The 288,358-nt window shown below is 33.3% G+C and overlaps 1 pseudogene; it reads right to left on the reverse strand.

The window, feature by feature from the left end:
* Positions 1-596: 596 nt before the first annotated feature.
* On the reverse strand, positions 597-182,778 carry LOC124095148 (la-related protein 4B-like; annotated as a pseudogene).
* Between the last annotated feature and the right edge of the window lie 105,580 nt (positions 182,779-288,358).

Below are 288,358 nucleotides of genomic sequence, written 5' to 3' on the forward strand. Positions count from 1 at the left end.
AACACAGAGCACAAATCACAAACTCAATCACAGTATTTGAAAATAAAAGTAAAATAAAACATGAAAACATCATGTATGTGTGTTTATATATATGCATATACTTATCAAATAAATTAGGCCTACAGGCATGATTTAATTCTGTTTCACAATTAGTGATCATTTCAGAAAGAAAACAAAGAAATATCTTGTTCTTTCTAAATATCTTGTTCTTCCTTTGTCACCTCTTCTGACAGAGGATCAACAGCCACAGTACATAAAGAACTCAAAAAACAAAGAAACAAAAAGCCCAATGAATCAATGGGCAAGGGCATTAAACAGACACTTCTCAAAATAAGTACAGAGGCTGAGTAATATTCTATCTCAGCATCTGTATTTCTTTTGAGAAGTGCTAAATGAAGTAAGCCAATCCCAAAAAAACAAATAATGCCGCAGTCTGGCTGGGCACAATTCAGGAGCCATTTGTCAAAAGAAAGGAACTTTATTTTCAGAACACACACACCAAACCACACAGCTCCTTAGGAAAAGCCTTCAGAGCCCAACTGCCACCACCGGCTTCCCACAAGCCTCTCAGACACTGCAAGCTCCTAACCAGCGACTCATTCTTGTACTGAGTGGGAAGAGTTTTGTTTGTGGTTAATACAGCTCTTTGCGACCCCTCCCAGGCATACAGTTTTCACTAAGGGAATGTTCTGTTCTCTGTTGAGACACTTCCCAACAGCTGGGGGTGAGGGTCTGCGCCCCGGCTGCCTCCTCTGGTCTTTGGGGGCTCCAGGAGTGGACTTGGGGGCAGAAGGCTCCCTGTATCTCTCCATGGGCTCAGTGAGCTTCTTTTTCTCCTTCCCACAACCAACAGTGTTTGGCTTTTGTTCTTTTGGGGGTTGCAACGGGGAGGAAGGAGGCTCTTTACTCCTTTTCTGACAAATCTCTGCATAACTGGGTTTTCGCAATTCAGTGGCAGCTCCCTTCACTTGCACTGGTTTACATGCTGTTGTAGTAAGGGTAGAAGAGAGTCTGTCCACGCTGTGGGTTTCTCTCTGCTTTTCTACCACCTTGGGATCCTCGGGTAAATGGGCTGGGGAAGGGGTTCGTTCATATGTTGCTAATACAGCACAGGAAGCCGGCACTGAGGGCTCTCTAGGGACCACTGCAGGTATAGTGTTTGTACTTGCATCTGCATTGAGGCTTCTTTCTTTTGATGGTCCTATGATCAAGCTAGATAGCCTGTTTTCAAACAAGTCCTCTGTCTTCAAACTGCCAGCAGCTCCAGGTAATGGAGGAAAGTTGGACAGTCCCAGTTCAAAGCTTGGTGATGGAGGCTTTGGTGGTGTTGGAGACTGAGTCTGGCTGCTTGTAAACTTCTCCTCTCTTTTCTTCCAATAGCGGAAGGAATTTTTCCTTCCTCTCCCTAAACCAGGAGAGGATTCAAGACTACTTGGCTCCACACGCCCAGTTCCAATCTCTCTCTTGGGATAAGCTGAAGGATTTTGTATTTGCGTTCTAGTTTGCCCTGTTTGCCTTTTCTGTGGGCTCCGAACACCATTAATTAACCGATCTGCGGTGAAGTTAAATATTGATGGACTTTCCAGTAGTCCAGGTCCTCTCTCTGCACTAGGAATTGCATGGCGCAGATGAGATTTACTAGGATTCCTGCTTCTAGGAGGGTACTGTCTAAGTGAAGTCAGAGGAGATTCTGCAGGTTTGAAGGTTGGAGACGTAAACCCATTTATAAATCCAGTATTTGGAAATGGATTTACCTTAACTGGCTTTCCTTGAAAAGTTTTTACTTCTTCTCACAGGTATTTGTAAGCCTGCTATGCATCAGCTTCTGTTTCAAATGTAATAAACCAATTATTATTATAGGCAAATTCACAGTTTATAAATTTCAGTAAGTTATCTCCTTTAAATAGTGCTTCTACTTCTTCCACAGGGGTAGATTCAGAGATTTCATGCAGGATTACTATGCAACGATTTTGATTTGGCCTTACTTTTTATCCCTTCTCATCCACTTGAACTAAAGGTAAAGATCTTAGCACTTCAACAATTAAATCCACATCAGTACTGAGTTTTTTGATATGGTCAAGGTTAGCTACCGTTGTAATTGGCATATATTGATCACTATCCATCTGCGATATGAGATACATGTCACTAGCAAGATTCTCCCTAGATAAGCAGAATTCCAATTTTTTTTTAATACTTCCCGGGGGTCTTCCTGGCTTTCTGGTTGAGACTCATTTCCTCCTGTTTTGCTATTTTCAGGCAGAGATTCATATTCTGAGTGATCCAGAGCCAAAGTGTTCATGTCTGTCTGGTCTGAATCCTGTAAGTCCAGTAATGCTGCATTCTCTTGACTTTTGTCACCAAAATGGGGGATGGGGGATATGGGAGGAATAGACAAACTTTAGATAGGGCAAAGGGGAGGGAGGAAAAGGGAGGGGGCATGGGGGTAAGAAAGACAGTGGAATAAGATGGACATCATTACCTAAGTACACGTAAGAAGAGACAAATGGTGTGACTCTACATTGTGAACAAGCAGAGACATGAAAAATTGTGCTCTATATGTGTATTATGAATTGATTCACATTCTGTTTTCATATATAACAAATTAGAATAAATTTTTAAAAATCTAGGAATAGACCTAAGCAAGGAGGTAAAAGATCTCTACAGGGAAAATTACAGAGATGCTGAAAAATGAAATAGAAGAATACACTAGAAGATGGAAAGGTATTCCATGTTCATAAATAGCAGAATTAGTATTGTTAAAATGGTCATATTAAAAAATAAACAGTCTATAGATTCTATGTAGTCCCTATCACAATGCCCAATGACATTTTTTGCAAAATTAGATAAACCAATCCTAACATTTATATAGAAGAACAAAAAAAAAAAAAAACAGAATAGCCAAAGCAATCCTGAACAAATTAAGAAACACTGGAGGCATCATAATACCTAACTTCAAATTATACTATAGAGCCATAGTAAGATAATCATCAGGGTAATGCGTAAAAACAGTCACACAGGCCAATGGAATAGAAGACAGGCTACAAGCAGTTGATTCTTGAGAAGGGCATCAAAAAAAAAAGCACTGGAGAAAAGACAGTCTCTTTAACAAATGGTGCTGAGAAAACTGGATATTCACGTGGAGAAGAATGAAACCGAATCCCTATCTCTCACTCTGTTGGCCAAAGTCAACTAAAAATGTGCCAATGACCTAGATATAAGACCAGAAATTTAGCAAACAGAAGAAAGCAAACTTCAAGAAAACTGAGAGGAAACACTGCAACAATACAGGCACAGGCAGTGACTTCCCAAATAGGACTTATATAACTCAGGAAATAACAGCAGTAATCAGTAAATGGGATGGCATCAAATTAAAATGCTTTCACAAAACAATGGAAACTACAACAGCATGAAGAGATAGTCTACACAAAAAGGACAGGGGGTTAATATCTGGAATATATGTAGAACTCAATACTCAATATCAAAAAAAACAAATACCCATTCGATATATGAGCAGGTGAACTGAAGAGACGATTCTCGAAGTATTGATGGCCAACAGTTATTTTTTAAAAATCTTCAACTTCTTTACCCATCAGAAAATTAAAATCAAAACTACAATGAAATTCAATCTCATCCCAGTTAGAAAGACAACCATCAAGAATACAAATAAAAATAAGTGCTGGTGACAATGTGGGGAAAAGAAGAACTGTTATATGCCATTGGCGGAAATGTAAATTGGTACGCTCCCTACAGAAATCAGAATGAAGTTTCTTCAGAAAACTAAAAATGGAACTATCATCTGATCCAGCTATACCGGTCCTCAGAATTTATCTGAAAGATTTAAAGTTGCATAATGTGTGTGTGCATATATATATCTCCATCCATCCACGTTTATAGCATGATTCACAATACCCAAGTTAGGTAATCATCCTAGGTGTCCATCAACAAATGAATAAATAAAGAAAATGTTGAATACACAATGTAGTATAACTCATTCTTTTTTTTTTAGAGAGAGACAGTGAGAGACACAGAGAGAGAGAGTGTAAAGAGAGAATTTTTTTTTAATATTTATTTATTTATTTATTTATTTTTTGTTATCGGCGGGCACAACATCTTTGTTTGTATGTGGTTCTGAGGATCGAACCTGGGCCGCACGCATGCCAGGCGAGCGCGCTACTGCTTGAGCCACATCCCCAGCCCCAGTATAACTCATTCTTAAAGAACAAAATTACATCATTTGCAGGGAATTAGAGAGCATTGTGTTAAGCAAAATAAATCTGACTTGGAAGGACAAAAAAAATTACAGATGACTAAATATAATATAAAAAAAATGTTCAACATCTTTAACCATCATGAAAATACAAATCAAAACTACATTGAGATTACATCTCATTTTAGTTAAACTGAAAATCATTAAGATTACAAATAGTGATAAATACTGGCAAGGATTCAAGGGAAAAGGGAATGCTCATACACTGTTGGTGGGAATGTAAATTAGTACAGCCACTCTGAGGAAATCAGTATGCAGTTGCCTCAAAAAATAAAAGTTGAACTACCATATGATTTAGCTATACATCTCCACAGTATTTATTCAAAAGAATTAAAGACAACATTTGTAGAGATACATGCATTCTGATGTTTATAACAGCACAATTCACAATAACTAAGATGTAGAATCATCTTAGGTATCTGTCAACAGATGAATGGATAAAAGACAATGAAAAAAAAATATATATATATATATAAAATAGAGCTGTATTCAGTCATACAGGAATAAAATTGTGTCATTTCAGGAAAATGCATAGAACTGGAGAACATCATTTTGAGATTTTGAGAGGACTAAGCAAGACTCAGAAAGATAAAAGTCATAGGTTTTCTCATATGTATGAAAAGGGGGAATAAAAAAGAAAAAGAGATCTCATGAAAGAAGAAAGGAAACTCTTAGGTACAGGAGGAGGAAAGGATAAAAGGGAGATATTAGGGAATGAAGTTGATCAAAATATGTTATATGCATATACAAATATCCCAAAATGAAATAAATTATACCATATAATTAATGTGTACCAAAAAAAAAATAAAATTGTGTTCTTGATGTTTTGCATTTTTTGATGTGTGACTATTGCTTAGGATACACTTAATTAAGGTACTTTATTTATAATTTTAATATTTCAAATATTAGGTTTCTCATTCAATTTTTGTAATCAATTATAGATATGTACATAAATAGAAATGAATAAGGAATTTTATCTGTATATATATATATATATATATATATATATATATATATATATTGATATAACTTTCAAAAACAAAGTACCATTTTAAAAGTAGTTGTCTTAGTATTATACTAAGTTTGGGAGCAATTTTGAATAGTTTTCATATCGCAAGAAAGAAATAGAGGTGCACATATTCTGCTTTTATCCAATCTAAAAACAAGTTATTTAAATGAACAACTTTAATTCAAAGTGTACAAAGAAACATAACTTTAAATTGTTTGCACTGAAGTAGAAAAGAATGAGGCTTAACAAAGCTAATATTACAAGTTACATAGAAAGTTAAAATTTTTAAATTTTTACAATCTTTATAAAGATTGTAAAGTGATTATGTCCAAAACCTACTTGCTCATTCACCTCAAAATGTTTTTTCACCATCTACAATATCGCAAGTACAGTGCTTACCCTCTGAATTAAAAAGCAGTGGAAACAAACATGGATGCCATTTTGGGGGGAAACCAATAATAAATAGTACATTGTTGTATTCATTGTAGAGCTCTCTTGAAAATATAAATGTATGACTATGCATGGAAATCTTCAGTCAAGATTATGAGTAAACTAAATTATGGTGTGTTTGAAGAAGACACATAAGCCTCCAGACTAACTTTTTTTTTTTTTTGTAATAAAACCTTTTTGGGAGTATAAACAAACAGGTACAGGAGCTTTTAGATATGCTAGTGGACTCATATATTAGGTGCCTGTAATTCCAGCTACTCTGGAGGCTTAAGCATGAGGAAAGCAAGTTCAAGGCAAGCTTAGGAAGACCTTCAGCAATTTAGCAAAACCTTATCTCAAATAAAATATTTAAATAAAGAAAAAAAAAGAGAAAGAAAAAGAAAAAAGGTTGGGGATATAGCTCAGTGGGATCACTGGGTAAAATCCATCCCTTCCCAACCCCCCCACCCCCCAAAAATGACACTTATTTTCTTTGTATTTCAACATAGCAACATAGCACAACCTTGATTATTTCATTTTTAGTTATCTATAGGGATAAAAATCTGCTTGCTTATTTTTATATCTCATATATGAATTTGAAAATTACCAAGAGATTCTCTGGTTCCTTTTTAAATATCTGACTAGCTCAATCCAGACCCAGGGAGCTGGGTGGACTGTTGGAATACACCACAGAGCTTCCACTGGGCGCCCTACCCTCCTTCCCCGTTCTTTAGCTGTGTTAGCTGGAGGTTGCAACAGGGCGAGAAAGGGAAATGAATTATGGAGAAGCACAATAGGGATTCATTCCTCATCTTAATTCCCTTTCTGTCAGCCCTGCCTTTGCTGATTTAAAAGGAGACTTGGGGCTAGAGCAAAGGTGAGAAATTCAGTCACAACTAAATTAAAAATTAAATTAAAAAATCTGGCCCAAACCATAATATGTAACTGTATAAGAACCCTAGAATCAAGGAGTAATGCATGCCTCACTGATTAATAATGAGAGGTTGTTAAAACAATAAAAGAATATAAGGAACAGGTGAGGGGTTATATGTCCTGATTATTTGCTTCATAAAGTAAGAGGAAAACTGAAAGGAACTAGGAAAACTAAGCTGTAGAATTGTTTCCCCAAAGCTTCTGAATTTTAATGTCTTTCACTAACATTCCCAGACTCCTTGGAAATCCCTCCCACCCTAATGGAGGAAAAGAACACTATGTACTTCGTAATATTCCTCTTTGTAAATGTGCATTCATGTTACTAATATAACTTGGGATAAAACTTGAACCTGGCTTGCTAAAAATAAAGTTCTATCTCCTCCTCCTCTTTCTATTACCCTTATTAGTATCATTGCCTTTCTTCTTATTACTATTTGATCATTCTGCTCAACTTTAAGGTAATTGTGGAGCACTTTAAAAATCAGTCTTTACTGGTAATAAGCTGTGACAAGGTGTATTGAGTCACTCCTCTTATAAAACTAATTTGTACATATTAGCTATATTAAAGAAGCACCTTTTCTTTTTTTAGCAATGGTAAAAGTGATTTGCTTCCCTCATGAGACCTAATGCAACCTTTTCTCTTTCTCTTGTTGGAAATTTCTAATGCCTAGGAATATAAAGCTTCCTGGCTTTAATGGTGTTTGTATGTTTTAGTATACATGTATTTTTATCTTGATATATATGTCTTTGATACATTTTTACAGACAAATAAATTAGCTATGCAGGTATTAATTCATCATTTCATTCAGAGTCATTTTTGTTAAGTACTTAACGAAGAAGAGTGCCTCCATACTTCCAAAATATAAAAAAGAAAATACATAAAAAATTCACTGTGGTTTTATATTATATTCAGAGTTTTACCTTCAATTCATGATAAACAAAGTGATCATGAAACAAGAGAAAAAATGTTTTTGGCACACACAAAAACAACCTAACCTTGATCAGAACACTGGTTGTTTTTCACCTGTTATTGAGAAGAATTTATTTATGAATGCCACAATCACATTGTGTTTTAATAAAAACTTAGTCTACATATCATTGTCTTACACTAGCTCCTTCACCACATTAAATCTTTTTTTCAAATGTCTAAATATTTGTCCAAGCCATGAGCATAGTTGTATCTGTTTTCCATTTTCACATACATTTAATCCTTATAGGATTTTACCACCAAACCTTTTTCTTCCGCCATCTTCATTCTGCAGTGCATTAAAGACCTTTATTTTTTACCCCTAATTTACTATAGACTCTTTGAATTGATCTCTACAATTCATGGGACCCTCCAAACAATTCTATTCAATTACTCATAATGATGGTTTAAATATACAAATTAGATAATGCACATTGTTCTGCTTAAAATTTCTTCATGGGTTCCACAGCTTTCCCAAAGGTATTTAGAAACTGCTTAATATGTCACAATAGGGCTTGTGATTCTGCCCCTGTTCCCCTTGAGTCTCACATCTGATCATTGACCTTTTCTCTCAACAGTCTCTCTGTTCTGCCCTCTCTGTTCAGCAATGCTTTCTCCTACTTTATCACATATATCATATATTTATCACATATATCTCTTCCTTTATCTCATACATCAGGTTAGATATTATCTCCTCCAAAGATCCTCCCCTAAATTATAATGGCATTAAGTGTTTCTCCTATATATTATCAAGGTAAATAGATGTAGTGAAATCATAGAGAATGAAACTCTGTATAACTAAGTTTCTCCTACCTAAATAGTAGATGTCTGTGAGTAAGCAATATGTATTTTGTCTATATGTCCTAGGAAGTTAGAGTAGTGTGTGTACTGAAAGTATAACCAGGATTTTGAGTTGATAGAATTTGAAACTGAATTAGAAATTATGATGAATTGTTTTATGCGAAAATATCTAATGTATGACCAAAAATATATGGATTTTGAAGAGAGGTGATAGAAGAAATTATTCCAAAAAGAGAAACAATGTAACAACTGTTATGAACAAATTCTTAGTATATCTAATTATCTGAAATTAGAATATCTGGAATAGAGAAGAGAACAAATGGTACAGATTGTTGAAAATATTTTTGAATATCAAAACATAAGATATAAAAGATGGATTGAAGAAAAGTTGCATTTGAATAGGTAAAAAGAATTCTGATGACAAATTGGCACTATTCATTTTGTGCTTATGTAAGAATTTTGCCTTTTATTTTGAAACAAATAAGAAGGAATTTAAAGATATCCATAGGTGAAATGACTATTTCCTTAGCAGGCTTGTAGAACACCTGAAGAAATTTAAGAATGATGAAAGACTAGTTGGAACTTCTATGCCATTTATAAATGACTTCTGTACTGAATGACAGAAGTCATATCTGGTAATGCTTTCACAGGGGAGTTTAACTGCATTCTTTTAAGAAGTCTAGAACTGACTCTTGGCTCAATTATTCTTTTTACTGAGTTAACAATGAAATCATTCTTTTGTTCCAAGGAAGCTTATGAGCTAAAGTGAGAGAAGTATTATTAGTTAACCATGAAAGTCTTCAAGCCTTATTTTTCCTACTAGTAAGCATTTCCTAATAACACAAGGTGAACGAGACATGGATGTATTGGGTATTTTTTTCCTTACACTCTCAAAGTGATTTTGATATAATCACATTTGCATTTTGGTAAGGCATTTATGTTTTTTTTTAACTATTCACCAGTGATTTTAGATTGCTTCCCATTCAATGCAAGAGATATAGTTACATGCATCAATTTTCTATAATAAATTTTCTGATGCTGTCTCCTTTGCCCATATGTCCAAAGGTAGTAATTGTATTTTTCTTGTATTTCATATGTGGTCACCTCCATTTTCCTCATGTCATTTTTCAGGTGTCAGACTTCACTTTTTCCTGTTCATTCAGTTTAATTAACTGAATCTCATTTTGACCTATTTTCCATGTAAAATTTCTGAGTTGCTCTTATCCTTACACTTTCATATCAGAGATCTTGTATCAGAGAGTTGAAAGCAAACCAATTACATTCTAAGACTGTTCTTCATGTTCCTCAGGTTATGAAAATTTTGTTAAAATTCTAGTAAATGGACAGTAGGAAAAATTTTCATCACAAAGAAAAAATGGAAAAGAACATGTAAGCTTATACTTTTTATTTAGAGAAGACAGTGTGGTGTATCAAAGTGTATGTATCATGACTTTGGGTTATCTTGTGTTGAGATAGTTTTTCTTAAAATTGTCAACTGAGTGAGTTTAATACCTAATGGTTATAAAAGTAATGTTTTATTGGTAAAATTATACTTAATAGTGGTAAGTATCAGATTTGGTAATATATATCTGAATTTAGCATATACTAACAGCCAGTGAATTTCCTTCTGTCTCTCTCTCTCTCTCCTTCATTAAACTCTTCACACCCATCTGTATGTCCCAACAGCTTTCTCTTTTTCTTTTGGTGGTGCTGGGGATTTATCAATGCCCATAATGTTGTACACCAGGCAAGTGTTGTACCACTGAGCACACCCTGAGCGCATGACAGCACTCTTTTTTCCCTCTTTTTAAATTGGTTCTTTTTAATTATACATGACAATAAGATTCATTTTGACATAATTATAAAAGAATAGAATATAAGTTAGAACAATAATTTAGTTCTCAATATTTTCCCTTTCCCACCTGTATTAGTCAGGGTTCTCTAGAGAAACAGAATCAACAGGAATTATAATTATAAAAAAAAGGGATTAATTAAGTTGGCTCATGCTACCAGAATCTGGATAGTCCACAATGGCCATCTACAGGCTGGAGGGCTTCAAGAACCAGAAGCTGCATAGTCCAAGAGGCTGAAGCCTCAGAACAAGAGGGATCAATGGTTTTACCCTAGTCCAAGACTGAAGGCTTCTGGAAACTCTCTGTAGAATCATTGGCAGAGTCCAATTTGGAAGAGTGAAGAAGTGAGAGTCTGATATCCTCAGAGGATATCTTGATTGCAGTAGCAATTAAGAACCCAATCAAAAAGAATGGAGCTTTCATCTGCTGCTGCTTCCCTGTTCTTCCAACTTTTATTGCATCCAAGCCATCATCCTTTTGGACAGGACTACCCATGCTTAGGGAGGGTCTCTATTTCAGTTGGCTATCCCACATGCCAATTATTCCTAGACACACTATCACTGACAAGACAAACCCAAAAGGCTCTTAATCATTGGCATCTCTTAATACAATCAAGTTGACAATTCAAATTAACCATTTAACCATTACACCTCTCTTCTTCTTTCCTGTTCCCTTCCCTTGACTCTACTGATTTTTTTGCTATTTATTTACAGTTTTTTTTTTTTAGTTTTTTGTGGATGTACAAGAGTGAATCTCATGAAAGCATTCATGAAGAAGAAATTTGTTTCTTTAAAACGTTTTTAATAAGTAACATAAATAAACAAATATGGCTGGAAGAACAATCCATATCTCAATAATAACTGTCACGACCCCTCACTGGCAAGGGAAAACACGACACAGGATTCTTCTTTCAGCAGTTTATTCAGGCCTTGTTTCATGTATCATCTTCTAGTGACCCCCCGCCGAGCGCCCAAGCATAGCCTAATAAAGCTTACTCAAGTCCAATCCAAAGCTGCCACGCGGGGTTTTCTCATAGGGTATTGAGGGACAGCACGCCAACTCTCCCAAATAAGGAGTTGTTTACCAAGATCCACAACGGAGACCGGCGCCATCTTCTAATGGCGGCAACCGTCTACAAACACGGCTCACCACAAATAACCCTAAATGTTAATGGCTTAAACTCACCAATTAAGAGACACAGGCTAGTAGAATGGATCAAAAAAAAAAGATCCAACAATATGCTGCCTACAGGAGACGCATTTGATAGGAAAAGTCATACATAGACTGAAGGTGAAAGGTTGGGAAAAATCATATCACTCATATGGACTTCGGAAACAAGCAGGAGTGTCCATACTCATATCAAATAAAATAGATTTCAAGCCAAACTTAATCAAAAGGGATAAAGAGGGACACTACATACTGCTCAAGGGAAACATACACCAACAAGACATAACAATCATAAATATATATGCTCCAAACAATGGTGCAGCTATGTTCATCAAACAAACTCTTCTCAACTTCAAGAGTCTAATAGACCACCATACAATAATTATGAGAGACTTTAACACACCTCTCTCACCACTGGACAGATCTTCCAAACAAAAGTTGAATAAAGAAACTATAGAACTCAATAATACAATTAATAACCTAGACTTAATTGACATATATAGAATATACCACCCAACATCAAGCAGTTACACTTTTTTCTCAGCAGCACATGGATCCTTCTCAAAAATAGATCATATATTATGTCACAGGGAAACTCTTAGACATTATAAAGGAGTAGAGATAATACCATGTATCTTATCTGATCATAATGGAATGAAACTGGAAATCAACGATAAAAGAAGGAAGGAAAAATCATGCATCAATTGGAGAATGAACAATAGGTTACTGAATGATCAATGGGTTATAGAAGACATCAAGGAGGAAATTAAAAAATTCTTAAAGATAAATGAAAACACAGACACAACATATCGGAATCTATGGGACACAATGAAAACAGTTCTAAGAGGAAAATTCATTGCCTGGAGTTCATTTCTTAAAAAAAGAAAAAACCAACAAATAAATGATTTCATACTTCATCTCAAAATCCTAGAAAAAGAAGAGCAAATCAACAGCAAAAGAAGTAGAAGGCAAGAAATAATTAAAATCAGAGCTGAAATTAATGAATGGATACAAAAGAAACAATTGAAAAAATTGACAAAACTAAAAGTTGGTTCTTTGAAAAAATAAATAAGATCAACAGACCCTTAGCCATGCTAATGAAGAGAAGAAGAGAGAGAACTCAAATTACTAGCATACGGGATGAAAAAGGCAATATCACAACAGACACTTCAGAAATACAGAAGATAATTAGAAATTATTTTGAATCCTTATACTCCAATAAAATAGAATATAGTGAAGGCATCGATAAATTTCTTAAGTCATATGACCTACCCAGATTGAGTCAGGAGAATACAGAAAACCTAAACAGACCAATATCAATAAAGGAAATAGAAGAAGCCATCTTTACCAACTAAGAAAAGCCCAGGACCAGATGGGTATACAGCAGAGTTTTACAAAACCTTTAAAGAAGAACTAATACCAATACTTTTCAAGCTATTCCAGGAAATAGAGAAAGAGGGAGAACTTCCAAATTCATTCTACGAGGCCAACATCACCCTGATTCCTAAACCAAACAAAGACACTTCAAAGAAAGAACACTACAGACCAATATCTCTAATGAACCTAGATGCAAAAATCCTCAATAAAATTCTGGCGAATCGGATACAAAACCATATCAAAAAAATTGTGCACCATGACCAAGTAGGATTCATCCCTGGGATGCAAGGCTGGTTCAATATACAGAAATCAATAAATGTTATTCACCACATCAATAGACTTAAGAATAAGAACCATATGATCATATCGATAGATGCGGAAAAAGCATTCGACAAAGAACAGCATCCCTTCATGTTCAAAACTCTAGAAAAACTAGGGATAACAGGAACATACCTCAATATTTTAAAAGCTATCTATGCTAAGCCTCAGGCTAGCATCATTCTGAATGGAGAAAAATTGAAGGCAATCCCTCTAAAATCTGGAACAAGACAGGGATGCCCTCTCTCACCACTTCTGTTCAACATAGTTCTCGAAACACTGGCCAGAGCAATTAGGCAGACGAAAGAAATTAAAGGCATCAAAATAGGAAAAGAAGAACTTAAATTATCACTATTTGCAGTTGACATGATTCTATACCTAGCAGACCCAAAAGGGTCTACAAAGAAACTATTATGGCTAATAAATGAATTCAGCAAAGTGGCAGGATATAAAATCAACACGCATAAATCAAAGGCATTCCTGTATATCAGCGACAAATCCTCTGAAATGGAAATGAGGACAACCACTCCATTCACAATATTCACAGGGAAAAAAAAAATACTTGGGAATCAACCTAACAAAAAAGGTGAAAGACTTATACAATGAAAACTACAGAACCCTAAAGAGAGAAGTAGAAGAAGATCTTAGAAGATGGAAAAATATACCCTGTTCATGGATAGGCAGAACCAACATCATCAAAATGGAGATATTACCAAAAGTTCTCTATAGGTTTAATGCAATGCCAATCAAAATCCCAATGGCATTTCTTGTAGAAATAGAGAAAGCAATCATGAAATTCATATGGAAAAATAAAAGACCCAGAATAGCAAAAACAACTCTAAGCAGGAAGTGTGAATCAGGCGGTATAGCGATACCAGACTTCAAACTATACTACAGAGCAATAGTAACAAAAACAGCATGGTACTGGTACCAAAACAGGCGGGTGGACCAATGGTACAGAATAGAGGACACAGAAACCAATCCACAAAATTACAACTATCTTATATTTGATAAAGGGGCTAAAAGCATGCAATGGAGGAAGGATAGCAATTCAACAAATGGTGCTGGGAAAACTGGAAATCCATATGCAACAAAATGAAACTGAATCCCTTTCTCTTGCCATGCACCAAAGTTAACTCAAAATGGATCAAGGAGCTTGATATCAAATCAGAGACACGGCGTCTGATAGAAGAAAAAGTTGGCTACGATCTACATACTGTGGGGTTGGGCTCCAAATTCCTCAATAGGACACCCATAGCACAAGAGTTAATAACTAGAATCAACAAATGGGACTTACTCAAACTAAAAAGTTTTTTCTCAGCAAAAGAAACAATAAGAGAGGTAAACAGGGAGCCTACATCCTGGGAACAAATCTTTACTCCTCACACTTCAGATAGAGCCCTAATATCCAGAGTATACAAAGAACTCAAAAAATTAAACAATAAGAAAACGAATAACCCAATCAACAAATGGGCCAAGGACCTGAACAGACACTTCTCAGAGGAGGACATAAAATCAGTCAACAAGTACATGAAAAATGCTCACCATCTCTAGCAGTCAGAGAAATGCAAATCAAAACCACCCTAATATACCATCTTACTCCAGTAAGATTGGCAGCCATTATGAAGTCAAACAAAAACAAGTGCTGGCAAGCATGTGGGGAAAAGGATACACTTGTACATTGCTGGTGGGAATGCAAATTGATGCGGCCAATTTGGAAAGCAGTATGGAGATTTCTTGGAAAGCTGGGAATGGAACCACCATTTGACCCAGCTATTCCCCTTCTCGGTCTATTCCCTAAAGACCTAAAAAGAGCATACTACAGGGACACTGCTACATCGATGTTCATAGCAGCACAATTCACAATAGCAAGACTGTGGAACCAAACTAGATGCCCTTCAATAGACGAATGGATAAAAAAAAATGTGGCATTTATACACAATGGAGTATTACTCTGCATTAAAAAATGACAAAATCATAGAATTTGCAGGGAAATGGATGGCATTAGAGCAGATTATGCTAAGTGAAGCTAGCCAATCCCTAAAAAACAAATGCCAAATGTCTTCTTTGATATAATGAGAGTAACTAAGAACAGAGCAGGGAGGAAGAGCATGAGAAGAAGATTAACATTAAACAGGGATGAGAGGTGGGAGGGAAAGGGAGAGAGAAGGGAAATTGCATGGAAATGGAAGGAGACCCTCAGGGTTACAAGAGGAAGTGAGGGGAAAGGAAAAAAAGGGGGAGAAATGAATTACAGTAGATGGGGTAGAGAGAGAAGAGGGGAGGGGAGGGGAGGGAAGGGGGGATAATAGAGGATAGGAAAGGCAGCAGAATACAACAGACACTAGTATGGCAATATGTAAATCAGTGGATGTGTAACCGATGTGATTCTGCAATCTGTACATGGGGTAAAAATGGGAGTTCATAACCCACTTGAATCAAAGTGTGAAATATGATATGCCAAGAACTATGTAATGTTTTCAACAACCAACAATAAAAAAATAGTTTTTAAATTTTTATCCAGGTGATCAGAGAAGACACAAACTAAATGGTATCATCATTGTATTTATTTCATATAAATGTTTTAATAAATGTTTATATATTTGTTTTAACTCACTGTAATACTAAATAATTTTGAAAATTATAGTAATTTTCTTCAGAATAAAAAAGTATGCTTCCTCCCCCAAACTAACAGAGAGCATTATAATTGTTGGGCAATCAATATTTGTTGAGTTGTTGATTATGTTTGTTAAATTTCACAATTTTATGAGGTTTGATGTGATTTCTAATGATTTTTATTTAATAATTCTCATTTTTGCTACATAAGGAAGAACCAAAGGAAATTTTCCAAATGAAGTTCTCTAAAACATCAACTTTGGCAGTGTTTTACAATCATGCTTTAAGATCACAGTGATCATTTTATATTGCTATAGGTATGAATCAGTAATCTCAAGGTTAAATTGTATTATTTAATGCTTTACAAAAAATTATAATTATTAATTTTGAATTTCTGTGGGTCTATAGATTTTTATGTTGTCATTTCTTGAATAAATAACCCAGAGCTTCTTTTCATGACCTTCCAAAGGCCATATATAAATCAATAGAATGGAACCAAAAAGGAATGTTAGACAGTTTTGAAGTCAAATCACGATGCACAGGGCAATATCTCCTAACTCAATCCATCAGAAGCATTGCTTCAAATGGAAAATGAAGTAAATCTCATTTTTAATGTGAACCATTTAAAGCCTTTCTTCTGTATTTCCTTGCAGTAAGTGTGCTGACTTTCCATTTTAAAGTCCACTGTCTATAAGACAAATTGACCTTAATGGGAGCATCCTGCATATTGTGACCAACATAGAGGTCAAAAATAACATAAAAGAAGAAAATAGCACCCTGATAATAGCTGATAGCTCAGTGGACTCTGTGCTCAGCACTTCATCCACAGAGTAGGAAGGGGGAGGAGATGTGTGTTCAATTGACCATCTATTTTATGAAGGAATAAATAATGCATTCAGGGTTATTTGAAGGGCAGTGAAGAATTGTTATTTTCCTGCTGAGGTGGCTAATTATTCTTTGGATTTGTACACAAATAAAAAGAGGGCCTTCTATCTTTTGCAGTTGTAGGAACAAATGCTGAATGTTAATGTGTCCTTTCTACATATTTGCTGAGTAAATGAATGGAAAAATAAAAGTATAAATTAATTTTTGAAAATCAGTATAGTAGGAAAACATTATTTATTCTCTGCCCATTCTTGTAGACCTCAAACACAAAATAAACAAGGAACAAAGTTTTTAGTCAACCTATCTTGACTATTACAACATTCTTTAACATTCACATATATACAAACATTGTAAAATAAACTTCATAGTGAGATCAAACTAATTTGATAAAGTAATATCTTTGCTTTGAAAATGTTTTTATCAATATAAACCTTCAGTTTTATGAAACCAAAATATGGAGGTAGGAAAAATCTGGGGAAAAAGGATAATAAATAAAAAATAAAATAAAATTTTTTACCTGTTCAGCTGTTCCATTTCAATTATTTCATTTAGGTTCTCTACAATATTAGAATATGGGTATAACTACCCAGTTTTGCAAAGGGGGAAACTGCTACTCTTCAAGATATGGAAAAGAGTCTACCAGTAACACATAGTTTCCTGTTTCATAATCTACAATCCAAACCTAACAAATACATTTTGGTCTCTCAAAAATTTTATAGCCACTTTTGTTGTGGATTCTAAATGATTGATCCCTCATTGTAAAGCAAATCACTTCCTGTGTCCTTACCTGATTTTCTTGACTGTGTAGTCTTTTAATTTAATATCATTAAATTACAGTTAATTTGTTGCCATTCTGTGTTAGAAACTACAATTTTCTCGTAACCTCCAAGTCTTAGTTTAGTATTGCTTAAATTGGAAAGCCTTTCTTGATTCTCTAAATATAAGTTTGGAGCCTGTCTACAACAAGAATTGGCAAACTATGGCCTCCACTGTTGCCAAATCCTGCCTGCTGCCTGCTTTTGTACATCCCCTGATCTAAGAATATTTTTTACAATTTTAAATGGTTGAAAAACATCAAAAGATGAATCATACTTTTTTCAAAGTAAAAGTTATACATTAAATTCAAATTGGAGGATCCAAAGTATTTGCCAGAACACAGCCACACCTAATGTCTACTCAAACATTAGAATCTTCATAGATACTCATATCTAGTTATCAAGGGCACACCTGGTTCCTACCACCTGTATCAGATCCATCATCATGAAGCAATGAAGTGGAGTCTGGGAAATGTTAGGGACTTGAAAAATTTGAATCAATAAAGTCAGACGTAAATAAAAAAGAATGATTCTGCAATGAAAAAAGTCAGAAAATGATTGGAGAGGTCTGTAAAAACCAACCAAGATGAAAATATGTAAACCCTTAGATGATAAAAGAGGCATTGAGGAGAAGGAAAAGGTGTGTGTGTGTGTGTGTGTGTGTGTGTGTTCATTGTTGTATAGACATCATTTTTTTTTTTTGTCTAGAAACCTTGTCATCATTCTTCTGTACACATTTGTATAGATTTCTTACGTTACCCTTTTAGATTAGTATTTCTTTTAAATATAATCACTAATTTTAATTACTGTCTATTCTAAAGTATATAAGGAAAATACATAATTTTAAAAAGCTTAGTAATTCTTTTAGATTAATTTCAGAGTAATAGACTTATGACAATTTAATGATGGTGAATATTAAATTCAAATTTTAGTGTGTGGCTAGCAGTTGAATGATAACTACTTAAATTTCCAATATCCAGTAGCTTATGTTCAATCCCTAGTTATATCACCAGTTTTTTTATATTTCTTACTCCCAAAGACCTTGATCATAGTAATTGCTAAGTTCTGCTTAAAGGGTTGGATTTCTCATTTTCATGTAATGCTTCAGAACTCATTATAATTCAGAATAATACACTACTGATTAAGTAAATAAACCCAAATAACATTGTCATATTGAACATTATCATATTGTAAAGAAAGGCAGAAATCAAAATATATTCCACTGGTACAATTATGCTGTTAAGTCTGGCAGTCTATTGTCATATCTAAATCCATGAAACTGAACTTTTTCAAGGCTTTACTGGGACTTAATAGCATACATTTTTGAACAATTTTTAACTTAAGAATTTTGATTGAGAGTTTTTGAAACAGAGAAAAATAATTGTGCCCTCAGTTAAAGTACATTCCATGGGATGCTATTCACATTTTTACTATTTGTTGTAGAAAAAGTATAATCTATTGAACTGAACAGAAGATTATTTATGTGCCAAGAAAAATAAGAAAATGGGTTTTCTTCTTGCTAAACCCTAAGGGAAGAAACTGAGTCTATTGAAATTGCTCTCTTAGTATTAGGCCATTTTCTTATCTTAGGACAGGCCTCTTACTATGAAAACAGAATTTTTGGAGAAACAACTGAAATCCTGAAATCCTGTGTTTTCATTTGGAGTGGACAGAACTTCACTATATCCAAGGAGCAAAACCACTGGTGTCTCCCTTTTACTTTCAGCTCCACGATGGTTGCACTCTTCAGGGACTTAAACTTCTCCTTCGTTGACCAGACCAAGTCTTGGTCAAAGATGAAGAAATCCTGGTAAAAATTTCAGGGGCCAAACTTGAAACAGCTTAATACTTTCAGCCTAGAATGACTATTTCTCTTTCTGACTCACATTTTTAGGCCACAGTCTTAAAAGTACTTTAATGTTGACACCCCTGCCCCATTCTATAAATCAAACCCATACTTTATTATCTACCACTGAACTACACCCCCAGCCCTTCCATTAATGTTGTTAGGCACATTGAAGGTTGGGCTCACCTGCTTTGTATTTTTTTTAAATCAAATCTCAGTTTTCTATTACCTGCTTTCCTAGACCTAAAGAGATTTGCTCACATGTTTTGTCCAGTTTTATAGTTGTTTATCATGTTAGAATAAGTCAAGAACAACAACAACAACAACAAACTCCAAAATGAATGGAAGCAAAACTATTGTTAACCAAAATGTATCTTCCTTTTTTTTTTAATATAACAATCTTAAAACTAACAGTTCCATTATGTGTTCTGCATTTTAGTGATAGCAAAGAAGTCTTGATTTCATCTTACCTTAAAGTGATAAAGAAATATAACTACTTTTAATTCCCCAATGGTAGGAACTATTTTATTTAAATTTTTATTTTACAATCACTTTTTAGTGCCTTCTTTTCTGAAAACATGGCACTAAATAATTGGATTTTAAACCTTGTAAGTACTCCATAATATTAATGTTTAAGAATTTTTGAACATTTCTTCCTGACTGCTTCTAAAGAATTATTTTAGATATCAAAATTTACATATACTTCTGGCACTAGTGTGCACACCTGTAATCCCAGTGGCTCTGGAGGCTGAGGCAGGAGGATTACGAGTTCAAAGCCAGGCTCAGCAAAAGTGAAGTGGTAAACAACTCAGTGAGACTCTGTCTCTAAATAAAATACAAAATAAAGCTGGAGATGTGGCTCAGTGTTTGAGTGCTCCTGAGTTCAATCCTTGAGAACCCCTCCTCCCAACAAATATTACATATACTATTAACTCTTTTGAGGAAATTATATTTCATATCTAATTCATCATTCAAATTTGAAAATAATTGTTCTAGAGTTCTACAGTTTATTTTATGCTTCCATAAATTTTTTGTATATCTTTGGTTTATGCCTTTTAATTCAGTTTTCCTTTAATTCTTTTATTTTCTATTGTTAATTTAATAAATTATATTCTTTATGACAAATCAATAGCCAAAAGAAACACTATTCAGTGTTACCATTGCATTTGCTTGTTTGGGTGAGGTTTATTCATAATGATATGAAATGGGGAATACCCTATTTACAAGCACCCATTCATTCTCCCTAATGCTATTTTCTGTGAATATTTGAAACAGATTATTTCATGAAAATCAATAATATCTAATTGCACTATTTTCAGAATTGTTCTTGTTCCTGGAACTACAAATAATGACCTTACTTCTCAGGAGCATATCCCCAAACTTGCATTCCCCCACTCGCCATCCCATAGCAACTTTTTTCATGGATTCCTTATCATCATTCAAATAAAAAAATATGGCATAGTTAGAATTCCTTTGATTTCCTAATTTGAATAGTTTCTTGTCAGTTTATAAAAATCATCTTAAATTTCAAAACCCCAACTCTCATAAATTCATGTGGCTTTCCAGTATTTAGAATAAAATAAGAACATTCAGTGTAATATCCAATAGTAATAAAAATCTTATTCTCTCATCTTCTGTCCTCCTCCCTTTCCCTTTTAAGTATATACACATATAATTTAAGTATTAATAAAGTATTATACTTAGCTGGAAAATTGAGATATGATTGCAATCATTACTTAACCAGTTAACATTAATATGTCAAATAAAACATGTCAATTACATAGCATAAAAATAGTATCTTGGGCTGGGCATGTGCCTCAAGCGGTAGTGGCGCTTGCCTGGCATGTGTGGGGCACTGGGTTCGATCCTCAACACCACATAATAATAAAAATGAAGATATTGTGTCCACTTAAAACTAAAAAATAAATATTTAAAAAATAGTATCCTGTATGTCTTATATTATATTGGATTTTTCTTTGTAAATACATTAGTTATATATGCATCCAGGTTTTCCTAATGACAATATCAATGTTCGAATTATACAATGTCTTACATGGGATCCTTTGTTTTCCCCAGTAATACATTTGTTAACAAGTAATTAAAATGATTTACATGCAATGTGCTGATAAGCAGTGACTTCAGGATTCTTGACTCATTTCAAAGATGAAAAATGTGCATCACGTTGATAGGATAAAACAAAATAATTAAGGCTAAAATGAATCATGTCAAACGTCAACCTCATATTAACATGTTTTATTGATTCACTAACTTAATCACATGACTATTGTAAAACAGTGTAGTAATTTAATAGCTTATAAATCTTTTAAAAAAACATGACATTTAAGTCTTTTGTGTATCTGCAAAACAAATTGTTAGATGATTAAAAATCTAAAAGGCAACACATAATTGTGCATTCCAATCACAACACAGATTTTTTTATATAGTTTTGTAAATAAACTTGAGATAGAATTGAATAAAACATCATACTCTTTATCAAACTGGAAGATCCCATAAATAAAATTATTCAAATATAGATCCATGGTTTGTTGACCACTTTTTCATGGCACAGGAAAAATGAAAATAAATTCATTTCATTGCATAATGTGGCCAATGGAAATACATATCTACAACATTGTAGGAATGGCTTTCTTTTTTGAAAGACTAGAATTCCCTTGATTTCCTAAGAGAAAAAAGTAAATATTACTATTTGTATTTTTATTATGTTTTGCACTTAAAAATAAATTTCTCCTATGTTTGTTTATTTCCTTTAGTGGAACTTGTTTATAATATATCTGTTTTTGAATTGTATGTTAATTAGTAGAGAAGCTAAATTTTGACAACTAAAGGCTGTAAAAAGCATTAATGCACTAAATATAAGATTAAGAACAAAAGTTATAAAAGTGTTTATTTTTAATAGCATAAAAAATGCTGGCTTTGAAACCAAAACATATGCTGACAGAATAGGATTTTTCAGGTACATTTATTTGGCAGAGTGATGCCATATAAAGCCAAGGGTAAGGAAAAATCATTTAATGAAGAGCTTTTAAAATATTCAATACACTTAATAAAAGATGACATTTCTCTAATTGGCTGTCCTCAACTGAAAAAAATATAGAAGATAGTTTTATAATGGTGATATGTATTAAAGAAAAATAACAAAAGAAGAAAGAGGTGGAGGAGGAAAACAAGAAAATACACAAGTGGGTAATACTCTGATCATGTTCTGGTACATTCAGCTAATAGAAGTCTAAGTAGATTCTGATTAGTTTCTTGCAGGAGTTCCCAGAACAGACAGTATTTAACATGTTTTGGAATACAAAAATAAGATGAAATATAAAACTAATTTTTGATAACAATTTCTTTTTCCTGAAGCTTACTACTATTCTGAAGAAGTGTTCCTTTAAACACAACTGTAAAAGAGATATTTCACTCTACATTCAGTCACACCAAATAAATTGTAATAATAAAAATTTAAAAAAATAGTTAAAGAAATAAAGAACCAGGCATTAATCAGAGGTGTTGTTCAAAACTCATCATAGAAATATTATTAATAGATAGTCTGAGACAAATTTTATTCCTATAAATATTAAATACATGCTATAAATTGATGTTAGACTATATCAAATTGGTAAAAGATTTGACCTTAAAAATAATTTCAAGGAATATTTTTCACTAACACAATGTTGTAAAACCATGTAAAAAACAGAATTCATTAATTGAAAATAAGACAATAAATTGAAATACTCTTCTTATCATTAATAGTCAAAAGACTGTCAAAATAATGGTGACTACATAGGTAAACTGAGGACATAATTGCTAGTGTATTGTTCTTTCAATTTCTTAAAACAGCTATATGAATAAGGCAATAGGTTTAAATTTGGGTGTGTCTAAAAGCCCTTGTTTCTCCATCATTAAAATACATGTACACATGCAAATACAGTATGTCTCAAACAATATGATGCTGCTGCTTATGACTGATTAAATCCAACAGTAATATAAATATCCATAATCCTCATGGCTTCAAGCTACTGAGCTAATGCAATGTTTTGTAGTTCCATTGAAGGTCAGCTCTATTTGATGTGTTCAAATTTCTTGAAATTTCCTTATCTTTACACTATACTCCTCTTGGCTTTACATGAGTTGAAAGTAATAGTCCCTCCTTCTTCCCAATAGCTGAATAATTCACAGAGACACAATTCAGAATAAAAAAAAAATTGCAATTATGAAAAAAATAGTGCTAGCTAATTTCTGGTTAAATGTTTCGGAGTGGCCCTATTCATCTGGAAACAAAAGCTAATTGAATTTTTAAAAATTAAAGTGAAATAAAACTTTTTTAAATTTTCAAGATGAAATGGATAAAAAGTCTGTTAATATTTTCCCACACCATGTAATACATTTTTGAAGATGAATATAGAGATGGAGGGGAAACAACTAGTTTAGCAGAAATCAACTGCAAATTAAGTGTTCCATTGAAAAATAGTGATGAGAAAAAAATGACCTCTCCTTTGAACTTCTTAAAAGATCAAGAGTTGGAATCACCAAGCACCATGGAAAAGGGCAATTGTGTAAAAGATGAAAATTGGGAACACTGATTGAATGTATATGAAAGATTTTTATCCCCAGATTCCCTTCTTCTAGCCTGAAAGTTCAGGTAACCACTGTCCTTGGAGATTAGTTTATTCTCAGAAGAAATTTACCTGACACATTTCAGATTTGGGTATAATAGATACAGAGGTTCTCACACTTGAGGCAGCATGAACTAGAGAGGGAAGTTGTGTGACTTTCTAAACAGTGGGTTTTCTTTTCCCTCCTGACAGAACTTAGACAAGAGCATCTTTAGTGGCTGGGACTGTAGCTCATGAGTAGAGCTCCCACCTACCATGTTTGACTATTAACCCACTCTGGGTTAGATGAAAATCTTAGAATAATAAAAGATGAAGTGGGAAAGCTATCAACATGAGAAGCATTTGACTCTGGATTGAAGAAATTATTCCATTTCCTATGTTAAGAAGAAATGCATCATTATTTTGTAATAGTATGCATTACTATTTCAAAAGCATGAAACCAAAGTGTATATATATTAAAAATGTGACTATTGCCATTTGAAAATAACACTTTTGCTTTTACACACTCACAAAGAATTGTGCAATTAAGATTAAGCCAAGTCATTTCACTCAATGACAGTGAAGATTATAGAGAGAATAGGCTTCCGATAAAGACTTTTTTTTAGATATTTGTCTAATCAGAATGAAAAATTCCATGTACTAGGCTATCTCTAGGTCTTAATAAATCTCATTCACTTATAATTCTTTAAAAGTAGTCTAACACATCTACCATTTCACAGGGTACCAAAGAAATCTCTTTTTTCATATTGATTAAGAATGGAGAAATTCATTAACTGCTATTTAGCATTGTGGAAGGTAGAATAATGACACTTCCTCCCAAAGAGAGTCATTTCCTGATCCTTGGAATAAGCAAATGTTATCTCATATGATATATTTTTTTTTTAAATTGAGTTTTCATATTTTAATTACATTAAGAATCTTGAGATAGGAAGATTATCCTGGATTATTGTCTTGATGAACTCTAAATGCAATCACAACACCCAGTGAGCTGCAGCAATTTGTTACAAAAACCATAGGAAATGAATATAAGTAAGTTATTGGAAAAATTGTATTATTTTAACTGTACTAATTTTTTTATTGTCTAAAACACTTCTCAAAAATTTCTGAATAGAAAACTGTACATATCTGAACACCATGAGTGATGTTTGCCATGTACTTAAAATGTCAGGGAATAATGAAATATATAAACTTAGTGTGACTTGCTTGAGGTAGTCAGTTTATAAAATTGAAAAGTTATTTTCAATTTTGAGCTCAATGTTGAATACATTTTATTTCAAACCAAGTCTTCTGTAATGTAATGGGAGTTCACTGCAGAATCTCACTCATCAATAAAGTGTTCACTTACTTCTTACCTTTTCAAAAAAATTTTTTTCTGTTTCACTTTGAAGTTTAGTTATTGTTTCAATTTCAGAAAAATTCATATTATTTAATACTTACATGTGTATTTTTGTCATAAATTACTCTATAAAAGAAAAAAAAAACTTTGAATAAATTTCTAGAAAACGATATTTTGTAAGAAAGAGGTGATTTTTGCATGTGTAAAACATTTTCAGATATCTGGATAAATTTGACTTATATGCCACAGGATATCCAACATGCTATGTGAATAATATGAAGCAAAATGATTTCATAAGTCATACATAGGTATGAAATTACTAATTCACTAATGTTTTAATCACCTTTTTCACTGCTGTGACTAAAAGACCCAACCAGAACAACTGTAGAGGAGGAAAAGTTTACTTAAGGGCTTCAAGTACCATAGGTCTCAGTCCATATACAGGGAGCTCCATCATAGCAGAAGAACATGGCAAAGGGAATAAGATCATGGTGATCAGAAAGGAAACAGAACAACTCCACTGCCCAGATACAAATATATACTCCAAAGCCAGACCCCCAATGCCTTACCTCTTCCAGTCCCACCCCTCCCGCCTCCAGCTAACATCCAGTTAATCCCATCAAGGATTAATTTGCTGATTAGTTTAAGGCTCTCACAACCTAATCCTTTCCTTTCTGAACCCTCTGGCATTGTCTCACACATGAGCTTTTGGAGAATATCTCACATACAGTCCTTAACAAATAATTTGCATATATATCCATTAAATTAGTCAATAGTTTCTAATCTAATATTCCTGGATTTTTCCCAGAAAGCATAGATGCATATGTAAGCCACTCCTGTTTCTATTACTCACAACATTAGATAAAGAATTACTAAAAGTAGCAGCAAAAAAAAGTTGCATTTCAATAAACATTTGACTCAGCCATACTCTGTGTACAAAGTATGATGTAAATTTTTCTGTAAAATGTAAAAATATCCCAAAGTATGTTTTAATTAAAAAGAAGAATTATTATCAGAAAATATTCCTTACTATGCTCTGTACCAGGGAATCAGATGAATGAGAGGAACAGGACCTTAAGAAACTCAGAATATACTTAGTATATGACTTACTCTTGTAGAACATGCTACAATAGAAATCGAAATTCATGTTATGGGTGTGGAACTGTGTAGGAAACTATTGAATTAGGAGGGATTCTAGTGTAGAAAACTCAGAAAGTGTTATTTTTGTCTACTCCTCTCTGTTTCTCCCTCTCTCTCTCTTTTTCTCTCTCATAAAAAAGCAAGTTACATAAGGGAGGAAAATATTTATAAACCATGTATCTGAAAAAAAGAAATGTATCTACCTATATCTAATATCTCTATATCTATCAGCATATATACTGACATGTGCACACACACACACACACATACACACACATACACAGAGCAAGGGAGAGAAGAGAATATCCTATTTGATAATTTGATATATTATAAATAAAAGTGAGAAGAAGTGGGGTCTGTCCGTCTAAAGGATAAAAAGAGAAGCAATTTTATTACATATTGCAAAAATTGTGGACACTATAATAAAAAATAGCATATAGAAATGAAATACTGTCTTTTATATTTTTGCTGTGTTATCACATTTCTGAAATATTTCATTGAAATAAATAGATGAGCAGCATTTGAAATGCTGGCAAAGTCATATTCTTTTGTAAGAAGAACTGAAGTTGTAGATTGAGCATTACTTGCCTTCTCTTTTGATAACTTATGATATAGAACAAGGGTCTTTCTATGCCTCGTGAATTGGCTTTCTTCTTTCTAAGTTTGGGTCAGTTTTCAGCATTTATCATTTGTTCTTCCAAAATTGCAGAACACCTCCTGGAGTTCCTCTAATGTGACATTTATTTTCAAGTATCACTTCATCTGGAATAGTCCATCAAAACCTATTTCTTCATTTATGTTGGTAAACTTGCCTACACTGAATTTCTCTGGCTGCTACTCCAGAGGCTCTCTGATGAGGGCAGCATCGACATTTCCATGGTCAGTGAAAGGAAATCAAAGAACTGGGGAGACAGGCGAGCAAGAAATGAAAGACAGAGACCAGGCAGAAATAGACAGGAGACTTTATTTGCCAGAGCTGACCAAATAAAGGCATCTCTCCATTGACAAGAAAGAGGCGTTAAGAGTGGGGGTGGTATGAGGGAGTGGTGAGCCTTTCTCAGAAAGGCCTTTGAGTGGGAAAGCGAAACTTTTTCTTCAGATGGCAGCTGTCACTTAAGATAGCTGTCCAGTCTAGAATTCATCTATTTCTCTGATGCTCTTCCTCCCTATGTCACTATGAATCAGCCTCCTTATTTCAGAGAAAATGGGGTGGGAAGGGAAGAGAAGGGGCATGGCATTAGAAATGATGGTGGAATGTGATGGACATTCTTACCCAAAGTACATATATGAAGACACAAATTGGTGTGAATATACTTTTATACAACCAGAGATATGAAAAATTGTGCTCTATATGTGCAATAAGAATTGTAATACATTCTGCTGTCATATATAAATAAAAAATTGATTACAAAAAAAAAAAGAAAAGCAAGCTAGGAAATTAAAAAAAAAAAAAAAAGATGGCTGTCCATATGCTAAGCAAGGACCTTACAGTCAGGCATCTTTTACCCATTCCCAATTTCATTTCCATTGTCATCACTTTTTGTTCCTTTTCTGCATCTTCATCTTCACTAGCTATTCTCTCTTTCTGTTATTAATTGTTGCTGGTGAAATTTCACTTGGGCTTTTCTTTGGGAAACAATGTAACAGCACTGTTTTTTAATTTTTGCTTTGTTATCACATTTCTGAAATATTTCATTAAAATAATATTTCTTTCAATTATGTGTAACAGCACAATTTAAGATTTTTCTGTTTGCATGTGAACTGAATAAGAAATGCATGTGACCTATATGGCAGACTTTAAAAGAAGTGATGTGATTGGTCACTGATCCTATGTTATTTTTGTACTGATGTGTGGGCTGAAGAGGTAGCAGCAAACTTTATACAATTGCTCACAGTTGATATATGCAGGTCACTATCATTTGAAACTTGTTATTAAAAAAATGGTGTGTTTCACTAAATTCAGGTGACTGAAATTGAAAAACCAGCCTCTACCTCAGAGCAAAGCCTGTCCAAGGAAGGGACATGGCCTTTGTCCTTAGAAAGACCCACAGAGCACTCCTAGGCACATTCCCACCCTTCTAAGTTGTTTATCTACAAATAACAGGCAAGATCTGCTGCGCCAGGTGTCCCTGACTCAGTCAGGCTAGGTGGGGATCCATAGTAACCCCCTAGCAGCCACCAATCAGCATGAGACAGGGAAATACCTGGGATACCAGATGACCCTCCCAGTAGTTTATGGTGGTTGATAACATGTTGTGAAACCATGTAGTTCAGCACAGTACACCCCTCGTGGCCTAAACCAATCAGTTCAAATGAATGTCCTTTTGGACTGACCAATCACCCTTACCCAACTTGTTCCCACCAGTGAATGTTCTAATCATGTTTTAGAGTTGTTATTTGATTTTCCCGTGGTGTGTGATGATTTGCTAAGAGATGCTATGATGTAAGTGAGGTCCCTGCCTTCTCCAAAGAATGTATAAAACTGCTGCAAACCCTGGGCTCAGGGCCTCTCAGCGTCACCAGTTGCTGTGTGTGGAAGACTGAGCTAGCTCGCAATAAACACCTCTTTGCTGTTTACATCTATCTTGGTCTCTGGTGGTCTTTTGGGGATCCCGAATTCGAGCATAACAAAATTCATGTATGTCAGGGCCCTACAAAATGAAGAGGACCTATTTTACAAAATAGCAAAAAGATTGTAGGAATAACATCATATATATATATATATATATATATATATATATATATATATATATATATGATGGAAGGTTCTTGAAATATCAATACCAAATCATATGTTAAAAATATGTCTTCAATATAACATTTTGTGAAGTATTCAATACAACATTTTGTGAAGTATTCAATACAAAAGTCAATTGCTATGAAACAAACTAATGGAAACATGAAAATACTTATTTTGATGTGGACCTAATAGAATGGTAAGTTTGAAATCTTTAGTCTGAGTCCTGGAGGTTCTCTGTACCCTACCTCTTCATGGATGGGGACTGGTTGGTTCTGTAGTAACCCCAGCACCTCTATTTTCATTTTTCCCAGAGCACCTGAGGACTGAAGAGACAAACCACATCTTTTGTTAGCTAATCATCTACCTGCTTTCTGGTCTCTTTCCTCCATCTGAATTCACTAGGCATCTACAAACACATTTCAAAATCCTAGTCTAACCTGTCTAGTACTCTTTAGTTCACAATTAATCCATGGTGTCTAGTCAACAGAAATCCTAAAAGACAAAACTCTAGGTTCCTCCCAAAGCTGAACAAAACTCTAGCCCTATCCCATGCTGGCCCTCCTGCCTCCCTTGGCATTATCTCCTTTTGCTGTTTGTTTCTCACGCCTGGAATCTACAATTCATTTCCTGGATCTTTTCACCTCCATGCTTAGTTCCCACTGAGAAACATTCTTTTGTGCTTCCTCCCCCAACAGCATTGCAAAGTAGGAGTCAGGCTCCCTCATCCCAACTACTGAGGGCATCACCAACCTTGAGGAGATATTAAGTTCATCATTCAAAAAATAACTATGTCTCAGATATAAATTTTCAAAAATCCAAAGTTAAAGGCGATATGTGTCTTTTATGAACTTTTGTGGTTAAATTTATGAATTGGTAAGATGTTAAACAAGATAGTAACATAAGGAAATTCAAGCTTGGATTGGCCCATTTTCTCTACTGAAATCTGTTAAAAGTAGTCAAGTGAAAACAAAAATGGGGAGAGATTATAGTGTGAAAACAAGAGGACCAAAATAAAGCAAATCTTTTAAAATTTAAATGATTTGTCTAGATATATTACAAGTGATTGCTAATTGAAGGAAATCATTAGGTATTAATTTCCACCTACAGATGACAAGAACACAATGAAATATTATAAGAATTAAAAGGAGATTGTGACAAACTTTGTAGAATCAAATATACCATAGACAAAATGGGTGGGCATAGGACATGGACATTTCTAGTTTTAATAAGAACTTTTGAACTCAATAGCTGTAGCCATAGGGCCAGTGATCAATGTATTATGACATATGTACTCCACATGAATTATCTGAGGAGGTACATGTTTACATTCACATGTGGGGAAGATATTATGTAATAAGAAGAAATGCCTCTTTTTTGGAAAAAACATGATCAGACAAAAAAAGAATGTCTGCTAAGAGAAAAGTGAAAATTGCTTTAGAAAAGCCAACTTTGTTCAAACAATCTGACTTAAGTGAAATTCCAAAATCTTGAAAGCACACAAGAAAAAGTTTTAAGCAGCGGAATTCAAGCTTCTTCAAATTTGATTATGAAAATGATAATAAATCACTGTTTCGCAGCAGAACTGGAGGAAAATCAAACAGTATTTTTTTTTTCAGTGTTCAAAAGCCATGCACCATTTCCTTGCAAGATACTATGGCCATGGCATTTTGCAGTTGAGCACTAACAATTTAAAGTACTGATTATGTTCCCTCTCAAGCTTCAGGGTCAGTAGGTGAGCTACTTCTGAAGTTCAATGGTACAGAGGGCATGGTGGGGGTAAGACTGCTTTGTGTCACAGTTTCCAGCAAGAACCACATGTTTGAAAATAATTTGCTGCACAATATTACACAAAAACCTAGGAGAAATTGCTATAATTCTGTTTGCTCAACACTGGGAATAGTTTCTTTATAAAGACATCCAATTTCTTCTGTTAGGATGAAAGACTGAGTATTTAAGGTAAATGGCATGAAGGATAGCAAAGCATGGAAATTACAACTAGTCATGATTAAATTTTGCAGATAGAATCATGTTTTGGTCTTTTGGCTATTTATAAAGTTTTATAAAAGCATGAATTTTCTTACTGTGTAAATATATGTAAACTTTTTTTCTCCCTACAAAATAGCTCATTCTGCTTTTTCAAAATTATGTCATATTTACTAATTCTTGCCATTTCTGTTTTAGAGGCTATTCTCAGAAAATCCCTGTCTGAGCACTTCATCACACATGCAAACCAGCAAAGATAATTTTGAAATAGTTTTGAAACAAATAATTTTGAAACTATTTAAGCAAAGGTTTCAGCTATTGCCCCAAAATAATGTTTGGAGTTTGATTATAGTCCTGTTGATCCCTGGCTTAATAATAAAATAAATAATTTTTCAGAGGAAATAGTGTTAAGATCCAAAAATTACAAAATATCACAATAAAATGGAAATATTATAAATCATTTTAAGAAATAAACCTAGATGGTCTTCTTTTAAAATTAAGTAAGAATTTTAAGATAAGCATCATTAGTGTGTCTAGTAACAAAACACTAATGGTTGAAAGTTAGAAAAGATCTGTAGATAAAGAGAAACTATACAAAATGAAAATATCTAAGATTAAAATAAAACATATGGAATTAAAACATTCACTAAATAGTTTTATTTGAAATGGCCATAACAGAATAAGGCCAGAAAACTTGAAAATGAAAGAACTAAAATGATATAATTTGAAGAAGAAAGGGAGAGAGAGAAAAAAAATTAATGAAAATAAGAAGAACCTCAGGGATCTTTGGACAACACAAACAGACCTGTCATAATTGTAATTGAAATCCCAGACAAGAGGAGAGAAGTAATGAGACAGGAGAAATATTTGAGTGGTCAAAATCTTCCTAGAACTTGGGACAGAATACAAATGTTCAGAATCAAGGCTATCAGCAAACCCAAATCAGTATGAGTGAAAATAAATTGTACCCAGTATAAAATTATAATAATTTTAACTGAAAACAAAAATGAAAAGAAAATGTCAAAATTAGAGAAACAAAAATACCATAATCTATATAGGGAACAAAAACTTAAGCAACCATGGAGACAATACACAGTGGACATCTGTCTTCAAAATACTGAGAGAAAACACTTGATATCTAAGTGTTAGTCAGGGTTGGGGTTTGTTGTTTTGTTTTTTTGTGTTTGTGTGTGTGTGTGTGTGTGTGTGTGTGTGTGTTATTGAGACCAAAATGCCAAACAAGAATAACTTTGAAGAAGTTGACTCACAGTTTCAAATGTGGAGTTCACAGTCAGCTTACTCCATTGTTCTGGAAACAAGGTAAAGCAGATCATTATTGAAAAAGGCATGATGGACACTGCTCCTCATGGTTGTCAGAAAGCAGAGAGAGAGAAAGAGAGAGAGGGAGAGAGAAAGAGGAACTTGCCACAGTTAAGATGAACTCTTCTAGAATATAACCCCAGTAACCCACTGTTGAGGGCCACAGACAAGTCAAGATGGCGCCTGGCACTTTGCCAGGAGGAGTGGTTTGAGGCCATCAAGCCATTAAGATTATGGAGATTCCTTAATGACTGACTGCTGTGTCTAGATTATGTCAATTAAGTTAAGCTGTGTATAATTATTAAGATGATGAGGATTCCTTATTGGTTGACTGCTGTATCTAGTTTATGTGAATTAAATTAAGCTGTGTGTAATTAGTTAAGTATATATACCTCTGCTGTCCTGCAATAAACCGGCTCCTGCTGTTTCAACCTTCACAAGTTGCTTGTCACCCCCTGGTTATTTTGCCCAGCCAGACTGCGGCAACACACTTCTTCCAGGCATGGCCCCTACTTACAGTTATTACCCAGTTGGTCCATATCAAATAAGATGGACTTACTAAGTGAAACCTCAAAATCCAATTATTTCACCTCTGAATATTCCTGAATTATCACAGGAGCTGTGGGGAGAACCTCATGTTCAAACCATAATAGTCCAAGAAACTATCTCCTGAAAAATATTTTTCAAACATTAGGTGAAATAAATGTATTTTGAAATAAAAAGCAACTTGAGAAATATATTAACAAGTTTTTACTCAATGATATACTAATGGACATTTTACATTGAAAAAAATATATTATATATATTATATATATATAATATATATATATTACATATATAATTATATATATATTATATATATTTATTATATTATATATATTTATATATAAATATATATAATATATTAAATATATATATTATATATATATATATATATTTATATATATTATATATATATATTATATTTTTTTTTTCAGGAATACCTCAGACCTGTAGAAAGTAATAAAGACGATCAGATGTGGGAAAGATCTGGATAAATATTGAAGATGAAATAAACAAAAACTTTCTCTTTATTTATTTGAAATTAAAAGAATTATGATAGGCCCTGGCCCAGGACTGCCTCTAGTAACCTGCACTGGAGCCCAGGCCCAGGGTAGGCTCATATCCACCTCCCCCTCCCCCCACTCAGGAGCCCAGGCCTAACCCACCTCCATCTAGGGACACTGCACCTATCACCATATCCCTCCTCAAGCAGTAACCTCCACCTTGTGACAACAGACAGGGCTTAGAAGCAGGTGCATGTCCAAAAAGGTATCCTGAAGCCAGTGTAAGTACCATTCATTAAGCCCCATTTCTGAAAGAGGTTGCATTCATCTTGGAACACCCCACTGCTTTCTAACATTACCTCTGCTATTGCCACCACCACATATACTTGTAGTAGCATCCATTTCAAGACACCAGCAGGGTCTGGAAGGCCAACACCAGGGTGAGGTACAGAAAGTCTGCACAGTCACTACAAGATTATAGGGTAGAAATTGTAATACCTCAGATCTGCACTATAAGAAAGGAAGACCATAGAAAGCATGAAAAGACAAGGGAAAAAGTGCCTCAAACAAACAAGGACATTTAATTACAGAAGCCATGGACAGCACAGTTGATGAAATGTCAGAAAAGGAGTTCAGGATGTACATAATTAAAATGATATGTGAATTAAAGAATGACCTAAAAATGAGCAAAAACAGACAAAAAAAAATGAAGATAACAGAAAGCCTACATTTGGGGAGAAAATAACCCAATCAATATATGGGCTAAGGAGCTGAACAGAGACTTCTCAGAAGTTATACATTTGATTAACAAATGTATGAAAAAATGTTCAACATCTCTGGTAATTAGAGTAATGCAAATCAAAACTAAGATGTCATCTCACATCAGTCAGAATGGCAGCTATCAAGAGTACAGACAACAATAAATGTTGGTGGGGATGTGGGGGTAAAGGTACACTCATACTTTGCTGGTGGCACTGCAGATTGGTGCAATCAATCTGGAAAGCAATATGGAGATTCTTCAGAAAACTTGGAATGAAACCACCATTTGACCCAGCTATCCCACTCCTTGGTCTAAACCCAAAGGATTTAAAATCAGCATACTTTAGTAATGCAGCCACATCAATATTTATAGCAGCACAATTCACAATAGCTAAACTCTGGAATCAACCTAGAGTCCTTCAATAGATGAATGGATAAAGAAACTGTGATACATGTACACAATGGAATATTATGCAGTATCAAGAGAATAAAATTAAGGTATTTGCAGGTAAATGGATAGAGCTGGAGAATATCATGCTAAGTGCAGTAATCCAATCCCCACAAAACAAAGGCTGAATGTTCTCTCTGATGAGTGTATGCTGAACCATGGGGGGGGGGGGTATGGGAAAAATGGAGGAACTGTAATTGGGCATGGGGAGGGAGGGTGCCGAGGGTTCATGGGTGCAAAAAAGATGGTGGAATAAGATAGATATCATTAGCCTAGGTAGATGTATAGCTGCACATCCACGTTGACACTACATCTTGCAAAACCAGGGAAATTAAAATTATCCTAAGTTGTGTACAATGAATCAAAATACATTCTGCTGTCATATATACCTATTTAAAATGAATAAATTAATTAAAAAAATGAATTATGGCCCCAGCAGCCAGGGCCAATGGAACATATCTGTAATGACATTGGCCTGGTAGCCTGAGATAGGAAGATCTCAAGTTCAAGTCCAGCCTCAGCAACTTAATGAGGCCCTGAGCAACTTATTAAGACTCTGCCTCTTAATTAACTATGAAAAAGGCCTGGAGATATAGTTCAGAACTTAAGTGCCCCTATGTTCAATTCCTGCTACCCCCCAAAAAAGTTGAAATTAAAATTTTTATTGTTTTTTGTTGATTCATTGTAGTTATTCATGACAGTGAAATCCATTTTGTTATAATTATACAAGCATGGAATATATCTTATTCTAATTAACACCCCATTCTTATGTATATACAAGGATGGTGGGATTCACTGTGGTATATTCTATATGTACATAGAAAAATTATGTCGGATTCATTCCTCTGTCTTTCCTTTTCATATTTTCCCTTCCCTTCATTCCCCATTGTCTAATCTACTGAATTTCTATCTGCCCCCCACCTTTATTGTGTGTTAGGTTTCATATGTCAGTGAAAACTTTTGACCCTTGCCTTTTTGGGACTGGCTTAATTCTCTTAGCCTGATAGTCTCCAGATATATCCATTTAGGGGAAAATGTCATAAAGTCATTCTTAATGGTTGAGTAATATTCCATTGTGTATATATACAAGGTCTTCTTTATCCATTCATCTGTTGAAGGGCACCTATATTGGTTCCATAGCTTGACTGCTGAGCTGCTATAAATATTTATGTTGTTGTCTCGCTATAGTATGTTCATTTTTATTCCTTTGGATAGAAACTGAGGAATGGGATAACTGTGTCAAATCATGGTTACATTCCAAGTTTTCTGAGGAATACCCATACTGCTTTTTCATAGTAGTTGCAGGAATTTTCAGTCCCATCCGCATGGGACTGAGTGTATCTTTTCCACCACAACCTTGCCAAAATTTGTTACTTCTACTCTTTTTTTAAACATTGTTTTATTTTATTTTATTTTTTACTTGTTTAATTAGTTATACATGATATCAGAATGCATTTTGATTCATTGTACACAAATCGAGCACAACTTACCATTTCTCTGGTTGTACAACATTTAGACTTGTACCACATGTACAGTCATACATGTACCTAGGGTAATGGTATTCATTCCACCATTGTTCCTGCTCTTATACCTCCTCCCCTTTCTTCCTTCCCCTTTGCCCAATCAGAGTTCTTCCATTCTCTCCTCTCATTATAGATCAGCATCCATTTATCAGAGAGAACAATTGCCCTTTGTTTTGGGGGGATTGGCTAACTTCGCTTAGCATATTATTCTCCAACTCCATCCATTTTCCTGCAAATGGCATCATTTTATTTCTTTTAATGCTGAGTAATATTCCATTGTGTATATATACCACAGTTTCTTTATCCGTTCATCCTTTGAAGCACATCGAGGTTAATTCCACAGTTTAGCTATTGTGAATTGAGCTTCTATGAACATTGATGTGGTTGCAATACTATATGCTGATTTTAAGTCCTTTGGGTTATAGACCAAGGAGTGGGATAACTGTATCAAGTGGTGGTTCCATTCCAAGTTTTCTAAGGAATCTCCATACTACTTTCCAGATTGGTTGCACAAATTCGCAGTGCCACCAGCAACGTATGAGTGTACCTTTTTATTCACATCCTTGTCAACACTGATTATTGCTTATATTCTTGATAACTGCCATTCTGACCTGCATGAGATGAAATCTCAGTGTAGTTATAATTCTCATTTCTTAGTGTGATTTTACTTTGCTAGAGGTGTTTAACCTTTTTTCATATATTTGTTGACCATTCATGTATTTCCTTTTGAGAAATATCTATTCAGTTTCATTGTCAATTTATTGATTGGGTTATTTGGTTTTTGGGTGTTATCTATCCTGAAAATTAATGTCCTATCTGCAGTGGTGGTCACAAAGATTTTCTCCCATAAGATAAACAGCATGAACTTAGGGTGGGGGTTAGTTAAGAGACCCATAGAGTACAAAGTCTTCATATTTTAGTGATATAGTACTATGTTAACTCTAAACAGATTGTTAAAAGCTAAGGATGATTATTGTAATTCCCATTTCACTTATAAATGCAAAAAACCCCAAATTGCACCCATAAAAATAAATAGAAGAAAATGGAATTTTAACCTTATATAGGTCCTTTGTAAAACAATATAACACATTTTTAATCTTTTTTAGAATTATTATTTATGGACCATCTAATGATTAGCACCTAAATATAATACTTATATGTCAAAACTGTTTTCACAGAAAACCTTGGATCAAAATACTGATAATTATAAAATATATCATTCCACATTTACTCAGTTTTGAATATATTCTATTATATATGTGTATATTTTATTGTGGAGATTATTGTTACTTCATTTTTAGAACTATCTTTTTGACTGTAAAGAACTGTCTTTCTATTATTGTTTTCCTCTCATAAAAATATCCACATATATAAAGTTCAGGCTCCAGTTTTTCTGATTTTTCTTTGCAATATCATTACTGCGTTTCTCTCTCAAATAGCATTTACTATTACTACATGTTTTTCTCAAGAGATTTGTTAGGAAAACAGATTATAGAAACTTTAAAGTACTGCAAGGTTAAGTTATCTGTCCTGGGTCACAGAAAAGGTGAATGCCCATACTAAAAGCAAGCATATTGCATAAAAAGCCTGTTTGAAATTTCTCTGATGTACACACACTTTTGCTTCAAAAGATGAGGGATAATATACAAATAAAAGAGTAATGAATCAATTGTGTTACCTCCTGTATTTCAGGTTTCCAAAATAATTTTATCCTTTACATTACTGAAATAAGATTAATTCTAAACAGTGCTATTCAATAAGCATTTATTCATGTAGATGATTAAGAAACAAAAATTGAGAACCACAGTAAGCTAAGCCTTTCAGATGAAAGAAAGTGTAACCTTTGAAAATTTGGTCAAAAAATAATACTCAACATTTTCCAGCTCTAAAGAGACAATTAAGACAGCTTACATAGCAATCCTGAGTTAGTCAGCTATGTATTTATATATTTATTATTCCATCATAATACACCATAAATAAGAAATCAAATTTCTGGAAATGAGTTGAAATGAATGAAGTGTTCAAATCACAAAGAAGTCATCTTTACTTACTTGCAAGCCTAGAAATGAAATCAAAGTGAGGATAGATCATGTAGTCACTATTGTAAATGTTAACCCCATGTTATTTTTATGAGGTGACTTAACTAATGGCCTAAGCATCTTTATCTGATATTCACTTCCATGGTCAGCCCCAACCTATTGATAAAGAGAAATTAAAGTCTAAAGAATTTTCAAAATCTTTATTTGTATGTCAACATACTATAATATAATTATCACTATGGAAATAATTTCTGGACATTCTCATTTTTCTGTAGTATGCCATCTTCAATCTTTGCTGTCTCATATATATGTTCACCCTTTCCTACACAGAGGCCAAAAAGCTGTACCAAATTTTGGTGCTTATTTTATCCAGAGGATAAAAATGTGATGTACATAGGGCCAGGAAATGATCTTCCAGAGTAAGTGATGTGAATGAAAAGGATGTCCAGGTTTTAATTTTGCAATTAGCATTACTTATAACCTGAGGTTAGTGTGGTATTGGGTTGGCCAGATTGTTTCTGCTTCCTATTTCTTTTTTCTACCTCTTTTTCATGGTTTGTGCTAATTTCATAAACTTGTTTTCTAACTTTATTTATGTTTACAATAACCTAGTGACAATAACCTAGTGAACCTTTTTTTTTTTTTTTTTTTGGTCTGGACCACTGAGCCACATCCCCAGCCCTATTTTGTATTTTATTTAGAGATAGGGTCTCACTGAGTTGCTTGGTGCCTCGCTTTTGCTGAGGCTGGCTTTAAACTCGGGATCCTCCAGCCTCAAGCTCTGGAGCTGCTGGGATTACAGGCCAGCAACACCATGCCCAGCCTAATAAACTTTTAATTCTTGCAAAAATGAAGTTTGATGCAAAATGAAATCTTTATTGTATAAGCATCATCTTTATAGACTTTTCTGTAATATTTTTGGATTTTAAAATGGTATAGTCAGTATTTTTTTTTCAAAAACATCTTACTATCTGAGTTATCTGAATTAAACTTTCTCCATTCAATTTCTCAACTAATACCATACCAATTAAAGGTGACTTTACTTGGTATTTCTTCATCTATGTTTGTATTAGGGAATGTACTGGAAGTCTAGGCAAATATGTTCATAATAATGATGAAAGTATTTTTCATGATAAAATGATTGCTAAACAAAACATAATAGGTTACTATTTACCCACCAATTTAAATTATGCAAAATTTACTTTTAAGAGGAATATAGCAATCAATTTTCATTTTCTAGCCCCAATTTCATTAGGAATTTGCAAATAAGTAAATAAATAAACACACACACACACACACACACACACACATATATATATAGTAAATTTTTTATGTTTTATTTTTATTTGTTATTTATAGTTATATATGACATTAGAATCTATTTTGACATATTTGTACCAACATGGATATATCTTACTATAATTAGGGTCTCAGTCTTGTTGATATACACAATTTGAGATTCACTGTGCTCTATTTATATATGTACATTAGAAAGTCATTCCAGGTTGCCGCAGTCTGGCTGGGCAAAATAACCGGGGGTGACAAGCAACTTGTGAAGATTGAAAACAGTGGGAGCCGCTTCTCTGCAGGACAGCAGAGGTATATATACTTAACTAATTACACACAGCTTAACTTAATTAACATCATCTAGATACAGCAGTCAACCAATAAGGAATCTTCATCATCTTAATGGCTCACTGGCATTGCTTCACAAACCACTCCTTCTGGCAAGGTGCCAGGCGCCATCTTGACTTATTTTCAGCCCTCAACACCAGGTTAATTACACATCTTTCTTATTCCTATCTCCCTCCCTTCCCTTTGTTCCCCTTTGTCCAATCCAATGAATTTCTATTTTTCCCTCACCACTCTCCCGTTGCATGTTAGCATCCACATATCAGAGAGAACATTCCACATTTGTTTTGTGATTATATTATTTCATTTTCCATGAGAGTCATGAGATTGAAGCCAGATTTAAAGATAGGTAGTCAGTGTAGTTAGGTAAATCGGTTCTAATATCTAGTAAGATCCAAAATGGAGGCCATGTTAAGAATGAATTCCGGGAAAAGCAGAATAACTCTTGGAATGTTAATGAAATCCGGGAAAAGCAGGACAACTCAGGTTAATGTCCCCATGGCCCAGAGCCCATCCCAAAGAAGTGTTAATGAAACAGCTCCCAGCAAACTTGGAGATGCTAACCCAAAAGTCCTTCCTGCCCAGATTACTCCTTTGGCCCACCTATGCCCCACCCTTGACAGAACAAAAGACAGGAATGTGACAGGAATGTGGGAGAAGACCTTAGCTCTAAAAATGGGAGACAACCAAGCTTCCATGGATTTCACCTCTTGGGTCCCCTTCTTCCTCTGGGAGAAGTCTTTTCTGCTGTCCTTTAATAAAACTTCTACTTTCCACTCTGACTTTGCCTCAGCGTGCTTCTCTGGTGTTTTACTTCAACATTGGGGAAGCAAGGACTTATCAATTCTGTGTCATTCTTTACGGCTAAGTAATCTTCCATTGTGCATATATACAAGATTTTCTTTGTCCATTCATCTGTGAAGGGCACCTAGTTTGGTTCCATACCTTAACTATTGTGAATTATACTGCTATAAAAATGGCCACATCACAGGTTATATAAGCACAAAATCCAATGCTTCATGTAATTTATATTATATTTGATAATAAATTTATGTGATTCTCCTTTTTGTCATTAGAAAGTGTAACAGTAATAACAATAATAAATTATTTTGAGGATTAAAAAAATTGGCCACATCACTGTATCATGCTGCTTTTAAAACTTTTGGTTATATGCTGAGGAGTGGTATAACTGGGTCAATAGTGGTTACATTCCAAGTTTTTAGAAGAATCTCCATACTGCTTTCCAGAGTGGACGAACCAATTTGCAGTTTCACCAGTAATGGATGAGTGTACCCTTTTCCTCACGTCCTCATCAACATTTATTGTTACTTATATTCTTGATAATTGCCATTTGCCTAGAGTGAGATGAAATCTCTGTGTTGTTTTAATTTGCATTTTTCTAATTGTCATAGATGTTTAAAATTTTTTAATATATTTTTTGACCATTTTTATTTCTTTTAAGAAGTATCTGTTCAGTATTTTTTCCCCATTTTTGATTGTTTTGTCTGTTTGTTTTTTCTTCTTTGTTTTGTTTTGTTTTTGACATTAAGCTTTTTGAGTTCTTTGTATATCCTGGAAATTAACACTTTACCTGAGCTTCAGGTGGCAAAGATTTTCTCCCATTTTGTAGGCTTTCTCTTCGCCATCTTGACTGTTTTCTTTGCTATAAAGTTTAATGGCATTTCATTTATTGATTTTTATTTTATTTCTTCTGCTTTATGAGTCTTATTGAGAAAGTCAGTTCCTAAAGGAATGAAGCCAGAATTAGACAGGCAGTCAGTGTAGATAGGTAAATCGAGTCAGGCCAGGTCTAGGAGGCCAAGTTTGAGTGAGTCTGGGAAGTTGGAGACTGTCCCCTGAGTGATCTTATCAAGAACCTCTCCCCCCCCAACCTGTTGCCAAGGTAACCAGTCCCAGGAATTTCCCCTCCCTACAGGGAGCTATAAGGTTGTTAACATGTCCTTGGCTACTCCATCCTGTCCTTCCCCATTCAGCCCACCTGTTTCCCACCTTTTGGCTCTCCCACTGAGCATAGCAGGAAGGGGAAAGATAAGGGGAAAGGCAGGAGAACAAAGGAAATCTAGGACTTATAAAAAGGGCAGAACACCTCCTTTCTTGGGATACCATGATACAAGCTATGGCCCCTTCCTCCCTCTTGGGAGAAGTCTATGTTACCCTTTAGCTCTGTTGTATAATTTAAGGTCAGGTATTGTGATCCCTCTTACTTCACTTTTCTCACTAAGGATTATTTTGGCTATTCTGGACCTCTTATTCCACCAAATTAATTTCATGACTGCTTTTTATATTTCTATGAAGAACATCATTGGAATTTTAATAGAATTGCATTAAATCTGTGTAGTGCTTTTCATAGGTATGGCCATTTTGACAATGTTAATTCTGCCTATCCAAGAACATGAGATGTTTTTATCTTCTAAGATCTTCAATTTCTTTCTTTAGTGTTCTGTTGTTTTTAATATCAAGATCTTTTGCCTCTTTTTATAGATTGACTCTTAAGTATTTTATTTTTGATGAGGTGAATGGAATAGATTTCCTAATTTCCCTTTCAGCTGATTCATCCTTGGTGTAAAGGAACATGTTTGATTTATGGGTGTTGATTTTATATCCTGTTACTTTGTTCAAATCATGTTGAGTCCTAGAAATTTTCTGATGGAGTTTTTTGGGTCTTCCAAATATAGGAGCATGTCATCAGCAAACAGAGTTTGAGCTCTTGAATTTCTATTCATATATCTAAAAGACTTTTAAAATAGCCATTATCATTTGGATCTGCAGTGTGCCCCATAATCTCATGTGCTTAGGAGTGAGACTTTTGGAATATGAAGAAATCATGAAGGCTCTGATGTCATAAGTTAATTAATTCATTGTTGGTTGCACGGACTATTGAGAGGTACACCTTGTTGGAGGAAGTTTTTCTCTAGAGACATGCTCAAAGAGTTGATCTTTTCTCTTCCCTTTCCCCCATGTCTCTCTCTCTCTCTCTCTCTCTCTCTCTCTCTCTCTCTCTCTCTCTCTCTCTCTCTCTTTGTCTGTCTCTCTCTCTCTCTGTTTCCTGGCTGCCATAATCTGAGTGGCTTTCCTCCACCACTATATTCTTCCTCAACTAGGGCCAGCAATGTAGCCAGTTGGCCAGAAACCTCTGAAACTGTGAATCAAAAACAAAACAAAACAAAAAAAGAAGAGGATGACAACAACAACAACAACAAAACCCCAAACAAACAAACGTAGTTTTCCTCCTTTAAATTTTTTATGTTATGCATTTTGGTAAAAGTGATGGAAAGTTAAATAACACAGGCCCTTTTCATAGAGACTAGTCCAGCTCACAAAAAGTGAAAACAACACACTCAAAGATAGCCTGAGTATAAAAGTAAAAATTAAAAAAAATTAAGAAAAAATATATAAATGTGATATGTATGTATGTTTGTGTGTGTATGTGTGTGTGTATGTGTGTGTGTAGTAGATCATTTGTGAAGATGCTCTCTAAAGATGGCATGCCATCTTTAAAATTGCAAATTGCCAGCTTGCATTTTTTTTTCTTTCACTTTTTGGCCATACTGTGATTTGAACCCAGTACCTTGCATCTGCTAGGCAAATACTTTATCATTGAACAACATCCACAGACCATTTTATTTTGTATTTTGAGAAAGGGTCTCATTAATTCACCCAGGCTGGCCTCAAACCTGTGATGCTTTTCTTAGCCTCCCAAGTGGCTGGTATTTCAGGCATGTGCACCGAATCCAGTGCAAATTCATACTTTTGATACAAATTGCTTAAGGATGTGAACTTTACTCATATCACATGTAGTACCACAGTTAATCATATGTTGAAAGATTTACTTTGAATTATGGAGTTCATTTTTGGTCTCTGGATATCACATGACCAGGCATTGGGAGAAAATTTAAAAGTAGAGATTTTTTTTTTCTTTTCCTCTCTTTCATTTCACTTTCTAAAATCAACATTACTTTTCCTATGATGTTTGTCTCATTAGAACAAAGTCTATCTAGATTACATATTCATACAAATATATGTCTATTAACTACTGATGATTTTTACTATTTATGTCAATGTGATTTCTAGAAATATATCCATCATCCCACGGTTGTTTCATATTTTACATTTTTGAGCTTTTAACTAAACTTAGGAAGAATGGGTCATTTGAAAATGAAATAAGGTATTTATCACAGTGGTAGACACATACACAGAAAATGGCTCAAGATGAGACAGCTAACAGGGAACACCTATATGCTCACCCAACATTAATTCTCTTGCTTAAAATAAGGATAATGAGGGAATTGAGCATTTATGTATATTTTAACAGAATTTAGAATTACAATTTTCTTGTGGGAAGAAAGGGAGGACAGATAAATAGCCCTAGAATTCTATACACTTTCTCAGTTAAAACTATGAGGTACATTGTAATAGACATACAGTAATTTTTAAAGGCATTGACAAACATGGATTTGTTCTTTTTCAGTTATGACTGAAGTAAAGCTCATTTTACAAACACGGTAAGTAAGGGTGATTGCACTCAGTGGGGATGAGGCAGAGAGGAATGATCCGTACATATTGGAAATTAGTGTGACTCTAGGTTAGGTGTGATTGACTATCTCATTTTGATCCGTTTGAGAAGCTCTCTGGGGCCACTTCTGAGAAGGAGAAAGTGCCCATCTCAATCCTGGGGGAGTAATATTTTAAACAATTAAGGAACAGAATTTTTAAAGAAAATGGAAAACATTTCAGTAACTTTGATAAGTCTAGAGAAATAGAGAACTTAATGCCACCTTGAAAACAGCTTAGATCTCCACAGAAGGAAGATTAGTTAACCTAGTTAACCAAAGCCTCCACAGCTCATCGTGGTCTCCTATGCATGGATGATAAATGGATGATAAACAGTACAAATTAGTCTTAGGCTCGGGTCCTGGAGGCACTTCTATTTCTATGCATGAAGTTTCCAAGAACTAACTAACTAACTCTCTCACTCTCTCTTTCTCTCTCTCTCTCTCTCTCTCACACACACACACACACACACACACACACTGCACATATTCTCTCTCTCACTCCCACTTGCACAGTGGTTTATACATTAGATCAGGTCTCACAATTCTACAGTCAAAAATTTCTTAGGATGACATTGTGAACAGTTAAAAACAACAACAATCACAAACCAACAAAAATAATAGCTTTACTCAGAGTTTTATTAGAACTTTTTTTCTTTTGAATCTATATAAATTTTTGAGACTGGTATTAGAATTTTAAGTGTTTATTGGTTTAAGAAAAACATTAAAATAATGCTTTTACTTAATTATCTCTATAATTGAAAATATATGTACTATTTAAACTAAATGAGGTAATATAGAGAGGTTTAGAAATCATCCCAAGCACTGCCATCATTTGTATCCTTACAACCATTTTCCAGAATCCAGCTCAGTAGGTAGATGAGATCTCAGTAGCTCAGACTGAAAATAAGACTGAGGAATTTTAAACAATTAAGGAAGAGAATTTAGTAGATAAGTGCTTGACTATTACATGTGAGGTCCTAGGGTGGGTCAAAAAAACTTTTGTGTTGCTGTAATTTCTTAATTTCTACATATTTGTAAGAAAGACAAACCAAAGCCAAAAACTGTTTAATTTTGTTTTTTGAAATACATTAAATATATATACACAATTATATATATATTTATTTATAATTTTATGTATTTTATATATATATATATATATATATATATATATATATATATGACTAATATATTAGTCTTTGATGACTAGGAAGAGTTAACAAGCATAATTTTAAATGAGGATTTCTTTGTTTATATTCATAGACCTTCAAATATTGATTTGATGTTTACTCATCATGGGAGGCAATAGAGAGGCATAAAAGAGTAATTGAGGAATTCAATTTCTTCTTCACTTCTAATTTCCCTTCTTTGAGGTTTGTGCCTGACCTTTATGACTGTCTAGATAAAGCTTTCATGATTTAATCATAAATAATTTGACAATTCAAAGACAATTACATCACATACAATATATTTTTCCTAAGCAATAAAATACATTCAAAGACACCAAGGCTGAACAAAATCTCATAAGGGACTGGGGCTTCATTATTTTCTGGTGACAGCCTGGTAAATGAAGTCTGTGCCTGCTGAGATGCCCCCCTAGGTGCAGACAGATGAAGGCGACCTGGATTCTTTCCAATGTTTTGTATTAGGTTCCTGGTGATCACCCTTTATGGTCTTTGAAATTGTTTTATTAGTTGTGTCAATGTGATATCCTCTCTCTGTAGGTAGATAGGTAGAGAGATAATAGGTAGATAGGTAGGTAGATTGAGACAGAGATACAGATCTTTCTATCTTGACAAAATGTATGTGTTGTCAATGGAGAGCAAATTTTAAAAAGCCATACCCTATAAAAGGAGAAATCCTCTAACAATTTTAAAATAAATGCAACCTAGTAAGTTATAGTACCACAATCAATATTGGAACATTTATCAGCCCCCAAACATACTCCTCTTCCCTTAGCTTTCAGTCTTTCCAATATTGCCTAAGCTATCACTAATCCACTTTATGCCTAAGTGTTCTTCTGTGATTGCCTTCTTTCATGTACTGTAATATTTTCATAATTAATTCATATTGCATTAAATATCAGTACTTCATTCCTTTTTATGTCCAAATAATATTCTATTATATCAATGTAAGGCATTGTGTAGTTTATATTTGTCATTTGCTATACATTTGATTTTTTTCCAACCACTTGGCTCTTTGAATAATGCTGCTATAAATATTTTATACAACATATTTTAGGGAAATATGTTTTCATTTTCCTAGGGAATATGTCTTAGGAGTGCAATTACTTGGACATAAGATAACTCTAAGGTTAATTAATTGGGAATTACTAGACTGTTTTACAAAACTGTTGTAACATTTTACATTTTCACCAGTCATATATGAGGGTTGTAACATGATACTTCTCTAAAAGTAATTATTATGTGAATCTTTTACTCTATCTACCCCAGTGGATACTTTGTAGTATCTCAATGTGAATTCAATTTATATTCCCTTGGTGACTATTAATGTCATACATCTTTATATATACTTATATAGCCCTCTGTACATCTTCTGGAGAGAAATTTCTATTCAGAACTTTTGCCTATAGAGGGCATTATGCTTGAGAAAGAAGCCACACAGAGACCAATGTTATATTATCTCACTAATATGTGGAATCCAAATAAAATTCAAGCTGCAAAGCAGAAAGCAGGATGGCAGCTTTCATGGGTTTGTCGTGAAGAAAATGGGAAAAAGTTGGTCAAATGGAACAAATTTCAGTTATAAGATAAACAAGTTCTAGGGATCTAATGTACAGCATGAGTGATAAAGAATGCATTAATATGATCATGGTAATCATTACACAATGTATGCTTACATCTGAGTATATTGTAAACCTTAAATACATTCTCCTTTCTAGTCAATTAAATATTTAGAAATAAATAAATACAAAAAAAGAAGTTTCACCCATTTGAAAAAAAAATGAACTATTTTTATTGCAGTTTTAGGTTTACACATTGAGCAGTAGCTCCAAAGTTCACATATATCTGTTCTCATCCTATTACATAGTTTATCTTATCAAGCTCTGGAATTAATGAACATTTCTTACAGTTGGGGAACTGATATTCATGAATTATTGGCAAATAAAATCTACAGTTTATATTTGGGTTCCCTTCTTATATTTTACAGTTTTATGTGTTTTCAAGAGATGTGGTGCCTACCTGTAATCCCAGCAGCACAGGAGGGTGAGGGAAGAGGATCACAATTTCAAAGCTAGCCTCAGCAACTTAGTCAGACCCTGTCTCAAAATAAGAAATATAAAGAAGGGTTGGGGTGGTGGCTCAGTGATTGAGTGCCTTGGGTTAAACCACCAGTAAAAAACAAATACATAATTTCATATATCCAGCATTTCATTATCATACAGAATAGTTTCACTGTATGAAACTATTTTGCCATGCTCCAGCTTTTCATCTGACACTTCTTCTCCCTTAACCCCTGGTAACCACTATCTGTGTTGTTTTGTCCTTTCCTGACCTTAGTATATCCTGAGTCCATAAGTATTTAGCCTTTTGAGAATTGTTCCTTTCACTTAACAATGTATTTAAGGTTCCTCCATGCTTTTTATGGATTAATAAGTAATTCCATTTCCATTCATGTATTAACACTGTTTGTGTGACATTCACCTAATGAAGGACATCTCATTCCAACTTTAGGTAATTATGAATAAAGATACTATAATTTTGTGCATTTTTCTTGTGCAGATAAATTTTCAATTATTGGGTAAAAATATAGGAGTTCAATTGCTGGATTATGTTTGGCTTTTAAGAAACTGACAAACTATCTTCTACAGTGGCTCAATAGTTTTTATTTGTTCCAATGAATAAAGCCATGAATAAGATTTATTTTAGTCCACATCCTTCACAGAATTTAGAGTTGAAAATGTTATGAATTTTGGCCATTCTTGCTCATCCTTGAGTGTTATCTTTTTATTGTTCCATGTAATCATTCTTTAGATACTCTTGCTGCATCCCACCATATGTACCATTTGCAAACATATTCTCCTATTTTCTGTTCAATTTCCTCATGAGATCCCTTGATTCACAGATGTTTTATTTTGGATGAAGTCCAATTAATTTAATTTTCAACTTAAAACTTGTTTTTGGTTTCATATTTAAGAAAATATCCCCAAGTAGAAAGTCACATATATTTGTGCTTATGTTTTCTTTTTTTTTTTTTAATTTTTTATTGTTGGCTGTTCAAAACATTACATAGTTCTTGATATATCATATTTCACAATTTGATTCAAGTGGGTTATGAGCTCCCATTTTTACCCCATATACAGATTGCAGAATCACATCAGTTACACATCCATTGATTTACATATTGCCATACTAGTGTCTGTTGTGCTCCGCTGCCTTTCCCATCCTCCACGATCCCCCCTCCCCACCTCTCCCCTCCCCTCCCCTCCTCTCTCTTTACCCCCTCCACTGTATAACCCTGAGGGTCTCCTTCCATTTCCATGCACTTTCCCTTCTCTCTCCCTTTCCCTCCCACCTCTCATCCCTGTTTAATGTTAATCTTCTTCTCATGCTCTTCCACCTTACTCTGTTCTTAGTTACTCTCCTTATATCAAAGAAGACATTTGGCATTTGTTTTTTAGGGATTGGCTAGCTTCACTTAGCATAATCTGCTCTAATGCCATCCATTTCCCTGTAAATTCTATGATTTTGTCATTTTTTAATGCAGAATAATACTCCATTGTGTATAAATGCCACATTGTTTTTATCCATTCATCCATTGAAGGGCATCTAGGTTGGTTCCACAGTCTAGCTATTGTGAATTGTGCTGCTATGAACATCGATGTAGCGGTGTCCCTGTAGCATGCTCTTTTTAGGTCTTTAGGGAATAGACCGAGAAGGGGAATAGCTGGGTCAAATGGTGGCTCCATTCCCAGCTTTCCAAGAAATCTCCATACTGCTTTCCAAATTGGCTGCACCAATTTGCAGTCCCACCAGCAATGTACAAGTGTACCCTTTTCCCCACATCCTCACCAGCACTTGTTGTTGTTTGACTTCATAATGGCTGCCAATCTAACTGGAGTGAGATGGTATCTTAGGGTGGTTTTGATTTGCACTTCTCTGACTGCTAGAGATGGTGAGCATTTTTTCATGTACTTGTTGATTGATTTTATGTCCTCCTCTGAGAAGTGTCTTTTCAGGTCCTTGGCCCATTTGTTGATTGGGTTGTTTGTTCTCTTATTGTCTAATTTTTTGAGTTCTTTGTATACTCTGGATATTAGGGCTTTATCTGAAGTGTGAGGAGTAAAGATTTGTTCCCAGGATGTAGGCTCTCTATTTACCTCTCTTATTGTATCTTTTGCTGAGAAAAAACTTTTTAGTTTGAGTAAGTCCCATTTGTTGATTCTAGTTATTAACTTTTGTGCTATGGGTGTCCTATTGAGGAATTTGGAGCCCGACCCCACAGTATGTAGATCGTAGCCAACTTTTTCTTCTATCAGACGCCGTGTCTCTGATTTGATATCAAGCTCCTTGATCCATTTTGAATTAACTTTTGTGCATGGTGAGAGAAAGGGATTCAGTTTCATTTTGTTGCATATGGATTTCCAGTTTTCCCAGCACCATTTGTTGAAGATGCTATCCTTCCTCCATTGCATGCTTTTAGCCCCTTTGTCAAATATAAGGTAGTTGTAGTTTTGTGGATTGGTTTCTGTGTCCTCTATTCTGTACCATTGGTCCACCCGCCTGTTTTGATACCAGTACCATGCTGTTTTTGTTACTATTGCTCTGTAGTATAGTTTGAAGTCTGGTATCGCTATACCGCCCGATTCACACTTCCTGCTTAGCATTGTTTTTGCTATTCTGGGTCTTTTATTTTTCCATTTGAATTTCATGATTGCTTTCTCTCTTTCTACAAGAAATGCCCTTGGGATTTTGATTGGCATTGCATTAAACCTATAGAGAACTTTTGGTAATATCGCCATTTTGATGATGTTAGTTCTGCCTATCCATGAACAGGGTATATTTTTCCATCTTCTAAGATCTTCTTCTATTTCTCTCTTTATGGTTCTGTAGTTTTCATTGTATAAGTCTTTCACCTCTTTTGTTAGGTTGATTCCCAGTATTTTATTTTTTTTGAAGATATTGTGAATGGAGTGGTTGTCCTCATTTCCATTTCAGAGGATTTGTCGCATTCTACGAGGCCAACATCACCCTGATACCTAAACCAGACAAAGACACTTCAAAGAAAGAAAACTACAGACCAATATCTCTAATGAACCTAGATGCAAAAATCCTCAATAAAATTCTGGCCACTCGGATACAAAAACATATCAAAAAAATTGTGCACCATGATCAAGTACGATTCATCCCTGGGATGCAAGGCTGGTTCAATATACGGAAATCAATAAATGTTATTCACCACATCAATAGACTTAAAAATAAGAACCATATGATCATCTCGATAGATGCAGAAAAAGCATTCGACAAAGTACAGCATCCCTTTATGTTCAAAACTCTAGAAAAACTAGGGATAACAGGAACATACCTCAATATTGTAAAAGCAATCTATGATAAGCCTCAGGCTAGCATCATTCTGAATGGAGAAAAATTGAAGGCATTCCCTCTAAAATCTGGAACAAGACAGGGATGCCCTCTCTCACCACTTCTGTTCAACATAGTTCTCGAAACACTGGCCAGAGCAATTAGACAGACGAAAGAAATTAAAGGCATCAAAATAGGAAAAGAAGAACTTAAATTATCACTATTTTCAGAAGACATGATTCTATACCTAGCAGACCCAAAAGGGTCTACAAAGAAACTATTAGAGCTAATAAATGAATTCAGCAAAGTGGCAGGATATAAAATCAACAAGCATAAATCAAAGGCATTCCTGTATATCAGCGACAAATCCTTATGTTTTCTTTTTAAGAATTTTGTAGTTTTCCTTCTTATGTTTATGCTTTTGATCTGCTTTGAGTTATTTTTTCCTATATTATACAAGGTAGGAGTCCAGCTTCACTTTTTCACATAGGGACACCCAATAGTTTCATCTCCCTATGTAGATTAGATTTTTCTTTCCCCACTGAATATCTTGGCACTCTTTTCATAATCAGTTGACTATAAACACTTCTTTCTCATGACCTTTCAATTTTACTCCATTGATTTTGATGTGGCTCCTATGCTACTTGCTGCTCTGTCTTGTTTATTGTTATTGTGTTATAAGTTTGAAAGCAGGAAGTGCAAGTCCTCTAACTTTGTTCTATTTCAGACTCCAGTAATTTTGAGTCCCTTGAGTTCTGTGTTGACATTAGGATTGCCTGTCTCTAGGAAGAAGCCAGCTGGGATTTAGAATCTAGGGATTGCATTGCATCTACAGATTAATTTGCAGAGTATTGTTAGGCTATTAAATCTTCAGATAAATATCAGGGATGTCTTTTCATTTACTTGTATCTTTAAGTTCTTTCAATCACGTTTTGTAGGTTTTAGAGGATAGAGTTTTTGTTTGATTTGTTAAATTTATTCCTAGTTTTTAAAATATATTACAATGAACTAGTTTTCTTCATTTCATTTTCAGCTTGTTCTAGGCTATCTTGCATATGTTTCACTTTTATATTGCATTTTGATAAGCAATAAAGTGGTATATCTGAAGCTGATGAACAAATATTCTGAGTCAGATGTAATTTTATAGTTTCTCACTTTTCTATAGATTTATTGTAAAAGTAATAAAAATATAAAAGGTGAAAAAAGTCATAAATTGAATAATATATAAATTAAATAAAAGAGCAAAGCATTTGAGCGGAAACAAAACTCAGCCCTATAAAAAACTTCAGATAAACATATATTAAGAATTTTGCAAAGAGCAAAATAATTTTATTCTACTTTGGATAAGGAAATAAATGTACTATCAAAACTGATTTTAGAGAACTAATAAATGGATGTATTATTTTCAGCTCCCAAGAATTATGAGTTGTACTATTTTCAATTTAACCACTTACCGATGTTTTCAAGAAAATATTTTGCCTGAAATGTTGAGATTGAAATAATAATTATCCAATATATTTCTGTTCACTGTGTAAGAGTAATTTCCAGAAATCAGTAGGTAACAAATTGCTGAATGTCCCCACAGTCATATGCCTGGAAGCCATTGCATTGAACAAATTAGAGCAGGTATTTGTTGACATGGAAATATATCCAAGATTGTTAAGTGAAAATGAGGTCTGATTCATTGAGTATATATAAATATGGGTCTTTGTTTATGCACATTTGGTTATTTAGCAACAAATTTTTTATAATCTTACAAACGGGATTTTTTTCATATGTTCGTCTCTTCTCACATATTAATAAATTATATTAAGTAAAATAATTTAATGGGAAAGTCAGACTCTACTTTGTAAAATATTATTATGTGTACATGCAGAATTTCATACAGATAGAGGGTGAATTTCTGAGATAGAATTTGTTGTAAGATCTCATAATTACTGCTTTCCTGTGCTACTTTTCTGGGAGAAAGAAAACCTTGTAACAAAGTTCAAAAGCTAAACTAAAAAAAATACTATGTGCAAGGGAATTGATTTTGCCCTTTCTAAATGCCAAAATCCAAATCTGTCACAATTTTATGGATGCTGGGAGAAGATACCATTTTCCTGGATCAGAAACAAAGTAATTGTATCACCATACTTGTTCTGTTTTTCTAAACTCTGAATTCCACAGGGCAATGCCTAAGGCTAACTGATGCTGGCTTGTGCAGTGGGTAGCTCTATGAAAGGAGAACTCTGAGCATAAGAAACCCATTCATATCATCACAAGCAGTTAACAAGCCCACTGTTTGTGCTAGAGAGGTATTACTTTCTCTTTGAAAATCTTGAGCTGCATACTCAATTCAGAAAAACAGCCCAGGTGAAAGACGACTCCAGGGCCTTACAATCTCAACATACATAGTGAGACCTGTATGAGCACAGTAAGTTTATGGAGTACTTCTTCATAACAATTCCTCCTGGGTCATATGCTTTCTTGACCTCTAGAATATCTATATATTATTATGCTACTATGTCAATCACTCTGATTAATTTGACCTACAGTGGCTGGAACTGAATTCATTCAACTTGCCTCATATAAAATTTAACTAGGACAATCCAAGTTTTACAGGATTTATTATTGATTGCACTAACTTTGCCTAGGTCTGCAAGGGGATATTGAGGGCAATTCTGTTTTTATAATCACTCTGGCCAGTGAGTAGAATCTGAACTGAATGTTTTCAAAAGCAAAGATGGTATCATTGGTAATTTAAAAAAAATGAGAAAAAAGTATACTAAATTTTTAAATCACATTACTCTTCATCATAACAATAAACTCCCAGAACCTGTGTGTACATATATAGTAAGTGAATTCTCACTCCAGTAGAGTCTAATAACAAATGTCACCTCCCCTTGGAGAGATCTGCTATTGTCTGAGGGATTCTGGTTGATTCCTTAAAAAGGTGAAGTTTGCCTATGACCACAATAGAATGCAATTTTCTCTGATTTTGGAAGCATACAGGGTAGAATCAGGTTTGTGCACAAAAAGTACTGTCTTGGTGGTGCACGAGGTGCCCTCAGGATAAAAATATCATTTATGGTCCACACTGTTTTTGGAGCTTTCCAAATAATATTTCCTTCAGTCAAAGGGAGGGTGACTTCATTTTCATTTAGTCCCATCAGATAATAGCTCCTTACTCAGAGCATCCACATTAGCAAGCACAACATTCTGACTGGCAGCAGAAATTTTTTTCCCTTTAGATTTCATAATTCATAGGGCAAGTGTCTTTAATCTGCCAGTCTGTAAGCACCCAAGTGACAGGAAAGAGGGAGTATAGGTAATATTCCAACACATAAATAAAACCATCCCAAAGTTCTTGGAGGGTGTTCTGGGTGTTGGCACTTTTTTGAGTTTGACAGCTAGGCAAAGAGACCACCATGGCTTTTTGTTATGCATACATAAGTGAGCAATCAGTGACCCAGGCTCAGGCATTTAGGACAACCTCTGTGAACGGAAATCCTCACTGAGTTAGCAGTTTTGCTTAAGACACGGGAATGAGAGTTAAATCTTCCCCCCATAGGGGAAGATTTCACTTTCATATAAAAATCTGAGATGCTGCCAAGGCTATGTCAGCTGCATTCTTTAAAACACACACACACACACACACACACACACACTTTCTTTTTCCTGACAAGCAAGGCTTATAGGGCCCTTCCCACCTTGTTATTCGTTACATCTAAGGTAATACACTCTAAAATATGAAAATCAGGCTGGAGACATTGTTATTAAGTCTGCATGTGACATGAATTCAGCTAGTTTAAAAGATGTATACTTGATGGTTAGATCAGACAAGTGACACTTGTGTTCTGGGAACTGACTTCTCTAAGTGGTATGCAGTGAGATCTCTAAGTATTTTCCTCTTCCTCCTGTGATCATATATCATCCTAATAAGCTACTTGAAAGAGGACAGGAAATCAGGTTGTGGAGTCATACACTTTGTCGCTGTCTCTCTATGTGCATCCTTTCTTGAATGGAAGAATCCTCTCAGATGTATATGGGCTAATAATGCACAAGTGCATAGCCCATCATCTTCAATTGCCAGTGGACCTGATGCTGTCCTTCCTTCTTCACGAGTCATGTGTCTCATACCTGAGCATCCACTGTGAGCTAGCTGTTGTTCTAAAGATGAATGTTCTAAAGTAGTGATGAATTTCTCTCACTTCCTGCTCACTCTGAGTATAGATTTCTGTAAACATTTTCTTAAGTTGGTGGAGCCTTCCTTTTATTTGGAGATTGCTGGTTGTTTACAATGAGAATAAAATCCAGTTAGTGAGAGGATTCACATGCCTGTAGGAAAGCTGTTTTTTTAGCCCACAATCTGGTATTTGTCTCCCTTACTAAAATGCAAGAAACTCGAAAACTATTTCTTTATTAAATGACCAGATAGTTTGTTTAATTTTTCTACGATGGAAGCCTAAGAATTTTTCTTTTGTTTAATTCACTGACTCTATTCCAGAAGGCTATGTATAGCATCCTACACTTCAAAAGTGGGAGGGCATTAACTTTTACCCTATTTAGAAGGTAGTAAGATAGGCTACTTCAGTATACTGGGACAAATTATTCTCATGTATTCTCAGTTGTACGTGACTTCTTCTGCTGGAAATTATGTCAATGATATTGATTCATATTACTATATGTGGTTGTATATTATATATAATCATTGCTAAATACTATTAAATTTGGGGAGCATAAAACACATAACTCATCCATTTAACCACTGGTGTACATTTAGGTAGTTTGCAGTTTGAAGTTATTATGGCTCAGTCCTCTATTACTACTTTTTGCATGTTTTTTCCCCTGATGGATATAGATTTATTGGGTGGTAGTTCTTTTCTTTTCTTTCTTTTTTTTTATTAGCTACACATGACATTGCAATGATCTTGGCACTTCATACATTTGAATCAATTGGGGTATAATTTCTCATTTTTCTGATTGTACAAATTGCAGACTCACATTGGTCATAGAGTCACCTATATACATACAGCAATCATAATGTCTATTCTATTCTGCTGCCCTTCCTATCCCCCCTTCCCCTCCCCTCCCCTCCCATCACTACTCTCTATCCAATCTAATGTGACACACATTTTTTTTTTCTCCTCACAACATCATACATGTATTTTGTATAACGATCAGGGTCTCCTTCCATCTTCCGTGCAACTCCCCTACTCCCTCTTTTTCCCTCCCACCTCTCTTCCCTATTTAGTGGTAGTCTTCTTCTCATGCTCTTCCTCCCTATCCCATTTTGAGACACCCCCCTTATATCAGAGAAGACATTCAGCATTTGTTTTTTAGGGATTGGCTAACTTCACTTAGCATAATCTGCTCTAATGCCATCCATTCCCCTGCAAATGCCATGATCTTGTTATTTTTTAGTGCTGAGTAATGTTCCATTGTGTATAAATGCCACATTTTTTTAATCCATTCATCTATTGAAGGGCATCTAGGTTGGTTCCACAGTCTAGCTATTGTGAATTGTGCTGCTATAAACATTGATGTGGCTGTGTCCCTGTAGTATGCTCTTTTTAGGTCTTTTGGGTATAGTCCGAGAAGGGCAATAGCTGGGTCAAATGGTGGTTCCATTCCCAGCTTTCCAAGGAATCTCCATATTGCTTTCCAAATTGGCTGCACCAAATTGCAATCCCACTGGCAATGTATGAGTGTACCTCCCCCCCCCCCATCCTTGCCAGCACTTATTGTTGTTTGTCTTCATAATGGCTGCCATTCTTACTGGAGTGAGATGGTATCTTAGGGTGGTTTTAATTTGCATTTCTCTGATTGCTAGAGATGGTGAGCATTTTTTCATGTATTTGTTGATTGATTGTATATCCTCTTCTGAGAAGTGTCTCTTCAGGTCCTTGGCCCATTTATTGATTGGGTTATTTGTTTTTGTTGTTTAACTTTTTGAGTTCTTTGTATACTCTAGAGATTAGAGCTCTATCTGATGTGTGAGGAGTAAAAATTTGTTCCCAGGATATAGGCTCCCTATTCACATCACATATTATTTCTCTTGCTGAGAAAAAACTTTTTAGTTTGAATTCGTCCCATTTGTTGATTCTTGGTTTTAACTCTTATACTATAGGTGTCTTATTAAGGAATTTGGGGCCTGCCCCCACATGATGAAGATTAGGGCCAACTTTATCTTCTATTAGACACAGAGTATCTGGTTTGATTCCTAACTCCTTGATCCATTTTGAGTTGACTTTTGTGCATAGTGAGAGAAAGGGATTCAATTTCATTTTGTTGCTTATGGATTTCCAGTTCTCCCAGCACCATTTGTTGAAGATGCTATCCTTTCTCCATTGCATGTTTTTAGCACCTTTGTCTAATATAAGGTAGTTGTAATTTTGTGGATTTGTCTCTGTGTCCTCTATTCTGTACCATTGGTCTACCAGCCTGTTTTGGTGCTATTGCATGTTTTTTGATGACAATATTTACATATTTAAATTGAGAATATACCTGAGAGTAGCATCATTGCCTCACAGGATATACACTTCTGCCTAACAAAATTCTAAAATTATGGTACTAATTTATGCTTCCTACAAAAGTCAGAGTATGAGAAAAACTTGTTCAACATACTACCCAATACTTGGTATCTTCAATTTTTTTTTATTCTGCTAAGTGTGTAATGTTATAATGTCATTTTAATTTGTGTCTCCTGATGATTAATGGTGTGAAATATTTTTTTCTAGTTTTATTGGAAATTTAGTTATCCTCTAGTATAATGTAATTATTCAAAAATTGTTCAAGTTATATATATTCCTACTGATTTTTATAAGAATTTTGTAAAATTATAAAGTTCTTTGTTAAAAATGAATGCATTTTACATAGTTTATGCAGTTTGGGGGTAGCCTATTTATTCTCTTATGATCAGAAGTTCATAGTTTTATTATAGTCTAATGCAAAATTGTTATGATGTTCCCTGTATTTTTCAAAAGCTTTTTTTGTCTTCTTTAAATAATAAAGTGAACCATCCATCTCGATTGACTTTTGTAGATACTATTGGCAGTCCTCATAAAAATTTGTTCCATCATCTTCTCCCCACAGCTTGCATTGTTCACTTTGTCATGGAGCAAGTAATCCTTCCTGTGCAAGTCTACTACTTGTCTCTCTATTCTGTTCCCTGACTAGTTTTCCTATTCCTTCATCATTGCCTTTCTGTTTTAATTAATGTAACTGAAAATAGGTCTTAATATCTTTGGTATTGCTCCTTTAGCTATGATATTTTTTTTCCTCAAGATTAACTTGTCTGTTTTCAGCCCGGAATAAATTATTTTGAATCTACAAATTGATTTTAGAATGAGCATACACACAGACCTGAAACTGGAGGGGCTATATATTGGGATTTATTTGTGCACAACTGGTAATTGTTGAATACTGAGCTTTCTAATTCACAATACTATAATATTGCTTCATTTATTTAAGTCTAATTTTATTTCTCTCAATAATGTTTTGTAATTTTCAGTGATGAGGACTTTCATCCTTTAAAATTATATTTAGTGTAATAAATCTGATGTTTTTCCTGCCAGTATGATTATTAATTTTAATTTAATTTTCTTTTGTCTTGGCTTAGTATAAAACATAATTAATTTTGTATACTAATTTCTTATGGAGTAACTTTTCTATATACATTTATTAATTTAGATTACTTTATATAAATGTTCTGTCAGATTTTATGGGTACACAATAATATCCTTGGAAAACAAGGGAGTTTTTATCTTTCGTTCCAACTCTGATTCTTTATATGTATTTGTATATAATACATTACAGTGACGAGAATCTATAGCACAATGCCAAACAGGGATGCCCATATTTTCTATATTCTAATTATTATTTATTTACTTTTTTGATACTGAGAATTTATTTATTTTATTGGTTCTTTTTTAAATTTTTATTGTAGGTTGTTCAAAACATTACATAGTTCTTGATATATCATATTTCACACTTTGATTCAAGCGGGTTATGAACTCCCATTTTTACCCCATATACAGATTGCAGAATCACATCAGTTACACATCCATTGATTTACATATTGCCATACTAGTGTCTGTTGTATACTGCTGCCTTTCCTATCCTCTACTATCCCCCCTCTCCTCCCCTCCCCTCCCCTCTTCTATCTCTACCCCCTCTACTGTAATTCATTTCTCCCCCTTGTATTATTTTTCCCTTTCCCTTCACTTCCTCTTGTATGTAATTTTGTATAACCCTGAGGGTATCCTTCCATTTCCATGCAATTTCCCTTCTCTCTCCCTTTCCCTCCCACCTGTTTAATACTAATCTTCTCATGCTCTTCGTCCATGCTCTGTTCTTAGTTGCCCTCCTTATATCAAACAAGACATTTGGAATTTGTTTTTTAGGGATTGGCTAGCTTCATTTAGCATAATCTGCTCTAATGCCATCCATTTCCCTGCAAATTCTATGATTTTGTCATTTTTTAATGCAGAGTAATACTCCATTGTGTATAAATGCCACATTGTTTTTATCCATTCTTCTACTGAAGGGCATCTAGTTTGGTTCCACAGTCTTGCTATTGTGAATTGTGCTGCTATGAACATCGATGTAGCAGTGTCCCTGTAGCATGCTCTTTTTAGGTCTTTAGGGAATAGACCGAGAAGGGGAATAGCTGGGTCGAATGGTGGTTCCATTCCCAGCTTTCCAAGAAATCTCCATACTGCTTTCCAAATTGGCCACACCAATTTGCAGTCCCACCAGCAATGTACAAGTGTACCCTTTTCCCCACATCCTCGCTAGACTTGTTGTTGTTTGACTTCATAATGGCTGCCAATCTTACTGGAGTGAGGTGGTATCTTAGGGTGGTTTTGATTTGCATTTCTCTGACTGCTAGAGATGGTGAGCATTTTTTCATGTACTTGTTGATTGATTGTATGTCCTCCTCTGAGAAGTGTCAGTTCAGGTCCTTGGCCCATTTGTTGATTGGGTTATTTGTTATCTTATTGTCTAATTTTTTGAGTTCTTTGTATACTCTGGATATTAGGGCTCTATCTGAAGTGTGAGGAGTAAATATTTGTTCCCAGGATGTAGGCTCCCTATTTACCTCTCTTATTGTCTCTTTTGTTGAGAAAAAACTTTTTAGTTTGAGTAAGTCCCATTTGTTGATTCTAGTTATTAACTCTAGTGCTATGGGTGTCCTATTGAGGAATTTGGAACCCGACCCCACAGTATGTAGATCGTAGAAAACTTTTTCTTCTATCAGACAGCGTGTCTCTGATTTGATATCAAGCTCCTTGATCCATTTTGAGTTAACTTTTGTGCATGGTGAGAGAAAGGGATTCAGTTTCATTTTGTTGCATATGGATTTCCAGTTTTCCCAGCACCATTTGTTGAAGATGCTATCCTTCCTCCATTGCATGCTTTTAGCCCCTTTAGCAAATATAAGATAGTTATAGTTTTGTGGATTGGTTTCTGTGTCCTCTATTCTGTACCATTGTCCACCCATCTGTTTTGGTACCAGTACCATGCTGTTTTTGTTACTATTGCTCTGTAGTATAGTTTGAAGTCTGGTATCATTATACCGCCTGATTCACACTTCCTGCTTAGCATTGTTTTTGCTATTCTGGGTCTTTTATTTTTCCATATGAATTTCATGATTGCTTTCTCTCTTTCTACAAGAAATGCCATTGGGATTTTGATTGGCATTGCATTAAACCTATAGAGAACTTTTGGTAATATCTCCATTTTGATGATGTTGGTTCTGCCTATCCATGAACAGGGTATCTTTTTCCATCTTCTAAGATCTTCTTCTATTTCTCTCTTTATGGTTCTGTAGTTTTCATTGTATAAGTCTTTCACCTCTTTTGTTAGGTTGATTCCCAAGTATTTTATTTTTTTTTTTCCTGTGGATATTGTGAATGGAGTGGTTGTCCTCATTTCCATTTCAGAGGATTTGTCGCTGATATACAGGAATGCCTTTGATTTATGCGTGTTGATTTTATATCCTGCCACTTTGCTGAATTCATTTATTACCTCTAATAGTTTCTTTGTAGACCCTTTTGGGTCTGCTAGGTATAGAATCATGTCTTCTGAAAATAGTGATAATTTAAGTTCTTCTTTTCCTATTTTGATGCCTTTAATTTCTTTCGTCTGTCTAATTGCTCTGGCCAGTGTTTCGAGAACTATGTTGAACAGAAGTGGTGAGAGAGGGCTTCCCTGTCTTGTTCCAGATTTTAGAGGGAATGCCTTCAATTTTTCTCCATTCAGAATAATGCTAGCCTGAGGCTTATCATAGATTGCTTTTACAATATTGAGGTATGTTCCTGTTATCCCTAGTTTTTCTAGAGTTTTGAACATAAAGGGATGCTGTACTTTGTTGAATGCTTTTTCTGCATCTATCGAGATGATCATATGGTTCTTATTTTTAAGTCTATTGATGTGGTGAATAACATTTATTGATTTCCATATATTGAACCAGCCTTGCATCCCAGGGGTGAATCCTACTTGATCATGGTGCACAATTTTTTTGATATGTTTTTGTATCCGAGTGGCCAGAATTTTATTGAGGATTTTTGCATCTAGGTTCATTAGAGATATTGGTCTGTAGTTTTCTTTCTTTGAAGTGTCTTTGTCTGGTTTAGGAATCAGGGTGATGTTGGCCTCATAGAATGAATTTGGAAGTTATCCCTCTTTTTCTATTTCCTGAAGTAGCTTGAAAAGTATTGGTATTAGTTCCTCTTTAAAGGTTTTGTAAAACTCTGCTGTATACCCATCCGGTCCTGGGCTTTTCTTATTTGGTAGTTTTGATGGTTTCTTCTATTTCCTCAATTGATATTGGTCTCTTTAGGTTGTCTATATCCTCCTGACTCAATCTAGGCAGATCATATGACTAAGAAATTTATCCATGCCTTCACTATCTTCTGTTTTATTGGAGTATAAGGATTCAAAATAATTTCTGATTATCTTCTGTATTTCTGAAGTGTCTGTTGTGATATTGCCTTTTTCATCCTGTATGCTAGTAATTTGAGTTCTCTCTCTTCTTCTCTTTGTTAGCATGGCTAAGGGTCTGTCGATTTTATTCATTTTTTCAAAGAACCAACTTTTAATTTTGTCAATTTTTTCAATTGTTGCTTTTGTTTCCATTTCATTAATTTCAGCTCTGATTTTAATTATTTCTTGCCTTCTAGTTCTTTTGCTGTTGTTTTGCTCTTCTTTTTCTAGGATTTTGAGATGAAGTATGAAATCATTTATTTGTTGGTTTTTTCTTTTTTTAAGGAATGAACTCCAAGCAATGAATGTTCCTCTTACAACTGCTTTCATTGTGTCCCGTAGATTCTGATATGTTGTGTCTGTGTTTTCACTTATCTCTAAGAATTCTTTAATTTTCTCCTTGATGTCTTCTATAACCTATTGATCATTCAGTAACCTATTGTTCATTCTCCAAGTGATGCATGATTTTTCCTTCCTTCTTTTATCGTTGATTTTTAGTTTCATTCCATTATGATCAGATAAGTTGCATGGTATTATCTCTACTCCTTTATATTGTATAAGTGTTGCCCTGTGACATAATATATGATCTATTTTTGAGAAGGATCCATGTGCTGCTGAGAAAAAAAGTGTAACTGCTTGATGTTGGGTGGTATATTCTATATATGTCAATTAAGTCTAGGTTATTAATTGTGTTATTGTGTTCTATAGTTTCCTTATCCAACTTTTGTTTGGAAGATCTGTCTAGTGGTGAGAGAGGTGTGTTGAAGTCTCCCATGATTATTGTATGGTGGTCTATTAGACTCTTGAACTTGAGAAGAGTTTGTTTGATGAACATAGCTGCACCATTGTTTGGGGCATATATATTTATGATTGTTATGTCTTGTTGGTGTATGGTTCCCTTGAGCAGTATGTAGTGTCCCTCTTTATCCCTTTTGATTAACTTTCGCTTGAAATCTATTTTATTTGATATGAGTATGGACACTCCTGCTTGTTTCCGAAGTCCATATGAGTGATATGATTTTTCCCAACCTTTCACCTTCAGTCTATGTATGTCTTTTCCTATCAAATGCGTCTCCTGTAGGCAGCATATTGTTGGGTCTTGTTTTGTGATCCATTCTACTAGCCTGTATCTCTTAATTGGTGAGTTATTATTGAGATATGGGTTGTTCTTCCAGCCATATTTGTTTATTTATGTCACTAAACATGGTTTGTTTTCCTCTTTGATTATTTTTCCCCCCTTTACTGTCCTACCTCCCACTGTTGGTTTTCATTGTTATTTTCCATTTCCTCTTCCTGTAATGTTTTGCCAAGGATGTTTTGAAGAGATGTTTTTCTAGCTGCAAATTCTTTTAACTTTTGTTATCATGGAAGGTTTTCATTTCCTCTTCCATCCTGAAGCTTAATTTCGCTGGATACACGATTCTTGGTTGGAACCCATTTTCTTTCAGTGTTTGAAATATGTTATTCCAGGATCTTACCCCTAAATGTAATCTGCTTCCTTTCTCTTGTAGCTTTTAAAATTCTCTCCTTATTCTGTATGTTGGGCATCTTCATTATAATGTGTCTACGTGTGGATCTCTTATGATTTTGCACATTCGGCGTCCTGTAGGCTTCTAGGATTTGGGATTCTGTCTCATTCTTCAAGTCTAGGAAGTTTTCTCGTATTATTTCATTGAATAGATTGTTCATTCCTTTGGTTTGGACCTTTATACCTTCCTGTATCCCAATGACTCTTAAGTTTGGTCTGTTTATGTTATCCCATATTTCTTGGATGTTCTGCTCATGGTTTCTTAACAGTCTTGCTGAGCTGTCTATGTTCTTTTGAAGTTGAAATACTTTGTCTTCATTGTCTGATGTTCTATCTTCTAAGTGTTCTACTCTGCTGGTAGTATTCTCAATTGAGTTTTTAAGTTGGTTTATTGCTTCCTGCATTTCTAGGATTTCTGTTTGTTTGTTTTTTTATAACCTCTATCTCCCTGTATAGTTGATCTTTTGATTCTTGGCTTTGTTTATGTAATTCATTGTCGAAATGATTTTTCATTTTCTGATTTTGCTGTCTAATGTCTTCCTTGTGACTCCAGATCATCTGAAGCATGTATATCCTGAATTCTTTATCTGACATTCCATCTTCTGCTGTGGTGAGCCGCTTCTGCCGTTTCTACAGATTATGGTCGCCATTACAAGATGACGCTGGCTCTGCTGTGGTCTGTGACAAACAACTCCTTATCTAGGAAAGTTGGCACATGATTTTTCACCACCCTGTACACCACCCTGTGAGAAAGCTCCACGCGGCAGCTTTGCATTGGGGCTTGGGATGCTTTATTAAGGCTGGGAGGGGCATCTGGGAGAGAGAAGAAGAAATATCAAGGGCCTGAATAAACTGTTGAAAGAAGATTCCCGAGTTGCGTCTTCCTTGCGGGCAAGGGGTCGCGACATTCTGCAGCTATTACCTCTTCTAAAGTTGAGTTGACCTGCATTGCTTGTGGTCCTTTCTTTCCTTGTCTTTTCATACTGCTCGCGTTTCTTTCTGCTTGGTGAAACTGTTGTGTTTTTGAAAATTTCCCCCTATATATTTATATCGCTCTTGTATAGTTGAAAAGTCTCCCTTGCAGGGGCGGGCGGCGGCTGTCTCCTCCTCCAATTGGGTGATCTGTCTACCACGCTGACGGGCCGCTGGGCCTGTTCTGTTGGTCGGTCGCCGGTCTGCCTACCTTGCAGGCGCGGGCGGCGGCTCTGCTCTGCCCTTACTCCAATTGGGGTGACGTGTCTACCACGCCAGCGGGTCGTTGGGCCTGTTCCGGATGCGGGCAGCAACTCTGCTCGGCCCCTACTCCAATTGGGGTAACGTGACTACCACACCGTCGGGTCGCTGGGCCTGTTCTGGCCGCGGGTGGCGGCTCTGCTCTGCCCTTCTGGCTTGATGACAAAGTGAGAGAGACTCAGGTGTTTGTGACTCACTTTCTTTACCAGGAGACCAACTGTTTCTGTTGCCGCTGGTATCGATGAAGTTATCTCCTCCACCACTTTTTGATGACATCAGATCTCTGCCATGTTGGTGTCCCATGCGAATGGCAGCATTTCATTCCCTTTGCTGGGTGACCACAGCAACGGGTGAGTCCTGACCGGCCCTCACAAGCCCTGTCTCAATCCTGTTGCCACTGCCTATGAAGGCTCGGTTGGTATTTACCCCCACAGTATTCAGCAGGACCCGGACCGAGAAGCAGTTTCCGTGGGTTCTTTAGCCCTGGGCCAGAGCAGTTCCGGGAGCCAGAATTCGGCCGCTCCGGGCTCGGTGTATGTTCTGATAGGAGCAGGCTCCAAGAAGCAGTTTCCGCGGGTTCTTTAGCACTGAGCCTGAGAAATTTGTCTGCGAGACGCAGGCGAATGGCACCCTGAAATTACCTGTTCTATAGCTGAATGAGCTGCAATCAGTCGAAAACAGGGATGGTGACGTCAGCTCTCCAAGATGGTGGCCGCTGGCTTCCTCTGTGGTCTGACCGGTGTGGAGAACCGAATTGGACCGCTTCCTTCCCCCGACTCAAACCCAGAATTCAGTACTGAGCACAGTGATTGCGCAGCTGGCAGGAGCCCGCAGAATCTCCAGCGCTGTATCTTTGCGTTGCTATCTCGTCATTTCCCAGTGCGCGCTGCAGACTCTAGCCGCTGGGCGATTTGCTGAATAAGCAGCGTGACCCTCCGTGTGGACAAATCGCTCTCGTTTGAGCCCCCATAGCTGATCATCATGCGATGGAAATCCTTCCTCTAGGTTTTGGAGCACCCCAATTTTGCTGGAAATTCCTAACAAGATAGCTTTTAGCAATTCTAACTCGTCATTCTCCCACACAGTGACGCGGTACATGGGGGTGATGCGCTCCCTTCGCTGCCATCTTCCCAGCCCTTATTGGTTCTTTTTAGTTATACCTGAGAGTAGAGTCCTTTATGATATAATTATCCAAGTATAAAATATATCTTATTTTAATTTAAACCTCAGATTATATATTATTATATCAGATTATATTATTATATCAGATTCATTCTAATGTCTTTCCTTTTCTTATCCCCCCTTCCTTTCCTTCATCCCTCTTTGTCTAATTAACTGAGTTTCTATTCTTCCCCTTTCCCCCTTATTCTTTTTTTAAATATATTTTTAGTTGTAGATGGACACAATATCTTTAAGTATGTATTTATTTTTTATGTTGTGTTGAGGATGGAACCCAATGCCTCACGCATGCGAGACAAGCACTCCACTGACCTACGAACCCAGCCCATCCCCCCCAAGCTTATTCTTGAACTTAGGAGCAGATGTGAATTGAATGATTTGTCATTGAATGTCATACGTTCTAAAGTTTTAATATTGATATTACCTATCTCTTTTAAAAAGTTCACTTTTATTTCTAGTGTACATTTTACAAATTGTAAAAATAAAAATGTTGACTGTTATAGTTTTTCTGTGTCTATCATTTCTATATCCTTATATGCACTTATGTCATCAACCCCTTTTCCCGTTGATCAACTAAATTATCTGCAATCTGTATTTGGGGTAAAATTGGGAGTTCATAACCAACTTGAATCTAATGTATGAAATATGATATGTGAAGAGCTTTATAATGTTTTGAACAACCAATAAAAAAAAAAAAAAAAAATTATGCTAATGAAAAAAAAAAAAAAAAAAAATTATTTTGATTTGAGTAATTTTCAAATGTTATGTATTACTCCCTAGATTTTTTTGGTTATTATACACTATATTCTCTTTAATGACTTCAAAGTATTGCATACAGTAGATGACAGAGTTTTCAATCAATTTTTCTTTCTTATAGTACCCTGTCAATTTTTGTACTTAAATCAAGATATTAAATACAAATTAAGAAATATTTCTTTTATTTCTGCTATTCTGCTATGACACTTGTGCAATTAAAAAATTAATCTGTGTAGTCTTAAATTTTAAGACAATTTCACCAATGTAGACTTCTAGAGGTAGAATGTCTTTAGAAATGGTTTTCAGGAAAGAATTTAATTTTTTTCATTATAAAATTATTCAAAATTGTCATTTTCTTTTTTAGCATGTATAAGTTGTGTATTAGTCAGAACTTCAAATTCATTGATTATATTTTTCCACTTTTTGACTTTTATAGGATACATGGTGATTTTTTACTTTCATTCCTAATACTAATAATTTATTCTACTTCCATGCATTTCTCCCTCTTCTTCATCTACCTTTCTTCCTACTCCTCCTTCTCTTTTTCTTCCTCCCTTACATACACTGTCTCTCTTGTTCAATCATTATTTCCTTTAAGCAAATTGCAATGTATATAGCATTTTTTTTCCTTCTGTTTAGGGATTATACTTTGGTTTTGTTTTGTTTTTTCCCATTATTCCCTAATTTCTACACATATCTTAGTTGTTTCTTTCCTTTTACTTTTCCTAATTTTCCATCCATTTAATATCTTTTTTGATATGGAAATATTATAATACATAGAAATAATTAGAATATAGATAAATAATAAAAAATAATAATAGATAATAATAATGTAGATAAATAATAGCAATCATTATAGTACATAGAAATAAGATATTTCTATTTCTTACTTTTAATATGTCCATTAAAATCTTTAAATTTTCTTTAGACACTGATTGAATTTATGAAACTACTTACTTCTTAAATTTATCTTTAGACACTTGAACTGCAGGCTATCAAACATGACAAGTCATAATTTCACTGCTATTCATTTAAAAATATTTTCTAATTTTGATTTGACTTTTCATTTATGCACATCATTGTTTTGATTACAAGTTATCAAATCTGATGTTTCTTCTTATTTTTCAGAACTTACTATTTGGAAGAGTATGCTATTTGGAAGAGTATGTGAATGACACTTATGCAATTAAATTCTTATGACATGGTACGTTAGGGAAAGTGTAGTTCATGGATGTGTCAAGACAGTGTCTTATAAATAAAATTTTATTTGTTTCTCTCTTTTCCAGACTAAGGGAGCTTATTTATAATAATAAAAAGCTTATAATATCAATAGCTCTAAAGAACAATTTTGGCAAAACTCCAGATTCAAACTTCAAGCTGTTTAATTTTTTCTTCTCCACTATCTGAACATGGGCTAAGCTATCCATGTCAGTAAAAAGAAAGAATGGATTAACTTGGAAACTTTCAGCAGTCTTAAGCAATTTATGATATACCTGTAAGTCATGCTTCAGTGACCAAGACTATTCCTATGAAAAATATAAAGGATCTGAGTAGTAGTTTTATTTTCATTATTTGAAAGAGTTTTTTTCTTTTTTTGTCAATATTCAAACAAAAGAAGAGTCCGATTATCAGTGAACATCAATAATGCCTAGCACATTCGGAAATGATGTTCTATAAAAATTTTAAATTTTGATCTTGGAATTACTTTTGGACTTCAAATTGTGTATCAGAGTTATATTTATTCATACATATAAATAATTTTAAATTAAAATATATGATTAATCATGAATTCCTATATTGATGCTCAAAAGTATTTTGTACTTGATCCCAGTTCAGTCAATAAAACAATTTGCTTTAACCATTTTTTGTCAAAAAATTTGATCCAGCATTTATTAGATAAAAATCTAGACTTTTTGACATCTATTTAAAAGCAAGTAGAGCTGCAATTATCTAAACCTAAGGCACAGGGTCCATTTTTGTTTGTTTTATTTCACTAAATTACCTATCATGATCTATCTTTTTAAAACTTGTTAAATCCTGGAAGCAATTGAACTTACTGTCTTATATTAACTCTTATATATGTTTAAAAATAAATAGCAATCCTGTAACAAGTTGATCTTTTTTTACATTAAAATTATAGTTGATTAGTCCTCAATCTAGTGATAACTTATGAGTATAGGTAAAAAAAAAATGTGTTAAAATTTTCAGACTTGATTATTAGCTTGCCAAATAATGATGGCAACATGATAAAATGCTAAAACCAATATGTATTGAATTTTGCAGAAAATGATTACTGCTTACATTTTGTTTTCAATTTTATGTCAATGTTGAGCCATCATGTAAAAGAGATGGAGTTATTTTTAAATGGAAATTCGATCGATACACTGTATATTTTAAATTGCTTTTGTCATCATATCTTCTTATTTTCAGAACATATTTGGAGAAGATTTTGGCATAAGATCTAAATGCATTTTCTACTTCTTTATCATTTATGTATTTCAACTCTTCAAACACTATGAAGTAAAATACTTGCTTGTATTTGTTTTCTGGTTGTTAGCTCCTTTTTTCCCCCTACATTTCATTTTATTTCTCCATTTATGAGCACACTGATAGGTGCAGATTTTGTTGTTTTTCATATTAGACACCTGATTTTCGACTGATAAAAGCTTGCGTTAGTCCCTATGTGTACTTTGCTTTCATCATTGTCTAGTAGTTATTTCTCTCTGGTTTTCAGAAGATGATTGTAACAATGCAGACAATTTAGATCTAGAAGGGAGACTAATTTGTTTACACACACCTTTATATTACATCACAAAAAAAATAAATACTAATAATTTTTTAAAGAAGGCTAAGGATAAATCCATATATGTGAACTATTATTGAAATCTCAAAATGAAATTAGGAAAGTAACTCTGGGAAACTTATGATTGTCAGCTCTGTTTTGCGAAGAGATTGTAAGTCATCTCTCCTTTCCTTATAACAAGAATAGAGAAAATTAATACACACAACATTAAAAGAGAATAAAGGAAAATATACTTAAAATTTAGGGATTTTATTGATCTATAAAAAGTTGAGGTCACGCAAAAACCATCACCTGAAGAGAGAGAGAGAGAGAGAGAGAGAGAGAGAGAGACTCACACAGAGAATCATAGCCATGACCATTTTACAGGGAGTAGAATCTAATGGATTGGATAAGACACTTGAATGGTTGGTTGCAGTATAGTGTCAGAATGAAAATTTCTTGAGCTATAACCTGTCAAAGCCAACTGTTAGGTTTTATCTCCCAGTACTCTGCAAAGTTTTTATGAGAGAGTGCAAAGGAAAAGTCTTCTATTTCTGCTAATGTGAGAGAAAAAGCAACCATTATGAGAGATTCCTGAGCATTAAACAATAAAGGCCTACTCAGCAAAGAAAGAAAAATGAGCTAAATCCAGTTCCTGCTAGCCCTCTTTTCTCACCTAAGGGAAGGGATACTTCTAGAGTTCCCATCTAAGGAACACAGTAAAACTAAAAGAATTAGGTTTAATAATAAAAATATAGATCATTTTCTACACCTGCATAGGGTGCCAGCACTTCAGCAGGGCTCTTCAGTATGACAGTGAGTCATCTTCAGCAGGGCTCCAGTATGACAGTGACTGGTTGAAAGAGCAGCAGGGCTCACAATACTAAGAGAAAGATTTTAGAGAAATTGAAAAGGACATTGGAAGAAATTAAAACCTCTGACACCTTAAATCAAGACCTATGTTAAAGAGAGCAGAATACTAGCCAGAGGAGCATAAGCCTCACACTACATGCCTGTTGGCTTCATTTCCTGTTACTGCTCTAAATAGTATGTATGCACAACTTTCAACAACAAAAAAAATTGTATGATCTGGTGGAAGTCAGGACAAAACAGTTTGATGAGACAAAGGAAACATCAGAACCGGATTCAGATGTGACAGTGCTTCTGGAATTAAAAAATAAGAAACTTAGAATAACTCTGACTGAAATGGAAAGCCATTATTCTAATGAAAAAAGACAAGTAATGTGTCAGGACATATTGTAAATTAATGGATAGGATCTCCAAGGAAGAATCAACAGGTTGTGTGAAAAAGCCAAAATACTGTCACAGAAATGAAGAGTGCCTTTGAAAGTCTCATCAATAGACAAGACATAGCTACTTGGGAAAAAGAATCTCACTACTGAGCTCTAAAATGTCACCTCCCTACTATGAAGTTCAAAGGGAGAAAGAGAAAATAAAACAGAAATGAATATTTAAGAACCTCGGGGAAATTACAAAGGTGTACAGAGGTGCAACATACACTTTACTGGACTATGAGAAGGAAAATAAAAAAAAAATAATGGGGCAAAGAAATATTTAGATTAAAAAACATAATTTTCCTCAATTAATACCAGATGACAAAGTGTAGATCCAGGAACATTAAGCATGATGATATCAAACTTTCTTTAAATTAAAGTCTATACACTGACATATTCAAACTTGAGAAAAGCAGAGACAAAGAGAAAATGTTGAAAGAAGACAGGAAAGGATAGATCTCAAAACAGAGGGACAAAGATAAGAATGATGTGGGGCTTCTCCACAAAACCACATGTGCAAAAAGAAAACAGATCAAAATATTTAAAATGTTGAAAGAAAAAAACAAGTACCAACTTAGAATTATATTTCCAGTAAAACCATTCTTTAAAGTGAAAGGAAAGTGAAGTACTTCATCAATGGTAGACCTGCCTGGAAAGAACTAAATGATTTACAGGGGAAGGTTGAATGATATTGATAAGAAAGTCATATCTACATATAAAAGGAAGGAAATCAGAGGAAGAATAAATAGTAAAATAAATGGGTAGATAAAATGGGTAAATAAATGGGTAAAATAAAAATATTTTTTTTCTTATTTGTAATTGATTTAATACATAACTATAAAGTAATAATAGTAACAATATATTGTGTACCTATCATATATAGATAAGTGAAATGAATAGCAGCAATATTAAAAGAACTGGGAATGAATCATTACAAAAACTGCTGTAAAAGACACATAGTACTTGTGAAGTATCATAGTAGTCAGATTGGGATTAGGTTAGTGGTAAATTGTATCACAAAATTTAGGACAATCAATAAAACATTGTAGAAAAGAAGTAAAATTGATATTCCATCAATGTGGAGAAAAAACAATCTTATACAATGCTCAATTAAAACCAGAAAAGCCCAGTATAGTGGCCTATACCTGTAATCCCAGCAGCCAGGGAGGCTAAGGTAGGAGGACTGCAACTTCAAAGCCAGCCTCATCTAGTTGTTTGTTTTTGTTTAGAAAAATAAACAAACAAAAAATGGAAAAGGGAGAAAAAGAAGGCAAAAATAAATAAAACAACAACCAGGAAAACAAATAGAAAACTGTTATAAAATGGGAGTTTCAACTAAATTAAAGTTGCAGGTCTAAATAACTTACTTAAAATGAGTAGAGTCAGTAAGAATAAAGACAGAAAGATCTGTACACAGCCTCAGTGACAAATTGTTTCCGATGGGGCTTTGTGAGTGTTAACATACTGTTGTTACATGTACATACTATGATGAAACAGCTAAGTAGATACCAGGCACATGATGAGAACCAGGTTTCTTCTTGTTACATGAGAGTTTACAGATAAGCAAGGGAAAGTAGAAGGATGTGTGATAGATCTACATTAGAGACATGAGTGGGACTTAATTTGTAGTTTAATACAGGTACAGATGGTTATATAAAGTAATACAGATATATGCATACAAGGTAGTATACATAGTTACATTTTTATTCTATCAGCTGAAGAGGCCTAAAGCAAAGGATTGGTCAGTATCAAGAGAACACTTAGATCCTTTTCATGCTTGCTAAAGTTTTCTTGAATGTGACCTTGGTTTTTTGTTTGAGAAATAACAGATCCTAGCACTGGAGCAGGTATTGATATAAAAAAAAAAATAAGCCTGGGATGTCCAATAGTATTAAAAAAAAAAGTAAGTGCTAAAATTAAACATGCATGCACATACATACATTGGTGGGACAATTCAGAGAAGTCAAGGAGCCAACTAAATTCCCAGTTGTCAAAGATGGGACAATTTGAAAAACAAAATGAATATTATAGACTTTAACCCAGAGTATAAAATAAATATCAATGGATCCAAACAGGAACAAATAAATATTTGAGAAAATTAAAAACAAGAGAGAAAAGACCATTCTACCAGACAGAATAATTCCAAGTGATTTATGTAATGCTCTGTCCTCGAAGAGTGGGAGCATCATTCTCCTCTACTTTTAGAGTAGGTCACACTCTAAATAAGTGTACAGCATGGAAATGGAACTAAAGAGTATTTGATAGTAAAGAAACCAGAGAAATGTTAGCTCAGTCTAGTAGCCAAGGTTAACATCAACTCTCAATGATGTTGATAGAAGGCACACTTGATATAATGCAATGGAATGGCACTTTATCTTAAGGTCTTGCCAATAACCTATCATCACAGTATTATCATGAGAAAAACAATAGACACCTCGTAGAGTTCTAAATTCTACAAAATACTTGAGAAGCTCCCGCTTAAAACTGCCAATGATGAAAATATAGGGAAAGATTGTGGAAATCTCACACCTAAAGGGACATGCCAACATAATTTAATATGGTATACTAGATGTGATTCTGGAATAGAAAAGAGCATTAGCTAAAATCAGGAGGAAATCTAAAGAACTATGTATTTTATGTAACAATAATCTATCAGTATTTTTCATCAACTTCTACAAATGTATGATGCTAGTGTAATATGTCAATAATGCGGGAAAACTGGATGTGTGGTACACAAAAACCTTCTGTACTAAATTTTCCTGAAAACATAAAATTTTTATAAGAATATACTCTAGTGAAAATAAATTATATTAACCCCAAACATGGATTTTTCTATTTTGTTGCATATATCTTATAATTTAAAAACTTTTAAAAATTGGTCTGTAGGTACTCATGAAAACTTTCCATATGTGAGAACCCTGGAGAAGGCTGATAACAATGAAAAATTGGAAATCACTCACACAGACATTCGTGCAGAAATATTTGCCTTGTATTGTAAAAACAGTTTCTCAATAAATCAGGAGACTTGGATTTTATATAAACATTACCTGATTTTAACTGGTGTCATTTGATTCATTTTAAAGTGCTACAAATATATCCAGATGCAACTTGACTACATAATAAAAAAAAATCTTTGGTCATTCAACTTTAGTCTATAGGCAAACAATTTCATATTGTTGCCCCCTCCCCAAAAATCTCCTAATTATGTTTAATAATGTTTTATATTATCCTGGAGAGTTTTTCTTATCTGTATTTTTGTTGCTTCAAGAAGAAAATACTTTGATGAATAATATGCCAAGAACAATTTTAAATCAATTTTTCACTTATATTTAGCAATTTCTATGATATCCTAAATTGCACTTATTTTGACAGGGCCATTTAATTAATCTCAGGTGGTTAATTAAGTCCTCATTCATCTTGATATTTCTGATTGGGCTATGTATAACAAAAAGTGTTGTTACTATCTAATATTTACTCCTCTCACCTGAATAAATCTAATAACTATGTGCTATAAAGTATGGGATAAATAAGAAACAATAATTGCTTTGTAAAAATTATTCAATTTTTACATTTTATGCAAGAAATAAAAAGTTACATTGTTTTACTTTATATTTATAATCTTTCAAATGTAAAATATATATGAAACATTTTCAATTTTCAGCAGAAGATTACTGTATATTCTGGGGTAAATAATGGAAAACATTTTTGCTTGTAATTGTACTGACATTACTAATGAGTGGTCTGTTTGTATGGGTCATATTCAGTAAACTTAAAAGAGCTGTGAAAAGTCCATGCATTTTTAAATTATAATTTCTGACTATCTGTTGGGATACATTAATTTTTCTTAAATATCATATAACTAGTTTATCATTGTAGATATGTTTTATTTTATAAAACTTTTGTTGTAATCCTATAAGTGAAATCATTTAACATATTATGTTCACATATCTGCAGCAGAAAGCAAAAATGGAGCATCAATAAAAATCAATGTTCCTTTGATAGAATATTTTCTAAGTAAATGTCCTATAAACAACATCCTCTTGAGTGCAAGATGTATGTGCAGAAATAATTCTTTCAAATTTTAATAGTATAAAAATGTAAAACTTCTATCTTAATATGAAAACAAATGCATTAAATTTCATTGTGATATGGAATGTAATGGAGCACCACAAAAAAAAAAAAAGAAAAGAAAAAGAAAAAGAAAAGAAAAACAAAGAAACACTGTACATATTTGTTATTTGCTCTGACAGGAAAATCATTCAAGGACATACTAACAAATACTCAAAAATAGTCATAGTAAAAATTCTTTAGTGTTATTCAATTAACCATAGTTCTCCTAAAACTAAAGAAAATGAAAAGGATTAGAAAATTAAAAATATATATATACAATATTTAAAAATAATTTGAAACTCTAAATTAAGAATTTAATTAGAATATGTGGCAAAACACCATCAAATTCCCTTTGTTGGGTCATCTTGCTTCTGGTTAGGTAATAGATAGCTGCAAGAGAATATCCCTGTGAACTAACAAAAGATAGGTTCCCCCCACCCCTGGAGACCCTGTTGATTCAATCTGCTCTTAAGGGCTCCTCATGATGGCACAATTTCCTGCTTCCCTGAGTTGTTTTCATATTTGACTCATACACTACTGTCAAACTCATCTGCCTAGTATTGGACGTTTGTATTCAGCCACCTTGTATTACTTGGAAAAGGGGGTCCATCCTTCACATGGTTAATGAGGAGGTGATCAGAACAAGCAGAAAAAGTGAGGGACAGTGGCATTCCAGTTTAAATTCTATTTAGGAAAGGGATATTTTAATAATTTGATTTTCCTTAACTGAACATGTTGGAGAAACTTGACTCTTGTATAAAACCCAGTGTGTTTTGTGGCCTATACTTCAGGTCTGACAAGAGTCAGTTATGATGGCCTTCCCTGGCCTTCATCATGGGGAAAGCTCTCCTTACACCAGCCCTGTCGTACAACAAGTGCATGGAAATGTCTGAAGGGAGCTTCAGTCCTTCTGCCTTCTGAAGCCCTTTGATCTCCTATCCCTGGCAGCTTCATTCCTAGTTCTCCTGATAGAAGACCTTCGGTTAAAATCTACAGACTTTTCTGAAGAAGACTCCTTGACAAGCGGAGGACAGGCAGGACCTTAAAGACTGGTTTCACCATCACTCTGACTCAGTACCCAGTACCTTTCCACTCCTAGTGCTTCCCCTCCTCCCTTCCTCTACACCGCAGTCCATAAAACTGCCAGAGCTATTTTCCAGCCCACCTTCAGTAATGATGTCACCCCATATTTGTGTTGATCTACCTGACCTTACACCTGTGTGTAAACATGGAACATTGAGTCAGACTTTTGTTTCAGTGTATATAATTAAAATCAGGAATAAAAGGCTTAACACTTCTGTTTTTGGTTTGTTGGTTTAATTGACTACTGTGATGGCTCAGTTCTTCCAGCTTAACTGAGCTCCCAAAACTAAAGAAAAAAAAATCATGTAAAGAAATTTAGATAGGAAACCATCTCTTCAAAACATCCTCGCCAAAGCATTACAGGAAGAGGAAATGGAAAATAACAATGAAAACCAACAGTGGGAGGTAGGACAGTAAAGGGGGGGGGGAAATAATCAAAGAGGAAAACAAACAATGTTTAGTAACAGAAATAAACAAATATGGCTGGAAGAACAACCCATATCTCAATAATAACCCTAAATGTTAATGGCTTAAACTCACCAATTAAGAGACACAGGCTAGTAGAATGGATCACAAAACAAGACCCAACAATATGCTGCCTACAGGAGACGCATTTGATAGGAAAAGACATACATAGGCTGAAGGTGAAAGGTTGGGAAAAATCATATCACTCATATGGACTTCGGAAACAAGCAGGCGTGTCCATACTCATATCAAATAAAATAGATTTCAAGCCAAAGTTAATCAAAAGAGATAAAGAGGGACACTACATACTGCTTAAGGGAACCATACACCAACAAGACATAACAATCATAAATATTTATGCCCCAAACAATGGTGCAGCTATGTTCGTCAAACAAACTCTTCTCAAGTTCAAGAGTCTAATAGACCACCACACCATAATCATGGGAGACTTCAACACACCTCTCTCGCCACTGGACAGATCTTCCAAACAAAAGTTGAATAAGGAAACTATAGAACTCAATAACACTATTAATAACCTAGACCTAATTGACATATATAGAGTATACCACCCAACATCAAGCAGTTACACTTTTTTCTCAGCAGCACATGGATCCTTCTCAAAAATAGATCATATATTATGTCACAGGGCAACTCTTAGACAATATAAAGGAGTAGAGATAATACCATGCATCTTATCTGATCATAATGGAATGAAACTGAAAATCAACGATAAAAGAAGGAAGGAAAAAGCATACATCAATTGGAGAATGAACAATAGGTTACTGAATGATCAATGGGTTATAGAAGACATCAAGGAGGAAATTAAAAAATTCTTAGAGATAAATGAAAACACAGACACAACATATCGGAATCTATGGGACACATTGAAAGCAGTTCTAAGAGGAAAATTCATTGCTTGGAGTTCATTCCTTAAAAAAAGAAAAAACCAACAAATAAATGATCTCATACTTCATCTCAAAATCCTTGAAAAAGAAGAGCAAAACAACAGCAAAAGAAGTAGAAGGCAAGAAATAATTAAAATCAGAGCTGAAATTAATGAAATCGAAACAAAAGAAACAATTGAAAAAATTGACAAAACTAAAAGTTGGTTCTTTGAAAAAATAAACAAAATCGACAGACCCTTAGTGATGCTAGCGAAGAGCAGAAGAGAGAGAACTCAAATTACTAGCATACGGGATGAAAAAGGCAATATCACAACAGACACTTCAGAAATACAGAAGATAATCAAAAACTATTTTGAATCCTTATACTCCAATAAATTAGAAGATAGTGAAGGCATAGATAAATTTCTTAAGTCATATGATCTGCCCAGATTGAGTCAGGAGGATATAGAAAACCTAAACAGACCAATATCAGTTGAGGAAATAGAAGAAACCATAAAAACACTACCAACTAAGAAAAGCCCAGGTCCGGATGGGTATACAGCAGAATTTTACAAAACCTTTAAAGAAGAACTAATACCAATACTTTTCAAGCTACTTCAGGAAATAGAAAAGGAGGGAGAACTTCCAAATTCATTCTATGAGGCCAACATCACCCTGATACCTAAACCAGACAAAGACACTTCAAAGAAAGAAAACTACAGACCAATATCTCTAATGAACCTAGATGCAAAAATCCTCAATAAAATTCTGGCAAATCGGATACAAAAACATATCAAAAAAATTGTACACCATGATCAAGTAGGATTCATCCCTGGGATGCAAGGCTGGTTCAATATACGGAAATCAATAAATGTTATTCACCACATCAATAGACTTAAAAATAAGAACCATATGATCATCTCGATAGATGCGGAAAAAGCATTCGACAAAGTACAGCATCCCTTTATGTTCAAAACTCTAGAAAAACTAGGGATAACAGGAACATACCTCAATATTGTAAAAGCAATCTATGCTAAGCCTCAGGCTAGCATCATTCTGAATGGAGAAAAACTGAAGGCATTCCCTCTAAAATCTGGAACAAGACAGGGATGCCCTCTCTCTCCACTTCTCTTCAACATAGTTCTCGAAACACTGGCCAGAGCAATTAGACAGACGAAAGAAATTAAAGGCATCAAAATAGGAAAAGAAGAACTTAAATTATCACTATTTGCAGATGATATGATTCTATACCTAGCAGACCCAAAAGGCTCTACAAAGAAACTATTAGAGCTAATAAATGAATTCAGCAAAGTGGCAGGATTTAAAATCAACATGCATAAATCAAAGGCATTCCTGTATATCAGCGACAAATCCTCTGAAATGGAAATGAGGACAACCACTCCATTCAAAATATCTTCAAAAAAAATAAAATACTTGGGAATCAACCTAACAAAAGAGGTGAAAGACTTATACAATGAAAACTACAGAACCCTAAAGAGAGAAATAGAAGAAGATCTTAGAAGATGGAAAAATATACCCTGTTCATGGATAGGCAGAACTAACATCATCAAAATGGCGATATTACCAAAAGTTCTCTATAGGTTTAATGCAATGCCAATCAAAATCCCAATGGCATTTCTTGTAGAAATAGAGAAAGCAATCATGAAATTCATATGGAAAAATAAAAGACCCAGAATAGCAAAAACAATGCTAAGCAAGAAGTGTGAATCAGGCGGTATAGCGATACCAGACTTCAAACTATACTACAGAGCAATAGTAACAAAAACAGCATGGTACTGGTACCAAAACAGGCGGGTGGACCAATGGTACAGAATAGAGGACACAGAAACCAATCCACAAAACTACAACTATCTTATATTTGATAAACGGGCTAAAAGCATGCAATGGAGGAAGGATAGCATCTTCAACAAATGGTGCTGGGAAAACTGGAAATCCGTATGCAACAAAATGAAACTGAATCCCTTTCTCTCGCCATGCACAAAAGTGAATTCAAAATGGATCAAGGAGCTTGATATCAAATCAGAGACGCGCCGTCTGATAGAAGAAAAAGTTGGCTACGATCTACAGTCGGTGGGGTCGGGCTCCAAATTCCTCAATAGGACACCCATAGCACAAAAGTTAATAACTAGAATCAACAAATGGGACTTACTCAAACTAAAAAGTTTTTTCTCAGCAAAAGAAACAATAAGAGAGGTAAATAGGGAGCCTACACCCTGGGAACAAATTTTTACTCCTCACACTTCAGATAGAGCCCTAATATCCAGAGTATACAAAGAACTCAAAAAATTAGACAATAAGAGAACAAACAACCCAATCAACAAATGGGCCAAGGACCTGAACTGACACTTCTCAGAGGAGGACATACAGTCAATCAACAAGTACATGAAAAAATGCTCAACATCTCTAGCTGTCAGAGAAATGCAAATCAAAACCACCCTAAGATACCATCTCACTCCAGTAAGATTGGTAGCCATTAGGAAGTCAAACAACAACAAGTGCTGGCGAGGATGTGGGGAAAAGGGTACACTTGTACATTGCTGGTGGGACTGCAGATTGGTGCAGCCAATTTGGAAAGCAGTATGGAGATTTCTTGGAAAGCTGGGAATGGAGCCACCATTTGACCCAGCTATTCCCCTTCTTGGTCTATTCCCTAAAGACCTAAAAAGAGCATGCTACAGGGACACTGCTACATCGATGTTCATAGCAGCACAGTTCACAATAGCAAGACTGTGGAACCAACCCAGATGCCCTTCAATAGATGAATGGATTAAAAAAATGTGGCATTTATACACAATGGAGTATTACTCTGCATTAAAAAATGACAAAATCGTAGAATTTACAGGGAAATGGATGGCATTAGAGCAGATTATGCTAAGTGAAGCTAGCCAATCCCTAAAAAACAAATGCCAAATGTCTTCTTTGATATAAGGAAAGTAACTAAGAACAGAGTAGGGACGAAGAGCAGGAGAAGAAGATTAACATTTAACAGGGATGAGAGGTGGGAGGGAAAGGGAGAGAGAATGGAAATTGCACGGTAATGGAAGGAGACCCTCAGGGTTATACAGTGGAGGGGGTAGAGAGAGAGGAGGGGAGGGGAGGGGAGAGGTGGGAAGGGGGGAGGGGGGAGGATGGGAAAGGCAGCGGAGCACAACAGACACTAGTATGGCAATTTGTAAATCAATGGATGTGTAACTGATGTGATTCTGCAATCTGTGTATGGGGTGAAGGTGGGAGTTCATAACCCACTTGAATCAAAGTGTGGAATATGATATGTCAAGAAATTTGTAATGTTTTGAACAACCCACAATAAAAAATTAAAAAAAAAAAAGAAATTTAGATAGGGCTGGGGATGTGGCTGAAGTGGTAGCACTCTCACCTGGCATGCGTGTGGCCCAGGTTCGATCCTCAGCACCACATACAAACAAAGATGTTGTGTCCGTCGAAAACTAAAAAATAAATATTAAAATTTTCTCTCTCTCTCTCTCTCTCTCTCTCTCTCTCTCTCTCTCTCTCTCTCTCTTTAAAAAAGAAAAAAAGAAATTTAGATAGTCTTCTTTCCTAAAATATTCATGATATATAATAGGTATATACATAAATTCTTTAAGCTTTTTTTTTTTGTATGGAGAAGAGATACACAGATATTTTACTATCACTCCTTTGGTGTGTCTTTTGAAAGATGAAAAATAGAAAAAAAATTAAAATGACATTTAATATACTAAAATACTTTTTCTACTTAAAAAATCCACAAATATTCAGAATAGCCGAAAATGTTTGAAAATCATACTTACAGATTTTTAAATTTATGACCAGTTCCATGATAACACCTTTCATATCTTCAATGATGGAAAAATTACATTTATGATTACATACTTACTTCTCTATTACAATTTACATTTAGAATTAGAATAGTTTTATGCATATATTCTATATTATGTCATACATATATACATTCCTTCCATTTGCATTTGTTGTAAATTTGTACACTGATACGATTGTTTACTTAATGATTAAAGAATGGGCAAAATATAGGGACATATGATATGTTTAAATTTAATTTTTGCTTCTTTTTGTGTTACCTTTACAATATACACTACTGTTGTTATTTCTTAATTTTCTTCTCTGTAAAGTTGGAGTAATAATAGTATTTAATTTTTCTTCAGTACTGGGGTTTGAACCTAGCATGTAAGAAGTCCTAGGTGCAATTGCTAATACTGAAGAAAAAAAAATAACAACACCTGGTGCATTGTGGTAGAAATATTAGGTTAAAAAGTTATAAGCATATAAGATTTGTGAGTATTTCTAGCACTCCCTCTCTCCTTGGAAAAATTGAACCTTTTACAAAATAAAATGTAGTGTCAATATTAGAAATATTAATAGATTTTTGTACATAGAAGTATAAAGCAATTTATATTTTTAGTCTCATATAAAATTAAATGAATAGAATTGACATAATGAAAGAATTAAGAACTTATTTTCCAATACTGTATTCCTTTTTAATTCACTTAAACTTTCAAGAAATAGAAATATCACATACTAATCTATAAACAAAATGTCAGATACATGCTTCGAATTAGATAATAAAACAGAAAATAAGATTAGAGAATAATTATCCTAGTATTGTAGGACATGATTTGCATAATAAAAATGTTTAAGAAAACCTGAAATAATGTTAATAGAAAATTATAACAGTAAATAATTTATTGTGCATTAATATAATCTTAATTTTAAATCTGCTTCCTGTTTATAAAAATAGTGTAATCCTTTTAAGATTCAACAGTTTAATTTGCAATCAGCCAAACTCCCCACAAGCCTAGTAATATTTGTTTGAAAAATCCACTTGAAGGCATCAGAGAGCCATGAAATTGGCTTGGATTGGAGGGCCAAACATCTCAGGGAGAGGTAATCCTCACTGTGGTGAAGCTGGCACTTTGCTCTTCTATCAAGACTTTTGTTAATAAACAGCATGGGGAGAAAGACTGAAAATCTGAGCAGAAAACTGAGCAATATCTGGGGCTATCAGAGATTTTAGAGGTTTACAGTGGGGGAGAGAAGAAAATTGGATTTTAGAGCAGCTAAGGCAGCCAAGCTTGAAGGCTGAGTTCCCAGTGAGAAATGAACTTGACATTCTGCAATACTTTTCCTCAATGCATTTTCAGATGCCTCGGCAGCAGAAGTAGAAAGCAGCAGCTGCTAAAGTATCAAATATTTCAATGAAACTTGGAGAAGTTTTGGTTCTGAGGAGATAAAAATTGTAATTGAAAGATTATTGAGAAGGTGGGAAATAGGTCAATATTCCATACTCTCTATTGAATCTTTGAAGGACTAACTCAGAGTTAAAAGCTAATGGGATTAAAACCAATGGCTGAAAAAGTGGCATTTGGATGGATGTACATTGTACCCAATCTTAGGTATCTGTCAGATTGTTTAATAAAACCATTTGAAGAAAGCTAATATTACTCACGGACTCTATCACTTTTCATATGCTATGTCATATATTTACTCAATTAATAGATAGGCTACTAAGATAAAGTTAGAATATTGATAGTTGAAATTAAATTATATCTGTCTATACCCATCATATAGATCCCAAATAGATCAAACATGAATTAGCATTTTAAATAGATTTAAATTTAATAATTTAAAATTCTATTTAAAGTTAATATATTTAAGAAAACAGTAAGATGTGGAAATTCACCATGAAACTAGAAACTATAAAAGAATACCATAAGAATTCAAGTGTTGCAGGGAAATACACATTAACATTAAAATCAAAAGAACAAATGTAACACTAGATTGGGAACAGATGAAAAATATCATTAGCAAATGAAAACATGGGAAGTTCAACCAAATAATGTACACACTCAATAGGAAAAGAAAGAAAGAAAGAAAAAAAAACTACAGGAGGCAGAACTATAGGAAACACAATGATGAAAACAAATAGGATACATTCATAAAATATTTATAGTCCTACTTTAAATGAAACTGGACCTTTAGTAAGGGAACCAAGAGGAAATAAGAAGTCATTTATACAAATGCTATCTGCTTGCCATAGTTTGGTTTGTACTTACTTCTACCATTAGGCTAGGAAGTTCAAGAAGTCTAAGGATTCTGAATCAAAGTCATTGCTATGACTTGTTGCTCTATTTGTAGTCTTCCCTGAAAAAAAAAAAAAGATCATTACCCACATAATTATTTTCTTTTATTTAAAGCATTTACTCCCGTGTGTACTCTGCCTGCTTTGGATAACACTCTAGTGTTTTTGAGTAATTTTATTTGGACAATTAGTAAAAAGTTTAGGTAAGAATTTATATTGTTGTATAAGTCTGTGGTAGAAACTTACATGGACGTACCCAGATTGAAACCAAATCATACAGGAAAGTATTTTATTTACTTTTAATTTATTTTGTTGTTGTTGTTGTTGTTGTGTGAGTGTGTGTATGAGAGATACTATGAACTGAACTACCACTGAGATACATCCCCATACCTTTTAAAATTTTTTTAAATTTTTCTTTGAGAGGATAGTCTTGCTGAATTGCTGAGACTGGCCTCAAACTTGTGATCCTCTTCCCTCAATACCTGAAGTAGCTGGGATGACAGGGGAAAGCCATAATGCCTGACTTCTACTAACAATTTTAAACATATTTCAATTTGTTGACTATTTTTTGAGGATTTTATGTGTTATGTGAGAACTATTGGAGTTAAGAAAAAAATAAAACAAAACTCCAGGCCTTAAAGAAGAGTGGCTTCAAGGATGTCTTCTTACTAACATTTTTTGTGGTACCAGAAAAATTTGTTAATATAGAACTGAGACAAGTAATGCAGAAACCTAAAATAAACTACCATAATGGATGGTAACAGAATGATATTTGCAAAAGGCCATGATATTTACACAATGCAGCTTGGCATTACCAGGCGGAAGCTTATTTCCAAAGTCATTCCTGACAAAGATGAAGTCAGTCTTTGCAGTTCTATACCCTCCTAGGTGGGATGTGCTTCTCTGGTGGGGTATGAAAATCCACATGAAGAATTTAACCAACTAATAGTATCACAGTTGCAACTAAGAGTATCACATTCCGAAATGTGAAAATTAGATAAATTGCAAGGGCTCAAAACTAATCTCAGGGAAAATAATAGGTTATTTCAATAATCTCAGTAATGGATAATGCAGTTTTGATTGGTAAATCAGGGATATTAAGAGTTGGTACAAAAATGAAGAAAAAAGGGTTAAAGTAATACTTAGGACATGAAATGGGAATAAATCAGCTAATTTATGGAGAACATCAGGAGTGGTTGTTAGAGTAAATAGTCATTGAGAAAAGAGGAAAAATGAAGGGTTTTGTTAACATGATGCTGAAGATTTGGCTAATTGGCTAGAGTAAAGCCATGACTATGTATAAGGATTCTATAGGAATATTTGGTTTACATTAATTCAGGTAATTTTGTGGGATCTGATTAGTGAATGTGATGACACAATTTAAAGCACATGACAGTAACTGTGAAGAAATCATGAGCCCAATAGTCATGATAATTATAACAAAGAGCAATAAGCACATCTCAGGGAGGACAGACAGTCCCTGGCTATCACTGGGAAGAAGTGTCAAGGGACGGAAAAAGAGAATTCCTACTCTCTTGGGATGTGTCCTTCAAATATTTGCATAGAACTTTACAGAGACAATATCTTGGTTTAGTGAAAGAGATCTTTTCAATTTATCCCCTTGCATATAGTAAAAATTCATGTAAGTAAAGCACATGCATATTAAAATGAGTAATATAACATGGGTTAATACAGAAGTTTGAACTTTGAAAATTAGAAACATAAAAATGACTTATGCAATACTTGGCTACATTCTAAATTTTGCAGAAAGTCTGAGGGCCAAAAAGGATGTAGAAAATATGCAAGATATGAAAAAAGGGAGAAAAATTAATGATCCATGTCTTGGAAATAAGAGATATGAATAAAGCTTAAAAAATGATAATTAGGTAGCTTGAGAAGACTGCTGGCAGGTGACCTAATAACTTGTATTTTGTATAAAAAGGGTCATTTTATTTAAAAAAAAAATGAATCCTTATTGAAGTGAGAGCCAAAGCAGCTGTATTTAATTAGGGCAAGAGAGATGTGAGTTTCACTGAATGAAATCATTTTAGTATTTGGAATAATTATTGATAAAATGAGTCACTGAAAGTCTTCTTTTTTTCCTTTGAAGATTTAATAAGATTGATTACAGATAGGTGATATCAAAGTCTGCTTTCACAAATAATGTAGAAAGCCAGGGAATATTCAAATTACATAGTTTAAAAGTGGTTGTATGAATGCAGTTTAACACTTAAATTCTCACAGAATTAACTGGTTTGTTTCAAAAAACAAATTTGATCTCCAAATTGTGAAAATAATAATAATGAAATTATTTATAGTAAATAAATAAGAAGTTTATTCATAAATCGAAAATGTATGTATTCCTTGAAATTATAAAATGTAAACTAGTAATATTTTAGGGTAAGCTTAGAGATAACCTTTTAATTTTTATAAATCTTTCCAAGTTTTGCCAGATACAAAATCATAAGACAATAAATTTATGTATATAAGATATTTTGATGTTTGCAAGATGTTTATTATAGGACTAATTATGGTAGCAAAATTTTACCAAAAAAAAGGCTTAATAAAGAATTTTTAAAGATATTTTATTGACCAATCAGTAAACATAATTAAAAGTGATAAATTTGAAATGTATCAAAAGAATTTGCAGAACATTTTGTTGAGTGATAAAACAAATGCAGAAGTTTGCATGTATAGTGATTCCTCTTTAGTACAAATAATACTCTATGAATTCTTATAAACATGTACAAAATATTATGCTTCCAAGTAATTTTATCAAGATTCAGAACATATAGAAGTTTCTACCTATCCACATGAGTTCATGGAATAAATAATGAGAAACAGAGAAAGTGAAAAGCTAGACCTAAAAAACAAAACAAAACAAAAAAGGTAAATTAAAATGAAAATCATAAATTTATTATAATTACAAAAAAACCTAAAAGCAAAAGAAAGAATAATAAGTTAGCAGAAAGTTCCTTACCATGATGCAATATGTAAATTATTCAGATTTATAAACAAAATCTAAAATAATTTAATGATACGTTCACAAAAATATCTTTCTGAAATTATTGTTGGAGGGATAGACCCAGGGAAAGGGGACACTAAGGAAAGGAATAAAAGGGAGAATGTATTATTGCCATTTGTGTATTGGTAGTAGTCTTACTTAATAAACTTAGGTGTGAAAGAAATGTTTCATTTTTTCCTTATTAATTAAATAAACCAATTTATAACTGAAAGTCTTTCTTCTTTTGAGAAATTCAACATTTCAATAGTTTGTGGCCCATTGATTGGGCTTTCCTAATCAGGAGTTAGACATGAATCTAAGAAACTTGAACAATGCCTGTTGTTTTAGTCACCTTTTCTGCCACTGTGATTGAAAGACCTGACAAGAACTCTATAGAAGAGGAAAAGTTTATTTGGATTTCATGATTTCAGAAGTATCAGTTTATAGACAGTGATCTGCATAGCACTGGGTCTAAGGTAAGGCAGAACATCATAATGGAAGGGTTTTGGGGAAGGATCTGGCACTAAGAAGCAGAAAGATTTGGCTCACCAGGGACAAGATATAAACCCTAAAGGTATGCCCCCAGTGACCCCACCTACTGTAGTGACAGCCTACCTGCCTGCAGTTACCACAAAGTTAATCCTTTCAAGGGGGTCACTGCACTGATTTGATTAAGGTCACCTCTGAAATTTATTTTATTGTTTCACACATGAGCTTTTGGGGGACTCCTCAAATCTGTATCATAACACTTGTGTTTTCATCTAGATGTTTTATTGTTTAAACTTTATAATGTCTATGATTCACTTTGAGTTAATTTTGCAAAAGTTGTAGGGCTTTTTCCAGATTCATTTTCTTCCTGACCAATTGTCCTAGAACCCTTTGTTGGAAAGATAGTATACTTTGTAGATTGTTACTTAATCTTGTAGATTTTTCTCAGTGAGATTGTGGAGAATTGAGAGTATACCTTGTTAAATATCTACACATTTCACTAGTGAAAATATGTGAACTGGATGCTTTCATTTTGAAATTAATTGTGGATTGAATTTCTTTAGTTGAGACCTATCTAGATTATCTGTGTGTTATGACTTGAATCTGGAATTTCCCCCCAAAGCAGTTGTGTTGCTGGCTTGGTCCCCATTGTAGCAATGTTCCAAGGTGGGGCTTGGCGGTAGTGATTGGATCATGAGGATGTTAACCTCATCAATGGATTATCCATTTCATGAATTAATAATCTAGTTGGAGGTAGTATTAAGTTTCAGCAGATAAGGAATGGTTGGAAGAAGCAGATCACTGAGAGAATGCCCATGGGTATTACATCTTATCCCTTGTTCCTTTCACTTTCTCTCTCTACTTCTCAGCTACTATGAGTTCAGTACCTTTCTTCTGCCACACCCTTCTGCCATGATGTTTCTGCCTTTGAGCCAAGTGACCATGAGCTTACATCTCTGAAACCATAAGACAAAATAAACCTTACTTCTTTTAATTTATTATTGTCAGTTATTTTTGATTACAGAATTTAAAAAAACTGATTAACACACTGTGTCCTTGTATGAATTTTGAATTTCGTATCTTAGGTTTTCTAAAAACATTTTGGTCCACTTTAATTTTTGTTTTTAAATTTTGCATTATAGATTATTTATATCATTTATGTATTATCCTTTGAATGTTCATGGATTGAGTAGCAGTGATGCTTCATGTTTTTAAATTTTTTATTTGTTTTAGCTAGTTATACATGACACTAGAATGCATTCATGCACTTTGATATATCGTACATAGATGATGCTTCATGTTTATGAAATTGATTTTTTTCTTGATTGCCTGGCTACAGATGTCTTGATTTTATTATTCTTTTCAAAGAACTAACTTTTTTTAAAAAATATTTTAACTGTAGATGGACACAATATTTTATTTATTTATGTGGTGCTGAGAATCGAACCCAGTGCCTCGCATTTGCTAGGCAAGAGCTCTACCACTGAGCCACAACTCCAGCCCTCAAAGTACTAATTTTTAACTTCACTATTTTTTATCATTGTTTTCCCAATTTGGTTTTAATTTTGCCCTACTTTCATTATTCATTTTCTTCTGTTTGCTTTTGGATGAAATACCCATATTTTTTTCTGTGTATGTGGATGATTAATGTACTGGTATTAGAATCTATTTTGTCTTTTCTAATACATGCATTTTAATCCTAAAATTTCCCTTCAAACTCTGTGTTAGCTGCATTCTAAATGCTTTGATAAATTGTACTTTCATTTTCATTTATGTCAATGTACTTTTTAATTTATCATGAGAATTCTTTAATGACTGATATTTTACATAAACATATGTTGCTCAATCTTTGAATATTAAGAATTACTTTTATGTTATTTCTTTGTTAACCTTACTGTGGTTACAGAACACATGGTACTTCCATGGTACTTCTGATTTTTTTTAAAGATTTGTTTATGTATATTTATTTGTCTGATAAAGTTTTGGTGAGATTAAAGAACTCTTCTTAAACTCATCCATTGGATTAACTTTAGCCTTGATTCTGATCATGTTTAAGCATCAAGGATTGTTATTATTATTATTATTATTATTATTATACATTCTTTTTTTCCTCATAAAAATATCTAACAACAATAAACCTCCCTTATATACTAAGAAGTTTTTTTATTCCCTTTTGTATTGGTCTGTTGGTAGTGATAGTATGATATGCACTTATGAATAAATTGCCTGGTTATTTATATCCTTTGTAGATATTAATATTTTTACACATCTCTTGAATAAAATTGTTCACTTAATGATTTTAAAATTATCCAGAAAAGTCCAACTTATGTTGTTCGTCAGATTTCCATCACTGTAACAAATATCTAAGATCATCAGCTTTAAAAAAGGAAAGGTTTATTTTGGCTCATGGTTTCAAATGTTTCAGTTCAGAGTCAGTGGGCCACATTGCCTTTGAGCTTGTGGAAAGTCAACACTTGGTACTGGTAGCACATGGTGGAGAAAGCTATTTGCCTAATGGAGGCCAGAAGCAAAAATAGATGTGAAGGAGGTAGGCTTAAAATAACTCCTTCAAGGAAATTCCTCCCAGTGACTTATCTTCTTTCTGTTAGGTTCAGCATCTGAAAGTTTCCACCACCTCCAAATAGTGCCACCTGAGGACCAAACCTTTAACTCATGGGCCTTTGGAAGAAAGTCCAGATATAAACTATGTCACTAAAGAATGACATTTGTATGTGTTACATCTTATACATGAGATTTATTTATGAGTTTGACATACTTACTTTAACAACAGCTGAGTCTTCCAATTCAATGCAGAATATTTTCCACTTTAAATTTTATTTGTTTTTCCATAGTAGTGTGTCAAAAGTTCATATAAACAATTTACTCAAATATCACCTTTATGATTATTTTTCTTCTCAGAGAATGGCTTAAAATCTTCCACTTTCCAGTTTCAACCTATACTTAGTGTGTTGCATAACTATCACCTGGATTCCATATCTTTAAAGTCAGAGAAATATCACATTCTTTGAGAGTTTAGTCTGTTGATAGCATGTATTACACTTATTGATTTTTATATGATTTGTTATTATGGCCATATTATAACAATCACTACCTGGAAACAAATCTTTTTACAACCCTGTGAGACCTTGGTCTAACTCCCTTAGCCTACCTGCTGTGGCTTCAATCGCTATTTTATATTTTTCATTTACCTTCAAACTACACATCACTAAGCCTTTTCAGTCTAGAGGAACACTCTCAAAATTTGAGTTAACTTGATTTTTTTTCTTGTTAAATTTATTTTAAAAATATAACTTGCTATGGAACGTTTTCCACACTCAATTAATTCTTAACACAAAAAATCTGGCCACAGACAGTGATTATTATTTCTTCAAACATTTGCTACTCTGCAGTACATCTATATTTTCAACTTTTCAGGAACACTTTCTTCTCTTGATTTAGAGATGGCTTTTTTAGATCTTACCTCTATTGCCATGTTTGCTGACAGGCACAGGTGGACTCAATTGATAAAACACACCTAGTTTCAACCTGTTCTCTACTAATACCTGACCTGAACTATGGCAATACTGCTCAGGGTCTGCAAACCAGAAATGTGAGAAGTGTCTCAGATTCCTCCTTTTTCTCACTTTCCTGTAATGCGGGATTGAGTAGAAAATAAAGTTATTTTAAGTTCATTTGGTTCTTTAGCTCCACTGCAACTATGTTAGTTCATGCTCTGACCATTTTTTCAAGACATGTAAAAAATGGCTTTCTTACCTCTTTCCACTTAATATATTCCATCCATTGGCCACAAAGCAGCACTTATAAGTGCCCATACAACTCTTTGTTCTCTAGTTTATTTTTTTCAATGTGTCATCATTTCCTTGGACACAATTTTCAAACTGTTTTTATCCCCCATATTTTTTATGAATTTCTTTTCTAAATCTCCCACATATTAGCTGTGCAATCTTGGACAATTAAGAAATTCACAAATGCTTAGGATTAGCTAGGTGCCCTGACACACACCTATAATCCCAAGGACCTGAAAGGGTGTGGCATGAGGATCATTAGTTCAAAATTACTCTTGGCAGCTTAGCAAGGCCATAAGAAAATTAGCAAACAACTAATACAGTTTTTTTGTTGTTGTTTTTACCTGGGATTGAACTCAGGGGTACTCCACCACTGAGCCATATCCCAAGTCCTATTTTGTATTTTATTTACAGACAGGCTGTCACTGAGTTGCTTAGCACCTTGCTTTTGCTGAGGCTGGCTTTGAACTCTCAATCCTCCTGTCTCAGCCTCCCAACCTTTGGCATTACAGGCGCGCACTACAGGTAATATGGAATCTTTAGATGAGATTTTCTAAACTTTGAGTTCTGTGAAACCTCAAAACAGAAATTAATATGTTCTTAAGTACTGCCATATTTTGAAAGGGAGTTCCCAGACACATAATCTCATCATTAGTTAAAATTGATGTCAAATCTGCGTGTGATCATTACCCATAATCTCTGACCAAATTTAACCTATACACAAAAGATTAGGATTTAAATTAAATTTATGTAAAATTATGTCCCAGATCTAGAAAGCAAGTGCTTTATATTTTTTCTTTGTTTTTCTTATGGTGGACTGGAGAAGAACTGTTCCCTTGATTCTGGTCAAGTATTGTGAAACACTAAGAAAACTGGTTTCGAAAGGGCCATGCTATTTATTGACCTGAAAAATCACTTAGCTTTACCCTTCTGTACTGTGTATAGGTAGAGAATATTTGTTGAGGACCAAAAGTTTAATATAATATGCAAATGAACATAAACAATGGTTAAATCTTGCCTTCTCATGGTAGAAATTCAACTAAAACGCTAGACAGAGTATGATGACCAGAGAATAGCAGGACAAATGTTAATTCTTCTGTCCCTTATAAAACGAGGCAAGGGTGCCTGTACATTCCCTGTCTTCCCGACATCTTAAAGTATATTAAGCTGTGTAAGTGGTTTCTGAGGGCAGGGAAACTTCAGTTTAAGAGACTGTGGATAAATCAGAGGTGGAGAATTTTGCTGGGGCATAGTCATCAGAGGTCCATTGGCTGGAGGATGACCCAATTAAGATGATGTCCAGGGCTGAAGCTTTGAAATGATTATGAAAGAGATTCTACTTGTACCCTGTAAGAAAGCCAGGATTCAGGAGTTGGGACAAAGATGTCACTGACCACTAACCAGACACTATTCATCTTTTCTGTATCTCTTCTACTATTCTCCTCTGTATTGAGTTTCTTGTGAAGGTAACTATTGAGGAAATTGTAAAACCATTTTCTGGTTACTTATTCCACTATGATGGAAATTCTAGGTTCCTAAGGTAGCCTTTGAGTCATAAATCTGGTTTTCAATCTCCAAACTGATTCTTGTCTTTAGTTCGCAATTCTCTTTAGTGCAAAATTGGTATATCATAACATCTAATAAAGTGTGATTAAGTCCACATAATGTTCCACAGAATAAGTTGAGACTTAACCATTCACCTAGCTTCTGTGAGCACAAATTCTCATTTAACAATGATAGTATTATTACTAACAAGAGTATCTATTATTTTTCCTTTTGAGGAGTTGAATAAAATACAAATGAAGGAAAAAATATTTTTAGCCAAAAAGTGCCACATAAACTTTTACATTTTGTTACTTTTGACAGTGGAGACAATGTCTAATTTCTTTACATTGTTGTCTTCTATTTGACTTCTTATTATATTTTGTTTAATATGCTTACAACTTCAGTAATTAATAGGAACATAACCTAAAATAGAGTTTTAAGGGTATAGTTCTAATTTAATTTAATTCAGAAGCTATTTTATTTGTTTCAGCATCAATATCTCTTTAAATCCTTGACATCATGCCTGACATACATCTCTTCATCCTACACTTAAAAATTTTTATATAGTATATGAGATTTTGTTTTTGCAAGGTGAGATTCAAATGATAACAAATGGATAAGTTGAGAAGGAATAAAAATTGCCAGAAAATTGACTGCTTCTAATCTCAGAGTCTCAGGAAACTGAGGCAGAAGGATCATGAGTTCAAAGCCAGCTTCAGCAAAAGCAAGGCACTAAGCAACTCAGTAAGACCCTGTCTCTAAATACAGTACAAAATAGGGCTGGGATGTGGCTCAGTGGTTGAGCGCCCCTGAATTCAATACCCGATTAAAAAAAAAATAAAGATTAACTACTTCTGGGAGAAAACTGATAAACTGATGAAAGTGTTAACTTATACCTCTAAGTAGAAACTCACTTTATCTTGACATTGTAATAAGTATACTTGGTAATTTGTGGTAATTACTAGATTCAATAGAGTACTGTTTCATCTATATTAATATTTGATGAATGGTCATTAATTTTTAAATATATAATTTCACATAATATTAGTTGGTCATTAAAGGAGGACATGCTGATGGAGAAAACACTTCAGGCATTGAAATGTGGAGACTCACCTACCAAAATAATAATGATGAAACTATTTTAGTTATGAAAGTTTAATTTTCTTTAGACTATGTTTAATAAAAATAATGATTTTATAATTTCTCACCTTCCATTTTTATCATAGGCCATTTTATTACACAAAAGAAGGTAAATAACTATAATGAATCCTCAGTATTACCCAATTATAACAATTATGGATAATTTGCCATTTTTCTTTCAGCTATTTTTCTTTAAAGCTTCTTTTCTGAAGTGTTTTACAATGAACATCACAGCAATAATTTCATCATACAAATAATTAAGTAATGGATAAATATTTTTCTTATATGTCAATCTTTTATATTTACATAATAAAAATAACATATGTCTTGTAACAGTAGCAATATATTATCTCATTGTCTTTCATACTAAAAACAACATTATTATATCTAACAAAATTAATGATTAAATCCAACCTCACCTAATTTAGAACTGCATTCAATTTGCCAACACTTTTGAAAAACAAACAAATAAAAACATGAGGTGTAAAATTTTCTTTGAAAGTATGTATTTTACAGGTGAGATGTAGTTCTGTAGTAGAATGCTTGTCTATGATGCATGAGGCCCTGAGATTTGATTCCTAATACTGCAAACTAAAAATTGCAAAAAAAATAAAATATTTTATTAGGTACATAAATATGAAGGTCATACAACAGTTACATAAAAGCTGACATATAATGAAGAGGAATGTACTAATGTGCATAGTAATTAAGACATGTTTGAAAATATGTTTATTTTCAAAATAAATTATGTTCTTGATACTTTTCAAATTGTTTAAAAATAATGCACTATAAAATTTCAGTATGCATTACACTCCAAAATGTCTGATTGCCTACAAATATCAAATATGAACTTTGCATAGCATTTATTACTATTGGTATTGTTGCAGTTTGTATATGAGATCTCTCAAAAGCCCCTGTGTCAATGCAGGAATGCTCAGACAAGAAATGGTTGGATTATAATTGCTCTAATTTAAAATCAGTGGATACATCCATTTGATAAACTAATAATTTGAAAGAACTACTGTACTGGGTGGCAACATCAGGCAAGTGGGGTGTGTCTGGGGTCATGCCCTTGCAAATTTTATCATGTATCCCTCTTCCCTCCTTTTTCTCTGTCTCCTTTCCTCTGCTACACCTTTCCTCTGCCATGCTGTTCTGCATGATCTTAGGCCCAGAGCAATGAAGTTGGCAGACCATGGAATGGGACCCCTGAAACTAGAAGCTAAAATGGATTTCCTCTTCTAAGTTGTTCCTTTCAGGTATTCCATGCACAACAACAAAAACGTGACAACCATAAGTAATATTGATTTTTAACAAAACAAGTAAAATTTACCTTAAATCTCAATGACTCAAAGGGAAAAGATTTAGAGAGGGAAAACTCATTAGAATTTTTATTATTAATTACAGTAGGAAACATCATTTTAATGCTTATGTTCCTGAACAAAAGAAAGCAGTAAAAATAGGTTTTTAAAAATGTACAATTTATGGATTCCTATCTATAAACTCCATGTTTAAATGAGAGAGAAACAAAAATGAGAAGAATAATTGCCAGTGTAAAAACAGATATTATGGGCTTTCTAACACAGGTTTTGTATCTAGTCTTATGACTCTGAATGCTATTTTTTAAAGTCTCTTTCTTCCTTCCTTTTAATTCAAAAGGATAATTCAAAAATTGTGTTAACTTAAGTCATTGAGTTACTAACATTAGTGAACAAAATGTTCAGGAAAGAAAAACGATAGTTTAGGAAGTTGAGTTTAACTCTTTCTAAGGATGTTGTTTTTCTTTAGTACATACAAATATGGTTTTGATATAGAAGGGAAATATGTATCCTCCAGGAGATACATATAGGAATAGGAAATCTTTCCAGTCTAATATATTTCACAGAATTCCTTAAAATTGCCCTTTTAAAACATTTATTATTTCAAAAGGTGTGTAACTTCTTTAACATGTTCACTAACTTTAAGGATTAAACAAATCAGGACATTTTTGTCAATAAATATTGCAAAATCAAATCAGGTCTCTTTTTGTGGTCCTCACTCTATACCCATAGGTACAATAAAAAAAACAAACAAAAGATCAAACAAACCGCAACAAAACAAAATACAAAATACACTTTGGAAAGGAATGACTGAGGAATTTCTCCTCAAAGCTATTTTCTCTAATCTAATAACAACAGCTTTGTTGATACTTTCTGATTTTTCATCAAACCACTCATACCTAGGCATATGTTCACCCTTCTGTTAAAGCCCTTGGAGAGAAACTCACATGATCTAGATTTGGATGAAGGACAGTAACAAATGGGATAAATTGCTCTGGGGGTCAAACTCAGTATTTCTCATTTTTCCTTTACAAAGAGAAAAGATTAATAAAAATGTTTCAACATTTTAAATTGGGAAAGATGAATATTTTAGAGCCTCAAAATACTAAATCGTTTAGTTGATTTATTTGTTTTTGAAGAAGTTCATGTTTTTAGAAATGTATAGGTACAAAACATACTTACACACACACACACACACACACACACACACACACACACACTTGCTCATATACCTGGGGTGACAGCCAAACTTTATACCTCTATATTTATCTACCTCTCTATTATACAAATTATATTTTTGTTAAGACAGGGTCTCCCTAGGTTGCCTACGCTGGCCTCAAGCACAATATTATTTTTCTTCATCCTATATGTAGCTGAGACAAGTGTGTACCACTACCAGAAGTGAAAGTATAATTTCACTTGCCTGGAAAAACAGACAAGAAATGATTTCTCAACTAGGCCTCCCTACTACATGAGAACAGAAAGAACCTGGCATGTTATTGTCCTTTCGGGACTTCTCTTTTTCCTTCACAACATCAGGATAATAGAGTGAGGCCACAGACCTTCCTGGTCCTTCCTTACTCTGGGTATTGTCTGTTAGAGTTGATGCCTGATCCAAATACTAGGAATTCAGGTTGACTGCCTTCTTAACCCTTAAAAATTTAGTTTGGAAATCACCTATTCTGGGTAGCTTTATCTGCTTGCTTCTTAAGGAAATTGTCACACAAAGTTTTCAATAGTCTGTTCTGATCTCATTGAAAAATGTACAGTTCTTTTTTCATGTTCACAATATTCCTCAATATTTTGGTTTGTTTTATTGTTGGTACTGAAGATTGAACCCAAGGATGTTTTTGCCACTGAGCTACATCTTCAGCCCCCCCTTTTTTGGCAGCCAGAAGACAACCCCAAATTTAATACTCAGTATAGTGGTGGCGAGAACTTATAAAACCATCATGAATTTTGCTCCTGGGTTTTAGCAATTATAGTGAAGTTGTTTTTACTACTACCAAATCATAATAGCTTCATCATATATAAAGGGCTTTAAAAATTTTATAATTGAACTAATTTAAACATCCTAATTTTTCATTTTATATATAAAAGTGATCCAGAAGAACTAGTTAAATCCTTATAAATATCACAGAAACCTGAGAAAAATGACCATTTTTCCAGTTCTTGGTCTATTTCCTGTCAGATCATACATGTCTATTACAGAAAAATGCTATGTTTTCTTATTTTAAACAATGCAAATGATGAAATGAAAATAGAATACTATTTATGAATTATTTTCTCCAGATTTTCTATCAATGAAGAAAGTCTCACCCCTTTTCTGAGGCTACTTCTATCTTTGGACACCTTGCTCAAAACTCCATCACTGAATATATCCACATCTTCCCACATTTAACTGGTTGTGAGTTCATAAGGAAAGACACTTTATATTTAACTAATGCATTTAAAATTTCTAGTATAACGTCTACTTAAAGCCAACATTTAATAAATATTGAATTAATGATTGAATGAATGAGAACTTATCTTTTATGATGAATATGTAATGGCAGATAATGCCAAAAATATTTTTTGCTGAACTATATGTATCCCTTCTTCATTAAGTTGTAATATACTAAAACTGTAGTCAGCTTAATATTTCTTAGCACATATGTGATCTCAAAATTGCATAGAGTGAGGATTATTTTAGAAAATAGGTAAGAGATTTGCAAGGAAAAATTAGCTATGACATATTTAGAAATGTCTAAAATGTAGTTTTTGTTCAGTATACCTGTATACATCAATAAGTTTGCAAAATAAATAATTCTTATCCCTTCTTTGTAATGTTAAAATTCACAAAATATACAAATATGTTTGCAAGGTAGTTTGATAATATGAAAATTGAATTAGAAGTCTAGAGGCTTGAGTTTTAACTTCAATCCCAGACAACACTAGTTAAACATGGCATTTTACTTTTATTTTTCTTTAATTAATTAATTCATTTTAATCAGATATATATGACAGCAGAAGGCATTTTGATTCATTGTTCATAATTACAGCACAACTTTTCATTTCTCTGGTGGTACCCGATGTAGTGCCACAACATATATGTACTTGTACATGTACCTAGTTCATAATGTCCATCACATTCTATCATCTTCCCCACCTTATCACCCCCTCTCCTTACCTCCCTCTCCTTTTCTCAATCAAATTTCCTTCACTATTCCCATCCCTCTTCTCACATTATGGATCAGCATCCATTTATCAGAGATAATATTTGGCCTTTGAATTCTGGAATTGACTTACATTGCTTAGTATGATATTCTTAAATTCCACCCATTTATCTGCAAATGCCATAATTGTATTGTCTTTTAATGCTGAGTAATACTCCATTGTGTTTATATACCACAGTTTCTTAATTCATTCATCTATTAAAGGGCATCTAGATTGTTTCCACAGTTTAGCTACTGTAAATTGAGCTACTATAAACATTGATGTGGCTGCATTACTATAGTATGCTGATTTTAAGTTCTTTGGATATAGACACAGGAATGGAATAGCTGGGTCAAATGGTGATTCCATTCTGAGTTTTCTGAGGAAACTCCATACAACTTTCCATAGTGGTTGCACCAATTTGCAGTCCCACCAGCAATGAATGAGTGTGCCTTTTCCCCTCATCGTAGCCAACATTTATTGTTGTCTGTACTCTTGATAAACTGCCATTCTGACTGGCATAAGAGGAAATCTTAGAATAGTTTTGATTTGCTTTTCTCTAATTACCAGAGATGTTGAACATTTTTTCATATATTTGTTGATCAAAAGTATATTTTCTTCTGAGAAGTGTCTATTCAGCTCCTTAGCCCATTTATTGCTTGGGTTGTTTGTTTTTTTGGTGTTAAGTTTTTGGAGTTCTTTATATGTACTGGAGATTAGTGCTCTATCTGATGTGTTTGTGGCAAAACTTTGCTCCCATAATGTAGGCTTTCTATTCACCTCATCGATTGTTTTTTTTTTTTGCTGAGAAGAAGTTTCTTAGTTTGATTCCATCCCATTTATTAATTCTTGATTTTATTTCTTGTGCTTTAGGAATCTTGTTAAGGAAGTTCGGGCCTAATGCGATGTGATGAAGATTTAGGCCTGCTTTTTCCTCTATTACATGCAGGGTCTCTGGTTAATTCCTAGGTCCTTGATGCACTTTGAGTTGAGTTTTGTGCATGGTGAGAGATAAGGGTTTATTTTTATTTTGATGCATATGGAGTTCAAGTTCTCCCAGCATCATTTGTTGAAGAAGCTGTCTTTTCTCCAATGCATGTTGTTGGCACCTTTGTGTAGTTTGAGATCACTGTATTTATGTTGGTTTGTCTCTTTGTCTTCTATTCTGTACCATTGGTCTACATGTCTGTTTTTGTGGCAATACCATGCCATTTTTTGTTAGGATAGTTTTGTAGTATAGTTTAAAGTCTGTATTGTGATCTTGTTCCACTCTTCTTGCTAAGGATTGCTTCAGCTATTCTGAGTCTCATATTTTTCCAAATGAATTTTATGAATTTTATTGTCTTTTAATGCTGAGTAATACTGTTTCTACTTCTATAAGGAATGATGATGGGGTTTTAATTGGAATTGCATTGAGTCTGTAAAGCCCTTTGAATACAATGGCCATTTGTCAACATTGATTTTGCCCATCCAAAAGCATGGGAGATATTTCCATCTTTTCAGGTCATCTTCAATTTCTTTCATAAGTATTCTGTAGATTTTATTGTAGAGGTCATTCACTGCTTTTGTTGATTTCCAAGTATTTTATTTATTTATTTATTTATCTATCTATTTATTTATTTATTTTGAGGCTATTGTGAATGGGGTAGTTTTCCTAATTTCTCTTTCAGAGGATTTATTACTGATGTACAGAAATTAATTTGATTTATGGGTATTGATTTTATATTCTGCTACTTTGATGAATTCATTAATTAATTCTAGAATTTTTCTGGTAGAGTTTTGGGATCCTCTAAGTATAGAATCATGTCATCAGCAAATAATGATAGTTTGAGTTCTTCTTTTCCTATTTGTATCCCTTTAATTTCTTTTGTCTGTCTAATTGCTCTGGCTAGAATTCAAGAACTGTGTTGAATAGAATTGGTGAAAGAGGGCATTCCAGTCTTGTTCCAGTTTTTAGAGGTAATGCTTCCAATTTTTCTCTATTTAGAATGATATTGGTCTTGGGTTTAACATAGATAGCTTTTACAATGTTGAGGTATGTTCCTATAATGCCTAGTTTTTCTATTGTTTTGAACATAAAACAGTGCTGTATTTTGTCAAATGCTTTCTCTACATCACTTGATATAAGCATATGATTCTTATCTTTAAGTCTATTGATGTAATGTAATATATTTATTGATTTACTTTGCATCCCTGGAATGAACCCCACTTGATCATGGTGCACTATTTTTTCAATATGTTTTTTGTATGCATTTTCTGGATTTTTTTTTTTTTTGAGAATTTTTGCATCAATGTTCATCAGGAATATTGGTCTAAATTTTTTTTTCCTTAATATGTGTCTGCCTGGTTGTGGTATCAGGATAATACTTGCTTCATAGAATGAGTTTCAAAGTGTTATTTTCTTTTCTATTTCATGGAATAATTTGAAGAGTATTGGCACTAATTCTTCTTTGCAGCTCTTTCAGAACTCAGCTGAGAATCTGTCTGGTCCTTTCTTGTTTGGTAGGCTTTTGTTGACATTTTCTATTCCCGTGCATGAAATTAATCTGTTTAAATTGTGTGTGTTGTTTTGACTTAGTTAATGTTGGTCATATGTCTCTAGGAACTTGTCAATGTCTTCAAGGTTTTCTCTTATACTGGAGTATAAATTTTCAAAATAGTTTCTAATTGTATTTTGTATTTCAATAGTGTTGGTCATGATATTTCCTTTTCATCATATATTTTAGTAATTTTTCTCTCTCCTTCTTTTCGTTAGATTGGCTAAGATTAGGTCAATTTTATATATTTTTTCAAAGAACCAGCTTTTTGTTTTGTCAATTTTTTGAATTGTTTTCTTAGTTTCAGTTTCATTGATTTCCACCCTGATTTTAATTATTTCCTGTCTTCTACTACTTTTTTTTCTCATTCAATTTTTATTTTCTTGGTATATGACAGATAATTTGATCAATTGTATAAAGGTTGCATACATTGTATAGTCTAATTGTATTAATTATATAATGTGCAGTTAGCTGTGAAGTCCTAGAGCAACTGGACTGGACTGGACTAGCAAATTGTCAAGACTCTCAAATGAGTGTCATTTATAAATGTCAGGGTATTTTTTTAAAAAAGAAGTTATTCTATATTTCCCCCTCTGGTTTGTGACTATTATACCATTTCAAGTGAACTGGTATACATTTTCTTTTTTTTTTGGGGGGGGGGTTAAAATTTTTTTACTTTTTAGAAATTTTTTAAATATTTCACAGTAGATATCTAAAAACTATTTTTTTTTATTTTTTTTATTGGTTGTTCAAAACATTACAAAGCTCATGAAATATCATCTTTCATGCATTTGGTTCAAGTGGGTTATGAACTCCCATTTTTACCCAAAATACAAGTTGCAGAATCATATCGGTTACACATCCACATTTTTACATAATGCCATATTAGTGACTGTTGTATTCTGCTACCTTTCCTATCCCCTACTATCCCCCCTCCCCTTCCCTCTCATCTTCCCTCTCTACCCTATCTGCTGTTATTCAATTCTCTCCTTTTTTTTTTTTCCCCTTCTGATGTTGGTTTGTTCTTCTTTTAGTAGGGCTTTGAGCTGTAATGTCAGGTGGTTCATTTGTTGAGTTTGTCTTCTTTTAATGAATAAACTCCATGCAATGAACTTTTTTCTTAGCAGTGCCTTCATAGTGTCTTAGAAATTTTGGTAAGTCATATCAGGGTTCTCATTTACCTATAAGAATATTTTTAATCTCCTCCCTGATGTCTTCTGTTATCCAGGCATGGTTCAATAACATATTGTTTAGTCCACAGTTGTTGGAGTAGCTTCTGTTTTTAATTTCATCACTGATTTCTAATTTTATTCCCTTATGGTCAGATAAAATGCAGGGTAGTATCTCTATTTCTTTGTGTGTATAGTTTGCTAAGACTTTCTTGTACCATAATATATGTCCTATTTTGGAGAAGAATCCATGTGCTACTGAGAAGAAATTTTATTCACTTCTTGAAAGGTGGAATATTCTATATATGTCTGTTAAGTCCAAATTATTGCTTATATTATTGTGTTCTATAGTTTCTTTGTATAGTTTTTGTTTGGAAGATCTATCTAGTGGTGAGAGAGATGTATTAAAGTCATTCTGTATTGTGTTGTGGCCTATATGGTTCTTATATTTGAGAAGGGTTTGTTTGACATATGTAGATTAATTGCCCCATTGTTTGGAGTGCATATATATATATATATATATATATATATATTTCATACATAAACAAGACATAAATAAGACATAATTATTATATATATATATATATATATATATATATATATAATTATTATATCTTGTTTATGTGTGAATCCCTAGAGCAGTATGAAATGTTCTTCTTTATCCCTTTTCACTAGCTTTGGTTTCAAATCCACTTTATCATATATGAGAATAGAAACCCCTGTTTGTTTCTGTGGTCCATGTGAGTGGTTCATTTTTCCCACCCTTTCACCTTCAGTCTGTGGATGTCTTTTCCTGTGAGATGAGCCTCTTGAGGCCAATATATTGTTTGGTCTTTTCTTTGTGAATCCAATCTGTCAGTTTGTGTCTTTCCATTGAAAAGTTTAGGCCATTCACATTCAGGGTTACTATTGAAATATGATTTATATTCACAGATATTTTGGTTTTTCTTTTTAGTTTTTTTAACTTCTCTTGGTTTCTCTGTTGATTGGCCTTTCCATTAGTGTAGTTCTTCCCTTTGCTGATCTTTTTGTTGTTTTTCATTTCCTCCTCCTGGAATATTTTACTCATAATGCTGTATAGTGCAGGCTTTATTGCTGTAAATTCATTGAACTTTTGTTTATCATGAAAGATTTTTATTTCCTCATCAAATCTGAAGCTTAATTTTGCTGGATGTAAAATTATTGGTTGGTATCCATTTTCTTTCAGAGATTTTTATTTTTGGTCCAGGATCTCCTGGCTTTGAGGTCTTGAATAAAAAATCTCCTGAGAGATTGGTCTTCCCCTATACGAATTGGTCTTCCCCTATATGTGATCTGATTCCTCACTCTTGAGGCCTTTAAGATTCTGTTCTTATTCTGTGTGCTGGACATTTTCATTATAATGTGTCTTGCTGTAAATCTGTTGTAATTTGTACATTTGGGTGTCCCATAAACCTCTTGTATTTGATTTTTCAATTCATTCTTCATGTTTGGGAAATTTTCTCATTACTTCATTGAAGAGATTGTGTATTCCTTTGGTTTAAATCTCTGTGCCTTACTCTATCACAGTAATTCTTAGATTTTGTCTTTGGATGGTATCCCATAATTCTTGGAAGTTCTCTTCATGGCTTCTTACCATCTTCACTGTGTGGTCAATTTTATTTTCAAGATTGTGTATTTTGTCTTCATTATCTGACATTTTGTTTTCCAATGATCCAGTCTGTTGGTGATGCTATTTTATTTTTTAAAAAAATAAATGACAGCAGAATGCATTATAATTCTAATAACACATATACAGCACAATTTTTCTTATCTCTGGTTGTATATTAAGTATGTTGACACCAATTCATGTCTTTGGATAATACCCATACTTTGGATAATACACATACTTAGCATTATCTTCTCCAACTCCACCCATCTACCTGCAAATGCAATGATTTTATTCTCTTTTATTGTTGAGTAAAATTCCATTGTGTATATATGCCACATTTTTTTTAATGCATTCATCCACTGAAGGGCATCTGGGTTGGCTCCACAGTTTAGGTATTGTGAATTGTGCTGTTATAAACATTGATGTGGCTGTGTCTCTGTAGTATGCTGTTTTTAAGTCTTTGCTTTCTATTGAGTTTTTTATTTGGTTTATTGTTTCCTTCATTTCATGGACTTCTTTCTTTTTTTTTTTTTCCAGAATGTCTATCTCTTTCTTAAAGTAATCTTTTGCTACCTGCACTTGCTCCCTTCTGTCTTTGTTGGAGTGATCAATTTTTGCTTATTTGCTCCCTTAGGTCATTCTTTAATTTGTAGGTTATTTTAATTATGTACATTCTGAACTTTTTCTCTGACATTTTATCAACTGTGCTGTCCATGGTTTCTATTATTGTAGTATCTTTGTGTGGATCACTTTCTTCCCTTGTTTATTCATGTTGCTTATGTGTCTTCCTTTTTTGCAGTGTGGATCTGAGGTATTATAGTTTCTATAATCTTGTAATGTCTGTGTAGATTACCTGTACCTCACCTTGGTGTTGGGCTTCTAGTCCCTGGCAGTGTCTCATGATGGATGCTACTGCAATTAAAAGTGGTGGTGATAATAGCATAGGTAACTCAAAATACCAGTAGGGTGTCCCAACATGGACACAACCACTTTCAGAGTTGAGGCTGAAAGATAGGCTGCCTGATCAGAGATGCAGCTGCTTTTAGGCCCTATCTGTTGTCCCAAGGTGAAGGCTAGTGTGTGGGGAAGGCTGTGGCGATGGCTGCAGTGTCCCAAGTTGGAGGTGGGTTAGGCCTGGGCTCCTGGGTGGGTTGGTGGGGTGGTGGTCTGCCTAACCTTTATCTAGGCTCCCACACAGGTCAGTGGGGATGGTCATAGGCCTGGGCCTGGACTCTGGCTCCTACATGAGTCTGCCCTTAGCGGGGAGGTCCTGGACCTATCATTGGCCTAGGCTCCCATGTGAATCCTTCAGCCTTTTTTAATACTATTTTTAATTTTAATTAATTAATTTATTTATTTATGTTTGAGACAATTTCTCGATAAGTTGCTGAGGCTGGCCTTGAACTCACAATCCTTTTACATAAGCCTACCAAGTCACTGAGATTACAGGTCTGTATCACTGTGCCTGGTCTCTTCAAGATTCTTTAATCATAATTCTTATGTTCTTTCTCTCTGTACTCTGTACATAATGATTCAGCCTTAGGAAGGCATTTTGGCTTAATAGCAAACAGCGAATCCAAAGCTGAACTGCCCTGCTCAGCTCAAGTGTTGACTAACTCTGTGACTCCAGGCAAGGTACTTTCCTTCTCTGTTCCTTATTTGTAAAATGTATATAATTTTGGTGGCCTGGATGATGGGCTAGTTGTGTCTGTGTGGGTTCTGTATTCCTGTTTACACTCTCTGATTATTTTTCTTATATCTTCTCATGAGTCTGTAATCTTAGAATCGAGAAAGCTATATTCTGGGGATTTCTAATACCCTAAATCCTAGAAGAAAATCTAAGCACAAGAAAGTTCTTAGTAAAATTCCATGTTACAAAGACTAAAAGTGAGGATTATTGTTTGACAATATCTGTTAGATACTTTTGTATTTCTGTTTTCTTCTAATTTTTGAGTTGTTTCTCATGGTGATGCCTGGCATAGAGTCTATATTCATCTGTATCAATATGTGATTTTTGGAGAGATCACAGAATAATTATTATGCAGGTTCTACATTCTAAAAATGTTGGTAATAACTTTATGCATCCTCACAGAGGTATTTCAGCAGACTATTTTTTCCAAGCCACATACAATGTAGAAAGAAAGTTTACTTGAGAGATATTTTATATAGGGTCAGCTTTTCTGCTGCCAATTCTATTAGAAGATAATAGGATTTTAACACTGTTTGCTCAACACATTACAGAGTCTGACAAAGGGATGCTAATATGTCTCCTCTTACCATCACCTTTGCTTCAGTTTTCTTTGTAGGAGAGTAATCTTAAGTATAGTACATCCTCAGGGGTTATGTTCAAGTTATATTCTAGGGAAATAAAACCAAAACAGAACATTGAAACATTTTTAGAAACATAGCAATATGTATAAGGGCATTTAGCAGTGCATTCAAGTTTCATAGTTCAGAGCTCTTCCCGAACTATCTTGTTAAGTACATGTATTCCAGTATCTAAGAAATGCAAATAATAAAGGAATATGTGATTGGTGCTTCCATATCACAAATATTTGGCTTTATAGGGCATTGAAGAATTATGTCAATATTACTAAATCATTTCCTTCATTAAAAACCCAGATGTAGTATCCTTGTGTTACAGTCCTACTGTCTAACATTCCTGTTCTATATTACTACAATTATCTTTATCCAAAGTGCTTTCCCAATTAAATACTAAAAAAAAAGAAAGATTTCCCACTGACAGGCACTGAGCTCTGTGTGTCAGGAATCTCAGCTACAACACAGGTTGCGCTAGAAGGGGAACATTGATTTCATTTCTCAAGAGCTGTAGGTTCAATGTAAACCGGTTCCCAATTCTCACTTAAAAATTTGCTTCCTTCTATTGATTTGTAATTGTGGTCCCTCTGAGTGCTCTTCAAATTGCTTTGAAATATAAGTTTCCCCTCTAAAGACTGATGTGAAAGTATACAAATTTCAATGTGTGAGCATTTGGTTTTCTAGAAAAAAATTCATGGCACTAAAAATACATACAACAATACTGTTATCATACCCAATGCATCAAATGATAATTTTTAATTAATATCTAATTCAATATAATACTAATAGACAGCATTCTATTTTCTAAAAAGTATTTATTGAGCATCTAATAGATACTATTTTAATGGCATGGGAGACATTAACAGTCAAAACACATGAAACTTCCTTCTCTTTCAGAGCAAGAGATAATACTGTAGCAAATTTAATGAACTAATAAGAGAGGAGAGCTGATAAAACATTTACAATTTAGATTCAAATAGAATAATGTCAGGAGAGAATTGAGAAAACAATTCTCAAGTAATGTAAAAGGCACTAAACCAAGAGAAAGTAGCTTGGTATGATGGTGCTTGCCTGCAGTCCCAGCTAATTGGATGTCAGGAAGATTGCCTGAGCCCAGAGTTTTAGGCTAGCCTGGGAAAGGTTGTGGGATCCTATGTTGTCTTCAAAAACAAAACAAAACAAACAAACAAAAAAGTGAACATAGGTGTTACTGCTTTCACTAGAAATGTCCTAAGAATTACTGGAGAAGAGTCAGAGAACGGTGTTTAAAAGAGTTGATGTCTAAATGAAGAGTTGTGAAGTCCTATCAATAATAATGAAGAGATATTTCTAATAGAAAAAAATTCCACACACAAGCATGTTGAAGTACATACACAACATACACAGAAGTCACTTTTATTCCATGGATAGGTGTTATGGTTTGGATGTTAGATGTTCCCAAAAAACTCACATGTGAGACTGTACAAGAAGGTAAGAAGGTTTGGAGGAGAAATGATTGGGTTATAGCCTTAAACTAATCAGTGAATTAATCCCTAATGGGATTAACAAGAGTGGTTTCTGGAGTGGTAGGGTGTGGCTGGAGGAGGTGGGAATTGGGGCATGGCTTTGGGGTATATATTTGTAACTGGCAAGTGGAGTCCTTCTCTCCTTCTGATTAAGATATGAACTACTTCCCTCTACCGTACTCTTCTGCCATGATGTTCATTCAATGTCACCTCCAGCCCAGAGGCCTGCCAATTATGGACTGAGACCTCTGAGACTAGGAGCCCTCAAGTAAAACTTTCTTCCTCTACAGTTGTTCAGGTCAAGTCATTTAGTCACAGAGGTGATATAGATGATTAAAAGAAAAACAGGTGTGAGGTATTGTATATTTATATATGGTGATTATATGACAATGCCTGCATTTTAGGAAGCACACTCATATTCAATGTTTAGATAGTATGAGAGAAAGGTAAGATCAAATATCAAAGGTCACTTAGGAAATTCTTTAAATGTGGTTACACATGACAGAGTGTTGGAGGAAATTGTTGGCAGGGACAACAGAGAAAAGTGGACTACATAAAGAGACTTGAAGCAGATATTGCATAAAATTACATCAGGATGCTGAGGGAGTGGGAAATGTCAAGAATTCCTATAATCATTTGTCAATCAATATCTACTCAGCTCCCGTTTTCTGCTGATCAACTTTGTATTCTCTTGGTAACCATGAGTGAGCAAGGAAGAGCAAATCTCCCTGGCATCATGGGAGTCATGTTTTATCAGGGAAATACAAATAAACACACTGAACATAACAGAACTAAGTAATATATCTGAAAGTAATAAAGAGCACAGGAATGAAAATAGAGAACAAGTACATGGTTGAGATAAAAAGATGTTAGGAGGAGAACAATTTGTCTCAAAATAATATAAGCAACTCTTTCAAAAGGATTTACTGAGATTTGGAGAAATATAATGGAGTGGTTCCTTAAAGAAGCAACTACAGTCGGGAGAGGCTTCTTTATGGTAACATAAGAGAAAGAGTACCATGTTTTGGGGCTTATAGAAGTGATAACGCAGATACTAAAACATTACTATATAGAAGAGTGAGAAGGTAAAGCTATTGAAACAAGTCTTTGAATCAGTGACAGAGGCTGATATATAATACATCAGTCAGATAAACCTAGTCTTTCAGACTTAATAGAAAGAACAAGTTCGGAAGTAAACATCATGCATTAAGAAGAAACACCCACAAGAAATGTATGTGTCTTTATACTTTTAGCTGGGGAAAGACTCTAAGTCTTTCAATAAAGCATGCTAATACCCTTAAAATTTGCAATATTCTTCATCCTCCTGCCTTGATGAATGTACCTTCACTATGGAAAAAATAGAAGGAATGTATTGCAAACTTTGGTTAGATGGACAAAGTCTAAGTTTTCATTGCCATCTCCTTTTGATCCATTAACATAATATCAAAGACAATCTTTTATTTATTCAAATAATAGTAAAATTGCAGTAATTTATTTAGAAAATATTTAGTAGAGTACATAATCTATTGATTCTAAAGCTATTTATAATTCTAATACTTACTATCATCTAATTGTCAAAGAAATCATATAATTTTTCACATACACTACAACTCTATAATTATTTAAAATTCCAAAGTCTTTCTCAGTCACAACGTTCTATAGTTACAAATGTGATACTTAATTTTGTGCCTCTGGAACCAACAAGTAGAACATAAAAAAAGGCAAGAAAATTGATGCTTGACACCATTGCAAAATAATAGTTTCTTCTGAAAGAATCTGGAATCCTCTTAGAATGTGTAAAGATTTAGAAAGATTAATTATGTATCATGTTGATCCTAGCAATTAAATTCTCCCTGACCTCTGCAGCATATCTCTTTACAGTATTGACAGGAATACACCTCATGTTCCTTCCTAGCATTGTTAAGGAGCCAGCATTTGCTTTTAGGACTTAGGGAAAACAATATAGCAACAAGTTTTGTTCTCTTTAATCATTACACTTTCTTTGTGTCTTTATGCGTGTATGTATGTATACACACACACACACACACACACGTCTTTACCTTGAAGACACAGGTGAAAGACATACATCTTTAGCTTAAAGCTCATGATGGCAGATGTTCTTTCCAGAGTTCAGACTTTCAGGGAAATATGGAGTGGAAGAGAGTGGTCCAGAAATACAACATCAGAAATTATATACATGCAGGGCTGGGGATGTGGCTCAAGCGGTAACAGTAGCGCGCTTGCCTGGCATGTGTGGGGTGCTGGGTTAGATCCTCAGCACCACATAAAAATAAAATAAAGATGTTGTGTTTACTGAAAACTAAAAAATAAATATTAAAAAATTCTCTCTCTCTTTAAAAAAAATAAATTATATACATGCAACTGAAATCATTAGAAGTGATGCAATTACACATGAGTAGAGAGAAGAGAAAGAAGGATTAATTGCTTTTTTTTGAGGAAGAAATAGTAGATATGAGTAGATACAGGTCCATTAAAAAATAATGAAGATCAGTAAAAGAAGTGGGGAGAAAGAACATGTTAGATCACAGAACCTCCCACAAATGGGAGAATTTCAATGAGGCAGACAAATGCTCTAGACAGGTCTAATAAGACAGTGTCATAAAATAATGTTATGCCCAAGGAGAATCTGTTAACTGCCTACTGATAGCATTTTTTCATTTTGTTTTTTAAAATGGGAATTCCATTTTAACAATGTAGGAAACAATTAGAAAGAATCCTCTTCTTCACGAAAGCTGCAACTGATCATGTAAACTGACTCTGGTCAGTGAGACACAGGATAAAGCTGTTTTGGGGTTTTTCTTGGACAGGTGTTTTTACTCCCATATCAAAATATAGCCTACAGACTTCATATGATGCTTTCCCGAGCAAAGTATGGAGAAAATACCTGGAACTGTGAAGTCAGCTTTTGATCAGGAGAAACAAGCCCAAGAATCTGCAGAGCCCGCACCCCATCCTGTTGTGTTATTTAACTTAAAACAGCAGCTTCCTGCTTCAACACTCATTATAGAGGGATTATTGGTGGGGATTATGGAGAAGGAGTAGGTTAAAAAAAAAGAATAAAATTAACAAAAAAAGAGTAGGATTAGTATAAGCCACAGTGAGTCAAGATATTTTTGGTAACAGATAAAAACACTTCCAATATTAAATATGGATACACAACTGGAATTGAAGAGATTGGAATTCATGTGGAAATGTGATTTTAACCCTTTTTATGGTGAATTGAAAAATGGACTGGAGGATGCAATAAAAGAGATTGAGGGTTGACCTGGTCAGTATGTTTTGTTTTGCTTAGGAATTTGAGGGGAAAGTTAGATGGACACATGAGCTTCAAGGATGTTTTTATGTGTTTTTGCTGTAGTTCCTAAAATACAATTTAAAAATACCTCATAGTAAACAGAAAAGAAAGAATTAGATTTAAATCCTGTTTTCACAATTTTTACTAGGCACTTGAGTCATTGTTTCACTGAGCATAAATATCCTTATTTATTAAAGAAGATATTTTTGATAAATTTAACATATTTCCCATTAAGGTGGCAGAAAAATGAAAAGCACAATTGTGATAGTTAATTTGCAGGCTTTTTGAACCAAGGCACACTATTCTCCAATTTAATATTGTTCCTCTTTGACAATGACTAATACGATGCTATTGATTAGTACTTTCAGTTAACTCTTGAAAAAGTATGCATATCTGTTTCACAGTGACACATAATAGAATAACTATGATGTATAAACAATGAATCATTCAAAGAAAGAGGTCACCAGAAATTTAAATATGTATTGATAATAAAATGGATCCAAACTTTGTGATCAATTAGGCAAGAGAACACATTTATTTCACAACTGTCAATTACTTTAATAACTAATATTTTTATAAGGAATATTATGATGATAAAAGATTATGAATTGAGCAATTTTTAAACTGGGCTAATGTCAGTTTATTTACTCCATTATTTATATACAAATACGCATACATCAAACAAAATAAAAATCTATGCAATTACTGAGGATTGAAAAATATCATGTTAATTACTGGAAAACATGGCTTTTAAAAACTCAAAAAAAATTATAGTGATTAAATCTAAACATGCATAAATATATGCACTTTATTTATGCAATATGATTTTAGGCATTCCTGAAGATTATTCTGAGTTAACTGGAGAAGGGCTGAAAAATTCTTTTGTTAAAGGCATACTTTATAACAGGTAACATAAAAGGAATTTAGTATCAGCACAGTTTCACAACATTGGTAGGGAAATTTGTATGTTTTAGAAGAAAATAACACTCAATACAATATAATAAATTAGCCAAAGATTTAATATCTACTGAAAGTTAACCACAAATGTGCTTGCCTCTTTATCTTGCTGCTTCCAGTAAAATTTAAATTTGTTTATTCTTCTGCTAGATTTTATGTATTAATAGTTTAGTCAAACTAGAATGCTTCCTTTTGAAAAGAAAACATTTATCATTGTGGTAGAAAATGCACACATATGTGTATATATGAATATGTAACAAGAAATCCCAGCATTATATACAACTATAATACACCAAGAAAAATGTGAGAAAACAATAAAATCACTCACATATATATTTTAGGTGAGCATAATAAATCATTATTTTTTCTACAAATCAGAATTTACTTCTTGAGGTTTACATCAGAAAAAGGACATTAATTTGTAAGGTACATAAACCTGAAGCTTTGTTTATTACCGAAAGTGATGCCCTTTTTATTTTCTCATATTTCATACATACTCTCAATCTATCATTTTTATCTTTGTCATAGAAATTTAAAATATAAATATATAATATCATTGCTGAAAAATTAACAGATATTCTCAATAAAATGTTTCCAGTGTTATTAACATATATTTGTTCTTTTTTAGAAAATGGAGAGAAGTTTGTACAAGATAGCCCTCCTATTTACAATACTTACATATTTTGAATTAAATATGAATAAAATAAATGGTGGAAGGAATAGAAAGCAAACTAAAGCAGGCTGGAACTGAAAGTGTTCTGTCACTTAAATTGAGTAGGAAAAAACTAGGAGAGCACTATATTTAACTGGTACATTACCTCAGGGCATTTGATTCATGTGGAATACAGGATCTGCAGTAACAGAGAAAATCAAGTCTCACTGAACTGAGAATTTAGTGTCTGTGTGTATGTGTGTGTGTATCTTTTTCAACATGGAATTTTAAATGAAACTATCCCACAAAAATTGAATGAAAGTTCAAAGAAATTGTCATTGAGAAAACTATGCTTTAAAAATGAATTCTTCATTATGAAGAGAACTTATACCAGTTAAAAATGTGGAAATATTAAGAAGGATAGAAAGAGTATGCTGATCTTAAATTGTTTTCTTTTCATATGTAATTATGGGTAGTTATACTAAATTTAATATGTATTAATTTGAATTTTAAAACTATTGAAATATATGAAGATAGGTGTCTTATTTGGAATCCATGCAAGAAACTGCAGATAAAATTTTGATTTTGTTGCAAAAAAATGGGTAAAATGAATTAATTTGAATATATTTAATAATTGACTACAAAAATAATAAAATAATAGTCCTTCATAAGAAGATTGCCGAAATTATAATTTAATTTAAAAATATCTTCAGATATTTAATGAAGTCTACATTTTTCTAAGGTAGTCATTCTTGAATAAATTTTTAGAACACATACACATTACTTACTTTTACTGCGACTTTAAGAAGGGAACATAATTGTTTTCCTTTGGGTTTTGGATCGTTCCCCCCACCCCTGCCCACCATAGTCACAGTCCTCATCTGAGAATGTGATTTTACTTGGTTATAAAATGTTTACAGATGTATTCAAGTTAAAAAGAGCACATTAACATTGTTTTTAATCCAAATCAAATGATGTTCAAACAAAAGGGGACAATGAGGACACAAAGGGAAACATGCAGAATGGGAAGATAACTTGAAGAATCATAAAGAGAAAAGAAACATCCATAAGTCAAAATAAGACAGTCACAGGTCATGGAAGGAGTCAGCATTGCCAAAACCTTGTTTCAGTCTTCCAAACTCCACAACTGTGAGATAATACATTTCTATTTTTTTAAGCCCCCCAATTTGTGGTACTATATCACAGGAGTCCTAGCAAATTGATGCAGACTTTGGCACTAAGATGTGGGATCTTACAACAAATACTTAACCATGTGAAAGTAGCTTTGGAATTGAGTAATAGAGGCTCAAAGACTTGTTAGATGCTTGATATAAAATCCTAGATTGCCTCAAAGAGAAAGTTGGCAGAAATATGGTCATTACAAGAGATTCCAGTAATGGCTAAGAAGGGAAATAAGAGCTGCAGAAAAAGCTTCTGTCTTAAATACATGAGTCATCATAAGCAGAATGTTGTTATAAATATAAAATGCTAACGGTGCATCTTTTGAGGTCTCAGATAGACATGAAGAACATCTTATTGGAAACTGGTGAGAAGGTGATCCTTGTTATAATGTGAAGAGACATTGTTTAATTACACAACACACACAGACACACAACACATATTAAATAACATTCCCACTGATGATAAGACACATTAAAGATAAAGGAAATGCAATAGAGGTTTTGTACCAGTGCAATTCAATGGCCTTTTTACACAAACTATGAACTTTAATTGGCCAGCTTAAGACACAGTGACAAATCTTAGGAAAACTTAGCTGTAGCTCCAACTGAAAAAGAACATATCCTCTCAGTGTGGGGTGCTGTCTATCATTTTTGTCTACCCATAAGAATTCAGTATAATTTTTGTAAAAATCATCATTTCTTTTCTCAAAACTTAGGAAAATGTGCTAGCCCATAAGGAAACAACTGGAAAAGGAACTAAAAATATTGTATAAAGAAGATTTAAGGGCCTATATCCTTGAAAGTAAATTATAATTGGTAAAGAAATGAAGAAATTTTCAATCAATAGGATTTTACGCTTAATGAATGCTTCAAAAATAAGACTGTATTAAGAGGAGAGTTTACAGGTCTAAGATTTCTCTATTCTTTCTTATGAAGACCCAGAGTGAAACTCAATTTTACAGTAAAAATAGCTCTTTACCATGACAGTAACTTTTAAATTAATTTAGTAGCTTAATGGTTATTTTATATTTATCTTTATGACAAGTGTTCCACCAGGTGATATTTGTATGAGCCTACTGGCTTTCTTTAGAAAATAGCCTCACTGTTGCTTCTGGCTTTAGAATTTCTACTTTAATAGAAGAGGAGCTCACCTTTATCCAAATGCCTACAAAAATTAATCTTTGTAATTTCTGTCCTCTACATTCTTTCACTTCATATTCCAAAACCAAATCCAAGAAGGGAGGCGGGGATGGGAATAGGAAAGACGGTAGACTTAATCAGACATAACTTTTTCTATGTTCATGTGTGAATACATAACAGGTGTAACTCCACATCACTTACAACCACAGAATGGGAAGATATATTCCATGTATGTATAATATGTTGAAATACACTCAACTATCTAAAAAAAAACAAATAAAAATAGTTGTTCATAAAATAGCTATCTTTTTTCTTAAATATTTAGAACTATCTAAAGTTGGAAAATAAATTTCCACTCACCTCAGATGTAGTTTTCTGTTGAACAGAGCTATGCCTATGATATGACATAATAAGTTTTCTAATCAGTGTGATTTTGAGATATTGTGGAATAGCCTTTCTACTCCCCCAACAACCTTTTCTTTTTTTCACACTTCTTGGAATAAATGGTACTTATAAGTTTATGTCAGTTAGTTTTAGAGCATGAATGATTTTCAAAAGCTACCTAAATAAAATTTATAAAAACTGTGTACTATTAGTAGCTAACATGCATTTTAGTCTGGCAAAGGAGCTAGGCCATCTCTTGCTTATCCAATTGAAAGAAAGCATTATGAAATATGAAGTGTAAGCTGAGACATGGATGCAAGTTTAGCAGATTACATCCAGCAGAATCCTGACATGTCTATCATAAACAATTCACATTAGAAGCTTTTTACTGAAAAATCATGCCCACATTCCTTAAAAGAAAAAAAAAACACAAATTATATAACATCATTTTCACACCAAAAGATAGATGGGTTGGGTCAAAATGTGAAGCAATTTCTCTTAACACTAAGAAAATGGTTGAGGCACCAAGACTGATTCTAAATGCAAATAGATAAATCTGTGCCTATTTCTAATTAAACAACACTGGCTAGACAGGGGCTCTGTTGTTGGATCTCAGCCCTACCAGTAAAAGCATACTAACATTTTAAGGAATCTGAATTTATAAAGACATATGAATTACCAAAGTGGATTGCACAGATAAACTTATACAGATGTTCTTGCAAATGTAACATATGAATGTGACCATAAAGTACAGAGCAGATGCTTCAAAATGGCCCAGAGGTAGTCTTGAGGACATTGCACACATGAGACTATCATGGAGAGTATACATGAGGACATCTGGTTTGGCCAACCAAGCAGTTAATGCCATTACCTGGATGGCTGCTCTTTGAAATTCCTAAAGTAAGAGATTATAAATGTTTTACTGATCTTTCTCTAAATGGTAATTTTGATTGCAGTCCTTCGTTTTTCTACCCACATTTAAGTAGTCTGTATACTTATCATATATTCATTAGTTATGGCATACAATATTCAATCACTTTGTATAATTATTATACATTTCTTAGTCATAGCAGTAATATATCTGGAGTTCACAAGAAGCTTTCATATGATCCAGTTATATACAGGTACACTTGTCTATTTTCTTTTGGGCAAGGATGAATCAGTTTAGTTAGGTGATAGTGGTATTAAAAGTGAATGAATGGGATGGAGTACCAGTACAAATGTTGGTTCACCAAAGAATGAATTTCTTTTAATACCTCCTCTTTAACACATGCCATTTTCATTTTATAGTAATTATAATATTTGGTTGGGATTGATCCCAGGGCTTCAGAAATGATCATATGAAGTAAATAAATAAATAAATAAATAAATATGAAAAGAAAGTCTTTCTTTTAATAAAATAGAATCCTAACAAGGAGATCACAAATACAATTTCAATTTCAAATAACTAAAATCTCATGAACATCTTCATTAAACAAGCAAGGACATAACAGTGCCACATATCTAAAAAAAAACACTTTCATAAAATAGCTGTGAGCTTTGAGCATTTTTGTTGCTCAAAACGGCCAGTAGCACTGTGATTTTATCTTCAGAGATGCTACCTTTTACTTCTCTTTCCAAAATTTCAGACTGCTTCCCTCTACTAAAGGTGATGATCCTACATACTCCGTAATGAGATGACAAAGGCAGACTGCAGAGGGTGCTGTTGCTTCTTGAGTCATTCACTTCTGCCAAGAACTAGCTGACTGAAAGAAGTGTTCTCAGTTGAGGGGTTTTCAATGGGGAAAAAATAAAATCATCCCAGATAAAGATTTTGGAACTTGTTAAAAATTTCCGTTAATAATTTCCAAATTTTCTAAAATAATTTTATATCCATAATTCCTGGTTTCCCTCTAACTTGATTAGCAAAATCAACATTGTATTTTCTTTTACTTTTCTCTTTCACATAAGGTATTAATTCCTGATTTTTTTTTTACTTTTATAACTTACTTGAAATTGTAGATGTTAATATTCCCTTTTTATATATGTTGTAGATTTCCATACTAATAGAGTGATGGGAAGCTATGGCAACCCACTAAGTCCCCATTTGTTTCATATGAGCATTTCCATGTTTTTTAAAAAACTCCATACTGCATGGTGACAACTTTACAAATGCATCCTTAATTAATAAATCAGTCATGAAATATTTACTTAAAATTAAGAAGTTTCCAAATTTTATTCTGTGTATACATTACACATTAGTGGCAGATGAGGTATTTGCTTTTACAGACCATTAAATTATTTCCAGTAGATTGTGTTTTATAATGATTTCATTCACAATATCAATCAAGTTTGATTTCACTCAACATAGATATTCTATTCTGAAAGAACACAAAATAAAGAAGTGACAATATTATATATGCCACAATCACATTATCTTGTTAATATTAGGCGATTAGAATGCAATTTGAGTATTAGGAGAGAAAAACTTTTGTATCTCCATCAGTAAGTTTTCCTACTATAGCTGAATGAAAATGGTTGAATCAGAAGGCATTATCAGTACTCTAGGGGAGGAAGGGTTGCTTTTGTTCACGTTCTTTATTGACTTACCATATTTGATTATGATTGTGGTAGTAAATCAAAATAAGATTCTTGGGTAATTAATTATAAATACATATTCACAATGAAATAAAGACAATGAAAAACTATTACTATGATTTTAATATATGTTTATCATACAACATTAAATTTTACCTTTAAAGCATATTTATAAAAAATGAATGTGTTCCTGGAAAAATAGGTATTGGAATAAAGACTATTTATAATCATACATAGTGTTTATGTTAATATAATTTTGAACTATCCAAAATTTACCTATTACTTATGTATATATGGTTATATATGTCTATATATGCACATACACACACACGTGAGAGGGAACAAAAAGAGAGGGAACAAGAGCAATGAGAATAAGGAGGAAGGAAAAATTTACAATAAGGTGAAAATGTTATTTTCTGGTTTCAAGGATTTTTTTCCACTAAATTCCTTATTTAACATTTACTGGGTGTATTTACTATATGTTTGGCATTATTTATGGTATTGTAAATTGTAACTGTTACAGTCTTAGTTGGAAACAAATAAAAAAATTAACTGAGTAATTTTGAGAAGTAAGCAGATTCCCCAAAATATTCAAATTACAGGAAAACAAAAAGGGAAATTCATCACCACTGAACTAGAAAGAGTTGGAGACCCTAGGCAAGTAGAATTGCACACACATGTACACACACACAGGCACACACTAAGGTGCTGAAACAAAGCTATCTTATAGAAGCTTTGACCCTTTGTTGCTGGGTGAATCCATCTGATGATGTCCTTACAGGGAATTAGCTAAAGAATAATAGCTGGCCCATTATTCCTCCCCTTCAGAATCTTAAGGGGAAAAGACCCTTCATGTCAGGTACAGAGCAAAGAGCAGGGCAGTGAAATACCAAGGATCCTCTCAAGAAGTGAACCGATGATATTTTAACTAAGGGAAGAAATAAAAAAAAAAATACTAGACACATGCTTAAAACATTTTTCCTTTGCATATCTAGTGGCATAAGAGCTGTGTTTTTACTGTTCACAGTTCTGTCAACCAAACTTTTAGCATAGTGTGGAGCAGAAGCACAATGCATATATCTAATGAATGTATGTATGAATGGGGAGCAGTTGCAGCTATTCTTAAATTATTTAAAAGTGGAATATAGAGTACTCGTGTTCTACTTTGCTCCAGAGATTTAAAATTATGACTATACATAGAAGCCTAAACAAAAGAAATACATTTTTAAAAACGAGAAATCGTCTGTTAAGTAGTAAAATGCCTTATTAGTGCTGAGCCTTCTGCCAGTCGACTCATTCAAGTAGAGATATGGTCTTTTAGGAAGGATGGAGAAGAGCAAATGCATTGATAGTACAGGCATTTGGACTGGCTGAACACTAACGGCTCCACCACTTCTAAGATCCTTCAATTATGGGGCCCACAGGAGACATTTATTCCAGTGTAAGTATCAGGAGAGCTGTGCTTCTCTTGAGGAACTGTTTGTTGTTAGCCCCTTTGGGACATTCTAAATCTCTACACAGATCTTTGCTTTGACGGTAAGGAATTTTACAGTCAAATTTGTGGTTCACTTTAGTAATTGTATACAATGTTTTATGGCAGTTGGATTTGCATATTAGCAGTAACTCTAGCTTTATCTTATTTTGCTTTTATGTACCATATATCTAATCTATTTTTTAATCTCACTGGTTATTTTCTAACTTACTTATATGCCTTTAGGGAACAAAGGCAAGATATAAAAAAGCCTTCCATAACTCTGTTGTCTTAAAATTCTTCATAAATTCAAAGAGGAAAAATAACTATGTAACAATTTATGTAAATATTCTTATAAAACACATAAAAGAGATGTTTTTGCATTGTAAATTTTATCCTACTCCATCATATATTAGCAGACAGACTTCTAAATTTCATGCAGAGGGCGGGGAATGGGGTATGCACAATCTATAAAGGCAAACTCTTTAAAAGAAATAATTTTAAGAAATTTCTATCATTAAACTTGAAATTACAGAAATATCTCTGATATTTGAGACATCCTTAGTAGATATTTGAGAACAACAACAACAACAAAAAACCCATTAGGGAACTCCTAGTAGGAATTACTTTTGGTATAAGGAAATTCTATAATAGATGTCGAGGCCTATCCCACTGTGGTATGAGGGTTATGTTCATAGAATGTAGAGGCATTGGAAACCCTCTTTGGAATCCACAATTCTAGAGCTGGAAATGTTCATTGAAGTTGAAAACATCATATAAAGCATCAATAAATATCTAAGAAGGTACTTTGAAATTCAAATACATAATAATGTGGGTAGAGTGTATGTAAGCACAGATGTACTCTATGCTTTCCCCTCACTCCACAATAACACAAAGACACAGACACCAGGAGAACTTCACCATAAAGAGGTGGGGGAAAAAGCCACTGTCACTTTCCAAAGGGAATAATATTTGTAGCAAATTCCCTTATCTCTGATATTTAAAACTAAGATGAACCCTGCAAACAGTGTTTTGAAAGTAATTATAATACAAGGAAATAATTATTTGGGTGTGTTCATGTTGGCAGTTAAAATAACAGGACATGTTAAGAGTATTCATGCTGATTGTAGGGGTGGAAAGAGTTCCCTTTCCCACCCATTGCAAAGTTCATGCCTGAGGTTCTTATAACAAAAAACAGACAAGCAGGAGAAAAAATATATATATTTAAGGTAACTTTTATGTTACACAAGAGGCTTCATAAGAAAACAAAGACCCAAAGAAACAGGAAAACTTGTGTACTTTTAGGCTAAGATTTGAGGAAGGGTGGACAGCTATAAGAGGTTTGACTGGTAAAGGGGATTTGATTAAACAGTTGTAAATTGTAGGGATTTAGCAAGGTTTGTTTGTTCAGAATCTTCTCTACTTCCCTTGTCTTCAGAGATAAGTGTATTCCCTCTTATAGGTGTAGGGAAGGCTCCTAGTGAAGGAGGTGTTTTGAAGAAGGAGTGAAAAGAAGATGATACTGAACTTCAAGCTTCTGAAGCTCTCTCACATGTCAGGTACTATACTGAAGAGAGTGTGTCTTGCATCCCATCATTGATCACACTCAGGTTTATACAAGTTTGTTTAGATTCTAAAAATGACCATCTTCATTTGTATTGGCATAACCTGATCCTCAAAAAAGTTCAAATAAATAAAATGAAAATACTTTGATGTCAATAAAAATCAAGTTAGTGGGTTTAAGTGACTTAAGGATCTCACATGGATATTAAATCAAGACACAGCTGGGGTTTAGTCCAAGGGCTCTCTCCACAAAGTTTTCAACTAAAAAAATTAGATACACATAAGCATAACTTACATTCCAACAAAATAAGATGCCATTTTGGACATTTGATATGTAATTTTAGAAAATGTACTTAACAGAATGTATGCTATTTCTTTTATGGTCAAAATATGAAATTCTATAAAGAAAGAAGCAATGTAAAAATAAATATTATTTCCCTGAAAAAAATGGCTTAAACACAAGTAAATATTTTTAGTTGATATTTGTCACTTTTAAGAATTATAGTTACAATGAAATTGTTGAGTTTTTGTAAAAACTTTGTTCTAATCATTGGTTGAAAAAAATATTTTTTCATAAAACTGATTTTTTAACCTTTTTTTTATTTGTTTTAATTAGTTACAAATGACAGTACAATGACCTTGATATATCATACATTTGAATCAGATGGCATATAATTTCTCATTTTTCTGAGTGTACAGGTTGCAGAATCATATTTGTCATGCAGTCACATATAGAAAAAGAGTCTTAGGAGTTCTGTTTCGGAAAATATGAATAGTTGTTTATATTTCTATGTTATTTCACTAATTCCTACTTTTATTATCTTTGAAGCTAATTTAGGGTATTAGTTTTCAGTTGAAACATTTACCAGCACAGACTTTCTTTATACAAAGAAAGATTCATAATATTTTAATGTATCTTCAAAAAGGGGAAACATGGCTAAAACTAAAATCTCAAATTGTAAATAAGAAAACTGAAACTATAGTCTATATTCTTACTACAACTTTGTTAAAATTTGAGTGATTTGACCAACATTATTATATATCTAGAATGTGATACCTGGAAGATAATAATCAACATTTTATTAGTATTTGGCTGCCTCATGCTACTCCTATAAGCCCTTCATACAAGAGGAAATTCTGAAGATGTTATTTTAGAATACAGAAAAAATATATCCTATTTAATATTGTGAATGTTTCAATATACTGTTGTCTCTCTTAATACATAAAATAGATTCAAGTAGATTCAATAGATTCTATGTTAGAGAAAAATCCCACACATTAACAACTTGCTAGTTCATCCAGTCACCAAGAAAAACCAGTTTGGAAAGAAATCATTTAGCACAATGTTGGTAAATAAATAGGTGGAATTCTGCTGAATAGTGATAATTTGCTGGAATACCATTGAATAGCTGATACATTAAACTTGGACTTACTACAGCCCAACATAAATGACTGTCTATCTTAAATCCCCTTCTCTCAAAAAATAAAATAACAAGACAATAATATTAAACACACACACACACACACACACAAACTTACATGCATGTACAGACAGACAATTTAATGAGATACATTCCTCATGTAAAAGTCTTTGAAATGATCCACCTTGCTAAGGAAGAAGTTGATATGGATATTTTCATAAATGCATAGCTTAGCAAGAAAAAGGAGAGGGAAGGTGGAGGCTGAATGATTAGGCTGAGCATATACTTTGATTCTGAACTGTTATTTTGAATTATTAGCCAAAAAGCTTTGGTAATATAAATTTCACCTTTTAGCATGGAACATGAGCTTCATAATTCATGCAGGTCATCTCCACTATATCCAATTGCATTTTAGGATTTATGTTCATTTCAGTCTTTAAAAACAAAGCAATTAAAATATTTTTAAAAAGTTTTAAAAACAAGCAATTTTAAAGCTATAATACAGATATTTGGCAAAATGTTTTCGAAGACTATTAGAGGCATTGTATTTTTGAAGTTTTTATTTTTCCATTAAATATTAGTAATCACTCTTAAAACCATATTGAATAATAATATATTAATTAGGTTTTAAATTAATAATTTATCATTGACTAAAATATTATTTACCAAAAGCATCTCGTTTTGTGTAACAATTTATAGATAGGTCACTCCCTGAAAAGTCTCAACCAATCATACTCATTTTCCATCAAAGCTCTTAATATTCTTGGTCCTGAGGTGATTGATTTGAAATATCTAGTAATGAAAGAAAGAAAAAAGAACAGTTTAGTCATTTTATTATCTAATGATGGTAAGAAAACTTATATAAAATATCATAATCACATGACTTGTAGCACAAAAAAGCATTCTTGTGTTACCTCCACATAACTCAAAAAATTCTAAATGCACAATTTATCTACTGGAAAAAATTATGCAAATAGCATTTATTTCTAAGTATGTTTTATAAGAACAAATTTATTATTATTCAAATAACTTTTCATTCCAGTTAAATGTTTAAAAATTAAGGAGCATGTTTTATAAATCAAGGCATTTTTTAGTCACTGTTAAAGACTGAGATTTATATTCCCAGTTTCTCAAATGAAGGAATAGAGTTCAGCAGTGCATTTAATTGAAATTTAGATACCCTGATAGTCTGTCTCCCATCAGAGAGGTTTGAATTCCTGACAAATAGCCTCCTGTATTAAAGTAGTCATTGATATAGGAAGTGCTAGTTTAAAAAAAGATACAGAAAATGAAGAATTGCAAATTACTAAGAAACTGTTCATATTTGAAATTTCCTTGTCTTTCAAAATTTTACAACAGCCCTACAAAAGGTACTAGGCACCAATGAGGGAATGGTTTTGCAAGGTTAGGTTAAGGAACTGCTTAAATTTTACACTAAGGGCAAAGGCAAATTCATGTGTTCATTTAAGCCAAAAAAGAAAAAAAACTTTTCAAACACAAAATGTGCAAAACTTTTCAAACACAAAATGTTGAAGACTAAATGTTTATTAAATTACTGAGAGAGACCAACGTGTGAGCACAGTAGACAAAATTCTACTAAAGGCCTCTGAAGGCTGAAGCTTATATCTTTTAGAAATGGCACAAAAAATGTAAACACTCAGTGTTACTTTATATCCAATCATTGTGTAAGCCAGGAACATGGAATACTATCCAGTCTAGCTCCATAAATGTAGCCTGTAGATCAGAACATTCTAAAGATACTGTGTATTTTATCATTAATACTAGTCTACAATCAACAATTGAAAATAAGGTTTCAGTCCTATAAATGTTTTTGAGACAAGATCTCACTAAGTCTCAGGTTGGTTTGGAACTTGGAATCCTCCTATCAGCCTCCATAGTCACTGAGATTACAGGTATGCTCCACTGCACCTGGCCAGGGAGGAACACTTTTATTTACTTTTTTGTTCCTAATTTTCTAAAGTGTTAAACTCCTTTCAATTATGACTTATGTTCTTGGACAGTAGTGATTACATTTTGTGAATTGTAAAGGGATAATGTTTCAGCTCCAAGCCATCCAGCATCATGTTTTTTTTTTTTTTTTTTTTTTTTAAGTTTCCTTATGTACTGCTCCATTCTTAAGGCAAGAGCAGAGAATAGTGTAAGAATATGGGAAGATGCCTAGAAGAGATTAGATTCATATGACAATATGGTTGGATAATTACTTTGACCTAAGTTAATATAAACATGCTTAAGCTTCAGTCCAAGTTATTGTACTCAAATTCTAATTAGAAGTAAAATTCAAGTACAAAGTTGGTTATTTGTATGTATCATATCAACAGGTTAAAGAAAATAGGGTGTATGTCTCTTAGTAGATAAGAAACAAATTTAAAATATCCCAAATTATAGAGGATAAAATATTATACAACTAACTGGTAAAAAATGTGGAGAGCCATGACAGTGAATGGGAGAATAGTATCTGAAATTGGGGTCCCTGATGACTTCATGGGAAGTGTCTGGCCTTGCTGTCTGGGAAAGTTTCTGTGCAAAGGTGCAGGATGCCTAGTTGCTATGGTAATGTCCTCCATGAGGAGGCTTTGTGCTAGAGTCTTATCAGCCTCTACCTTGATCTCAGGCACTTAGCTCCTAGGAATAAAGACATTCTCTTGCTAGACAACCATAATGTTTCACCAGCTCTGCTGCTCCTGAGTCTGCTCACATAACATAACTTTAAATAATGGACTTGAAAGCTATACAAAGCTCCTAACATTGTGCATTGCAACTGTAGTATGTAACTGAGGAATAAACTGCATAATGTTGCTAACTCTGTAACTTTCATGAACACAAAGAATAATGCTTGTATAGTCTTTAATCTGATTAATGAGACATATATAATAAAGATTGCTGGCTCGATTCTTGAGACCTGCTTCTCCATCAGGAACAGTGTTCCACCCAATCCCAGCTGTTATATTCAAAGTCTGCAATGTGAATCTTTATGTTTCTAATCTCCCATCGCCTCTTGCAGGGAACCTGTTATGTTGGACGGCAAACCTGCTGGTTGCAGCAAAAAGATAGTAATTTGATAAAGTCATAACAAACAAGTCATTGTAATTTTTATTAGACTAAAAACCTTTGAGATAAATAATATAAATTCCACTACCATGATTTTTATTTGATATAATGTTGAAGGGATAAGCCAAGGGAAAACAATCACTGGTACCCAAACAGTATGCTATTAATTATTGTAATGGAATGGAATGAAAAATATGGAAGATCAAAATATATATGAACTGTCATAAAATTCCTAAAATCTCAGGGATGATTTTATAAGACTTGTTTAGGAAACGGGGGAAAAACATGAATACTACTAAAGTGCACATGAGAAGTTCATGGGAAGTTTGCACTAAATACTGTGCAGATGACAATCTTGGTACCAGGGGAAATCAGATATAGTGGCATATAATACACAATGGTCCTATTTTTGTCTTTCAAAATTCTCAGACAGAACATGCAAAGGATGCTGAAGCAGCATCAGAAAAACATCAACACCCCGGGTCTCTTTTTATTTCTCTTGCACTAAGCATGAACATATTGTGAAGATTAACAAAATCCCCTAGCACAAGTATATGAAACTGAATGGAAGTTTGAATCCTCAATGCCTATGTAGTCGTGGTAATCAATTCTACGAACAGAGTTTTATTCAATTGAGATGAATGAAAGAATAGGTGGTGATAGGGTGTATTCAATAATTTATTTTAGGACATCTGTTGGGTTCATTGAATATGTAATATAAGGTCATGATCATATTCAGATGTTATTTAAAACCATGGCACAGTTATTCACCTCCAAAGGAATAGATTCAGATAACAAAGAGGATAAAGTAGGAAGGAGGAGGGGAGGGAAAGAAGCAGCACTGGAGACTGAAGTAGAGCAAATTATGTTCTATGCATTTGGGATTACATTAAAAGGAACCCCAATGTTATGTATAGCTATCACACTCTAATAAAGACATGAAAAAGAGGCCCAAGAACTCAATCCTGAAACAGTTTACACAGAACTGGAGAAACCGAAAAGTAAGTTTTGAAAGGAGTGGTTATTAAACTAGAAGAAAACTTAAATGAATAATGTGACTTGCTAAAAAGGTGAAAAGAATGAACTCAGGACAAAACACAGGATGAAAAGGCAACTGTGCTCTGGAACAGATGCAAACCATGTACCTGATAATTGGTTAATGTACAGAATTTATAAGGAGTTTCTACAACGCATTAACAAAATCTGTTAATTTTTAAAAAAAATTTAAAATTAAAAAATCTGAAAATTAACAAAAGGCTTAAATAGACATCAACCAATTAATTTATGCAAATGATTAATTAACATTTGAGATGATGCTCAAATCACTAAGTATTAGAAAAATGCTAATAAAAACCACAATGACACTATCACACACCCATCAGGAAGCCACTATCAAAAGAATAGAAAATCACTTGTGTTGTTAAGATGGTACAGAGAGTTGTTACCTTTGTGTGGAACACTTTGTGTATAGTTGGTGGGAATGTGAAATGGTACAGTTATTATGGAAAAGAATATGGTGGTGCCCTTAAAAATTATAACTAGTGTTGCCATAGGATCTAACAATTTCATTTTTGCTTTTACATCCAAAATAATTCTTAACAAGTTCCTGAGGAAAAATGTGCATATCCATGTTCATTGCAGGATTATTCCCAATAGCCAATAAGTGAAAGAAAACCAAATGGCCATCAACAGATGAATGGGTAAAAACAACTGTGTTTTATATACACAAGAAAATTTTATGCAGCTTTTCAAAAGAAGGAAATTTTGTTACAAGCTAAAAAATGGATGAATCTCAAGTATATTATACTTAAGAGAAATGAGCTAGTCACAAAAGAATAAATACTATTTGATTCCATGCGTACAAAATATCTAGAGCAATAAAAATTAAAGAAATGGAAAGCATAAAGATGGTTACCAAGGAAGGGCTGGGTAGAGAGTTTGATTGATGTTTAGTAGGTGTAGAGTGTCACTGTTGCAAGATAAACAAGTTCTAGTGGTCTCTGGAACAACAATGTGAATATATTGGTCAACTTAACATTTCATGTTTTAATCACAATTTTGAAAAAAATGAACTGAGATCCTGTGATAAATGTTTCTGAGAGATCAAGCAAAAAACAAAGACTGAGAATGGACTACTAGTTTTAGCATTTGGCATCATTGTTCATTGATTATTTTGCTTAAGACATATAATTTTGATTAAGAATGAATATCCTCAAAAGAAGTTGAAGAAAACATTTGAATGTGTGATGTGGAGAAGTGAATTGGATTACTATATATATATATATAATAGTTCATGCCTTTTAAATGAGTGCAAATGAACAAGTAGCAAAAGAAAATTGTATAACCCAAATAATTGCAACTCATATTGTGTTGACAAGTTCAGGAAAAAAACTTAAATGATTATACTCATTAATATAGACAACAGTTTCAAAGTAATATTTGCAGTTTAATTTAGTATCATCTACATAAAACTTCCTTGATATAGGAGAGACAATTTCTAGTATGTAACTCTAAGTGAACTAAGATAAGAAAGAATGGGCAAGAAAATCTTGCAGCTTTATGTTAAGAAAAGGGGAAAAAAAGCAGAAATACCTGAATCAGAAGACTGTAAAAGTAAATAGCATAATGAAATACAAAATAAAGTTTAAATATGTATCAGAATAATATATTGTAATTGTTTGAAACAACAAATACGACAAATTAAATTCCAGAAACATATTTATAGTAATTGATATGTAAATATACATATGCACAAAACACCACTACATATATTCATGGAGGACTATGCAAGTTGAATAAATTAGGTAAAAAGAAATAGATTGAAAGCAAATACACAAAACTTTGATTTGGTCCTGGAGAGCTTTCAGGGAGGCGTTTGGTCTTAGGGAGTAAAATAAGTGAATAAAAGAGAAATTATCAATGCCCTAGAAATAATAATGTTTCAAAATGTAATATCATTATTGAATGGCTAAATCAAAATAGAAAATGTTTGTTCCCAGAAAAGTATACAATCCATATTCATAATATTATTTATAAATACATAATCATATAAAGCATAATTAAAGAAATGTGTTAAAAATCCTTTAACTCTAGGAATGTTTATATGTGTTTCAAGATACTTTGATGCAGAGACTGGTTAACCTCCTGTCTTTGAAATGCTCAATTTTTAAATTCCTGACATCAAGTGTCATTCCATCAGTGTGAATGAGAAAGAAGCATTTATTTTTTTCCTTAAGAAAAGAGGGGAAAGGAAATTACTTCTACTTAATATGGTTATCATGTGGTTTAAATGCATTTAGCTATGTGAAAAACTTGGGAAAATGCCTGGAACACAATAACATTACAATAAACGTTCGCCATTATTATCATTCTCTAAAAAAATGTAACAGAAGAACAAAATGACTATGTACTGCCTTAAAAGCCAATTCATTTTCCTAAAATCATAAGAGTTGTTATTTGTAGCTTTAATCTAAAGCAAAAACAGGCATAGCTTTAAAATTTTATATATGCAATGTTTGCTTTTCTTTTACATATACTCTCAAGATACCTAAGAGGTAATCTTTGCCTGACAATTCACCCACCATCGAAGCCATGCTGAATGTGAGACAGTGTGTTTCACTGAATTATAACAAAAAATGGGGTTATTGTTTCATTCATTTATCTTCTGGATTTTCTTTACTTTTTCATCCGTCAATTACAGGAAAAGCAAACACATGAACACTAAAAATTATTCAAATCTTCTATTAACAATTAATTCATATCTAAAGTGTTAGTATTTTTCATTCAGCCAAATATGAGAGTAGCAAAATTCTTTGTTGTGAGTATCAAAACAACAACAGCATAATTTTTTAATGCAGTCATAGTTCATTCCCTCAAAATGTCATAATATCATCCCAAGGACTCATGAAAATTTGGCTTCATAAATAAAATTCCATCATGATATTTTTATGTCTTCACTAATCAAGATTTAGAATATGACTTAAGTAAATTTCTATTCAATCATAAGGCTGACACAATATAAAATAAAGTATACTTACAGGCAGTATACCTTCTAAATGTAGATGTAATTTCTAATTTATTAAGTATAATTATGAAAATATCATTCTGAAAATTATTACAAGCCTACTTTAATTTAAACTTAAATGTAGAAAATGCAATACAGTATATGGTTGTTTAATGTTAACTTTGATTTTTTTATTGTCTTCTTTATGCCATTGTCTGAAAATATAAAATAAGATTCTAGTGCCATATTCTGCAGGCTGTAAAGGATCTATTTACTGAAAAGGCATAATGCTATATGTGTAAAATATGAGTAGGGTTCTCCCTTTGCAGTAACATCCTGATGAGTATTTGCAAGTCATTTACTGTTGTTGTTGTTTTTTTTCAGAATATGCTCATTTTTTATATAATTTAATCATACTGTTTAAATTTTACATTCCAAATTGCACTATGTACAGAATTCTTTCTTTTTATAGTTTATAAAACTGTGTAAAATACATCCAATTCACTTGAGCTCTCTACTAAAACTACAACTCATTGTCTTAAATTTTTTTCTTTATTTGAGTTTTATGTTGTAATAGGCTCAGTAACAATTTAGCTCTTTTAAACAGAAAGACTTTGCACTTCTAGGGAACTGACAACCCATTGCTGAAAATTATGATCCATCTGTCACTTCAACAAATTTCAAGTGTTTCTCTTTTACAATATTTCAATGCTATATAATTTAATTTAGAATGATTTCTTTAGACGATTCTTGAGTCCTTAGTAACTATGGAATAATTTCTAGAAGAAATGAGGAAAACCACTTAAAAATCATTTTCCTTTTATTTTGAACTGTTTTCATTAAATAGAAATGCCTTTTACCATCTTGAAAAAAATATCTTCAATCATATAAATGGAAACAAATTCACAGATGGGCAATTAAATTTACTAGTAAAGAGAATTAGAAGTAGTAGACATGAGTTCAAATAATGTCTACATGCTTTAAAAGTTCTATAGCTTTGTGAACAGTCCGTATTTGAATTTGTTTTGTTCACTTGTAAAATGAAGTTTGGTATATTTCAATTCATAGTTTTTCAATACCCATTCATCTCCATTTATGTACCAGTAAGCTTTCCTAAAATCAATCAAACAAACAAAACAAACAAAACAAACAAAAATTCTTGTTCTCAAATATAAATATTAAATTATTTGGTGGGGTAGATGTAGAAAGAGATGAAATTTGAAAAAAAAAGCAAAAGGATATAGTAGATTCAAATCTGTACTTTGGCGCTACTTTTTTTTTAAATGACAAAACTATATCATTGGATTGAAATATTGCCCACATTTTCCTATTTACTAATATAGATTATAAGATTCATGTGACAACTTTTTTACATATTTTAATACAATAGATAATATTATATTATAGATAGTAATTATATTACAATTTAAAGAAATACACTTATTAATAACAGTACGAGGATTTTCCCATTAGCTCATGTAGTTAATTCATAAGTAAGAGCTAATTAAATAAATGGTAAATTCTTTTTTGTCCCTTCCCCCTTTAAAATTATGACTTGTGAAGATATATCACTCCTTCAGCTGAGGACATGGAAAATAAAACCAGATTCAGGAAAGTTTTCAGAATTTGAAATAAAACATGGAGCAATGGAAAGACAGAAAAGGGCAAACAGCTAAGAAAAAAATGAAGAAACTCCTAAGAACCCATACATAGATGCACTTAAAACATAGATACAAAGCAAACGTTTCATACCTAGAGGGAGTCTAAGAATCAAGTGAGCACAGCATGCCACACAGACAGAAGAGGAAAACAGGGTTGGGACTGACCAGAACACTTTGTGTGTGCACATGACTCTAATGTTTATATGAATTGAAGCTAGTTTTGAAGTCACTAATATTGTTACTAGAAAAAAAATGTAGCATTTTCTGTATATTTTTCCCTTTTAGTTCCTATTGAGTAATTCTGTACCTTTTAAAACTAATTTGACAGAATATAGATCTGTTATTGAGCAGTCTAGAATTTGTAAATATATTTTAAAAATTGAAGAAGCAAAGTTAATAAACTTGTATTCTTTGTACCAAATGTCTTGTCCAGGTACTAAAACATCTAATCTATTGCTCTAAATAACAATGGAAATTAGTTTATTTTGTTAAACCAAGGAAACCTTTCATAGAAGCACATATAACACTTCCTGTATTGTGTTCTGGACTAGAATGCCATATTTTGATTACCTCTGACTGGAAAGGAAATCAAGAAATTTAGTATCTGTGTAAAGGTAACATCATATGACATGAAAGGCTCTGATAAGTAGTGATTTATCTCCTCACATTAAGGACTGGCACTACTCTTCTAAAGCAAGCAAGAATGGTCAGGGAGAGTGACCTGTGTGACAGAATGTTTCCGATTTATACACAAACAGCAGACTATTTAACTCATTATTATAATCATATATTTTTATTAAATTTCCTTTCATTTTTAATATATTAAGTTACATTGTGGAGATGATAGAGTGATAGATGACAGAATGTTGTTTGTTATGGTTTGGATGTGAGGTGTCCCCCAAAAGCTCACATATGAGACAATGCAAGGAGATTCAAAGGAAAAATAATTGGGTTATAAAAGTCTTAACACAATCAGTAATTTAATCCCCTGATAGAGAATAACTGAATGGTAACTAAGAGGGAGGGTGTGGCTGGAGGAGGTGGGATTGGGGTGTGGCTTTGGGTATGTATTGGTATCTGGCCAGTGGTCTCTCTCTCTCTGCTTTTTGATCACAATGTGAGCTGCTTTCCTCTGCCACATTATCCCACCATGATGTTCTGCCTCACTTCCTGCCCTGAGAAATGGAGCTGTCCTTCTATGATCTAACACCTCTGGAACTGTGAGTCCTAAAATAAACCTTTTCTCCTCTACAATTGTGCTGGTCAGGTCCTTTAGTCATAGCAGCGAAAAAGCTAACTAAAACATTGTTCAAAGCATATAATTTATGACTCGTTATGGGGAGCCGCTTCAGAAAACACTCTAAGTCTGAATTTAAATCAAAAGAGAGCTTTATTTATCTGGCCAGGGACTGTCACCCACCTGTAGAGATGCAAGCTCTGTGGGAGAACAGCAACTTCCTGGTCTGGGTCTTGAGAATTTAAGGATAACAAACACAACTCTGTGGCTTGCTTAGGGTCACCTAAGGAAGCCAGTCACAGAAATTAAGACAGTAATTGGTGGAACCTGTGGGCTCTAAGCAGGACTGGAATTTTCCAGTCAGCAAGCAAGCAAACAAGCTATAGAAGCTAAAAAAAAGCTGTCAACCTTGCAATTTAGTTGACCACATTCCGAGGTTCTAGCAGGTGTTAGACAACCCTATCCTGAGTTTGAGTTGGGGTTGGCCGGGTCAAGAATCTATTTTAAAGTCATGTAGACCTATTAGCTTACCATGACCACTGCCATCTCCTAAGTAGGGTACAATTTGTGAGGTACAAAGTACAGAAAAACAATTTTTTATAAGAAAACAGCTTTAGTTTCTATTTCCCAGAAATGGGTTATGCAGTTCTTTCTTCACAGGAATAGTAACAGAAAAACTAAGATGGAGTCCAGAACAGCTAAGATGGAGTCCCTACAGCCACATCTTTTTGCTCATATGACCACAGTGACTCCATTTCTGCTATCCCAGTAAGGTGGGAACTGTTACAAGTGATTAATGAGTTTCTACCGTAGCAATTGTTTTACACACTCAGTACTAGTAACTTATTTGATACCTACTTAAAACTACAATTATCATATGGCCTACACACACATTTTTATCTATCATTTTACTAATATCTATAAACCTTATGTTCTTTATCCTATGCAAGACTACAAGATCAAGTTGATATATTTGTTCACAAATACATTGATCTAACCTTATCTATATTAACCTGTTTGCCTATATTTATCTATAATTATACTGACATTCTGACTTATCACCGGTTCACTGTTCTATATCTTTTTGCTATGGCTTAAATCTTACGTTTTATAGTTACATGATTTTACTACTATTACTTAGGCTTACTCCTGATGAACTTATCTATGAACCTGTGTCTTACTGTTGTCTATTTATGTTATCTTATTCGTATAGTATATAACCTATGCCTATGACTTACTGATTATCTGTTATGTTGCCTTATGCCTATAATCTATAACCTATGACTTATTGATTATATTGGTCAGTTCACACCACAACAGACTATTACTTTTACCTGTATTATACTATAATTGTGACTGAGAATCTTAGTTTTCTTCTGTTAGCTGTTTCCTTCCATTCCTTGATTTCTTTTCCATTGCCAAAACTGTTTTGCAAACAGATTTCCCTACATAGCTGTCCCTCTCAGTGGTATATGAAATTAAATACTTTTTAGTAATTCTAAAAAAAAAATTTTTTTTTGGGGGGGGGGGGTGCTGGGATTAAATCCAAGGCCTAGTTTGGCAAGTCCTCTAACCCTGTGCTGTATCCTCAGCCTTTCCAGGCATTCTGTGACAAAATATCCAGATAAGTTCTTGCAACCAATAACAACTAAAACACTGGAATATATTTTAAAACATTATTATTATGTAGGGCTTTACTTGAAATAATTACACAATGTAACAAGTGCCTTAAATCACTGAAAAAGACAAAGAGAAGGCAGGATAGGTAAGTTTTTAAGCTGGTATTTGCCTCAGGAGCATCTGATCATTTGAGTATTCAGAACTGAATTGAATGAGTCTTATTAATGGCTAATAATTATTAAAAAAAGAAATAATGTGTTTTCAGATTAGAATATGACAATTAATTCAGGCTTGGTAGGAGTTTATTTCACTGAATACACACAAAAAAATGCACTCCTCTCAGTTGTAGACCTAAACTATGGGTTCATGAATAAAGACAGAAAAGAAAGAGAAGAAAATAAAGTAAAAGGAAGGAATGGAGGGAGGGAGGGTCAAATAAAAAGAAATGAAATAGTAAAAGAAATCAGGAAGAGATATGGAAACTAAAATTAGAATGCTTATTCAAACCACTGCCCTTTGCCTTCAAATACAGCAGTAAATGTATTGTGAATTTGTTCTCAGGTAGAAGTATGGAAAATCATATGGCAGAAGAAAATTCAGACACATGACAGAATTTAACTTTGACAAAGATCTAATACATTACAATACATAAGGTCCAGGAAATGTTCCTTTAACAACCTTTTTCCAAAATTCATAAAATCCATGGAGAAATACATCACCACTTGTCAGGACAAGGAAAAAAATGACATATGTGGATGCATAAATAATGAATTTCAGCAAATATTAGATGATCACATGTAGAAAGGAAGTTAGAAGAATATCGATGCTATCAATGAGGATAAAGGATTATCATAGATAAGCAGATTTGCAAAATAGAAATATTACTATGATACACAGATATTTCATATTTGAGTGAAGAAATGATGCAATAATATATGACAAGTAAGTATAAGAGAGTAATTAACTAAGTGAGATTTATTCTTGAAACAGTGTTTCTTCAATGTACACAAATAAATAAATGCAAAACAATTCAGTGAAAATAGGGAAAAAAAGGATAAAAATACATACTCGATCATCACAAATGATGTAGCAAAAAGCATTTGACACAACTCAACATCTTTTTTTGTCAAAAATCACTCAAAAAACTAGAAATAAAAAGAAAATACATCAATATAATAAAGATCATATATGGAAACCACAGCTATCATCATATTTAACTACAAAAACTGAAAACTTTTCATCTAAAATCTAGGATAAAACAATTATGTCTAACTTGACCTCATTTCCATTCAACATGATAATAGAATTCCTAGTTAGAACTATTAGGGAATAAAAAGAAATAAAGATATTCAAATTTAAAAGTAAAATTAATATGACCTCTTTCACAGATGATATTATTTCATATTTAGAAGAGCTAAATATTTCACAAAACAATCATTATTAATAAGTGAATTCAGGGGCTGTGGTTGTAGCTCTGTGGTAGAGCGTTTGCCTCACACATGTGAGGCAGTGAGTTCAACCTCAGCACCACATAAAAATGTGGTTGTTCTCTTAAAACTAAAAAATTGAAAAAAATAAGTGAATTCATAAAAATTGATTGGGAAATAATACTTAATATTCAGTTGCATTTTTGTCCACTAAGAATGAATAGCCTGAAAAGAATATTTAGACAATCCAATTTATAATAGCAATGACAAGAATAAGCCATGTGGAAATAATCTTAATCTAAGAAGAAATGTACATTGAAAACTATAAAGTGTTCCTGAAAGAAATTAATGAAGAAAACAATAAATGGAAAGGCATCTTATTTTCATAAAATGCAATATTTAAAATTTTGAAGATATCAATACTACTATGAGTAGTTTAATACAGCATATATGGAAATCTCAATGACATGGTTTACAGAAATTTAAAAAAAAATCCTTACTAAGATACATGTGGAATCTCAATGAACTCAAATTGTTTAAATAATCTTAAATAGTCAAAGGAACAAAATCAGGCATTCATATTTTCTGATTTCAAAATTTAATATAAAGCTATAAAAATTAAACAGTGTAGTAATAGCATAAAGATAGACACATCTATCAGTGGAATGATCCAGTCCAGAAAAAAGCCATCATATATAGTTCAAGTAGTTTTCACCAATATTATCAAGATTATTCAATGTATAAAAACATATTTTCAACAAATACCGTTGACCAAACTGGTTATCCACATGCAAAAAATAAATAAATAAAGCTGAACCTTTATATCATACTATATTCAAAAATGGATATGGTTTAAATACTTAAATGTAAGAGCTAAAACTTTAAGACTACTAGAAGAAAACAGAAAAATATTCATGACATTGGATCTTGGGTTTGATACTATAAATAAGGTAACAAAAGTAATAAATGCATTGTACTACATCAAGCCAAAAAAAAATTGTGCATCAAAGGACAATATAAATAATCTGAAAGGACAAGCCATGGAATGGAAGAAGTATCTCCAAATCATCAATCTGAATAGGGATTGTTATTCAGAATAGTAAAGAACTTTCACAACTCAACAATAGGAATTTAAAAATGGCCAAAGAAATACACATACACATGCACACTCACATATATCATATATCATATTATGTGTCTGTGTGTTCATGAAAGGTTCACATGAAGAGACTTTGAAAAATATATAGTATGAAGGAGGCTTAGGGAAATGAAATAGAAAATAGAAAAAAAAAAGCATCATTTTTTTTACATTGGTTTCCAAAAGAATACAATAAACAGAATGAAAGAGAGGTAAACTTTCCTGAAAAACTTTTACATTTGACTAATCTTGGGGGTATTACTCATATCATATTGTGAACATTCAGCTGCTGGGCCACTCTAATAGCTACTTAGCTTCTTAAAGGCAGAGTTGGAAGGAAGACAAAGGCATTCATAAGCCGTCAGACCCGTTACTCAAGAGACTAAACGGTCTCACTGAGGATTTTTAAATTTTTTATTTGTACCTTGTTAAATCAATGCTTTACAGATGTACATAAAGGGTGAAATTCACTATGGTATATTAATATATGTACATAGCATAATTTGATCAATTTCACTTCAACTTTCCCTCTATTTCCTAAACCCCATTCCTCCACTGCTATCCCCTTCCTCTACTACACTGATTTCCCTTCTATTTTCTTATGATTCCTTCTACCTAATTTTTCCTCATTTTGGTCTGACTTCTGCATGTGAGTGAAAGCATTTGACCCTTGACCTTCTAAGTCTGGCTTATTTCACTAACATGGCATTCTCCAGTTCCATTCATTAGCCAGCAAATACCATACTTTCATTCTTCTTTATGGCTGAATAGAACTCCATTGTTCATATACACCATATTTTCTTTATAAATTCATCCTTTTATGGACACTTAGGCTTTGTGGATTTTGTGGCTACAAACATTGATGTGCCTGTATTATTTCAGTGTGCTGTTTTTAGTTTTTTTAAGATAAATACCAAGGATGAGGATACTGGGTCACATGGTGATTTCTTTCCTATATTTTGAGAAATATACATACTGCTTTCCCAAGTGACTGAGAGCTTCAGAAGATCCTTCACAACTGCTTTTCCAGCAGGGATTAATATACAGAAAATAAAAAACTAAAAATACTCAAAAAACTTTACATCCCCCAAAATAGAACTCTCAATTAATAGATGAACAAAAGAATTAAACATACAATTTACAAACAGAAAAACATAAATGGCTAACAAATATATGAATGTTAAACATCTCTAGCAATCAGAGAAATGAAAATCATAACTCTGTAGAGATTTCAACTTACTTGAGGTAGGATGGTTCTTTTGATTTTTAGTCTTTCGTCTAATTAACCAGTTTACTATGTTTTTAAAATTTTTGTAATTTTTTTGTATTTTATAATCCTTGAATATTTCCTAAAGATTATGTTTTCTTGTTTTATATAATTATACTTTTAGTAAAGTTAATGAAATAAGAATATATGTGAAGTGTTTTTATATTTGCTAATATTATTATACTTGCTGCTCTTTATTTTATTTTCATGGATGTGTAGTTAATATTTCTGTTATTTCTATCAAATTATTTAGTTAATTAAAACATGAACATATGTTTTCACAATATTTTGTCTTCAGAATATCTGTATGTTTATGCTATTTGTTTAAGATGATAAAACTTTTATAATTTTTCTCATGTGCTTTTTTAACCTCAAGTTTTGTTTGTTTTTTGTTTTTTTTCTTTTTTTGTTCAGCTTCATGCTTTGTGTTATTGAATGCAAAAATGCTCCTGTTTTGAGAGTTTTGCTTTATGTTTTTTTGTCAGGGATCTATGCATATATACTAATTGGGCCACATTTTATTTAAAATTTCAAAAAATTTCCTGGTGATGATGTTTTTGTTTTTCATCTGTCTCGACAGTTGGAGGTTAGCAAATTTCTTGGCCTCAGTTGTGAGCCAGTGACTTTCTGCACCACATCCCTTTGACAATATGTCTTCACAACAGTGTTTTGCACAGTGCATAGTAGTTGCAAATTTCTAACACACATAAAGTAAATCTAAAAAGTCAAGGCGACTTTAAATCCTAACATTTAATTTCAGTTTCTTATATCAATGTCTAAAACTTGTTCTTCAGAGGGCCTTTTTTTTATAGTGTGGTAAAGATTTCTTTCATATATTTCAACACTTAGGAAATTCTATTTCTTTGTTTTTTTTTGTTTGGTACATAAATTAAATTCTCAATATATTGTTTAACAATTCCATGCATTTAGAGTACAAAAGAAATACTTCTACATTAGCTTTTAGTCATTATTTCCAAAAATCCCTGTAATACCTTCTGTAATGCATGTAAGTACACAGTACATGGTAGAACAGAAGAGAATAAGCCTCATTATCCTGAGAAAATAATGAAAAGATCTTTGAAATTGTATCCTAAATAATAAATCAATGTTTTTCTCATGGTTTAATGGGGTTAGAGCAAACCAGGAAAAAAAAAAATGGATAGTAAAATGGTTAATGACAAAAAGATCATTTAGCACAATGTAATCATTAAATTTTTTCAAGTTATATAGCTATTTGGGGGAGTTTTGTGAATATATACTATCTGGTGCCACTCAAGATTAATTTCATATTATTCTGAAAATATGCTGTGCATTCATGTATCCATAAATACTTTCAGACTTGGAAAGCATTTTCCTCAGTATTGCCTTCCAAATATTACGCACCCTCCTCCAGATTTAATCCATTCTTAATTCTCCATCTTCTCCTCATGGTTTCTCTTTCCTTTTGTTCATGTTACTTAATATTTTGCATGAGTTTCTTGTTTTAGTTCATGAGGAAATCATGGCTACATTTCATCTTCACTTAATACTCAGAAAACTCAAGATTAAGTTATCAATCCCCTTCCTTTTATAAATAAGGAATTTATCTACTATTTTTCTAAATATTTTGCAGTAAGCCAGTTGCAGAGCAACGATTAGAACCAATTCTCCCCAACTCTTTCATATCTATTTTTGCACCACTCTGTTTGAGGGCAGAGCACATATCCTGCTCATATTTTTATTGGAAACAATTCCTAGCATGAGGAGTCTCAAATAGAGTTAGAGTTCATTAAATGCTTGTTGAATTTAATTGACTCAGCTTTTTTTCTAATCCACTCCCTACCTCAAGGCTTAAAGAAGAATTGCATTTCCAAGCTGGCACATTTGGCCTTTCTGTAGAAAGCAGCTATTGCCATTCCTCTAGGAAGACGTGAATAATGACTTCAATTTTACGACTATCAATAGTAGAACACTGGTGACCAAAAGGCTAATGCAGAGCAGAAATTTGAAGGTTAGCAGCTGAGAGTGCTGTGTCTTTTGATATCCTATGTTAACATTATTCTGTGAAACAGAAAGGAAAAGTGGTTTTCTTCTTTCCAAGCACGAGCACCATACTGGGACCAATGAGAGTGTGGTATGCATCAATCATGGTCTCTTTTTCACACAAATGCTATATGTTTTCTAGGTTAGAATGCTTCATGGGCATTTATATATATATCCTACTACTATTATTAATATATTATTATTAATATCGCTACTATTAATGCATACAATGAGTCTTTTGATAGAGCAAAAAATAAGCAAATAAGAAACAGCCTTAGTACTGCAACCTTGAGCATTTATTAAAGTCATGCATCCAAATCAGCAATTGCTAATAACTGTATAAAGTAACATTCATTTCAACAGTTTAAGTAGTCTTTTATGAGATGTCATTTTGCAAGGACACTCAGAAAGAAATCACATTGTTATCTCAATTCTCATTAAAATCAGGTATCTTATTTATACCTAAAATTATACTGCTTATCATCAACAACTCAAAGATGACCTTGGTTGAGCTAACATGTTGAAGACTTTAATTATCTTTCATTAAAATTAATCTTAAATACCTTTGTGTGATCAGGTCCATTTAACTCAAAACTGGAATATGCATGATCTAAAGCCAATTGTTGGTGTTAAGATAAGGATAGTATTGATTTCTCCATAAACTAAAATATTGGAAGAAAATAATGTTAAGCACTATGTATGGAGTTACCCATATGTCAATAAGGATTAATGTGCAATGAAAGCTCATTTTAATGAGTTAAAGCTTAATTATAATATAAAGTACTCTTTTCCTTGATAAATAAAAGTTAATCCCAAGATGTGTATAAATACTCTTGCCAGATAAATTAGAAATCATTTATTGAGATGTACCCATTCATTTGTTACATTCTCTATTTTCATTTCTTATAAGAAAAAAATTGTGAAAATGAGCAGATGCCTCAGGCACATGATAGAATTAAGCTCATCCACGTGATAAACACTTTTTTAAAATTTATGAATTTGGCAGACAAAATGAACATAGGCTTAAGTAGAATATGCATTAGGAGAATTCTGATACTTTTACCATAAACATACTTTTAAAAGGTTGATTTTTTTTCATTTTGTTCTATTCAGTTATACATGACAGTAGAATGCATTCTGACACATTGTACACAAATGGAGTGCAACTTCTCATTCCTCTGGCTGGACATGATACAGAGTCACACTGGTATGTAACCATACATGTATGTAGGTTTATAATGTCTGCCTCATTCCACCATCCTAAATGGTTTATTTTTATAAACCAGAAAATCTAATACTAAGGGACAGAGCTCAGGAAATCCAGTCACCTTTCTTATAAGACTCAGAAATTTTAGTATGGCACTCTATAGTGAAGTAAAATTCTTTTATATTTTTGGAACTTCATAAACTGAAAATTCTTTAATGTTTTCTGAACTTCAAATACTTCTTTGGATTAAGGTCAGTCATGCATAATTACAAAACAAATATTCTCTATCAGGAAACAAAGGAAGTTATTACAAGCAATAGAAATATAACTTTAATTCTTATGTTTAATTCACAGGGGTAGAGCTTGAAATGAGAAAGGGAATATGCAATAGCATGGCTTTAATAAGATGTAGTGATTTTGGAGAAAAATTACTGTCAAGGCAGTGGAAGTACTAAAGATAATGTTAAAGGCCGCAGGGTTCTAATATTTTAGGTCAAATTTGATGATTTCTAGCTATGAAAAGCAAATTTCATGTATTTCTCCATTTTACTTAACCTAGGTACTTAAAAAACAACAACAATAATAACAAATATAGAATTAGTGCTGTATGTGGAGTAGGTATGGGGATGAATTTAATCCAGCCAGCATTGGTTAGACAAAGTGGGAACTGCAGATTCATAAGGGATTCCTCTTAGCCTGATGGCATATTATCTGTGTAACACTGGTCAAGGGACAAGCACCCCCTGTAACCCTGTTGCATAATCTATTGAATGACCATGATAATAATACCTACCTCATGAGGCTGTTGTGATAACTCCAGGAGTTTGTCCAAGTAACACAGTGAAAGCAATCTTGTTCTTATCTTGAACATTCACTAGGTATTAACTATTTTAACAAATGTTTTAGCCATACCTAGAAAATTCCAAATCCAGCACTTTGTGTCACGTTCTGTTACTTCACTGAAATAATGTTCTTGAAATTGGCAAGATTTTTACATCTATATCTCCTATTTTATTCCTTCTCATTAACATAACTTTTTATCCTGTGCCATCTCAAGAATACCATTAGGTTTAAATATATGAAATTGTGAATTTTTGAACATTGCTCTTCCTCAGAAACCACAGTTTAAAATGATTCAATCTATGAATGGTCTTCTAATTCATCTCTCTTCTTTCAACACCCTGCTTCCCTATTCAATCTACCTCTTCTGCTGCTATAAAATTAATATTCTTAAAGTAGAACTTTCATCCTCTCTTATATAGAACTCTTAAAAATACTCCACTGATATTTTTAAAATCTTCAAATGTAGGACAGGTCCTCTATAATTTATCCTAAAGTTAAATTTTCAAGTATATTTCAAACCATTATTGCTATTATAATTCATGCTCCTTTTGCTCTAGGCTCTGTTACCTAGATGCTCCTTCACCTTTTCTGCTGACTGCTGAATCCTTAGGAGACTTATTCATATAAGGAACCCTGTAGTAGAGATTATAGTGTATCAAGCCCAATCAAAGCAGGACTTCTTATTTTTAAGGAGGATTTGGATTGACATTATATCATTCACTTCTGTGCCCTCTTTCCTCCCACTGACTTAATAACTCATTTGTCATTGTAAGCTCGAGAAAAAGTATTTGAAGGAGCAAGTATGCAAGCAGCATCTTACCTTAGGGACAGACACTCAAAATATTACTTTCAATATTTCTCAAAAATATTGTCAAGTATATATTTAGGTAAAGTTAGCCTTTCACCAATTCTCAACTATTTTAATAACTTGGTAGATAACATATGTATTAAATTGACATAAAATGTACATAAAACATTTAAATATAGTGCATATTTTTCCTATGGAAAAAGGACTGCTAAAATTTTCTTGAGGATATGGAGAAAGGAGAATTCTTATACACTGTTGATGGGAATGCAAATCAGTACAGCTATTATAACAAACACTAGAGAGGTTCCTCAAAAAATTACCATACTGAATTTCACCTTTATGTATATCCATAATGCACTAATTAAAAACTATGAATAAACAGAATATCAGTACAGTACAGAATAGAGTGGCAAGAAGGGAGGAAAAGGAGAAGTAGTGGGAATTCATTGGAGCAAGTTGTATTCCATGCTTTTATGATTCTGTCAAAATGAACCCTAATACATATAAAAATAATGAAATGATTAAAAAGGCATTTTTACCACAAAAGTGAAAAAAACTTAAAAATAGAACTACCACATGATCCAGAAATCTTGATGATATGTATTTATCCAAAGAAAAGGAGATAAATACTTGTATTCACATGTTCCTTGCTACACTATTCATGATAGCCAAGTTATAGAATCAAAGATTATCCATTGAGAATTGAGGGGATAAAAAATGCATATACATACAACAGAGTACTGATTAGTCACAAAATGGAAATGCTGTCATTTGTGGCAGCATGGATAGACCTGGAAATCATAAATTTGTGTGAAATAAGCCAGGCGCAAAAAACAAATATACCACGTTTTTAAAATATATATATATTTTTATGATTTACTTATTTATTTATTATTTGGTGCTGAGGATCAGACCCAGTGCCTCACCTGTGCTAGGCAAGCATTCTATCACTAAGCTATAGCCCCAGCCCCACCACATGGTTTCACCCATATGCTGAATATATAAAAGATGAGCTCTTATAACTAGAGAGAAGACTAATAGTTATTAGAGGCTGGGAAGGGAAGGTGAGAAAGAGTGATGTGGAGAGATTGCTTAATTGGTACAAAGTCACAGCAAATAAGACAATTCTGGCACTCTATTACATGGAGGATGATTGTAATTAATGACATTGTGCAGTGTAATTCAAAACAGCTAAAAGAGAGGATTTTACATGTTCTCACAAAGAAATGATAAATATTTGAAATAATGGATAACCTAAATGTCATGAGTTGATGATTAAACAATGCCTAAGTGAACCAAATATCACACTGTATCCAATAAAGGTGTTCAATTTTTATCTTTCAACATAAGGAAATAAATAGATAAGAAACTTTTACTTAATGGACTAAAACATAGAGTATAAGTGAATATTAAGGAATCATGACAGTACCAAAAGAGGAATAGACACAGAACTGTCTAAAGCAGGCAGTTATCAGCTTCTTACATCAGGATACTTCTTTTCTTCAAGATAGGTTTTATTACTATCACCATTTTAGCTGTACTAATGCTATTTCCTGAATATTCCAATGTTTTTTTTCAGTTTTGTATCTTTTGCTTTGCCTAATCTTGGATTTAAAATCTCTTCATTTGATTTAAACAATCTTTCCCTTTTATAAGTCCAGTAAAGGGACAGTTCCTTTTGAAATCTTCACTAGGCAGTGGAGCAGACAAGATAAGTGGCAGAATTTTTTGCCTTCTATTTGTCTGGTAGAGCTCGGTTTTCCATTTGTAACCAAAGAGTAATTATTAACAGAAACTATTTTCACATTCAAAAATTTCCTGCTTGACATGATAAATTAATAATGAAAATATACAAAATATTATTAAATTGGCAATAGTATTTATTATTCATGGGAGTTTCTATATATTTTAAATTCCCATAATCTCATTATCATTGCATATAGTGAACTGACATGATTTTTAATTGTTGATTTTCACTTGCATCATAATGAATCTTTCTTTAAAAATATTAAGGATATTTGTTTTATAATTCCAACTCATAAATCTCATACTTTGCATTATTTTTAATTTCTAAAGATATTTTAAATCTCTTATTTGTAGAATTTAATCTTTTCTCTGTTTCAGACTATATTCTAACTCAAAGTCTAGTGTGATATGTAAGCAATAGAAAATATTATTGAGTAAATGGAAGTGTTTTTTTTTTTTTTTTTTTTGCTATAGATTATCACTAATCAAGAATAAAATAGAATTCTAAGGATGCAAACTATTAGGAACCCAACCCAATCTTGTTGTGATACTAAAAATAATAATCTATTTAAAACAAGTAACTAATAATTATAATTATCTGTTATCAAATTAAGATTCTTGTTGATCAATGTCTCCAGAACTTTGGGTGATCAGCCTTACTTCCAAGCATGCAACTGAGGCCAAACAGCTCTTCAAATTCTGCCCCGAAGCACTTGCTTTATGACATAAATCCTAGATATGTTTTCCTTCCCAGGACTGATCACTTAACTTCTCAGTGATAGCATCAGAAATTGCTTTGGAAAATAAATACTTCTGTCATGAGGCATAATATTGCTTTAGCAACCATTTACAACCACTCTTCTTTTATTTGACCTAAGATACATTAGCTTTAATTTTCACGAAAATTGAATATTGGATAGTGACACAAAAGCAGTTGATAATGGTTGTTCATACTATAGATTCATCCTCCACTATTGTTTATTAGGCACTGATGACCAGGTGGCTTTCATTTCTGACACAATGATCTTCAATTGATACTTAAATTCTTTCACATAACATACTGCTTTCTCAATTTAGGAGAGTACATTTCTGTAACTTATTGCTGACAAATACAATTTAACACACAATGAGACAGAGATGTGTATCATCTGGTGAATACATCCTGATAGATGATTTCACATATTTTCCAAAAGGTTAATTTCACAGTTTAGAAAGCAATCCAGATATGTTAATTAATATGGAAGTTAAGAGCAAAATTCAGACTGTTTTTGAATCATGGATTAACCACTTATCATGTATATAACCTTAGCGTTATTGTCAGTGGCTTATTTCCTCAAATTTATAATAAAGATGATAATATTGCTTATTTTCTATGACTGATATGATGCACAAGTGTACCAATAGAATTGAGTTACTTTAACTAGAGTCTGAAAAATTTTGTGTCATCAAGACTTATTTTTTTTTTTGTTTTGTTTTTTCATGTAGGCTAGCAGCATATAATGTCTTGTTGAAGGTGTTTCTGTAACCTGTTTTAATAAAGTCAGATTAATAAATATGTATGGCCCAGGTGAGTTATAAATCTTAGTCAGTCAAAGAAGCAAAGATAATGATGTAGGCTTGTAATTCTTCATTTCTAAACTGCAGCATTAACACATAAAATCACAACCTGCACATTGTCTATTGTAAATGAAACATGATTAAAACTACACATTATCAATAAGAATCATAATTTTCCTATAGTTCTTTGGAAGAGTCTGATGATTATATAATCAGCAGAATGCATTTCTTTTGAAACATACACACATACATACATATATACATTTTTTTGTATTATTTTCAACAGTACATATGAGACAGAATAAAAAACACATTTCAATTACAACCTTAAAATGCTGTACTTCTATTTCCTCTGGGAACAAATGCATAATGAATTTTCATGTCTCCTAATCATACTTTTCATAAGAAATCAAAACCTTTCACTTGATGAAAAGCTGCCAAGCAGGGACATTATAGAATTTTGATGTTAAGCAGTACAGTTTTTTTTTTTTTTAATATTTTATTTACATTTTAGTTTTTGGCAGACACAACATCTTTGTTTGTATGTGGTGCTGAGGATCGAACCTGGGCCGCACCCATGCCAGGGGAGCGCGCTACCGCTTGAGCCACATCCCCAGCCCCAAGTAGTACAGTTTTAACCTGCTAAATTTAAAATCATTTTTGTAGATATATTTACATTGAAAGTAGATGAAATCTAACTGAAAAAAATATATATCAAACCTTGTACCAAAGATAATATTGTTGACAAATTCTAAGCAAATTTTACATAAAGTTGGTAGGGTAAATAAAGTCTTTAGTATCACTTATTCTGTTATTTTGTGTTAACATAATTTTATTTTGTAAATCTGGGAAATCAGTATTGTTATCCTGTGTGTGTATGTGTGTGTGTTTAAAGCTACCAAGGAGACCAAAAACCAAGTCAGATCTACAAATTAAAGTACAAAGAGGCAAACATGAAATTCAAAGTTATGTAAAGCAGGTTGTAGTTAGGAATATGAGATATTTATTACAGTATTTTGTAATTTCACTTTGAAGAGGAGACAAAATTTAAAGTTCCTGTTCATATGCTAGACCATAGGTATCAGTTGCAAACTGCAAAACTAAAGACAAGAAGTAATGTCATCTGTAAATAGGTTAGATCTTAAGATATTCTTGAGATTCATGTGAATTTAATATCTAATCAGATTATTTTAATTTGCTCTGAGTCTAAGTAGACTTGTGATTGTGAGAAGCTGAGGAATGCTTCCAACAGTGCTCAGAGTCTCAGGTGACAAAATTAGTGTTCAGGAAATTGTAATTTTATTCATTACAAAAAAAAAAAAAAAAACCTACTGTCATAAAAATTCTCACCCAAAAGTAATGTGAGACATAGGTAATATAATAAAGCTCTGCGAGTGTCTCAGACACAAACTAACACATCATGACAAAAGGTTCTGAACATCTCAGAGGGAAGGGTAGAACTCCACAGTGACCCAAGTCTACTCCATATTTTCCTTCATGTTTTTGCCAATGTGTAATTTAAGGACCAAATAGAAAGGGGTAAATGAGACATCCTGCAATCTCAGAGGAGATTGAAAATTCAGTTGGAGTTCAGAGGGACCAATTAAACTAAGACTTGGTGAAAGAGGAGAGTCCAGAAAAAAATGGCTAAAATTCTGAATACAATTTTACTTTCAAGACTTTGTTAATCCTGTATTAGGGCTGTACAAAATGTGACTATAAGAAAGCAAGTTATCAAAAAGGATCTGGGAGCATAACCCTAAGCACAGATTTCTATCTGAGAAGGCAGTTCAGAATCCAGAGCTGTATATATTATAGGATATCTTGAAACATTAGAAAATTTCTCTTTCATGAGAACACAAAAGAACCTCTAGAAGAAATTGCTATTGAGTTTTGCCTATCCAAAAGTAGGCAAAACTCAATAGCAATCAGTCTTAAAACATAAAATTCATGCCCAACTACATCAAGATGATTTTCAAATATTTTATCATCCTCCTAAATACTGGATCATTAACAATTTTTCAGATATCACTTCACTTAAGATTGCTACTATCAAAAAGAAGAAAGACAACAAGTTGCTGGTGAGGATATGTACACTGTCAGTGGAAATGTAAATTAGTACAGGCAATATGGAAAATAATATGGTAGTTCCTTGAGTTATCAAAAATAGAACTATAATATGATCCTACAATATCACTAATGGATATATGTCCAGTTATATTTAGTGGAATAAGCCGATTCAGAGAGACAAACACCACATGATCTCACTTATACATGAAATCTAAAGATAAATCTCACTCGAGAGTATAATACTGGTTACTAGAGGGTGGGGAGAGTAGTTGGAGGGAGGAGTAGACAGAGGTTCATCAATGAGTACTAAGTTGTAGATGGACAGGATTAAGAAGTTCTATTGTGTTCTGGCACAGTAGTGTGATTATAGATAACAATAACATAATATACATTTCCAGAATCTAGAAGAAAGTAGTTTGAAAGTTTTCACTATAAAGAAATGAGAATAGTTTAGACATGTTTAAAATGATGGATGCACTACAAAATATATACATGTATCAAAACATCACATTACCCCATTAATATATACAATTATATTGCTTTTATGTATTGAATAAAAATAAATTTAATTAAAAAAAACAAAGTAATGTAGAAAAAAATATTAAAAATTAGAAGAAGAGAAAGGACAAAGTTGAAAAAATATAGTAGATAGATTATATGCAGAATAAATAAGTTCTAACATAAAAATAACTGAAAACTCAGAACACAGAGAACGGTTCAAAACCATTCTTAGAAAAAATAAATTATAAAACATACTTGAAAATCAAAGCAATGTCTTAAATTTCCAAAGCTCAGTGAAACTCAAATAGAAAAAAAAATATGAGATCATTACATCAGAACTTTGAAAAAATTACTGAAATACAAAAATAGAACAAAAATAACACCAATAATTAACTTTATATCAAAAATCATGGAAACCAGAAGAAAAATTAAATAATACCTTTGAGATGCTAATGAAACCAACAAATAAACAGGAATTGATATATAGAAAATTGTAGCCAGACAAATCTTAGTTAAGTAAAAATGAAATAATGAAATAAAAATGAAATAATGACATTTTACACCAACTGAAAATGCTAGAAGTTATTTATAGAAGATCAACATTAAAAAGGAAAATTAAGCATATTTTTAGGTAGAAAGAAACTTACCTTATTAGGAAACAGTAATTCAGGAAAAAGCAAAGAACAACATGTTTTAATTATCAGTAACTTTAACACTATTTGCATAAAATAATAGTAATATCTTTTTCATTCATAATTTAACTTTATGACAATAGAGTACAAAGAATGGAAGCTATCAAGTGACTTACATGTATTGAAAGGAACTTAAAATATACAAAAATAATGAACATCATTCTATATAGGAATTTCATAAGCTATATATAAGCATGATACAAATTGTGGCTATTTTGATTATAAAATAAAAGACTGTATAACAAATAAGCAAATAAAGCAAGAGATTTATTAATAAAACACTGGAATAATCTATGATAATATAAATAGATCATGGATTCTTCATAGTAGTAATAGTACCAAAGTTTAAACCCAATGGCGCTTAACCACTGAGCCACATTCCCAGAACTTTTTATTTTTTATTTTGAGACAGGGCCTCTCTAAATTGCTTAAGGCCTCACTAAATTGCTGAAACTGGCTTTGAACTCTCAATCCTCCAGCCTCAGCCTCCTGAACTTCTAGGATTAAGTTTGGATTATTTAACATACAATTATCCAATAAATGAGAACAAAAACAGTAGATTTGAAGGGTATGAAATACTTCCTTACTCAATATGTACCATTAAACTCAGGCAACATTAAAATTCGGGGTTGCAAATTACTAGTTCTGTGATTTGGAGAAAGTTCTAACACTTTCATTTCTATATATTCAGAACAGTAAAATATCACTTGCTTATGCAGATTATATAAAAGATTGTTTATAAATTGATGAGTAGAATACTTGACATATTATGAGAACTGGCTGAAAGAAATTTGATTTCTCTATCCTGTCTCCTCCCTCCTAATATGAATAAAACTAAGTATCTGACTCAACCTTTTGGAATATGGATGGTGCCTTAATATTTTGAAAAACAATACTGTCTCAGAATCAAGTCATTAAATTGTATAATGGAATGATGAGATTCAAATATCAATTGCAAACTAAAACACTCCCCTTGAAATAGAGAAAGTGTTGTAATTCAAAATATAAAAATTATGATTTATTACTTTTTTTAAGCGAGAAAGACAAAGTTATAGAAAACTCTTGTTGAACAGGTTGTTAGTTTGAATGTGAGTAAATTTTCATCATCTTACAAATTCAAAATCCCAGAATATAGGAAGAAAATGATGATGTAGACAAAAAGTCTGCTTGCTTTCTATGAACTTACATGTATAAAAGTCAAATAAATTCCTCAACATATATTATATAATTCTAACTCTTTTTTTTTTCTTTTTGGTGGTTCTTGGAATTGAACCCAGGCCTTGTGCATACAGGCAAGCACTCTACCAACTGAGCTATATCCCCAGCCCCCATAACCCTTTTTTATGTACACTTCTACCAAATAGAACAAATATAGCATTTATTGTAAATTACCCAATAAGTAAATGTTACTTCTTTATCCAGTTATCAAATTTCTCTGTTTTATTATAATGAACAAATACAATGTTAACTCTTACCATATCTATAGCTAAATTTTAAGGTTTCCTAATATGAAGATAGCTTATAGTAGTTTATTTGTCCTTTTCCCATAGATATCAATACTACATTAATATAATGGAAGGAAAAAAAGCTTTTAAATAAAAAAAATTAATGAACAAGTTCTAAGCATAAACATATAAAAATTTAAGGTGCATATAAAATAGACTAAAATTATTATTTTCAGATAAAATGGCATTAGTAATTTGCACAATTATTTTCTGACAAGCTTGGAAAATGTAATTAAATCTATTTTTCACATTATTACACTTAGCTTTATGTATACCAGTGCTAGCTAATTAATACTAAATATTGTATTTTTATATCAAATATATTTTATAGACATATATGTGCATATTAATTCTGAACATTTCCTTTAATAAAAGAATTGGAAATCCTAATGATTAAATATTGCATAAATGTAACATTATTTATTTATGTTTCAATATTCTATATTGAAAAAAAAACTTAGGCCCAGCATTTCTCTAATACTTCATCAGTTTCCTTTTGTCTCTTCTAAATAAAAGTAGGCACTAGTAATAGTACTGACTTTTTTAGCTTTACTAAGGTATAATTTATATAAAAATTTGCACACATTTATTGTGATGAGTTTGGGCATAGGCATACATCTCATAATATCATCACAACTACCTAAATAGTAAATATATCCATAATTTTGAAAATGTTCCTTGCTTTCTCTGTGTGTATATGCTAGGTTTTTTGATATATTTTTTGTTGTTGATAAGAACACTTAATGTAAGATCTAGTTTTAATACATTCTAAAATGTGCAATATTTTATTATTAACTCTCCATATTATGTTGTATGGAAGATCTCTAGAAGTTATTTATTTTGTAAAACCAAAACTTTATACTTACTGAAAAACAATTCAGTTGTTCTATACTTACTGAAAAACAATTTATTGGTGAGGACTTCGAAAAATTTGCAACCTTTATATACTTGGTGGAATGAAGAATAGTGTAGTGACTATGAGAAAACAGTATGGGAGGTTCTCAGAAAATTAAAACTAAAACTACCATATTATCTACCAATCCCACTTGTGGGTATATGTTCAGATAATTTAAATCAGAATTTCAAAGATATTTTTACATTACCATGTTCCTTGCAGCATTACACAATGGCTTTATTATCATCTATTTAAAAGCCCCACACATTCTTGGTCTATCCTTGCATGAAAGAAACATGTTTTGTCTCATCAGTATTGCTAAAAGGTAAATAAAAATATTAGCATAAAATCTACTTTATATAAAAAGATGAAGAAAAAAGATAGTATGTACCCCTCCTGAAACCTGTTATATGGCTATTGGCTACATTTGCCTGTTTATCAGGGGCAGCTATTTTGATGTTCCTAAAGCTAACTGTATTTGAACTGGAAACATGTCATCCTTAAATCTGATCTGCAACCAGTGAAATGCCTTTCTTGCCTAGAAATGTTTAACTGATTACATTCAATATTCTCCAAGGAGTTTTATTAAGCATGGTCTGTTTTCTGAGAGCAACTATTTTTCTTCTCAAGTGTTCCCATACATTTGAATAGATTTTCTGTGCCACTCTTAAAACCTGATGTCTGAGAAGATTAAATAACTATGTATGCATAGATTTATTTTGGGGCTACTTAATCTGGACTGCTGGTATATGTGTATACTTCTGTTTTAGCACATACTATACTATATTGAATACAATAGTTTGCAATATAGTTTGAAATCATGCAACGTGATGCCTCCAGGATTTTTTTGGCAAAATTGTTCTGGATTTTTGTGGTTTCATAAGAGTTTTAACATTGGTGTTCTTTATCTGTGAAAAATGACATTAGACTTTTAATTAGATAGCATTGACTCTATAGATTATTTAATATGGAACAGATATTTTAGAATGTTAATTTTTATAATTTATAAACACGTAATATCTTTTCACTATCTGTGTATTTTTAAATTTCTTTCATTAATGTTTTATGGTTTGGGGAGGTAGAGATCTTTTACCTGCTAAGTTTAATTTATTTCCAATCATTTTATTTCTATCAATAACATTTGTAAATGAGATTGCTTTCTTCTCTTTCAGGTAGTTCATTGTTTATAGAAACACAACTAATTATTAAATGTTGATTTTGCATATTGTAACTTTACGGAATTTGATTATTCTAAAGAGTTTTTGATAGAATCTTATTGGTTTTCTAAGATAGAATGTTCAAGTGGTGTTGCAAAAGCCAGGTATGCACATGCAAAAGAATGAAATTCTATTCTTATGCCATCTATTAAAATTAACTTAAAACACATTACATATTTAAATGTAAGGTTTGTAACCATGACACTCTGAGAAGAAAATATAGGAAAAAAGCTTCTAGATACTGATTGTGACATGGAATTTTGTATATGACATCAAGTGCACAGGTAGCAAGAGCCTGTGGAACTACAGGGAGCCAGAAGTCTTCTGCACAACAAAGGAAATAATCAATGAAATGGAAATGCAAACTGTAGAATAAAAAAAATAACAGACCTACAAACTTTATATCTGATAAGGGGTTAAAATTTAAAATATAGAAGGAATTCATACCATAGAAAACAAAAATAGACTGATTAAAAATAGCAAAGTATTGAATAGATTTTTTCATTAAATTATTTATTCTAATTTATTAAACACAATGGCAGAATGCAATTCATTTCATATTACACATATAGAACACAATTTTACAAGTCACTGATTGTACACAAAATAATTTCACACCATTCGTGTCTTCATACATGTACTTAGGGTAATGATGTCTAACTTATTCCACCATCATTCCTCTTCCCTTGCCTCCTCCTATTCCCTTCCTGTCTTTTGCCCTAACATTCCTCCATTCCTCCCATGATCCCCACAATCGCCATTATGAGTCAGCATCCTCAGATCAAAGAAAACATTCAGACTTTGTTTTTTTGGGGATTGGCTTACCTTACTTAGCATTATAATCTCCAACTTCATCCATTTACCTGTAAATGCCATGATTTTTTATTCTCTTTTAATGCTGAGTAATGGTCTATTGTGTATATATACCAAAGTTTCCCTATCCATTTATCTACTGAAGGGCATCTAGGTTGGTTCCATAACTTAGCTCTTGTGAATTGTGGTGCTATAAACATTGATGTGGCTGTGTCCCTGTAGTATGCTGTTTTGAAATGCTTTGGTTATAAAATGAGGAGTGGGATAGCTGGGTTGAATGGTTGTTCCATTTCAAATTTTCCAAGGAATCTCCATACTGTTTTCCAGATTGGCTGCACCAATTTGCAGTCCCACCAGCAATGTATGAGTGTGTCTTTTTCCCCACATCCTTGCTGACACTTATAATTGTATTCTTGATAGCTGCCATAGCCTCTTCAACAAATGGTGCTGGGAAAACTGGAAATCTACATTTTAAAAAATGAAATTAAACCCCTCTCTCTCACCATGCACAAAACTCAAATCAAATTGGATTAAGGACCTAGGAATTAAACTGGAGACCCTGTGCCTAATGGAAAAAAAAGTAGGCCCAAATCTCTATAATGTTGGATTAGGCCCCAACTTTCTTAATAAGACTCCTATAGTGCAAGAATTAAAACCAAGAATGAATAAAAGGGGTGAATTCACACTAAAAAGATTCTTCTCAGCAAAAGAAACAATCAGTGAGGTGAATAGAGAGCCTACAGAATGGGAGCAAATCTTTACCACAAGTACATCAGATAGAACACTAATCCTTAGGATATATAAAGCACTGAAAACCTTTAACAACAACAACAACAATAAAAAAACAAACAAACAAACAAATAACTCAATCCATAAATGGGCCAAGGAACTGAACAAACACTTCTTTGAAAAGGATATAAAATCAATCAACAAACATGAAAAAATGTTCAATATCTCTATCAATTAGAGAAATTCAAATCAAAATTACTTTAAGATTTGAATAGACTTTTAACCAAAAGTGACATCCAATGACCAATTCAAAACCCCTCCTCCAAAAGCAAACTTCAACAAAACACAAAAATAGTTTACCCGAGATTGGTTGGGATACCTGAAACTTATAATCTGAGTTCTATATTTTTTCCCAGAATTTCCACAAGGTTTAAGAATTTATCATGCTTAGTAATGCCTTACCAGATAATAAGACTTCATCAGGTGATTTCCCTTCTCTGACTTCACACTTCCCTACTAGTTTTTAAATCTTCAAAATAACTACTTGCAATTGAACCTTTGCCTTCAGGTGTGCTTTTGTGGGAATCTAAAACAAGAGGTATCACATCTGCTACCTGAGTAGCTGCCAAGAACCACCATAAAAACCAAGGAGCATGATTCAGGAGTCATAAAGTGAACAAAAATAAGAAATAGAAAATGAGTTGGAACCTAGCAGAGAGATTTTTGCTTTCTCTCTCCTATAGATTTGGTTCAGGTTCCTTTCCTTCCTTTAATCCCTTTACAGATATTTTGCACGACAGCCAGATGTACCTGCTTTGTTTCCATATGTCAGCCAACAATGCAATGCACCACTTGACAATGCTTAATATTGTTCCTGGACTATGTTCCTTCTCTTTGCCTCTCCAACACTGTTAAGGACTTAACATCTCTGGGGTAAAATGAGTAGTAATTTTAAAATTTAATCCAATTTCAGCTTTCATTTAAGATTTTAACCAGGAGAATTATGGATTTGCATCCTAGGCTGAGGATTTTAATATGAAATTTGTTACCAATATTAGTGATTAGAAATATTTTATAGAGGGGCTGGGATTGTGTCTCAGTGGTAGAGCACTGGCCTAGCATGGGCGGGACCGGAGTTCAATCCTCAGCACCACATGAAAATAAAGGCATTGTGTTGTGTCCATCTATACCTAAAAACTAAATATTAAAAAAGAAATATTTTATGGAGCAAATGACATAATAACAGTATTACAGACTCATGAATCTTACTGATGCTGATGAGGTAAATGCAAAGACTGAAAGCATGTGGTTCATACAGATAGTAATTTTGTCTCTGACTATCCTTGTTGTATGAAATCAAGTAAGGACTTAGAAAATATGTGAAGTTATATTAATATTCTATCAGATAAAAATCAGGAAGTCTTCTTTGAAGAAAAAAATAATACATTATAAAATGATGACCTTATCTACTTTATTGTGTTTTGTGCTTTAAATGATAAACTTTATTTAAGCATGCCTAAAATAATGAAAATGCCCAGTTTTATTATTTGCCTTATAAGCAGATAAAAGCTATTAGATCTGTGTGGTTTTGTGTGTGTGCATACTGTTGGAAGAAAGAAATATTGTCTTTTATGTGCAAATATATTAGGTACTGCAAGCAAATCACAAGAGCCAAGTTCTTTTAAAAGTTTTGAAGTGTTTGGCTTTTTAACAAATATACAACTTGGACAGAGGAAAATATTATTTTATTAGTATATGTGCATGCGTGTGTGTGTGTATGTGTGCAGTTTTAAGTTTGAAGAAACGTTTTAAGAACCATCCATCAGAGTTTGATAGAATGAGGCAGGGGGAACAAAATATATTTGGTCAGGGCTGAGGGGATTTCGCTCAAAGTTTGAACACTGCCTAGCATGCATAGGGTTCAGAGATCCTTTAAGTACCACATAAAATTAAATAAAGGTACTGTGTTCACTGCAACTTTAAAACAAAAAATGCTTGAACATAGACATTGAACACCAAATCTGTAAGTTAGAACTGATAAAAAATCTTGGGTATGTTTTGAAATGATTGTATTTTTGACTATGCTTAATTCTATTAGGGTTGAATAGGAAAATAACAGAAATGATTGCAGATCTTAGGGAATTAGCACAACTGTTGTGGTTTATACACAATCAGAACTGGAATAAAAGCAAAAGAATAACCATAGAAGGGAAAGAGAAAGAAAAAATAATAGGCAAATCATGTGGATGGAATATTTTGGTTAGAGTAATAGATGTATAAATGAGCATTTTTAAGCTTTAGGTGTGAAATACTATAAAAACCGTTTCTTTCTTTCTTTCTTTATTTTTGTCCCACACAAGAAAATAGAGATTGTGTGGTGAGTTTTAAACACTGTACATAGGAGCCAGTTTATTCTGAATCTGGTGTTAGGAGCTGTACCAGACAATTCAAGGTGCTGTGTCTATTACAAATTCTCAGAAATTTGAAAAGCTTCTAACTTGTAAACAATGGGAAAGTAAATTTACATCAAATAACGTGTTCTAATTTTGCACAACAGCTTTATTGGAGTATAATTTGCCTGTCATACAATTGGCTGTTTAAAATAGTATGGTTTGACAAACTTTAATAAAATTATACATTTGGGCAATAGTCACAATAATCTATCCTTAGAATGTGTTCCTCACCACTGAAAATACACATATATCTATTTGTAGTCAATATCCTGATGTTATGATTTAAATTAGGTGTTCCCCTACAACTCATACTTTCAAGAAGGTTTAGAGGTGAGATGATTGTGTTATTAATGCACCTAATCAGTGCATTCATCCCTTGATGGGGGTGTGCCTTTGGGGCACATATTTTGTTCTGATGAGGAGAGTTCTCCTTCCCCCCTCTCTCTTTCTCTATCGCTCCCTCTCTCTTGGCTTCCTGGTGATGTCCTGAACCACTTTCCTTCACCACAATCTTTTGCCATGATGTCCTGCCTTGTCTCAGGCCCCAAGAAATGGAGTGAATCATTTATGAATTGAGATCTCTGAAACCATTGAGTCCCAAAATAAACTTTTCCTCCTCTAATTGTTTTTGTCAGGTATTTTGATTGCAGTACCAAAAAAAGCTGACTAAAACACCTGTCCTTTATTTGCCCTAGTAAATCACTGACTTGATTTCTGTCTCTTTATTTTTGTCTTTTCCAGACTTTTTTTTTAAAAATAAATGCATTCATATGACATTTTATGTATCATTTATTTTCTCAAATATAATAGTTGTACATTTCCTTTTTGTTGAATAAAATTTCATGGTTAACATATGATCATCTCAATAGATGCTGAAAAAGCATTCGACAAAATACAGCATCCCTTTGTGTTCAAAACTCTAGAAAAATTAGGGATAATAGGAAATTACCTCAACATGGTAAAAGCTATATATGCTAAGCCTCAGGCCAGCATCATTCTAAATGGAGAAAAATTGAAGGCATTCCCTTTAAAATCTGGAACAAGACAGGGATGCCCTCTCTCACCACTTCTATTCAACATAGTTCTTGAAACACTGGCCAGAGCAATTAGACAGATGAAAGAAATTAAAGGCACAAATATAGGAAAAGAAGAACTTAAATTAGCACTATTTGCCGATGACATGATCCTATACCTAGCAGACCCAAAAAGTTCAACCAAGAAACTTCTAGAACTAGTAAATGAACTCAGCAAAGTGGCAGGATATAAAATCAATACCAATAAATCAAAGGCATTCCTGTATATCAGTGACAAATTCTCAGAAATGGAAATGAGAACAACTACTCCATTCACAATATACTCAAAAAAAATAAAATACCTGGGAATCAACTTGACAAAAGAGGTGAAAAATCTATACAATGAAAACTTCAGAACCCTGAAGAAAGAAATAGAAGAAGACCTTAGAAGATGGAAGGATTGACCTTGTTCATGGATTGGTAGAATTAATATTATTAAGATGGCCATATTACCAAAAGCCCTTTACAGATTCAATGCAATTCCCATCAAAATCCCAATGACATTCCTTGCAGAAATAGGAAATGCAATCATGAAATTCATCCAGAAAAATAAGAGACCCAGAATACCTAAAGTAATTCTAAGCAGGAAGAGTGAAATTGGTGGTATCATGATTCCAAATTTTAAACTATACTATAGAGCAATAGTAACAAAAACAGCATGGTACTGGCACCAAAACAGGCTGGTAGACCAATGGTACAGAATAGAGGACACAGAGACAAATCCACAAAATTAAAACTGCCTTATATTAGACAAAGTTGCTAAACACATGCAATGGAGAAAGGATAGCATCTTCAACAAATGGTGCTGAGAGAACTGGAAATTCATATGCAACAAAATGAAATTGAATCTCTTTCTCTCACCATGCACAAAAGTCAACTCAAAATGGATCAAGGAGCTAGGAATCAGACCAGAGACTCTGCATCTAATAGAAGATAAAGTTGGACCTAATCTTCATCACGGGGGCAGGCCCCAAATTTCTTAATAAGACACCTATAGCACAAGAGTTAAAACCAAGAATCAACAAATAGGACGAATTCAAACTAAGAAGTTTTTTTCTCAGCAAGAGAAATAATATGTGAGGTGAATAGGGAGCCTACATCCTGGGAACAAATTTTTACCCCTCACACATCAGATAGAGCTCTAATCTCTAGAGTATACAAAGAACTCAAAAAGTTAAACAACAAAAAAAAGCAAATAACCCAATCAACAAATGGGCCAAGGACTGAACAGAAACTTCTCAGAAGAGGATATACAATCAATCAACAAATACATGAAAAAATGCTCACCATCTCTAGCAATCAGAGAAATGCAAATTAAAACTACTCTAAGATACCATCTCACTCCAATAAGAATGGCAGCCATTATGAAGTCAAACAACAATAAGTGCTGGCGAGGATGCAGGGAAAAAGGTACACTCATACATTGCTGGTGCAACTGCAAATTGGTGCAGCCAATATGGAAAGCAGTATGGAGATTCCTTGGAAAGCTGGGAATGGAACCACCATTTGACCCAGCTGTTCCCCTTCTCAGACTATACCCAAAAGACCTAAAAAGAGCATACTACAGGGACACAGCCACATCAATGTTTATAGCAGCACAATTCATAATAGCTAGAGTGTGGAACCTACCTAGATGCCCTTCAATAGATGAATGGATTAAAAAAATGTGGCATTTATACACAATGGAATATTACTCAGCACTAAAAAATAACAGGATCATGGCATTCGCAGGCAAATGGATGGCATTAGAGCAGAATATGCTAAGTGAAGTTAGCCAATCCCTAAAAAACAAATGCTGAAATGTCTTCTCTGATATAAGGGGGGTGACTCAAAATGGGATAGGGAGGAAGAGCATGAGAAGAAGACTACCACTAAATAGCGAAGAGAGGTGGGAGGGAAAAAGAGGGAGAAGGGGAGTTGCATGGAAGATGGAAGGAGAACCTCATTGTTATACAGAATACATATATGATGTTGTGATGAGAAAAAGAAAAAAAAAAGTGTGTCACATTAGATTGGATAGAGAGAAAGGATGGGAGAGTAGGGGAGGAGTAGGGGGGATAGGAAGGGCAGCAGAATAGAATAGACGATATGATTGATGTATGTACATTCCATGTATGTATTATATGTCAAAATACATTCTGCTGTCATGTATAACTAAAAAAATAAAAATAAATCATATGGTAAAAAAAATATGCAAAACAAAATTCACGGATAGGGTGGGTACACAGCATTTAAAAAATAATTTACCCTTTTTTGAACATTTTAATTATTTCTACTTTTGGTATAGCTTGAATAATGAATGCAGTAATGCAAGAATTATATTAAAATCTTTATGTGAACTTGCTTTTATTTCTCTTGTGTTGATAGTCCAGGGTTTATCTCTTCATTAAAAATAAAATGTTAAATGTTAGACCTTTTTTCAGAGACTCTACCTATTTACATTTTCACCATGATGGAATAGTATACAAGTTTCTCTATATCCTTAACAAGATTTGATAGTGTCAATCTTTTTGATTATAGCAGTTCTATTGAGTATGTAGCATGCCATTGTGGTTTTATTGCATGTTCTTTAAACTCAGTACCTTATTTTGCTTATTGCTAAAAAAGTGACATATATGTGTGTCACTTTTTGATGAAACATTATTTAAAACTTTGTTAATCTTTTAAAAATCACCTTCTTAACCTATTATTATTGAATTTTAGTTTTTTATGCATTTAGATTAAAAATCATTTAAAAGATATTTGTTTTGCCCATACCATCTTTGTGTCTGTGAATAGTCTTGTAATATACTTTATGCTGTCTTTCCAAGAAACAGTTTTTGATGTTGATCCAAGTCATTGATTTTTTATTGGATCTTGATGTTGTTTTACATTTAAGAAATATGTGCCTAACCTTGGAGCACAAAGACACTTCACTTATTGTTTTCTATAAATTTTATCATTTTATATATTGCATTTAGTTCCATTATTTACTTCAAAATAAATTTTGCATTGTGGTGTAATATTGTGAACTTTGCTTCTTTCTTCAAGATTGTTTCACTCAATAATATCCACTGAAAATATTTTTAAGTCAATCTGAAATAGCTCAATATCACACATTTTGGGGGTGACTTTCCATAATAATCCAAGGAATGAGTGTAACAAATATATTTCACTATTTTTGAGTATTTCACTTCTAGATTTCTCCCCAGTAGCAATTATAATAAAAATTCTCTATACCATTTTAGAGAAATAGATTTCTGTAAGAAGACTTGATGCAAATAATATTTCCACAAACTGAATGTCCATATAGAACACTTTATCACTTTATCAGTTTTCTATGAGATAATTTGTGTTTTTTCAAGAGAATATATAAAAGTGCTATTTTATTTGACTAATGTTTATTTTCCCCTGAACACTGGTGAGAACACACTATCAAATTAAAATGTATTTGGAAGAAAAAGTTAAGAGAAAAATATATTAATAAAAAATTTAAAATCTATTTCATCCTCATCACTTATGGACATTTTTTTCAGTATATTGGGAAGGATGCATGGTCTAAATTATGTGACAGAATAACTGTTGCCTTCTCAGAATATCTATCAAACTCAATATGTGATCAGTGTACTTACTTGATTCAGGAATTTCTTGATAAAGAGTCACAATCTATTTAAAAGGAAGCCCAACATACTTTCATGAGTTTCCTTGCAAAATTTGAATAATCTGCTTATTAGGTGTTTCTACTGTATTTTGCAATATTTTAAATTATTTTCTACACTATCCTAAAATACCAACACATATAATGAAAACCTAGATGTATATTTTAGGAAAACAATTTCTCAAGAAATCCAAGACTGTTTTCAAAATTTCAACACATGAAAATTGAAGTGAAAATATGTAATAATGTTTAGATTTTTTTCCTAGGAAAATGGAAATTTTATCAATAGTTTAGCTTACTTTTTGTTTTTCACTATCATTTGTTCAGTCATAAATACATACATTTTTTAGTCTTTTCAAGTATTTTCCTCTTTGTCAAATAATTTATTTTAAAAAGTTAAAATAATTGTTATATACAAAAGCATGATTCTATATTACAATATTTTCCATTTTATTGCATGCGCCAATCTAATGTATTTTGTTGATATGTACTGATAGTAATAAGAAATCATTGACAACCTTAATAATTATTGTATATCCCATGAATCATAGCTGCCGCAGTCTGGCTGCAGCAAAATAACCAGGGTGGGGGGTGACGAACAACTTGTGTACATTGATACAGCAGGAGTGGGAGCCGTTTATTGTAGGACAGGAGGGGTATATATACATTCCTGAATACACACAGCTTATCTTAATTAACATAAACTAGATACAGCAGTCAACCAATAAGGAATCTCCACACTTAATGGCTCGCTGGCATTACTTCACAAACCACTCCCTCTGGCAAAATGCCAGGCGCCATCCTGACTTGTTACAGACCCTAACACATAGCCTCTATAATGGATATTGGGTTTTTTTTGGTAAATTAAAGCATGATAAATATTAATGGGGAAAAGTGATTGAGATATAGCTTTGCTTTTAAAGGTCATATCATCCTGATGATGAGTGAGTAGCTGCTGTGTAGTGTGTTGATAAAAGATAACTAGCAGAGGGTTTATAAACTGAAACAAAGCAGAATCTGAGAATTACATTTTAGACTGTTTAAATATTTAGCTTCAAGCCTGGGTTGACAAATGGTTAGCACTTAATTAAAATTATCCTAGTTTTACCTGTCTGATGAATCCTTTATATTCTTCCAGTTAGTGAATAATACATACATCTAAGCAAAGAAAGCCTAAACCTTTGCATATTAGGTATGAAAAAAATATCAAAGGGCTTCACACATTTTTGAAAAATGTTTACATGATTGCTAATAGATGTAAAAGAAGGGGGTTATATGTGTCTATAAGATGAGATAAAATTAAACAGATATTTGTATCAATTTATTGTCATCTTGATGATACAAGTATTATGAGACAATGAAAACTGAAAGATGTTTTCATAATAAATATCACAGACTTTATACCACATCATGTTTTCACAGATAAAAATTCTGTATGCTTCAGACCAAAATTTTAACATTGCCTAAGATTTTTCAGGGAACTGTATAAGAAAAATGGAGAAAAAATAAAAATGATATTTACATTTTACATTACACAACCTTTGAGAAATGTTGAAAGGCAAGTGTAATCTCCTGAAAAAAAAAATCTCAGAATAAACACAATATCAAAGAAAGTATAATTGACAGAAGAAATTAATTAATGTATTAAATAATTAAAATTAAATATATCATCTTGTAATTTTTATTAATTTGAGCAATTCCACTAAAATAAGAAAGCATGAGTTTCATCAAAATATTTTTATGAAATTCCAAATAATAGTTTGAAATTAGTAATACATGATTTATAATGACAAGTCATAGCTTATTCAAAATGTGTACAATTTAACCAATGAATCACTTCATGGGTGAATCCTTAATTATAATACTTAATATAGCATGTAATTTATTTGGACTTACCTCTCAATTCTTAGCAATTTGTTTTGATACACACTAAATGTTATCTAAACGTATTTGATTTCTAGGTTTTTATTTAACAAGGCCATCATTATAAATGATTTATTTACAACATAAACATAAAATAAATTGCTTTGGAAATACTAAACCATAATGAAAGCTGACAAATTATGTACATCAGAGCAAATACATCATTTATAATCAATTACAATCAATGAATAATTTACTTTATTCCAATTTTGGGTGAGTCCAAAGAATGGTAATAAAATTGATGAAGTAAGAAAACCACTAAACTCTTAAAATGACCTAACCTGCAAAATCAGTGTAATCAATCACTGTATTGTATGGATTCTTATGCTTTTCTTTTTTCAAATTTTGAACTGCTGTAGTCAGTGGATTAGCTGTCCCCAGGAGATTGAAAGACTGAACTACATTGACAATCCTCAAGATAGTACCTGCTGGCTTAGCTTCCTTGCCTTTTGGATGAACATTCTCACACCATTCCTAGTTTTCTCTATGACTTTCTAATAAATCATATTAACATAAATGTATATTTAGAGTCTATTTTTTTAAAAAAAACAAAGCTAAGTTGATTTTGTACCTTTCCTTACTGAATCTGCACAAGAAAAAAAATATATAATGCATCTAATTTAGTATACTACTATGCTATTCTTTCCTAGAAGTGTTCAGTTGTCAAAAGAATACAAAAATGGTGGACTTTTCCTCCTGCCTTACATTGCATTCCTAACTGTCTCTCTTGCACTCACTCCATTCTGTTTTAAAACCATTGATACATTATGTTTTTCAAGATTAACAGGTGTGGTGAGGGGAAAAGTAACCATTCCAAAATGAAGTATGTGTGTATGTGAATTTGATAAAATTATGGCTTTTATCTCATATGACAAAATGATCTCATATGATACAATATTTTCTCTTGAGAGAAGGACATTGTGATGAAGAACAGATTACATTGGGCTTATTTCAGGATGGATACTTTTAATCAACTTATTTCAACCTGAGTCCTAATTATAGAGCATTTCCTGCAGCCACACTCTACCATCACATCAATTAGGCTTCTATATATCAACAGTGGGAGAAAAGAAAAAGTAAAAAACCATAATAATGAGAAGTTACACTCCATTTACGCATGATATGTCAAAATGCATTCTACTATCATGAATAACTAATTAGAAAAAAATTTAAAAATAGTAAAAAAAACCCAGTAGATTACAACCAAAAGAACTAAATATCTTAGAATCTATTTCATGATTTAGAAAAAACTAATAACAACAAAGGATATAAAAACAAGAACACTAGATAAAATTTGAGCCTCTAATATCTATAGCTCAAAAAATATGTAACACAATTTTACCCTAAGCTGGATAGACATACAACCTAACACTAAAGGCATATTTATGTCAGTTTCATTTGCCAAATACACCATTTCCAGCTTTCAACAAAAATTATCAAGGTGTTCTTAAAACAAACAAAACTATGATATGGCAGGGCTATTTAAATTATAAGGTCAGGAATATAAATAACTGACTAATATGTTAATAAAATTAATGAGACATATGAAAACATGTATGAATACATAAACATTATGAGCATACCAATGAAAATTCTAAGTATCAAAGAAAGTGCTAGAATGCCACTGATGAGTTCATCATGATATTCTGAAGAAAAAACCAGTAAGATTAGTGATAGGTCTACAGAAACCTGCAAAACAGAAAAGCAGTGAGAAAAATATCTTCCAAAGTATCTAGGAACTATTGGGATGAAAGAGACAAAAAAATACTAGAAGCAATAAGGGCTCATATTTCCTCAAAATTCAAAATCAGTGACACTGAAACATAGGTCCAAGAAGCCAGATAATACAAAATAGGATGAATACCAAGATAACCCACCCCTAGGCATTACATTCAAATTCCAGAAAACCTAAGTACTAGGAAAATCATATGAAAAATCTCCTACCTATAAAAGAACAGGGTGAAAATTATCTTTCAAGACAGCAGATTTCAAGATAAAGACTTGCTCAAAGAAGTCAATATTAAGAAAATTGTTCAGCAGTAGACTTGCTCTTAAAAAAATGGTAGAGCCAAAGATATAGCTCATTGGTAGAGCAGTTATATAGCATGCAGGAGAAACTAGTTTCTATTCCCACTGCAAAATAAATATACAGTTAATTAATTTTAAAAAATTAAAAATAGAAAAATAAAAGTTATTCAAAGAGAAGGCAAAATTAAAACTGTAGTTGTATAGGTCAAAAACTCAGTTCTAAATAAAGAGAGAAGAATGTTAGAGAAGAAATATATGGAGGTAAAATGAAATATTTCATTTTTATTCTTAATTTAGCTAACAGTTTGTACAAAACAACACAAGTAATGCTGTATTCTGTAATTAAAGCATCAGATAAGTAAAATATAGAGAAGACATTATTTTAACAATGGGTGTGAGATTTTGGTGTAGAGTACCTGGTTACTTGTAGAACAAGTCATATTATTTGAAAATACATTTAGTTGTAATTATCTTTTGCAAATTTAAGGACAAAAACTAAAATATTTTTAGAAAGAAAAATAAATTTTATGCTGAAACAGGGCAAACATTAAATCGTATAATGTACTTAATTAAGTCAGATAAAGCAAAAGAGTGGAAAACTTAGAAACCACTAATAGGGGAAAGAAATTGAAAATAGCTACAAGTGTACTGGATAAAGCAACTATACCAATAATCATTTTAAATATCAATGGTCCGTTTTTGTCAGCCTTTTCTGCTGGTTCAATTAAAAGACCGGACCAGCACAACTATAAAGGAGGAAAGTTTTATTTAGGGGCTCACGGTTTCAGATGTCTAAGTCCATGGACAGACAACTCCGTGCCTCTGGTCTCAAGGTGAGGCAGGACATCATGGCAGAAGGCTGTGTCAGAGGGAAGCAGCTTACATGATGTTCAGAAAGCAGAGAGAGACTCCACTCACCAGATACAAATATATACTCCATAGCCACACCTCCCAATGAATCACTTCCTCCAGCCACACCCCACCTGCCTCCACTCACCCACCACCCAGTTAATCCCATCTGGGATTAATTCACTGATTACATTAAGGCTATAACTGAATCATCTATACTCTAAACATTGTTGCATTGTCTCATGTGTGAGTTTTTGGAGAATACCACATCTAAACCATAATAGTGGTCTAAAAGCACCAATTAAAGACAGCATGTCAGAATGGATTAAAATTAGTATAAATTAATGTATGATATATTTATATAATATATACTATATGCACATATGTAATATATACATATATAATATACATATATTAGGTATACAAAATCTATAAAGTGCTCACTTTAAATATAAAGATACAGATTAAAAGCAAAGATGGAGAAATCTATAACATGCTAACACCAAACAAAATAAAACTGAGATAATTATAGTAACTCAGCAAAACAAAATTTTAAAACAAGAAAACTTATTAGAAAAAAAGCAGGGCATTATATTATGACAAAGGATTTGTTTCTCCAAGAGGATATAGAATCCTCTATATGTATGTACTGAATGCCAAATTGTCAAAATATAAGACAAAGCTTTTACCGTATGATACAGCTCTTGTGCTTCTAGGTATTACCTAAATGAGCTGAACATTCATGTTCTCACAAAAATATTCATAGGTATGTAATAGCAGTTTTGTTCATACTTGCCAAAATGTGGAAGCAAATAAAATGTCCAGTAGATGATTGAATAAATTGTGGTACAACTATACAATGGAATAGTATTCATTAATAAAAAGAAATGATCAAGTTATGAAAAGATCTGAAGGAATCTTAAAAACATATTAAGTGGAAGAAACCAAGCTGACAAAGCTATTCATTGTATAATTCCAAGTATCTAACATTTTAAACAATGAAAAAATACAAATATAGTAAAGTTGATTAATAGTTGTTAGAGATTTAGGGAGAGTGATTTAGAGCTGGAAAGTTGAATATGAGAATCACAAAGGGCTTTAAGGACAATAGAATGATTCTGTATGACCCTGTAAAGTAGACACATGACATTATGAATTTGTCCAAATCCACGTGACTGTGGAACAGACAGGATGGACCTTAATATAAACTATGGACTTTAGTTTATAGTAATGTATTGAGATTGGGTCACCAAATGTAATAAATGTTCAAGACTCATGTGAAGTGTTGGTAATAAGGGAAGAGAAAATATGCTGAAAATAATAGGGTCTTAAAGAAACTTCGTCTAGTTTCTGATTAGTTTTTCGTTGACCTGATACAATACTGTACAAAAAAATCAAGGTTACTAATATAAAAAAAGAACAGATAAAACACTGAAATGCTTGTCTGATACCCCTACTTCTATGATTACTAAAAACATTTCAGACATACATCTAAACTGAACTTTTGATTTTCCATAAATCCCCTTCTATAATCTATCCAACTGCTTAAGTAGCAACTCCATTCTATCACTGAAGACACAGATGCCCAACCATTGAGGTGTTTTGCTTTTTTTTTTCTTCTTCTTCTTCCTCTTCTCCTTCTCCTTCCTGTTTCTCTTCTTTCATAATTTTCATTTGGTCCATCAAGAAACCCCCTGGGTTCAACACTAGCACCATGGAAACAAATTCTTTTCACCTTTACTTTTACCACCATGACTCATTTCTCCATGGTTTGCCACCTGATGCAGTACACAATGGCTCTGTTTCTTATCTTTTTAATAATATTATTGGTCCTTACTCTCAGAACATAGAATTTAAAAATTTGTCAGCTCTTGCCTGCTCTGTTTTTTATCTCATTCAGAGTAAGGACGATAAGGGCCTTTATGATTTGGTCCTTGTTACCTCTTTAGACTCTATTTTTCACACTATTTTGTTCAATCTATTCTAGTCCCGTAAGTCTTGTTCTCTGATCCTGAGATATGTGCACTGGTTCTTTCTTTCTTTTGTCTAGATTATTTTTTTTTCTTTTGCCTGGAGAGTCCCATGATACGTATCCCACTTCAGTCTGCCTTTTATTTAAAGTTAAAAATGATAGCTCGGTTCTTCTCCCCAGCACTTCTTACCCCACTGTAACATGCATTACTTTCTATATACTTTGTGTGTTTGTCCTCTTGTTGTTCTTGTTGCCTCCTCCTTGCCCTGTTTTGACTATAAATAAGAAGAATCCTTGGAGGAGGAATTTAGTAGGTTTATTTATTTTACTTATTTCACTTTTTACTGCTTGGTTTCAAGAGCTTCCATCATGGCTGACAGTACTTCATAAATATCTGTCAACTGTGATTGGTAAAAGTTTGAACTCTTATGTAACAATGATAATCAATAGAAGACTGTTACTTTAAAAAATGCACAAACATACATAAGGTAATGATCCAAACAAGGATCTCCTACTGCTGACAAAATGCCTAAAGTGTAAATAAAAAATCCTTCTTATTTACAAAGTAATTTACCAGAATAAAAGTGTGCATTTATTCATTACATTTTATTCTATGTTCTATATTTATTTACTGCTTTTTAAAATAGTATATAAGGAAATATGGGTCACACTCCAGACACCTGTGAGGATTTATACCATTTGAAAATGAATATGGTTTCAGAAAAGTAGTGTTCATCCATCTAGTTCTGGATGTAGAATTAAAGGCAGCCAGCTTGTTTATTTCTAATATTACAGAACATTACTAATTTTGCATCATATCCATAGGCAATTTGATAAATTGCTATCTCTAACATGACATGAAATTTTTAAGAAATAAATTTCCGTAGTCACAGAGATTATAGAAATTCAATTATACATTTTTTTTTCTGAAAGAAAACTGAATTATGTTTATTAAATGGGGTTCACTCTATATCATCATATATTATGTACGAGGAGAAACGAAAAGCACTGATTTGTACAATCAATACTGAGTCATTTGTCTTTATCATCTTAATCAGTCTAAATATTTCACAAGTGCTAAACAAGTTCACAATGATAACAAGGAACACACCAAGATAAATGGTCAATCAAAGCTTAGATATAATCACTCTGCATTTAGATGCATGCATATATGGGATGATTAAATAGTAAACAGAAAAAGAACTAGATTTTATTTCAGTAAAAACTAGGTTAAAGTTTAAGTGATGATATAAATGTACACTTTGAATACATAGTTTGTAAGAAAGTATAAAGTCATACTATTTAAATTGAATTTATTCTAAAAAATAGTTCTAATTAAGCATATATTTGATGTAATTGTCTATAAATGGTAATAATATTTTCTATCATAAAATATATTTCCACAACTCTTTCTAAAACTATACATTTACCTTTAAAATATATTTGAAACTCCATGTGCATTATGAGGCAGAGGGGTAATTTAAGTAAAATAACTTCATTTGACTCCAATAAAGATGTAAGGAATATCCAGTAACACTTGATGGATGTGGTTTATTGAATAGTGGATCTCTCTGAAACATCATTTAATTTTTGATTGATTGCTTTAATGGAGGCACTTTGGACCTCTATCAACACACATTGATGTCAACATTTAGATAAATTAAAATGTCAAGTTCTCATCATATAATGATAACAATGGGTTTTGAGGGAAATGTTCTCTGACTGGAGGTCAAAAAATGATAACACAGTGGCACTTCAGCTGTCAGAAGTCTGTATCACAAGAGAACCAATTAGAAAATAATGAAAGCAGAGAAGAAAAAAGATAAAGAATAACAATAAACATTTCTAAAAATATTGCTTTTAAATTTAAAATTTGACTTTAATTCCCAGTAATAATTAAGGTAAACATCCATTATCATTAATTAGATGACATAAATTAGTGAGACCACTATCCTCATTTCTGAGATTTGGAATCTAAAACTAAGAAGTAATCTCCTTGAAGTCACATGATTAATGTTTGATAATCATTGGCTGATTGTGATTTACTTAATGTGTCAGTTTTATTACATTCAAAAGCTTTTAAAAATCATATTTATTCTAATTTTGTGGGAAGATGTTTGATGTCTTGAAAAGAAAATAGATTCAAGCACCTTTACTTGAGAATCACATTTTAGAAATATAATGAATATGATTTATCTAGATTATATTATTTTAATTTTCTATAATTTGTGTCTATTTGTAAAAAAATGCTATATGCAGAGACATTTAAAGCATTAAATGTCATATAATAAGTATTGCATTACAAATATTAGATTTTGTAATAGCATAGTTTTGTTCCTGTTCTGAGATATCAAACAGGAGTTCCCAGAGTGTATTCATCAGTGTAAAATTCAGGCTCATGAATTTAAAGTGCTTAAAAATCCGCATTCTTCATGCCCTAGAGTTACTGGAGGGAATCAACCAATAGTGTCAAAACTTAAAGTAATGTCCCAATTTAGCCATATTTTATGTTCAAGCTTAGTCTGCAATAATTGTTATTGTGTTTTAAAACCTTGATTTTTCCTAAGATAGAATTTTTCTCCCACTGGAAGATATTTGTGTTGAAAATGTTACTTCATGTCATAAAGCTAAGAATGCTAATTAAGCACATGAGATTTGATATTCAACAAAGTCAATTGTCATTCCTGAAATAGGCCATTGATTATCTGTATGATTATGGGCAAGTTTATATTACCTCTCCAAACTTTATTTTCTATAATGATGAAATGGAAGAGAATAAAGAAAGGAAAAAAGAAATCGCACTGAGCACTTTATAGGGCATAGAGAAAATAACTTGGAGACAAAAAAAAATGCATGACAGAATATCTGACATAGAAATATTGTCTTTAAACTAGATCTGAGTCATTTAATATCTTAGAAGATATATTTGATTTTTAGAATAACACTATATAATAAGAATTTTCTAAATCTAAATTCATTCACTGAACTATCTTCTCCTATATCATTTGTGACCCTTAACTTTTAGGAACAGAATAATTAGTTTATTTATATTTCAAACTGGTTTTATGAAAAACACAGCAACTATTTGGTTGGTGATTCAACTGCCACTTCCTGGGTTTAGGGACAAATCTCAGTGTAATGTGATCACCTAGCATGTACAAGGACAAGGGTTTGATCCAAAGCAATGCGCGTGCGCACACACACACACACACAAATGATAGATTTAGTTTGGCATCAGGGAATTGTTCTTTTACTTTAATATAGCTACATGTTGTCTATATGATAATAATGTGAGAGTTTTATAGTAGTATGTTGAGTAGCTTGATAATTAAATTTATTTTACTAATAAATATCTCCATATCTGAAACTATGTTACTTTATTTCAGGAAAGAATTATATAAACAAATATGTAATTAATTTTATTGAATGCACAATTTATAAAATATTTCAATGCACTTACTATAAATATCTGGGCATTAAAAAAGGCCATACTATGAGTACATATACAGGTGATCCAATCCACCTAGATTTAGAGAAATACTTCTCCAAGAAAAATATATTCATATTTAAATGCAAACTAGCTATGAATTAGTTTAACTGATTGAGTTGGGAAAGGGTTTTAGGAATAGGAAATAGTTTGCCCAATGTCTGGATCTAAGAAAAACCATTCTGTGTTAGAACTTCTGCTGGAAAATCTTCTTCAGGGCGAACGTGTGAGAAGTCAAAGACAGTGACAATGCAGAAAAAGATGTAAGTCATGTTGTTAAAAGATTTTGCACAAGACCATGGACACTCCTAAATTCTTCAAGGGAAGAAATGGAACAATTCAAAAAGGATGTGGCATGACATGCATCTTTGTTCTCTGTCTAGAAAAAAAATTTTTAAAGACCAGTAAGTGAAAAAATTTGGAGGTTATTACAGAATTTGAGTAAAGTGAATATGGTGGGCACTACTAAACTGATTTTGGTTGAGATTTAGAGAAATATCATATGTAAACTATAACTATGGGGTGAAAAGTGGACAATTTATAAATTAATAGGATGCAGACAGAAAGGTAGAGGTGGAGGTAAAGAGGCAAGACGAAAAGAAGGAAGAGAGAAAGGGAGAAATATAGATTTGTCATAACTATGAGGTAGACAATGAATCAGGGGGCACATAGTCACATAGAGTAACTAAAGGAAAAGAAGTAGTTAATAGTTTTTAGGAAAGTCTTCAGAGTTCATTTTCTGACTCTGAAGACCAAAATATTGATTGTAATTCAGCAATTAAGAGGTTACTAGGGAAAATACAGTCTCAAAAGAATTTCCCAAAGTGGCCAAGTTATTCTCAAGGAAATCTAAAAATGAGATGCCATGAAACTCAAAGGAAGTCAATGTTTCATAAAGAAAAGAATGATTTACAGGTCTTAACAACAGACAAAATTGTGTCTGTTAGATTTATGATCATTTAGGTCACTAATAATCTAGGTTATAATAGATTCAATGGCTTGGACAGAACAGAAGTAGTAAATAAAAACAGCTTCCAAATATTTCATTACTACTAAGTACTTGCAAAGGGTTGATTTTTTTTCATTCATTTATTTTAATATGCTTCATATTCTCTTCACATATACACTGCATAAATTTAAGCATACTTAATAGATTTAAGAATACACTGAATGAGAAAATATTCTGTTACATATCATAACTAGATACAATTAGATGCAATTGAAGGTATTTTAACATATAATGCATACATGGAGTATCACTTATTCTAATTAGGATTCCATTCTTGTGGTAGTATATCATGTGGAGTTTCAATGGTGATGTATAGTGTATTTTTATGTGAACATAGGAAAGGTAGCAAAGAGTTGATTTTTATCAATGTTAGATTTATTGAAAAGCATTAGATAAACTTAACAATGTGAATGATTACATAGAAAATTAAAATTTTATTTTTATCTCCAATTTGAAATTTGACTTTTGTAGCTAAACGGAAACATTCCTGAGTGAAGTACATAATTGTATTTACAGTTAGAACAAACAAAAAAAATAACAATGCTACAAAACAGCACAATGAGTTTTTCTGAAAAGGTTCAATCAGGAAGTGATTCATTTTTTCAAAAAGAATTTTTGGAACAATCTTTCACTGATATAGTGCCCAGAAAATGCTGGTTATGCAGACTATGAAAACAGAGACCTAAGTTGTTCATGTTATCAGTAAAAGCATAAGATAAAAAGAAATAGCAAGCGCCAGAATCACTGGAAGGCAGCAATTTCTAATATGTGCAGAAGAAAGTCCAAATGCTTAGAAACTATTTGTCAAAGGATATTAAATTAGCCTTAGAAAGAAGATTGAACAAGGTATTTTACATGAACTAAGAAAGTTTCCCAATAAAGAAAGTGATTACTTCAATGGCAGGCAATTGTTTGCAATGGTATCTTTGCAAAAAGATCCTGAAGTATGCTTACCCAACAGAAGACAACCTTAACCATTTATGTTGAATTCTGCTTAAGCATGCATGACAGATTCTTCTATGAGGTAATGTTGAAAATATTCCACTTTTAATAATAATTCTCTTTATTTACCCCAATTCCCTTTATTGAGATATATAACACTTTTGTTAAAACATCTATATAATTTACTTAGAAATATTTAAAAATAAAAGGGACCCAAGTCTAGGAAGAGGCATGAGGTTAATGATAGAAGTTTAGATAAAGGATCTAGTGGGTTTACAGATCAGAATGTCAGAGACAAGTCAATGCCATTTGATCCTTCAAATATTTCCAACATTTCAAGTAGCAGTTTAATAACTTTGCTTAGTTATGTATTTTAGTATACTCTTATAGAAATCAGTAACAGGTTTGAATTTAGCCATTAGATGGTTAAGATAGAATTGAATGGTCTTCATGGACACTGGTGAGGTAATAATTATGACTATGGGGAAGAAGAAACCTTAATTCATTGAAGTTTTGTGATTATTTATATAATCTCATAAATCCAAATGAAGAGTTTGAAACAATTTATCTAAATCTCCCATAGGCAAAAGAAATTCTTTTGTCCAAATTTCTTAGAAGTCATAATAAACTATAAGTTTAATTAAGAACTGAAGTTATTATAAACTATTGCATAATATCAACAGTATTACATATATTTACATTAAAAAATATTTAAGTGAGGTTTTTACTTTTGTTTTTTTGTTAATAAATCTGGTTTATTATGTAATATTTAAATACATAATAATTAAATAAGTCCTGTATTGACTTTAACTATGAAGAATAATTTTGGGTAATTTTTTAAATCATAAATGTGCAAGACTAATTAAATACTAGCTTAGTAATGCAAGCAAGATTATGATGTCTAGAATTAGTTGGTTCCTTATCTAGGTGTTCTTTATATTTCCAAAATCGTTCATTAAAAATTGGGCAGATAAGTAATCAAACCATTGTGAAAATAGCATGTAAATACTGCTAGGAAACTTTCTCTGTTGGATCTCTGTGGTATCTGTACTAATGTGGCATTAGTAGAGAAATAAAAAAAAAATAAACCAGCATCCTGAGAAATATGCTTTTACATCAGGCTACTTAAATTCCAAAAACAACACTGTGGAAATTTTTGACACAGATGTGGGAGGCCGAAACAAAAGAAAAACTCATGAGAAAGCTGAGGGTGAAAGCATTATAAAATAATAGAAGCACAGCATTGTGTGGGAGGGAGTTATAGAGTCCTGGAAGTCTTTGATTCTCATCTTTACTGAAATTAAATAAAAGATATGGTTTACCACTTTGGGAAAAGAGTGCATTGGACCAATTGACCTTAAAATAATCATCTAACTTGAATTTTTGAGTTGTAACTTCAATTCCTAGAATTATTACTTTAAGCATCATAATGATGTGAGATATTCCATGATAACAAATATTATTAAGAACACTGAAATGTTTCTATTCGACATTTGTGGACAAAATAGAAAAATTGACCTCAAAGAAACCTGAAGAAATTGTGTAACCCTTACCTATGAGATAGATATTTGTTAATTATAAGGAGGTGTCAAAATAAATAAGAGACCATGGCTTAACACTGAAAAAATAATGGGACATATTACTGTCATTATATTAGATACTTAAGGGGAACTATGTAATTTAAACTTCAAAACACACTGTGGAATGAATTATTTTAAAATCAGTAATTCATCTCAGAAAAATGTTACAATACCCAAAGTTAAAGTAAATGAATAAAGTTCCTGTTTTCCTGACATAAGTATTTTGAAAGACCTGAACATAAACATAACTCAATTATTGGAGCACCACTGACACCACTGCATATTTCTTCATGATCCTTCCTCTTTGACTCTGTAGGCCTTTGGGTCCAGAATACATCATAAAATATTTAGCAGCATGTCTGGTCTCTGCTCACTGGAAGCAAGGAGTAACTTCCTTTTTAAAAATTTTAAAATATTTTAATATTTTTATTTATTGGTCCTTTTTATTTATACATGACTATAGAATCCATTTAGACATGATTATAAAAGCTTGGAATATATTTTATTCTAATTCAGTCCCCAGTACCTCCCCTTCCCCTACCTTTCTTATTCTGACAGTCAAAAATGTCTTCAGATAATGCTGGTGATATTGATGATCATTAGTGTCAGTGTTATTGAAAGACTTTGGTGAAATAATTTTTATCTCTGTAGAAAGTCAAATGCTGAATTCCACACGTTATGAATTGTTCCTTGGAAGTCATCTTGCTTTGCAATTGTTAGGGCCTATTGAGACCTATAAAGAAGATACATGGAAAGGTATTATTTTCAAAATGCAGAAATTAAAAACTGTATTTACTAAGTCATATATCTTTTGTGTAACTGCTTCCTAAACAATTTTTGTTGAATGCACGACCGATATTTTGATCTCTTTAATATGTTAAAATTGGAAATGACTTTCTCTTTCATTCTTGCTTTCCTCTGTGTCTATTAAGTGATGAAATATTTCCAAGAAACTTTCATACTCTATTTTCTTATATTGTGTTGCTCATATCCCATGTGGGCTAGGGAAGGGTTACTTGTCAGAGGGATGGGCTGGGTGTGAAATAAAAGCTATAAAAGTAATATATTAGAAATAAAGACAAAAAGCAAGAATATTTTTAAAGCAAGGACATGACCTATTGAGCTGACCAGAAGGGGCTGGCTCTAATGAAGAAGAAGAAACTTGCTTTATTTATAGCTGAACAGATCAAAGGCAGTCAGTAGGTATAAGGTCTCAATGTGAGAGGAGTCTTGTTTGGGTGCTTGCTTCTCAGTGTGGCAGGGGTCTTGCAGTAAACAGGTTGATTGGCTTTTGGTAAGTTACTCCCATCTATGGCTGTGTTTGAACTTGAGCTGTGAGCTAGATCAGGGTGCCACTACGAAGTGGACATTCTCGCACCAGGTGTTTTCCGCCTGGGAGTCCCAAGACAGAAACTTCCCTGCCTAATGTTTCAACATCGCTCAGTTCCCATGAGACTCATAGATGGTACCAGGGAAGATTGGTTCTTTTTTTTTTTAATTTACAAAAAATATTGGTAAATAGGCTTCCCCCTTCTCCACTCCTCTAGGGGCTTTCATGATATTACTTGTGTTCAATCCTAGATGTCCTTTAACATATTTATTGGACTGATTATTGTACTTCTGTGTGTTTTGAGACACATATAAAAACAAAATGAGATAATGTTAGCAGAAAATAGCAGGCAAGTGCTGAGAAGTATGTTAAAGACCTACATAATGCACCAGGAATAAGATGTTTTCTTGAAATGGAACTGCAGCAGCAGATAACACTGACCTGAAAGATGACACACATCAATTAGGGAACATTATATTGAAAATCTGTACTATAATTACATTCAAAACAAGTTCCTTAAATATAGCATGATAATGTGTGAATTCTGTCTATCCTTACATAAAATTTTGACTTGGTCATCTCCCTCTCAAAACAATGTTTTGTATGATTTTGAATTAATTTTAAATGATAAACAAAAATAAAAATTGTATATATTCATGAGGTACATGTGAGGTACACATATGTAGTGTAATGTTTAATCAGTTTAAATATGTTTATTTCCTCAAACATTCATCAGTGAGTCATAGTAAATACATTAAATATTTTTCCTTCTAAGCTTTTTAAAAAATGCACAACTGGTGGGCATGGCGGTGCAGGCTTATAATCCCAGCAACTGGAGAGCCTGAGGCAGGAGAGTCACAAATTCAAAGCCAGCTTCAGTGATTTAGTGAGGCCCTATGCAACTCAGTGAGACCTGTCTCTAAGTAAAAATAAAATATAAAAAAGGACTGGGGATGTGGCTCAGTGGTTAAGTGCTCTGGGTTCAATCTCTAGTACCCCCCACCCCCCAAAAAAACACCCAGTGTACTTTTATTATCTATAGTCACTCCTCTGTGCCATAGCATATCAGAACTTCTTGCTCTTGTATAACTATGGCTTACCACCCATTGTTTACTCTTTTCTATCTCCTTATTACCCTTTCACTACTCAGTCTCTGGTAACCACTATTCTCTTCTCAACTTCTGTGATATCAACTCTCTCTCTTAGATTCCTCATGTGAATGAGATCATGTGGTACTTCACTTTCTGTGCCTGGCTCACTTTGCTTAGCCTAATAATCTGTAGTTTCATCCATATAATAAAAAATGGTGGGATTCCATGCTTTTTATGACTTGAATAGTATTCCATTTTGTATATCTACCACATACCTACCACATTCTTCATTCATTCAATATTTAATGAATACTTAGGATGCTTCCATATCTTATGTATGGTGAAAACTTTTGCAATAGACATGGGAGTGCAGTGTTTTTTCAATATACTATTCTCATTTCCTTTGGAATATTCTTATATTTTGAAAAAAAAGTTAAATATCTTTTATTTTCTAAGTAAATATTTGAGTCATCTGTAGAATAATGACAGCCACAAAGGTTTCTAATTCTTCCCAGTTACCTAATTTTGACAAAAAATTGGTAGACAAATTCCTAATTAAATTTCTGCCAAAATTAAGTAAAATCTAAAGACAACAAACTAACACTGTTTTCAAGTGATACAGCAACACTGTGGGAAGGTTTTAGTAAAGAATGAGAATGAAATTCTGCTAATACCAATAGATTGAAAACGTTATAGAGAGCCCATTGAGGAGGAAATATATGTATATTTGGTGATAATTTTCCTTAGCAGAGCAAAGTACATAAATGGCAGAAAACAAAGGCAGTAAAACTGGAAAAAGAAACCAGAAAGATATGATCTGTTGAAAGATATATAAGAGGACTACCCTAAAGTATTGAAGAACTAACTCTTTGAACTGAATTTATTGTTTAGAGCAGGTCAGGAACATAGAAAATGTGTAATTCATATCTTCAAGAATATTAAAAAGAATGGTTTCTTTTGAGAAAGCAGAGTTAGCTATCACAAAGAAGGACATTTCTGCAATAAAATATATTAAATGCTGTTTAGAAGCAAAGTTTCCAAATTAAAAGTTGAGACATATATTCATTACAAAGCAATATGATGAATCAAATCAACCGGAACCAGTAAAATCAAAAGAAAGCACAAAATGACCACAAACAAAATACACTAGTGCACACACAAACACCACATATTCAGAAATACACATGCATATATGTACAAATGAACCCATACACATTTATGCCAAAGCATGCATATGTAAAACGTACATACCTATATAAATGTCAGACACATAGTCATACATTATATACTCCAGTGTGTACATATCCACATTCAAATATGTCTCACCCATAACATCTATACATGTATAGCATCCATAAAGCACACAAATACAAATACACAAACTGTACATGTGTGCATAATACATACCCAAATATGTATACAAAACAAAGTAACAGTAAAAAGTAATTAGAAGACTTTAAAAAACAATGATCATTATATCAGAAGAAAAGTAGGTATAAATAAAAAATAATGGATTAAAAAATAAAAATGAAAAAGCAATTCCCTCAAGGAGAAATTTAATATGCTCTGGTATTTATCTCAAATAAAAATGTATACAAATTGAAAAATTTTAGGGTTTTTTTTGTTGTTGTTGTTATTGTTTGATTTAAATGACACCTTCCAAGTAATCTAAAAATTTCTCTTGGAGAAAGTGCAGATCAAGTGTACATTTGAAAAAACTAGAACAATCACTTTTTAATCCTTCAGTTAACCCTTCACATGTTGGTTCCAGGATATCACATCAATTTTTGCAAACATATTTGATGTTCTAGACTATGTTTTTGAGACCTTAAATGTCTTCCTGAAGAGAATTTCTAGAATTTATATCTGCATATGTTCTTCCAAGTTTCATGGCATACATCAAATGACTTTCCAAATACTCATCTGTGATCATAGCTTGCCCAAAGTACAGGTTGCAATGATGAAAACATAGGCCCCCTTTTAAAAATAGCTGTGATGACACAAAAAAAGCAAAAACCCTTAGCCCATTCATCATATTTAGTAATCTGTTTAAAATATTTGAATTCTACAAGTGTAAAACATTTATTTTCCTAAATTTAATGATGAGTCCTTAGTGTATAAGAAAAAACTGATTTTCTTAATGTATTGGAGGCATTATGAGGTAAGATTCTGGGCACAGTAGCATCATTCTATGGTACTTTTATATCAGCATTTTCCTGAAATTTCAATGAGGAAGAAATATGAAGAGAGAGGAAAGCTGGGTGAAGAATGGTACCTGGTATACACATCAAAAGGAAAGGGCTCCACAAGAAACAATACTCCACTGTGAGTTATTATTTCCAGTTTCATTTTCGGTTCTGTAAACATTTTCTTCCACATTACTTACCTTGGCACACAAGTGAGCTTCTCAAATGTGTGTGGGTGTATACACATGCCTGTGCATGCGTCCTATTCTGTATCTAATATTAGATTCCACAGTCATTTTTCATATTGTTGTTTCTGCCAGCTCTCCTGTCCAGACCCTCGTTTCCCTCTTTTGAGATGAGTTACTGAGTGATAGTATATGATCAGACTTTACCTGTGGCAATTCTTGGAAGAAAAGAAGTCCCCTAGAGAGAAGGCTTTTTGTTTACCTTTTAATAAATAATAGTAAGCAACCGGCTTACTAACAACCAAGAGGAACAACTGAAAACAGCCCCTAGCCTCCAGAATTGTTGAATCTAAGATTGTTTTATACTCAGGGAGGTAACTTGTGGTTTGTGGTTGTAAATTTTCTAACTTTTATTTCGATTTTCCTGCTTTCCAACCGCTCTTTGTTTGAAATGGGTGAATTCTTGTGGTCTCTCTCTGAGTTCAGTTTTCAGTGTCTCTTTCTTTTTTTTTTTTTTTTTTTTTAAACATTAAAGTCACAGTAACAAATATATATATATATATATATATATATATATATATATATATATATATATACACACACACACACACACACACACACACACACATAGAGAGATGTAAATTTATTACTCTTCCTATTACTACTAACTTTGATCAGTGTTATGAAGTGAGCACAGGGTGCTCTGACAGGGGTATTAGAAAGATCCAACATATTCTCAGATGATACTCTCAAATGCCCAGGTAGGTGATATTTGACCTTGGATCTGAACGATGTGAATGAGTTTACTGAGAGTTTGGAAATTATTTTGATAAAAGAAAAAGAATGAGTAAAGGCTATAAGAAACTAAGACTAAAAATACATGAAGAAGATTTGGAAGTTAGTGCAGAGATCAATGGTTCATTGAGGGCATTTTAAGCCATATTAAATCCACTCACTGACCCTCATCTTTAGAGTATCCAGACACTAAAGTTTTGAATGTGGAACAAAGTTGGTATTAGGCCTGTGTTTGAGATCTGAAGTCTAATCATTGAAATCTGTGTGCATTTTAAATATAAATTTTATTCAGTGTCTCTTTCAATTAGGATTCAGGTTCTGGATTTTGTAACTGTTGCTTCCTCCTCCTTTCATTACTGAAAGGGACTTGCATTTTGCAAATATACACCTACACAAAGAGAAGCGTGGCAAAGTTTTCAAGAGATACTCAGGTTGAGCAAAACAATTTCTGAAATGCTTCTTTCAGGATTTTAATATTTGAAGTGTATTTGTTATTTGTATTACTTTATTTTCTAACTAATGAAATAGAGATTTTCTTATATACTTAATATCTTGCCCTATAACCAATATTCAGAAATTACGGTACTCACCTTTGTTTCTTCAGCTAAGAGAGCATTTTTCTCTCCAAAAATGTTTGTGAGCTGACTCAGTGAAACTTAAAATGTGGAAATGTTCTGTTTGATGGATCTCTTATTTGGAAGTTATTTTCTACCTCTATAGAATATTTATATTTCTTCCAAATAGCAATTAACCATCTTGCCTTTTCTTGTTGTCACTTTCCCTTATTAGAAGAATCAAAAGCATCTTATATATTTACTGTACAGTTATTCAGAGAACTTATAATTGGACTAAGATCTCAAATAAATATTCAAATTTCAGTTTTATAAAAAAATTTATGACTTAAAAATCCATTTTATGTTACCAAAGTTTTACCACAATTACATCTGGAGAGTAAATTATAGCTACATGAGAAGTTCTAGATATTTTGTCAAGTACAAAACAGTGGGTACATCATTCAGACTTATGAAATGAGAATATCTGTGGTCAACATGAATATCCTGCTCTCTCCAAGGATATTTTAATTTTTCACAAAGTCATAAATCATATCTGTATGATCATTAGTGTGGGAACCAAAATGGCAATGTGTCATTTTTTGGTTTGATATTCAATTATTCTCTTTCAATTCAACATACATGAAACCGTGGAGGTCATTACATCAGTCTTTCGTATCTCTTAATATAATATCCCTTATTTTTTTATATGTACATTTGAAATTGTTTTTTCAAACTTTTACTTATGATTTTGAATTATATTTACTTTCACACAAGACAGAAATGATTAAATGGCGTCACATTGAGTACTCCTTATACATTTTTATATGAAGGCATTTTAAATAAATTCAAAATTAATTTTGTCACATATTGAAAACAAATCTGAGGGAAAGATCATTTTGTACATAACTTTCTACAATTGGATCCATCATGGAAGAGCCCCTTCTGTTGGTTTTTCTAATCAATATTAAAACCTCGACTGAAATAAATCATGATAAGAATAAGAGACAAGAGTAAGAATAGTCAAAAAGACGAGAATCATGTTTTCTCTCCCTTGTGGAAAATAGAAAAGGTGAAAAGAAATAAAGGAAAAATGTAAAATACATTAAAAAATATAAAGGGTAAAAAAGGACGAAAAGTAGTGAGACAGTGTAGAGGAAGAAGATTGGCTAGGGAAAGTAAAGGGAGGTAGTAGGAAGTGAAATGGATCAAATAATGTTACATGTGCATAGTAATATATCATCATAAAACCCAGTTTACTGTATAATTAATATGCACTCATAAAAAGAATGAGAGCCACTGAGATTTTTTTAAAAATTATTTTTCCACCTGTCCTACTTTTAACAACAACAAAAAAAATTAGCTCCATTTTCATCCAACACTTACATCACTAGTAATAATAGGTTAATTAAGTTTGATGCTAAAAATATATAAGTATATATGGTGTAGAACTTTAAACATTGAAAGAATGTGTAAGCAAAGCCAAAAGAGTTAGAAATTTTATTCCCAAAATTGGTGGAAAAAAACTTATTTCATCTGATCTCTATAACATTTATTAAAAGTAGATGTTTTTGACAGATTATAGGGGTACGTTTTTATTAAATAATCTAATAAAAATAAATCAGTAATTTTCCATAAATCAGCTTCTAACAAATATAATACCAGCAGGACATTTTCTGAAACACACCACTGTGCTTTTTAAAACGCCTGTGCAATCATAATTTTTGTGTCCCTCATGTTTAATTTTGTCTGTAATACAGAATAAATGGGCTCATACCTGAATCTTATTAACTACCTATGTGCTGCTTCCACTCATCAACATTCTTGCTCATGAGTATAACACATCTCTATTTCTTTATACTCATATGACATATATGTTAGTTATAGTTTTGATCCTATCAAGTGTGACCATATTAGTTGTATATTTTGATGACTTACTTTGTGTTCAACATGGTTTCGACTCATTCTTCTTGATAATAATTGCTTCCATATGTATATAATTGAGATTGCATAATATTTATGGTATATAAATAGTGCATTCTATTATTGATGGAAATTTGGATTGTTGTGTGTTATTCCATGTTACAAGTATTCTAATAAATAATTCCTGGTCAAAAAGTACAAGGATTCATATATTATATATGCCAGAAGTGAAATTGCTGAATTATGAATCTTTAATATAAATAACACCAAATCATTTTACAAATGCATTAGGATGTTTTACATTTGAATTTCCAGGAAATAAAAGTGGCTGTTATTCCAATTCGTCAGCAACACTGACATCAGAGTTCTTACAAGTTATCATGACTGTGATTATGAAGTGATAATAAGGTACAGTATTTACATTTACCCAAATACTAATGAGATAAAATTTTAAGTTTTTATCCGTTTCATTAGATATTTCTTTGTGTTCAAATTTTTTTCCATTTTTAAAAATTTTTAGCATATTTGTACTGTGCTTATATTCCAGAAATAATTCTTTTCATCATGTGAATTGAAAATAGCTATATTTAATACTAGAATTATTCTTTCACTTAATAGAATTTTTTTAAAAATAGTTATCAATACAAAAAAGCCCTAGATATCAACACATAAAAGTGTATCAATTAAAAATAATCATCGAATGAATATGAATATTTTAGGATATTGAGGAGACTACTTGAGGATATTTTTACCTTAAAAATCTTATTTTAGCATATTTTTACTTAAAAATCTTATTTTGAGGCCTGACATTAATTACTAATATTTTTGAAGCTATTAAATGTTTTTATAATTATGTCATTAATGAATTGTAATTGATTTTATACAGTGTAATGTAGTTATATAAATATTTTTGTTCATGAATCATTCTATCAGCAATGTTTATTAAATAGTCATATTTTTATTAGAAATTTGAAGTGTTCTGGCTTTATCACAATTACTTCTGAGTGTCTTTAGTTTGGTTTTTGTTTCCTCTACCATTGATCTTTTTTCCAGGTTGTATTGTCTCATTTACTATTACTTTATAATAAACTCTGTGATTTTGATTGAAATTAATATATACTCACATAATATACTAAATAATTTAGGTAAATTAAATTTTCTCTTAAATACAAAGAATTAGCATTTGATTGTCTCAATTCATTTACATAATCTCTTATATTAGTAAACTTATGTGTCAATCTGTTTCAAAAACAAACAGCAACAAAAAAACGTGTTGTATATATTGGTTAGATTTTCTCCAAGTAAAGAAGAACAGTGACCACAACTCTCTATATACACATTTTACCATGGAAAATTCTGTTTAAATTTTCATTTAGAATTCAATACAGTAACAGGACAAAGATTATTAAACTTTTGAAAATTAAAAGAAATCTATAAAAGCAGACAGAAAGATACATTACCTGTAGAGATCTTTTATTCAGGTGACAGCATATTACTTATCTGAAATCATGTATGCCCTCAAAAAATGGCACAATATTTTGAAGTAGTGAAAGAAAAGAGTTATTATTCTGTACCATTGGTCCACCCCCCTGTTTTGGTACCAGTACCATGCTTTTTTGTTACTATTGCTCTGTAGTATAGTTTGAAGTCTGCTATCGCTATACCCCCTGTTTCACTCTTCCTGCTTAGAATTGCTTTTGCTATTCTAGGTCTTTTATTTTTCCAGATGAATTTCATGATTGCTTTATCTCTTTCTACAAGAAATGCCTTTGGGATTTTGATTGGCATTGCATTAAACCTATAGAGAACTTTTGGTAATATCGCCATTTTGATAATGTTAGTTCTGCCTATCCATGAACAGGGTATATGGCAGCCATTATGAAGTCAAATAACAAGTGCTGGCGAGGATGTGGGGAAAAGGGTACACTTGTACATTGCTGGTGGGACTGCAAATTGGTGCGGCCAATTTGGAAAGCAGTATGGAGATTCCTTGGAAAGCTAGGAATGGAACCACCATTTGACCCAGGTTTTCCCCTTCTTGGACTATTCCCCAAAGACCTTAAAAGAACGTATTATAGGGATACAGCTACATCGATGTTCATAGCAGCACAATTCAAAATAGCTAGACTGTGGAACCAACCTAGATGCCCTTCAATAGATGAATGGATAAAAAAAAATGTGGCATTTATACACAATGGAGTATTACTCAGCACTAAAAAAATGACAAAATCATGGCATTTGCAGGGAAATGGATGGCACTAGAGCAGATTATGCTAAGTGAAGCTAGCCAATCCCTAAAAAACAAATGCCAAATGTCTTCTTTGATATAAGGAGGGCAACCAACAACAGAGAAGGGAGGAAGAAGATTACCATTAAACAGGGATGAGAGGTGGGAGGGAAAGGGAGAGAGAAGGGAAATTGCATGGAAATGGAAGGAGACCCTCATTGTTATACAAAATTACATATAAGAGAAAGTGAGGGGAAAGGAAAAAAAACGAGAGAGAAAGAATTACAGTAGATGGGGTAGAGAGAGAAGATGGGAGGGGAGGGGAGGGGAGGGGGTTAGTAGAGGATAGGAAAGGCAGCAGAATGCAACATACACTAGTATGGCAGTATGTAAAAACATGGATGTGTAACAGATGTGATTCTGCAATTTATACACAGGGTAAAAATGGGAGTTCATAATCCAGTTGAATCAAATGTATGAAATATGATATGTCAAGAGCTTTGTAATGTTTTGAACAACTAATAATAATAATAATAAAAATTTAAAAAAAGAGTTATTAATGAAGACTCTATATCCAACAGAACTTCAGGGAAACAGAGAATAAATGTATTCTCAAACAAAGGAATACCAAACCTTTTATTAGTGAAACTACTCATAAAAATGGCTAATTGAAATTCCTTTAACAGAAAAACAAAATGTGAAGATCAGCAAGCTTGAAACATTGAAGAATGAAGGGACAATAGAAAGAGAAAAAAAATGGTATTTGTAGTAGATTCTCCTCTTTATAAAGTTTTATTCGTCATATAAGTGATTAAAATAAAAATTGTAACACCATCTGATTTTTCAAAGCTATGATATTTACAAGTGGGGTAAAGGCAATTCAACTGAAATAAAATTTTATATTTCACACATGCACACACACACAACCTTCAAAATAGAAATATTTTGTTACCAATAAAATGATGTGTCATACATACATATATATGTATATAAGTGTATATATATATATATATGTATATATTCATTTTAAACTATAGAAAAACCACTAAAATATATTCAAAGGAGATATACTCAAATCTATTGTCTGCAAACCAAAATGTAACCCAAAATATATATTCCAATAACCCAGCAAAAAGACAATTAAAAGGAGACAGAAGAATGAGAAGCAGAAGATACAAATAATGAAATGGCAGACTTAAATTCTACCAATGAGTACCAATAAGTAATAATTAAAGTTACCAATAATTAACTTTAATGTAAATACATAAACAAAAGGCAAATTTGACAGATTTTATTTAAAAAGTTGACTTAACTATAGTCTGTAACAAGTGTTGTACTCTTTCATATCAAAATTTCATTCCTATTTCTTTCATTCTACAGAGTTCTTGTCTCACCTTGGTGTCATTTTCATATGAAGGAAACCCACATTTTTCAGGGATTCAAAGCATCTATAGTCCTAGATAAGGAGGATTACTGTAATTCCAAAAGATTTGCAATGTCTTCTCTTGCCTTTATTTCTTAGTATCTTATGAAATATTTTAAAGGTTCTTCCTCTTTTCCACAGGAAACTGAGGAGAATTATCTAGAATGGTTGGAATCATGTTTATAATGAAAATTATTTTGATTTGAAATGATGGATATTCAATCACTGGACAGAAATAATAATGTTGATACTTTGGTATGTAATATTGCAGTTTTTTGTATGCATGTATATACATTTTAGTTTTTTTTTCCTTCCAAAATGAAGTCATCCTCTACCTACTGTTGTAACCAGCTTGTTTTATAACATGTTATTTTCCTGTGTCATTAAATAATTACCCAAGATTCTTGTACAAAATGATTGATTGCATCAGTTGAAAGTTTATGAAAGAGATGTTTCATTCATTCCTTTAATTTTCATGCATGGAACTCTCTCCTGATCCCAGCAAATGGGACAAGTACCCTATCATCTACTTAGTATCTGCACAATAGCAGCAGGAGATATTTTTTGATGCATTGCACTTCTGACATTTTCTACAAAATCCAAAAATAAGCCTTATTGATTTCAAATCCAACATATGCATTGATTGTGCTCACATTTCTCTTTTTATTCAGCCTGCACACTGACTCATTCAACCTATTTAACCTCTCACTCAGTCTGCATTAATCTTCTAAATTATCTTATTTCTCCATTCTTTCCCCATGATTCATTCTCCACACAGCAAACAGAGTCTCCTTTGTAAGATATAAATCACATTTCTTTATCTGTTCTAATTAGTTATACATGAAAACAGAATGCATTTCAACTCATTGTACACAAATGGAGCACAATTTCTCATTTCTCTAGCTCTACATGGTGCAGAGTCATACTGTTCATGCAATCATACATGTACATAGGGTAATAATGTTCGTCTCATTCCACCATCCTTCCAATCTCCACACCTCCTTCCCCTCACTCCCCTATGCCCAATCCAAAGTTCCTCCACTCTTCCCTAGCCACCAACCACCATTATGGATCAGCATCTGCATATCACAGAAAACATTTTGTCTTTGTTTTTTGGGGTTTGGCTGATTTTGCTTAGCATGATATTCTCCAGCTCCATCTATTTACCTGCAAATGCAATAATTCCACTATTCAAGGCTGATTAATATTCTACTGTGTATATATATACCACATTTTCTTTATCCATTCATCTATTGAAGGACATCTAGTTTGGTTACATAGTTTGGTGATTGTGAATAGAGCTGCTATAAACATTGATGTGGCTATGTCACTATAGTATGCTACTTTTAAGTCCTTTGGGTATAAACTGAGGAGTGGGATTGCTGGGTCAAATGGTGGTTTCAGTCTAATTTTTCTGAGGTATCTCCAACAGCCTAGCTTTCAGAATGTTCAGTATTAACAAGGAATTCTCAACAAACAAACCCTTTTACCATTTTTAGAGTATAATTCCCTCTTATGATCATGGGCTTGATAAGCACACTGCATTTTCAACTGAAATAGCACATGGCCCATCATAGGCTTGCCTTCTTACAATGCTTCAGGAGATCCTTGGAAACATTTTGTTATGGACAAAAATTTGTCCAATAGAGCCAAGTTATTATAAGACTAAAGTTTTAAAAAATTGATCCATACAACTTGGAGTTATTAAAGTGCTTCCATCTCAAATCATTTTTGAAATGTTACAAAAACTAAAATTCTCAAAACTGTATTTTACACATTAAGAGCAATTTTCTGGATAAATTTAATTGGAGAAAATCTGTTATATGAACATGATAATACTTCTTATTTTACCTCTTGACACTTACAAATAAGACATATGGTCAAAACCAGCATGATAGAGTATTTTCCCTCTAAAACCTATTTCTTAGCTCAGGAGAAAAATGGCAAACTACTGAAATGACACATGACCCATCATTTGTTTTAAAGGTAGTAATTTCTGACCACTAAAGGGAAGGGCAGGAAGCTGCTGCCCAGAGCAGCTCTGGGAGTCCCAGATCTGCAGCCATGCAAGGGCTGAAAGGTACACAAAGCCTCATGTCCTAACCTGGGTATTTCTTACTTATTGTGTGTGCTTCAATTTACAAAATTCAGTGTCCACAGAACCCAAATATAAGAGCAATTCCACATGGGTACACTAGGATTTTATGTAAGTAGCATCCCTGAGATTTCACATCTCTGCTCCCCCAATCCCATGTGTTCATTTTCCAGGACCCTCAGCTGCAATTAGGAGGAGCTGTTGGATGGGGAGGCTGCATAGTATGGGGTGAAGCACCCAGCCCCTGCTGCAGGCACACCCCCTACTGCTGACAGTTCACTGGCTCAGATCTTGCTTCCCTGCATATGGGATTATTGATATGAAGCCATAGAACACTCCAATGCCTTGCCAGAGGTGTCTTCTCCAATAGCTGCAAACCTCCATCCCCACACACTTCAGGCAAGGGCTTAAAGACCAGGTAAAGGATTCCTTTTGGCCAAAGCAACCAGCTCAGAGGCAATCAAGTCAACAATGGCTGAAAGGGAGAATCTCTGTCAAGGAGAGCAAGTTCTCATCTCCATTGGCTTAAGGCAAGTGAGTCACCGTCTACACTGGCTCAAGGTGAGTGAACATATACAGTGAGCAGGAAAGGGAGGCACAGTCCTTGGAAAGTACGGCTCTGGACCTTGCCTTGAGGCTGCTTTCTAAACAAATAATCAAAAAAAAACCTTGCCTTTTCAAAATCTTTGGGAGGATGAGCTGATGGGGAGGGAGTCATGCTGGGAGGCTAGGCTGGGAGCAGGCGTGTCCACATGGATAAAGCAGAGAGGGAGGGCAGGCCTTGCAGACCCTTTTGCTGAGACTGATTGGCCTCCTCAGGCTGCTGCTACTCACAGGGCAAGGGAAGGGCAGGCTCACTGGAACACTTCTTAGGGCTGACCCTGGAAACATCTGAAGGGCCAGCTCCCTGGGTTCTCTGGTGCTCGAGGATGAGGTAGGTGGCTGTGGTGTCTCAAACCTTCAACTGGCCAAGGACACCCAGGTATTAGAGGGGTGGTGACCCATGTTGATCATGGTTCTCAAAATTGTGGTATCTGGGAGTTTGGGGAGCTTCTCAGTAGGAAGGACTGGCTGAAGCAGCTCCCTCATTCTGACTCAGCCTTGGGTGTCCCATTACTTGCTCTATGGTGGGCCTCTGCCTGGTGTCCACAATCAGGCTCTCATTGATGAGGTTCTGTGTTCCTTCAGACACATGTGGGGGAATGTCATAGGTTCCCTGTGTGATGAGCTTCTTCAGCTGCTCTCTGCTGGCTGCCCTAAATGGGCATCTCCCTGTGAGAATAAAGTAGAGAATGAGGCCCAGGCTCCAGACGTCTGCTGGGGGGCCCTCATATTCCTCCCCCTGGGTGAATTCAGGGGCAAAGGATAGGAGAGTGCCCCAGATCCTCTTCAGCTTCTCCCCAGCTGTGAATCTGGTGCTCAGGCCAAAGTCAATGAGTTCATCATTGCTGCTGTCATCCACCATGATATTCTCCAGCTTCAGATCCAGGTGCATGATACCGGGCTTGTGGCAGAACTGCATGGCACACATGATCTGCCTGAACAGTCTGTGGGACCTCTTCCTCCTGAATGCCACCAGATGGGATGAGGTCCCATAGCTGTCCCCCACCTGCATGTCCCATGATCATGTAAAAATAGTCAATGATCTCAATGATCTGGAACAGCTGGATCATGTTTCAGTGATCCAAGGCCACCATCATATCAGATTCAGAGAACAAGGGGAAGTTTGAAGTTACTTTTGCCAAGACTTTCACAGCAACCTCTGTCCTGTTGAACAGATGGTGGGCAAGTTTTGCTTGGGAGAAGCCCCCATTCTCAATATCCTGCAGGACCCCAAAATGGTCCCTGAAGTTGGTCTCACAACGGTAGCCCCGCCCCTGAAGCACTATACTGCTCTGACTACACTCACTGCTCATCCTAAACCAGAACAAGGATACTAGCTTAAAAAATAACAATAAGCCAAAACAAAAAAACAAACAATAAAACAAAATTTTAAAAAAGCGCCCTAATTAAAAAACCATTATCCAAATATCGCAACCACCAATCACCAACCACCACCAAACACGCTATCTGGGAGTACAAAGGTCACCACCAAGAGCTTTCTGTATTTATGGACAAAACCCAGCTGCAACCACTTCCTTATATGCCCACTGTTTGAAGTTCCCTCACAATGGCTCCTTGTAAGGACAGAACAAAAAATGACCCAGTCACACCTGGGCATAACCCCAGGTGGTCATGTTACTTTGGGGCCTCCAGGACCTTTTTCACTTTCATGGTAAGAATAAGAAAGGACTCTAAAAGAGCCTTTTGCTTTAGTGCATTATGGAGACAGATATGTACTTTTTTAGAAGATAAAATTTGTAGAATACTTCAGACATTTTTTTTTTGAGCTTTTGAGTCTGAAAATCTGTGTTAACTTTGTGGCTTTGAAAGACCTCATCATATTTACACTCAAGGTTTCTGCTTCTTTGCTGGCCTAAAGTGAGCAGTTTCCTCACTGGGCCCTTGCCCCATGATGAACTGCCTCACCTTGGGCAGAGCCATGGAGTCAGCCATCTAGGAACTGAGACTCTGGAACTGGTAGCCCCAAAGAAGCTTTTCTTCTTCCAAGTTGTTCTGTTTGGGTATTTTGATCACAGAGACAAAAAACTAATTAAAACACAGCCACACATCATTGTGCCTAGCTTAAAAAACGCGCTTGTGTGTGTGTGTGTGTGGTGCTGGCATCCGAACCAGGTTCTTGCACATGCTGGAGAAGCTCTCTTAAGGTGCACCTCCCATCCCTGGGGTTGGAGCTTCTTGGCCTAAATACTGATACATTGAGGGTGAACAGGAATTTGGGAGGGATACACACATTCAAACCACAGCATGCGATAAACAAGAGCCCAGGGAGCTGGTCCCTACTAGATGTGCCCTGTGTGAGGGGAGTCCTTCAGGTTGCACTGAAGGACATTAGATAGGAGCTCAGATCTTGATGAAGTCAGAAAGATCCCTGGTAAAGCAAATTCATGACAATTATAAATGCTAGTGCTACTTTTGTTTTCTACATGATGTAAGAGAATAATGTATCAAAACACCCCAATTTTATTCTATGGTATTGAATAAATACCAATTATAACACTTTCACATTAGTAACTGAGGGGGATAGGTTGGGGAGGGGTTGGAGAGGTACAACAGCCACATCTGTACACCACTGAAGTCATATTGCTAAAAACTCACATCACAGTGTATCTCTTTCTCATTTTAAATGGAACCCCACCGGAACCACAAGAAAATACTTGTAGAGCATACCCAAAATGAGAGGTAAGGAAATTGAAATATTTCACTATAATCATCAACCAAATAGGAGGGAAGATAATCATATAATGAAGCATGTCACATTAAATCAAAAATTGTTCTGCTCTCCTTATAAGGACATAAGGCACCCTTAACCAAGGGTCTACCCTGATCTCCTTGCAAGAACATAAGCCACACTGATTCAAAGGCTCTGCCCTGATTTACACATAAGGCCTCAAACCACACTGATACAAGGGCCATGATAAACATAAAAGTCCTGAACATGTCCAAACTTCTACGCTATAAGCATTAATGTACTTCTTTTTCATGTTCTGATGGAAGTTGCCACTTTCCTTTGATGAAAAGATTTTTTATATTCTAATATCTAATAAGACACAAATAAGAAACTTTTGACAAAAGTGGCAACTTCCATCAGAACATAAAAAGAAGTAATAAAGAATTTATTTATCACTTCTGTGGGTGTGGCACATATACAAAATGGATCAGTATTTAGTCATAAAAAGATGAAATCCTGGGGCTGGGGATGTGGCTCAAGTGGTAGCACACTTGCCTGGCATGTGTGGGGCGCTGGGTTCGATCCTCAGCACCACATAAAAATAAAATAAAGATGTTGTGCCCACCAAAAACTAAAAAATAAATATTAAAAATTCTCTCTCTCTCTCTCTCTCTCTCTTAAAAAAAAAGATGAAATCCTGTCCTTTGCAACAAGGAGATCATTATGTTAAGTGAAATAAGCCAGGCACAGATAGGCAAACACCACAAGATCTTACTCATATAGGAAACCTAAAAATGCTTATCTCATAGAGTTTGAGAATAAAATAGTGATTTCCAGAGGATGGGGAGGGAAGAGAGGAGAAAGCAATGGGTAAATGTTGGTCAATAGGGATTAAGTTAGAGTAAGGTAGGAGAAATAAATTCTGTTGTGCTAATTCTTGCTGGGGTGCCTATAAATAATGTATTACTTTTTTGATAAGGCTCAACAGGATAATTTTTAATGTCTTGACACGCAAAAAAAATAATAAATATTTGAGGAGACAGGTATGGTCATTCTGATTTAAATATTGTATAATATATGCATATATCAAAACAGTATATGGGCCAGGCCGAGTGGTACAAGTCTGTGATCCCCATGGCTCTGGAGGCTGAGGCAGGAGGATTGTGAGTTCAAAACCAACTTTAGCAAAACCAAGGTGCTAAGCAACTCAGTAAGACCTTGTTTCTAAATAAAACACACAATAGAGCTAGGAATGTGGCTCAGTGATCAAATGACCTTGAGTTCAATCTCTGGTACTTCCCCCTTAAAACAACAACAAAACTATATATGGTACCCCATAAATATATACACTTATGTGTAAAAAATCATTTAACAAATATTTTATAAATAAAATTATATAACTATTATTTAAACTAGGTATATAAAAAGAAAAATTATATGGTTAATCATTCACAAGTGAATCTAGGAGAAAAAAACAGCACACACACACACACACACACACACATACATATACACACAAAATAAACACACACAGCTTCTTACCAAGTTGCTGGTCTTCGTCCTCCTATCTCTTTAGATTCAAGTTTTACTAAGATGTGTTATATTTAATTTTTATTTAAAATATACAGTGAGTGTTGATTAACTGTCTTCCCTCCATTTACTGGGAAGAGTTTATAGCAATTACATTTACATGGATTATGAACAGGTAAAGTGAGGTCATTCCACATTTAGAGAGCACAGTCAGTAAACTAATGAATTGCAAAGTCATCCATTATGAAATTGATATTCTATTTCCTTTTAAAATAAGTGTTGCAGGAGTTTATGATGAAAACTGCTTCTGTCTCTTCCTAGTTTATGGAACTGAGGACAGAAGATGCTCTTTATAAAGTGTATCCTTTTTTTAAGATGTAGTTAACTGCCTTCAGAGCTGTAACAATGAGAAACCAACCCAGAAATATCAGTAGGGAATCCTCAGCTTAAAAATGACATCTATTCCAAAAATCCAAAAGGAAATTAGTATAACTGACTGCTTATACATAGTAATAACATTGCTGAAATATTGCACAAAATTGACCCAGTTATTAACATAGTTGAAATGTGGCCTAAGATCTATGTCCTGAGACCAGAACCAACCAGGCAGAGAGGAAAAGGGAAGGAGGACAAAGAAAAGGTCTTCTTCCTCAGACCTAATACAGGAATTATTTCTCAAGAGTTTTTAATGAAATTTATATTTTAATGTTTTGAAATCGACAAACTATGCCTTGGGAGCTCTCTCATTTCACTTTTTATGTAGTTCCCCTGGGACAACATCTTTCGCTCCACTGATGGCCAAAAGCCCAGGTCTTTGTGATGTTTCCTCTTCTCTAATGTGGCCCTTCTCCCTTGTCCTAGCCTCATTCTCAGAAATACAATAACTTCATAACATAACAATCGTAAATCGTAATATTTACGGTCATGAATATTTATATCCCAAACAATGGAGCATCTACATACATAAAACAAACCCTTCTCAATTTCAAGAATCAAATAGACCACAGCACAATAGTACTGGGTGATTTTAACATACTACTCTTACCACTGGACAGATCTTCCAAACAAAAACTAAACAAAGATTAACTATAGAACTAAATAATATAATCAATGATTTAGACTTTACAGACATGTATAGAATATTTCATCCTATACATGTTAATAATTGAATACACTTTCTTCTCAGCAGCACATGGATCCTTCTCAAAATAAATCATATGTTACACTACAAAGCAACTCTTAGCAAATACAAAGAGAGAGAGAGAGAGAGAGAGAGAGAGAGAGAGAGAGAGAGACTCTCAGATCATAATGAAATGTAATTAGAAATCAATGATAAAATAAAAAATAGAAGCTAGTCCAACACTTGGAGACTAAATAAATCACATTTTTATTCAATTGTACTTAAACCTGTTATTGCCATCATATTTTTCTTGGAATAGCAATAACCAGTTCTACCACAGCCTTATGTCTTGAGGATTAATTTTACATTCCACAAACCCTTCTGGCTCTTTATCTGGATCTGAGCTTACTTTGGATCCTGAAGGAACAGAATATGCTACACATTCACTGCTGTGTCATCTACTCACTAGCATCTATTTAAGTATGTTTCCGCTACCCTTATATCTGTGAATACTTTAATAAGTGGCCTCCTCCAGACAAATTCACTGCATATCTCATAGTCCTTTTATTATTTAGAATATTTTTGAAAAACAAAATATTGAGAATTCCACTAATTAAAAAAATATTCCTTTTACCTGTCAGTATTCTGCTCTTATTTTCACTTACATACTTCTGCATTTAACTTTTAAGCACTCTCATCATATGTTTCTAATTATTGAAATATTAGAAACCCTAATTGTTCTACTCTCAGATTTGCATTAGCATCATTGTATTATTTTTCATATTACTTTTAATTTATCCATGTTCTAGTCAGCAGTTCTTAATGAGAAGAATATGTGTAAAGATCATTTTAAGAATTATTAACACACATATCTTAGATAAAAAATCTAGAAATTCTTATTTAATTTATCTGGAGAGTGGCTCAAATATTTTTTCTTAAGTTAAATAGATTGAGAACTCCTGACATAGAGCCTATAATTTACTTACAATTTATATACTTTCTTTGTTAATTTATATACTTGTCTGTTCTTCTAAAACTAAAATCTATAACACATCCCATTTTATTGAATCCTCACAGCCACTGTAATTCTCAGTTTGGTAACATCAATAAAACATTACCAACACATCAGTTTTCTTGTCCTGAACACACACATATGAACCAAACTCATTCTGTGTGTTTATTCTCTGTTATTGGTTGAATGGAGGGCTAATTACTTAAGCAAGTTTCACACAAGGCAAACAGAAACAAAAAGGCACCCCAAACCTGTTGCAGGGAGATTGAAATTTAGGCTGTGCCCCGTGAACAGTCAGTGGAGCATTTCAACTATACTTTCAAAGTCTAATTTAAAATTAGATTTTTCTTCCCTTGACCAAGATAATTTTTGAAATAATTAAAAGATAATGTTTTAGTTAGATTTTTTTCTTCTTCCAAATTTCTTGGTTATAGTTTAGAATGTCCATTTGTTTTAATAGTTAAAAAATACCCAACAACTCCAACAGACACAGTTCACTGGCTACATAGAATAGAGGTAATTCGAATCTTCAGCTGGTGTCCAAATAACCTATTGATTGATTCAACTATCTTCTCTGTAGAACTCATTCAAAAGCAAGCATCAGGGAAAAAGAGAGTAAGTTAACTTGCAGTAAAACATTAAATACCAATCTATAAGTTTTAATCTAAATGTCTTTTTCCAGTCATGGACAAATATGATACTCATTAATTTAATAGTTTTAAAGAATTTCACCCCAAAAGTTAGTTGATATTTTAAAATTTCATTGCTGCTTTTGCAGTCTTTGATATTTTTGGAAGAGACTGGGCTGGTGAAATATTTTTTTCCTCATGAAGGAGAAAAGAAATAAGTGAAAATGTGACCTTTATGGCCTTTTAAGTGTGGCTCAATAGAAGTGCAATGTTCTTATATTTTCCCTTCATTAATGGATAGACATGAGGGGGAGATATGAAATACATAAATAAACACCATAACTTCAAAACAATTATGGAACACAATAGGGAATTTAATGAGTCTGTAATTACTAAACCATGACATTTTAATTAAGGTTCTAATTTGAAAATATGGTTGGCTATTCATGGGGGTCTTTAATTTTTTCATGATTACAATTTCCTTTAATTACCTAAAGCAAAATTTAAGATACCTTTATCAAATGAGCCTAATAATTTCAAACAAAACAATACTATCAATGGGATCATAGGGTAACATAAAGTTGTTAAAAAAGTTCTAATGTATAAATCTATCATGATTGAAATATATCTTATTACTATACTGCCACAGTCTGGCTGGGCACACAATCAGGAGCTACCACACAGCTTGTAGATTCAAACAGCAACTCTTTATTCCCGAACTCACACCAGCCGTCTACAATCACGTTCTGGGGAAATCCACGTTCTCTGCCCAAATCCACCTCCACTGGGCTTCTATCTCCAAAATATACTGTCTGAATCCCGTGAGAACTCAAGGGGAACTCAGGCAGCAGGATACGCCCTATTCCCAGCAGGAATAATCTTAAACCTTAAACCTGGAACCTAAACTGGGAACGCCCTAAACACGATTATCTTTTTTTTTTTTTTTTTTTTTGACCACAAGTATCAATTTTTATTGTGGGTTGTTCAAAACATTACAAATTTCTTGACATATCATATTCCACACTTTGATTCTAGTGGGTTATGAACTCCCACCTTCACCCCATACACAGATTGCAGATTCACATCAGTTACACATCCATTGATTTACAAATTGCCATACTAGTGTCTGTTGTGCTCCGCTGCCTTTCCCATCATCCACCCTCCCCCCTCCCCACCTCTCCCCTCCCCTCCCCTCCTCTCTCTCTACCCCCTCCACTGTATAACCCTGAGGGTCTCCTTCCATTACCGTGCAATTTACCTTCTCTCTCCCTTTCCCTCCCACCTCTCATCCCTGTTAAATGTTAATCTTCTTCTCCTGTTCTTCGTCCCTACTCTGTTCTTAGTTACTTTCCTTATATCAAAGAAGACATTTGGCATTTGTTTTTTAGGGATTGGCTAGCTTCACTTAGCATAATCTGCTCTAATGCCATCCATTTCCCTGTAAATTCTATGATTTTGTCATTTTTTAATGCAGAGTAATACTCCATTGTGTATAAATGCCACATTTTTTTTATCCATTCGTCTATTGAAGGGCATCTAGGTTGGTTCCACAGTCTTGCTATTGTGAACTGTGCTGCTATGAACATCGATGTAGCAGTGTCCCTGTAGCATGCTCTTTTTAGGTCTTTAGGGAATAGACCAAGAAGGGGAATAGCTGGGTCAAATGGTGGCTCCATTCCCAGCTTTCCAAGAAATCTCCATACTGCTTTCCAAATTGGCTGCACCAATCTGCAGTCCCACCAGCAATGTACAAGTGTACCCTTTTCCCCACATCCTCGCCAGCACTTGTTGTTGTTTGACTTCCTAATGGCTGCCAATCTTACTGGAGTGAGATGGTATCTTAGGGTGGTTTTGATTTGCATTTCTCTGACAGCTAGAGATGTTGAGCATTTTTTCATGTACTTGTTGATTGACTGTATGTCCCCCTCTGTGAAGTGTCTGTTCAGGTCCTTGGCCCATTTGTTGATTGGGTTGTTTGTTCTCTTATTGTCTAATTTTTTGAGTTCTTTGTATACTCTGGATATTAGGGCTCTGTCTGAAGTGTGAGGAGTAAAGATTTGTTCCCAGGATGTAGGCTCCCTATTTACCTCTCTTATTGTTTCTTTTGCTGAGAAAAAACTTCTTAGTTTGAGTAAGTCCCATTTGTTGATTCTAGTTATTAACTTTTGTGCTATGGGTGTCCTATTGAGGAATTTGGAGCCCGACCCCACCGACTGTAGATCGTAGCCAACTTTTTCTTCTATCAGACGGCGCGTCTCTGATTTGATATCAAGTTCCTTGATCCATTTTGAATTCACTTTTGTGCATGGCGAGAGAAAGGGATTCAGTTTCATTTTGTTGCATATGGATTTCCAGTTTTCCCAGCACCATTTGTTGAAGATGCTATCCTTCCTCCATTGCATGCTTTTAGCCCCTTTATCAAATATAAGATAGTTGTAGTTTTGTGGATTGGTTTCTGTGTCCTCTATTCTGTACCATTGGTCCACACGCCTGTTTTGGTACCAGTACCATGCTGTTTTTGTTACTATTGCTCTGTAGTATAGTTTGAAGTCTGGTATCGCTATACCGCCTGATTCACACTTCTTGCTTAGCATTGTTTTTGCTATTCTGGGTCTTTTATTTTTCCATATGAATTTCATGATTGCTTTCTCTATTTCTACAAGAAATGCCATTGGGATTTTGATTGGCATTGCATTAAACCTATAGAGAACTTTTGGTAATATCGCCATTTTGATGATGTTAGTTCTGCCTATCCATGAACAGGGTATATTTTTCCATCTTCTAAGATCTTCTTCTATTTCTCTCTTTAGGGTTCTGTAGTTTTCATTGTATAAGTCTTTCACCTCTTTTGTTAGGTTGATTCCCAAGTATTTTATTTTTTTTGAAGATATTTTGAATGGAGTGGTTGTCCTCATTTCCATTTCAGAGGATTTGTCGCTGATATACAGGAATGCCTTTGATTTATGCGTGTTGATTTTAAATCCTGCCACTTTGCTGAATTCATTTATTAGCTCTAATAATTTCTTTGTAGAGCCTTTTGGGTCTGCTAGATATAGAATCATATCATCTGCAAATAGTGATAATTTAATTTCTTCTTTTCCTATTTTTATGCCTTTAATTTCTTTCGTCTGTCTAATTGCTCTGGCCAGTGTTTCGAGAACTATGTTGAAGAGAAGTGGAGAGAGAGGGCATCCCTGTCTTGTTCCAGATTTTAGAGGGAATGCCTTCAGTTTTTCTCCATTCAGAATAATGCTAGCCTGAGGCTTAGCATAGATTGCTTTTACAATATTGAGGTATGTTCCTGTTATCCCTAGTTTTTCTAGAGTTTTGAACATAAAGGGATGCTGTACTTTAAACACGATTATCTTAAAACCGGGAACACCCTAATCTGCCTTGGTCCTTGAGCAAGGTCACGTACATTCAATGTCACTGCAACATGGGGTACGCTGGCAAGGAAATTGTCATACCTACTTGGCTAATGGCTCCCAGCATCTATACATTATAGAATAATGTTTTGAATAGAAGTGTGCTTAATTAAGATGAAAGTAATGTTTTAATTTCTTGCTTTTTTATTACTGTTTAAATTCAAATTCTTTCTCTCTTGATCCCTCACTTATTTTATACAATACTTCATGTTGCAGTCGTCTATTTTGATAATTTGGAGAGTTCAGTTTGGGCAAAGATATGTAATTATCTTGTTTACATGTTTACCAATTGAAAAGCATTTTCCAGTTTTCTCTTAATTTTGTATTTGAACGTATGCAAATTTAATGTTAGACAAACAATAACAAGTAAAGGATTTACTATTCATTAAAAGTTAACTATATATATATATATATATATATATATATATATATATATATATATACAAGATACAGGAATTCAGGGCATGGTGGGGGCATAGTAGTTGATATATGAATAGATGATGGAGGAAAAGGTTTATTCAAGCCACATGTTTCCTAATAAAGACTTACTCTTATCTATAATTTTAGACAGAGCCAATAAAAACAAGTCTTTTTTTTTCTTTCTTTCCTTTTGGTGGGGGTACCAAGGATTGAAGTCAGGGGCACTTAACCACTGAGTCACATACCCAGCCCTTTTTTTTCTATTTTAGTTAGAGACAGAATCTTGCTGAGTTGCTTAGGGCCTCATTAAGCCACTGAGGCTGGCTTTGAAATTGTGATCCTCCTGCCTTAGACTACCAAGCCACTGGGATTACAGGCATGTGCCACTGTTACTGACTAAAAACAAGTCTTCATGGTTCTACTTTTTTCTTTATTTTTCCTTAGGAAATCACTTTGAGACTATAAAAGATACAAAATTCTTGGCTATGTGAACAAGATCTAGTTTCCCTGTTAAACAGAATTCCAGATCATACATCTGTTTTAAACAAAAATTATTGAAATGACAATCACATTTTTAGCAAATTAAAACTAATGGTGCATTAAGTCAAATGTGTTCACATTTGTTTGCTTAAAAACACTATTTTTGCATTAGCCAATTAATTGTTCACTGGTTATATAACATTGTTTATAATAGATTCATTTGAAAGCAAAGAACTGAAATTAGTTTTTGCAATATTTCATTTCCAATATTTCTTTTCATTTCCCTACATCTGGAGAAGTACAGATTAAAACTGACAGTCCATTGCATATGAAAGTGGATTATTAACTGAAATTTCAAGAATATATAATTGATTTTGACTTCTTTATGGCCTTGCGTTTCCATTTTATTAAATGTTTAGAAAGTTAAAATGAAGTGACTGAAGAAAAAAATCAAGAACTAACCTATTCAGCAACAAATTGGCTAAAAAGTCATTGATTTATATATATATATATATATATATATATATATATATATATATACATATATATGCATATATTGGAATATATTATAAAATTTTGGATGTATTTTTCCATTTTCCTTTCTTAAACGAAAAGAGATGAAATACAAATGGAAATAGTTTAGTAAAAACCTACAAAAGTCTGAATCATTTTCAATGTATCCATATGAATTTCTTAGCAATTAGGCTAATAAGTAGATTAATGTTATTGATGCTTTTAAAATGCATGAGGTATTTGAATAACAACATTTAGAATGACTATGAACAATTTTTTTCAACATATTGCACGTAATTGTATAATACGATAATTAGGTCTTACAGGAACTAGTGATACAAACTCTTTTTTGTCACTTTCTGGAGTTGAATTTATTAGTAATATAGAAACATTAATATGTCAAGAGTTTTGTAATGTTTTGAACAACCAATAAAAAAAAAGAAACATTATCTAGGCAATATCTACCCTTAACTCCTTAAAAAAAAGTGCCATCCACAGTAATGTCTGAAGCCCTTCATGAATCCAGATTGAGTTTAATTAAGGGATCAGAGACTTGTTGCCTAACCACTAAGGACCTTAAATTAATGTAATCAGTGTATCTTACAAGAATCCAGCTGCAGAATGCATGAGTGGGCAGTTTATATGGAACAGAAATGGGGAAATGAAGAATGAATACAATTTTTAAGCACATTGTACTTTGAGAAAAAAAATGTTTGTGACATTCTTTCATGCAGCACATATTTGAATAGTCTGAACATTGATGGGATATCTAATGCTTAGTAATTCATACAAGAGTAATTCAATATTTAAGTGTGGAACAACAAAGGCATATAAGAAATTGAAAAGTAGTAAACTGTGTTTTAAATATTTTTTAAAGGTCCACAGAGTTGTTTTCTGAAAACACTCTCTGATTATCAGATTATAGGAATGTCCCTCTCTATATTATTTCTATCCCTGAATGCTTAAGGTCTTTTTGAGACATGACTTCATCAATTAATTGAATTAATACCTATTAAGGAACAACTATGCATCAAGCACTGTTCTAAGTTCAAGGGTGCCACCAATGATAAAAGAGAGATAAAATAGCCTGCCTCATAGAGTACATTTCTAGTTAGGGCTGTTACAAAAAAAAAAAAAAAAGATAAATCTATAGATTAAATGAAACATGTCTGTGAGGTAACTCTGCTTTTCTTCAACACAAATGCAATGTGTCTTCTAAAGCGTGTATGTGTGTGTGTGTGTGTGTGTGAGTGTGAGTGTGTGTGTGTAAGACAGACAGAGAGGGAGAGAAAGAGAGAGAGAGAGAGAGAGAGAGAGAGAGAGAGAGAGATTTGAATGTGACAGTCATACCAGTAACCCTGGAAGCTTAGCTAGATTTAATTGATTCTTTGAATTTTCTCATTCATACAACTTTCCCTGTATCCATTTTAAGGAAATTCTTTCTAGTTCAACAATTATGGTCAGAGCTCAAGTGAGGGAATACATTTAGGATGAGAGAAAATCTGAGCAAGAATGACCCTTTTAGAATTCAGATGCTGTCCTCAGCTCTGGCAACAACTTGTAGAGATTCTGCCAACAACCAGGCTGCTACTTCTGAGTTAAAAAACAAAAACAAACAAGACAAAAAAAAAAAAAAAAACAGAAATAAGCATCTTGTTCTTTGCAGGTTCCTTAAGTGAAATGCCTTAAAACATAACAAGATGCCAACCAACTGTGTGAGTTGCTCTTAATATACCCCTGAGCACCTCAATAAAGTCACTGGGCATCTTGGCAGATGTAGCCTGGGCCAGTGAACAGTAGTATCACCTATAGGGGTGGGGACCTGGATGTTAGTTCAATGATGTGGCCAAAGTGCACTGTATATTTCCACTCACATTTTTTATCACATTTTGCAATAGTGGTACTTGTTTTTGATGTTACTCTATAATAGTAAGAAATGGGTAATATGGTAATCTCCCAGTACTTAAATATTGTAAGCACTTAACATATAATGAACTGATTTTGTATAATAGAAATTTTATTTTCTATTTAGTACTGAGTTACTACATAGTCATATTCATGTATATATTAAGCATGTATACTTTGACAAAGTTTATTTGGGATACTGATTCAATAGTATTTTGATGATTTTAGAGGTGAAGTTGAAAAAAGTAGCCTCTGGCATTTTTCAAGTGTTTGTTTAGGGACAGGAAAAATGTTTATTTGTTGTATTCTTACAATAGGCAAAAATTCTTTGGTATCTGTAAGCACCTGCATCCTCAAGTATAGTTTTTCCTAGATTATTATGGGTATTTATGAGTTCCTTGGCTATAATTTGCCTTTAGATTAATTATTTTGGATAAGCAAAAATAATATGCCACTCAACTACGTATTTTCTCTATCTTGCTTTAGACTTTTAAAAGCACCCCCATATTCTTTTATATTAGTTTGCCTTTAAAAAAAAATCTATGCATTGTAGCAGGAATCATTGCTACAGCATGTGCCTAGTATGCACCCTGATTTCAATCCAAGACACTTCAAAGAAAAATAGTAAAATAAGAAGATTAATAAAAAATTAAAACTAATTGGGTAAAGCAGGTAGTACTATTATTTAGGAGATTTAGAATTTAAGCCATAAAATTAAACAACTTGCAAAGGTTAAAAACTGGTTATTCTAAAAAATATAGACTCAAATTGATCCTCCTGAAGCTAAATGTTCAATTATAAATAAGCAATGCAAGTTCATTGATCTATTTCCTAACATCTATCATATTTTATTAAATATGTTTTATATAGTCAAGGATAATAAAACAATTCATGATTTACAATTTCTTTTGATCCTTTTATGTTCATAATATGGCAAAATAGAACAGTATTTTGCTCAAAGAATTAGCTGAAATGACTTAGAACCAAACGCAGTAAGTCATCGCCATGAGCATGTCAACTTGCTCTTTCTCTGTCACCTTTACTGATTTTCCCTTTGACAGTACTTCCCTTTGTGTTCTCTTTTCATTTTTTCCTTTACAGAAATTTTCTTATAAAATTCTCCTATACTACTCTCTTCATTCTTCTCCATTTTTTTTCCTTCCATAAGCTCATTTCAATCAGGCATTTGATGTTATCAAAGATTCTCTTGTCAAGCTCATGAGCATCAGCCATTTTGATAATTCCAATAACCACATACTTTTAGAAATCTTCCTATCAACAGCCTTTAAACCAGTTGATTTTCCAATAGTTCTGGCTGTTTGATGCCGTTATGTCTATCTTCTTCTTACTTCAATAGCAGCCTCTTCTTGGTTCTTTATTGTTTTTGTTTTCTGCTCTATTCCCTAACTTTTGTATACAGCTATGCCTTAAATCTCAATTTTAAACACTTCTTCTTTTCAGACTTGATCTGCTGCTGAAGATTTCTGCATCAGCATTCCATGTTCTATTTATACAAAGAAAGCCAGTTCTGGTTTTTTTCATTTACTCTAGGCTTACCCTGTGTTAAGCTTGATAGATCTTAAACTGTATGCAAGCAAACTAAACAAATGATCCACAGCAACTCCTCCCCAACTGTAGGGAATGCTGAGTCTGCTTCACTATACTGGCCTGTTCTCTGTCTTTCACACTTCCTGTGCACATTCTTGTGTGCCTACCTCCACTTCATGAAACTCACTTCCCCCAAATCATCATGGCTCCCCAATCTCTTTCAAATCATTTATTATTTTTCAAAGAGACTTACCATGACCACTATCTTTAAATTACAATTTCCTTCTTCCACATCAACACTTTCCAGAAGTTCTTCCTCCCATAAAAATGTATTTTCTTTGACCTATACAATAATACATTTTTGTTGATTTGCATATATGTCTACACACATGAAACTAAGCTTCATGATGAAGATCTTCCGCCCACTCTGTTCAAAGACTTATATCCATAGCTCAGCATATTACCTGACATATAGTAAGTGCTCAATATAAATTTGTTGAGAAAAATGAAGCAATAACTAAATATAATTTTCACATAAGACTCACAATTGTGATAACCAGTTGTATAACTATGTTGACAATTTTATTTAGGTAAATAATTTGATGGATGCCTGAATATTTAGGATTTCTCTTATTTGAATCTATAACTTTGTGTACAAGAAGTGTATGGAATGATACTATTAAAAACACAGAAAATGTATATTCAGTGAAAGCAGAGTAGGTGTTTAGTTTTAGAGGTCTTTTTTCTTGACACCTATAATCAGAGGGAACTTTAAACAAAATCCACTTACTGTTACCAACTCTAAATGATCAAAGAATTGTATGACTATTATTAATGGAATTTCTATTTTCAATATATCTTAGAATTTAGAAAAATATTGATAATGCATATAAAATTAAAGTAATTATGTTATTAAAAAGTTACACATTTTCTTTTTTGCATGATAACAGAATTAAAATACTAATATTCAAAATAGATGTAAATTCTGAGAATTAATTTCTCAAGCATGCAGTTGTGACATAGAATTATGATACTGGCTAGCTATTAACTATATGGACAACCAATGAACAAAGTTACAGCACAAACCAAAGTTTTCTTAATTATGTTTTCAACTGTGCTTCATCCTATTAAACCAGTTATTCACAACACATTTTTATAATATTATTAACAAATCAATCACCAAATGATGTTCTGAGTCTGGTAGTACTATAATTTAGATCTTAAATGTTCCTCAGGGTCCATGTGTTAAAGATATGCTCACCAGGAAAGTGAGATTAGAAAGCGGTGGAATTTTTAAGAGATGGGGCCTAATGGGAGATTAGGTCATTGGGAATGAGGGGGATATGCTCTCAGATAATTTTCTTCTTCTTCTGCATCCTGAGCATGGTGCAGGTATTTTGCTCTGGACTGCACTTGCATCACAATGTGCCACAATGCCACAGAATAGCAATAATGCCCACTGATCATGAACTAAAACTCAAAAGCTCTGAGACCAAAATAGATCTTTCTTTTTATAAGTTGATTTTTTCCAGGTATTTGTTATCGAAGGCTGAATAGAACAGGTAGTTTCATTTGGAGATAAGTTGGAAGGTGTATAGTAGATAAAAATTACCTACCCTATAATCAATATATTGTACTGGTTTACTATCATCACTTCCACATTTTACCTCAATTCACAGTCTATTGAGGTAAAACAGATAATGACATTAAAAACAAACTAGTCATGGTTACTACAGAAGAAAACGGGGAGGGAGAGAGAAAAAGAGAGTGGGGGGAGAGAGAGAGAAGGATAGAAATTGAAAGGAGAATGAGTTCAAAATTTTGAAAAAGATGAAAGTGTTTTTCAAAGAAAAGGTAAATTATTAGAGATGAATAAAACTAATGAATGTAATGATGCTCCATTAACCTTCCTAAGAAGAGCTTTACTAGGAAAATAATATGCTAGTATATCCTCCAATGTCAAAGATATCCTAACTCCCAGAACAAATACATAATAAGAGAGAATTAAAGTTACAAATGGCATTGCTGTTGCTATCCAGCTACCAAAAGGGGTTGGGAAGAAAAACTGGATTACTATGGTGGGACCAGTGAAATGACAGGGCCTTATAAGTAAAACAGAGTCAGAGTTATGGAAGGAGATATGGTAGTAGAAAAACATCTTTGAGATATGTGGTTGCCAGCTTTAAAGACACAAGGGTACAGAAAGAAATAAGTGGAGTCACTAGATTTTAGAAAAGGTGAAGAAATGGATTCTTTGCCAAAGCATCTAAAAAATAATATAGACTGGACAACACCTTGATTTCAACACAATAAAATTCATTTTGGACTCTGGCATGAAAAATGGCAAGAAGTTTTTGGTTGTTTCAAGATTTTAAATCTGTAGTAACTTCTTACAGCAGATATAGAAAACGAATACAATGACTTTTGTTTCTGATTGTGTCATATTTTTCTGTTAGAAAATATGAAAATTATTTAAAATTTAAAATAAAAACACACCTCTTATTCTTAGACAAAACTGTCCCTCATGCCTATATTTAACATCTGTTTAACATATGCTAGTCTGCTTTCCATTACTGTGACAAAATACCTGAGATAATAAACTTCAAATGAGTTGGTTCAGAGTTTCTGAGATTTCACTTCAGGTTCACTTGGCCCTTTTGGCTTTGGGTATTTGATGAGGCATACATCATGGTGGGAATGTTTCACTGAGGAATCTACTCATTTCATGGTGACTAGAAGTAAAATTATAGACAGAAAGGAGCTGGGGTCTCAATATTCCCTTCATTAAGGCACAACATTCAGAACAAATTGACTTTACTGAACTAGTTCAACAAGTACACCTCTATTTTTGCAGTAAAAAAAAAAAAAATTGTATCAGTCAACATTTGCTCCCATTCCTTCACATCAGCCCATAGGGTGGGGTGGGGGGGGGAATAAATGTGTTAGTCTCTCTCCCAACTTTTAAAGAAAACAGCATATCACACTGAGAACTTTACCTTTTCAATCAGCCTTGCTCCACAGCTTCACCTCCTTCATCAGATTAGTCAGCAGTGGTCTTCAGATGCAGAATTGCAGATATCGGTTTTCTTTTATTTGAGCCCACCAGGAAAGGAATACATTTATGTTGCTGTTCTTTGGCATATAAAGCTCACCTTGGGTAATCATAAATTCTCATTTTATTATTTGATTATCAAAATGATCTTATAAGAAAGTGCATATTCATAAAGGTGAAGAAACTCACGTTAGGAAGCCAGGACACTTTTTTATGCTTGAAAATAAGAATCAGCATATTGAAAAATTAAAATATTATGTCTCTAGGCATAAGTGAACGACTTTGACAAATAAAATAGAATATCATCTTTAAAAGTAGGTTTTATTAATCTACTATATAACATTAATGTGAATGACCTTGTTGCTAAGCTCAATTCTGACCATATTTTGGGGGTGTACCTGGGATTAAACTCAGGGGCATTGGACCACTGAGCCACATCCCCAGCTCTATTTTGTATTTTATTTAGAAACAGAGTTTCACTGAGTTGCATAGCATCTTGCTGTTGCTGAGGCTGGCTTTTAACTCATGATCCTCCTATCTCAGCCTCCCAAGCTGCAGGGATTACAGGCATGCACCCCTGTGCCTGGCCTGACTATATTTTTGTTGAGCAAAAGATTTTTTTTTTAAGCAAATGGTCTTTAAAACATGCAGGCTGGTGCTGACATGTACATATTGTACATTTTTTTTTGAGAGGCCAGAATTGAAAAGAATGAGTATGTTTACTTTTAATTATTCCATTGCCATTCCCTTCTAATTGTTTTGTAATAGTTTCTTCCAAGCACTTTTTTGACATAGCATTTTTTTTCTTAGTTCATCTCATATCAAAGATTGTGCCATGCTGATGCAACCTAATACAAAAGTAAAATAAAATACTTGTTCATGAGAAAACAACCCCTCTCCAGGGTTTAATAATCCTGGTGTTAGTGAAACACTGATTTTCTAATTTGGCTGGATGAAGAAAAAGAATCTGGATTGTAAGGTGACAGCTATGTCTTTCCTCAAGGTGCCACTCAGTGCATTATATCTCCTTGTAATTACAACATTCTGTGGGTCCTCTGACTCCCTGAAATAGATCTGTTCCTGAGATAGATTTTTAAATCTAGAGAGAGTAGCAGAAATTCTATGGAACCAAATTTGGGACTAAACCTTAAGAAGACTTGGAAGCTTCTGCTTTTGCACTTCTTGGCTCCTTGAGCTGCCAAATAAGAATTTCAGCTTCTTTGTTGTAGATGCAAGTGGATGTATACACAAGAGTGGGGCCCTAGTTAGAATAAGATATATTCCATGCATGTGTCATTTTATCAAAATGGACTCTACTGTCATGTATAACTAAAAAGAACCAATAAATAAATAAATAAATAACAACAACAACAACAAAAAGTGAACTTATGCTGTGAAAAAAGAGTGGCACAGGACTGATCACACACACACACACACACACACCTAGGATAAGAAGCAGGTTTATTGACAAGGCTGCTCTGCACAAGGAGAGGGACAGTAGTAGCAAGGAGGGAGAGCAGCAGCAACTCTCCTTGATGTTACCTTTTATAGGCTAGAATCATGACCACGTGCTAGGGGCGGGTTTAGTCGTGACTGGCATAGTACACTCCCCTGATCTTGTGGAAGGCAAGTTTGTTTCTTGGGAACAAAGATAGACAGTTTTCCTATCTCTCAAAGGGGAAACAGGAAATCAGCATATCCTTTTATCTTCTCAAAGAGAGAATAGGAAAACCAGTGTGTCCCCATCCCAGGGTCAGTAAGTTGTCTCCTATTTCTCAATAGAGAAGAGGGAGAGACCAGCACATCTCCAGGCTGGTAGATTTTATCTTGGGGTACTTTCTATTTCTTGGGAATAAGAACAGTATTCATAAAGTTGAGGTGGGGAAAAGGAAGATGGCTGTAATTATGAAAATAAGAATCAGCATATTGAAAAATTAAAATAAAAATTAAAATTCACTGCAGAAGCCAAGTGAAAAGGAAGAGTCCTCAGATTCCACCTAAAAAGACCCAGCCCTGGTCTGAAAACATCAGAATGGAAAGCTCCTTCTATTCCCCCAAATATTTTCATCAATAGAAACAAGGTTTCACTGAGTTCAGAAATCCTTGGCGATTCTTACTTTCTAGCCCTTCTTGCCTCAGAGAAAGGAAACTGAATGGAATCATCTTGGACATTGTAATTCCAGTGGCCATCTAATTACAATGACATGAAAGATCCTAGCCAAAACAGCAGTCTTCTTCTCAACTAGATGATGGTTAATACCAAGTTTTGATTCATTACATATTACATGAACTATATAATTTTCTCACTGAATCATGTAGAAAAAGGTTTTTCCCACTCTGCATCCCTCTTCCACTTCCTTCCTCTCCAACTGCTCCATTCCCATGATCTTCCATTGTCGAGGTTTTTAGCTCCCCCCTTCCCTCCTGCCCTACGGGAGAGATTGGGGGAGCACGCCCGACCAGGAGGAACCAAGAAAGGTAAAGGTTGACTGGCCACCCACACCCAGCTGTCCCTCACTGGAGAACAATCAGACACGCCAGGGAGAACAGTCAAAGCAGGATCTCCTTTAATGAGAAAACACACACAGCTAATATAATGTACAGGAACAATCAGGGTAAAGGTCAGCAGGGTGGGGAGAGTTCACCCATAGGACACCCATCCTACCGGCAGTAATGGGAGACATGAACTGTCCTGAGGGCAGAAGGGTTCTCAGCCTATCCTACAGGTGGGCCTATTCTTCATCACAACCCACAGCAATGCCTTCTGGCTAATCGCCAGGCGCTATCTTAGCCACATGTGGCCCCAGGACTGGGAAGCGGGTAGCAGCCAGCAAGTTAAGTTTCCTCTTTTTTGATGCAACATGTCCCACTTTAAATCATGCCCTACATTCCATTAGGGTGTTTGTTCTTGTTGTATTCTCTGACAATATTAATAACTTAACATTGCTGACTACTTACCATGCACTGAGCTTTAAACTTATTAATTTATTAATTCACAAAGTAACTCATAAAGTTTATCACCATTTGGAGATACACTGCTATTATATTATCTCCTCAGAGGAATCACCTTGTATACTATATAAAGTTAGAATCCCTGCTTGATCTTTCTTCATAGCATCAATTATGGTTTGACATATTAAAACATATATATATATATATATATATATATATTTGTTTTCACAGTTTATTTCACTTCTAACTAAAATCTAAGAGAATAGAGTTTTGGGTTTTATGTTTGGTTGGTTGGTTTGGTTTTCACTAGCTACTGCTAAGTCCCTGTGCTCAGAACAGTACCCTGACAAATAATTGGGCACAAAAAAATTGGTTCTCAAATGCAAAACAAAATAGAACACTTAGAATTTTAATCCACTTTATAGTCTGATATTGTTTGGCTATATTCTAATTCTCTAATTCTCTTATATCACTAATGCAATTGTTACTTAAATATTACTTTACTTTTATAGATTGTGGCATAGAAATTTATTTTTTATGGCTCAAACAAGAAATAGGAAATTTGAGTATAGGACACAACTAATTTTCTTCCAATAACCCACACATCATTTACTATGAACAAACAATTTCTGAAATGTGTTTGACTCTTAATGAGCTATGAATTTAACTATGAATTATAGCAACAATGAGTTCTATATGTACACTGCAAGAGGGACTTAAATTCTGGTTAGCAACACTTGCCAACACCTCTACCATCCATGTCTTTACAGTAAAATTAGGATAATGATATTAAAGTCTATGTGTATTCACATATGAGTCATGACAGTCATGATATAAATACAACATATTATGATATAGTAACAACATATGTTTTCAATTTTTAAAAAAATATAGTAGGCTTAGTTTTAAAAAGGTTTATAGAAAATTCATAATGAAACATTCAGATTTATATACTGAAATCCAAAAATAACTATAAAATGTAGGAGATTTAAAAGATAGTAAATAGCCTTTAGACAGTTCACAATTTGTCATGTTTTGGGTATCAAATATGTCATAATAATACTTTTACTTTGAGAGCTTTTATGAGTGAGTTAGTAAAAAAATGAAAAAAGAAGGCAAAATGAACAAAAGGCTTAAAATTCTAATTTATGGAAGTGACTATACATAAAGAAGATGATTAACCCTCTAGATATTTAGTAGTTGTTGAACATTAACATTACACATACTGATTTTCTCTAACATTATTAAATTAAAATAAATTCACAATATTCAATGCAGCAAATGATTTGAGAATATAACCAATTTTATATGCACTTATAAGTAGTGTAAATTGGTAAAAATATTTGGGGGAATAGAAGGAGCTTTCCATTCTGATGTTTTCACAGTAATCTTGCATTCAGTGGGCTTATGTACATTCAGAAAATAATATCCTCTGAGTATTCTGGTGAGTAATGATAAAATATCCTAAGCCCTTGAGTTTAATTATCCTTATAAGATATTAGAGATGAACTAAATGTCATATTTGCCATCATGAAAACACTCCTCTTAGAAATCTCTCAGCACTTGAGAATGGTGCAATTATTTTAAAATATGGAGCTGTTGACTGGGATAACCTACTGGGATTATATGGCAACACATACACAAAAACCTTAATAGACTGTCTTAAATTACATGAAATCTGAAAGGCCTAACCAATGGCTAATGGCTTCTCTTTATTTCATTGTCTACTAGGTAATTCTAGGGACTGACATTGTTTATTGTCTCATTTAGTTGAACATTTTAAACTTCTGTTGTTTAAACCAAGTGAACTGGTATGCATAGCCTTGATACTTACATATAATGCAAAAACATTCTGAAGTTTACACATTTTCCTGGTTGTTATTAACTAAACAAAAAGCAAACAAACTAAAACTTGCAATAATTGTTCAACAACAATGATGTAAAATAGAATAGTGTTTATGAACAAAATGAATCCAAGAAAGAAATAAATTTCAGGATATTTTAACATGCTCACTTCAATGGAAGTAGAGCATGATATTTACTCTTAGTAAAAGCTAACAGCAAATTCATGATTTTAAAAGATGAATTGAGTTATAGTTTTTTTTTTAATTTGTTCTAGAGATTACAGGAGAAAAAAAAAGAAAAAAAAACTTGAAATGATAATCTTCAGATTTTGACTAATTTTACCCAAAAGGAAGATGAATTAGATAATGTGGAACTGTCCAGAAAAATGATCCATAGTGGTCATATGATTTTGAGATGTTAAAGAATTAAACAAGTGCCATAAAGCCAGATCAGCCTGATCAAAAGCTGGAAAATTACATTTCAGTGAAAAATTTTAAATTATTAAATTCCCTATTTTTCAATATTGATTATCCTTTTAAAAAACTTGACAGTTATAAATAGCTGTAGCACTGAAATAAAGGAGTACAATCTAAACAGGCTGAAATGTCTCCCTGAGCATTTCATTACATTAAAGTATATTTAAAGTAGATATGATTATATAACCACAGAAGACTGAAAGAAAATGATATGTGCACCTTTAAAAATGTCATATTATCCTGCTTCGGATAACTGATCATTGACATTACATATACACAAAATATCTAATAAAAATAAATAACAATGTTTCATTTAGCATGCCTTAAATAAACACATGGGAAAGTATGCTAGAGACAATGAAGGCATATTCAGCTATTTTATTTTTCTCTTCACATTGACAGATTTTTGATTGTCCAGTGTATAACAAGAAGTTTAAATAAATCAAAAGGCAAGGTTAAAAAAATCCACAAATAGTAAATTGTGTAAATGGAGAGAGAGAAAGAAGGAGAGAAAGAGGACTCTGGAAAAATACTACTCATAGTAAATATAGAGAAGCTATGTTGGTCAGAACACTGAAGTCTGGTAAAGATTTTTTGAAGAGCTATTTTAAGGGATTTAACTCATAGTATAAAGTTGCTGTTAATAGTGTGATTTTGAGAATCACTTGGAATCACAACCTATCTATATCAATTGCTCACTATATAACCTAGAGCCACTTACTTGAACAGTTATCTTATAAAGCATCTGTGACCCTGCATTGACCTTTTGGGCAGTTTTTTCGAATTTTTCATTCATACTTGGGATTTTATGGTGTTTAACCTGTTGTTACAAAATTTATTACTACTCAAGTAAATTAAGAAATCTTTTAAAATGATTTTGAAGCTATGATGCCTATGTTTAAATCTTTTTAAAAAGAGTTAAGTCATCAAATGAGATTATTAAAACTATCACTTTGCTTTCAAAGAACAATTAGTGATGTTGCTTTTATGTTTGTCAGGCAGCAAAAGCAGGATAAGAAACTTTCATGAAAGGAAAACTAATGAATCATAATGGTTTTTTTTTTACTCATTTGCATATTATTGATTTTGTTTTCTTTTTCAGAAAAATTTTACTTTTAAAAGTATTGATTAGCAAATAGAATATGTTTGAGTTGCTACAGAGAAAGAGAATTCCTTTATTTTAGTTTAATTTACTGTAAAGATAATGGGGACATTCATTATTTCTCCTAATGACTAATGTAATCAAGGTATGTTGATGTAAATAAAAAACAGCATGTGCTTGTCAACAGATTAAGAGATGTTTTAGTTTTTTGCTCTTCCAGTTCTATTTAGTTGATGATCAGTCATTAGATAAGGTTAACCAAATTTTATGGCCCTTAAATGTTCTTAGTACATATTCATTCGACTAAGTTTTCTTTGATTACAGAGTTGAAGCAACTTTTGAACTTTCTAATGCTAAATCCCCACATCTTTGCTTTTTACTTTTAAAAATCTATGATACTGCACAGATACATACTATAATTGTTTTTCATATTTTCTCAGCCAACTCAATTACAGAGGCATTTCCAGCTGTTCTTAGATTGCTTGGCTCTTCCCTGGTTTGAGGCTCTCTTCTGTTATAGATTTTCACTGTCCATACTTCTGATTGTCTTCTTCATTAGAACTATAACTCTGTTTAAATCAAGTGTATACTCTCTAATCCCATAGAATCTTATCTTTGTCTACAATGTATTTTTTAGGATTTTTCTCTTACACATAAATTCAGCTACCCCTAAAAATAATGCTACAGGGCATTATACCTCTTTATAATTAGCATTAAGACAAGGTTATTAACATATTTCACCAATATGAAATATAAAATTCAAGAAACTTAACTTACATAAAGAGTATATAACTTCAAACAAAATCTTTCTAAATAATCAGCATGTGTCATAGATTTAAAAAAAACAAACTAGGCTTCTCTGTGTGTTTTTTAAAATTGTTTTTAGTTGCAGATGGACACAATATCTTTGTTTTATTTATTTATTTTAATGTGGTGCTGAGGATCGAACCCAGTTCCTCACACATGTGAGGTAAGCGCTCAACCCCTGAGCTACCACCCCATCCCCTCTCTGTGTGTTTAGTTGAGTTTGGAAACTATGTCTTTTTAGAGCCACTCATCTCCTTGGCTTTATGATTTTCTATGGTTGTGAAGAGCACTCTGTGCTTAGGTACAGAAAGAAAATGGATGGAGCCACTGTTAGGAAGTTTCTAGGTTTGAAAAGACATATTAATGCTGTCAGCTACTGAAAATACTGCCCAGAATCATGGAAGTAGTGGGCTGCACTACATCAAAAGGAAAGAAGAGGGGCTGGGGATGTGGCTCAAGTGATAGCGTGCTGGCCTAACATGCGTGAGGCACTGGGTTCGATTCTCAGTACGACATAAAAATAAAATAAAGATATTGTAAAAAAACAAAAAAGGAAAGTAGAGCCAGTGCATGCTTGTAATCCCAGCAATTTGAGAGGCTGAGCCAGGAGAAGCCTGAGGCAAGAGGTTTGCAAGTTCAAAGCCAGCCTTGGCAATTTAGCAAAGCCCTAAGAAACTTAGTGAGAACGTGTGTCAAAATTTAAAAAATAAAAAATAAATAAGATTTTAAGGGGAAGAGGAAAGAAATAAGTGAGGAGGGATACAACCGTGAGAGTTGTAGAACTACACTAGATGTCTGGATCAAGTCAATTAACACATTTAATAGTACTTAGTGTATAATTTAGAAAAATAGAAAATTTGTTTAAAGATTCAAGAGTTTAGAAATAGATTAGTTTCTCCTCACAACTAATTCTAGGCCTTCATCATGTTACAGTTACTGGTACACTTTGGTAGTTTAAAAAACTTGAAATGAGAAGATTAAAGAAACAAAAGCCAAGTTTTTACATAATACTGAATCTGGATAAAATTAGCATTGCTAATTTACTCACTCCTTTGCTATTAACAATTTTCTAGAATTAAGCAGTGATAGATGGTTTCATTCTCCATATTGTTATTGTCATTAGAGGTACCATATGTAAACATTTAGTACTTCTACCTGATAATAAGTTATCTTTACCTTAATTGGTATTTAGGATCTCTGTGTTCTGGATGAAAAATCAGGTAATGATGCTTATTTGGGGATAGTGCCAAATAACAACATATGTGGCTGTCACAATATGCTCAGAGGTCCCCCCAAAAAAAGATAAAAAGGGAACATTTCTACACTAAGAAAGAATATAGTAGTTACAGCTAAAACAACCATTACTAATTATCCTCAATGCCTGTTTCCAATATTTGGATCTTTCATACATGTATTTTTTTTTTTAATTTTGATCATCTTTGTTTTATGTTGTTTCCACTGGTATAGGATGTCAGCTGACAGAGTATACACAGAGAGCCAATTTAAAAATCCCTCTCCTGCCTCACCTTTCTTGAAACTGTTAAACCTCTTCCTAATTCAATAGAAAATGTTTTACCAACTTGTTTTATGTTTACATATACAATATTTGCATGATTTCAAGTTCTGGAGTAGTAAAATTTAAATGCTGTGAATACAATAAAGGCAATAGCTAATGATTAGAAGATGTTTATAATACATGGTGTTTTAGGACATCCTTAAGGACTAATCATTCTTCCAGATATTATATCCCATCTAAAAAGGAAAGTTATTACAGCACTGAGGGAAAGAAGGAACAAGGGTTAAACTATGGTTTGCAAGTTGAAAAATGAAAGAAGGATATCTCTTCAACAGTTTATATTCTGTTCAGAATATCAATTATGGAACTAAATTCAGGGAGTATTTTTCAGACTACATTTCCTAGATAAGAATGAGGAAATTAATTTGTTCTACATTATTCCAACTAAAAAGGACAATGGCTAGTTTGAGGGTGATTCTCTAACAAAAACTAATGAACCACCTACATTGCTCACCTTCAAATCTTTCAAGACAATTTTCAAATTTGAATAGTGAATAAAACCATGAATAGGAGATCCAATCTTTGATGAAATAATTGATATCGATTTGAATGGTAACATGACAAATAAGAGGATCTTAGATTGCTAAACTCCTATGTCCCAAATACATGAGAGGCCTTGTCTGGAAGTGTTTTTCTCAATAAAACTCATATTTCAAAATAGGTTATCAAAGGAATGTTCAGTGAGAGTACATATAAAACATAGCTCATATAATGGGAATAGAATATAGTAAGCATATTCAGGAATTATAATGGTACAATTTTATCTAGGAAAAAACCAAAACTCTAAGCAATATAGGAAGGAAATATGGGAGAGAATAGATCATAGCATAAATTTATCTAGTTGATAATAACTTAGTGCTAGGTCTTTGAAGAAATTTGGATCCAGGGTCCTGATCTTAATGTATTATGTTACTGTAACCTGGAAAATATTAAGTGGATCTCATCTCTGCCACTTGTATTTTTTAAAAAAAGGAAACATTTTGTCTTAGTTCCTTCAAATACAAAATCTGTGGTAATCTGTTAATTATTTTGGGGGATGAAATAACAATGCATGTGAGCAGCATTTGGTAGTCAAATTGCAAAATAAAGAAGATCCTTACTGAAAGTGATTATTTATTAACTACTTATATAACTTCATGGGCCACACATTACTACAGGTTGTATACAAAAATTTATCATCTACTTCTGGACCACTCAAAGTAGATAAAAAAGGAGAAAAGCTAAATCCTCAAATGTCCAAAATCTAGTATATATAAATAACTATACCGATTATATTGTACTCAAGTCCAGTGAGAATTTTTATTAGATAATTACAATAGGGAGTATGATAATTTTGAAATTTGTGTAAGAAGGCTGCACATAATTCAGTTTCTGACCAAGTAAATATAAATGAAAACATAGCATCTCTATTAATGAGATAATAGAGAAAAAATATAGTTAAATAAGCTTGTGAAGCATTACAGAATTTGAATAAAATAATCACATAGACTTTCTGATTTTTGAACATCTATTTTAGGACAGATAGCTATTTATTAAATCTCTCCTAAAGCATGTTTTCTGGAGGAAGAGCACTCCTAGTGTAAGCCATTTTGTTAAATTTGATGACACCAACCACCATTAATAGAACATAAATCAAAGAAATTATGATGTAAAGTAAATCCAAAACCCTATGAAGCACAAAATTAACTGAGTGTGTTATTGAACCTGTAGTTTAAATGCAAATATTAATCATTTGAATGTGTGGAAATCACTGTTGTTCTATGTGAATCATCAATACAGCCTGCACCTGTTAAAACACCATCCTACCACACCATCAAGAGTATGAATGGAACACTCCTCTCAGGTTCCTGAGTATTTCAAGTCACAATCTCTGACAGTGTTTTCATTTGAGTTGAGTCCAGTTCATTTCTCTTTGGTAGAAATGTGTTTTTGTTTTCTAGTTTAGTATTTTTGTTGTTTTCAATATTTAGACCCTGTGTGTTCTAAAGCAAAATAAAATGGAGGCAAGTGAAATTTACGCAAAGATTTCACATGGTTATTTTGAGATCATTTCAAACTGAAAGAGAGCTTACAAGCCTATCACAAAATTGACAACATCAGATTAACCAGCTATTATATTTCTTTATTTTCTTAATTTTTTTCCTTTGTGTTCACATGTCGGCATACACTGTGGAACTATGTAGAATTCTCTTGTTCATTAGTCTTTAATCCACAAGTTTTAAGACCAATTGGCAATTGTTATGTAATTTTTTTTTACTACTCTGGTTTCTAAAAAGTGATTTTTGACTTTATTATTTCTTAGTCTTTTAATAGTGTATTTCCTACTTCAATAAAAGCCTGCACCTTTTATCTAAGCATCTGTGTATCTATCATATATCTATTATTATTATTTGTATTTTCTTTTATTCAATGGGGTGCAATCCTAAACTGCCACTACTTTTGTTTTGATGTTCTATTTGTCCTAGAATTGGCTAGATAGATCCTTCAATCTACCTCATGTCTGGTTTTATATGATCCCATTATTCCTTGAGGACTCTCATACTTTCTGCATAATAGGATGTTGGAGTTTCAGCTTGTGCTTTCTCTGAGGAGATTCAAATTCCTCAGCCACAATTTTCTTGGCTGCCTTAGTTATTTTATTTAGGACTTGGTGTTTAAAAAGTCAAAATTGAGGCCTAGATCTGCTCATTGCAATTAATGCTACTTGAAGTCATTATTTCTGGGCCGTTTCCACACACAGTTGTGAAACATACATGCACATGTGTGTATGCATATATACAAAAACACACTTATGTCTGAGTATATATTAAAATCATAATTTTTTTTTGTACCGGGGATTGAACTCAGGGGCACTCAACCACTTAGCCACATCCCCAGCTCTTTTAAAATTTTATTGAGAGACAGGGTCTCACTGAGTTGAGGTGGGCTTTGAACTCATGATCTTGCTTCCTCAGCTTCCAGAGCCACTGGGATGACAGGTGTGCGCCACCGTGCCCAGCACAATCATAAATTTATACTGACGCTCTCTTCTCCAGTAAACACTCCCCTCTCACCAAAGGCTCTTTCTAGTCTTCCCATATTTCATATATGTATCACTTTTCTCCTACTTTGAGAAAATTTGTTCCTGACATCATTCTACCATATTACTAAAAAATCTGTAATGAATTACCTTATAAGCACATACCTTGAATTCTTTGTTTCTTGATTTATAATTTCATTTTTAATAATTTTATTGCAGTATGACATATAGAAAAGTGAAATTTCATAAATATATAGCTCAAGAACTATCACAAAGTGAAAACAGACATAAAGGAACATCTTAAAGGTAAATTCCTACAATGGGGAATTATAGTTTGATTTCAGTTATTGTTGAATATCCTAAGGTATTATTTTAAATAAACAAAGTGATTTTTCTTTTCTGCTCTTCTGCAGATATCCTTTAGTGCCCATACAGTGCCTATGACTAAATCTAGAAAAACAGGTATGAAATAACTAAAACCTAGATATTGAACAAACTACAGTTACATGGAAAAACATGGTTACATATCCCAAATGTAACTATGAGGGGAAAAAGCAATAACCAAATATGACAAACTCTATGATTATATGTATATGAAGCACAAAAACAATTTTTGTCAAAATAATCATTACTTTTGAGGGCTCTGATTTTTTTAAATAATACTCTAGCACTGGCATGACCAGAGTGTTTATGACATGAAAGTGACTAGAGGAAATTCATTAAACAGACAATTCATGAATTATATGTTATTATGTATAAAATAAGCAATTATTCAGTAAAGAATTTAATAGATAAAGTATAACTGTTTTTCATTATTTTTCTATTTAATTCTCTCCAAGAGGAAGGAACATAGAGTATAAGAAAAATTGCAGCAAAATTTTGGGATATGCGTAAAACTTTAGAAAGAGTATCCACAGTTACACAAAAGTAATGCCCTTGGTAAACTGAAGTTGCAAAGAAAATTATACGTATTTTTATTCATGTGGACAAAGTATGGAGAATTTTAAAGGATTAGACACTATAAAAGCTTGTATTGGGATAGTTAATGTTAACTACTTTAAGAGATATTTAAAACAGGTTCTAGGATCCTGTTATCTCTCATATCTAGAAGCTAGAGAGAATAAAATAAAAGAAAGATGTGTGGAAGGTAATCTCATAAAAATCAAAGGGAGATCAGTAGAGTAAGAGGAAAGGGAAAGGGGTGGGAAGAGAAAGAGGGGAGGGAAAGGGGAAATACTGGAGAATGAGAATGTTCAAATAGCATTGCTGTTTGCATGTATGAATATGTAGGAATTCCACCATCATGTATAACAATGATGCACCAATAAAAACATGGACAAAAAACACAAATGAAAAAAGAGAGAAATAATTGCTATGGTTTCAGTGGCATAACAAAACTAAAGTGTATTTCTCACTAGGGAAAGTTGATTTAGATCTGGTGGCTGTATAGAATATCTTTTTTTCTTTGTAGTAACCTTTATTATAGGTGTTTTACAATTATGGTTCCACCAGCTCAAACACATGGCCACCACTGGCACTGCAAATAGAAAGAAGATAGAAGCCAGATTTAGTAGCCTTAATTCAGCCTGAATGTAACATACTCAGCATCCATTAGAAAGGTTATTTCAGGCAGTTTCAATGTGATTGCAAAGGATACTGAGAAATACAAAGGAGCTCTGAAATATTTGGTGAGCACTTAGTATCTCTAACATGGCAGCTTAGTCACTCAACATGTCTTTCCTCCCATTTTCTCCCCTAAGTCCTCTCAAAGGTAGGGGGAAAGTTTCTACAACCACTGCATTCAGATAATCCATTACACAACCACAGTAATCAAACTGTTGATATTCAAGTTTAAATGAAAGTTCATATAGAAATATTAATGATTTTTAAAATGTTGATGAAGCCAACTAATTATATGTTTAAAATAAGGCTATAAACAAAGGGCATTTATACCTATAACTGTTTTCTCTCTTTTCTTCTAGAATAAGTAATCTTCTATGTTAACTAAGTAAGATTTTGTGACTACCTTAATTTAAAACGAAATAGTTTATATGAGAACTTCATGATCCTAAGAAGGTTTCCACATGTTCTCAGAAACCCAACTAACACTCACAGCTACATTGGAGGAGGATATAATTTGTAACAATTTCATGGTGATTCTTGAGTATTTGATAGCAGTGACTTCTTGATACATTTCTTTTGTAATTTTACAGTTTTAAAGAAATGATGCAAAGTTAGATAACAAAATAAAGTGCTAGAACATTATATATATTTTTATATATATATATATATATATATAATTTTTTTAACTAAAATTCTAAAATGAGTGGTGCCTTGAGAAAAGAAAGCACATGTATTTCACATGATTTTACTATCTCCTCCAATATATTTTGATGATATTTTAGAATTCTTATCAGGATAACTCCTTAAAAATATTAGGTGTGTTTTTGTTTGTTTTGTTTTTATTTTTTTTGTTTTATGCCCTGAATCAATCCAAGTGTAGGCTTGGGACATTGCATACTTCTTAAATTTATGCCTAATCAATTTTCTATGTTCCCACAACCAATATATTTAAGTCATTCCTCTGCCATTCTATCAATCATTCCTTTTGTACTACTTAGAAATATGTTAGATCTTTTCATTCTTTTAAACCTGTATCTTAACCTCTTTTGGGCCTTAACCTAAAGATCTTTATTTTAGCATGTCTAATCTATTGTGTAATCTGACCACTGAGTCTTTTGTTCTCTGATGCTCATAATTTCCAGAACTTTTCATTGCTTCTTTCAAATTTGTTTCTCTTTTGTGTCTTCTTCACAATATTTCATATTCTCTTATCTCATTAATTTTATTGTATATCAATAAAATATACTTTTATGTTGCTTTGTGTTTATACTTGTTGGCACTCTTAATTGCTTGCTAAGACAATCAGGTAACTTCATTACTTTTTAGGTTTTCACAAGTATTATATTAATGAATTTGATAATATTTTATTTATAGAAAATTATTTTCATTTAAACATCTTTGTATTATTTATTTAGTCATTTTAATATGGTAATTAATTAAGGGGGCATATTGAGTTTTATATACAGAGAATTAATTCCAGCTTCTTGATTGTATCACCAAATTACTGAGAATAATTTTGACCTATTTATGAATTATTTTCTTCTTATATATAATGTATTCTGCAAAGTCCAAATATTTTTTTCATGTCATTTATGATGTTTTAACTTTATTCTTGGCATACTGTTGTTTGCCAGACAGTGGTGACAAATATTGAGACTGCAGGCATTCTACACATATTTAAAAACATATACAATTTTGCATTCTTTATTCAAATTGATAGTCATCTCTCTATCATTCTTGATGTGAAAGGAGATACAAAATCATATATGAATCTAATCCTGTGCTCTGGTAGGTGGTTGTAGGGAGTTTGTTATGAGTGATCTAAGAATTATCTCACTCAAATCACAGGGTTGGATAGTAGTAATGATGTATGGAATTGAAATTTAAACTTGTGAAAAGCCACCAACAAATCTCCACTATCGCCCTCTAGATGGCAGTAACCCAATGGGAGTTTACCAACAAAAGGTGCTTCTCTTGCTTTTCAAAGTGTGACTCACATCAGATGCTAAATAGGAAATTTTCCATTTCATTTGCCTATGTTTTATTTCCAGCTGATTTCTAATGTGTTTGAGGACAACAGTTTATTTTAAATACTCAAATATCCATCATGCTTTTCTGTTCACTGCTGGATATGTGGAATGTACTTTTCTCCTCTATAGAGAATTTAATTAAATAAAATTGAAGTTTGAAATGTTTTTAAATCAGACTCATTATCATATATTTAACATTATTTGCATCATTACGGTTTCTGTGTATTTTTATATATCTACACACTTAGGTATTGCCATAGTCTCTTTTCTGTTGCTATAACACAATACATGAGGCAAGGTAATTTATAAAAAAAAAAAAGGAGGGTAATTTCATGGTGTGGAGATTGGGAAGTCCCAAGAACATAATATCAACATCTGCTCAGCATCTAGTAAAGGACTTCTTGGTGTGTTATAACATGAAGGAAGGCATCACATGGAAAAATAGAACTAGCATGCTAGCTTGGTCTGCCTTCCTCTTCATACACCATCATTAATGCCATCAAGGGTACTCTGCCTCATGACCTTATCTAATCTTAATTACCTCTCCAAAGTCCTATTTGCATATACCATTAACATATAAATTTTGAGATTTAATTTTTAAAACATAAACTTTAATGGCCATATTCAAATTATAGTAGTTATTAAGTTAAAAAATTAAATCTTGTGAAAAAGTCGGACAATAATTATAAAATAAACAAATAATTTTCCTTCAGTTGGGTGGAAATGACTGCTCTGGTTTGGATATAGTTTAAGTATTTTTCCTAAGAGTTCATATCTTAGAAGATTGGTCCCTAGTGTGATGATATTGAAAGTAGTGTTGAACTTTTAAGAAACAAGGCCTTTGGGGAGGCATTTTATTTGGGGTACTGTCCTCAAAATATAGTCTTCAAGGGACGCCTGGTTAGTTCTCATGAGAAGGGTGTTAGAAAAAAGCAAAGCTAGCACCTCCCTGGCATCTCTGGCTTCCTGTTTTTTACCCCATGATCCCTTGTACTTGCAAGCACTTCCACCAATGTGACACTGTCACAGGTTTGGGACCTTCCTAGAAACTGAGACACCACAAAGACACCTCTTCAAACCTTCCAAACCCCAACTCTTGTCATCAAGTCAGAAAGACTTTGTACACATCGCTCAGAGTCACAGGAATGAGTTTATTGGAGGGATAGGAAAAGGGAAAGGGGACGTGCTCAAGGAGAGAGTGAGTCCTCTCATAGAGGACAGAGAAAATATGCCTCTCCTGCACTCATTTTATTGGGGATCCCAGAGAAGTTTCCAGAGAGTCTACCTTTTGACTTTTGACTTTTTGACTGACAGCAAGATGACATCAGACTTTCTTTCTTTTTTTTTTTTCCTTTTTTGAACTGGGGATTGAACCCAGGGGCACATTTTTTTTTTATATATTTTATTTAGAGAAAGGATTTCAGGGTCTCAAGTACCCACAGCTGTGGCAACTCTAGGTTGCCTTGGCCCATGATGACTGATTCTAATTAGATTCTCAACCATACATTTTTAGAAATTTTATGGTTAGGAGGAACTATCATTATTTCCTGGAATTTCAGGATCTGGTCACAATGGTCTCCCCCTTCAGGGTAGCTTGGAATTTTCTTATCAACATTCTTTTGGGTCTGCATTTCTCCTGCAGTTAATAGGTAGTTTGCTAAAAATTATGACACTTAGGCCTGGAAGGGTTGCAGGTAAATTGCTTCTTGGAAAAGAAAGTATGTAGGGGTCAGCAGAATGGGTCCATTTTACCCATTTTATACAATTATTCTATTAACTTCATATTCCCAATATCCTCATCTGTCTGTCCCCTAAAATACCATAAACCAGGAGCCCTACCAGGGGTAAGCTGATCCCAGCACTACGCCCTTGAACCTTAAGAACTATCAGTTAAATAGTTATATGTTCTTTATGAAGCTACTCAGCCTCAGATATTTCACTCTAGCAACAGAAAATGGACTAATATGATGACAATAAAATTAGATGAGAAAACATTATGTAACATGTTCTTGTGAACACTAAATTATCACTATTATAGAAATATCATAATGAAGAATGACTTTCAAAATAGAAATACAATTATTAATTTGTAATATATATCATGTTTTGGCATAATTGTTATCTATGTTAAATAACTAAAAAAATAGCATGTTAAAATGTTCAGAAAATTTAATTCAGTTTGCTCAAATGTGGACTTAATAATAATAAATCCACATATTAAGAATAACTTACATATTCGATAATTGAATGCCAAATTTTGCAAATATGTTCACAATTATTTAAATATATACAACAATTCATTGTCACTCATTAAATACAAGGGAAATTTATATTATGAAAATATTTTCTTAATAACATTCTTTTAAATTATTATTTTGTATTTTGTTATTTTTCTAGTGGCAAGATTTTAATTATCAATTATACGAAGCCTAGAAACAAAATTTTCATCTAACTTGTTTTCTTTCAGAGGATATGTTTGAAGTTACAGTGTTTATAGAAGCCCTATGCACCTTTTTTTGGCATTTCGATATGGAAAACTTATCAGATGAAATATTATATTCATCTGTTATATTGGCATATTTTAGAATTCATTAACTTAGTATTCCTGATGTTATGTGTTTAAAATTGTTATTAATAAATATTATATGATTGTATCTTCTATTGTTTCATCTTTTATTTTCCTTAAAGTTTTTTTCTTTTTTAATTTTCATCAAAGCATTATAATTATACATAGTATATAATTTCCTACAGCAAAATTAAAAATATAAGGAATTTTTATTTCCTTTAAGTCTATTTAGTATATTTCAGTACATGTTTAAGCTTTTTTAAGGAAAAATCTTAGATTTTCACAATTTGTAATTATTAATTTATAATAATGAGTGACCACGTAGAATCTGTGAAACACCTATAGCCTGGTATATGAAGGTCATTCTGGAAATAGTCAATGAGTTATTTTACCCTCTAGAGACTTCTGTATTTACAAACATTATGTATAAGTTTATATACTTTTTACTTAAAATAGTTTACTCATTTAGATAGTAACCAGTTTTTCATTCTCACCAGTTATATATATATTAGAGCAAAACAATATGAAATAAGAATAACTTTTCATTTTTTAATTAACAGACTACTAGAATACCATCTTAGTTTTTAGTTAGTATTCCATTTTAACGCACATTTTGGTCTCACTTTTTTCCTATTATTTTCTTATTCAAATATTACATAGAAATTTAAGTTTCCTGACCTCTAAATCTCAGTGTCAATATACTATTAATATAAGACATGATAATGCTAATAATAACAATAGTAATGAAACAATCAGCAACATATCTTTTAACCTTATTATCACCTTTGGATCCTTGTATGCATGTTACCAATGGAGTTAGAAGAAATTATGTAGTGATTCACAAATGGAATGATTCCTGCCCTCAAGATTTGATATCTCAGAACAATATGTCATAAAATACGACAGAGTACCAGTGCAATGAAAATAAAAAAAAAAAAAAAACTAACTCATGGAGTAGTTTAAACCATGAATAAGCCAAGCTCCCTAGTAGCTGGACTCCTCATCCTTTTATTATGATAGTTATGAATATTACATGTTAGCAAGCAAGAACTTACACTACAAAATACAAATGTTTTTCTCCTGTGAATGTCTAACTTCCCTTTCTAGATAGTATCATAATTTTCTTCGAAAAATTCTGTTTTCAGAACAGAGACACTAATCAGCTGTGTGCAGCCACGTTTTAAGAACTTTCTTACATCCTATTTCCTCACAAGATTTATCTTTAGAAAAACATCCACAAGATGAAGCCCTAATACAAAATGGAGTCGTGCATGGCAATCAATTTGCTTTACCATGAATTTCAGAACAGAGATAATAATATAATTGAGTATAAGTGTTATTTATTTTTATAAAAATAAATATCATTTATATTGTTAAAAAATATTATTTATGTTGTTAGACAACATGAATCATGTCTATGTTAAACTGCAGCTTTGTTATGTTCTAAATCATTTTTCTCTCATGATATTTACATTATTTTCTTTCATCAGCAAATACAAAATGTGGAAGAAACTGGCAAGTACAATGACAGAGAACAGAAAAACACTCTGAGAAACAGAGAAATAGGGAAGAAAAGAGGGCAACCTGGAGAAGTCTGACCATGAAGAAAGACGCTGCCTGTAATCAAGGGTATAGGGAAGTGTTGGTGAAGAATATTATAAGAGATGAAGGGGATGTGAGACCCAAAAATATGGTAGAAATATTTTTTTAAAACACTATATTCTTCATCTATGAACAAAATTTTCTCAGTGCTTTGAAGGGTTGACTAAAGAGAATTTAAGGTCCAGGCACAGTGGTGCATGCCTTTTATCTCAGCAGGTTGGGAGGCTGAGGCAGGAGGATCTCAAGTACAAAGCCAGTCTCAGCAAATTAAGGAGGCCCTAAGCAACTTAGTGAGATGCTCTCTTAAAATACAAAATGAAAAAATAAAAAGTCTGGGATGTAGCTCAGTTGTTCAGTGCCCCTGGGCTCAATCCCTGGTACCAAAAAAAAAAAAAAAAAAAAAAAGAGAGAGAGAGAGAGAGAGAGAGAATGTAAGTAAGAAGCTACACTAATGTCCTCTTATCTTCTGGGAATACTCTCTAGGACCCACAAGTGAAAGCCTGAAACTATGGATATAGATATAGATATATAGGTGCATATATATAAATATATATGATAAATTTTAATTTATATCTTAAGCACCACAAGAGAATAATATACTGTAATAAAGGTTCTGTGAATGTAGTCTCCTTTTCTCTCTCAAAATATTGTACAGTTTTCAATTTACTTATGATAATGTGAAATGATAAAATGACTACAGGATAGGTTGAATTAAACTGGGTGATGTAGGCATTCTGAGGTAACATTCAGCTACTACTTGGGGTTTACTTGATCACAAGCACTGTGATGCCATGATATTCAATTGGATAACCTAGATGAATACAAAGTGACTGATGGGAAATTAGCACATGTAGCACATATACATTGACGCAACCATCCCACATCCCAGCTGGGACAGATTGGGATGACACAAAATTTCCTCACACTACTCAGGATGGTGCTACTTAAATGATGCACAATTTAAAATTTATGAACTGTTTATTTTTGAAATTTCCCTTTTAATATTTTCATTGTTAACTATTGATAAGAGAAACTGCAAAATGTGAAACCGCAGATAACAGGGACCATTTTATTCCTTCGTTGTATGATCAGCAACAAAGGTTTTGTCTGCAGAAGTTAAAAGCTGCTACACATCTTCACCCCCAGGAATTTTAATAAATAAATTCATTTACTGAAATGCTTGAATGCAATTCCTGCTATGAATCATTTTCTAAATTCACAAGTTTTTACTTCCTTTACTTTCTATATGGTTCTGCAAGATTTTGGAAGTATAAATGAGAAATTCTAATATCAGCAAATATTGTTGTTAAATGAATGAAATTACATGAAAAGAAGCAAGGAGATTGAAATATGAATCTCGATAATTTACCAAGGTTGTGTTTATTCTTGGCTTTCTTTAATTTGCTCTCCAATCATATTAGTAGTAATGAAAAATAACAACTTCAAGATCCATTATCTAGAAATCTATAATAAAAAGCAAGTATATGTTAAATGATATAAAATAGCTAGATAATTCCTAGCAATCTTTTCTAATCATTAATTAATTAACCAACTGAATTTGTATCACAGATAAGGTAATTTATATTACAAAAGGAACTTATATAAGAACAAAATTCTAAAATGTATTTTGAAAGGCCTGGAATGTGGAGCTCATTCAGGAAAAGAAATTGTCCTAAAGAAGTAACCTAATATTAGCAACCTTTTAACTCTATTATAATGACTAAAAATAGAAATTGTGTGGGTGTCTAGGGGGCTTACCTGCCAATTTGATATTTATTCCTTTTTTTAGACCCTCACATTACTCTTTATTGAACCTAAATGTTGCTGATTATTTGTGCAAGATTCTGTCCTTGAAACTTCCCTGAGACTATAATTTACTACTTGACTTTCAAAATCTATCATTGTTCTAAGGAGAACATGGTAATTTTACTACACTGGCAGAGTGACCTACTTAGAACTTACAGATACAGGTAAAATGAGTTTCTTCAGTTTCTACTGTGATCATATATGTATGTAAAATGACGTGAACATTTAACTGGATTAAGTTTTTAAAAACATCACAAGTGGTAGTAGTGTGCACTCAAAATGAAAATAATTAATTCATTAATAATTGCAACTGTTGGTAAAATTACAAATTCAATGAATACCTAATGTGATTGAGTATTTTGATTACAAATCTTGAAACCAAACATGAATGAACCAGGTAAGTAATGGTACCTTTGCTCCTAGTAATTCTATTTAGCTGATGAATTTTGATTGCATGCGCTTCTTTTTTGTTGTTGTTGTTGTTTTTATATTTGTTTGTTTATTGCTTGGAGATATCTCCTTTATAATCAAAGTTAAAATATGAGGCATACTTTCTTTTCTTATTTTTCTGTTAACATGATTAAGAATCTCCCTTGTAGAGGCTCTAGTTGTGACTCAGTGATAGAGTGCTTGCCTACTATTTGAGGCACTGGGTTCAATCCTCAGCACCACAAAATAAATAAATAAACAAAAATAAAAAAGGTATTTTGTTCTTCTAAACTAAAAATATTTTTTAAAAAGAGAGAATCCCACTTGTAATTAGGAGAGTAATATAAGTAAACCTTCATTTACTACCTAAAACTCAGTAAGCAAAAGTGTACTTAAAATTGTTACTAAAAATAATTGAATTGAAATTGAAATGAAAGATGAGAGCATAATTTTTATCCATAGTTTTTATCCATATCCATATCCATAACATGGCAGCATCAAAGAAGGAAACTGATAAGAACAAAGCAAATAATTGTTTCAAGAGATGAATAGAATTTTGACTAACTTCTTTCAACATACAAGTTATGCTGCTTGTGTAAATTTATCATTTTGTTTTTATCACCAAAATACATTTATAGTAGAAAGATGAATATAAACACATAGAGAATTTCTGAGACATATTTTTAAAAGGAAAAAAAAAAGAAGGGTTAACACATAAAAATTTCCATGAGGAAACTACCAAATGAATTGCCATTTTTGCAAGCATTTTAATAATGTAATTGCCAAGAGTTTTAATTTTCATTGATACATATCCTCACTATATTGATCTATGTACAACTGGCAATATACTACAAGAACAACTGGAATTAAAAGTATGTAAAATTTAACCATTAAAAATATTTTTTCTTTTAAAATAATGTATGTTTTTATTTAAAATTATTTATAAATAGTTTTTGGTATGAAAATTCAGGGAATGTATAATTCATACATTAACCTAGATTTTAAAATGTGAAGCCACGAAGAAAATTAAAGTGTATCCATTAAAAACAACAACAACAACAATAAAAATCTATTGGAAAAACAGTTTTGTTGCATTTCTCAGGATATGGAGTTTCAGGATACTGGAGTTTACCTCAGGCCCCATGAGCAGCAGAAGTGTACATAAAGGCCAGATTTCCCTGAATGCTGGTTTGTGCTTCCTAAAGATAAGCATGACTCAAGGAATTTGTTATCATAGAGAAAGAACACAGAACAAAATAAAACAAAATGTGATAAAACCCCCCAATATAAATTCAATTCAGTTTTTTTTAATAGTACACAAGGAGGAGACTGTCACAAAACATGAGAAAGATAACTAAATAAAAATATTTATGGTTGGAAACTATGGTATATTTTATAGACCCACTTTACTTACGATCTATTTTGTGAAAGTGTATTTTATATGAAATGATTTAGAAAAATTAAGAAGACTTAAATGATAAATAAAAATTAAGCCAGAAGACCAAATTGAACCTGTTTATTTGATTGTCTTCATCTCTTCCAACCAATAAAAAACAAAATTGCCCACAAAGACTGGAACATGTAGTATAAATTCAAGAGCAAATTATGTGGGAGGAAACAAGGACTAAAGGACATATTAAAATTCTGAAAACTTTCAAGTGTTTGAATGAGTGGCAACAGACTTAACATGGTGGCATCAAAGAAGGAAACTGATAAGAACAGAACCATTTACCTGCCATAGGATGAGATCGCTAAAAGCAAATGTTCAGCACAGAATATGGTATTATGTATTTATTAGGATCAGTATCTGAAAAGAGAAAGGGGGTACATGGCTCAGCAACAGGAGAAGTTACACTATGAGTCATGACACAGGCTAAATAAAGGCTTAACTAATCCCACAGGCATCACTGAAACCTCATGGCCTATTGGAGTTTTCACACTGTGGATCAAAATGGTCAGATCTATATTCTCTTGCTGGATCCATTAATGTGTACTTTTGGAAAGGGTTCATCTTTGTGTAAGACGGATCCTGTTTTAAAACAAAACTCCCTTGGTTGTTACATTTCTTCAAGTCTTACAAGCAGAGGGAATGCAGCCTCCTGATGTTTGAAAGGCACATAGCCTAGGAGATCAGAGAAGGCGACTCCAAGGCAAATTCACTTGATGTCTCCTACACTAAAGGCAATCTCTCTTTTCAGGGAAAAGACTAGACATTTGGTTTCAAACCCTTGTAAATGATCAGGTGTATGAAGCTTGAGACTTTGACTTTCTTATAACTTCCATCGGAGTCCACCTCTGCATTAGCCCTAGGGGAACTGGTAAGCAAGAGGAACTACTTCCAAAATGTACATGCCCACTCTTGTGCCATGAAGGCAGACATCTCTTGCCTCTAACAAGAATCTCATATTTCCACCATCCATGAGCCTGGGATGATCTAAAGTTAGCTTGAAAGCAGGGAAAAATCTTAAATCCAGCAGAGTTCTTGACAGATTATTATTATGAAGATGGAATGCTGACAGACATAAGTTCTGAAAAAAGAAAAATACAAGGTCTACCCACCGTCCATTTGGGGCATTTAAGAAAATTCACTCGGTTCTGATATTAAGTGCTATTACCATGTAGGGGTAAGGTGGAAGGGACAGGGCTCCCAGTGAAAAGCAGGGCTGTGAGACTGAGTGGTAATAGAGATTATTGGAACAAGTAGTCTAGATGTATTTTTTTTTTTTTTTCACAATCCCATAGGTGGGAAGAAGGAATGCTAACATGCAACAAAAAGAGGATGTGTCAGTGAGACAGTAACCATAGCTCAAAAGCACTGTGTATGCAGTAGCTTACTGAAGAAGCACCCAAATTAGATGTAGAAATGTAAGCGCATCAAGTTAAAATCTGTTTGTCTGGACTAAGCAGCTGTTACACTGCTGGGAAAGAGAGTAAGTGTGCTTTGCTTACTGTTGGAGAGTTGTTTTCTCTCTTCACACCCTGTGGTCCCTCTCTTCCCCTCTACCTTGATCTCAGTGGCGTTAAGGAAAAATAGTTGAGAGTGAGGATGAAGCCAGGCACTGGGTAATGCCTGTAATCTCAGTGGTTTGGGAGGCTAAGGCAGGAGGATCGCAAGCCAGCCTCACTAAACAACTCAATGAGACCCTCTGTAAATAAAATACAAAAATATGGCTGGGGATGTGGCTCAGTGGTCAAGTACCCCAAGTTCCACCACTGGTACCTCAAAAAATAAAAATGAAGGTGAAGTAGTTTCCAGTCTGTCACAAGCCATCTAGTAGCCTCCTGAGGGGATAAATTTGGTACTGGGAACACCCTGGGGCACCCCCAACAGGGATTAGCTAGCTGACTGATGCAGCTGAACTTCCCCCTCAAGCTCTGCCTCAGATCCTACACAGCATCTGAGATGGCTGTGATGTGCTGAGATGTCAATCAACCCTCGGACTGAAGATATCATGAAGCAAGACCCCACCCTTGAAACCGTATCCCTGCCTTTGATGTACCCCCTTAAACAAACCACTGGATCCATTTTCTCTTTGTCTACTTCAAGAACCCCTGTGGATAAGATCTGTCAGAGGCCTTACTGTTTGTAAATATATTTCTGAGTATTTGTGTTTTATAATTTGTTAATTATTTTAGATATTGAAATTTACAGTGGCTTGGACTCCTCTCGGCAGAAGGGCCCCCCAGTAAGACACTAACCATCTTTCCTCACAAAACCAGTCCAAAGGAAGACCTCAGGCCATTGCACTTGTTCAAATATGTCAGGGAACTGGAATAGAGAAGATACCCGAACTTTTATGGCCCTATTATGCAGAAGCATCATCCTCACTATCAACTCTATCCTGTGGGCAGAGGTGTCATCCAGATTCAGCTGATAGGTCATGGCCAGGGTTCACAGAGGACAGGGGAAGATAGCACAATGTTTTAGTTGAGCAACACAGAAATTGTAGATTATTTGTTGTTTATCCTCAGGATCACGTGGCTGACTGGGAGCTGTGACTCCCTCCTTCATATCTCTAGCCTGAGAACAGAGCAAAATTCAAAGTCCAGTTTCTGTTGAATGTGTATTGACTGAACAAGTCAAAAATCAAGTCATCATAAGTTTGAGGTGACTTTATTGCTTCTCCATGTGAATATATAGTAAGACTTCATAGGCTATATTCTTTTACATCCTTATCCCAAAAGTCACAGGGGAGATATCCCAGTGAAGTGAGAGCCACAGGTAGAGACAAACCATTGGGAATAACATGCCTGACATTTTCTACCAGTGTAAAAGTCATGTTTTAAGCATGAATACCTGTACTCAAGGTTCAGAGTTTTAGTACATAATGTTACATATCTGACATGCCTTGACATGATAATCCAGGTTCCTTGGTGTCAACTCATTGAGTCTTTCAGCAGGGATGGTGACAGTCCCTAATGAAGTTGTGAGGCCTACTTCTGCTTGCAGTGTGAAGTTCCTCTGGGTTACACAGGCAGATTCATAAACTTTGATTCTTCAGCAGCTATGAAAAATACTGCTACCTCTTTCCATGAAGTTGGTTTTCCTTCCACTTCAACTTGTAGAAAGAGATCACATTAAGGAAGGTCTTGAGGCTTGTTCTCACCCCAAATCATGGCAGCATTACAACAGAATATTTTCTCCCAAAGACACAAAGCACAAGAGAGATGTTGAAGCAAAAACAGAAGAGAACAATCATTTCCCTTTTTAGATGTTTATTGTTAAAGCTGGTTTTAAATGTTGAATTTCTTTGTCTTCTGTAAGTTGATTTATAAGTCAGTTTCCATTAAGATGATTTTAAATGGCATTAACTCATCACACAAATAACTTTTAAAATATGGATATGCTTATATTTTCCTGCTTTCCCACTTTGGGAACAATTATGTGCTTTCATTTGACACTTTAAGAGTTGCTTATTTACTTTTTTGGGTTGTATATCTAACACTGCAATTTTGGTGAAAATGTATTCAACCTTTTTAAAGTCATCAAATACTAGAGAGGGTGCACATTTTAGTGGGGTTGACTTCACTGATTGGAGCTCCTAGGCAGAGCAGCAGGTCATTTATAGAGGTTCTCTTTGGGAATCGATCTCTTCCTACATGACAAGGCTCTCAGGTTCACTCTTTTTAAGGAACATCCATTAGTTTTTCTTAAGCTCTTGACTTAATGGGGGCATTATGACTTTCAGGTTAGGTATTCACATTTTGGGCTTGTCAACTCAGATTCTATGACTAACAAAGTAGGAAAGTTCGAAAAAGCCTTGCTTGTCAAATGTAAATGGTAGATTTAAGAAGCCAGCAAGATGGGCTTTAGCTTTAAATGAAAATGTGACAGCTGTTCCTCTATGAGAAACTCTATCTTCCACTTTGCAAGGATACAAAGTCATTTTCTTAATGGGGGCACTCCACTCATAAAGACTCCCTGAAATTCCCAGGCCTGGTTTACTGGTATCTTAGCTAAAAATAAAACTTGTGATTTTTCCTCTAGGCTACTGGAGCTGTTTAACCTCAGCAGAAGTATGCAAAGACCCAAATGTAAATGATCATTTCAACAAGTGGACGAACTCAAAGCCACTGAAGCTGTAGCCAATACTCTTTTTTTCTTCTTTTTACAAATTCTGAGACAGTTTGGCCAAGTTACTAAAGGTAGTTGCTAAATTATAAAGCTGGCCTAAAACTTATGATCCTCCTACCTCAACATCCCCACCTCCCTGAGTCACTGGGGTGATAGGCATACACCACTACACAAGGCTCTAATACTATTCTTTCTTTTTTTCTTTTGGTACCAGGGATTGAATCCAGGGACCCTTAACCACTAAGCCACATCCCCAGCCCTTTTTAATATTTTATTTAGAGACAGGGTCTCTCTGAGCTGCCTAGAGCCTGACTAAGTTGCTGAGGCTGGTTTTGAACTCCTGATCCTCTTGCCTTAGCAGCTGGAATTACAAAGATGCACCACTGGAACCTGCTCTAATATTATTCTTGATGAAACTTATTGTGTTATTCATCTTGGAAAACAATACAGACTATCAGAATAAAATTACTGCTCTTAGAAACCATAGACTTAGGAGTAGCAATCACAGTGGATGAATTCTATAAAAAGCAACAGCAAGATTGAACTCTATTGATACAAAGTTTGTTCTATAAAATAATCTGTAAAAACCACAAACTTCAACATACACATTAAAAGAAACATTTGCAAATCATATCTGATAATGAATTTGTATCAAGAGGGCATAAATGTTTGTTAAAGCACAATATCCTTTGAATAGTTTTAAAAATTAAAAAATGGACAAAAGTTTAAGCATATTGTTCATCAAATATCTATCTATTCATACACATAGCACATTAACTATAAAAATTGAAGCATCATTAGTCATTAGGAAAATGCAATGTAAAACCAAAATCAAATAATACTACATATTACTAGTATGAAAGCTGTCAGTCCAGTTTTGAAATTGGAAGAATTAATATGAACACATAAACTCCAAATATATCTTGAAAGCACTTTCAAGTTCAAAGTTGAACAATTTAAGAACATAAATTATAATTTGTATTATAATCCAAATAATAGAATAATATCAAATAATTCATGGTAATATAAATAAATATTTGAAATAAAGAGGTAAAAAATACAACTCTTCATTATGGAAAATTTCATTAATAATAGGTAGGAGAAATAAGGGAAACAAATGATCTTTAGAATAATATAGCAATAATTCCTATAAACAAGAAAACAGATGAATGCTAAAATTTATAATTTTATAAATAGTATATTTTTTACTGTTTCAATATATTCTCTCCAAAATACGTTTTGGACACAAAAATATGAATGTTGCCTTTACACTGAAGAATCTGGAAGACACTCTCTTAAATATGTCATCAAGGCTAATCTCACTGGTGATGGGACATGATACAACAATTTCAAGTGTTCCTTGTTCTCGTAAGCTAAATAGGCACATTAATTTTGAAGTATTCCAACAAGAAATTCCACAAATTCTGTCAAAATAAGTATAATATTAACCTAATATGAAGAACATTTTACAAGATACTTGACCAATATTCTTCAAAAGTATAGAGATCATGAAAATTAGTAACAAACTAAAAAATGCTCATTCCTAGGAGGAGGATAAAGACCTTACTAGAAAGTGCAATTTGTAAACACAGTCAGAAACACAGAAAGATCATTGGTTTATACACTGATGTACTAGAAAACAGACCTTTAGTGTCTTATTTTATATACTGATATACTAGAAAACAGATATTTAGTGTCTTTTTTATATACTATGTACTAGAAAACAGATCTTTAGTGTCTTATATCTTTCCCATAATTGTATTAAATGTTAATCTCAACTGATTCCAAGAATATTCAACTTCTATCAAGCCATCTCTACAGAAAATAAAACCAGAAGTTAATTTGATTATATCGTAATATAAAGCACAATTGTTTCTTCAAATGGCTACACAAATAGGAGGTTGACAATTTATAATAGTCTCATAGTCATATACATTCCTGGAAATACTATAGATTGGGATTTTTGTTTTTCAATTACAAACCTTGGTTTCTATTAAATTGCATAATGCATTTTCAGCAAAATGACAATGAAAATATATCTACCTCTAGTTATTTTCTTAAGTATTTTTTCCTGAATATTAATCTACATTTGCTTTACAACGTTTGTCTAGATGTTGCCCTGCAATTGTTTAAAAACTCTTCTTTCAAATTTCTCCAAATTTCTCTGGGAATTTTCTTTAAGCAGTTTCCTCATAATAATTCTCTTATTTTTCACCAAAATCATAGCCTCACATATATTCTATAAAATCCCAATTAGAAAATTGAAACTTGATATATTTGTTGGCTTTGTCTAAAGTTCTCCCGAACTTGTTCTTTATGTAATTCTATCTAGTGTTTTTGTGCTGTTCATTCCCGTAATTTATGGATTACCTGTAGTTTTTTTACTTTAGTAAAAAAATATATATTCCTATGTGGCTGATCAATATCTACTAGAGAGTCCCAGGAAAATCACTGTGTAATGCCAGTAACCACACCATTGGAACTAGTAGCTCAAGATACTTACAAGCCACTTAAGAGTTTTAAATATCATATAAGGCAATGTTAGTAAAGAATTGAACATCTACCACGTGCTAATATAGTAACATGGATTGAAATCTTAATTGTTTTTTGGACGTAAAGAACCAAACTTTATTTCCAAGGACATAGAAAATTAGTAGAGTTACTAGTTTGGTAATTGAATAGAATAGTTTAGGCACAGTCTTGGAATAAGCTATATTGTACAATTATTACCCATAAATATGCAGTATAGGTCCATTCAGACTAACTGATGCTTCTTGTAACATCCTAAGATTTCAGTAGACTATTAATCCTTTAATAAAATCACACCCCATATTGCAAGACTTCATCATGAACTCTTTAAGTATCAGAAGTTTATTGCTCCATTTCAGTACCCAGGAATTCTTTCCCTCTCCTCTTCTCTCCCCTTGTTTCTCTTCCTCTGCTCTACTGGTTTTCCTTCTATTTATTTATTGCTTTATAATTGGTCATATATGTATGTATGTATACAATTCCTCCTTCCTCTCTCTTCATCATTCTCCTCTACTTCACTGATGTCTCTGCTATTTTCATGAGATCTGCAACCTCTTTCATATTTTTTTTTCTAGCTGCCACGTGTAAGAATAAACATTTGACCTGTGATTTTCTGAGTCAGGTTTATTTCACTTAGCATGATGTTTTCCATTTACATCTATTTGCCAGCAATTGCCAGAATTCCATTCTTCTTTATGACCAAGTAAAACTCTGTTGCATGAGAATATATACCCATTTACAAATATATATTACATTTTCTTTTTACATTCATCTGTTGATGCCCATCTGTTGATGGACATCTGTGGTACTTCTGTAACTTATAGCTTGAATATTGTGAATTGTGCTGCTATAACTATTGATGTTGCTGTACCACTATAGTATTCTGATTTTAGTTCTTTTGGATAAATACCAAGGGATGGGATAGCTGGGTTATATTGTGGTTTTATTTCTAGATTTTTGAGAAATTGATATACTGCTTTCTAAAGTGATTGTAATAATTTACAGTCCTATCAACACTGTATGAGTGTGTTTTTTCCCCTACATTTTTCTCAAGCATGTATTTTTTTGTACTTTATAATTACCATTCTTAATAGAGTGAGATGAAATCTCAATGGAGTTTTTATTTGCATTTCCTGGATAGCTAGGGATGTTGAACATTTTTTCATGTATTTGTTGACCACTTATATTTCTTCTTTTGAGAAATTTTCTGATTTTTTTCTAATTTACTGATTGAATTATTTGGTTTTGGAGTATTAAGCATTTTTATGTACTTATTCTGAATATTAATTCCCTGAGGGAAGAACAGCATACAAATATCATCTTCCCACTCTCTTCATGCTCCTGTTTTCTTTGTTGGGCAGAAAGGTTTTAACTTGATGCAGTACCATGTATTGATTTTGGTTTTATTTCTTGAGCTTCAGGGATTTTGTTATTCATTTTCAACTTTCTAAGAGAAGTGAGAGAGAAAAAGAGAGACACCAACATAGAGACTGATGGAAACCGAGAGAGAGCTTATCCCAGAATATTGGTATTAAGTGTCTTTCATTAAATAAACATTGTTTCAATTCCTGTTTACAAATACTGAGATGAAAATAATCAGAAATACACAGACTGGTAGATGGAGCAAAAGAAAGGATTTAAATAAATTATATTTGAGGTATATAATTCTTATTTTAAGTTTGCATTTAGAGCACATACTGAAGCTACGATAAATTCTATTAAAAAAAAAGATCATCTAGGAAGTTAGTGGAGAAGGGGCACCTGGACTAAATTCAGGCATCTTCCAATATTTAAATGTAATAGATGGAAATAATAAATAGCAAAGAGAGCTGAGATTGAACAGTCATGTTTTAGCATGGTCATCAGGAGTGAGTTACCCTAAAGTCCAGGGAATAACATTTATTTAAGGTAAAGAGACAGAAGAAGCTGAGAAAGAGTTATGGAATTTGGAAAAATAAAGCAGTTGATGATATAAGTAAATATGATTCATTTGTACTAATGGTTTAAAATCTGATTTTAATGAAATTAAGGGAGAAGAGATATAAAAAATGGTCAGTGTAGACAGTATTGGGGGCTTTAGATAGAAGCAGAAGGTGAACATAATTGTAAAGGTTCTGTAGTATATTTGCAAGTGTATTTAATAAAATATTATCTGTAGACATAACCATTTTCATATATTCAATAATGTTGTTAATTCAGTTGTCAAAGTGTAGAAAAATTAAATACTTTCTTAGTTAACATTTTAATTATCCCAATCATTGTGACTCAGGCAAGTATATTGAAACCACCTTCATAAGCATGCTCCAAAACAAATTATCTACTATTCATAACCAGTGTGTATATTTATTGATAGGACCAACAATTTTGTCAAAGTGTTAGAATTTATTGCTGAAAACTAATAAAATAAAACAAAAATTATAAAGATTTCATAAATAAAAATATGTACCATTATGTTCTTTAAAAAATGTTATTACCTTTACTGAATTATAATCGAAAAATATGATGGTATATATTTAAGGTGTGCAGTTTGACTGTTTTTTCCATGCTCGTTAATTATACAGAATGATGGGTTTCATAGTTGTACATTTACACAGACATAAAATTATGATTTGATCAATTTCCCTTCTCCTGATTCCCTCCCCAAAATACAGAATGTTTTAATAATTTGCATATCCACAATTGTGCAGGAACCATATTATTCATTTCTTTATCATTCAAAATTTTACTCCAATTTTAGTATAGGTGCTGCCAAAGCAAGCACCTGATATTTTCATATACACATGCATTGTGAAATAATTGCCACATTGAGCTAATTAGAATATATGTCACTCACAGTTACTTTCATTTTTCAGTAATTAGAACAGGTCAGGTCTACTCTCTTAGCAGATTTCAAGCACAAAATATAATATTAGCAACTATAGTCTTATAGACTTCCAAAACTTATTCAACTTGTATAAGTGAAACTTTGTACACCTTGATGCACATTTCCCCATTTTCTTCTCTGAGACCCTGGCTCCCACAGTTCTACTTTCTGCTTCTGTTAAGTTAACTTTAAAAATTTTTACATACAGGAGAGAGATTGGCTTATTGTAGCAGTATAATGTACTTGAGGATCATGCATGGTGTCTCAAATAACAGCATTTCTTTTAAAGTTGCATATATATATATGTATATACATACATATATATACACACATACACATATACACATATAGTTGTGTGAGTAGGCATATGTGCATATATATATATATATATATATATATATATATATATATATATATATATATATAGTTAAGTAAATTGACATTCATTTTCCATCAACCTAATTTCTATTTACCTAGTAGGCTATGGAAGAACACCTTTAGACTACCCGTTGGTTGTTTTATCCCATCAGTGGCCTGACCAGTGGAAGTGGTAGCTACAGAAAAGTTTCCAGACTCAGAGTGCTCTAGCCTTTAGGAGGAAGCTGCTGAACAGGTACAAGTGACATTGCCTGCCTTGAAACTAGCCTTCACCCTAAGGCTATGCAGCAGTATATTGAGGACCTGGAGCTGTCCATTCACTCTGAAATTTATTCTTGGTCTATATTACAATTTTTAGTCCATTTATATATTGACAAGTATTTAGATTTCTTTTGTATCCTGACTATCAGATATCATAATTCAGTTATCTCTTTAGGGATATTGATCACATTTTCTTTAGACGTGTACCCTGAAATGGGAGTGTTGGATCATAATTATTATTTTTTTTAATTTCTTTAAGAAACCCCATACACTTTTATATTTTGGCGACATTAGTGTACATTCTCACCAGTAATGTCCAAGAGTTGGTTCTCTTTTCTCCAAATCCTTGGTGGCACTTGTTCTGTTTTGTCTTTTTAATAATACAGGTCCTAACAAATAACCAGTATACCGATTTCAATTTCCCCAATAATTAAAGATATTCAGCATCTTTTATTTGTATCTTCTGATTTGAATGTTTTCTTTGAGGAAATATCTGTTAAAATGTTTTTTTCCCCATTTCTCATTGGGTGACTTGATTTTTGTTCATTTGTTTTACTATTGAGATAATGGGATTTTATTTTATATTTTGGAAATTAGCCTCTAATCATATATGTGGTTTTTCAGTACTTTTTCCCAGCCCATAGGATGCCTTTTAATCCTATTGCTTAGCTCCTTTGCTGTGCAGATGCTTTTTGATCCCACTTATCTATTTTTAATTTTTGTTTTGTTTTTTTTGCCTGTGCTTTTGGTGTCATATACACCAAATCATTGCTCAGAACAATGCCAAGAAGATTTTCTCCTGCTTTCTTAGAAAATGAATTTTACAGTGTTGGAGCTTACATTTAGATGTTTCATCTACTATTAAAAGTGGTTCATGAACTTCCATTCCCTTAATGCTGGTAAATGGAGATTTATTGATTTTCTGGAGGTGTTTTCTTTGCCTTATTCTTCATGATCCCTACTTCCTTGTGTTCATGTGCATCTGAAAGAGCAAGTCACCTCTTCCAGTCTTCACAGGCTAGATTCTGAGGGAAAAACCTTCAGTAGTTGGCCATCTTAGAGACTCCTGGCTGGTTGGATGGTGGAATCCATAGGATAGCCAGCTGGCCATGTTGGCAGAGGGCTTAATGCCAGGACCTAGGGGATCTGTGAGCAAGGCCATTGGAGACAGGGGAGAATGGGGAGTCATACTTACAGGCAGGAAAGCCTGACATCTGAAATGCAGGCACTGGGGGCTGCCTCCAGTGGTGCAGCTTGATGGGGTTAGAACTGAGTATATGTGCGGGTAAGGGTAAAACTTAGTTCATAGGAAAACAGGGGTTATCATGGTTTATAGTTTGGTTTGCCATCAGTAAGCTTGCTACTGGGCCATGGATAGTCATGACTTCTGAATGCCATCAGATATCACAGGTCTGCTTCTGGAACCACCTTCAAGCAGAGAGGGGTTCCTTCCACATCTAGGTTCTGGTCAGCTGTAGGTGAGTCTACAGTTGGGGACTCCTAATGGGTCTGGTTTCTCCTAGATCCTCAGGAATATAGGACTATTGTTAAATAGGGCAAGAGCAGAGTCCACAAGGGAATATGTGACTGATTTCTAGTCAGCTGCAAGAACCTGAATTGGGGATGTGGACCTATCTTCTCAAAATAGCTTTTCTAAATTTTGGAATTCACTGAGAGTATTTCAATCTTTCCCCTGGGACATCCAGCTTCCACAGATGCACTTTTGTCTTTGGCAACCATGGGTGTTTGCCAAATCAGTGCTTTGTGGGAGAACAAGTGTGGGAACCCCTGTTCTTCAATGTTAGTGATAATCATATAACTCCATTCTGATCTTATGAATCAATTAATATTGTTTTCCTAACCATTTTGTATATTAAAAGAGAAGGATAAGTTTTTTAAAAATCACTTTGAAAGTATTATTTATTTCAAGAGAAATGTGTATGAATGCTTCTAATATTTCAATTCTGATTTTCTCTTCATATTTTATCAGTGAACACATTATACTTTGTATTGATTTTAATTTGATGAAATGATTATCAGAGTGATTATCAAATTACTTAATAATAAAATGCAAAGAGATCAGAAACAGAAACTATATCATCATATAGCTACCATGATTTTTCTATTGACTTATTATGCTTTTGAATAATTCTGAAAAGTACTTTTTCTTGTCTTGTCTTTTCTTTTTTTCCTGAAAGGGAATGGTATTATTTTGTTGCAGGAGAAAAAAAAAAGACTTATTTTTAGAAAAAGAACATCATGGAATTTTACTGAAAAAAAAATGAATTATTGTATTTTTCCCACATAACATTCTTTATGTAACAAAAGTGCCTGCATTTGCTATAGGGTACATAAGGAGGTCAGAGTAAACACTGCAACTGTGAAAATATTTCACATTCAAGAGCAAAACAGTTGCAAAAATAACATTTATTTTATAATATTTCTGAGATTTGAATTGATACTAATGAATAATTATTGTTTTTCTGTTTCAATAATTGTTATTATATTTTTTTACACTATATTTTAAAAATTTAAAGCATTTGCTTTTCTATACTGATTAGCATTATTTTAGAATAATTTTGATATCATGGCAGTTAGTAAGTTGCCATCATACAACAAAATTACTCTTACAATGTAATATTTGAGAAAAAAATGAAATGTAAATATAAAAATTCTACTAATTTTTTTTCTAATGATCAGAGTGACAGTTATAAAACAGAGTTTGGTTTTTATTTTTTATTGTAGTAAAAATATTTAACATGAGATCTACTTCCTAAACAATTTTTAGGTGTACAATGCAATATTATTGACTGTAGGTACTGAATACATGCATTCATACAGAAAGACAAAATTCACATAACTATAAAAGTATATTGACCACCTAGTATTTGCAAGGCTCTTAAACTGACTATGAAATATTGCTAGGGAAAATACATACCCTATCATTACGACAAAATTAATTATTTTTGTTTTTATGACTGAGTCATATTAAATTGTGTTTCATTGCTATTTTTTTAATCCATTCATCTATGGATGTCATTTGCAACAACATGAATGGACTGGAGTACATTATATTAAATGAAATAATTGAGACACAGGAAAACAAATGCCACATGACTTCACTCATATGTGAAATCTAAAAAAAAGTTATCTCATAGAAGTTGAGACATTAGTGGTTACTAGTGACTGGGGAGAATAGCAGGCAAGAGAATGAGAAGAGGTTGGTTAACAGGTATAATGTTCCATTTAGAGAAAAGGAATAAATATGGCACAAAAGGATATATATAAATATATATATATATAAATATGTGTATGTGTGTGTAGTAATGTAGTATAATGCATGATTGTTTCAAATTTAAAAATTGAATAATGGCAAATTTCTAAAGAACTATTAGTTCAAATATAATTTTTGAGAAAAAAATGAAATGTAAATATAAAATTTTTCTTTATTGGCACAATATTTCTTGTGTTTTTGAAATATTTCCATTCTTATCATGGATATGTCTCTAACTTTCCTGACTATGTGAACTATAATGATCGTCTTATAAATACAGTAGATCCTCTTTAATGTCATTTAGGAATATAAATACAAAATTTTGTATTTATATTTTATTTTTATAATATGGATATTATGAATTATTTTCTCTTTTTATAGATGTCACTTAGCTCAAAACTCTAACATGGTATATATTTCATACTCTAACCTGGTATAAGTATTAATGTATATTGTTACAGCTATATTATGCAAATAATAATGTTATAAAGGTAAGAATGTTAATCCATATACTTAATAAAATCTATAATATGTCTATCTGCCCAATTATTGCATTTTTAAATGTAAAAGAAAAGTGGTGACCAACCAAAGAATAATACATAAAATGAAATTTATAATAAACAATAAAATGATAAAATGAATTTTTTTAAAAAAGCAGTTAAATACATACACATACAAACAAACAGAAGCACATACACCCACATTATATATGTGTCTTTTTATGAATACAATGTTCAAAAGGGATGAATTGCCCCATGTCACATGTCAGAAACAACCCATATGAAGCCCTTATCATGTCATTTTATCCTTAGAATTTGAATATAAATGCTAATATGAAATGATTATATATTTTCTGGTAACAATTTTATAATTTAAATTGTAGTAAAGTATCACAATATTATTTGCCAGCCTAATTTTTTTTTTCTTTTTGTACCAGGGATGAACTCAGGGGAACTCAAGCACTGAGCCACATCCCCAGCCCTATTTTGAATTTTATTTAGAGGCAGGTTTGCACTGCATTGCTTAGCACCTTGCCATTACTGAAGCTGGCTTTGAACTGAAGATACTCCTGACTCAGTCTCCAGAGCTGCTGGTTTTACAGGCATGTGCCACCATGCTGGGCTAGCCTAACCATTTTTAAGAGTACACTTTAGTTCTAGTATTAAATATATTCACATTTTTGTGCACTGATCACCAGAACTTTTGTATGTGTCAAAAATTAAACTCTACACCAATTCAATAAAATTCTGCATTTTTCATTCCCCAAAATTCCTGAAAGCCATCATGTCACTTATTGTTTGTATGAGTTTCATTATTTTTTATGCCTCATACAAATGAGATCAGGCATGATTTTCATTTTTCTGCAGGATTTTTCCACTTAACATAATGTCCTCAACATCCATCCACATTGTAGTGTAGTTAGGAATTTTCTTTCTTCATAAGGCTTAATGATATTCCATTGTGTGTATAGTTATGTATGTGTGTATACTACATTTTGCTTATTCATTCATCCAGTGATGGAAATTTGTATTAGTTCCCCCTTTTGGTTATTGGAAATAATGCTGCTATGAATATGGATATATCAATATCTCTTTGAGACCATGATTTTCATTTTTTGTATTTACTTGTTTTTGATACATGCTTCTAGGAGTAAAATTGCTGAATATTATGGTATTTTGATTTTTTAATTTTTGAGGCATCACCACATTATTATCCAGAGCACAGCTCCATTTCAATTTCTGCCAATGCAGCAGAAAGGCTCTAATTTCCCCATGACCTCACCAACACTGGCTATTTTCCAGATTTTTTGTTGTTTTGATTTTTAAGAATAAACATTTTTAGTGGGTATGAGGCGATAGCTCATTGTGTTTTTAATTTACATTGCCCTTTTGTGTTTGAAATGATGTTAAGCATTTTTTTCATATGTTTGTTGGAAATTTATAAGTCGTTTTTAAAGAACTGTCCATTCAAATCCTTTCCTATTTATTAATTGGGTAATTTTGTTGTTGTTGATCTGTAGGAGTTCTTTATATATTTTGATCACTAACCCCTCATCAGTATATGATTTGCAAACATTTCTCTTATTTTATCAATTTCTGTTCTTGAATGTATCCTTTGATGTGTAGACACATTTAATTATGTTATAGACTAATTTATATATATTTTTTGTTTTTGAGTTCAATTTTAATGTCAAATGCAAGAAGTCATTGCTATATTTAATGTCATCAAGCTTTTTCTACATTTTCTTATAATAGTTTTATAGGGTTAAGTCTCCTGTGTAAAACGTTGACCCTTGTGAATTAATTTTATGTATCCATAAGTTAAAGGTCCAAAATCATACTGTCATGTGGATATTCAAGTTTACAGCATCATTTATTTAAAAGACTGTCATTTCTTATTAATGGATGGTCTTGGTACCTTTGTCACAAATAATTTTTTCATATATATCAGAGTTTATTTCTGTGTCTCTAGTCTATTCCATTGGTCTACATGTCTGTTTTCCTACCAGCACCATACTGTTTTAAATATTATAGTTTTATAGTAAGTTTTGAAATGAATAAGTGTAAGAAATTGTTTTTCTATTCAAGATTATTTTGTTTGTTTAGAGTTTCTTGAGATTCCAGGATAATTTTAGGATGGATTTTGATCTGAATTCCATTAAATATGTGCATCATTTTAAAAAACACTAATAGTTTTATATCAAGCCATACATCAACATTAGATATCATTGTGTTTCTTTATATATTCTTTGCTATATTTTAGTAATGTTTTATATTTTTCACGATATCTTTAAATTTATGTCCTTAGTGTTTTATTATTTATGATGCTATTATTACAGAATAGCTTTATTACTTTCCTTTTGGAATTTTGTTATGTCTGGAACATAGAGTGTGCCCTAAAGACTCATGTGTTGAAGATTTATTCTCCAATGCAGCAATTTTCAGAATTAGTGCTTTGGGGAAGTGAGTGGATCATGAAGGGCTAGGACATTGACAGAGGATTAATTCACTAACAGATCAATAATTTGATGGTATTATCGGGAGGTTGGGCCTATTTGGAGTAAGTAGGTCAATGGGAATTTACCCTGAAAGGGTATTTCTTGCCCCTGCCCCTTTCCTCTCTCTCTGTTTCTTGGCTGCCATTTCCTAAGCATCTTTCTTCTATCATCCCTTTTCAACCTGATGTTATGACTCATCTCAGGCCCAAAGCAATGTAGCCAGACAATCATGATTGAAACTTCTGGAACCATGAGCCAAACTAAATCTTACCTCCTTTTAAATAATTTAAGTCAGGTATTTTGTCACTATGATTAAGAGCTGTCTAACGGAGTTATATATCTTTTAAAATTTTCTATTTCCTCATGATTCATATTGGTGGAGTGAAAGGTTTAGTAATTTATTTCATATTTCATAACATTTATGAATTTATCTCTTATCCAAAGAACTGTATTAAAATAGTTTATAGCATTATTCTATAATCTTTTATTATGTCTGTTAAATTTGTCATAATGTCCTCTCTTCTAATTCTGATTTTAGTTATATGATTCTGCTCTCCTTTTTCTTTGGCTTATCTATCTCCAATTTCATAAATTTTGTTAATCTTTTATAAGACAGACTTCTATTTCATTGATTTTTTTCCACTTTTTTGATTTTATTTGGTAAAAGTGGTTTAAATCACTGAACTTGGTAATATGTTAACCAAACTTTCAAGAGTACTATAGTAATATTTGCCTGTACATTTTAATATAAATATTACTTATATTTCAGATTTTTTTTCTATTTATTAAGAAAATTTATCATGAGTGAATGTAGTTCATCAACACTAAAGTCAGAGATTTGTGTAACTAACAAAGATTATTTTTCAATGAAATTATTGGTTTATATCTTCTTCATTGTTGTTATTTTATTTCAATTTTTTGGTGGGGAGGGTTCCAGTGATTGAATTCAGGGTCACTCAACCACTGAGCCACATCTCCATTCCTTTTTGTATTTTATTTAGTGATATGGTCTCACTGAGTTTCGTAGTGCCTTGCTCTTGCTGAGGATGACTTTGAACTTGAGATCTTCCTGCTGTAGCCGGAGGCACTAGGATTATAGGCATTCACCACCACGATTGGCTGGCTTCATTGTCACAATTTTAATAGAAGAATTTAAACATTTTATTTGATTTTTTTAAATTTTATTTTATTGTTTTGCAGTGCTGGAAAGCAAATCCAGAGACTCACATATGGTAGGGATGTGCTTTAATACTGAGCTACATCTCTAGCCCTGAGTATGTTTTAAATGTCTCTTGTAAGACTTTTTATTCTCCTCTAGTTTGTACTTTGTATACTGTTGATAGTATCATTTACTTTTCATCAAGTATATTTGTAATAAATATTATACAGGCCAGAGTTGTTGTAGTTTTTATGGACTTAGAGTATTTCATAATTTTGGCCATAATATAGTAGTGGTTATGCATTTAAAAAAATATATAGATTAGGCAATTTCATCATTGTGTGAATATTATAAAGTGTGCTAACACAAACAAAGATGGGACCATGGTCATATATGTGGTCCATCATTGACTGAAACACCCTTATGCAGTACATAGACATATATAATTTATTCAATATTTCATATATTTATTTTTTTAAATTTTTTGTAGTGGGTCTAGGGATGTGGCTCAAGTGGTGGCGCGCTCGCCTGGCATGCATGTGGCCCGGGTTCGATCCTCAGCACCACATACAAACAAAGATGTTGTGCCCACCAATAACTAAAAAATAAATATTAAATTTCTCTCTCTCTACCTCTCTCTCTCTTTAAAAAAAATTTGTAGTTGTAGATGGACAAAATGCCTTTATTTTATTTGTTTTACTTTTATGTAGTGCTGAGGATCAAACCTAGTACTTCACTCATGCTAGGCAAGTATTCTGCCTCTGAGCTACAGCCCCATCCCCGTATATTTATTTTCTTCTTTCTGGCCTGTGATTTTTTAAATCTTGCATATATAACTCAAAGTAAAACCCAAAACCTACAAAATTTTTTCTTGTAGTCCTTCTGTGGTCAAAAGAAAAATGAAACCAATTATGTGCTTTTTCCATCAATATTGTTTCTGCTGCATACATGTATCATAAGAGTCACTGTATTCTAGATCTATAAAAATTCTTTTATATTTTAAAGTCTTTCACTTTTGCATCTTAAAGCCTTAAACTCCTTGCATGACATTTAACATGATAGGCACGCATTACAGCATTTTAGTTATAAGTCTTAGAAAATAACAGCATTGTAATGCATTGTGTATTAAAGGTAGAATGCCTTATAATTATCACACTTATATATATGTACATACACATATATGCTTTTATTATGCTTTCTTAGTACACTAGAACAAAAAAGCTGGCTTTATATATCAAATGCCATTGTGAAGTATTTTAAGAGCAACATATTTTAGTTTTTTAAAAAAAATATTTATTAATCCAATAAATCCCTGATATTTGAAAAGTTGCTGCAGCAATTTTAATGATTGTTGATAAATTAATGTTCCAAATGCCAATCTGCTAAAATTAACCTATTTTAATTGGGTGACTTCATTGGTATTTAATTTTATTGGTATCTTGATTATAAATGAGGAAATACAAAGTGAATTTTATTTCAGTGCGTGTTCAATATAATATGTTATTTTTTATGGTGGCTAACATATATACACTTTATGGAACAAATTGAAAAAAGAAAACTGCAGATAAAATTGTCACTATGGTAAAGTGTTTGCAATGAGTTTTTGTGTGTAGTAGAAAGCTGTTTTATATATGCCTGTCATAATGCTGTGTTTGCAGTTCAGTAAATATATGGCTTCAGCCAAATAACTGTGTCAGCAGTTGATTACAGATCAATATGTTCAAAGGACTGCTGAGTGCTGAATTATAAGAAGACAAAGTTCTGTTTCAGAAACAAACAATATTGATGACTCAAGAAAACTGTTTTATTTAGGATATACTTCAATATTATATAAAATAGTATATTATGTAGCATAGAATAGTTGGCATTTTAAAACTACTGCTCCATTAACTAGTTGTTTGCAAGTTTTCATTTAATTAACTTACGATATAGTGTGTGTTTCTATATAGTTTTATTGTAACCCTTAAGTTAGGTATATCCACCAAAGATGCAGAGCAAGATGAATATTTGTCTTTATTTATACTGTTGAAATTTTTTTTAATATGGAGATTTTTCAATGATAACACACATGATATTAGAATTCAGTGAATGTACCTACAGATATACAATGTTTCTTGTACTATACTGTATCTTTGTGGCTCAACTATGAGGGTTTTTAAATTTTCAACTTTGTGGATTAATGCTTTATTGATTTTAAACACTGTAAACAATTTAATTTAAATATCCCACTATATTAATATTTAATTTTTCTTAATAAACAATTTAATTCTGTGAACATACTTTTTCTTCTTTTTCCTAATAACTTTAAATACAAATAAATTTATAAAGCATGTCCTTAATCATTTTCTCCTTAGCACACGTAAGAGATTTTTGAAATAATTATTCTAATTTTTATGGTTAAGAAAACTGATTCTGAAATGATAAATTGTTGTATAAAAAAATGACATTAGTAGCAATATTAAAGCAATATTAAATATTCTAAAGATTGGCTATGAGGTCTTCTAACTTCAAAATTTTCTTTTCACTGAATTTAAATGAACAATACATTAGAAATTGCATTTTTGCTACTGTATGACCATACAGTTAGCATACAGGAAATTAATTATAAATAATGTAGCATGATTGGCCTCTTGAAACAATCAATATATGTTTTACACTGTAGAGCACAAAGATATACCTTCTGAGACAAGAGAGTGTAATATGGATTACTGCCTCTTACAGTGTTAACAAATGAGCAGGGGTCCCTTCAATAACTAGAGTTGATAAAAGCAGACTTCCATATGCCAAAGAATAAAACTATATCACCTCCTCTCATCACAGACAAATCTAAACTCAAGGTATGTCGAAGACAGAAATGTAAGCTAATATGAAATTTCTCCAAAAAAAAAACAACACACACAACACAGAAGAAACCCATTAGGACATTAGTGTAGGCAATGTTTTTTCTTGATAGGCATGCAAAGTCATCAGCATTAAAAGGGAAATATATATATATATATATATATATTTAGGTAATATATATTTATATATTAAAATATATATGTCAAAATAATATATTGATATAATTCCATTTGCATATATATATTATATATAAGGAGTATATATATACACACACACACACACACACACACACACACACATATATATATATATATATATATATAGAGAGAGAGAGAGAGAGAGAGAGAGAGTTTCTGTACAACAAAGGAACAATTGATAGAGTAAAGAGATACCTACAAAATAGAAGAAACCATTTGCAAACTACTTTTCTGATAAGGATTAAAATACAAATTATATAAGGAAACTAAACAACACCACCCCTAAAAATAAATAAATAAATACTCAAAAAAATGATTAAAACTCACAAGACATCTCTTTTTAAGAGGAAAAAAAAAAGTTCAGTAATCAGGGAAATGCAAATCAAAACCACAATACTGATCTCCTGCTCTGTAACTAGCCAATGTTGTTCCATATTTTGCTATTTTATTTCATTATTTATTTATTTACTTTGGTACAAGGGATTGAACCCAGTAGCCTGTAACTACTGAGTCACATCCCCAGCCCTTTTTTTCTATTATTGTTTTTTTACTTTGAGACAGGGCCTGGCTAAGTTGGTTAGGGCCTCTCTACATTGCTGAGCCTAGCTTTGACATTGTGATCCTCCTGCCTCAGTCTCCCAAGTTGTTAGGATTACAGGCTTGTTTCTCTGTGCCAAGCTGTATTTTACTATTTTATAACCATCCATGCAAGGTATACTTCAATATATATTAATTCATATGCCTATATATACTTAATGATTTTAGTAATTTTTCCTAGTGATTACTATGTATTCATATATTTTAGAAAAGTTCAGGACTGCCATCTACTTGTAATACTAACATTTTACCAAGAAGTTTCAATAGTTTCTTTACTAAAAGATGTATCTTTTAGTTGGTCACTTTTTCTCCATCTTCTTAAAACTTTGGACAGAAAGATGTAATCATGTGAGGAATAAAGAAAATTGTCATGGGCATAGAACTAAGTGCCAATTAGTGTCAGTTTGAGAAATGTGTTAAGGATCCCCAAGAAGGACCATTCACATTTGTTTGGGGACAGAATTTTGAAGCCAAATTAGTCAAAGGCACAACATGGTGTCCTATAGTTCAGTGTGATTTGTACAACAACAGAAATAAATGAGAAGATTCCCAGTTTAGATTATAATAAATTTTAAAGAAATTTCCTTAAAATATTTCCAAGAAAACACACAAAACGAACAGAAAAAAAAAAAAAGAAAATCCCAACCAAGCAGAATTCTTGATCTCCCAGCATAAATTAGGATCCTTACATTGAGAAATTGCTAGTACCACGTGGAGTTGGTAATTTCATAATGCTCCTTTAATTAAAACCTCTTGCTTTATGATTGAGAAAAGTAAAGCTGATAATAAATTCATTTATTCAGCATTTTAAAATGTCAAATTATATTGATTTAATGATAAATAAGAGTGACATCAATTCCAACTATGATACAGTGAAGAAATGCAAACTCCTTTTCTACAAAAAGCAACTATATAATTGGACAAAATCAATTTAAAAAAAGTGACCATGTTAGAAATCTAGAAGTAGAATAAAGTCACATAATAATCAGAAAAGACTTTTTTGGAAAAAAAAAAGATTGTGAACTGTGGTTAGGAACAATAAAATCCTTGTGATTTGATTTTGCTCGTTTTCCATTCCCAATCAGGCAGTTAATTTGTACATTCTGAAAGGTTGGGGCAGTCTAAGAACTACCCACCTATTACAGAATGACTGCTGACAAAGAGGTGCACTGTATTCAAACAGAAAGTCATGTTCCTTTCCAGAAATACGTTGGAATGAAGAGATAATCTGGGATGTATGTGAATGTAGAAGAGAAGGTGGCTCAGCTATTCTCTGGGGTTTCTTCCATGGCAGATGCAAGCATATGCTTGTTTGAGTTTAACAGAAGACACTCAAAAAGGTTCAAGATATCACAACACCCTTTGACTGTGGAAATTGCTAAATATACAGAAGACACATCAAAGGGAAAGTAAAAGTCCAGGATGACTTAAACATCACCCAAACTTTCTGAATTGCTCCTCTCTCAATACACAGATCTTTTTTTCAGAGGATTCCAGCAACACTACTTTGAGCATAACCTTGTCTAAGTTATGGTGAACCTAAATATATGATGAGTGTGCTATATATCATCATCAGTGACCACAAGCCACGCAGGAGAAACAGACTGGCATTCACAGATTTTTCATGGTGAATTAGTTAAATAAACAAAAAGAATTAAGGCAACAGTAGTCATGGGTAAAATGAAAATCTAGATTTGTAAAATGTTTTCTAAATGCCCAGTTGGCAACTTAAAAAATTTTATACACACTGTATGCTTACCATGTATTATGGTTTAGATCTGAAGTGTCCCCCAAAAGTTCATGTGTAAGACAATGTAGGGAAATTTAGAAGTTAAATGGGTTACAAGAGCTTTAAACTAATCATTGCATTAATCCATTTGTAAGGATCAAGTAGGAGGTAACTGTGGGCTGCTAGAGAGTGACTGTAGGAGGTGAGCCACTGGGGTTGTGCCTTGGGGTTTATAGTCCCTAGTGAGTGGACTCTCTGCTGCCTGATTTCCATGTCTGGAGAAATTTTCCTCCTCTGCACATTTCCAGAGCAATGGAATTGGCCATCTACTGACCTCTGAAATTGTGAGCATCAAATAAATTTTCTTCCTCTAAAATTGTTCTTGTTAGGTCTTTTGGTCACAGTAGAAAAACAGCTGACTAAAACACCATGTTTAGTAAAAATACAGTAAATAGAAATTGTAAGTAAACTCAGAAACTAGATTAACCTGACAAAAACTTTTAAAGAACATCTTATAAATATGTTCAAAGAACTAAGGGAGAACATTTTAAGTAATGATCGAAAGCAAGGCAAAAGTAAAACATCACTTTGTGATCTTGAATGAGGAAATAGGAATTTCAAAGAAAAATAGATAAAATGCTGGAGTTGAAAAGTATAATAACTGAAAAGAAAACCTTGATTTAGTAATAATAGTTTTAATACAGCAGAAATAAATAAATCAGTGAACTCAAAGAAGATAAATTTTGATTAGTTCCTAATTCTCCCTGGATTTCACATGTTTTTAATATTCGCTAAGATCTTTTTATTTTTATTTTTTTAGAAAGAGAGAGAGAGAGAGAATTTTTTAATATTTATTTTTTTAGTTTTTGGCGGACACAACATCTTTATTTGTATGTGATGCTGAGGATCGAACCCAGCGCTGCACACATGCCAGGTGAGCGTGCTACCACTTGAGCCACATCCCCAGCCCAGATCATTTTATTTTTATTTTTTTAGGAGGGGTACCAAGGTTTGAACTCAGGGGCAGTTGACCACTTTGCCACATCCTTAGCCCTATTTTGTATTTTGTTTGGAGACAGGCTCTCACTGAGTTGCTTGGCATCTCGATTTTGATAAGTCTGGCTTTGGAACAGAGATCCTCCTCTCTCTGACTCCTAACCCAGGGGATTATGGGCATGCACACCTGTACCCACCTGGCTGAGATTTTTTTTTTTTTTGTACCAGAATTATAGGAATGTCTATATATGGAATATATTTGGTCTTATTTATTTATTTACTTATTCACTTATTATTCTTTTGATATTCAAAAGAGTAGATATAATATCTCAATAATTAAGGAAAATTTTAGGCAAGTCACAATAAAAAATGTTTTATTTTTTTTTATTTATGACATAAACCTAGTCTCTGCATCAATATGGACCCATCTCATCAGCCTGTGGGACTTGGGTGTTGGGTGGAAAGGCATCAGGAATCAATGCAAATGTGAAGCTCACGGTATCTTCTGAGTTCTGGATAAAGTAATTTTGCCCTAAGCCAGTATTCTCATGTCACTTGCTACCATCTATTAAGTACTAGAAAAGAAATGTTCTTACTAAAAATCATGGTAAAACATCAGAATAACTACAGTTCTTTACAGTTTGAGAAACTAGAATGGGATATTGACAAGATCCAGGCATATCTGTAATCCTAGCAGCTTGGGAGGCTGAGAGAAGAAGATTGTGAGTTCAATGCCAGCCTCACCAAAAGCAAGGCACTAAGCAACTCAGTGAGACTCTGTTTCTAAATAAAATACAAAATAGTGCTGAGATGTGACTCAGTGGTGGAATGCCCCTCAGTTCAATCCCTGGTACCTGCCTCACCCAAGAAAAGATCCAAGTTTCTTTGGGAATCAGCAGATGATGGTTCTTCATGAACTGAATTAGGGGATATGAGAAGATCCATTCCCCTGGTTCTGAAACCAAGAACTCTTGACCAACAGCTGAGTAAAGTGTGTAGATTATAGGACCCTCAATCTCAAATCCTTCACTTATAATCAAGTAAGGAGTATTACATCTACAAAGCTGCAAAAATAATATTTTGTTTCTTGCTTGCTCTCCTCCAGACAGTAGACAAATGGTCAGAGCCCCCAAAACAATTAAAAGTCTATATAAAATTTAATTGAAATTTGCTGGGTTGAGCATTATTTGCCCCCACTCAAAACTAAAAGGTAAATTTTTCTTGCTTCCTGGCATGGGCCTCTTTGCTGACTATGTAATCTCCCATCTCATGTTTTATGTCAACTTCAACATCAGATGTTTTATAACGAAAGTTGCTTGAAGGTGAAATTTTTATTTGAATGCCTCATGGGTGACTGAAGGACATATTATGCTACCTACTGTGCTGGATAAAGTCAGAGACAGGCAATACAAACAGTTTTTATGTTTCTGTTGGATGCAGACACCCAAGTTATCATCCTTCCTATATCCACGATTGGAAAAGAAGCCTGTTTTCAACTGATGGGATTTTGATTTATGTAACAGTAGAGAAAGAAAGTTAATGTGAAAATGTAGGAGATACCTTTAGATAATTAAATGTACTGTTTCTGTGGTTTGTAAATTGGATGTAAATTAAGAGAATAAGATATATGCACTTCCTTGTACTATAAATGCCCAAGGAATTAACCAATCAGGGAAGAACTACAGGTAGGGAAGGACTAGGGAGAAAAACTCCACTGTTTCTTGCTATTAGTGTGTAGATTAGATTTGACCATGAACAATACTGATGTCCAAAGCTCTTATCATAGAATTTCTTATTGGTTGGTAAATCAGAAGTCTTTGTCTCATGACCCTGAGAGAAATTTATGTTTATGTCAATGAGGTAATGTCAGTGAGTAATGAATCTCCCCCAGATTCCAAAGCTTGCTTACTAAGTATTGCTTCTTGGTACTTCATAGACTGATTGACTATGATCAATCTATTTTATCTTTAGAAAAAAAAAGATTGCTATCTCTTTTTGGTCCCCAAAGGAAGTATTGCTCCTGGTTGGATTCTCTGGGTATTAGAGAAAGAAAAAAGGAGTCTCTATGATATATTTTGTCAAATATTTCATCAGCCAAATGGAGGTAGCCTCCATCAGGAAGCAGCTGAGGGTTTGCCTGATGGTTTTGGTCTTGTTATAGTTAAAACAATGTCCTGGGGTTTCATAAATTGACTTCCAGGCCACTCATGTATAATGGAATCAAACCTTTATTGAAACGCACCCACCGGTGGTGACTGACTGGAACATAAAGCTGTTCCCCTAATCAGCCCCAAACAATTGCAAGGGTGCTCTTTATAAGGCTGAAAACCACAAAAGGGACATTTGGGGGAATAGCCAATGCAAGAAAGCCAAGTTACAGAAGCAGGAGATTGCTGTCAGGCTGTGGGAAGTTTAACCGATCACAATTAGCCCAATCACCCCAATTACAGAAAAACAGCCCTATTATCCTAGTTACAGAAACAATGCTCCATTAGGTAGTTATGTGTTCTTAAGGGTTTCTACAGCAAAAGGAAAAGAACAACTTGCCCTAGTCGTGACCTTTCTATTTGGTATGGTTGTTTTACAAAATAGAGTTACTAAACAAAATGGAGTCACTTTGGCTTGACTATCACAGCCTTGTTCCCTCTCGTATATGGCTACCAGGCATACTTATTTTGAAAAACACATTATTCACTTGCTATTGTAATATTGCCATCTCCTTGTCTTATAAATGTCTTGCTATTTCTATCTTGAAATGGAACACCTTAAATTCAATGACCAAACCTGAAAAGCTTTGCTTACTAAATGGAGAGGGTATGTTTAAGTGCACAGCTGGCCTGATCCCACCAGTTACTCATTGACATGTGAAGGTAGCAACTGTTTTCTTGGTAACAAATTCAGCCCTCAATTTCCTAACATTCCCCTAAATCTCTTATTCACTGAAGTTCAATAAAGCAAAACTTAAATGTCTTCTAGGGGATTGTGGCTTCTTGGTTTCTGTGTCTGCTCTACAGCACCAAAGTTATGATGATCCTCTACTCATAGTACAAAGCCCGGATTTCTGGGATCTCACCAAGGACCATTTGGAAAACAGCAGACTGGAAAATTAAAGATTTTGTTCTTTGGAGTCCAAAATTATTGAAACAATTTGTAGCTCCTGATCAAACAGTCTTTGTCACTCATATGGTTGCCTATGGTATAGTCCCATTCTTCCATGAGACTGACTGCACCAACATGATGGGCAAACCTGGCTCTATGTTCTTGATTTTAAAAAAGTGCTTTTACTATCGTGAATTGAGCTGCTATAAATATTGATGTGGCTGTGTCACTGTAATATACTGATTTAAGTCCTTTGGGTATAAACCAAGGAGTGAGATAACTGGGTCAAAGGGTGGTTTCATTCCAAGTTTTCTAAGGAATCTCCATACTGCTTTCCATAGTGGTTGTATCAATTTGTACTCCCACCAGCAATATATGAGTGAACCTTTCCCCCATATCCTTGCCAACATTTATTATTAGTTGTATTATTGATAAGTGGCATTTTGAATGGTGTGATATGCAATCTCAGTGTACTTTGCTAGAGATGTTGAACTGGAGAATATCCTGCTAAGTGACATAAGCCAGTCCCAAAAAACCAAAGGACAAATGTTTTCCCCAATATGTGGCTGCTAAGCCAGAAGAAGGGAGGGTGGGGAGGGAAGAATAGAAGTTCCTTGGAATACATAAAGGGGAATGAAGGAAAAGGAGAGGGCAGATGATAGGAAAGGCAGTACAATTAATCTGACATAACTTTCCTATTCATGTATATGAAAACACGAGCAGGGTACTCCACATCATGTTCAACCTTAAGAATAGGATCCTAATTAGAATAAATTATACTCCATGTATATACAATATGTCAAATGCATTCTACTGTCATATATATTTAAAAATAACAACAACAACAAAGCTCTCTCTGGAAGTTACACCTGTGAGTCTGACCAAACTGGCCCTTTGGTCTTCTCTGGCTTCATTGCAAAGGATTTACTCATTCTTACACTGACAGATTGACTACTTTGGGTATTTGATCTTCTTTTTGGGCTGTTGGTTATGTCTTACCGTGGCTAATAGTATTTAAGGCTTTTTGACAATTACCTGGACATATCGTTGTGGCTCTTCAACATAAAAATTGGATGTATGTTTGGTTTCCCAGACCATTTCCAGTTTGACAATGGGAAAACATTTCATATGTAAAATAGTTTCACTCTGCCTCTATCATCTTCTCCTATTTCACAAATTTAGCAAGTCAACCTTGTTATTTAAGGGTGTTAGTCTCAGTAATTGACAATTCCCCCGGACTGTACTCTGGGTAATAAAGAGGAACAAAGGGGATGGGGATTTAAATAAATATGATAAAATTCAGTATGTCTCCCTGACCCTTCTACGTTTTATATCCTTATTATATTTATATACTCACAGCAACTTCTTGTTAGACTATTTAGCACATGCTCTGAATGACAGCCTGGCCAAAAGGAGATTCCAGGAAATGGAACTAAATCCTCTTTCCATTTTATTAAATTTTCTCTCTCACACATGAAGTTTCATTAAGAAGATCTGAATATAACTAGGGAATAATTTTTGTAAGTTATAGCTACTGGAATAGGACTCAGATTTTTGTGGCTTTGAAAGGAAAGCTATAACCTGATACCTGGTAAAAATCAATACCATGAGACAAAAAAAAAAAGAAAGAAAGAAAACAATTTGCATTCCAACTATACAACCATATGCTGATACATATAAAACTTGCTTTATACTTAATGACATAAATAGACTGAAAGTTAAAGAATGGATAAAATTAACAAGAAAACTCACATATCACCAGAAAGTACCAGTATAAATAAAAATTATGCAAAAATATTAAGAGAAACCTAGAGTTATATGTCATGTTAGCACTAAGAAGTTAATGCAGGACATGGTGTGATGGATACCTATAATCCCAGTGATATGGGAGGCTGCAACAGGAGTTGACAAGTTCAAGGCCAGCTGCAGCAACTTAGTGAGACCCAGTCTCAGAATAAAAAATAAAAAGGAGTAGGAATATGGCTCAGTGGTAACACACCCCTAAATTCAACCCCCAGCACTCCCAGAAAAATAAAGAAGCTAGAAAATGACATATACTTAGATAGCCAAAACCAGGGTTTCAATATTCATAAGGCAAAACCCAACATCACTGAAAGGAGAAATTGACAACTCAATAATTGTAGTCAGATATTTCAATACCTTACTGCTAACAATTGATAGAAAGTCTTTACATAAAATCACCAAGAATAAGGAAGACTTGAACAACACTATCAGTCAACTCAGTTGGGATATACAAAACAGTACAGTGACTATAGAATACAAGTACATTAAAAAGCATACAGATCATTCCTCAGGATAGACCATATCATAGGGCATAAAAAATCCTAAGTAAACATATGATGGAAATCATGAACATTTTGTTCTCTGTTTTTGATGGAATTATATTAAGGACCAAATTAAATATGTAAAATAAGGAGAAACTGGATAAATGTCCAAATAAAATAACAGGTGGAACATATAATCACATAAGGAATTTGAAAATATTTTGAACTGAGGATGAATTTTTACATCATAACAAAATATAGACAATAAACTCTAGCATGTGATAAATAAAAGTAATAACTGGAAATATTTGAATTAGAAAAGGAATATCTAATAACCAAAGTTGTTAATTAAGAACTTGGAAATAAAATAAGAGGAGAAATCAATGAAATAAGAGACAGAAATACAAAAGAGGAAAAATGAAGAAAATAAAAAAGTGTTTTAAAAAATATCAACAGAATACAACAGTCACTAATATGGCATTATGTAAAAACGTGGATGTGTAACCGATGTGATTCTGCAATCTGTATTTGGGGTAAAAATGGGAGTTCATAACCCACTTGAATCAAATGTATGAAATATGATATGTCAAGAGCTTTGTAATGTTTTGAACAACCAATAAAAAATAAATAAATCTAGCACAAAAATATCAACAATATAAGAAAATCCATAATTATTCTGAACAAAAACGTAGAATTTTACCTATTTAATGAGCACTGAATTCATGGAAAAATCACTTCCAAACTGATTAATTGAATTTACTTTATTGATACAGTCATGGTTTCATCAATAGCTAGCTTATTCTGTGCATAATATCATGCTTATTGATATGACAAATAGGAATGTTTTGAAAAATGAATAAATTCATAAATTCATGAATGAATAAAGATAAATTGAGAAGTTGCATATCAATGAAATTACATTTATTCTGACTTGCATTATATATTTAATTATTAAATTTAATATGATTGACATCCTTAAAATTACAAAGCATTATTTTTGGGGTTTTACATTGATTGATTCTGGAAACTCACAGCAATAATTTTCATAAAGTATATGAAAAATTTTTGTTATTTGTTTTTTAAATACAGATTAGAGGATTAGATCTATTAGGCAACTTGTTACTAACAAAATATGAGAAATTGAACAAACCCAAAACTTGCAACTAGAACATAGGTCTCAAGAATTGATGCTTTTAATAAAAACTTTTGTTTTGCCTAAGTGTCCTTCAAAGGACCATTTATAAAAGGTTTGGTCCCCAAGATAGAACAATTGAAAGATGGTGAAACTTTTAGGAAATGGGGCCTCATAGGATGTCCTTAGATCATTGGGCACATATCCTCAAATGGGATTGTGGGATCATGCTCTCTTAAATTTATATTTTGCTTCCTGGCCATGAGGTGAACATCTTTTTTTGTTATTTTTTTATCACATGCTCTCTGTCATTGCTATCTGACATGTTCACCAGAGACCCAAAGCAATGCACTAATCAGAACTTGGATTGGAACCTCCAAAATTGTGAGTAAAAACTTAACCTTTTCTCTTTATAAAGCTAATTTAAAAAAAAGATACTTGAATTTAGGCCATGGAATGCACCTACACCTGACAATGTGGAGAAAACTTTGGAATTCATTTATGGGAGGCGTTTGGAAGAATTTGGAGGAAAAGGCTAGGGAAAGACTGGAATGCTGAAATTGGAGCCAGACATACAGTGAAAATCAAGAGCAAAAAGGAGGAGTGTAGAAAAGCTCAGAAAATTTTTAGCTTGTCCTGAAAAGGAGCTTATGTAAAGGTATATGCCTAGGAGGGTATAGCACACAAATGAACACCCAAAAAAAGATAGCGAAGTGATTTGCAGAAAGATGCCTCCAGTATATCTCAGAAATCTGTAAGACTACTATACAAATCAGAGGCTCAGTAACAGAGAAATACAAATTTGTTTTAACAAATTTTCATGAAAAAAAAAAATCCCTTTAGAAAAAAACTCCAAGTTGCCCAGCATGCCTAGGATTGCCTTGTGATTTTTTTCCCCATATTCAGCTGCAGGTCACACAAACACTACTACAGCTCTTGCTAGCCACAGACCTTGTAGTCATCCATGTTGGTTTCAAAGGCTTGTAGAATGCAAACTACAGGGTCAGGGAAGCTTCCAACAAGATTTCAAAAGAAAGTCTGGGAGGTTAGGAAAACTGCGTCAAGGTCAGAGGACAAAGCAAGCTGCACTCAGAGGGTTATGCCTGGAGCAAAAGTGAAGCTGAGGGTACAGCTTCAACTCCCCAGGGAGGGAGAGGTGTCAATAACATCCAACTCTTGCCAGAGAATGCTAGAATCAGCTAAATCCAGTCCAAGAGAGTGGCCAGGTGGGTTAAAACCAGAAAAGCCATAGAAGGGGAACCACTCAACATGGTAGGAGCCTGTATTATATCGCAGTGTGTTCTGGACACTAGACTTGGAGTTAAGGATTGAATGTTTGCTCTGCTAGGATTTGGTCTTGCTTTGCATGGAACCTGTATTAGTCAGTTTTTGTTGTTGTTGTTGTTGTTGGTTAGCTGTGACATATACCTAAAAAAAAAATCTGTGTGTGTGTATGTGTGTGTGTGTGTGTGTGTGTGTGTGTATAGAGAGAGAGTGGGGGGGGAGAGAAGAAGAAGAAGGAGGAGGAGGAGGAGGAGAAAGAGAGGAAGGGTGAAAGATGAAGGATGAAGGGCAGGACAGAGACAAAATCTAGTTCACTAAGGCACACCCACAATGACCTACTTCCTCCAACTATGCCCACTTGCCTACAGTTTTTACCACCTCTGAGTAGTCTATTCCTAATTATTAACCCATTAAATGGATTAATTCAGTGATGGAGTTAGAATCATCAGTATTCAATCATTTCCTAAAAGCCTTAAATCTGCACATTGCTGAATTGAAGACAAAGCCTTCAACACAAGAATATAAGGCTTTGGGAAAATTTCAGACCTGAACCATAATAGATCTCTCCTTTTTGTTATCCTATACCTCCTTTTCAGAATAGAAATGTGTGTTCTGTACCATTTATACCACTTTATCCTGGAACTATGTACCTTTCTTTTTGAATTTTATAGTTAAAAAGTTTGCCTTAAATCTCAGAGGAAACTTTAGAATTGGATTTCTGAGCAATAATGAAACAGTCAAGAGTTTGGGGATCCTGGGGATTGAATGGTATATGTATTTCATTATGAGATGGCCATGAATCTTTATGGTCCAGGGGTTGAATGATATATTTTGGATATGTATCCTTCAAAGGTCCATCTGTTAAGAAATTGGTGTCCAGGATTGTGCTACTGGGACATGTTAAAGTTTTAGGAGGGAGACTTAGTGTAAAGTTCTTAGGTCATTGGAGGCATGCCCTCAAAGAGGATTGTGGGACTTTGGTCACTTCCTCTTTCTCTTGTGCTTCCTAGCTGTAAGGTGAGCAGTTTTTTCCAACATGTACTCTCTGCAATTGCCATCTACCAGACTACCAGATGCCTAAAACAATGGGTCTTCCTGATTGTAGACTGTAACCTTCAAAACTGTAATATAAAATAAACCTTTTTATTTGTGTTATATAAATTGTTGTGTTATAATGATGAAAAGTTAACTAATAAAACCATAATATTATTTCACTTCATTGCATGATGATGTATTTTGACCAGTAATTTGAAAAGAGGTTCAGTATTTTCCTGTTGTCCAAGAATTAAAATATGAAAAGTACAAATAAGTACAAAATCAGTCAGTCAATATTTATGTTTCCTTGGGATAAAATTTTCTTACATGTAAAATTAGGACCACAAAGTAACCCAAATTGTCTTTGTTTAAATTTATTCTAAACCTAAAATAATTTTTCAGCCAATTAACCATTCTTAACTACAGAATTGACTACATGTACTTAAAAATTTATATTTTATATCTAGCATTAATTAGTAACAATTCAATTCTACAGCTTGTAGATTAAAACATGCTGAAATTACTTGTAAATATTACTCAAGTAAAATAAGAATTTTAAAAACTATTTGACAAAATATTTCTGGTGTTAGTGAAGATATTTATATATATAATATTTGTGTACATATATAGTAAAAATACATTCATATATGAAATAGCACCTTATTGATAGACTTTTCAAAATTTGGCAGTTAAACGATATTAAATGAAATATTTAATTTATACTCCTATGTTATTAATCTGAGTTAATGAAACAGCACAGATGAAGAATTTTCTCCGAAAAATATTTTTCCCTGTGGTGTCACATTTGTTTAATTCTCTCTATTCTGTGTTAATTACCTGTTAATGACCTATAATACTTTAACCCCAAAACATGGTTTTAAAACAGTAAATCATTGTTTTCTTGATTTTTGTGGATTGTGAATTTAGAAATATTTCATCCTTGAACTTTGCCTTGTGTTCCCTCATGAGGCTGCCAATAAAGTGTTGGCCAGGGCCATAGTCTTTTAAAGATTTGATAGGATCTGGAAATTTGACTTTTTGCTACTCACTCTTAGGCCTGGTAAAGAGGGACAATGTTGTTAAGAAATTAGGAAGAAAACTCAGTCCTAGTGTACGTAAACTTCCCTTCTACAGCTTCTTGAGCATGCTCCTAAGAGTTTGTCATGTCAGGTTAAAAAAAAAAAAAAAGATAAGTTATTAGAAAAGTTACAAATTAGTCATTCAACCTTACAATTGAGAGAGTGTTTGCTTTTCAATCTGATGTCAGAACCTCCATCAGGGATATGGTCCTGTCTTCTCAAAGTGGCCTTTCAAAATCTTGGTATCCATAGGGGTATTGCAACTTTTATGCAGGTCATGCATGTATATCTTTCATGATAGTGAAACTAGCATTCATCTATGATATTTAGAAAGGAATTATTAAAAACAGAAGGTGGGGAATAGACTTTCCAATTTCAAAATCTCCAAGTTTTTATTGTTTTTTTTTTCTAAGTAAATACTGGTATGCTTATTATATTAGATCAAAAATTATCTGAAATCTGAAAAATATTATAAAAATATAACCTGGAAATAATTGACTTCAGTCATTTAAATTTAGATGATATTCCAAATTTTAATAATGATACTTATCCTGTCTATTTGGACAACCATTACAAAGTACAACAGATTGGGTTCCTTATAAATAATAAAAAATTTTTAAAGTAAAACTCCTGCTGTTATTTCTCAAAGTTTTGGAGTTTGAGAAGTTCAAGATCAAGATAGCAGCAGATTTACTATCTGATAAGGGCTTGTACCTTCTTTCTGAACACTCCTCCATGGGAGAAGAGGAGATAAGGAATAAACCTTTTCCTTTCACTGCTGTTAAGATCATTAATCTTATTCATGAAAGCTCCACTCTCATAACTTAATCGTTTCTTAATGCCCTACTTTTTAATACCATAACTGTGGTAATTAAGTTTCCACATGTGAATTTGGGGGAGGTACATATTCAAACTATCTCAATACCTTAACTAATAATTAAAATAAAAGTAATGAGAATGTCTGAGATAGTTATATAATTTAAAATTTCCTTCTTATATATCAGCCATACCTGAGATACTAAGTACAGCACAATTTTGGTGTTGCTATGTGAATATTTTTCAAACATCTCACTGCTTTCCAGAAAAACTAAAATGTTAATTCTTTTTTTTTTTTTAAAGAAAATGTCCTGCTGTTATTATTGTGGTGACAGTGGCCCTGGGTATTGAATCAAAGGTCATTCTACCCATGAACTGCATCCCCACCTCTGAATTTTTTGGCACAGGCTCTCTTTATGTTGCCCAGTCTAACTTCAAATTTATGATACTCCTACCTCATTTTCCTGAATCTCTAGGATAAAAGGCATATGCCACTACAGGGAAAGCAAGAAATGAGAGACAGATAACAAGAAATGAAAGATGGAGACCAGGCAGAGATACATACTGGAGTTTATTTGTCAGAGCTCTATGGCAGAGAGAGGCAAAGTAGGCTGGAGTTACAGGACTTTTATGGGGAAGGCTCAGGAATCAGAGCCAGGTGGGTCCTAATGTGAGTGATTAGCAGTTGTATTGGTATGAGGGAGTGGTGAGCCTTTCTCAAAAATGCCCTTGTGTGGGAAAGTAAAACTTTTTCCTTAAAGTAGCTGCTGTCACTTAAGATGGCTGTCCAGATGCTAAGAAAGGCCTTATATTACCCCACCTTTTTTGTTTTTTATTGGGCCCCTTAGGGAACAAGGATGTAGGTTTTCTGTAACTGCTTCCTTCTGGGAAGGGGCAGAATTTGAGTCCCTTATTAGGGTCATGAGATGTCATCGGAATGATGACAGAGATTAAGTGTTGGTGGAATGCTGTCCCTGGTCGCCCAATTTTGGTGAGGGATTGGTATTCCTGTAACAAAAGCTGGTTTATAGTTTGCTTAGAGATTTTTGGGATCTGGTCTTGAGCAAATCTAATGATACAGGAGGCAAGCATTCACAGAAGGCTTATGACAAGGAGGGGGCGGACAGGAAAGGAAGTGCCCATAGGAGAAGGGGTTACTTAGCTGCTATCCTTCAGCAGAGGAGAGCTGTTGTTTCCAACCTTCAAGGTCCTGTTGGAGCTGTTTTATCTTATCCTTTACTACACCAGATTGATTGACATAAAAATAGCATTCCTCCTGTAGGTTCAGACAAAGTTGTCTTTTGGGCCATAAAAAGATCAAGATCCCTTTGATTCTGCAGAACCACAGCAGCTAAAAAATCAAGCTAAAATTGTATGGTTAGTATGGTTTGAGCAAGTTGCTGTTAGTCTCCTAGAAACTAGAATGGTAATTCCTGATAATAGTACCCCTGGGAGGTGAGTACAGAATAAAGGAGGAGGGCAAAAAGGAAAAGGAAAGGATGGTACTCATGGTTTTGCAGTGTCCTCATGGTCCTCAGAGACCAAAGGGAGATTAGGAATTCCAGCCTTGGAGAAACATAGCTTGATAGGCCCTCTGGGGGTCACTATACAAAAGGGCAGAAAAAACGAATTTAAGTGGGAGTTACAAACTCAATATGGGATGCCCTCAAGGTGGGCCACTGAGGGAGTGATAAGAAGGCCAAATAGGGTCTCTTCTATTTTGCAGACAGATGAGAGGAGGAGGGGTGCCTGTTGGGGGTAAGTACCAGGTCACCAGGAGACAGAGTGGGAGAAGGAGAAGAAGAAAAACAAGGCTTTGCCAGAACAGCATCATTGTATTGCCAGTGAAGGTTCCTAATGTATGCAAGAAGGGGCCAGAAAAGATGAGGAGCAAAGGGTAGTGAAGAATCAGAGGGTGGTGAGCTGAGCAGGGAGATAGGCCATCCATATAGAAGCTCTTAAAAGGAGATGTTAAGTAGCTTCTTTGGGAGGGCCCATAACCTAAGAAGAGCCAAGGGAAGGAATTTAGTCCCGTCTAAATGTAATTCAAGGGATAGTTTAGAAAGAATGTTCTTCAAGGTCCTGTTGGAACATCCCACCTTTCCAGAGGACTCGGAATGGTAAGGGATAGGGAAATGCAAGGATTTTTTGAGTTATTTAGCTACAGACCATGAAACATTGGATGTAAGAGATCATGGAAGGAATGGTAGAGAGAATAGTATAATGATTGGTTACCACAGGATGGATTGGGACGATAGCAGAGTTGATGAAATGGAGATCTTGGACCAAGTGGTAGAAACCATTAGGATTTTTTACTGCCAAGATGGGGTTGTTATAAGGGAATGAGTAGGTCTAATGAATCCTTTTTGCAAGAAGTCTTGAATAATGATAGGTGGTAAGCCTAGGAGTTTTTGTCAGCAAAATGGGTATTGTGATTGGGCCAGAAAATGAAGGGGGTTTTTGAGATAAATGTGAATGGGCTCATGGTGTGAGGCAATAGAAGGACTTGAAACATCCCACACAGTAGGGTCCACCTGAGAAGGGGTTAATGGGAAGACACTGGCAGATGGAATAAGGGATGACTGGTAAGGGTGAGGATCAGGGAAGGGGCAAGTGAGTCTGGATGAAAGATGTACGAGGGGAGAAGGAAAGCATAGCCCCCAACTTTGTGATGATGTCCCTTCCCATAAGGGGAACAGGGCACTGTGGAATGACCAAAAAGAAGTGGATAAAAATTAGAGAGTTAAAAGTGCAAATAAGGCTAGGTGTCTGTAAGGGGTGGTAAGTTTCACCCTCAATCCCAACAATAGAGGTCATAGAACGAGTAGTAGGCCCCCAGAACTCCTTGAGGACTGAATATGTAGCCCCTGAGTCTAGGTGGAAGGAGACAGGCTTACCTGAAATACGCAGAGTTGCCCTGCGTTCCCACGGAGTGATGATAGTGGTCAGGTAATGGGGACCTGAGCCTTGTCAGTCCTATGCACCCAGTCCTAAGAGTAGGAAAGGGGAACCAGAGTGGCCAGATGGCTGGGGGCTACTATGGGCTTGGTGACAGTCAATGGCCCAGTGTCCCTTCTGATGGCATTTAGGACAAGGGCCCAGAGGCTTGTGAGGCTTGGGACATGTACAAGCCCAGTGACCCATTTGACCACAATTAAAACAGGTTCCAGGCAGTCCAGAGAGACACTTCTGTGGGCCAGTGGAACCAAGGCCAGATGCTGAGGCCAGATGGATGGCTTGAGGGAGCATCTGATATGTCTGCTTCGGGGCCTTCTCATCTCTCCCATTATACTCCTCAGAGGTCACTCCCAGAACCTCAGCTTGGGGAGTTGGGGGCCCCCTATTGAGGCACCTTAGTTTGACCTTAATATCAGGGAAACTCTGGGAGAAAAAGTAGGTCATCCAGATTCCCATCTGGAATCTCAGGGTCCAGATTAGTATATCGTAATAAAGGCTTGGTCAGGCAGTCTAACAATTCTGAAGGGTTTTCATTCTTATCTTGGATGATTTCCTGGAGCTTTTCATAATTGATAGCCTTATGGGCTCCCTTTCTAAGTCCTGCCATGAGGAAAGTAATGAATTGGTATCTACTAGTTATTCCTCCAGGTGAATTATAATCCCAATTGGGGTCCCTATCAGGGACTGCTTCAGTGCCAATCAGATGGGCAGGGGAGGTCTGTTGTACCTCATTAGCATAATTTCTAGCTTGCTCCCCAAATTGCCTGCACTCCTTGGGCAGGAGGGTGTTAGACAAGATCCTATGGACATCATGGAACGCCAAATTATATGATAGGGTCAGATATTGAAACTCTTTAGTATATGTGGTGGGACTTTATGTATAGGACCCAAGCTGCTTTTCTATCTGTGAAAGATCTGACAAAGAGAAAGGCACATGAACCTAGATTACACCATCTACCCCAGCCTCCTCATATAGAGGACACAGAGATGCAGGTTGGGTAGAGGCAGCATGTGGCAGGAGGAAAGAAGGTTAGAGGGGATGTGGGGACATTTTTGTGGTGTCTTCCTCAGAAAGAGAATTGTGGTATGGTGGGGGCTTATCTACTGGGTTGAAGGAGGAGGAGTCCTAGGTAGGATCTTCTGTCCCTTTGGAAATAGGCATAGGGGAGGTGAGAGCTAAGAGGACTTATGTGGGAGAGCAAGAGTTGCAAGGAAGGGATTAGAATTTAGAGAAGAGAAGGCCTGGAATGTATGATGTCTCTTTCCATTTTCCAAAACACTCACAACAGTTGAAAAGATACCTGATAATATTGGGATCTAAAATGCCATGAAGTGGCCGTTTAGAGTGGTTATCCAAAAGATATTGAGGATAAATCTGATTGATCAAGAGGGTAAATTTTGGGGGTGTAGGTCCAGGGTGAGAAAGAGAGATACCCTAGGTTAGCCAGGAGGCACCCTAGGGAACAATGGGAGGGAATGGATGAGGAGCAGCTCATGGTCAGATGAAGGAGATGGGTTTAGAGGTGGTGTGTCCCCCAGTCTTTAGTTTCACCTAGTAGAAAGGATGGTTATGCTCAGGGGGTTGTCACTACTGCTTGGTAAGCATTGGGGCAAGAGCCTGTATTGGCATTTGGGCGTCCAGTAGGGACTATGTAGTAAGGGCAGAAGCCCATATAAGGGGCAGAAGTCATAGAGACTAACCCAAGGCCGAGAGGTAGTGTCACCAGGAACAACTCCCAATCACCCTCAGTGTTTTTTTTTTTTTTTTTTTTCTCAAATCCAGGACCCAAATAAAAGAACACCTATAGACTCAGTGGACAGTAGGTTTAGCCGTAGCTGTGAAATCTGTGGTTGGGGTTGCCCCCAACCAAATCGTAACCCTGGTAGTGCCAGATGATCAATGGTCACTTCTCAGGACTGCATAGGTCATTTAGGTCGACCAGAGACAGGGGTCTTACCTGAAATATCCAGTGTTATGTATAGAGTGAGCATTTGGCAGAATGGAGGGTCTGGGCCCACAGTGGAATCTGGATTGGGGCCCAGGAAGCTCAGTGACCCTCAAAAGACAGGAGTGGGCACACCGGGGAACTTGATCCCAGGTTTGCATACCAAAATGAAGAGAAAGCCAGGAACCAGAGACCAGTAAGCAAAAAATGAAAGACAGAGACCAGGCAGAGATACACAAGAGAGTTTATTTGTCAGAGCTGACAAATAAAGGCCATTTCTCTATAGTGGAGAGAGGCAAAAGAGGCTTGGGTTCTGGGACTTTTATGGGGCAGTCTCAGAAATCAGAGCTGGGGAGGGGTCCTAATGAGGGCGGTTAGGGGTTCAATTGGTATGAGGGAGTGCTGAGACTTTCTCAGAAATGCCCTTGGGTGGGAAACTTTTTCCGTAAAATGGTGGCTGTCACTCTGATGACCATCCAGATGCTAAGCTTGGACCTTATAGCCACTGTGCCTTCCAAGCCCTGGCATTATTGACATCAATTTTATATAGGATAATTTGTATCCTGGTGCATATATGAATCACTTTGCCACTTGCCTGTTGTAACAAAATTAATGGGTTTGTATTAGAGAATATTATAGGAAGCTTGTGATATATATTACCTTAGAATTTGTTGTACTTTATTGATAATATTAGGTTACTTTTTTCTTGCAAATTGTATCATAATTCAATTTTATTGATTTATTTAATTTCTGAGATTAAAATTATAATTTTACTGAGTATGTTGAGTTTAGGTTTTAAAACGCCTATAATTGTGTCTTTGCTAATATGAACTAAGCTCCTCAATGAAAGATAGTTGAATTTTTTAAATGTTTTCCACCATCAGGTACATGGTCTTTTTACTAACAGTCTATAAATTACAGTCTGCCTCTTATTGGGAAGAGAATTGAAAAATGATAACCAATGTATGTATTTTAAAATCTTTTCTACTTTGTATACTGTTATTTTACCATTATTTGAAATAATTCTATAAATTTGCATTCATCTTCAATAATATTGTTTGGGACTCAACTACTTGGCTTTGTTATTAGTCCAGAAACCTGAATCAGAAATGTTCTTCAGGAAGAATTAAGCATGTTGACATTACATCTTCAGTACAGATTTCATTAGAAACAATTCATCTAGTATGTTGTACCTATTATCTTGCTATGGTTTGAATATTATTTGTCTCCTCTGAAACTCACATTGAAATTTCATCCCCAATATAGAATATTAACAGATGAGATCCTTAAAATTATGATTAAGTTTTTGCCCTCATAAATGGACTAATCTATTCATATGATTAATGGATTAATGGATTAATTAATTAATTAATTAATTAATTATTAATTTTGAGAGTTGGTCTGCTCAAAGTGCCAGTTTGGCTAGGTCCCTTCTGTTCTCCTTGCACTCTCCTATACTCCAATGCCCTGTGCAAAGTCAGTTCTGCCAACAAAAAGTTCATTGCAGATGTGTCTCTTACTCTTGATTACAACCATGAATGAAACCAAACCTCTGTTCTTTAAAACTTATCCACAATATCCTGTGGTATTTTTCTAATAACAACAAATGACATACTAATTCAGACATTATTGCTATTACTAACAAATTAAGTGTAAACATTTTTTTTCCTCTGAGAATGTCAAATCAAGTGACTCTCAGAAAAAAGTACTTCAAGAAAGGTCATTTAAATTTAAATGTAGTCCTTTTCATATTTATATTATTCCACACACAAAAAAAGCTATTCAAAAATATAAAATGAAGGTATTTCAAATATTAGCAAAATGATATACCAACTTTTGTAAGTTATCAAAACTCAGTTATCCCCCAAAATGTTAACTAACTTTTTTTAATCTAGAAAAAGTTACAATAAAATAATGATTAAAATTCTCTATGGGAATTTTATTCTTTGAATACACATTTTTCTAATCACCAAATTTAGGAATCACCTAAAAATAATTTTTTCAATGGTTCAACAATTTTCTTGCTGTACTTCTGAATAATTTTTCTAAGGAAAAATCTCTAAAAAATAAATTGACGTGATTGGTTGTTTTCAGCAAGGACTGACACATTTGACAGTGATTTTTCTTTCTATGCCTAGTCATAAGTAATTTCTCTTTTTATTGACAGTTTCTTATTTTGTTCTTTAAGAGATAAAAATATGAATGTAAAGTAAGATCAGATTGTCCTGTTGAGAAATGCAAAAATGAAGATTGAATATCCTCAAAAAACAAGTATTTTATAAATTATGAACTGGAGTCCACAGATAAATGAGAAAGATGAGAAAATAGAAGATCAGTAAGTGATAGAACTTCTGTACTATGATCTTATTAAGTGAATAACACCTTATTTGCATTCCAGAGATAACAGTTTGGGGTAATTATAGAATAGAGCACTTCCTGTCTGTCAGAAGAAAATAAAGATGTATTTTAGCAGGCTTTATAAAATGATAATTTCATTGCAAGAACAAACACACATACAAAAAAACAATACTTGAAAAAAACAATACTTGGCACTAGAAAGTGACCTCTGTGATAATCACTGCAACTGGCTTCTAGGACAGTACTTGACAGGGCTATCTGGTGATAATCTGTTAAACAATTTGACCAATGAAAACAAATTGGATACAAATAGCCCATGATCAGTTCACGGATTTACTGGACTTTGAAGTTGGCAAGAAGATATGATGGTGCAGCATTACAATCACTTTGAACTGAAAACAGCATGAGAAAAGTCATAGGAAAGTCTGAAAGTTTTATATTTTAGTAACTCAATCATTTGTTTCAGGTTTAACTGTTAGTCTTGTATAATTATAGAATTAAATCATCTTTTGTTCTATTTATAAAAACATATTTAAAAATTTTATTTCCAGTCTATATTCTAAAATCCTAATACCTTATTTCATACAACCTAAGATTCAGGATGACAAAGATCTGCTCTACCTTCTGTAAGCAAGCGTGCTCAAGTTAAGCACCATAGTCTATCTAGCTAGTTTTATAAGCCTCCAAGTCTACCAGTCATCTGCAAGCATGCATTGGCCTCAATGATGGAGCCTTTTCACAACCTCTTTATATAGTCAGAAAATTCATACTGCTTCTATAAAACTCATTCAAAGAATTCCCACCCAATTATTCTGCATCTTATCTTTAAAACCTATTTACTTTTGTCATTAAAACTCTCATTATAGTATATTTTTTTCAAATACGTATTTCTTTACAGATTTTAGAAATAGGGTGAGGCTGTTTTTTTGTTATTTTTTACATAACAAAACATTATGAGCTTTAAAAATTTGTATTAATTTGAAAAGAATGATTGATTGCTAGCGTAAAGTTTCAATCTTATCTTGTATTTATATTTTTTGAAAAAAATTTTGAAAATAACATATTCTCATGAGTGATTTTATAATCAGGCTTTTCACACACACCACATGCATATATGTGGCAGGGGAGAGTAGGAGGATTCTACTGATTTTGCATGTAGCTCATTTGACAGTTCTTAAATTATTTTTCTTAGCATCTTTAATGTCTTTCAATTATGAAATGCTTCCTCCATACTATGCTTAAAATACTTTCACTTCTTAAATATCACCTCATCCTACAATAATTTAAATGATCAAGGATATTCCTTAAAACCTTCTCAAAACAAATGACAGAAATATCCCTGAAGTTTCACACTTTAAATTTAACAATTCTTCTCCTCCTTTGGCAAGGAACTTAGAGCCTTTCCCAATGACTTAATTAGAAAATTCAGTTATCAATTAGATAATGCTCATTGAGTCATTCTCTGGAAGGCTACAGTTTCCTTTAGTCTTTGACTGAAAAATATACAGGGTCCACAACTGTTTGAACTTGAGACACAGAAAAGAAAATAAAAAATGTTTAAATCACAATAGTTTATAATGAAAGTTCCTCTAACCTTTTATTATACTCACCTCTATTTCCAAATTTCTTTTATATTGCTTCTTTTTTGTAAAGTAATATTTAAAACATTAAAACATAGTCACAAAATTTTTCTAACTTCACATCTCTATTAGTTATTGGACTAAGCATGTTACCTATTCCTTCTGTGCAACAGCTTTCTCAAATTTAGAACGAATGGTTTTGACATAAATGATATATATTATCCTTTTTTACTTAAAAATTTTATTCCTGGAGTTGAAAAACATATTTTGAAATAACCATGAGTGACATTTAGCAGTAACTTGTCAAAATGAAATTGGACTACTGCAACTTGCTTAAAATAAATTTCCACTGGAAACTCTAAACCATCAATGCACATCCAAGTGTATTCTGAGCCTGCATAAAATTTTATCTGGTTTTACTTAATATGATTTATTGTAGAGGAATGAAATTTCATTCACCATCATTTGATGCAAACAGACCAAAATAGTAAAATATGTATAAGGGGAAAAGTAAATATGAGCAGGATGTAGTTTTAAATTTTGCATCGTTACTACTCCATCATAGTTTTTCTTCCTCTAATAATTTTCCAATATATATATATATATATATATATATATATATATATATATGAAAAATATAGTGCACTGTGACATTTAAAAACAATTCCAATACTTGTAGAATCATTTTATTTGATACTTACATGGCCCAAGAAAACTCAGCAAAATGATAATCTTTTAGTAGATGTTTACTACAGATGTTGATTTCTAATCTGTTAGGTGTAGTTTAGATATGCTTTTTTGTCAGTGGAAAAATAGTTTTTACAATTGTAATATTTTATTTTATGACAGATATATGATATGAGGTCCCAAATGGTCTATTAGGGATATAATATTCTTACATATGAAAAATGAAGAAAAACTTCTATCCATAATTCATCCAGGATTATGCACAACAGGAGAGAAACATAAAAAAATTTGTGAAATGTCTGTCCTAAATAAACCACAGCCTTTAAATAAAATTCAGTACAAAATGGTAGTAAATGGTTAACTGATACAATTTACTACCTGCCACAGGTCTGACTGTTCCCCAGAACTTGAGTTGAAACTTAGCCTTCTTTGTGGTATTACTAATAAATGAGACATTCTACAATGATTAAGTCATGGGGGCTCCACATTCATAAATGGATTGGTGCCTTATGGCTGGAGGGAACTAGATTGAACCATGTTGCTTCTCTACTCTTGTACCATGTATAGACACATTTTCTCCTTTTGCACCCTTTTTGCCACATTTTTCCACCTTTTTTGCCCTGTGAGGACACCAGAACACTGTCACCATATGTGAAGAATGAGACTTCATCAGATACAAAACAGCACAAACTTGATCTGGGACTTTACAGGCACCCAATTGTGAGAAATGAATTTCAGATTTTATTTAATATATTACTCATCTCAGACATTTTTTTTTTATGGCAGCATAAAGGGACAAACCAGAATTGGCACCAGAAGAGAAATGTGTTGCTATAACAAATACCTAAAATCTTGGAAACAGCTTCTGTCAAGCGCCATTTGTGGGTTGCATGTGGGTCACAGTTCATGGAAACCTCGTGGATAGAGACATCTGGTATCTGGAAATGGCCAGTGGACATTTCTTATGGTCAATTGACCAGGGACCATGTGGATCTTTTTCCCACTCTGCCGTGGCCCATATAGTACCCAAGATGGGTGTGACCTGCCAAGGTGTCAATCAATCTGCTGACTGCAAGAAACCGCCTTTGAAACCTTATACTGCCTTTGATGTACCCTCTTAAATAATCCACAAAAGCCATTTTCCCTTTGTATAGTTCCAGAACCCATGTAGACTAGATCTTATCAGAGGTTTCATTTCCTATAAATATATTTCTGAGTGCTTTTTTATTTGCTAATTATCTGAAATTGTAAATTTTACAGTGGCTTGGATTCCCCTGGTCAGAAAGAACCCCAGAAAGAGACGCTGGCCATTGTCACCTAACCTGAAAAACTTCAGAACTGGGTGAGAATTTGCTGTAGAAACACTTTCAAAGTGAATACTGCAGAAAGCCTACATTGCCATTAGCAGAACATTAAGGGTGGCAGTTGGGATGAGAACCCAGGCCCAGAATTGTAAGGAAAGTCTTATTCTTTTTAGAACTTATCTAAGTGGACCTGATCAAAATGCTGATAGAAATATAAGTGACCCTCCAGATAAGGTGAAAATGAATACTTTATTGAAAACTGAAAGAAAGTTTACCTTTTCTAAACAGTGGCAATTTGGCCGAATTATGTCTGCTTCCTAATTCTTTGTGGAAGGAAGTATTTAAGAGCAAGATAATAGGTTATTCAGCAGAAGGAATGTCTAAGCAAAGTATTCAGAGTGCCACATGAATTCCCTTTCCTGCTTTTAGAGTTATTTGAGGCTGCCATTTACATCATAGATGCAGATTGCCAGAGCTTTAACAGCAGAAGATTTCAAGTGAGGGGTCCAAGGCACCACTTAGACCTGTGGTTCACTTTTGAGGACTACCTCAAGTCTCTTTTCCCTTATTCTAGAGTAGTACTCCTTGAATTCCCCAGCTGTGGCTCTTGCTGGACCAGGTGCAGCTTAGGCTGTTGCTCCAGAGGAAAGTAGTGGTAAGACTTGGAAGCATCACAAGGTGCTAACGAAGGCACACAGACTGCATAAACTGTGGAGGCATGTCTGTTTCCACCTAGATTTCAAAGGCTGCTGTGTAGCATCTTGGGCCAAGGTAGAAGATGAGCACAGGGTATCACCACCATAGAGTCTCCACTAGGTAATTTCTAGTGGAGCCATGGGACCAGGGATCCCCCAAAGTATATAGTTACTAGCACACAGTGCCAATCTTGGAAAATCCACAGGCATACAACTACTATGAGTGAAATATGAATTGTGTTCTGCATTTTGCAAGGCCAAGGGAGTAGAATGACCCAGATTCTTAGGTGTTCAGAAGTTTTAGAAGTGTATACCCTGTTTTAGAAGTGTATACCCTGCTTTCTTTCACTGGTTCATAGATTGAGACTAATTTACCCCAAAATGAATCATATATTCAAACTCATCTATATTTGTATTAAATGAAATTTTAGACGTTAGACTTTTGTGTTGATACTGGAACAAAACTTTTAGCATTGTTGAGATGGAATGAACATAATTTGCCTGGGAGAAGAGTATCAATTTAGAAGCCAGGAGTGGAATTCTATGGTTTGAATGTTTCCCAAAACACAGGAGTTGAAATTTGTGGTGGTATTAAGAGGTTTTGGGAGACTTGATGAATCATGTGCTCTCTATACTCAGAAAGAGTTGAGGTGAAATTAACTTCAACATTTTTTGCTCTTCTGCTCTTTTTCCATATATCAATATTTAACCACTTTAATTTTTTTTTCTCTTCCTCCACCATATGCGGACACCAAAGATGCCATCATCTGTTGAGAACAAGTCTCCATCAGACATCAAGCTTGCCAGCACCTTGATCTTGGACCTTCTATCCTCCAGGACTGTGAGAAATTCATTTTGTTTTTTGCCAATTACCATTCTGTACATCTTATTATAATAGTACAAATAGACTTAGAAGTCTAATCCACAACATTTATGAGTCATTAATTGACTACTTACTTTTTTTAAAGGCATTAGGATAGTGAAAGAAATTTCCTTTGCTTAATACATTGAGAGTACACTCATTAAGAATCAATATATGAAGCAGAATTATGTAACACTCAGACATAATGCATTTACAACACACTAATGACAATCTAGTAGCCAGTAGTAATAATAATAGCTATTGTGCGTATGTATCGAATTCCTACTACTCTAGATTTTAAATATTTACTGAGGATACACAAAATGAAAAGAATTTGAACTATATTTAAGTGTGATAACACAACTCAAATACAAGAAATTTAAAATGAGTGGGAATTTTTCCAATTGAACATAAAATACCAAGGGACTCCATAAAATGAGAAATTAATGTGATATTAAAATTCTACAAGTTATGGTCATCTGCTTCTTTTTTAAGATTTAAAAAATAGTTATAATATACCTTTATTTTATTTATCTATGTATGGTGCTGAGAATTGAACCCAGTGCCTCACACATGCCAGGCGAGTGTGCTACCACAGAGCTACAGCCCCAGCCCTCATCTGCATCTTAACAACAAATAGTTTAGAAACATATAGTAGTAGATATCTTATTTGTATGGACAGAGTAGTATTCAAGAATTCAGAAGTGAAACTGAAAGGTATAAAAATAAAGCAAAACTAATCAGGAAAATTTTCATTGCTGTATGTTGCATACTTTGAAAATCCATTGTCATTTTAGAATATCATATTTTTTAGAAAGGGTTTGAAGTCTACTCATGGTCCGTAAAAAGAATTCTTATTCCTCCCTTAATTCTTCCCACATTAACTGCACTTTATAGTGATTAATTCACAAGAGACATAGAAATATTTATGAATAAAGTTATAAAATCTGTAAATCAACATTGTTTTATTAGGAAGAGAAAATGAAAGATGATAATGTATCCCTCATAAATTGTTAGCAACATAAAAACAAATGGTCTCACTGGAAAGTAAATGTGACATCTCCTAAAAATAAAAAAAATTACAAGCCCCAATATTTTTAACTTAAAAAATGCATAAAATCCATGCATCTTTATCTATCAGCTTTATATCTGCCTCAATACTTGCAAATAAAATGCTGTATTGAGCAAGATTCTGCAAGTTTCCAATTAGCCTCAGTAGAAATAGAAAAATTTTTTAAAGATAAAGTTTTATTCATTCTGATTTTGCTTGAAGTTGTGAGAAAAAATTCAAAACTGTGTAGCGACTTGAAATCATAATAAAACAGAAAGATAAGAACATTTACTAAGACATAAGAGTTAAAATAAAAATACATGAAAGAACTCATGATGAGGGGAAAAAAGAACATATTTTTCAATTTGTCTCTATCTTATTTTTACCTTTCTATTATTCATTTTATGAATATATGTGTTTGTGTGTGTGTATCCCTAATAATGTTATTTAATATCTTTTCTTATTTAAGATCTGGACTCTAGTCATATAATAGTATCACTGCTGGAATATGAGCAAAATACTTTAACCTACATAATGAGTTACATTACAAAACACGTTCTAAACTTGGTTCTATTAACCAGATCAATTATGAGGAAAGAAATTTTATGGCTTTTGAAATTACCTTTACACATCAAACTCAAGCTCTCTGATAATTCCCAAGATGGTACCCAAAATTTTATAGTGAAAGCAAAGCTATTCATCCGTTTGTGGAACCAACTAATATTATAAATTTAAAAAAATACCTATACTTTAAGTTACTTACAGAGAGCATGAAGTAAAACCGGCAAATATTAAGAGAGGGTCAAACTACTCATTCCACTCCTCAAAACATGGATTCCAAAATTGGATGATGATATGTGAAGCTACAGGCTGAGTACCAGCTGTTTTTACAATTATGTATAATAGCTAATACTGCAGCCTCAAATAAGTCCTCTTCTTGTACCCTAAGTATTAATTATTCATACAAGAATAAAGATTCCCTTATCAATTCTGTGATTCTGTAAAAAGCTTTCACAGGGATAGTTAAAAATACGAGTGATTAAATAGGGCTTATCTCATTCTAAGTAAAACATTATCCCTAACATAAGCATACTATAATCTAGTTGATTTGCTAGGAACTTTAACATGGTTGTTAAATGTCTGAGAGATTCTTTATGTAAATCAAATTATATATGAGGCAATAGATTCTTAGATATGACAATAAAACAAGTAAAAATGGAAAATATGATATAGAATTCAGCTAATTAAAAACTCATGTGCTTCAAAGACAACACACAGAATGAGAGGAACTATTTGTAAATCACCATGCTACTCAGAATTTGTATGTAGAAGAATTAAAATGTTTTATAATTCATAATACAAAGACAAAAACACAATTTAAAATGGGTAAAGATTCTTAAAAATATTTATACCAAAAATATATAAATGGAAAAGAATGGAAATATACTCAAAATTATTAGTTACCAAAAAAATGCAAACCAGAACCAGTGACATAATACTTCTTCATCCTTGGGATGACTATTAAAAACAACAACAACAACAAAATGAAGTTGAGTGCAGTGGCACACCCTTATAGTCCTAACTACTCAGAAGGATGAGTCTGAAAGATTGCAAGTTTGAGCTCAACCAAGAAAATACAATGAATCCCTGACTCAAAAAATGACTAAAAAAAAGTAGGAAAAAAAATCCACATGATATTAGTATTAGACATTGAAGTCCCTTACACATTGCTATTGTAAATTTAAAATTGTGCAGCCATTTTGAAAGACACTTGATAGTTGTGTAAAAATGTAAACATAGAGTGACCATGTGACTCAGTAATCCCACTCCTATATATAAAATCATATTTGTTAAAAAAATTTGGACATGAATGTTTGTATCATTATTCATGGTAACTTCCAGGTAGAAAAAGAACAAATGTCCACTTACTAACAAATAAAATCCACTAACAAATAGAATGTGTTTTATTCATATGATGGAATAGTATTTACTCATAAAATGATATTATCTACTAATAAATGCTCAATATTGATGAATCTTGAAAACATTATGCTAAAGAGAAAGAAGCCAGTAATCAAAAAATATGTATGATTTCATCTATATTTAATGTATAGAAAAGGAAAACCTACATGTAGAGAAAATAGATTAATGGTTCCCTACAGGTGATGCCATGATGTTGGATAGAAGTAGGAAATAATGCTAATAGTACAGGTGTAAAAATGTTCTAAAGTAGGTGATGGTTATATGAGTCTGTGAATATACTAAAATAAGTTCTATTGTAAGTGATTTGTATCTCCACAGAGTTGTTGCTAAATAGATGTCCAAGTCAGAGGTCATTTTCAAAACATCTTTATTACAAACATCTAGAATTTGCCCAGATGTAGATTTACTTGATATCTGCACAAAATACCAGGCTATGATATATCATCAACACTTTGTTCTATAAGAATAAATTTCTCTGGTTGACTGCTGTTTCATGGTTGTTGAATTAAAATCTATGAAATGAATTTAAAATATTAAGAACATTATATTATCCAATATATTATAAAAAGCATATATTAGCTACATACTTATTTACCATTACTACAATATAATAACATTGGTTTACTCAGCTATCTCATCTACAGTAACAACAACAAAATATAGTAAATATAACCTCAATAAATAAATACTTTCCCACATCTGCTTTAAAAAAAAACATAAAAAGAGAAAAGTCATATCAGTTACCTCACATAATATGAAAATTAGAACTATAAAGTACATATGTGGATATTTAAAAATTCTTAATAAGTATCCTCGTATAATGTAAAAGGGCTTAGTATATCTTTTATAGCCATTGGAATTATTTCCTTTTTTTCTTTGTTTTCATTTGGAGCTTCTGTATCATATCAAATACACATAAAATATTGTTTTAAGAAAAACTAATTAGATGACCCTTAAAGTATTTTCTATGTTCTGCTATAGATTACGATCTCATTAGACTCATACAACCTATAACAAAACAGTTTCTTCATAATATGACCACTTTACAATATGACCACTTAGGGTCTTTTGTTGATTTTCCAGAAAAAATCAGTAGAGCATACAAACACCAACTAAAATTATACACTGATATTCTACAGATTTCCACATTCTTCACTCTTTACTAACATGAGAGTTAAGTAATGCATCATAGACAACTGTCAACTATTTGTAGCTCAAATTAGCTATTAAGAAATATTTATTAGAGCTGGTTGCAGTGGTGCATGCCTGTAATCCCAGCAGCTGGGGAGGTTGAGGCAGGAGGATCAAAAGTTCAAAGCTAACCTCAGCAACTTATTGAGACTCTAAGCAAGTCAGTGAGACCCTCTCTCTAAATAAAAATACAGAAAAAATAAAGAAGAAGGGAAAGAAGATGTTGCTAAGTGGTTAAGTGTCCCTGGGTTCAATCCCTGGTACAAAAAATTTTAAAAAGAGAGAGAGAAATATTTATTAGAAGCACTATTTGCAGACTCACTAAAAAAAAGAAATAGTTCACTAAAATTAATAAATCACACAATGGTACATTACAAACAAACAATTCATAGTTCTAAAACGAAACCATTGGAAATTGTGTAATATTCAAAACTATATCTCAAACATGTGCAACGAATTAAAACAATCCTATAGGAAAAAAGTAATGAAAGTATTAATTTTTTTTAAATTATCTAGCTAAATATATTATTAAAAATACAAGTGACTAATCATATTAGAAACAGAAAGGTAGAAATATTAAAGTTAAGAAAAATCATTGAAGTCTTGCTGGCACATGCGTGTATTCCCAGCAGCTGTGGAGACTGAGGCAAGAGGATCACAAGTTAAAAGACAACCTCAGCAAATTAGTGGGGCCTGAAGCAACTTAGAAAGACCCTGTCTGAAAATAAATAAATAATAAAAGGACTGGGAATGTGGTTCAGTGATTAAACACCCCTGAGTTCAATCCCTGGTACTACCACTATTACTACTACTACTAATAATAATAATAATTAATACAGAAAATCAAACCAAAAAAGATTATTCAATGAAAAAAATAGTAAGATAGATTAAATTTTAAAAATGTGGAATATCACAAAAGATAAGTAAGCCTTATATTGGATAAATTAAATGCCAAAAACAATTCCAAATATTTTACTTTTATTAATTCAGGTTAATTTTCATGCCAAATCTATGTTAATTTATTACTACTTTTGTCTAACATTCAGGAATATGGTAGAGGGCAATAATCTCTTCATGTTTATTATTTGAAATAGTGGCCATTGAACTTGCTTCTATCCATTTAAATCTGAGTAGAAACTGAATTTGTTAATTCTGATCAGGAGCTTTGAAAGGTATTCAAAATTCACCATATCTCTTTCTTATTTCCACAGGAATTATGGATGCACACATTGGAAAAATTTATAACACTTCAACATATGACACAAAAAGAAATTTGAAAGGACACAAACATTTTATATTGTAGAAATATTTTGAAAAATAATTCACTATTGATGAAATAGTACATGGGGATATTAAAAACAATGTGCATGAGTATGAGAAAATTGTTGAAAAGATTGAAGCACATAAATAATTTTCTAAACCAATGGAGATTCATATTTACAAATCTGTTATGTATTTATGTTACTATAAAATTACAAATATTCCCCAAACACAACTATAAATTCAATATAATTTTATTCAAATTTATAAGTGGATTTTTCTTTTGTGAAACTTGGCAAACTGGTTCTAAAAATATATGTTAAGAAAATAAAGTTATAAGTCAACCAATTTTCAAAGAATAAAGGTTGGAAAACTCTTAGTAAGATAATCACACAATTTTTAATGTACAGAACTAAGAAAGCAAGTACATATTATATAGTGATGGACTAATAGACCCAAAGATCAGAACGTATAGAAAATAACCCACGTACATATCTAAATTTGACAAAAACAGGAGACAGAATTTGAAGAAAAGTATACAAATTATTTCCACCTGATATGTTAAAAAAGAAAAACAGCAATCTACTGAACATGAAATATGGAAAGACTTCACTATTTTTTAAATACTTATAGAAATAATCTTCGCTACCCCAGGGAAGGAAAAATTGCCAGACACAAATATGAAAAATAAATAAGTGAATTGTGATAACTCATTAATTTCCCTGAGGATTCCTAAACATCAAAGTAGTGTAAGATTATAGAGGATATGCTGTAAATAAAGACCAGGTATGTGCACTGCAGATAACCAACAATGATGCAATTATAAAAATTCTTTTTTTAATATTTATTTTTTATTTGTAGTTGGACATAATACCTTTATTTAATTTATTTATTTTTATGTGGTGCTGAGGATCGAACCCAGGGCCTCACACGTGCTAGACAAGCGCTCTACCTATCAGCCATAACCCCAGCCCATAAAAATTCTTAATCAAATATAGAATATGTGTGAAAAATTCTTAATAATAAAACAAGAAAAAAATTACTCAAGTAAATTGAGCACATTATCTGAGAAATAGCTCATAGAAGAGGAATTGAAAACAGGTGTGAATGTTTTGCCAGGATTCTGGAATTGTCACAAAATACTGGATTCTTCTTAATAGTAACATGTTATATATACCACAGTTTCTGCATTCTGCTGTCATAATAACAAATTAGAATAAATTTTAAAAAATATTAACATATTATGAATATAAAAAGGAAAAGAATGTAAAATGTGAAGAAAATGGTAGAACTGTCCTGGGAAGAACTCTTTCAGAGATGTGTGTGTTATGGGAGTGGTAATGGTGGCTTTGTCCTTGACCAGCAGCTTGATTGTGCTGGCTCTGTGGGTGTATGTGTTTGCATATTATGGAAAGAGGAGTTAAGCTGCACCTTCTAGTGCCTTGGGACCTGCACTATCTGCCACATATCACTGGTAATTCATACAACTAAAGAAGGTTGACAAAAGACCAAAAAAAAAAAAATGGTGTGGAGTTCAGAAAAACACCTGGAAGAATGATCTGTCTGTGCTTGTGTACATTCTCCAGAAAAGACTTTCCCATCTCAGTTAGTTTCTATCTCTCAAACAGCAGCTTTGGTAACTTTTAATTTTTAATTTTTTTTTAAAGAGAGAGAAAGAGAGAATTTTTAATATTTGCTTTTTAGTTTTAGGCGGACACAACATTTTTGTTTGTATGTGGTGCTGAGGATTGAACCTGGGCCACATGCATGCCAGGCGAGCGAGCTGCGGCTTGAGCCACATCCCCAGCCCCAGCTTGGTAACTTTTAAACTGGCTTAGTCCTTTGTGAAAAACATTAAGCTCAGGAAGGGAACACCCTGGCCTAGGTTCAGGCATTTACAGCTTTTAAGCAGTCTCTCAAGTTCTTATTTATGGTGCCAATGACATTTTTTTTTTTTTAGGGTAAAATATTCTGGACATAGAACCAAATCATCAGTTACTCATTTTTTTTTAACCATTGTTTTTCACTGATTGTTTCACCATATCCCCAATCAGCCCCCCAAATTTAATCTTAATCTTTTTTCCCATCCCATCCCTCCCACCCCCAAATAAAACACAGGTCATAGCCAAATACTGTAAGCATGGTATGCTGTAAGAGTGAGTTAACACTATGGAGAAGAAGGGTGTGGCCTGCAGAAATGCTTTTGCTCAGCAATGAGGCTGGGACAGTCCAGGTTCTCTTCTGGCTCCCATGCCCAGGTGTCCCCCTGAAGTGAGAACCCTTCCACTTTAGAAGTTACTCTACTTGGCCCTTCACAAGTCGACAGTCAAGACTTTTTTCCACCACATATTCCTCTTCCTTTTCTAGCACCTTCTCTACTTTCTTCTTGTTTTGATTTGTTTTCCCATAGTGCTCTCCAGATTCCCAGTGTAAAGGGTGACCCCTGCTTAGAGCAGCACCCAAGAAAACGGAAAGGAATCAGTATTGGGCTACTGATAATATTCTTTAAATATTCTCAGTCACTTTCAACTAGTCATCATTTCTTTCATTATCAATCTTTCCAGTAATTACTTATCAACGTTGACTTAATTTTAGATACATGGAAAATAAACAGACATAAATATTTGAGTTATTTCATGAATAGCAAAATGCAGTAAGCATAATTCTTCAAGTAATTTTCCAAGTTGTTAAATCATTGCACACCAAGAATCACAAGTAGATGTCTCCGCTTTTGATATTAAAGCAAACAGAATTACTTAAACTAATGTGACATAGGAGTAAAGTCCTGACTCTACAATCCAGGCCATTTTGATTTTCTATATCAGCAATGAAACTGCAAGTTGATAAACATTTCAGTTCAAAATGTGAGAATAATTTAAATTGGTTAAAAAATGCTACCCTTTATAAAAAATATAGTCCTTTTAAGTGCTAAGTATCTATTATTTCACTTAATAACATTTTATAATGGTCTAATACTTGAATCATTGCAGAGAAAAATGATGCATAGATTTCTTTGATTTCTTCAGGTAGGGTATTTCTGTTATGTTTTGCAAAAATGAAACCTTCATTAGCTATACCAATTTTAAAACACTTTTCATTTTTTAAAAGTTTGTGTCATTGGCATATACACCATTTTTAATTTCCACATGAAAACTGACAATACTAATAAAGAAGATAAATCATAAACATATTTTGTACTTATTCATACATATTCTGGATAGTATGCTTTAAATCTTGGAGACAATTCTTCACCACTGGAGGATGACATCCAGTCTTATCTTATAGACTTTTTTGAAGTGTTTTCTCCAGTACTTGTAAGTGACTCCTCTGCAAGCTTGAATCCTGGTAACCAAAAGCAGTGACCACTGTAGTAGCTTGTCCTTGGATTATGTAACTCTACTGACCTACACTCCATGTCTGGGACTTTCTTACCTAAATAAAAATTCTGAATCCAAGACATATTGTTAGAGTCTGTAAACAAGTCAAAATAACACCTGGCATTTTGCCAGGGGAATGTTAGAGTTCGTAAACAAGTCTGGATAGTCCCTGGCAAAATGCCAGAGGGAGTGGTTTGAGAAGTAACAAAAGCGAGCCATTAAGTGTGGAGATTCCTGATTGGTTGACTTCTGTATCTAGTTTATGCTAATTAGATAAGTTGTGTGGAATGTATAAATACTGCTCCTGTCCTGCAATAAAGGGCTTCCACTCCTGCTGTATCAATCTACACAAGTTGTTCATCACCACCCGGTTATTTTGCTGCAGCCGGACTGCGGCAACATATTTTGGAAGGAGCACCAGAAAAAAGATATTCCAAAACAAACAAAAAAATCCAATTAACATTGTTATTGTCAAAAATAAACAATGAAATACTGTTCAGAAAATACAATTGGACTTTTCTTCTTAAAAGATTATAGTAATATTCAGGATAGGAATGTTGTTAGAATCAGGAATTTTAGAAAATATAGCAGAAAGAATTTGTCAATGCAAATGGAAAAAGAATGGAAAGTTGTTGGCATTGACAGATAAGAGAGGAAAGAAACAAGAATAAAGAAGAAATAGAATACAAAAGTTTTAAGGGAGAGATTGATGGATGGCAGGAGAGAAAGGAGAAAATAATTGGGTGTGGGGGGGGGTGAGAAAGATAGAGACAGAGATGCAGACAATGACAAAAGAGAATCAACAAAAAAAAAACTCAACTTCATACCATTAGGACATAGTAAGACTTTATGATCATTAAATGTATCAATGGATTGTCAAAAAAGAATAAAACTGATAATATGTATACCATCATAAATCAGTGTATCATGAATAGGTTTATTCTTTTAAATGCAGTTAATTAATATGTTATAACAGCCATAAAATTTATGTTTCTCTTCAACTTTTCTAAAGCAGTTATAAGAATTATGTGGAATGTTACAGTTCAGTGATATCCGTCATAGAATTTTACATAAATATGTACATATATATATATATATATATATATATATATATATACATACATACACACACACAAATACAAATATATGTATATTTGGATATATATTTTTATGTAATTTTTTATTTATATATGATAGAAGAATGCATTACAATTCTTATTACATATATAGAGTACAATTTATCATATCTCAGGTTGTATACATAATATATTCACACCAATTCCTCTCTTCATACATGTACTTTGGATAGTAATGATCATCACATTCCACAATCATAAATTACCCCATGCCCCCTCCCTTCCCCTCCAACCCCTCTGTCCTATCTAGAGTTTGTCTATTCCTCCCATTCTCCCACTCCCTATCCCACTATGAATCAGCCTCCTTATATCAAAGAAAACATTTGACATCTGTTTTTTGGGATTGGCTAACTTCACTTACCATTATCTTCTCTAACTCTAACCATTTACCTGCAAATGCCATGATTTTATTCTCTTTTATTGCTGAGTCATATTCCATTGTGTATATATGCTAAATTTGTTTTTATTCATTCATCTATTGAAGGGCATCTATGTTGGTTTCACAGTTTAGCTATTGTGAATTGTATGGCTATAAATATTGATGTGGCTGTGTCCCTTTGGTATGCTGTTTTTAAGTCCTTTGGGTATAG

Source organism: Marmota monax, unplaced genomic scaffold, assembly GCF_021218885.2.
Source record: "Marmota monax isolate L192 unplaced genomic scaffold, Marmota_monax_Labrador192_F-V1.1 WCK01_AAM20220418_F8-fsc00043, whole genome shotgun sequence".
NCBI classification, from domain to species: domain Eukaryota; kingdom Metazoa; phylum Chordata; class Mammalia; order Rodentia; family Sciuridae; genus Marmota; species Marmota monax.